Below are 288358 nucleotides of genomic sequence, written 5' to 3'. Positions count from 1 at the left end.
CTTTACAGCAAATGTCTTTGATAAAGGTCTGATATCTAAGATATATGGAAAGTTGATACAGTTAGATATAGAACCCAAACTATTCCTTAATAGGTGTGTGGTCAAAGAACATGTAGAGGCAGTCTTTAAAAAAAAAAAGAAATTAAAGCTATAATTCATCATATAAAAGAGTGCTCCAAGTCACTAATAACAAGAGAAATACAAATTTTAAAACCTTTGATATTTAAATTTAATCCCATCAGATAGAATAGAAGAACACTAATGTGCTATTGGTGGAGCTATGAATTACTCCTAGCATTCTGGAAAGATACCTTTTGACTCAGTTTTGTCATTGCTAAGCTTATACACCCAAGTAAGTCAAAGTCATAGGAAAAGTTCCCATAGAGTTTTCTAATTTCTGTTGTTCATGGCAAAATACTCTTTGCCACTATGACTCAAGACACATAGCATGTTTCAGTGGCAATAAAAAAGCATTCGTGAGCAGTTGGGCTTCCAAACCTATCACTCAAGCCTTGGGATTCCCGTGCATCTCCTTTTCCTCTTCTACTTCTTTATTCTTTTCTTTCTTTACATTCACAGGACTCAAAATAGAGGAAATGACTTTGTGCCTCTGTGGATAATGCTGTTATTATGATCTTTGTACTCCATATAAGCTCTGAGGATCCTTCTCTGAAATTCTACTCTCTCAGATAATTTGGATTCTCAGAGCCAGGCTGTTCACAGATTTTGAGCAGTACCACTGAAGGGACAGCAATGGTTCTCCAGTGCCATTCACTGGCTTGAATCCCCATAAGGGTGTTTTCTACAAGATTATCAGATGAGAATCAGTTAGTTAGCCAGGCTTAAGTAGATTTTAGAAAAGTATATTGGTAGAATAAGAGGAGTTGGAAGAAAGTATCCCCCTAAAAGTTGTTGTTGTTGTTTTCCCTTCATTCTCAAAGAGGACCACAACATCAGGAAAGTGATACCATGACTTGCAAATGAACTGGATTTAAGTAAGGAAAGGATATGCAGAGTCACCAGGCCCACTCTCTCCTCTAGAGTCATCTAGGTCCAGCCGCAAGACGTAAATCAGGATGACTGGAGATGGCCCAGGACGCAGTGGGAGACCTTGGCCTTTTTAAGCTAAGGTCTTTCTGAGTTCTCATTTTTACTGAAGCAATGCTCATTCAGTGATTAAGGCTAGGTAAGAAATGATCCAAAGGATGGCCCCTTTTACCTAATCAAAAAAATCAATCTGAGAGGAGAAGACCCTCAGTGTTTCTGGCCAAAACAGAAACAATTACTATTTATATCCACTCTGAGCTATCAGGACCCCACCAATGACCACTAAGTAAGCTTGGACTAGGATCTATTGTTGGCCAATCAATGAGAGCCAGAGTGAATTGGGTTTAAGGTATGGTCTTTAAGAAAGAAATCTAGCCCTTAAACAACCCAGATATCTTGTTAGATTTCAACCATCAAAATCTACATTCCTTTGGGCAGAGCACCTATAGGTAAGGGTATAATACCTTATGTGGACAGAGGAGAAGAAAGAGGACAGGGCAGGGGAGGGAAGGGAAGGGAAGGGAAGGGAAGGGAAGGGAAGGGAAGGGAAGGGAAGGGAAGGGAAGGGAAGGGAAGGGAAGGGAAGGGAAGGGAAGGGAAGGGAAGGGAAGGGAAGGGAAGGGAAGGGAAAGAGGCAGGAAGGAAGAGGTAGAAGGAAGGAAGAAAGGAAGGAAGGAAGGAAGGAAGGAAGGAAGGAAGGAAGGAAGGAAGGAAGGAAGGAAGGAAGGAAGGAAGGAAGGAAGGAAGGAAGGAAACTGTTGGGAAGATGCCATTTCCCACAGGGGAAAGGAGTGGTTTTGATGGGAATTCCAATAGTCTTCAGGACTTTCAAAACTGGAGTGTCTGCCTTCAGTAGGAGAAAAGACTAAGGCTGAGGTTGAGGTTTCTCCTACCTCAGATGGTTTCTTCATAAAGTGTTCAGTTTGAAAATTTATAGAACTACCTAGGGCATGATCAAATTTTCTCAGGCCAATCTGATTCTTGGGCAAAGTCATGTTATTCTAGTTCTAGCAAGACTTTTTTTTTTTGTAGTTACTTTAAGGTCTTTTGACTGACTGATTTAGTAATTGATTTTTAGTCAAGACATCTGAGACAAAAGAGAGTAGGAAGGATTCTACACCATCCTTATAGTTTTCTGATGCCAACTGGGAAAATAGGCAATAAACTGATGCTGAAGAAGGGTACTGGGGAATATGGAATTCTTGGAGCATAGGGAGAATGCTCCATTCAGAGATGCCTAGCAAAGCTTAAGGCACATTATTGTGCTGCAGCACACCTTTTGAAAATAGTCTCAAATGGACAAAAATATTTATAGAAGCACTTTAAGGGAGAAGGGTTAGGATGGATAAAACAAAGAAACTAGAAACAAAGTGGTGCCCGTTATCTGAAGAATGACCAAACAAATTGTGGTATATGAATGTAACGGAATATTATTGCACCGTAAGAAATGGCAAATATGAAATTCAGAGAAATTTGGAAAGACACACTACTGCAGGGTGAATACGCAGATCCAGTGGAGCAACTTACACAACATCCAAAACAATATGAAAGAAAATAATGTTGAAAAACTTCAGAACTCTGTTCACTTCATCATGACCAATCATGACTTCAGAGGCTTGCTGGTGAAACATGCCTCCCATGTCTCAGGAGAGAGGTGTTGCCCTGTAGGTACAAAATGAGGAGTACAATTCTACCCATGTCCAATGTGTTGAATTCTTTGATTGCCTGTAGATTTTTGCTCCAAGAGAAGATTCTACAGTGATAGTTTGGGGAAGTGTCAATGTGAAGTGACAATAATCTTTTACCAAAAAAATCAATAAAACATATAAAAAGAAAAAAAGAAATGTCATGACAATATCACTACTCTAAGGGCTTTGTGCTTGTATGGCTGTGTAAAAGACTGGAAATAAATGGTAGATGTATTAATGTGTAATAGAAATCTTATTGCCACTTTAATGAGGATAACCTTAGAGAAGCAATCTTATCTTAATATCTAACAAAAAACTATATGTAATTTTAGTCAAAGTAAATTCAAATATGTATCTTGAGTTTTTCCTGGCTAAGGAATATAAGAGCTACAATTGAAAATCTGTATCAAGAAATCAGTTCTCTAATTTCTAGTTAAGATGATGGTGTGAAAGATTGTAGTGAAGTTCAGCTCTCCTAAATAAGCCCTAGCAAATATTAGAAAAGGATCTCAGGTAACAAATAATAATAAAAACAAGGAAAAATGGAAATAAGTTCATTTTCCCAGTCCACAAAACAAAAGCCAGCAGGCAGCAGAGGCAGATGGGGGATCTCATAAGGAAAAGCAGAACAAATATAAGTAAATGTGGAATCTGGAAGAGGAATTATGCCAAGTAAGCCAGTTCAAACTCCTATAAATAGACCTGTTTTGTAAGGAAGTCCTAAGCTGGCAGGACCTCCAATAACTGGAGATCAAAAGCTAGATCCCAAGTCTGGCTTGTTTGAATATACATTCAAAAATGTTTTCTTTCATGTTTCTTTAAATTGCTTACAGCCTTAGTTTCCTACTGATGTGATACACTACATTATCTTCATATATCAGAATTTTATTTCAGTCATCTACATCTGTACTGCAATCTTGTCAACTCTCACTAATTTATAGGTAAGAGGAGTACATAGTTCAAGAGAGCCTAGACTCAAAGAGGAAACAAGGGTGCCACAAGACCCAGGAAAAGGGGTGGTCATTGGCCCAATTGGAAGTTATGGGAACCATAACATAAAATCCTCGTGCCCAACAGATCTTCTATTAAAGTGATTTCACCAAACCACAACCTGGGGAAGCATTCTAGTGAAAAGGATGCTGTCTAGGTCCACAGCAAAGTTGGTATAGTGAACAGAAGAGCTGGATTAGCACATTAGCATGGTAAAAGAAAGTATTTTTGGCCACACCTTGACAGATATTATCTGTCATTTACTTATGCCTACACTCCCCTTCATGATGTATTTCTTTGACCAGCAGATAAAGGCTAGAACAATAGTATTCAGGAAAACTGAAGAATTACTGACACTGTTGGGGGGGGGGGCATTCCCCTTTCTACTTCTCCTACCTTATGTAGATCCACATGTAAATTCTGTTGGCCTAATATATGCCCCAGAAATTTCACTTGCTCCTTCTCTAATTGGAAATTCTCCAACTTACCAAATACTCAGGCTAGAAGACCTACCTACTGGTCTTCCAGTATTAACCTCTTTGGCTTTGTATTAGGAACTCCTTCCAATTCCTTTCTAATGCTTGGATTTGCTCAATCCCAAGAACTCTAACTTGAACCTGCAGAGCATTCTGTTTATTTTCTGTTATCATGACTTGGACTATGTTTTCTTTCCCAAGGGTTATCTCCCTTGGGTCCTATTAATATGCCATTAATTTCCCTAATCACCATGATTGCCATACCCTCATACCCTAAGGAGCAAGGATTCAACAATACCTACTTTTTTTTCTAGTTTACATTTGAGTTTCACCTAGTTGGAACAATCTTAATGCAGCATGCAATAATATTTAACTCAAGTGTAGTAATGTTTACATGTAACTTATTTGCATCTGCAAGGTAAGTTTCTCATGTCACACAACTCCAGCATTTTCATCACGTTTTTGAGTTGTGTAATGAAATTACTTCATTTCATTTCTTCATTTCATATTTATAGCATTGGTATAGACTCACAAAGTTGGAAAGCAACATCAAAGGCAATATCATTGACCTGTCTGTAGGATTTAATTTAAATCACATCAAACAGGACTATTTTCCTGCTGTTATGAGATGACTCTAAGTTAAAAAAAAAGGTTTTTTGCAATATCTCAGTCCTAAGGTTTCAAACACATATAATATGACTACGAAACAATGAGAATGATTATCGTAAGTCACACACAAAAATCTGTCTCATTATTTAATACTGCCTGTAATTTTCAGGCCCTCATAATATTCTCTTGTTTTGTCATTGAACTTCTATTATTTTTTTTCTCATTTGCATGAATGTGGGAATGATGTAGCTTTAAAAAATCAACCCACCTTTCTTTTCTTGAACTTGTTTATCCCCATTTTCTCCTATTAGTTCATATTAAGAGATGATAGTCTTTTTTAAAAGCAACAACTGTCCCAAGCTGCTCTATCTCCATTTACAGGATCTTCTGTCAGACAGCCAACTTTCTTTTTATATGAAGCTCAGCCACAATACAGTACTACATTTCAAGGGATCTCAAACTGTCATGACCTTCTTCATGAAGTAACAGAGGATATAGTGATCCATCCAATGTCATAGAGTGCAAGACTGTTTCACAGATGAAATACTGATGTTATAGGGAAACTAACTGAATCAAATCCCACTGGAAATTGAATAAAAATTCAAATTGATGTAAGTCTCCATTGGTTAATATAGTCATTAGAACTATATTTTAATTGTTGGATCAAAAAGACTCATAAACATTTTGCACAGAGTTCCTTGCCAGGTGCAAGAAACTTTAACATTCCCTCTGGAGTGTTAAAATGTAATTATTTTACTAACAGTTTCTCAAATTCTTTTTTTAAAGTCACCTTGACTACTACAACCTCCAAAAATTAATTTCAAGGTGGAGAAAATGGTTGAGGGTGTGGGTGATATTGGTGGGGAGGATATTGTGGGAAAACAACATTGTTCAAAAGAACAGATATCCTGCTCAAATAATGGTTCACAAAATAGCTCACATTTCACTATTCTCACTACAACCACATGAGGCACTTAGTTTAAAGATACAGAATCTGAGATTCAGAGAGATTATATTAAAATAATTGACTAGATTTTATTTAGAAGCCATATATTATAGCCTGCCCTGAAGAGATTGACTTGTAGCCATGATTAAGCCAGTAACTTCTGACTTGCAAGAAATCTAAGTGTTCTTCAGAGAGCACATCAAAATTCCAAAATGGAGCCAGGAAAAACCAAAAGAGCATAGCCTTCTTTTCAAGGGGAGCTAGAGAAGAAGATGGTATCTCTGCAACAGGAAAACAAAAACAAAAGGTTTTCTGGGCTGCACAATAAATCTCAAAAGCAACGAATTGCAAACATATCAGAAGAAATTAATTGCTCTAAGCGTTTTAGCCACCTACTAATGGAGGTTTTGGTTTGGTTTTTTTTTTTTTGCATAAGGGTCTTCAAAGAGCAAGTGATTCAAGATTATTGATGTTTATTATTCTGCTCTTCCTTTAACCCCCTACACAAATATAATGCCAAAGTACAGAACTCAAAAAAATCTCTGAATTATATTTACTATCTTGGGTAGGTGGTTTGGGAGGGGAGAAGAGTATATAAATGAAAGTGAGTAAGGCTTTCATGGTTAAAAAGAGTAGTCCTTCATTTCCTTGAACATGCTTTCACTCTTATTTGCCATTTACAGATGACTTTCACTGTCCTTTTACTCCACACAGCTGCTGTTATTTATTCTTCGTTTTTGAAGATCAGTGACATCATAGGGTGATGTCTTGACCCATGTGTGAATTGGATTTAAGTGACATAGAGCTACACAAAGTAGTTAGCCTCTCTCTTCCACAGTCACTGCAGTCCAGTGGCAAGACAAAAATCAAGATGACTGGTAATGGCCTGGGATGCAATGTATGACCTTGGCATCTTCAGTGTCTGACCAAGCTCTAAGTGCTCCACAGTGCCTGCTTTATCTGCCTTTATGGCCATTAGAACAAATTCTTCTCCTCTGCCCATTCCGTGATGGGGGATGTCTTCACATCTTTGGGGGTAGACACCTCTGTAATTCACAAACAGGTTTGAGACCCTTCAGTTACCTTCAAACTGATTTAGCCCCTCTGCTAAAATGGTTTACTGGGGTGTGGTCGCTACACATGCTACAGCTTCTTGGAGCCACAGGTAAGAATTGAGTGCCAGGTAGACACCAAAGGTGGGTGAACAGCCCTGAAAAGAACTCAGCAAGAGTTACACCAGAGATGCTAGTCCTCTTTGAATGCTCCCCACACCCTTCCACATAGCTAAAGGAATATAGAAGCTACAAAGGTGAGGAATTAGATCAAAAGTCTTGTCGCAGCTATGAAATAGGTACTATCATTATCCGCATTTTGTAGATATGGAAACTAAAACCTCAGAAAAGTTGATATTTTGCCAGGGTCATACAGCTAGTAAGCATCTGAGGAAGGATTAAAATCCAAATTTTTCTAACTCCACATCCAGTGCTATACTTATCACTAATAGTTTTAGTGCAAGCAATTTTTCATGCTCAACAAGTTTTTATGAGCTTTTATGAAGACCTGCATATATGTCAAAGGCAGATTTACAGACTTTTTAAATGTTTCATTAAAAATCTGTATAAAACCAACTATTTTTCTTCTTTAGAAGGGTTACAGATGTTATTGTTTCTATAAAGTCAATATCACCTTGAGGGTAAAACTTAGGAGCTCCCCTCGAATTTCTTCCTGCATTGGAGATTTATGTATGGATGGATCTTCAAATCTGTCTTGATTTGATCTATGTTGAAGTGTCAGTGAGGAGTCCAACCACCAATGTCCTTTGATTACTTATTGTGATATGGAGATGACCATTGTTTCTTGTCTTTCATGATCCCCTCATCTACTAAAGCCCTCATTCTCAATTAGTATTTAACAACTGTGCATTTATTCTCTATAAATTTGTCTAGGTACTTGTAGTTCCCTCCAATAAAATGTAAGCTTTCCGCAGACCAGAGCTGAATAGAAAATTTGACTTTCAAATACAGGACACAAGTGGAACATGAAGAGGTAAACAGGAAAGAGAAATCATAAGAGACTTATTAAGATTGAACTGTTTACATTCCTGTATGGAAAGATGATATTTATAACTCATAAGACCTTTGTCCGTATCAGGGTAGTTGGAGGAAAAAAATTATATGTATGTATATGTAGATAGATAGATAGAGGGCACAGGGTGAGCTGAAGATTAAGGGGTCATATCTGGAGAATAAAATTGAGGGATGAGAGAGGATTATACTCAGAGAAGAAGAAAGGGAAAGTTAGAATGGGGTAAAATTATCTCACAAAAAAAAAACATAAAAGTCTCTTACAGTGGAAGGGGAAACAGGGGAAGGTGAGAGGGAATGAGTGAATCTTATTCTCATAGGATTTGGCTTAAGGAGGCAATAACATACACATTCAATTGGGTATGGAAATCTGTCTTACCCTACAGGAAAATAGAGGGGAAAGGGGACAAAAGAGCTGGGAGAGCAGGATAGGATTAAGGGAAATAGAGTTAGTTTTTCACAACATGTCTGCTATGGACATGTTTTGCATAACTGCACACGTACAACTTATATTGAGTTGCTTGCCTTTTCAATGAGGGTGGGTGGGGAGGGAGGACTGGGAAATAAATATAGGAAATGCGGTGCAGAAGTTTCCTGCCCTACAGGAAAATAGAAGGGGAAGGGGATAAGAGAAGGGGAGAGAGATAGAAGAGAGGACAGAGTAGGGGAAGGGATATTCAGAATGCATGACATCTTGGGATGGGGGGGAGGGGGGAGATGAGGTGAAAATTTGGAACTCAAAAACTTGTGGAAGGGAATGTTGAAAACTAAAAATAAATAAGTTTATATTAAAAAAAAGAAGAATTTCTGTGCAGCTAGGTGGTGCAATGAATAAAGCACAGGGTTTGGAATCAGAAAAAAAAAAAAGAATGTAAGCTTTTCGCAAGTAGAGATGATTTCATTCTTTGTATTTGTGTCCCCCATGTCTTGCATAGTATCTGGCACATAATCGGTGGTTAATAATGTTCATTTTTTTATTGTTGGTTTTTTTGGTTGTTTTTTTGGTTGTTTGTTTTTTGGTTAGGCAATGGGGTTAAGTGACTTGCCCAGGGTCACACAGCTAGTAAGTGTCAAGTGTTTGGTCTAAGGCCAGATTTGAACTCAGGTCCTCCTGAATCCAAGGCTGGTGCACTATCCACTACTCCAGCTAGGTGCCCTCAAGGCTTATTTTCAACATGTTAATCACTACCGAGTGACAATTTTTTTTTTGGCCAGGGCAACCTATGAAACAAAGCAAGACAACATAGCCTCAGCATGCTATGACTCCATATCTTACAATAATGTGGCAGGGTGGTGTAGAAGGGGGCACTGGATACTAAAAATTATAGTTTTTAGACAATCTACAAACATTAACCTAATTGTCAGTACTCTAAACATGAGATCCTTGTCCAGTGACCAACAGTACTACTGGATGAACTTAGTCATATGAGTATTGACTTTCTCATTACAAATGAGAGCAGAACACTAAAGAAAGTTGCAATTAAATGTCTTCCAGGTTAATCTTGAAGGAAGAAATAGGACAGCTGGCAGAGTCAGTAGTACTGTGCATATAAACAAGAAGAAATATCATTTCATGGGAGTTTGGTCATCAACTCTTGCCCTACTCACATAAATTAAGAGATGACTACAAAGGGAGTTGCAGCTTTTGTACCAATATCTATGGAAGACAAGAAGATGGAGAAATTCTATGAATAACTTGACAAGACCCTCAAAAATTAAATCAATCTAAATTTTGATATATGATGACTTTAAAGATGAGCTTAGGGGAAGATGGTGAAAAATACTTCAGAAAACATCATTCAGGAGTAAAAATCAAAGAGGCCAAGATTTGTAGACTACAAAGTGGCCTCATCTCTATATATAATGAATATTTTATGCACAGAGGGAGTTGAAAGGCAATGAACACGGTGACTACCAAATAATACTATCAAGAGACAAAACTAACTTTATCTTTTTATAAAATTATTATTTTATTTTTTCTGTTATCATTCATTCATTTGTTTGTCTGCCTCCTCTCTCTTCTATCCATTGAGAAAGAAAGAAAGAAATACAGGACCCTTGTGTCAAATAAACACAGTGAAGCAAAACAAATGCCCACATTGGTCACATCCAAAAATGTATTTCTTATTTTGCATATTAGTCTATGATCTTTCTATAATGAAGTGGGCATCTTGCAAAACAGGAAATTGCTTTTTACCAATGTGGGAGTCATTTATGAATTATGAATTCAGACCACAAACTTGTAAGAATAAAGATCAAAATCAAAGCAAAGTTAGGATAATGAAAATAAGAAGGCATAGCATGCAATTAAAAGACCTTCAACACGACCTATTGAAACAAGCTATTGATGATTAAAAAAAGTTAATGTTAAAAAACACCCAACATGTCAAGGAAGACTATTACCAGTTCCTAAGGAAGGCCAGTGAACATGAATCAATTATCATAATAAACAGGCCAAAAGAGCCTTGAAAACATCTCAGACTGCAAATACTTTTACGTTTTTGCTCGGCAGATATGGTGGCCAGTGTCCCCTCTCTAATCCATAATCCACATGGCTGCCAAACTGATATTTCTAAAACACAGGTTATGCCAGACCAACTTTATTTCATTTTATAATAGGATACTGAAACAGTAAATGGAGGGAGAGTTACAATTATTTCAATAGATGCAAAAAATACCTTTGATAATAATATTTTTTTAAAAAATCTGAACAGTATCAGCATGAAAAGGACCTTCTATGCAAGATCTTTGAAAGCAAAGGTCTAATATATATCAAAATATAGCAAAACTTGTGGTGGAAATGAAATGGAAACAAAGTGGGTGCCCATAGATTGAGAAATGACTGGGAAAAAACCCATGATATATTAATGTCAAGGTAAATGTTCAGTAAGAAGTAATAAATATGAGGAACTCACAGGATTTTGGGAAGATTTGCATGAACTGCTGCAGTATGACATAACATAACCAAAAGAATAAAACACAGTGACTATGATTAAAACAGAGTAAATTAAAAGATCACTAAAAGGAAGTTGACCTATGAGTAATAGAAGCAAAAAAAAAGACAACGAATGTGCTGGTGAACAGATTCTGAAAGATACCACCCCACTCATGGCATAGAGACAAGGATGCTTTTCCCTGACTTGAGAACAGAGTTGTGTATAGTTTATCTCGTGTGGCTAACGTATAGCTCTTTTTTGCTTAAATTGTTTCTTTTGATTACAAAGAGGGAAAGGTTCAATATGAAGCATGGATGAAATGATTATGAAGTAAAGACAAGAGGCATCAATAAAAACATATTTAAAACTAAATTAAGAAAACAAAGCAAAATTTATTTTATTTTTTGGGGGATGGGGGGCAAGGTAATTGGGGTTAAGTGACTTGCCCAGAGTCACACATATAGTAAATGTCATGTGTCTAAGGCTGGATTTGAACTCAGATTCTCCTGACTCCAGGGCTGGTGCTCTATCCACTGCACCACCTAGCTGCCTGCAAACATTGTTTTCAAGGGATAGGGGAAGAAATCTATTTTGGTATATAATCTGTTTACAAAACTAGGGAAATGTGTACAGAAGACATTCTTTCCCGTTGCAGTGTCTTAGTAAGTATTTGCTTAAATGCTACCCCTTATATTCAAAGTATGAAATTAGGGTATACTTTATGCACATGAAGAAGAAGGTGGGATTTAGAAAATAAGTCTCATTAAAATAGTGAAGAAAGTCAAGGGAACTATATTTTAGAGAGCAAGGAAGGTAAATAAAAATGATTAAAGATTTTGAAAATAACCTTTATGATGAAAGGAACTGAACACATTTGGTCTGAAGAAAGACACCTGAAGGAGCATTATAAAAGGGAGTTTGCACTACTTTTCTTATTAGTCAGTGATAGGAGGGAGAAAAAGTATGCATAAAATAATCACGTTCATCATAATGATTCTTGTACTCCATGCTGGTGAGAGCAAATAAATTGGCCTGTGGAACATAATAGTTACTTTTTGCCCCATCTTTTCTCTTTTTCTTCCCTGGTTTTTACTGTTCAGTCATTTTTTAGTCCTATCTGACTCTTCTTGATCCCATTTGGGGTTTTCTTGGCAAAGATATTGGAGTCGTTTGCCATTTCCTTCTCCAGCTCAAGTTACAGAAGAGGAAACTGAGGCAAATAGGATTAGTGACTTGCTCAGGGTCATATGACTAATAAGTGCCCAAGGCCAGATTTGAACTCAGGAAGGTGAGTCTTCCTGAATCCAGACCTGATGCTCTATATATGGTGCCACCTTGCTTCCCTGGTAGGATTCATTATATCCTATAATTTATAATGAGAACACAATACAATCCCTCAGTCAGCCCATGTGACACCTGAGTTTGCCTGTCAGTCTATTTGACCAACTTAGGCCACTTAGCCACTTGTGAATAATTCTCCGCCTTCATGCCTTTGCTTGTTCAGAAGCAACATAGTACAATGGAAAGAGCCCTGGCATTTGAGTCTGAGGACCTTAGTTCAAATCTCACTTCTGTTAATTACTCCTCATATCACCTTTGACAAGTAACTGCACGTATTTGGGCCCCAGGTTTTTCATCTGTAATATAAAGCAGCTGGATAAGAGTCTCTTCCCACTTCGAATCTATGATTCTATGATCATTCCTCCTGACTCATCTCCATCACCAGTCATCCATCTGTTCACTTGATCTGCATCACTTGTGACACCCAGAGATAGAAAGGAAACATCTTATTCACAGAGGAGACTTGATAACAGAAAAATGCACCATAAGTAACAATGATATAATAAGGATAGATACTCTTGGAAAGCAGAGCGGATGACACAGAAACTAAAGTTACAAAGTGGATGAGTTCTAAAACAAGGAAAGAGAGGGGCAGATTGCCTAGTGTCAAAGGCACAAAACCAGAAATTCCTGTTCCCTTCTGCTTCTAAGGGTTCCATGAATCATCAAAACATATTGAAAGCAATCTCTCTTTAGTAGATCTCTTCTTAGACCCCTACTCATACCATGTGATTTTTTACAAAGTGAAGTTAATATGAAATCAGAAACATCTCTCACTTCTGCCCCTTTCTCCATTTCACCATCATATCCAGATGTGGATAATGTGTCAGTTTGTTTAACTTAATTATGCTTCATTGTTACAAGGGAGGAATCTGAAGGTCAGGGATAGAGGGATTTAAAAAAAAAATAACAGCATAACATTTAAATAGACAAATCTTTAGGAAGCAGATTTTTGAGCAAGGGAATGACATGGTTAGGTCTGTATATAACTGTGGCCATCCTTGCTGGGAAGCATGACTGGAGCAGGGCTCATTTCAGTTCTATATTCATCCTGGTTGGCCCCCATATGTTGGTTCTCCTCCTCACATGATATTGGGGGAAGGCAGAGAGGAATGAATCAAACAGTATTGAACACAGAACAGTAAGAGCCACAAATTCAATATACTTTAAAGGAAGGCTTGGATTCCGATATCTCTCCTTTGAATTTCTCTTTTCTTCTTCTCCTTCCTTCTTCTCCTTCCAACCATGACAACTGACTACACATGTCAGTGAGTACATGCAGTAATGTGCTGGCAAATGTTTAATAACTGGTTTCTTTTATCCCCTCCCTAAACACACCAATGCCACACTTTTAAGTTTAATCTGCATTATTAACATTTTTCTCCATAACTTTCTTAAGTCTAGAAAATCAGCAAAACAATAAATCAAGTCTTGATTTGCTGTATTTGCTGATTTCTGAGGTGTAATGCTCACACTCAAAATTTAACAATTGGTTCCTAAGAGTCCATTCGAGCCTGCTTCAGCATCCCCTGGCATGTGCTCATTTAGGTAAGTCTGAGACTGGATCTCAAGGCCTTGGCTGCCTCTTCCGCTTTTTGGTTCTTTCTTGAAGCATGAATGATTGAATATTGATCATAAGATGAGTGTTCCCTAGCCTTAGTGTCAGCCTCATAAATTCAAGAAAGGAGAAGCTGCAGAAGTTAACCTTCCAAGCAACTTCCCAGAGGAGAGGATTAAAGAATCACAGGTTTAGAGCTAGGTAAGAACATATTATTGGTGTTGTTCAGGCATGTCCAACTCTTTGTGACCCCATGGACCATAGAACACAAGGCCGTTCTCTCTTCCACTATCTCCCAAGGTCTGCCCAAACTCATGTTGATTGTTTCCATGAAACTGTCTGCCTATCTCATCCTCTGCCATCCCCTTTTCCTTTTGCCTTCAATCTTTCCCAGCATCAGGATCTTTTTCCGATGAGTCCTATCTTCTCATTATGTGGACAAAGTATTTAAACTTCAGCTTCAGTATTTGACCTTCCAATGAATAGTCTTTAATTAATTTCTTTAAAAACCTAGAGGTCATGAAATACAACCCTTCAGAGAGGTTAAATGAATAACCCTGGGTCACACAGCTAATAAGTATCTGAAGCAGAATTCAAACCTAGCTTTTCACAATTCCAAGTCCAGAACTCTATCCACTATTTGACTTCTAAGGCAACTTGTCAGAGGAGAAGATAGCCACTACCAGTGGACAGTGTAGTTCAGGGGTGGGAACCTGTAGCCTTGAGGCCACATATAGCCCTCTAGGTCCTCAAGTGTGGCCCTTTGACAGAATCCAAACTTCACAGAACAAATCCTTTTTTGGGCCACTCTTGAGGACCACATGTGGCCTCAAGGCTACAGGTTCCCCACACCTGGTGCAATTCAAATAGTGCAAAGCTGAAGTAAAGGTGAAATGCCCATTCAGCAGTACCAAAAGTGTTTCACATCTTAACATTTTAAGTATCAACCTCCCAGGAGAGTATAATAGGAATTATAGATAACTGATTCAAGTTTTAAGTATCTGTCAATGCATACTTGTGAATCTTTTGCATTTCCTTTCTGTTGGAGGAAATAAATAGCTGTCCTCTACCTGTTCTACTTTGTATATTTAATATTTTGCTAGAAGAAATCCCTTTTAATCTCTAGACATGAGTCAAAACTAAGCTTTGTTTAAATGATGGTCCCTAAAGTTCTACCCTAGGGTATAGCCATGATGAGCCAGTGATAACAAGAAAAAAAAAAACTGGCTCTAGTTGAGACCCCCTGCTCTAGATGCCATATGGTAGCAGAGGTTTAAAGGGTATTTACTTACACTCTCTGCAGGCACCTAAAGAAGCAGCAATTGAACATCAGTCACTCTCAAATGTCCACTGAGTCATCAGTTCTCCTACTCTGTGGCCAAGAGGATTGCTTTAGTGCTGAGTCATAAATGATCACTGGAAATATCCTGTGGCTTCATCATCATGAAACATTCAAGTGCTGCACTAGCACACAAGGTCAGCTGGAATCAGGCAGGGAAGATGAACAAATACACAGTGTAAGCCTAAGTTACAAGCAAATTTATCACCAAAAGAGGAAAGCCCCTTTCCATATTTCCATGCCAGATAATGAAAACTATTCAATTCCCCTATGGTTAGTAAAGGGTGATCCTTACTCAGGTGTACCACTACCGTATCACCCCAGGACTAAAGAATAGTGATTGAAGAGTGGTGGTCTGGGAGTACAAAGGATAGACCTGTGGATGTTGAGACCTGGCATTAGATTCTAATGGTTCTGGTAAACTGTGAGATGGCTGCCAGTGCTTCATCATTCTCCCCAGTAGACAGGAGGTGCGTGGTATGGTTATTCCTCTGCTTACCAATGTGAGATATCTGCTTGGCTAGAGACATTGATCAGTAGTGCAACAGTGGGCTAGTATGTTACAGTCAGAAGTGTTGTCTTCCTCCTGGTGTGTCCTGGTTTTATGGGCATTCCAGCCATCTGGCTTAGGAATAATATAATAAATATCCAATCAATACCCATAAGGTGTTTATGTCAATATATTAATTGCTAATACCAATACCAGAATACAATATACTACCATATGGCAGCCAGAGCAGGGGGTCTCAACTAGAGCCAGTTTTTTTTTTCTTATTATCACCGGCTCATCATGGCTATACCCTAGGGCAGAACTTTAGGGACCATCATTTAAAAAAAACTTAGGTTTGGCTCATGTCTAGAGGTTAATAGGGATTTCTTCTAGCAAAATGTTAAATATACAAAGTAGAACAGGTAGAAGACAGCTATTTATCTCCTCCACCAGAAAGGAAATGCAAAAGATTCACAAGTATGCATTGACAGATATTTAAAACTTGAATCAGTTATCTATAATTCCTATTATACCCTCCTGGGAGGTTGACACTTAAAATGTTAAGACGTGAAATGCTTTTGGTACTGCTGAATGGGCATTTCACCTTTACTTCAGCTTCGCACTACTTGAACTACACCAGGTGTGGGGAACCTGTGGCCTCGAGTATTGCATTTTGGGAAAAGCTAGGTTTGAATTCTGCCTCAGATACTTATTAGCTGTATGAACCAGGGTTATTCATTTAACCTCTCTGAAGGGTCGGATTTCATAACCTCTAGGTTCTTGAAGACATCATTAACATATGTGGTTATTATATATTTTATTAACCACTCATAACTAACATTTCTGGTTATCCTAGTTATTGGAAAAAAAAACCAATTAGCTGCAGTATGTTTGGCTGCCCTAACCAATATATTACCATTTTACTTACCTGCTCAAAGTGCTGGGGACCTGCATAGTTATTCAAATTCAAGAAGGGGTCACTGATTTCACTTGTGGTCTTTAATATCATATATTAGGAAGAGTGCTTTGGGAGCTGGGCAAAAGAGAGAAGGAGAAATTGGAGACAGAGCAGACAGTTTAAAACGAGGCTATTAAAAAGTTCAGGTTTTTGAGGGTGTGAACTAAGGTGGAGTCTGTGTAAATTGAGAGAAGTGGGCATACGTGAAAGATGTTGACCTAGCATGGTTGAGGTAGATGAAGTAGGGTAATTGAGATGTGAAAGATGTGTTAAAGGTAGAATTAATAGGATTTAACAGCTTTATGAAGATTTATGCAGATAAGAGAGAGGGGGATAATCATGCATGACTCTGAGATTATAAATATGACTCATTTGGAGGAGGCAGGGTCATCAACAAGAACAAAGAAGTTAGGAGAGGCAGCATGGCATAGTGGATAGAGTTGGCCTTAGAGTCAGGAAGTTCTGGATCCTAGACCCAATTCTGTTATGTACAGGATGTTTGACTTTGGTTGAATCACTTGGTCACTGGTTATCCCTAAGCAACTCTTACCTATAAATTGTAGGACACTTGCTAATTTGCATTGACAGGAGGAACTTCCTCACCTGGAGTTCCCTAGACAATGAAATCATAGATTTGGACCCCTTCCACCCTGGGGAAAAGATGGTAAATTCTATTTCAGATGTGTTTAATTTGAGGTGCTGATGGCATATCTAGATGGAGATATCCAGCAAGTAATTTTATATTGAGAGAGATAGGAAGATAGATATAGATATCTATGTGTAAATTATCTATCTGTCTATATATGAGACTAATCTTCATAGAGATGATTCACTGAAACCATGAAAGTAGATGAAATTGATAAGGGAGTTCATATAGAGAAGTGTGCACAGTATGGAGCCTTCTGGGTATTGATGGGTAGGAAAAGCATGATTAATTTGCGTTGGACTGGATGACCTCTGAAGTCCTTTCAAATTCTTAGTGGAGACCGGGGGGTTGGGATGGGGTACATTCTGACAAACAGGAGGAGAGTCAGAGCAAAAGAATGTCAACAATAATGCATAATGAATAAAAGTCTAGATTACACCATCTATGAAAGCTAATATGTTCCAAATTAGTTGAACAATTCAGAGATTGCACTCATTTAAAGGGCATCCACTGCCTTTTAAATGAAAAAAAATGCTTTAGTAGGAAGTTCTAGCAAGTGACTTTTGAAGAAGGCATGACTCCAAAAACTATTCCAACTCTCTGTAATGAACAACACATTTCAATAGCATTTTATGGTTTGCAAACTGGTTTCCTCACAACAACCCCAACCGCTAATTGGTGTAAGAACTATTTTCTCTATGTTACAGATCAGGAAACTGAAGATTAAAAAAAAGAAGTAACATGACCACAATTGCATGGTTAGCAATTGATCCAATTGACAGCAATCTTTGCCTTTTCAATATTTTCTTAATGGCACGCTCGATCTCTCCTTTGCTGTCACATTCTACCTTGCATCATATTTTCATGACAGAGGCATCAAACACACAACCCATGGGCTGTACTGCTGTCTCCATCATTCTGCTGGGTGTCTGAACCAGATTAAAATGCAATTGGGAAATATTTAACAAAATAAATAAAAATACAAAAGAACATAATATCAATATGTAGTTTTCTGAGTTAATATGCACCCACAGGGATATTTATAAATAGTTTAGTGGCCTTCTTCAGTATTTGAGTTTGGCAGTACAATTTCATGAGATTGAAATTTGCTGTTATTTCATTGCTGCAAGCCTTCTGACTCATTGTCCAATCAGGCCTCCTTCCACTCTAGACCTCCATATCATGCTTCCCGAGATGCTACCCAAAATCAGTTTACTTTTCTATAGCTGTAGTTATACTACAAGAAACTAAAAACAAGTGTCAAAATGTGTCTTTTCTCTCTAGGTTCAGATGGTAAATAAGCAAAGCTGCCAAATAGAATTATTTAGATTATGATTCGTTTCTTGCTATGCTTTTTTTTCATTATATATTGAGTTTTATTAAAATACTGCAAACTCACTATCACCCATTGCAAAAGACCAGAGAGATCTTCTTTCATATGGAGCTCATTAAGAGCCCATGAGTTTTTCCCCTTCAGTCATTTATGCTTTCAACCATTTTGGACTGGGTTATAAAGAATATGATCTGAACCTTGATTTCCTCATATTAAAAATGAAATGGTTGGACTAGTTGATTTAAATCATCCTATCCAACTCCTATGTAAACCATGAGCTCTGATATAGAGCTCAGTCAGGGTACAACTCTGGAGTCTCCAATAGTTCTCAAACTCTCGTTCATGACACAGTAGTATTCTTTGCCTGGAGGAATCACAGTGCACTAGATATTTATATTGCCAACGCTATGCCAAATTCATGAGATTGGCATGCCCATTCGAAAACTATTTCAGCTTCAGTACAATTTGTGGCTCAACTTGCAAAACTCAGGTGCATCAGTGTGTCAAAGTATGCCCTCTGAGAGCTACTAACAGTAAACTAACTACTGAATGTGGTGGAAAGTTATTCAGTGACGGTACATCGGGCTCTTGGCATTTCAGGCTTAGTGGCCTGAGAGACATAATAAATCTTTCCAAGTTCAAATATTTCAGTAACTTCTACAGAGGTAAGCTACTCATCATAGGGTAGGGAAGAGATTATACTCTTCTTTTTTAAAAAATTCCAATTATATGCAAAAACAATTTACACACTATTTTTTTTAATTTTGTTTGCAAATTTTCTGTCTTCTCCTCCCACTGAGAAAGCAAGCAATTTGATACAGATTATACACATGCAGTCAGGATCACAGTCTTCTAAGACAGAAAGGAAAATGTTTAAAATGATAAACTTATAGGCAGTTTGGCAGAGTGGATAGAAATCCAACCTCAGAAAAAGTAAGAATTGAATTCAAGTCTTATCTCTGACATATACCAGTTACATGACCCTGAGCAAGCTGTAGAATCACAGAAGTAGAAAGTTGTAAGGGTCCTTAGCAGTCATCTAGTTCAACTGATCAATTAAAGGAATCCCCAATATTACATACCCAACACCTGATCTTCCAGGCTCTTTCAGTGCCCTAGGAAGCCCTCTAAGTCTATAAATAACAGAGAAGATGTCAATCTGTTCTTCTGGTAATCAAGCCTCTTCTGGTAGTTTCCCATGTTGATGAAATCACAGGTCCAGTTCCTATTGCTAAAACTTGTAGTCTATTCTAAAATATTTCATGGTTGATTTTCCATTTTTTAAAAATATGGATTACAAAGGCATAATGTTTTGTCCTTCAGGTTGGTGGGGAGGGAAAAGAATACATTTAAGATTTTTGGTTAAGCTAAAATTAGTGAATTTTTTCGATTTGTTCTCAACACTAAGAAGAGACTTGATAAGAAGATGACTGAAACCATTGCTGATGATGAAAGAGTTTGATAAGGGTATTCATTCAGCCACTTTGGCCCTGTCTTTCATAACCCCAGAGAGCTGGCCATCTGTTTCCCAGTGAGGACTTCTTTCTACAGATGTGTGCAGAGCAGACATTTTAAAAATATTTGTTTAGGGGAATTAATAACTAATGGCTTATTGCTTCTGCTAACCTTTAGAAAATTCTCAAAATTAATGAAGATTTTAGCATCAATACCACAACACTCTTAACAATCTAAGATGAATTTTTGCTTTTACTTTCTACCCTAGCTAATGAAAGGAATTCTGTGGAATCAGTGACAGATGAGACCAAATCTTCACTTATCTAGGGTGATTATGCTGCACAGAATAACAGCTGTAGCTTCCTTCAATATGCATGGGGCTGAATTCTGCACAAAGCTGATATGCAATTAAGAGGAGTAGCATAGCAGGCTATCAAAAGGCAGCATGTGGAGATGACAATATCCTCCTATGCCCCAAAAGACTTTTGGGGAAATTCATTGTACTGAACTTACAAGATATAATGAATGTAGCCTAAGAACTATTAGGCAGAAATAAATACTCAAGCCCAAGGAGATTTGGCATTGAAGTTCTGCTGATGTGTTTTCCTGAAATTGGCAGCAGATCTTTTTTAAAAATTTTTTTAAAATTTATTTTGATTTATCAAATATCATTTCCATAAGCTTTTGAGTTTTAAATTTTTTCTCCCAGTCTCTCCCCATCTCCCTCTCCAAGATGGCATACAATCTGACATGGGCTCTACATATATGTTCCTATAAAACATATTTTCACATTAGTGATGTTGTGAGTAAGAATTAGAACCAATAGGAGGAACCACCAGAAAAAGGAAACAAAACACAACAGAAGGGGGGGGGGGAATAGCAAACAGTATGCTTCGATCTGCATTCAAACTCCATAGTTCTTTCTTCTTTGTGGATAGCATTTTCCATCATGAGGCCTTTGGAGATGTCTTAGATACTTGTATTGCCAAGAAGGGCTAAGTCTATCAATATTAGTCATTGCATAGTACTTCTAGGGCTATATCCCAGAGAGATCATATAAATGGGAAAAGGACCCACATCTACAAAATATTTGTAGCAGCTCTTTTTGTGGTGGCAAAGAACTGGAAATTGAGAGGATGCCTATCAATTGGGGAATGGCTGAACAAGTTGTGGTATATGAATGTAATGAAATACTATTGTGCTATAAGAAATGATGAATAGACAGACTTCAGAAAAACCTGGAAAGACTTATATGGTCTGATGCTGAGTGAAGTGAGCAGAAAGAGGAGAACATTGTACACAATAACAGCCACATTGTGTCATGACTAATATCGATAGACTTAACCCTTCTCAGCAACACAAGGATCTAAGACATCTCCAGAGGCCTCATGATGGAAAATGCTATCCACAAAGAAGAAAGAACTATGGAGTTTGAATGCAGATTGAAGCAGACTATTTGCTTCTTTTTCTTCTGTTGTGTTTTGATTCCTCTTTCTGGTGGTTCCTCCTATTGGTTCTAATTCTTATTTACAACATCATTAATGTGAAAATATGTTTAATATGAATGTATATGTATACCCTATATCAGATTGCGTGCCATCTTGGGGGTGGGGGAAGGTGGGGAGGGAAAGGGAGAAAAATTTAAAACTCAAAAGCTTATGGAAGCGATTGCTGATAACTCAAAATAAATTAATTTTTAAAAAATATTAATCACTGAACAACATGGCTATTACTGTGTACAACGTTCTACTGATTCTGCTCACTTCACTCAGCAACAGACCATTCAAATCTTTCCAGGTTTTTCTGAAGTCTGCCTGCTCATCATTTCTTATAGCACAATAGTATTCCCTTACATTCACATACCACAACTTGTTCTGCCATTCCCCAATTGATGGAAATCCTCTCAATTTCCAATTCTTTGCCACCACAAAAAGAGCTGCTATGAATATTTTTCCACATGTAGGTCCTTTTCCCATTTGTATGATCTCTTTGGGATACAGTCCTAGAAGTGCTATTGCTGGGTCAAAGAGTATGCACAGTTTTATAGCCCTTTGGGCATAGTTCCAAATTGCTCTCCAAAATGGTTGGATCATTTCACAACTCCACCAACAATACATTAGTGTTCCAATTTTCCCACATCTTCTCCAACAAATTATCATTTTCCTGTTTTGTCATGTTGCCCAATCCAATGGTACCTCAGAGTTGTTTTGATTTCCATTTCTCTAATCAATAGCAATTTAGAGCATTTTTTCATATGACTATACATGGCTTTAATTTCTTCATCTGAGAACTGCCTGTTCATATCCTTTGACCATTTATCAATTGCGGAATGATTTGTATACTTAGAAATTTGACTTAATTCTCTATATATTTTAGAAATAAGGTCCTTTTCAGAGACACTGGTTGTAAAAGTTCTTTCTCAATTTTCTACTTTCCTTCTAATCTTGGTTGCATTGGCTTTGTTTGTGTAAGACCTTTTCGATTTAATGTAATCAAAGTTATCCATTTTGCATTTTGTAATGTTCTCTGTCTCTTGTTTGGTCACGAATTCTGTTCTCCATAAATCTGATAGGTAAACTATTCCTTGCTCTCCTAGTTTGCTTACAACATCAGCCTTTATATCTAAGTCATGAACCCATTTTGACTTTATTTTGGTATATGTTGTGAGATTTGGGTCTATGCCTTGTTTCTGCCATATTCTTTTCCAGTTTTCCCAGCAGTTTTTGTCAAATGGTGAGTTCTTATCCCAGAAGCTGGGGTCTTTGGGTTTATCAAATAATAGATTCCTATAGTCATTGACTACTACGTCTTATATACTTAACCTATTGCACTGATCTACCACTCTATTTCATATCCAGTACCAAGCAGTTTTGATGACTGGGGCTTTGCAATACAATTTAAGATCTGGAATGGCTAGGCCACCTTTCCCTGCATTTCTTTTCAGTAGTTCCCTTGATACTCTGGACCTTTTTTTATTCCAAATGAATCTTGTTTTTATTTTCTCTAACTCCACAAAATAATTTTTGGTATTTTGATTGGTATTGGAGCAGCAGATCTTTTCGCTGAGACCTATCAGATAATGAATTTATGCAGTCAACCACTTAGCATGGTGTGCCCACATCAGAGAAGGTGTTGTACTCTATGAGCAAAGCAGAATTGAAGTAGCTCAAAAGAAACGTGAGATGTGCAAATTTAGAGAATCCACCCCAAACGTTCACATGGGCTATTTGTGCCCAACCTGTGGTAGACTGTTCTGAGCTCCTATTGGTCTGATCAGCCACAGTCAGACACACTGCAACTTGACTCTAGCAAAGTGATATCATTTTGGTCCTCTTTGAGAACGAAGGATAACAACCAAATCAACCAGATGATGAAGTAGAAATAAATTTTTTTTAAAAATTGTTGTGTGACATGCCCCCCAAAGCTACCATAAATTAAAAGAAAAGTCAGTTGGAGATGAAATTTAGAATTATTTTTAAATTAATGTATTTTAATTTTCAACCTTCACTTCCATAAGCTTTTGAGTTTTAAATTTTCTCCCTCTCTCTCCCCACCTTCCTCCTCAAGATGGCATGTAATCTAATATAGGCTTTACACATACATTCCTATTAAATATATTTTCACATTAGTCATGTTGTAAGGAAGAATTAGAACCAATAGGAGGAACCACAAGAAAGAAAAAACAAAACAAAACAGAAGGAAAAAAAGAGCAAATAGTATGCTTCAATCTTCATTCAAACTTCACAGTTCTTTCTCTGGATAGCATTTTCCATCACGGGACTTTTGGAGTTGTCTTAGATCCTTGCATTACTGAGAAGAGCTAAGTCTAACAAAGTTAGTCATCACACAACATGGCTGTTACTGTGTACAATGTTCTCCTGGTTCTGCTCACTTCACTCAGCATCAGTCCATACAAGTCTTTCCAAGTTTTTCTGAAGTCTGCTTGCTCATTGAAATTTAGAGTTGTTGAGCAATCTCTCTATGTGAATATACACAGTATGTGAGTTAGGTTGGAACTAGATACAATTATCTAGGGCAGCTAGATAGCACAGTGGATAGAATGCTTGGCCTGAAGTCAGGAAGACTCATCTTCCTGAGTTTAAATCTATCCTCAGACACTTACTGGTTGTGTGACTCTGAATGAGTCATTTAACCCTGTTTGCCTCAGTTCCTCATCTGTAAAGTGAGCTGGAGAAAGAAATGGCAACCCACTCCAGTTTCTTTGCCAAGAAAACCCCAAATGAGGTCATGAGGAATCAGACAAATGTAACTGAATAACAACAGGATACAATTAGCAAACCTAAGAGCTATCTCTGAACAACCAATTACACTTTTTTTTTGCACTGATAGAGAGATGTTTTATAATATTAGCCTTTGGAAATATTTTTGCTTTTCCTCTAAAATATAATGAATAGTCCAACCACATTTTTTTTAAAAAAGACATTTGGGGTTAAGTGACTTGCCCAGGGTCACACAGCTCGTAAGTGCCAAGTGTTTGGTCTGAGGTCAGATTTGAACTCAGGTCCTCCTGACTTCAGGGCCGGTGCTCTATCCACTGTGCCACCTAGCTGCCCCCAACCACATTTTCCAAAACCTGAGAAATCATCTTAAAAGGACCTCTTAGGTTGTTTTGTTTATTTTTTGTTCTTTACTTATCTCACATTTAATATTCCTTACATTATTCACAACTTCACCAAGGATCTATAATTTCATCAGCATGGAGACAACCTCACACCAACAATACAGATTCTTGTTGACATGTCTTAGAAGACAAATCCAAGGGAGGTGCATGAGACACAAAACAATGAAGTGACTTATCCAAAATCATGTGGCTGGTAAGTATTTCTATACAATTCCTAATTCCTTTTTTTTGGGTGGTGAGGGGTACTACACCTGTTATTTCATTGGCATAGGGAATTCCCAATGAGTAAACTCCCTGTACCAGTGCAGATCAACACCTGTTCAGGAACTTATAGTCTTAGGGAATTGAGAGGTTTAATGACTTGCTCAGAGTCACAGCCAGTGTATAATATGTCAAAGATGAAACTTGCAAATCTTAAAGTGCCATATAAAATACCAGTGATTATTAATACCAGTATATTAATAATAACAAAAATAAATATATGTATATATAATGAATATTTTATTACTTATATAATATATTATTATTATATATTTTATATAACATAGTATTACAATAATACAATATAATAAAATATAATAATAAAGTGCTATATAAAATACCAGTAATTTTACTACCTTCTTTCAGTCCCTTGTCATCTCTTAACTGAGCTAATGTAATACCCTCCTAATGGGTCTCCCCTGCCGCAAGTCTTTCTTCATTCCAATCCATCCTTCACACAGCCATGGAAGTAATTTTCCTAAGTACAAGTCTGGCATCACTCTGCATTTCATGCTTTTGTCTCCAAAGTTTCGCATTTAATACATTTTTCTTCTTTCCTTAAAAGACACTAATTGACCTAATCTTGAAGTATTTTTTTTAAAACAATAAGCTCTGGAAAATGAGCTTTCACAAATTTGGTTTTATTAGACAACAATGTCATTTCATGAAAAGAGTTTTAAAAGTACTAATCTTGGGATCAATGGGACCAGATTCTCTATATTTCCTTTCCATTATAGGCTAATATTTCTTTTGATAAATACTCTAAATTTTCTTCCTTATTTTCTTCTATAAAGTAGGGAGTAAAATATCATTTCTCCTTTTTACCATATTGCCATGTTATGAGTATGAGTACAAATTTTGCATTATGTCTGAAGATTTCCTGATTTTTTTTTTAAAAATAGAGAAGTTAATTGTATATTTATAGAATGATTTTATTTTATTTTTGGTAGTCTGTATCTTAGGTGACCGTCTCCCTTAAGTTGCTCAACTTACACGAGAGGGATCTGATTTGAGGAGCAGCTCTCTAAGGGACTTTTTTTTTAAGCTTTCTGTCATTATCTGAGTTTACCTTGGGAAACAGCCAAATGCACTCATGTCTAGGTTTTCAAAAATGTCTGCAACATGATCCACAACTTAAACACGAGCACTCAAGGTAAGAAATGCATATCAGGTAAATGATAGCCTTTATTTCACCCCACAGAAAATACCAAAGATGAAAATGCACAATAGGAACCTATAAACAGATACCAAAAGCACATAAAGAGCTGAAAAAACTCACAGAAGTCTAACATACAGAAAATGCACAAAGCATGTTTTTAGTAGTTCATAGACTTCTTTCAAAGAGAAATTGAACTTCCATTTTCCATTAGGTACTCCTTCGACATTCTGGTGAAACCTATTTGCCCAGAGTACTACACAATCTTTCCTAGAATCATTGTATAATTCTGTAGTTAAGATTTCCCACAGAAGTGGAGATGGGAGGGAGACTGCTGTTCTCCAATTTTTTTTTCTTTTTGGAGGCTATATAATTTTTCCATATAAGTTTTGAGTATGTCTTTATAGACTGTCTACCAGGTATTTTATGAATTTTGTAGTTGTTAGAAAAAATATTTTTAAATTAACAAAAATCTATTTTTTCTTCCTCCCACTTCTCCCATTCCCATTGGAAAAGGAAGAAAAACAAAAGTTTTATGACAGGTAAGTAAAAGAAAACAAATTCCTATATTTGCCATTCCCTAAAATATTTATTAATCTGCACCCTATGTCCATTACATTTCTGTCAGGAGGTGGGTAATTTGTTTCATCCTGGGTCCTCTGGCATCGTGGTCAGTCATTTCATTGATTAGAGTTAAGTCTTTCAAAGTTGTTTGTCTTTACAATGTTGTGATTGTATAAAATATACTCCTCGTTTTGCTCACTTTCCTCTGCATCAATTGATCCACGTTTTCCCAGGTTTCTCTGAAACCATTCCTTGCATCATTTCTTATAGAACAATAGCATTCCATTGCATTCATATACAATCATTTTTTCAGTTGTTGATGGGCATCTCTTTAGTTTCCAGTTTTGGCTTTTTTTGCCATCACAAAAATAACTGCAATAAGTATTTTTGTACACATGGGTCCTTTTTCTTTTCTTTGATCTCTTTGTTGTATAGAGTAAGCATTGGCATCACTAGGTTAAAGGGTATACACAGTTAGGTAACTTTGTGAACATAGTGCCAAATTGCTTTCCAGAATGGCTGGACTCATTCATATCCAACACATTCCTGTTAGATATTAATATACCCATTTTCTCCCAGCCCCTCCAGCATTTGTCATTTTCCTTTTTTGTCAACTCTGCCAATCTGATGGGTATGAGGTAGAATCTCAGAGTTGCTTTAATTTTCATTTTTCTAATTATTGGTGATTTGGATAATTTTTTCTTCATATACCTATTGATAGCTTGGATTTCTTTCTATAAGAACAGCTAATTTGTATTCTTTTACCATTTATCAATTAAGGGACTCTTTGTTTTTATTTTGAATTGAAATTGTCTTTCTATTATTTCCTCCAGTAATTTCTTAGTTTTATATGGAAATGCCATTTATTTTTGTAGGTTTATTTTACATCCTGCTACTTTACCAGTTTATTTGCTAATTCTCTAGGATCTAAGTAAACCACATATGATCAGCAAGTAAAGAGATGACTTCTAAACAATAGGGAAACTGGCATTTCTGGGTCCCTGCCACACAATTTCTGCTATATAAATGACTTGTAATAAACTATATGGATTAAATGTTTCAGTTCACTTCGACAAAAGTGTCAAACTTTCATCAGTCACAAACCTGTAATGTTATCTCATTTAAATATGGTCCTTTCCAGTTTAAAAAGGCCTTTCCTCACAACAACCCTATGAGGCAGGCAGTTCAAGGGTCACTATCCTCATTTTAGAGAGAAAGAAACTAAGATTCAGAAAGATTAAGCAACTTGTGCAAGGTCACATTGCTCATAAGTGACAAAACCAGGCCTCAAGGACAAGTCTCCTGGCACCGTTGAATATTTTTTTTCCAAAATCACTGAAAGGGGATATTATCATCATTTGATAACAATAAAAAAGCTATTGCTCAGTGATTAGGATAATTTATAAGTAGTAATTTTAAAATAATGCTAGAAATAATGTCTTCAACATTAAACTCCTTGATAAAACATTGTTAAAACAATGTACTAAAAAAAAAATCAAAGAGGGAAAACATCATCAAATCCAATTAAAAAAAAGTTTTTCCTTCCTCCAAAATGACCAGCGGGTTCATTTTGTGTTTTGAAGTTTTGAATATATTTAAGAGGGCTGATTTAGTTCCTTACTTGACTGTATTTAAAACAACCTATTAAGTTTTTGAACCTAGCAAAATCTTATCATACCATTCTGATATTCTGTTTATTTTCTTTAATAATTAATTTCATTTATCCTTTTGTAAATTCCACCACACATTTTATTTTAACATAGTGACCTGCCTTTAATCTTAAAGCTGTGTTTAGACAAAGAAAACGGAATAGCATTTTTAGGGAGAAAGGGTGATCCATTATTTTATTTTCAAGACTGACACATGGTAACAAAAACATCTGTTTTCAATCAAAGAAATATTTGTTAAATACTTAGTGTGGAAGGCACTGTGCTAGACACCGGCAATAAAAGGATGAAATAAGACAATCCCTGCTTTCTATGTGCTTACAGTCTAATAGGAGAATAGACCATGTACACAAATAACTACAATACAAAGTACAATATGATAAGCTTCAAGAAATGGTCCAAGAAAAATGTTCTGAGGAATTGGAATTCCTCAGAACATTTTTCTTGGACCATTTCTCGTCTTCAAATGAGTGGAGGAAGAAACATCAAAGAATACCTCATGGAGGGATTACCAATGCCCTGACTTGGGCATTGAAGATAGGGAGGAATTTCAACACATACAGAGTTAGTAGGGGAATCTGTACCACCTATGGGGCACAGTATAAAAATAGGAGAGGGCAGGATCAGAACGGGAGATGGTGAATAGTTTGGCCACAATTGCCTAGATCCAACATCATCCTTAATAATCTAGATAACGAAATCACTAGTACCCGAGTAAAATAGATCCTAAGAGGTTAAAGCATAGGCATGCTCTTATCTCAGGGCAGAAACTTTCTCAATTTTTTTTTTTTGGTGAGGCAATTAAGGTTAAGTGACTTGGCCAGAGTCACAGAGCTAATGAGTATTATGTGTCTGAGGCTGGATTTGAACTCAGTTCCTCCTGACTCCAGGGCTGGTGCTCTATCCATTGCACCGCTTAGCTGCTCTAGAACTTTCTCAATTTTACTAAACAAAGCAACTATGTTGTGAAAAATGAATGTCTTTTGCATACAAACAGATTGACCTATGACAATAAATTTTGTTTTTCTTCCTCCCCTTCTGTAGAAATTGTCAGCTGCAAAAAAACCTTGACTTGTGGAAAGAAAATGGTTGTGCAGAAACATTTGAGAAGAAACTTTGCAGGCTTGGATTCTCTATCTTGTCAAGTTGCCATTTTTGTATAATGTGCTAGACATGTTCTAACACTTGAGGTTTGCTAAGTGCTTTGCTATTTGGCAAAAATGAATAGTTCTTTTGAAGACATATTTAGCAGGTCAAGAAAACATAATTTTTCTTTCCTAATCTTATCTCTTTTTAAGACTAGCCTTATATAATACTTTTTAATGACATTTAATAGCAAAAATCTGTTAGCTCTCTAACTTATTAACTCTTTATCTTCATCTTAATCAGATGAAGATAAACTTTAACCTGGAATACATGAACTTATTTGACAATTGTATTTCAATAACTGATTTTCCTTTGATCCTATATATTTTATCTTATGTATTTAAAAACATTTTTCTGGAAAAAAGGTTCATAAGCTTCATCAAATATCCAAGGGGGTTCATGATACAAAAATGATTAAGAAGTCTTGCTCTAAGTCTACAAAATGAGAAGATACAAAGCCAACCAAATCAACATAATCCTTTACAAATATCCCTAGATCTAAAGAAAACAACTCCAGTTGCAGAATGTCAATTTGTTCTATATTGACTTAATCTCTAGAATATAATGAATTCCAGGAATAGAGCAATTAGTTCTGGTCATAGGTCTAGGTAAGCTATCCATATCCCTATGCTTCCAACATAGACGATTAACAAGTATTCATTAAGAGTTTCCAATGTGCTGGACATAGTATACACTTTCTTACTCATCTATTGTATTTCATTGGGATGTGCATGTATTTATGTGTTTGTGAGTATACACACACACACACACACACACACACACGTGTCTTATTGTCCCTAGTAGATTTTTAGCTCCTCCAGGATGGCTGTGGTTACATTCCCTATAATACCTTTCAGTTCAGTACATGGCTCACAATTTTTCTCTCATCCTTAACTCCTGCCCTCATACCAGGAGACTTCACCATAAACAGTGACTTTCCCTCAAACACCCTAACCACTCAGTTCCTCAGCCTCTTCACTTCCCATAATTTACTACTTCACCTCACCTCGGACACACTCAAAGCATTCTTGGCCTTGCTATCACTCACAAATGTATCACCTCTATCCTCAAGAATTCCAAAATCTCTTCACCTAAATATAATTTATTGGCCTTTTACCTGCCCCTCTGCCTTCCCTTCCCAAATACTCCTCTTTGTGCACATCATGACAACCAATCTCATGAGTTCTCAATTCTCTCCCAGCCATCTTCCCTGCACTTGTCACTTTCTCCTCTTTTCTGCATTTTGACTCCTTAGTGAACTAAGTCAATATTACATTGTCTTCCTCTCTTGAATCCCTAGCACCTTTATGCTTCACCAATTGAACCCTACCAAACCTCAGGCTTGTATCACCCCCCCATTTGCTATCTTCATGCCTACACATGTGCTGCTATAAAAAGAAAAAAAGGTAGAGAAAATCACACAACCATTCTGATTTGGTTCACTACAAATTTATATTATATCACCTCAACTGGGCCCTCACTGATGCTAGGTAATTTTACTATGTCTTTCTCATCAAGTCAACATTCCACTCTCCACAGTGACTTTTCCAAACCTTTATATCCCTCCTCAAAACTCCCAAGGCTCCTCCTTTCCCTACTTTCTGAGCTAAGAATTTTGGCTCATGTTTTACAGAAAAAAGTTGAGGCCATTTGCCCTGAACTGTCTCTTCTTCCATATTCGTCTTCTCATATAATGCAAATGCCTTCCGCCACTATCTCCTTCATCCATGTTCCTTTCTTCCTTCCTTCCTCCCTCCCTTCCTTCCTTTGTTCCTTCCTTCCTTTCTTTATTTCTTCCTTTCTTTTTTTTTCTTTCTTTCTTTTTGGGTGAGGCAATTGGGGTTAAGTGAATTGCCCAGAGTCACACAGCTAGTGAGCGTTTGATGTCTGAGGCCAGATTTGAACTCTGACTCCAGTCTATCAAAGTTAGTTATGGCATAATGTGGCTGTTACTGTGTACAATGTTCTCCTGGTTCTGCTCACTTCACTCAGCATCAGTTCATATAAGTCTTTCCAGGTTTTTCTGAAGTCAGCCTGTTCATTATTTCTTATAGCACAGTATTCCATTACATTCATATACTACAACTTGTTCAGCTATTCCCCAACTGATGGGCATCCCCTCAATTTCCAATTCTTTGCCACCACAAAAAGGGCTGCTACAAATATTTTTGTATCTGTGGGTCCTTTTCCCATCTATATGACCTCTTTGGGATAGAGACCTAGAAATGGTATTATTGGGTCAAAGGGTATGCAGAGTTTTATAGCCCTTTGTGCATAGTTCCAAATTGCTCTCCAGAATGGTTGGATCAGTTCACAACTCCACTTTTCCCACATCTTCTCCAACATTTATCATTTTCCTGTTTTGTCCTGTTGGCCGATCTGATAGGTGTGATGTGGTACCTCAGAGTTGTTTTGATTTGCATTTCTCTAATCAATAGTGATTTAGAGCATTTTTTCATATGTTTATAGATGGCTTTAATTTCTTCATCCAAAAACTACCTGTTCATATCCTTTGACCATTTATCAACTGAGGAATAGCTCTTATCTCTATAAATTTGACTCAGTTCTCTATATATCTGAGAAATGAGATTTTATCAGAGAAACTTGCTGGAAAATTTTTTCACATTTATGATTACTAAGTGTTTCCCTCCATCCTGTTTTTCCCCTGTTGATCCTATTCTCTTTCCTTTTATCCTGCCCATTCTTAAAAGAGTTTTGCTTCTGACTTTTACCACCTCCAATCCACACTCCCTTCTGTTAGCCCCCTCCTCTTATCCCCTTCCTCTCCTACTTTCCTGAAGGGGTAAGATAAAATTTTATACCCAACTGAGTGTGAATTTTATTCTCTCTTTGAGCCAGTTTTGCTGAGAGTAAGGTTCACATGCTCCCCTCTCCCAACTCTCCCATATTCCCCTCCACTGTAAAAGCTTTTTCTTGTCTCTTTTATGTCAAACAATTTATTCCATTCTACCTCTCCCTCTCCCTTTCTCCCAGTGCATTCCTTTCTCACCCCCTTAATTTTATATTTTTTAGATAATCATTGTATCATATTCAACTCACACCCATGCCCTCTGTCTATGTGTATTCCTTCTAACTGCCCTAACTTCTAACTGAGAACATTTTTAGTAGTTACAAGATTCATTTTGTCCCATGTAGGAATGTAAACAGTTTATCTATGATTTCTCTCTCCTGTTTACCTTTTTATGTTTCTCTTGAATCTTGCATTTGAAAGTCAATTTTTCTATTCATCTCTGGTCTTTTCATCAGGAATGCTTGAAATTCCCCTATTTAATTGAATATCAATTTCCCCCCCCAAAGGAGTATACTCAGTTTTGATGGGTAGGTTATTCTTGGTTGTAATCTTAGCTCTTTTGCCCTCCAGAATATCCTATTCCAAGTTCTCCTATCTTTAACGTAGAAACTGCTGAATCGGGTGTTATCTTGACTATGGATTCATGATTTTTGAATTGTTTCTTTTTGGCTACTTGCAATATTTTCTCTTTAACCTAGGAGCTCTGGAATTTGGCTATAATTATTCCTGACAGTTTTCATTTTGGGATCTCTTTTTTCTTTCAATTTCTATTTTACCTTTGGGTTTTAGAATATCAGGGCAGTTCTCCATAATAATTTCTTGAAAGATGATGTCCAGACTCCTTTTTTTATTATTCTTATGGCTTTCTGGTAGTCCAATAATTCTTAAATTGTCTCTTCTGTATTTATTTTCCAGGTCCAGGGCCCAAAAAATAACCATTAAGTGGTGCTTGGGCAGGACCCTCCTGACTCAGAGTAAATGTAAATAATAATTGTTTCTCTTTTGGCCAGCAACCCTGAGGGTCTTCCCCTTCCAGTTTGATTTTTTTTTTTAACTAAAGGGGCCATCCTTTGACTCACTTCTTAAAGAGGCCTATTCACTGAATAGGTGTTGCCTCACTCAAAGTGAGAACCTGAAAAGACCTTAGCTTAAAAGAACCAAAGTCTCCCTCTGCATCCTGGGCCTTCTCCAGTCATCCTGATCAATGTCTAGCCACTGGACCCAGAAAGTGAGGCTGGTGACTTTGCACAGCCCTCTCTCACTCAAATCAAAGTCAGTTGTAAGTCATGTCATCATTTCCCTGATGTCATGATCTTCTTTGAGAACAAAGTACAAACCACACACACACACACACACACACACACACACACACACACACACAAAATCATACTCCAAGCCCTCTGATCCTTTAATGTAGAAGATGCTAATTCTTGTGTTATCTTGACTGTGACTCCACGACACTTGAAGCGTTTCTTTCTGGCTGCTTGCAATATTTTCTCCTTGACCTGGAAACTCTGGAATTTGGGTACAGTATTCCTGGCAGTTCTCATTTTTGGATCTCTTTCAGGAAGTGATCAGTAGATTCCCTCCATTTCTATTTTACCCTCTGGGTCTAGAATATTGGGACAGTTTTCCTTGATAACTTCTTGAAAGATGATGTCTAAGCCTTTTTTTTTTTGATCATAGCTTTCAAGTAGTCCAATAATTTTTAAATTATCTCTCTTGGATCTATTTTCCAGGTCAGTTGTTTTTTTCCAATGAGATATTTTACATTGTTGTCTATTTTTTCATTCTTTTGGTTTTGTTTTATTGTTTCTTGATTTCTCATAAAGTTGTTAGCTTTACCTTCAGGTCCTCTGCCCAAAGGAATATAAAGTTTGATCATTATAACCTCATGAGATATTTTGGGATTTGTGGGCCAGATATCTTTTTTTAAGAGGACCATGCCTTAAATCCAAATAACCCTGGCTCTCATTGATTGGCCAACAATAGTTCCCAGCTCAAGACTCACTTGGTCATTATTCAGGCTATAATGACACAGAGTAAGTGTAAATAGCAATTGTTTCTGTTTTGGCCAGAAAACCTGAAGGTCTTCCCCTCCCAGGTTGATTTTTTTTTTTACTAGGTAAAAGATGCCATTCTTTGCTTCTTTTCTTACCTAGCCTTAATCACTGAATGAGCATTGCCTTGGTCAAACTGAGACCTGGGAAAGACTTTAGCTTAAAAAGACCAAGGTTTCTTACTGCATCTGGAGCCATATCTAGTCATCCTGATCTATATCTTGCCACTTGACCCAGATGGCTCTGGAGAAGGAGAGAGTGAGGCTGATGACTTTGTACAGCCCTCCCTCACCTAAATCCAATTCACTTGCAAGTCATGACATCATCTTCCTGATTTCATGGCCCTCTTGGAGAATGAAGGACAAACAACAAATGCACAAATGAATGAGCCTCCTGTGAGCAGCATGTGTAATGTTAAGTTCAAACAATGACTATGAGTCTTTGTCTTTATCTACTAACCCAAAGATGATGCTGTGGGCAGTCTCACATTTACTTACTAAAAGCAAGAATAGCCATACATCTCCTGTTTTGGGGGGTCTAACACATGTAAAAACCACTTAAGATGGTATCATCCACATAGAAGACTCTAGGAAACTGCTGTCTGGACCCTGGATCTGTGGAAGACGTGAGGATATTCTTTGTTGGTCTACCACGTGGTTGAGAGTAGCTTTGTAACCAGAATTACCTGTATCTTTAAAATGGCCTAAGAGCGCCTGCCATGAATTTTGTAGCATTTGCCTCTGAGTTAAAATATGTGATTTATTCACACCATGTGGTATAGAGGGAATAATATTGCCCTGCAAGTTTTGGGCAAGATGTTTCTACCTTGCTATATCTTTGAAATAAATATTCCTTTGTAAAAAAATTAATACTCTCTTCATGAATGATTGAAGTAACTGAGGTTATTCTAAAAAATTATATATATATATATATATATAAGTATACATATATGTAAGCATATATATACATATGTGTGTATATATATATACATGTATACATATACATATATATGACACCCACATTTGAATATCCAAGGGCTATTTTCCATGAATATCATTAACATTAATTCTTCATATCTCCATTATGATTTGCATGGAGTTATTTGGAGGCTTACAACCTTACAATTGTAGGGAATGAAATTGTCCCCCTCCAGGTATTCATAAGGTGGTAAACTAAGGTGGTTAAATGGAACTGGGCCCCTAAAAATGAGAGGAATAAAGTTGGTAGGCATTCAAAGTGATGGCAGAGAAGAGAGGCCCAATTTCTTAGAGAGGATTGTGGGAAGATGGCAGAGTAGGTCAGAAAATTCCAAGCTCTCCAGATTTCCTCTACAAACAAGACAAAATAGCACCTGAGGATGAATGTAGAGTGGCAGAAATAAACAAGAGTTGGGTCATAATGGTGGTCCTCTTTGAACAACCAGAGAAGATGTAAAGATCCCAGGACTGAGGTTTGTCTTGAGTGAAGTGTGAACACCTCCAGGTGATCTTTGCTGAAACTGCAAGCAGTGAGCCCTGGGACAGCTAGATGAAGAGGTAGCCTGGATCCTAGCCACAGGGGAGTTTGATGTGTGAGTGTGGGAGGACTGAGCAAGCCTCTGTTGACAACAGGCACCAGGCCTAGCTGTGCTGACCAAGATGCAGTCCTGGGTGAGTGCAGAAGCAGTGGGGCAGGAAAGTTGCTAGCTTTTGGTACTTACAGGAGAGCTGAGTTCTCCGTCTTGGTTCCAGGCCAGAGGGGAGAACTCATTGCCATTGGAAAGTCCTCAGGGAGCAAGAGCATTTTCAGCATAGTGTGCTGGGGAGCCCTAGCTGTGGCTTGGAGGGGGAAAGGAGTGCAGGGGTTGAGCCCAAGACAAAGCTCAAAAAATAATAGCAAGAAGGACCTAAGGCCAGAGGCACCATCCCCCACACTACGGGATTAGAGGTGATTACAGTAATAAGCAGCTAAAAATTAAAAAAAAAAACAGGCAAAGGAGAAAGAACCTAACCATGAACAGTTACTATGGGAATAGAGAAGACCAAGGTTCATCTTCAGAGAAGGATACTGAAGCAAAAAAAAGCCTCTCGTACCCCAAAGAGTAATGTCAAATGGTTACCTGCCCAAGAAGAGTTCACAGAACAACTCAAAAGAGACTTTAAATCAAATAAGAGAGACTGAAGAAAATTTTTTTAAAGGAAGAACAATCCAAGAAAAAAGATTATGAAAAGAAAGTCATCCAGCTAGAAGAGGAGATCCAGAATCTTAAGGAAGAAAATGACTCCTTGAAAATTAGAATGGGGCAAGGGGAAACCAGCATGATATTCCACAAGCTCCCACTGAAACATTTACATTTACTTCTTAACCAGTACAATAAGAAAAATAATAATTTATGGCAGTTTTGGAAAATATCTGTTAAAATTGGATAACTATGACTTTGGAATAAGTCTAACACCCAGGCCTACCAGCTACAATGAGTCTGTATTCTCATGTTTTTGTTGTTTAGTCATTTCAGTTGTGCCCAACTCTTTTTGAACCCATTTGGGTTTTCTGGCAAAGGTACTGGAACGGTTTGCCATTTCATTCTGCAGATCATTTTACAAATGTGGAAACCAGGCAAATGGGTTCACACAGCTAGTGTTTGAGGCCAAACTTGAACTCAAGTCTTTCTGACTCCAGGCCTGGCATGCTATCTACTGTGCCACCTAACTGCCCCACTATCCTCATGTAAGACTGTTAATTTGGTATGGTTTTGCTACACATGTACTTTGCTGAGACTATTTAATACATGTCATTTGGGAAAAAAATTGAGACAACAGTCCTTTCAATTTTTTTTTCCCAAATGATAGCTCACAAACTCCCACTAAAATATTTACATTTACTTTTCAAGGAGTATGATAAGAAAATTAATAATTTTTGACAGTTTTGAAAGATGACATCTGCTTGTTAAAATTAGATAATTATAACTTTGGAAATAAATGTAATACCCAGGCCTACCAGACATAATTAGCCTCTATCCTCACTTAAGACTGATAATTTTGGTAGTAAGTATTGCCACTCATGCTTCTGACGCCACTGTGTGGCCTGTTGCCTTCTGCTGAAGTCATTATGCTGCTCTTTCTGGACTCGAAGTTTCGTCTTGGAGTATAGTTTCTGACAGACATGTAAACTCTAGTGGGCAGGGGGTCTGTACTTGGCATATAGGAGTACTGTTCAAACTCCACCTAGCATTGCTCCTTGATGATAATGAATTTGTACTACTTGACGGTGCTCCATTGACCCCATCCACAAGTGCTGGTCAGCACTTGTCTCTACCAGGCCCAACTCTACTAAGCGTATAAGGTTGTGGATATTCTTTCCACTTCCAATTCCTTTTTTCAATTGAAGTTCCCAGCTAGGATGCCATTGCTTCTCTATAAGAGGAAGAGTTAGTTCTGTAATCTCTCTTTACCTTGAAATCCTAGATTAAATGGACAGTTCTTTTAGGAAAAGAAAGCACTAACATAGTCACCAGATTAGGGAGAAAGTCCCAAAAGGATTTTCATGCCATAAGGAAAGTCTGTCTGCCTATTCTCAGATTCCTGGTTCAAATAAATATTTCTTCTCTAAAGGAAGATGTCTTGCCCCAGGTACCAAGCTCTTTGAAATAATTCCAGCTAGGTAATGCCAATTAGCTTAAATTTTCCTACTCAGTAAAGTCACAGTCTGTATCAGAAATCTCACTCTAAGGGGCAGCCAGGTGGTGCAGTGGATAGAGCACCAGCTTTGGAGTCAGAAGGACCTGAGTGAAATCTGGCCTCAGACACACAACATTCACTAGCTGTGTGACTCTGGGCAAATCACTTAAGCCCAACTGCCTCACCACAAAAAGAAAAAAGAAAAGAAATCTCACTCTAATTTAAAGTCAGAAATACTTTGAGGCTCCCTACTTAATAACTAATTGTTAAACCATCAGTCAGCATAAGGCAGCTAAGTGGTACAGTGGATAGAGGGCTGATCTTAGAATCTTCTTAGAAAGAAGACCCAAGTTTGAATCTAACATCAGAAGCTACCTTTCTGAACCTGGGTAAATTACTTGATCACTGTCTCTCTCAGTTTCCTCAACTGTAAAATGGGAATAATAATAGCACCTAACTCTAGAGTTGTTGAGGATCAAAAGAGATATTTCTAAAGCTCTTAGCATAGTACTGAACACATAGTAAGCACTTAATGAATACTTGTCTCTTTCCCCTAATTAAGAAGCTGCTATTCCACAAACTCTCAAAGGCTTTCTAATTCTAGGGATTCACAGTTTTTCTACCCCCAAATCATTTCTTACTCCCATGAAAATGAATGGAAGGGTGAAAGTCGTAGAAACAAATGCTAAACCAGGGGGGGCCTCCTTCCTAATCACATTATTGCCTGTATTATGTATTTGTGGCTGACAAAGTAACCCTGCATTTAGATATCTAGCATAATATTTAGCAGGAATAAGACTCTAGGTCAAAGATTCTGTCTTTCGGTTACTGTAGTCTGTGTCACTCAAAAATGACTTCACATAGAGATAACCTCAAGTGAATATGTTCCCATAATAACATTAGTAGTGAACATTTTAATCATCCACAATGATTACGAATCCATGAAATGAACACTGTAGCATAAGTTTGCAGAAATAGAAATCTATGTTTCAGCAGGCAATGATCAGAGTTATCAGAGGTATTTTCTCTCCCTCCTTCTTTCAGCTTCCTTATCCCCATTAGAAAATAAGCTCTTTGAGGGCTTGCATTTGTATTATCAGTACATAACACAGTGCCAGGCATGTGCTAAGCACTTAATAAATACTTCTTGACTGACTTATTTAAAGGAAAAGTTCTCAGTTCAGTTACTTTAGCTCTTAGCTCCCAGTTAGGAAAATTCCCTACCATCTAAGTAAAGGTATGATTCTCTGCCTAACCTTAGATCTCTCTCTCTCTCTCTCTCTCTCTCTCTCTCTCTCTCTCTCTCTCTCTCTCTCTCATTTTCTGTTATAAGAATGGCCCTTCTCAGTTGGGGAGAGGAGAGATATTGGGAAATAAAGGTGATACAAAAACAAAAGCTATAAATAAAAAACAAAATTTGCCAATTCCAAAAATGAAAGAACTATAAGAATTATCCTGTGTACAAACTCCTATTCAGTGACTTTAGACTATTTTTATAAGGTCATTGTCAAATTCTAAGAAGCATATAAAGAAAAACAAAACCAAAAAATGGAATAACAGTCTTGAGAAATTTAGCCTGTATCAACATAGTTTTTCATTGTCATCTTCTGGAAAGCTGAATAGCAATTTCCATTAAGCCCTTTGTCCTAAATAATCTGGTTTTATATGTACTCTTGTAATTGCTTTTGTCTAGCCAAATCTCTTAATACTATTTATCATTTATTGAGTGCCAACCAGGGGCAAAGACATACTCCTTTTGTGACAAATCATGGTCTGGAGAGGACAAACAAGATGAGACAGAAGGCTCCAAGAGACAGTGCATGGACTTGCTGGGGAGGATGATGTGTATCTATTTGGCTTTGATTTCATCCTGTCTGTTGTATTAGCCTGAGAGATATAGAAAAGTGAAATCAGTTTGAAAAGGGGTCAATATTAGTGATAGAAGATGGAAGAGAAGAAAAAGAACAAAAAGTGGCTAATATCTGAAAGTGCCAAGAAAGAATACTCTTTATTGATCTGGTTCTTAACCTGAGGTCCACAGAATCCCACCTCCTCTCCCACAATAGATCTGTAGACAGGTTTCAGGATAAGAAAAAAATGCATCTTTATTTTTATGAACTTAAAAACTAAAAAATAATTTTAAAAACTGAAAGTTAACAATTCTGTTATTATTTAAAAACATTATTCTGAGAAGGGAGTCTATGCTTAATCAGCTTGCCAAAAGGGTCTATGACACAACAAAAGAGCTAAGAAACCTTGTCTAGCAGTGAGCTGTTTGAATTTGTAAAGATGGAAAGGGGTTGGTGATTTCATTGATATTCATTTCAATAAAACATACACTGAAGTACTGACTTTATTATCTGTATTTAATCTAAATAATTGGTGAATAAGAAGCAGCTGTGTGAAGTGAATAGCGAACTGGCCTCAGAGCCAGGAAGATCTGGATTCAAGTCCCATCTCTGACATACATTGACTGTATGACTGAGAATGACTCACTTTACCCCTTACAGTCCCCAGGTTACTCCTTGAGTCCATAATTGCAGATCAGTTGCTGATCTGTATTGATAAAGAGAATTTCATCAAGACTGCCTTATACCAATGAAATAGTAGATTTAATCTTTTTTTTTAATAGCAATTAGGACTGATCTTATTCTTAGACTTCACTTTTAAACTTTCTCTTTCAGCACTTTACACATGTGGCCCCATTCTACATTAAATGTCCCTAGTGGATATTGATGCTGTATGTATATATTTGTTGTTTCCATAATGAGAAAGTATCCTACTTGTGAGTAAGGATAGTTGTATTCTTCATCTTTGTATCCCCAGCTCCTACCTCCCAATTCCTGGCATATAATCATAAATGCTTGTTGATTGACTGTTGGGTGGATAATGGGGGGGAGGGGAGAGACGGAAAAAAAAGTGTAACCTTTGGGCTATGTACACCAGCTAGTAGTTAAGTCAAGTGACTGACTGCATTGCCATTACTTGTAAGCCAGATGAAAACAAGGTAAAAGTGATAATAAATCCTGACAGCACAGGTTGTGATTATAAGCTTTGGTGCTAGAAGGGATTTAGGAGCCCAATCATTTTGCAATTATAAAAATTGCCTACTTTTTATAGGGACTTATACCACCATGTAATAAACTAATAATAATAATAAACATGTAATAAAATAAATAAAATGATTTAGTTCATATTCTCATCATATTGCTTGAGATTCAAAAGTCTAAACTTCCATAGTGGCTTTATGCCAGTTAAAAAAATTATTGGTTTTTTTGTGTATACTTCAAACTATGAGTTTTAGCTGTTTAATTCAACAAATATTTGTTCAACAACTACAACTACTATGGTCAAGATGCTGCTTACTACTGTTCAGGGTCTTCTTTAGTTATCCAATCTTATAAAGACGCATATGCCATTCTGAGCCACTGAAAGGCAGGATGACATGGTGGTTAGAGTCAAGAAGAGCCAGAGTCAAATGAGATCACATGTAAGATCATAAAGCAGCAAGGAAACCTTAGAAGCCACCTAATCCAACCATTGTATTGTATAGATAAAGAAAGTGAGGCCCAAGAACTGCAATATCTTCCCTAAGATCACACAGATAACATCAGAGGTGGGATCTAAACCCCATCCCTCTGAATATGTAAGCTCAAGAATGTCACTTAACTTCTCAATACCCCATGGCAATTCTCTAAGACAATAAATCACAGAATAGGTACTGATCTGCATTGCTACAGGGAGTTTTCTTATTGGCAGTTCCTGACACTAATTAAATTAGAGGTCTGGTCTCTCTCCCCCACTAAAATTAATCCCACAAATGTGACAGATTGAGTTGTGGCTCCCCTTTTTTTAAAATATATTTTTCCTTAAAATGCCATGCTCTAGTCGCCAGTGGAGAAACAGCTCTATTCCATCCCAAAAGAAATGACAGTCCAGAGTTGGTCAATTTAGCAAGGAAGGCAGAGGCAGGTTTGCCGGTGTCAAAGGTTATCAGCAAAAGAAAAATCATTATCTTCAAAGGATGGGGTTTTAGGGCGGAGCCAAGATGGCTGAGTGAAAGCAGTGACTTGCTTAAGCTCTCCCCCAAACCCCTCCAAATACTCATAAAAAATGGCTCTAAACAAATTCTGAAGCAGCAGAACCCACAAAAAGACAGAGTGAAACAATTTCCAGCCCAAGACAACCTGGATGATTGATCAGAAAGGTGTATCGCGCGGCTGGGAGCGCAGCATGGGTGCGCAGGCCTCAGTGAACCTGAAGAAGGCCTCAGAGAAGTGAATCACGGGCAGCTGTGGAGGTTTCCAGACTTCTCAACCCACTAATCCCAAAGACAACTTAGAAGGTCAGTGGGAAAAGTCTGTATCTGTCGGTGCTGAAAAAGGAAGGCGGGGTTTCAGCTTCATTCCCCAAGAGCGTGGCCCTGGGGGAGGGCAGCTGCTTCCCGAGCTTCTGGACCACAGACTGAGGGGGAATCCAGTGCCTGATCAGAGAGGGATTGCAGGGATCTCTTTGCCAGTGCTGAGAAGGAATCTCTTGCTTTGCCAGTGCTGAGAAGGAATCTCTTGCTTTTCCCGTGCTTGGATCTGGGTCATAGTTCTGGGTGGCAGTGCTGGGGTGAGGAGGAATGCTGGTGTGGTGGAGCTTGTAGTGGCTGTGGAGAGAAACCCCTCCTCACACTTACAGGACAGAAAGGAAGACTTGTGGTCACAGGCCAGGAAAGGAGTAAACACCTCGCCCCTTATCATACCACCTTGTGAGAAATGAAAATTTACAGGTCCCTACAAGTATCTCTGAAAACAGCTGTACAAACCCCTGAAGCTTGGGACAGTACATTCTCCACATTGGAAGCAGACTCCTACCTTAACAAAAAGTTTAAAACTCAAGTAATTGGCCGGGATCATGAGGAAGCAGGGCAAAAAGAGTCAGACTATATTATCTTACTTTGGTGACAAAGAAGATCAAAATACACAACCAGAAGAAGACAACAAAGTCAAAGCTCCTACATCCAAAGCCTCCAAGAAACATATGAATCAGTCCCAGGCCTTGGAAGAGCTCAAAAGGGATTTTGAGAAGCAAGTAAGGGAAGCAGAGGAAAAACTGGAAAGAGAAACGAGAGTGATGCAAGAAAATCATGAAAAACAAGTCAACAGCTTGCTAAAGGAGACCCAAAAAAATACTGAAGAAATTAACACCTTAAAAAATAGCCTAACCCAAATGGCAAAAAAGGTCCAAAAAGCCAATGAGGAAAAAAACGCCCTAAAAAGAAAAATTGGCCAAATGGAAAAGGAAGTCCAAAAGACTACTGAAGAAAATACTTCCTTAAAAATTAGAATACAGCAATTGGAAGATAGTGACTTTATGAGAAATCAAGACATTGTAAAGCAAATCCAAAAGAATGAAAAATTAGAAAACAAGGTGAAATATCTCATTGGAAAAACAACTGACCTGGAAAATAGATCCAGGAGAGAGAATTTGAAAATTATTGGACTATCTGAAAGCAAAGATCAAAAAAAAGAGCCTAGACATCATCTTTCAAGAAATTATCAAGGAAAACTGCCTGATATGTTAGAACCAGAGGGCAAAATAGAAATTGAAAGAATCCACAGATCTCCTCCTGAAAGAGATCCCCAAAGGAAAACTCCTAGGAATATTGTAGCCAAATTCCAGAGTTCCCAGGGCAAGGAGAAAATCTTACAAGCTGCCAGAAGGAAACAATTCAAGTACTGTGGAAACGCAATCAGGATAACACAAGATTTAGCAGCTTCTACATTAAAGGACTGCAGGGCATGGAATATGATATTCTGGAGGGCAAAGGAGATAGGATTACAACCAAGAATCGCCTACCCAGCAAAACTGAGTATAATCCTTCAGGGGAAAAAATGGTTATTCAGTGAAATAGAGGACTTTCAAGCATTCCTGATGAAAAGACCAGAGCTGAATAGAAAATTTGACTTTCAAATACAGGACTCAAAGTGGGAACATGAAGAGGTAAACAGGAAAGAGAAATCATAAGAGACTTATTAAGATTGAACTGTTTACATTCCTGCATGGAAAGATGATATTTGTAACTCATGAGACCTTTGTCAGTATTAGGGTAGTTGGAGGAAAAACATTATATGTATGTAGATAGATAGATAGATAGATAGATAGATAGATAGATAGATAGATAGGTAGATAGATAGATAGATAGATAGATAGATAGATAGATAGATAGATAGATAGATAGATAGATAGATAGATAGATAGATGGCTCAGGGTGAGTTGAATATTAAGGGGTCATATCTGGAGAATAAAATTAAGGAATGAGGGAGGATTATATTTGGAGAAGAAGAAAGGGAGAGGTAAAATGGGGTAAATTATCTCACAAAGAAAAAACAGAAAAGAGAAGTCTCTTACAGTGGAAAGGAAGCAGGGGAAAGTGAGAGGGAATAAGGGAATTTTTTTCTCATAGGATTTGGCTTAAGGAGGAAATAACATACATGTTCAATTGGGTATGGAAGTTTGTATTACCCTACAAGAAAGTAGGGGGAGAAGGGGAGAAGAGAGCAGGGGGATGATAGAGAGGAGGGCAGATAGGAAAAGGGTGTAATCAGAAGTAATTACTTCTGAGGAGGGACAGGGTCAAAAGAAAGAATAGAATAAATGGGAGGGCAGAATAGGATTAAGGGAAATACAGTTAGTTTTTCACAATATGTCTGCTATGGAAGTGTTTTGCATAACTGCACATGTACAACCTATATTGAGTTGCTTGCCTTTTCAATGAGGGTGGGTTGGGAGGGAAGAAAAGAGAAAATTTGAAACCTAAAGTTTTAAAAACATATGTTTAAAAAAAAAGTTTTCACATGCTACTGGGAAAGAAGAAATACAGGAAATGGGGTACAGAAGTCTATCCTGCCCTACAGGAAAATAGAAGGGGAAGGTGATAAGAGAAGGGGGGAGAGAAAGAGAAGAGGACAGACTAGGGGAAGTGATATTCAGAATGCATGCCATCTTGGGGTGGGGGAGGGTGAGAAGGATTGAAAATTTGGAACTCAAAAACTTGTGGAAATGAATGTTGAAAACTACAAATAAATAAATTTATATCAAAGGATGGGGTTTTAAAGAAGGGTGCAAATTAAGGATTAGTCAAGGTACATGTAGAAAGTCCTGAAAATTGTTAGAGCATTTGTTTTTTCATTTCTTCAAGTTAAAGTAACTCACAGAAATGGGCCACTCAAATTCTATAGGAGAAAGTGAAAAATCTTTCCATAAATAATCAGTCTTAGATATGATAAACTGAAAGAATTCTCTCTACTACCTCTACCTGCAAAGGGCTTTCTTTTTAAATTTAATAGTGTTGTTGTTGTTGTTGTTGTTGTTGTTCAGATACTTTGTCTTATAACTTGAGTCAGTGGAAACATTCCTCTGACCTAAGGTTTCCAGAGACTCAAATGAATCATCATTGTTTAGGGGACTCAGCATGGACTGCATTTCCCACAGTGGTCTGGCCTGGGGGACCCTGTCATTCTGGGAATTCATGTCCACCTTGTCAGATAGATCTTCTAAAGGGGACCCATTTGAAATACTGAAGACTTTTCTTTAGGTCTTTTCATGTTTTTTAGTTATCATTGGAACACTGTGTCATATTATCTCTTGCTCTCATTATGGGACCAACTCAACTCATCTTCTTGTCTGATCGTGACTTCAAAACAAGATTGTTTACTCTCACCAATTCTACTTTATATAGTATTGAATATTCTAACATTTGCCATATAACAGGGAAAAAGATATTGGGAGATTAACATTGAAACAGAAATAGCATTGGAAATTGGAAAGAGCACCAATGGGAGTCCTGGATTCAAATCCTGCCTCTGTCATTTACTTACTGACCCCAGTGAAATCATAGCCCCTGTACACATGCATTTTTAAAATGCAGTATATCTTTGGGGGAACCATCTATTGGAAAAAATTGAGCCATATCAAAATTGATATTCTCACAGTAAATAAGGCCAAAAGACAAAAGGAATTCTCAGCTAAATGGAAGGATAACTCACATGTTCTCCTTGGATGGATGAACAAAAGAATTGGCAGAATGGGTCTCTTCATGTGTCTGAAGGCAATAATAAACATAATTTCATGGAATACTAGATCATCTGACTTTGCAATGCTTATCACAAGAATAAGCGAAAAGACCACCCTGAATATAATCATGGTTTCTATACCCACATATATTGCAGAGGATGAAGGGATAAAATAATTTTATTAAGAACTTGATCAGATCCTCCAAAGTGAGTTGACATAGACTTGGATAATCAGTGACTTTAATGCAGAGAACAGAGAAAAGTGAATGGTGACTTGTCTCTTCAGCTTCAGAGCGTAGAACATAATTCACTCTTTTCTCTCATCCCTAATAATTATTACTGTATAATGATGAGACAACTCAATAGAATCCCTTGACCCATAGGGCAAAAGAGTTTATGACTAAGGAAATGTTGGAGAGAAGTAACTAGCAAGCTGGTGGGTATACTTACAGGCTCTTGGCATTCATTTCAGAGAGAAGCTTAGAGTTATTAAAAGCACTCCATGAAGTGAAATGAGCAAGACCAAGAAAACATGGTACACAGGAACAGTAATATTGTAATGAAAATTAACCATGAAAGACTTAGCTACTCCCATCAATACAATGATCTAAGACAATTTCGAAGGGCTCAAGAAGATAAATGCTGTCTACATCTGGAGAGAGAACTATTATATTATTAATAGCTATTATTATAGTACATACAGTGCTTTATAAATGTTATCTCATTTTGTCCTCACACAGCCCTAGGAGGAAGGTATTAGTATATACCCATTTTACAGATGAGAAAACAGAGGCAAATAGAGCTCAAATGACTTGCTCAGTCTCACAGAGCCAGAAAATTTGTATGGTCAGGTTTTTCTGACTGCAGACCAAAATTCTATTTACGGTGCCATGTAGCTACTTCCATGACTACATATTACAAAGAACTTGCATGAATTTGACACACACATGAACATACCCTGTCATAAGGGATTAAGGTAGCATTTCATTCTAACATAAAATTCTTTTTTTGGCAGTCATTGAGCAATAAATGCAGTGACATCCTATATTCTCTACACCTTCCAGTCAATTGTGTAACTAAGGATGTGGTCTATTGTAGAGTATCATTTACAAAAACCTTTCTGTTCCCTTCTTAGAACTTCATCAAAGATACCTTTGATTTGTATATGTGTAAATTATTGTGACAAGGCTTTTTTTAGACAAGAAAATTATCTTTTTGTGTATGAGGAATAAAATCTGATTTTATGTATGAATTGGGTGAAAATTTGCCTATGTTCACAAAATCTAAATACTTCCTTTGTATGTGTCTGAGATGACAATAAGTGATGTCCTATCTCATTTTTCAAATGCAATTTCTAAAAATCAGCCTCATTCCTTCCATACGTACTCTGTTTAAAAAAAATTCTCTTTTAAGAAAATAGAAACTGAAGTTTGATAAAGATCTTGAATTTTGGTAACTCAGTTTGCTAGACCAGTGAAAACCACTTAATCATGGCTATTTTCCATGATTGCGAATTATAGTTAAAAAAGCCTAGCTCTGATTGACCACCTAACTTGATAATATTTGGGGAAGAAGCTTATCATTAGCCATCATTTGTACTATCAAGAAAGCCTCTGGGGGGGGAAAACAACTTAAAATCTGAGCTTCCGACAGTCTAGCATTTTTATAGCAAGCTATAAATGTGAACTGGTTTATACATATAATGGATTCATAGCCAGTCCTCTAATAGCTTCCTAATGATTGTGAGGATACATTAAATATACTTCATACTGCCCTTAGCTTAGGGATCATTGATTCAGAGCTGTCATTTACCGGTATGTTAAAATAACCACCTCGTACATTAATTCTAAATAAGATCTGTCATTAAAAATGGATGCATTGTTCTTACCTTTGCCATACTTCATTGTTAGCCAAGCCTCATTATGTGTCTTTATTAGAAAATGACCATAGTAACTAACGTGTCAGTCACAATAAAAATCAGTCCTCTTCAATGACAAAAGGAAAGACCCTAGATACACCAAAACAGGTATAGCAGCACTTTTTTCCGTAGTAAACAACTAGAAACAAAGTGGGTGTCCATTAATTGGGAAATGAACAGACAAACAAGTTACATGGATGTAATGGAATATTACTATGCTGCAAGAAATGATGGAGAAGATGAATACAGAGAAGCATGGATTTATATGAACTGATACAAAGTGATATAAACAGAACCAGGAAAATAGTATACAAAAACAACAACATAAATGGAAGAGACAATAACAACTAAGCAACTGAAACTGAGTGATACGAAACAATAATGGCCCAGCTTGGCCTCAAGGAAGACATATTAGAAAATACATCCCCCACACCTTTGCAAATGTGGGGAGCTATGGATGTGGAATTAGAGTATCAGCTTCTTGAACACAGGGAATGCTTTTACCATTCTTTGGTCCCTGGCACTTAGCACAATGCTTGGCACATAGTAGGTGTTTAATGAATGCTTGTTGACTTTAATTTAATCTGCATGTAATGGCAGGCTTTTTCAATATGTTGGATAGTTTGGGTGAACTCGTTTTTTTTGTTCCTCTGAGAGGGGTACAATGGAAAATGTAGCTAATTTAAAAACAAAATATATCAACAAAAATGAATTTTAAAAGTCTTCTGTGTCATACCAGTAGGTTCTCTTTAGAACTTTTCTCTCTCATGTTCTGAAATACTAATTAAGCCAACTGCAACTATATTTTTTTCTAAAAGGCTCCCATGACTATGAGACATTGTACATATTGATATGAATTTTATGCAACTTGGCGACCTCCCTTATCTCACAAAGTCCACTTCAAAATACGACAAACCACAGAAAAATATCTTAAGCAACAGAAATGTAAGCATTAAGGCATGCTACAAACCGTTATTTTATTTTGTGTTATTTATGTGTTTATGTTATGCCTTTTTCTAAATAGTAATCCTTTTTTTAACCGTGACCTGGTTATTTTAAAATATTCGACATTACACACATTAGAAACTTCATTTCATTTTAAATAAGGCAAAATGACCAGACTGATGTCCCTTATTACATCTTTCTCTACCTTATCATTGAATTTCATCTCCCATAGATTTCATCAGTGATGAACTGACCTTTACTTCAAGGTCATCAATGAGTTGCATTCAATATGACTAAGAGGTCTATACCCGAAAGAGATCAAAGAAAAAGGTAAACACATATGTACAAAAGTATTTATAGCCGCTTTTTTGTAATGGCAAAAAAATGGAAATTGTAGGCATGCTCATTAATTGGGGAATGGCTGAACATGTTCCAGTATATGGCTATGATGGAACACTATTATGTTACAAGAAATGACTGGGAAGGTGATGAGTGGAGGGTATTCAGAAAAAACTGATGACCTACATAAACTAAGGCAAAGTGAAGTGAGAAGAACCAGGAGATCATTGTACATAGTAATAGAAATGTTGTAATGACGATCAACTGTGAAAGAATTGGCTAATCTGATCAACACAATGATCTAAGACAATTCCGAAGCACTCATGAAGAAAAATACTATCCACCTTCAGAGAGAGAACTGATGGACTGAGCACAAATTGAATTAAATCTTCTCACTTTTTTTTTTGCTTTTTTGTGATATAGCTAATATGGAAATATGTTTTTCCTTATTTCACATGTATGATTAAAATGATTTTGCTTGCCTTCTCAGTGGATGGGGGAGGAGTGGCGGGAAGGGAATTTGGAACTCAAAATTTAAAAAGAAAAGAAAGCTAAAAGTAAATAAATAAATAATTTTTTTAAAAAATCAATAAATTGCATTCACACCATCCTAGCACTATACTGACACACAAAGTGTGACTCATTTTATTGATTTAATAATTCATGAAGAAACAGTGATAATAAGCTTCTTAACTTGGTGAAATGTCTAATGATTTTCAGAGTGATGCAGCATAATGATTTAAATTTCTGTCAAAATAAATAACATTTCAAAAAATGTTTGTCAAATGAAGCACGTTCTCCACGTGTCACAGAGAGTTGTCAACTAAAAGAATGGAAAAAGAAAATCTCATGTTGGGTGGAGAATCATCTTCTCTTTTAAACATATTTTCTACTCACTAACAAAATGAGAGCAAGGTCAATTAGCAGCATCAGGAGTATGGCTCAGATCCAACTGTTTTTCAGTTTTGCCAAAATTCCACTACAGTAATAATAGCTAATATTTATATACTGCTTCAAATTTTGTAGAACACTTTACGTACATTATCTCATTTTATCCTCATAACAAATCTAGCAGAAAAGTGCTACTATCATCCTCATTTTACAGACAAGAAAACTGAGGCAGACAGAGGTTAAATAACTTGCCCATAGCAGGATTCAAGCACTGGTATTCCTGTCTCCAAGTCCGGTGTTCTATTCATTTTGCCTACTAACAGAGATCAGCAGGTGTTCAAAGACTGACCCTGGTAATTTAACTAGCTCTCCAACTGTTAAGTGTCAAGCAAAGCCCAATTAGCTAGCTCTTACAATAAGAAACCAGAAACACAAAGGCCATATCTATCTGCCCGGAGCTGATTTGGACAGAACTACAAAGTCTTGCTTTCTTTGCAGCAAAGAGCTGAGAGTATCGATTCTTCTATTTACAGATCTAGCAAGGGAGCAATAGGAAGGTGTGTTGAATTGGCTGGGCTCATTCTTTCAGGGGTGTTTGAATCAGCTCTCTTGATTAAGTGCCCATCTCAAACAAATCACCAGTGCTGATTATTGATATTGCTTGGCATCAATTTTAGACCTCTGCCCGAGTGACATAAAGACCATGTACACTCATTTGTAACATTTAAAGATACTTGAGCAGCTCATTGGTGTCATCGGTGTGAAAGGATGAACCCCATTTTCTAACTACTTGAGTCAGAACCATTGTTATAATTCCTTCACCTCAGATTCAAGTCATAATTATTGAATTCAACAGTACTGTTAAAGAAGGAAGTGCTCTTGCTGGCACGTCCCCTTGAGGGATTGATAGTATTTTCAATAATTCAGTAGTTTCTCAAGGTAACAGGGTCTAACATCTCAGGACCCTGGATAAAAACCCTAGGAAAAATCAAAGGACTCTCTTATCTCTTAGGAAAAATCAAAGGAGGGTTAGAGAATTAATTGTCCCCATCACCCCCAAAAAGTTGATATAATTTAGTTTTCTTTTTTAATTAGATTTGGCTATATTATCCTTGGAATGCAGGTCGCTCCCAGTAATGCCCTTCCCTGCCTTCCTTCAAGTCCCAGCTAAAATCCCATCTTTCCTGATGCTCCTTGCTGCTAGCCTTATCTCCAATTTATCCTGTATATATAGCTTGCTTATACATAGTTGCTTACATATTGTCTCCTCCCATTAGATTGTGAGCTCCTTGAGTCCAGAGACAGTCTTTTACTTTTCTTGTTATCCTCAGCACAGTGCCTGATACATGATAGGTGTTAAAACAAAATGCTTGCAGTAATAATAACTGGTATTTATAAAGTATATTAAGGTTGAAAATGTGTTATGTACATTTTACCCTCACCACAGCCCTGAGAAGTGGGTACTACAGGAATTATTATTGCCATTTTACAGATAAAGAATTGAAAATTGAACCTGAGGTAGATTAGGTGCCTTACTCACAGTCTCATGGCTAGCATCAGAGTCAAAATTTAAACCCAGGCCTTTAGTTCAGCACTCATGTACCATCATGCCCCTCCACAAAAACAATAGCCATGAGCAGATTTTATAGATAGTTCCTGCTCTGGGAGTGTTTCAATGCTTGTTTTTAAGGCAATGAATCTGCCTAATTGAATAGATTTCTGATAACTGATAGAGACACATTATACCTGAGATCAAGAAAGTGGAACTATTTGTCATATTTCCCAGCTAATATTCAAAGAGGTGATTCTCTAATCCTCTCCTAATGTCATGGTAGTGAATGCTTAAATTTTACTTACTCCAGTACTTGAAGTATATAATTTCAGTATTTGAAGTACATAATTTCATCCCTGTGGGTATTCATACCACATACCAGATCACAGAGCCATTTAGTTGGTGGGGAGAGTACTGGGCCTGGGGTCAGGAAGACTGAAGTTCAAATCTGGCTTCAGACACAGTAGGTGCTTAATAAATATTTATAGAATTGAGTTGACTTGACTCTGAGTAAGTCCCTTAGCCTGTCTGCCTTGGTTTCCTTAACAATAGCACCTACTCCCAGAGTTATTGTGAGGATGAAATAACATATTTGTAAAAAGCACTTTGTATACCATAAAGTACTATGTGAATTTGAGTTATTATTATTATCATCACAAACCCCTCTATATAATGAAAAGTAATCCTTGTCTATTGCTGTGGTCGAACTTCTGGACTTCACTTCTAAGATTCAGCTGCCTTTTCACTGTGAAACTTCCTTCATATCCTGGTACCTCTTTACTCTAGGATATCTCTCCTTTATGTTGGGTCCCTTCTCCCATTGATGAGTTCCTTTTCAGGGTTGGGGGTCAGGCTCTATTTTAGGACAGCCATTCTTCATTCCCCTCCCAGCTGGGCTTCTGATTCCTTAGACTTTGTTGCCACATCCCATCAAGTTTTTCTTCCTCTTCCTACTCCCACAATCCCCATTTTTCAGCTCCAATTTATGCATTGCCTCCTGCCCCATTAGAATGTAGGCTCCCTGAGGGCAGGGATTGTTTTTCTTTTTGCTTGGATTTGTATTCCCAGCATTTAGCACAGTGCCTGGCACTTAGTAAATTCTTAATAAATGTGTGTTGCCTTCCCTAGTGAAAAACCTTTCCCAGGATGTACTGGAGTCAGCTCTGACTCTAGAGAGCAAATTGTTAAATTTTTACTGTGAGCATTTATACCTTAGAAATCAGTACTACAAATAAGGGCTTGATTTATTGTTTTTAAGATTGTCTAGACTTAAATAATAATGCAGATTAAATTTAAAGTGTGTGTATATTCCCCACCTCCCCAGCCTTGTTGTTAAACATTTATCAGCACACCCTTATATTGCTCTATAAATGTTGCTTGAGCTCAGCAGGCATGGAGTAGAAGTTTAAGGGAATGAAATCATTGTCAGACTGGAGGCCAGATGACTTGATGGTGATGATGATGGTGATGATGATGATGATGATAAGAAGGAAGAGGAGGAGAAGAGGGAGAAGAAGAGGGAGGAGGAGGAGAAGGAGGAGGAAGAGGAGGAGGAGGAGGAAGATGAGGAGGAGGAGAAGAAGAAGAAGAAGAAGAAGGAGGAGGAGAAGAAGGAGAAGAAGAAGGAGGAGGAGGAGGAGAAGAAGAATGAGAGAGAAGAAGAAGAAGAAGAGAAGAAGAAGAAGAAGAAGAAGAAGAAGAAGGAGAAGGAGGAGGAGGAGAAGAAGAAGAAGGAGAAGAAGAAGAAGAAGAAGAAGGAGAAGAAGAAGAAGGAGAAGGAGAAGGAGAAGGAGGAGAAGGAGAAGGAGAAGGAGGAAAGGAGAAGGAGAAGAAGGAAGAGGAGAGAGGAGGAGGAGAAGGAGGAGGGAGAGGAGGAGGGAGAGGAGAAGAAGAAGGAAAAGGAAGAGGAAGAGGAGGAGGAAGAGGAGAAGATGATAATGATAATAATAACTGGCATTTATAAAGCTTTAAGGTTTGTAAAGTGCTTTACATCCATTATCTCATTTGAGCTTCCCAACACCCATGGCCTTTCCAAACTTAACTAGGCTGCTTTTGGCTCAATATACAAGTGGTCAGCCTCTGAATCCATACTTGAAGATTTTCTAGCTTGTTAGGACCTGCCAGAATTTGTGCTCTATTGGAAGAGCCTTTAAGAATACAGGATTACTTGATTTCCTCAGTAAAACAGGGATAATAGAAATTGTTCAGAGAAGTAAATACAAGGTCATTAAAGGGCCATGTGGTGGCAACCCAGCTGTGACATCTGTTACTCCATTGATTGCCAAGGTCTATTCACTTGATCTAGCTGGATGAGGCAGCATTCCTTCCTCTTACATTATGTGTGTCCCTGGCAAAACTATCCAAAGGCAATACTATCCTTCAGTCAAGGCCAGTCTTGAGGAAGCAATGAGGTCACAGCAGAAAAAGCACTGGTTCTTGAACTTGGATTGAAATCCCATCACTGACACTATTTGTGTGACCTTGAATAGCTCCCTTAACTTTAGTTTCTTTGCCTATAAAGTACAGGAGTTGGACTAGAAGAACTGAAAGCTTCCAGCTTCAACTGTGGCCTATTTTTTTAGGCAGAAAATAGACCTTTTGCCTCTGTTTCCAATACCAATGCAAACTTGCTGCTTCAGCCACTAGATTTGTATCATCTGGATACATATTCATCATTTTCACTGGTAACCCTTTGGACATGCTGTTGCTTTTTTTCTTGTCTTAAATACCGTCTCCCAGTGTATTTTCTTCACCTCCTTCAAACTTTGCTCAAAATTCCAGGGTTCCAACAAGTCCTCTGGGTTGTGTAGTGAAAAGGGCCCTAGATCAGAAGTTAGATGACCTGAATGCTAGGGCCAGCTCTCCTTTTCACTAGTTGTGTGAGCCCAGTGAAGTCACAGAAACTCTCTAGAAACTCGAAACTCACAGAAACCAAGGCCTTGGTTTCCCTTTGTATAAAATGGAGATAACAGAACTGGTTAAGGGATTAAGTGAGATAATGTATGTAAATTGCTTTGCAACTGGAAAGTTGTACACAAATATAAATTATTCTTGACCTTCTCCAGCTGATCATCCCCAGGCATATGTTTAGTTTCTAGTATATTAATTATTTTAAAAAATGTTCTTGTAATAGGGGCAGTAAAAAAAATGTTTCAATTGTAGTCAGGAGACCTAAATCTAACAATTATTAGTATTGTACAACTTAGCCTCTCTGATCCTCAGTTTCTTCATCTGTAAACTTAAGAAAAAGGAGGGGGAAATGGAGTGCAATACTCCACATGATTCATCTCAAATCAACAATCACTTATTAAATACCTAGTGCAAGGAACTGTACTAGGTTGATTAGAAAGCACTTTGTAATCCTAAATAAACATGAGCTATTATTATCTTAAGTGTTGTTCCTGTGTATGTTTTTTGCCTTTTCAGATAGATGGCAGCCAGGTAGATGGACCTTTGGACCTGGAGTCAGGAAGACCCAATTTCAAATTCAGCCTCAGATACTTACTAGCTGTGTGACCCTGGATAAGTCATTTAACTTCTGCCTGCCTGTTTCCTCAGCTATAAAATGAGTCAGAAGTTCTGGGTTCAGGTCCTAACTCTGACACTTAATTAGATAATCATAGATAAATCACCTCTTGGAACTTCAGCTTTCTAAAAATGAGACTAATGTAGAGATGCAGGGCAGACTTAAACCTTGAAAAACTTTGGCTGGCTCATTTACATATGAAAAGTCAGGTGTGCGGTTAGGTAAGAGGTGGATAATGATCTTGCCGCAGGGCTTAGCTTTTGTGCTGGCTTATATTCAGTTGGTTTTTGTTTTTACAAAATAGGTTTAGTTTTCCTCCTCTCCCCCAAATATAGTAATAGAGCAAGACCACACAACTCTATGAGGTTTCTCTGGCAGTGCTTTCCTAAAATCTATTTGAGGGTTTGTAACTTTGTAGCCAGGGTACTAACCTAAATTGGGTTCAGCCCACTACCAATGTCCCCAAATCTCTGAAAAAGATAGATAATTTGGCCTTTTCCTAGCATTTCCTCCATTTGAGGTCAAGTGCATGAATGCCAGTGCATAAATATGACCCTAGTACTTCCTAGCATCAGTTTCTTTTCTGGTGAAAAGAACCACATGGCAACACTTCCTGTGACCCATAAAGGCATTTGGTGATTGGGTTCCTACCTTGGAGCTACTCGTTGGAGGCAATGTCAAACCAGGTATTTTTAATAAGCATCAATATATCTGCGTGCAAACACTGAGAAATGAGCACTTGGATTTAGCTGTGATATTACACTACCTATTTCCATAAAGGCTGCTCAAAAAAGATGATACTGCATTAAAAGAGATGAGATATTTAAAGCTGCTTGTAAATCGTAAGGCACTTTATAAATGTCAGAAGCTATTATTAGTATTACTTGTTATGAATTCTATGAGATGGTACCTGAAAATAGGCAGAGCCATCCATAGGCCACTTAAAATACAGGGAATCATAGAATCACTGAATTTCAGAGTTTGGAGGGTACCTCAGTAGATATTTAGTCCAAGCCATAACTGAAAAAGAACGCAATGTACTTGACACTTACTTAAAGAGTTCATGTTAGAGAGGTCCCACTTCTTCCTGAAGCATCCCTTCCCACTTTTGGAAAATTCTAATCTTGGTGAAGGTTTTTTCCTTTTGCATCAAGCTTAAATTTCCCTCTTTGCAACTTCTACTCATTTCTCTTAGCTCTATGCTCTCAGGCCAAGAAGAGTAGATTTAATCCCTTTTTCAAGTGACAACTTTTCAGATAATTGAAGGCCCTGAGTCTTCTCTTCTCTGGGCTAAGCGTCTCCACTTCCTTTATCTTGATTTAATAACATAAATTCAAAAAGTTCTAGATAGTATAATGGATTGAGTCCTGGCTATGGAGTCAGGAAAAATCTGAATTCAGATTCTTATTCAGACACTTACTAGCCCCATGACTCCAAGCAAATCATTTAGTCTCTCTTAACCTCATTTCTCTCATATATAAAATCAGGATCATTAATAGCCTCTACCTCAGGAAAACAGGAAAAATTCTCCACTTTGACAAATGGAGCAGACCAGGTAAGCAAAACGCAGAAGCAACTGGACATCATAGCCTAGTGCTTAATAAGCTGAAGAACACCACCTTCTGGGATAAGGGTGTGGCATTTGACAAAAACTGCTGCAAAAATTGGAAAGCAATTTGGCAGAAATTACCTTTAGAAAAGCACTTTCTACTGTATGTCACAATAAGCTTCAGTTGGATAGACATCTAAATACAAAAGGCTATATTATTTTTAAAAACTAGTGAAGAGTAGATGGGGGTAACATAAACTCTGGCCAGGGGGGAGAAATCTTAATTAAGCAAGGGACTGAGGAGGTCAGAAAAGGAAAAGTGGGAAATTTTTATCATATATCATTGAAGAACTTTTTTTAAAAAATTAATTAATTTTCAGTTTTCAAGATTCACTTCCACAAGATTTTGAGTGCCAAATTTTCTCCCTATATCTCCCTTCCCCCCACCCCAAGATAATGTGCACTTTGAATACCCCTTCTCCCAATCTGCCCTCCCTTCTGCCTCCCCCCTCCCCACTTCCCTTATCTCCTTCCCTTTCTATTTTCTGCAGAGCAGGATAGATTTCCATACCCCATTCATTGCCTGTATATCTCATTTCGCGTTGCATGTAAAAAACAATTTTTAACATTTGTTTTTAAAACTTTGGATTCCAAATTCTCTCCCTTCCTCCCTCCCTGCCCACCCTCATTGAGAAGGCAAGCAACTCAATACAGGGTATACATGTGTAGTCATGCAAAACACTTCCATAATAGTCTTGTTGTGAAAACTAACTATATTTCCCTTTATCCTATCCCACCCCCATTTATTCTATTTTCTCTTTTGACCCTGTCCCTCCTCAAAAGTGTTTGCTTCTGATTACCCCCTTCCCCAATCTGCCCTCCCTTCTATCATACTCCCCTCTCTTATCCCCCTTTCCCCCTATTTTCCTGTAGGGTAAGACAGATTTCCTTGCCCAGTTGAATGTGTATGTTATTCCCTCCTTAAGACAAATCCAATGAGAGTAAGATTCATTCATTCCCTCTCAGCTCTCCCAACATTTTCTCTACTGTAAAAGCTTTTTCTTGCCTGTTTTATGTGAGATAATTGACCCCATTCTACCTCTCCCTTTCTCCTTCTCCCAATATAATCCTCTCTCACCCCTTAATTTTATTTTTTAGATGTCATCCTTTCATATTCAACTCAAACTGTGCACCCTGTGTGTGTGTGTGTGTGTGTGTGTGTGTGTGTGTGTGTGTGTGGGTATTCCCTCCAACTACCCTAATACTGAGAAAGGTCTCATGAGTTACAAATATCATCTTTCCACGCAGGAATGTAAACAGTTCAACTTTAGTAAGTCCCTTATGATTTCTCTTTCCTGTTTACTTCTTCATGCTTCTCCTGAGTCTTGTATTTGAAAGTCAATTTTTCTATTCAGCCCTGGTCTTTTCATCAAGAATGCTTGAAAGTCCTCTATTTCACTGAATTTCCATGTTTTTCCCCCTGAAGGATTATACTCAGTTTTGCTGGGTAGGTGATTCTTGGTTGTAATCTATCTCCTTTGCCCTCCAGAATATCATATTCCAAGCCCTGCAGTCCCTTAATGTAGAAAGTGCTAAATCTTGTATTATACTGATTGTGTTTCCACAATACTTGAATCGTTTCTTTCTGGCTGCTTGTAATATTTTCTTCTTCACCTGGCAACTCTGGAATTTGGCTATAGTATTCCTAGGAGTTTTCCTTTGGGGATCTCTTTCAGAAGGTGACTGGTGGATTCTTTCAATTTCCATTTTACCCTCTGGTTCTAGAATATCAGGGTAGTTTTCCTTGATAATTTCTTGAAAGATGATGTCTAGGCTCTTTTTTGATCATGGCTTTCAGATAGTCCAATAATTTTAAAATTATCTCTCCTGGATCTATTTTCCAGGTCAGTTGTTTTCCCAATGAGATATTTTACATTGTCTTCAATTTTTTCATTCTTTTGGTTTTATTTTATAATTTCTTGATTTCTCATAAAGTCAACAGCTTCCATTTGCTCCATTCTAATTTTTAAGGAAGTATTTTCTTCAGTGAACTCTTGGACTTACTTTTCCATTTGGCCAATTTTTAAGCCATTCTTCTCCTCATTGGCTTTTTGGACCTCTTTTGCCATTTGGGTTAGTTTTTTAAGGTGTAATATCTTCAATATTTTTTTGGGTCTCCTTTAGCAAGCTGTTGACTTGTTTTTTCATGATTTTCTTGCATCACTCTCATTACTCTTCCCAATTTTTCCTCTGCTTCTCTTATTTGCTTCTCAAAATCCTTTTTGATCTCTTCCATAGCCTGGGACCAATTCATATTTTTCTTGGATGCTTTGGATGTAGAAACTTTGACTTTATTGTCTTCTGGTTGTATGTTTTGATCTTGTTTGTCACCAAAGTAAGACTCTATGATCTGAGTTTTATTGCACTGTTTGCTCATGTTCCTAGCCAATTACTTAACTTTTAAACTTTTTGTTAAGGTAGGGGTCTGCTCACCAGGTGGAGGGTGTACTGTCCCAAGCTTTAGGGGTTTTGTGTAGCTGTTTTCAGAGGTACTTCTAGGGACCTGTATATTTTCAGTTCTTCCAAGGTGGTATGATAGGGGGCAAGGTGTTTACTCCTTTCCTGGCCTGTGTTCTGGTGTATGAGTGACCCCAAGCACTCTTTTCTGCCCTGGAACTGTGAGGAGGGTTCCTTCTACATCACTACCACAAGCTCCACCACACCAGCGCTCCTCCTCACCCCTTGACCACCACCCAGGACTGCGACCCAGATCCAAGCATGGGCAAAGCAAAAGAATCCTGCCTCAGCACCAGCAAACAGATCCTTGCAACACCTCTCTGATCAGCCACTCTATTCCCCCATCGTCTGTGAGCTGAGAGCTCTGGAAGCAGCGGCCAGGGTAGCACCAGGACTGGGGCTGGAGCAAGTTCCTTTCTCACCCCAGGTCTGACAGACCTTTCCTATTGACCTTCTAAGTTGTCTTTGGAATTTGTGGGTTGAGAAGTCTAGAAAGCACTACAACTGCTAGTGATTCAGTCCCCTGAGGCCTGCTCAAGACCCTCTGAGGCCTAGTCTTTGCCTGCATGGCCCACACTAAACTGCACTCTCCTTCCAGCACAGCGCAACACACCTTTCCCATCAACCATCCAGGTTGTCTTGGGCTGAAAATTTGTTTCAGTATGTCTTTTGGTGGGTTTTGCTGCTCTAGAATTTGTTTAGAGCCATTTTTACAGGTGTTTGGAGGGGTTTGGGGGAGAGCTCAAAAAAGTCACTGCTTTTACTCCATCATCTTGGCTCCACCCCTCAAAGAACTTTTTTTGCACAAACAAAATCTACGTAAACTCTTCTGGATAACAATTTGGAATTAGACTTCAAAAAAATCACTGAATTATCACACCTTTGTCCCAGCAATACCACAAACAGCTATATACCCTAGAGAGGTTAAAGATGAATGAAAAGGCCCCAAACATATTCAAATTATAGTAGACAAGAACTGGGAGGGAAAAGTAGGTACACAGTAATTGGAGACTGGCTGAAAAAATTTTACGTGAATGATGGAAAATCATTGCTTTGTAAGACATGACAAAGAGAAGCAATGAGGGGTGGTGGCTAGAAAGCTGATATGAGTCACGAAAACCTAGGTTCAAGTCCTGATTGATAAACACTGGCTAAATGAATTTGGGCAAATGACTCTATGTGCCATTGCTTTAGGCCATCCTCTGAGACTATTAATTGTAAAAAAAAAAAAGAAAGAAAGAAAGAAAGGAAAAGAAAAGAAAAGAAAAGAAAAGAAAAGAAAAGAAAAGAAAAGGAAAGAAAAGGAAAGAAAAGAAAAGAAAAGAAAAGAAAAGAAAAGAAAAGAAAAGAAAAGAAAAGAAAAGAAAAGAAAAGAAAAGAAAAGAAAAGAAAGAAAAAAGTGCTGATCTGCATTAACAGAAGGAGTTTCTTTTTGGGGAGTTCCCTTTACCGATGAAATCACAAGTCTACTCCCATTCCATTTCAAGATATAACAAATATGAAGAATTCAGATAAATAATAATAAACAATAATAACTAGCACTTATAGAGCATTTTGAGATTTGCAAAGTATCCTCATAATAACCCTATAAGGTAGGTGCTATTCTCTCCTATGATATTTGGGGTTTTTGAAATATATTGTTTGATGTAGTAGTTATAAGCTGTAGTACTCCAATATGAAGTCACTTGGGTTAAGTGGTTCTAATGACCATAAACTTGTAACCAGTAACAGTCAGCCCATATTTTCCCATTGCCCTGACTCATTCTGACCCTGTGAATTACTTTGATTCCTGATTGAACAAGGGACCTAGCTGACTACAGTCACTGTGCCCTGACACCCATTCTTAGGGTTCCTGATTACCAACATGAACCCTCATCCAATCTGGTCCAGATTAGGAAGCTCCTCCACCAGCGTCTAGTATCAATACCCACCCATCCCCTTCAAATTTCCCCACCACATTTATTTTTGATTAAGAATGATCCCTCCCACATTTGGTGCTGATTGTCCCAACCATCTAACCTATAAGACTTCACCCCACTATGAGCTCCCATCAAGATATCACCACTAATATAACTGTCACTCCTGTGAGTAACCCCGACTCTAGGTGACCAGATCTCTGTCTGTGTATGTTGCCATATAGTATGTGTATGTGCTTTCACTTTTTTACCTGCTTGCTGTGTCTCACAGGAATAAGCTCATGCTTACACTAGTTTCCTGAGTACCAATTTTCTGTAAATCCTGCAACCTGGGTACTGCCTCTTACCTGAGCCATGAGGCCAAATAGAGCACCCTCATTTTATAAAGCAGAAAACTGAAGCAGAAAGAGGTGCCCCAGGTTCACACAGTTTACTGGCTTATTGTCATTGTTCAGTCCTTTCAGTCATGTCCAATTCTTCATGATCCCATTGGGGTTTTCTTGGCAAAGATACTGGAGTAGTTTGCCATTTCCTTCTCCAGCTCATTTACAGATGATGAAACTGAGGCAAACAGGGTCAAGTGACTTGCCCAGGGTTACATAGCTAGTAAGCGTCTGAGGTCAGATTTGAACTCAGGTCTTCTTAACTCCAGGCCCAGTGCTTTATTCTCTGTACCACCTAGCTGCCCTAGTTTACTAGCTTACTAATATCTTATTCCGTATAAAGGCACAAAAGTAGGAGACAGAATGATGATATTAAGGAATTGTACGTAGACTTATCTGGATAGACCATAGAGTATATAAAATATATATAATATACTTATTTATGTATATTATATATACATAAGTATATTTATATATACTTATTTATATACTATGTATAATGTAAAAATATAAATAAATAAGTAATATAAATATATAAAGTACTCTGATATATCTAGAAAAGTAAACTGGAGACAAGTCTTGCGAACTTTAAATGGCAAACTGAGGGTTTCTATTTCGTCTTAGAGGCAAGAGCCTGGAGCAGTTTGTAATGTAATAGGAGAGTGGGATAATAAACTTCCAGTGATAAATTTACAATACATTGTAACTGATTGCTGGCACTTTTATTCTCACAACTTGAATGCAAATAAGAGACATAAAAATGTCAAAGCTTCCACAAGGTGATATTAAAGACATTTATCTGATCTTGTACATGCAAACTGTGTTCATTAAATTTTTATAAGTGAATTGAAAAGCCTCGAGGCCAAAATGGGAGGTTTCAGATTTATGTGAAATTTCCATTTTATTTATTCATATATTTATTTTCAATCTCATTTTGATTTTAATGTACACTGGGATTGAGCAAATGTTCTCTCTTTCATAGGGAGCAGATTGGGATAGAATAGGATGAAGTAGTCTGATCATGTTGGCTCAGCGTATTGCCATTTGAAATAAGCCTATTTACTTCCAAATAGGCTTTCAAAATAATGGTGGGGAGATGAGCGGCTTATCAAGCCAACATCTGCTCTAAGCCTTAGGGATACACACTGGAGCCAGTGGCAGGCTTATTGTCTGACTAGTCAGTCAAAGAAATACATTTTGATGACTGTAAACAGGCATTTTTCACAATCACTGATTAGGTACTGACGCAAACACTGTGGGAAAGGAAACACTTCAGTGCGGCTATGATATTACACTCCGTATTTCCAGAATGGCTCTTCCTAAAGATGATACTACATTAGCCTACTAGACCTTTCAACAGAACACAGAGTAAATCAGCAAACAACTTTAATCGCTTGAATTAGACTCAAATTTTTGAGTACATTTTAGTTTCTCTCTGTTCATTGTAAACAGTTAAGTCACTAAAATGATAGAAAACAAATTACCTTTAATGCTTTTAAAACAAGGCAGGCTATCAAAGCTAATGAACGACCAACAATACAAAAAAAAAATAAAAACAAAAGAAAAAAAGAGAAAAGAAATACAGGGTTTTATTTTACATTCACCTTTAGGTGTAATTAACAGGGCTCCCATGTGGACAAGCCTGTACTTAAGAGCGGGCTATGCGGCCCATGAGATCAGAGCTCCATTTCCCAGGAGACTGCGCAAATAGCAGTTGGTGATTAAAGCACAAGGAGAAATGAAGCATTCAGAGCACATGGGAGCAATTGAGTCAGGAGAGCGAGACAGACTTCTGAGCTGGAGGAGAAAGAAGAGCCATGTAAGGTGGGACAACCAGGAGCTCAGCAATCCTGCCACATTCCTGAGAGGTATAAGGTTATTCCCAGAAAATAACTCCCAAAAATATTAACCAAAAATTGTGAGGGCCTAGGGTTGGCTGGGACAGAAGCAACATTGTGGCACATCAGGGTTTATTGACACTTACTAGCTGTGTGACCCTAGGCAAGTCACTTAACCCTGATTGCCTCACCAAAAAAAAAGCACAAAAAATATGCACAAAAACTTACTTGAAAAACTTTATATGACTCCAGGAGCCAGATTTGGTGGCATTCTATTCAGTACAAACCTTGCTAACAATATGAGCAAATCCAATTCTATTGTAACTATGTATGTTAAAGTGACATTATATTCTGGGACTGGACGTTTCTCTAGAGCTACTGATTTGGGGAAAGAGGTAGCTATAGACTGTGAGAGTGAGTATATTGAAGGCATTTTACAATATGGTGTGCTGCAGTCTCTTGGGATGGATGAAAAGTAGTAGATAAAACATACAGGAAAGAGGACAATGCATTTGCTGAACTGTGTAAGCTTTCTGAAAGTGCAGGATATGCCCAGATCCCCAAGAGATAACTAACAAAGGAGGAGTTTGGGAATCCCACTGCTGACCACATGCTTTGAGTGAGATTAAAGCCCTCATACTGAGAGTAGTATGGACTGATGAAGGTATAAAAGGGCTGATTAGGGGAGGGCCGCCCTCCCCAAGAGCCAGTGGCCCAGTGCCAAGACACTCTTCAATCATCAGTGCCCCATACCAATACCTTCCTCTTTGGGCAGTGAGCCACTGGAAATACAGACATGGGCTCAGACTTTGAGACAGTCTGGGATTCAAGCAGTGCAGCCACAGGTCGGGGAGGATGGTAGTACTATTATGGACAATTAAGGCTATTCTCAAAGGGACAAGACCTAGAAAAGAAGCCTTGATTATGCCACAGATATGACACAAAGAGGCAGGGTACTAATGCAGAATATATATATATATATATATATATATATATATATATATATATATATATATATATTCCATGTTCCATATATATATACATATATATTCCAGATTACTGGAGAATATCAGGAGATCTGCTCTTTATATATGCATATTATACATTCAATGACTCCTCTGGTCACAGTACTCAAATATTAATAGCTACTGCTTTATCAATTTGGCAATGATAGGAGTATTCCGTTATAAAGTTCTTATCTATCTCCCACCACAAGGAAGAGGTCTCAGACTTTGTGCTAAGATTATATAAGCTGCCCCAGAGGGCTAGGATAAGGTATATGCAGTGCCTTTGGAACACATGGATCATGGTAGGCTAACCCAAGTGTGTAGAAATATGTACATGTATAATTTTATCACATCATGAAGTCATATATTATTGCTTTTGTTGATATGTGAGTGGTAAGACCTGCTACTCAGAACTGATCCACTGTATGTGGGAGATAATGGGAGAGTGTATGGATAAGGAGTGTATGCAGAGGAAATAAAAATGGCTTTACAAGGATCCACATTGTGACATTTAGAAAGCTCAAGAGACATAGTTTCTGGGTAATTAATCATTTTATTAATAATACTAGCATTTTATTAATAGAACAGTCAGTGACACTCTTGAATGCCAGAGACCAAGCATGGCAGAAGATTGGGTGTTCCTGAGGGTGGCAATTAACTCTGATTGGTTAACAAGTAATGAGAGAGAATGAATATTACAATGAGAGGCAGACCTATTCTAATGAGAGGCTAGGCCACCTAACTTTGATCATTTCATTTACTTCCAAATCACCCCTTGGGGGAAATCTAGGCAAAGAATTTATACCCTGCCCCCTCCCCCACCACCCCACCTCCACTCCAAGACTGAATAGAAGACAGTTGGCCAGGAGTTTCACCTTAGATTAAATTCTTGTGAGGTTGGGTGGGGTAACAATATCTAGATTGAGGAGAATGTTAATACTCTCTGCTGTCAGTCTTCAGAGGCTGAGCTTCAAAATAAGGCTTTTAGAAAAAGGGAGAACTCTGGATCTCCCCAAATCATTAGTTATTAATAATCATTTCTTTAACATGATCACTATGGACAATCAATCCATAAACATTTATTAAGCACCTATTATGTGCAAGGCACTGTGCTAACACTATTGGTGTTGATCACTAAGATTGACTTTACTTATGGAGACCAAGACAGTCCTGGACCACTTTCACAAATCATCCTAGAGAGAAAAGGAGACTTGGATGCAGAAGTGACATTATAATGGAGTCTTCTAGAGGGAAAGGACTGTTTCACTTAGGTCTTTATAACTCTAGCATGGGCACTTTGAACCTAATAGGTGCTTAAGGAATGGTTGTTGTTTTGATTGACTTAAACAGCACACTAAAGAAGTAATTAGTAATAATTACTATCCGGGCACATTGTAAGGGCTCAATTTGATATAGGAATTTATAGAAAGCCCCCTTAATTCTAGTGCCTTTCCTCTGTTGACATTTTCCAATTTATCCTATATATGGCTTGTTTGTGCATAGTTGTTTGAATGTTGTCTTCCTTATCACTCTGAACTCAAGAGGAGGCGCTTGTCTTTTGCCTTTCTTCCTATCCCCAGCACTTGCCACAGTTCCTGGCACATAGTAGGTACTTAATGAATGTTTATTAATTGATTGACTGAATTGACACACAGATCACACAGAATTTTGAGGTCAGTTGGCTCAAGCTATCTAGTCCAACCCATGCCTGAAAGAGATCCGTACTATAACATAACCAGTTAAACTATCATTTAGCTTCTGCCACAATATGACCATTAAAGGTCACATTCCCATCACTTCCCAAAGAAGCCCATTCCACTTTGGGACAGCTGTCATTGTTAACAGTCTTTCCTGACATTAATCCTAAACTTGCTTCTTTACAACCTACACTTGTTACTAGGTTCTTTCCTCTGGAGCCAAACAGAAGAAGAATAGCTTTTATTCCACATAACAGAATTCCAAGTAGTTGAAGACAGCCATCATACTTCCTTCTCATCTTCTCCTCCAGGCTAAACATCTCCAGTTTCTGTAATCAGTCCACATTTGGTAGAGACTTAAGATCTTTCACTTTGGGTGACCCCCTTTAGACACTCTAGTGTATCAATGTCATTTCTAAAATGTGGTGCCCAGGACTGGCCACAGTATTCCATATGTGATCTCACCAGGGAAGTGCACAGTGGAACCATAGCTTTCTTATTCCAGGAATGAGGGGTAACATTCCAATAAATACATATATATCACATACTGTGAATGCAGAGGAGATGGAAGGGCCTTAAGGGGGTTGAGGCAATAGCAACTGAGAGTAGTAAAAAAGATGCCTTCTCTAATGAAAAAGGGGTTGTTCAAATTGAATCTGGAAGGAAGTCAGATAATCTAAGAGGGAGAGATAAAGAAAGATTCTTTATTCCACACATGGGGGACTGAAGAGAAAAGTTTTATGCATCTTTGTTTTCTGTCCTCTGAAAATCTGATAAGAATTCAATCTATGCCTTTATCCTAGTCACTGACAAAAATATATCAAACAATACAGATTCAAAGAATTGCGGAATCCAAGATTTGGAAAGGGAATTTAGGAACCATCTACTCTACCCCATCTCCAAAGAGAGTGCCAGCTATCACATACCCTAAGAATGGTTACCCAATCTCTGACTGAAAACTCTGAGGAAGAACCAACTTCTGAGGAGGAGGAGGAGGAGGAGGAGGAGGAGGAGGAGGAGGAGGAGGAACCTACCTCATTTCTTTTTTTTAACATAAATTTATTTATTTTTAGTTTTCAACATTCACTTCCCCCCACACCCCAAGGTGGCATGCATTCTGAATATTCCTTCCTCTAGTCTGTCCTCTCTTCTATCTCTCCCCCCTTCTCTTATCCCCTTCCTCTTCTATTTTCCTGTAGGGCAGGATAAACTTCTATATCCTATTTCCTGTATTTCTTATTTCCCACTAGCATGTGAAAACATTTTTTTAAACATATATTTTTAAAACTTTAGGTTTCAGATTTTCTCTCTTCCTCCCTTCCCACCCATCCTCATTGAAAAGGCAAGCAACTCAATATAGGTTGCACATGTGCAGTTATGCAAAACACTTCCAGAGTAGACATGTTGTGAAAAACTAACTCTACTTCCTTTAATCCTGTCCTGCCCTCCCATTTATTCTATTCTTTCTTTTGACCCTGTCCCTCCTCAGAAGTATTTACTTCTGATTACCCCTTTCCCAATCTGCCCTCCTCTCTATCATCCCCCTGCTCTCTTGTCCCCTTCTCCCCCTATTTTCCTGTAGGGTAAGGCAGATTTCCATACCCAATTGAATGTGTATGTTATTCCCTCCTTAAGCCAAATCCTATGAGAATAAGATTCACTCATTCCCTCTCACCTTCCCCTTTCCCCTCCACTGTAAGAGCTTTTCTTTTCTGTTTTTTTTGTGAGACAATTTACCCCATTCTACCTCTCCCTTTCTTCTTCTCTGAGTATAATCCTCCTCATCCCTTAATTTTATTCTCCAGATATGACCCCTTAATCTTCAACTCACCCTGTGCCCTCTATCTATCTATCTACATATACATACATATAATTTTTTTCCTCCAACTACCCTAATACTGACAAAGGTCTCATGAGTTATAAATATCATCTTTCCATGCAGGAATGTAAACAGTTCAATCTTAATAAGTCTCTTATGATTTCTCTTTCCTGTTTACCTCTTCATGTTCCACTTGAGTCCTGTATTTGAAAGTCAAATTTTCTATTCAGCTCTGGTCTTTTCATCAAGAATGCTTGAAAGTCCTCTATTTCACTGAATAACCATTTTTTCCCCTGAAGGATTATACTCAGTTTTGCTGGGTAGGTGATTCTTGGTTGTAATCCTATCTCCTTTGCCCTCCAGAATATTATATTCCATGCCCTGCGGTCCTTTAATGTAGAAGCTGCTAAATCTTGTGTTATCCTGATTGTGTTTCCACAGTACTTGAATTGTTTCCTTCTGGCAGCTTGTAATATTTTCTCCTTGACCTGGGAACTCTGGAATTTGGCTATAATATTCCTAGGAGTTTTCCTTTGGGGATCTCTTTCAGGAGGAGATCTGTGGATTCTTTCAATTTCTATTTTGCCCTCTGGTTCTAAATATCAGGGCAGTTTTCCTTGATAATTTCTTGAAAGATGATGTCTAGGCTCTTTTTTTGATCATGGCTTTCAGATAGTCCAATAATTTTTAAATTCTCTCTCCTGGATCTATTTTCCAGGTCAGTTGTTTTTCCAATGAGATATTTCACATTGTTTTCTAATTTTTCATTCTTTTGGATTTGTTTTACTGTGTCTTGATTTCTCATAAAGTCACTATCTTCCAATTGCTCTATTCTAATTTTTAAGGAAGTATTTTCTTCAGTAATCTTTTGGACTTCCTTTTCCATTTGGCCAATTTTTCTTTTTAGGGCATTTTCTCCTCATTGGCTTTTTGGACCTCTTTTGCCATTTGGGTTAGGCTATTTTTTAAGGTGTTATTTTCTTCAGTATTTTTTTGGGTCTCCTTTAGCAAGCTGTTGACTTGTTTTTCATGATTTTCTTGCATCACTCTCATTTCTCTTCCAGTTTTTCCTCTACTTCCCTTACTTGCTTCTCAAAATCCCTTTTGAGCTCTTCCAAGGCCTGGGACTGATTCATATTTTTCTTGGAGGCTTTGGATGTAGGAGCTTTGACTTTGTTGTCTTCTTCTGGTTGTATATTTTGATCTTCTTTTCACCAAAGTAAGATAATATAGTCTGACTCTTTTTGCCTGCTTGCTCATGATCCGCCAATTACTTGAGTTTTAAACTCTTTGTTAAGGTAAGAGTCTGCTTCCAATGTGGAGAATGTACTGTCCCAAGCTTCAGGGGTTTGTACAGCTGTTTTCAGAGATACTTGTAGGGACCTGTAAATTTTCAGTTCTTCCAAGGTGGTATGATAAGGGGCGAGGTGTTTACTCCTTTCCTGGCCTGTGACCACAAGTATTCCTTTCTGTCCTGTAACTGTGAGGAGGGGTTCCTCTCCACAGCCACTACAAGCTCCACCACACCAGCGTTCCTCCTCACCCCAGCACTGCCACCCAGAACTGTGACCCAGATCCAAGCACGGGCAAAGCAAGAGATTCCTCTCAGCACTGGCAAAGAGATTCCTCTCAGCACTGGCAAAGAGATCCCTGCAATCCTCTCTGATCAGCCACTGGATTCCCCCTCAGTCTGTGGGCCAGAAGCTCGGGAAGCAGCTGCCCCCCCCAGGGCCACGCTCTTGGGGAATGGAGCTGAAACCCCGCCTTCCTCTCTCAGCACCGACAGAAACAGACTTTTCCCACTGACCTTCCAAGTTGTCTTTGGCATTCGTGGATTGAGGAGTCTGGAAACCTCCACAGCTGCCTGAGATTCAGTCCTCTGAGGCCTGCTCCAGGTTCGCTGTGGCCTGTGAGGCCATGCCATGCTGTACTCCCAGCCCTGCATGATACACTTTTCTGATCAATCATCCAGGTTGTCTTGGGCTGGAAATTTGTTTCACTCTGTCTTTTTATGGGTTCTGCTGCTTCAGAATTTGTTTAGAGCCATTTTTTATGAGTATTTGGAGGGGTTTAGGGGAGAGCTCAAGCAAGTCATTGCTTTCACTCCGCCATCTTGGAACCTACCTCTTTTCAAAGCATTCTATTCTACCTTTGCACAGCTCTAATTGTTAAAATTGGGGGTTTTTTTCTGACGATAACCCTAAATTTGCAGCTTCCACCTATCCCTCCTAGTTCTGTTCCCCCAGGAACCAAGAGCACAGACTGAATCCCTCTTCATTTAACAAGCCTTCAAATGCTAAAAGACCGCTATCACATCCCTAGAATCTTCTCTTTTCCAAGCTAAACACCCCCAGTAGTTTCAACTGGTCCTTATATTGTTTAAAGTTTAATTTCTTTTTTTTTTCCCCCAAGAACCCAAGATAACTTTGATGAAGGATTTCCTTTTTCATGATGTTTCATTCTTAATAAAGCATTAGAATAGTATTTCAGTGGGGGCAGGTTTTGGCAGATTCTCCCAAGCTGGGAAGATTTTGTAACATGATCTCAAAGAGAGATTATATGACTATCGTGTGAAGACAATCCCCACTAAGATTAGAGGGGCTCATCACTAGAAGGTGAGGCACAAGACAATAAAAAAATTTTTTTTGAAACTGCAGACCATAAAGCTCCTCTATTGTGGTCTGTCACCAAGTAGTGTGACACTGGAAGGGACCCAAATATGGGACTCACCCAAATGAGCCTGGCACAGACAGGTCCATGGGAGATGCCCCATGCCAGGAGATAGGAGAGAGATCCCCCTAATTATTCCCATATCACTCATATAGCATTTACTTCAAGTCAATTCTTATAACACTTATATTAAAATTGTTTACCTTATTAAAATGGGCAGCTAGATGGCAAAGTGGATAGAGTACCAGGCCTAGAGTCAAGAAGACTTGAGTTAAAATCTGGCCTCAAACACTTACCAGCTGTCTGATCCTGGGCAGGTCACTTACACCCGTTTGCTTCAGTTTCCTCATCTGTAAAATGAGCTTGAGAAGGAAACGGAAAACCACCACAGTATCTTTGCCAAGAAAACCCTAAATGGAGTCACAAAGAGTTGGACACGACTGAGATTGAGCAACAACAAAGTCATTAAGTCAATAATTAAATCAGTGGAATATGAAGTAAGTTTCATTTTATTTTTCAACGTTGGGTTTGTCTGATTGTCCTCATAATTTATAAATGTAGGGGATGGGGGAAGAATCCTACAAATCTTCAGTGTGTTAAGTAACCAGGAATGAACTGAATAATGTCATGAAACACTTGGACTCTGAGGTAGCCTTTTGAAATGCACCCATAATTAAGTCACTGTCACTGTTAACACTATTAGGATATTTCAGTAAAGCATATTTCGACAACATATAACCCATTAATCAAAATTCCTATAGCCTGTTAAATCTTAGGACACTGTATCCATGTGTGAAGAGCATGTATGTACGTAAGTGTGTTTGTGCATGTACACATATAGGAAAGTCTTACTTTGTAACAAAGATAAAGCACCAAAGAGCTTTATTCCCCTTTTTTGAAGGTACTTAGAATTTCTCAAAATCTCTGATAAATAATACAATGTGGGGTTAATTGAACACTCACATTGCACCTGCTTTACCTGTGGAGACATGGCCAGAGTCTGCTACCTCCTTCACACCCAAGAAAAAGAAAAATAGATGAATCAGAGGAAAATCATATTCTGAATTAGAGGTAGGTTTTGGTATAATAAAACTGGATGATAATTCCCGCAAGCTCCAATGAGCCCTTCAAAAAAATAGAGTAGGTAGACTAAGCATAGGGCCATACATTCTGAGTCAGAAGTGTAATGTCTAATGTCTCTTTGCCATTTTTCATGTTTTCTCGTATATTTTTTATATTCACTGACCCAGCCAGAAATTCTGATTCAGCTTCTCATTAAAATGTTAAGATTATAAAACATTTATGAATCCCCACATCCTTTAAAACTTACCAAAGGAGTTTTCCTTAGAATCCAAACATTCCCAGTGGGGATCCATGCCATCAAGAATGCCAGTGAGCATACGCATGGAGAGGTGAAAGAAATGATACCACTTTGTGTTAACTTCAAACTACGTTGTAAGACTTGTTTCTCTCTATTTCAAGCTTAGAGTCCCAGAGACAGCTGGCTTACAAAACCTGTTAGATTTCTCAGTGCTTACCTCCCCTGAACATTGTAATGTAGCAAGTGTCAAATGACATAAATATCATAACAGCATTTGTGTTAATAAATTAATCAATCTGGGGATTTTATATTTAGTCTTCATATGAGTGGAAGAAATTTCAAAAATTGGTAGTCTTTAAAATATTTGCCTTTAAAATGTCAAAGAAAAATTTACTATATATATTCAATAAATCAGTCAATAAGTATTTATTAAGCACCTATGTTATGCTAGGTGCTGGCAACATAAAGACAAAAATGAACCAGTCCCTGCCCACAAGGAGCTTATAATCTGTGGGAGGGAAACAACATTTTTTTTCTCTTATAACAGTAACATTCTTTGCAATCCAAAGAATATTTAATGATAAACTTTACTTTGAAGAGGTTGAATTTTATTTTTTTTTGTTTATTTTGAGATCAGGCATGAAATAAACTAATAACTTCTCCAAGTAACTATAAAATCTAAATAAAGCAGCTTAGATTTCACTACAAAGACTTTTTTTTTGGTACCAACACAATGTACATTTTAAAAGCAAAAGAGATTCTAAAAATTAAAATTTCATGAAAGGAAAGACATGGAATTTCAGAAGCAAAGCATTACAATCATTAGTGAGTTTCCATCCATTGCAATTTTCAGCAAGGGAACTGTTGTCAAGACAGCCAGAAAACTGCTTTCTATTGATGCTAAGAATGAACTGCTGTTCCAAGATCAAGAAAAAAATGAGTCAAAAGAGAAGCAGTATTGATAGATTTCATTCTTTCACTTTAACCAGCCCTTTGGGAGGTTGAACTGACCCACTTCCAGCATTGATACTAATCCACAAGAGTCCATTATCACTTTTTTCTGAAGTTTTGGGAGTACTTACTTTCTTTCTAGAAGTTCTTAAAATGTCATCTCAGTGGTAACAGGAGGTTTTAACAGAATATCAAAGTCAAGCCTCTTCACTTCTTCATTTGGTCTTTGATCCCTCTGATAGCCCCAGTTAGATTTATTGTTGGTTGTCCTGAGCAGCTATTGGTCAGATAGCTGCAAAGAATTTTCCACCACGAGGGCAGGTTTTCCTTGTGCAGGGGTTTGACCTAGCATAGCAGCCACCAGAAAGCGTTAAGAAATGATAGGCAGCTTATAATAGCCAGCATATGGAACAATTATTTATTGTATGAAAGTGTGCTGCATGACTGCCTCAAGTATTTTTATGATAGCACAAAAAGTCTCAAATGGGATCTGGTTACAGAAATCTGCTGGTAATTGAAAAATTCTGTAGTCTAATTCTCCTTCCTTGAATTATCCTTTTGAAGTTAAATCATATTTGTTAAAAAAAATTATCTGAGAACAAAATTTCTGTGGATATGTGGTACATGATGAAAGTGATTTTCCTCTGAGTTGTTTATCAGTTGTCCTATCTCAGAGACACAATAATTGACTCTTTGACTCAGAAAATTCCTCCTCACCCCCTACAAGAGTTCAACCATATTTTTAAGTCAGGCTTTCAATATGGAGTTGATATGATTTCACAGTTTTATTTCACACATTCATTTCCCATTCACATAATATTTGCATCCTTTAGGAATTGGTTGACATTACAGCTTTTTTTTTCCTTTTTCTGCAGCACAGATGAAAAGTGTATGTTTTTCCACCCTCATTAGAATGCTGTCCTTTGAAGGGCATCATTGCCTCACTCTGAAGAGGGTAATTGTCAGCAAGGTTAATTCCAATGTGAGTTTTTAAAGACCTGTAAATGAATCATGGCAAGCTTTAGAAAAATATCCTATTTATAAACAGTCCTGTGAATAAAATAATTTCATTTTATGCCTACCTTTTTACAACCAGAAAAATATGAAAATAAATTAGTCTTTCAGTTCTTGAAAGAAGTCTACAGTGCCTGGTTATAATTAAGAGGAGACCATGTTTTAGTTTAGACTTATTTATTACTTCTTTATTATTATTTAGATTTATTACTACTAAATAAAAATTCTAGTGCAAACAGTTACCTCCCACTTTCGCTTCCTTCATGTGGCTGACATCATTGACTCAGGTCATTTCCTATTCATTTTACTGACAACACTAATAAGTAGCTTAGGATTTTTTTTTATTGCAATGTTTACCCCCAACCTCATCTTCCACACATAGTACTGGGGAGTGATTTCTGGCTCCCCTTTATTGGCCAACAATAGATCCCAACCCAAGTCTCATTTGGTAATTGTTTGGGCTCTGATGGCTCAGAGTGAGTGTAAATAGCAAGTGTTCCTGTTATGGCCAGAAACCTTAAGGGTCTTCTCCTCCCAGACTGATTTCTTTTTTTCTGACTGGGTAAAAGAGGCCATTCTTTGCCTCATTTCTTACCTAGCTGTAATCATTGAATGGGTATTAACCTCAGACAAACTGAGACCTAGAAAAGACCTTAGTTTATAAAGGCCAAGGTCTCCCACTGCATCTTGAGGCCATCTCTAGTTATCCAATCTACATCTTGCCACTAGGCCAAGACGGCTCTGGAGGAGAAAGTAAGGTTGGTGACTTTGCACAGCCATTCCTCACTTATATCCAATTCACTTTCAAGTCATGACATCACCTCCCCGATGTCCCAGTCCTCTTCCTGGAAACAAAGGACAAACGACAACAACAGCATTGGGGAAGTGTTTCCTGAACCCATCACTCCACTGGCCTGTCCCTAAGCCTGTCCCTAAACCACCAGAGACTGATTAGTGTTTATTCTGCTGTACTCTTTAAAGTTTAAATTAAGTGGCTTAGACTAGATAATCTCTAACATTTCTTCCAGCACTAAGATTCTGTGACTTTAAAACTCTCCAGGGGACCCCATTAGTAGCCAATTAGTGTTTTACAGCCTTCATGGTCAGCTGTTCTAATTTTAAATCCATCTTAAATTTCTACTTCAACTGAACCAAAATACAGGAAAGGCAGCTTTTTCATTGTCATGAAAGCTACTGGCTTTCACAGATATAAATTAACTGAAAGAGAAATATTAGAATTGATTTAAGATGTGAGACTTCCTTAATCCTATGTTGTGTCTAAATTGGAAGGTAGTCAGGGGAAATAAGCAACTAATATAGATGAGGTACCTAACCCTAGGATTTAGAAAAGAAAGAAAAACATAAATCTTGCTAATGAGGCTGGAACTCCTTGAGGGTAGGGATTGTTTCATTTTTGTCTTTGAGTCTCTAAGGGCCTACCACAGAGCCTGTCACATAGACTTAGCATGTGCTTACTGAACTGCATGAAATTATTGTTGTGCTGCCATTTCAGTGTGTCTAACTCTTCATCATCTCATTTTGGGGTTCTCTTGGCCAAGCTACTGGAGTAGTTTGCCATTTCCTTCTCTAGCTTATTTTACAGATGAGGAAACTGAGGTAAACAGGGTTAAGTGACTTGCCCAGGGCCACACAGCTAGTGTCTCAGGCTAGATTTGGACTCATAAAGATGAGTCCTACTGATTCCAAGCCCAGTGTACCACCTTATTGAATTATTAGACAACTCCATTGTGAAAAGGAGCTAAGAGACTGGAGTATCTATTGAACAAATAATACTGATGAGACTCTTACAGGAGACCATATTGCAAAGGGAGGAAGCCTGCCATTTTTCTGCCATTAAATATGACAGAACCTCCTTAATTGGGGAGACCCAAGAAATTCAACTCAACATCAAAATGTGTGAGAGTATAGGCTTTTACAGATATAAATAAGCTGGAAGAAAATGAAAATGGTTTAAGTAATTCAAAAGACACAGCTAACCTTTATCTTTAAGTATTGTTTGTATGAAGGAAATGAGGTTGTTAAAAAAAAAAAAACAACCCACAATGTCCTTATACTCACTTATCTTTAAACCTCACTATAATTCTGCCCGTTAGGCCCACTTCAAGCACTATATTATCACAAAACCACAGAATGTTATAGCTGGAAATCACCTTAGAAGTCATTGCTTTCATTTTATGGTTGAGAAAACTGAAAGCCAAATAGTTAAAAGGGACTTGTCCAACATCACAAAAATAATAAGTTTATTACAAGACAAAAATCCAGGTCTTATACATAGGTATGCGTATTGTTCTCAGTCAGTCAATAAACATTTATTAAGGAACTACCATGTGTCAGGCACTGTGCAAAGCACTGGGGATACAAAATAAGGTAAAAGACAGTCCCTGCTTTCAAGTTGCTCATAATCTAATGGAAACAGTCACAAACAGGTTAATAGGTTAGGGCCAGAAGTACTGGCATATCTAGTATGTGTTCACTGCATGCCTATGGCACCATGACTTGAAGTTTAGTGTTCTTTCTACCACAGGATACTTATACTTTATGTATTTGCATAACTAAGCCCTCTTAGATAGAAGCCAAGCCACCCTCACAGGAGATTTTGCTCCATGACAAATAGTTTATAGCCAAATTCTAGACTATTGATAAGTTCAGGTATCATCTCCAAAATTGCTACTTACATTTTTTTTTCATTTAAAACAGAGCTAGACTGTAATAACGATGAAGCTTTCCCCCTGAGAAGTGGTAAGAAAATGTACTCCCTCCCTTCATTGCAGAGGTATGAGATTTATGTATATATTAATTGATAAATCAACATTTATTAAGTACCAACTGTGTGCCAGAAACCATGCTAAGTGCCAGGCATACAAAAAGAGACAAATATAGTCCCTGTCCCCAAGAAGTTTATACTCTGATGTAAAAATATACCTACACGCACACAGGTAACTTGGAATCAGCAAGGTCTGAGCTCAAATTCTACCTTATGTACTTTTTATTATTTGACTCTAGGAAAGTCATTGAATCTCTCTCAGTTTCTGTATCCTTATCTGTAAAATGGGGATAATGGAAACACCTACTCTGTGCATGTGTGTATATGCATGTATGTGTATGTGTGTGTGTGTGTTTGTGTGTGTGTGTAGTACTAAGCTATGTGGGTGCATGTTGCTTCTCCTTCATAAAATGTAAGCCCCTTGAATGTAAGGAATGTTTTAGTTTTGCCTTTGTATTACCAGTTCCCAGAGTACTTCTGGTCAATAGTAAAGGTTTATAGAGTGTTAACTGATTGATTAATTGGTTGATTGAATTGCCCAAGGTTACACAACTAGTTTTGACCGAACCAGTAACAGAAGTGAGATTTTCTAACTCCTAGTTCAGTTTTCATGCCACTACATTGCATTGCTCCTTTGTTCAATAGTAATTTATTTGTATATCCTTAGTATAGCTTCCATATTCTCTTAGGTTGTAAGCTTAAAAATAAAAAGTAATGCTCACTCATTTGTTCAACAATTATTTAGTGAATGACTCACTAAGCGAGGTTATAGGCTGACCACTTGGAAATGAATTATTTGGCCATTACAACCCAGAAAATAAGAAAAATTCAAAATGGCCCTCCATCTGTTACAGTACCCTTCAGGATGGCTGAAAAGGATAGAGTGTGCTAAAAAAAAATCATTATTTTTAGACTTTTAGCTGTTGGTAGCATATGAGAAACTTATCCAATGACTAATAATTAGATGTACTATCAGAAGAACTAGAGCTGTGTCAATTTTTACATTCTTCCCATAAAGGAAACCAAAAAACACACTCTCCTTTGAGGGGTCTACAAGGTCAAAACTATTTTAATAATAATACTAAGATGTTTTAATTTCTAATGCAGCAAATATTGATGGATATAACCCTCACAAAACAAAAGCCCTTGGGGTCCTTAATAATTTTTAAGAGTGTAAAGGGATCCTGAGACCAAAAAGTTTGAGAATGTCCACACTACACCATACTGATTCCCTCAATGTGCAATCATGAAAATCTCTCCTTTGATATTTAAGTCCCTTTCTTGTGCCTAATATAAATTCTTATTAAATATTTTATTTAAACGATATATTTCACAGGTCACAGAATTTTACATTTTCATGAGTCCAGGCCAAGCACTCTATTCACTGGACACCCAGCTGCCCAAATATATGATAAAAAAATAGAAATTCATATTAGTTTCTCTCCAGACCTTCTCTACCATGCCTCCACTATATACACTGGCTTTCATTTGTGTGTCATATTCATTAGAATATATTTTCTAGTTCTTAGCACAGTGCCTGGCACATAATAAGCACTTACTAAATGTTTATTGACAGGGTGATTATTATTCTTTGTCACTCACTAACTTTTTGTGTCCTATCCTTAGAGCTAAGGTTATAAGTGCAAGATGCCACGAAGAGCCAGGTACCAACTGAAATCCAGTGGAGTAGAAAGGTATCAGATTTGGAGTAAGAGGAAATGGATTCAAATCCTGACCCTGCTTACAGCCTATGTGACCAAGTCATTTCATCCCTGTAGGCCTAAATTTCCCCATCTATAAAATAAGGAGGTTAGACCAAATGGTGTCTAAGTTCCTTTCCAGCTCCAAATCTGCGATCTTGTGATTTCTTTGTTTTCATTCCAATCAGAACAGTCTTTTACTGACAATAATTCAAAAATAGGAAGCCTTCCCAAGTGACTTTCTAATTAATGGACACTTTTAAAAAAGAACTACTTTGGCATTTCATTCCAAGAGATATTTTTTGTTTGAATTCAATTGGTTTATTTTCTTATTTTGAATGTTTTGTCGTTTTGTTCTCAAATGTTGGAAGAACTTTGCTGGCTTCATGCTTTTATATAAAAAAAAAAGTCTCCAAAAATATCTCCCTGCAGTCTTGGCAAACTCTTCTCTGATCCAAGCCAAACAATTAACCCAGTCTTGACATAATCAGCGCTATACCTCCAGACAAAACTGAATCTTTTCTTCTTTTCAAGCAGAAAATCAAATTGGCTTCATATTTATTGACAGGTCTCTTAATTTCTACCTATTGCTTCTATTTGAGCTCATTAGTTTTGTGAATAAAAGCAAGCACGTATTTATAGTGTTTGTTTGATTTTCTTTCTTTTGTTGTTGTTTTTTCTTTTTAGTGAGGCAATCACGGTTGAGTGACTTGCCCAGGGTCACACAGCTAGGAAGTATCAAGTACCTGAGGTCATATTTGAACTCAGGTCCTCCTGACTCCAAGGCTGGAACTCTATCCACTGTACCACCTAGCTGCTCCTGTTTTTTTTTTTACTAACTTTAAAATCATTCTAATATTATTAATTGTTGTTTGGTTTTGTTCTGTCATTTTCAGTTGCGTCCAACTGTTTGTGACCCCATTCACAGGTTTCTTAGCAGATACGGGAGTAGTTTGCCATTTTCTTCTCTAGCTCATTTGACAGATGAGGAAACTGAGGCAAACAGGGTGAAGTGACTTGCCCAGAGCCTGAGTGTCTGAGGCCAGAACTGAACTCAGCTCTTCCTGATTCCAGGCCCAGAGTTTAATCAACTGTGCCACCTACCTGCCCCAATATTATGCCAATTAATTTTTTTTCCCAGTCAATTCTTTTAAACTCAGGAACAGCATAGTAGAGTGTCTTGACGGCTACTGGAGAGTCAGGAAGACTTGAGTTCATGTAGTGCCTCTGGCACATATTAGCTGGATGACAATAGGCTAGTCATTCAACCTCTTGGTAGTTCCAAGCAACTCTATGACATTATTACTATTTGAGACATGTTGCTGTATCAAAGTAGAAGCTGAAATTACACTGAGTTCCCTACATTGATGAAATTACATCTTTAGATTGCCACCCCTCTCCCCGAAAAATACAAACATATATGTTTGAAACTACAATTGTTTAAATGTGGTATAAGATACCATGATAAAATTAACATCTCCCACTACCTGTTGGTTGGTGACAGATTGTGAACAGATGTGAGGGCCATGGCATGGCAGAGAAGGGAAAGGAATTTATATAGCACCTACTATATGCTAAGCTTTAAAAAATATTATCTCATTTGATCCTCGCAACAACCCTGTGAATAGGTGCTATTATGATCCCCATTTTATAGTTGGGCAAACTGAGGCAAACAGAGGTTGTGACTTGCCCAGGGTCACACAGCGAGTAAGTGTCTGAGGCCATCCTTGAATTCAGGCTCAAGCACTATTGTGCCATCAGTGGAGATATGAAATGCCACTTCTCCCACCTTGGTTTGTGGAAAATGTTGTTTGTCATGTTCTCCATTCAAAAAATTAATTCAGAATTAGTCCTCAGACATGTTAACCACATCAAGGTAAGATGGAATCATTTGTCCATCAAGTCGATTTTTACGTTAATAAGTTTTAAGAAAAAAGGGCCTTTAACAAGAAAAGTTTTGCAGATTCGTAAGAACTTGCTATAGAATAATGTTAGTCCGTGCATTGGTAATTAGGAGATACTGTTCTACACAGTCTCAGGGTCAAGGACAAGGCCTAATGATTGGAAGTCTTCAGGGAGGCAATTTTTGGCTAATATAAAGAACTTTCTGATATTAAAGCCGTCTAACATTGGAATGGGCTGTTTCATGAAATAGCAAGCTCCAAGTAACTAGAAATATTCCAAGACTGTCAGGCCACTTTGGGGAGATATTTTAGAGCAGGGGTCCTTAATGTGGAGTCTGCAAACTATTTTTATTTAAAATATATTTAATGACTATTTTAATATAATTTATTTTCTTTTTTAATTCCCTATATTTTATTTTATGTATTTAAAAAGACTATTTTGAGGTGTTCATAGGCTTCGCCAGACTGCCAAAGGAATCTATGATACATAAAAATTTTTTAAAGCCTTATTTTAGAGAAAATGTATGTATCAGGTAGGAGACTGGAATATCTAGACCTCTAAGGTTCCTTCCAACTCTGAGATTTTATGAGCTTTCTGGTATTTTTTTTCTTCTTGTAGACTGATCAATAGATATGATAGATATCATAGCTATATCTTTAATAGATATATATATATTATAGATATTGACATGTCTATATCTAAATATTGGGGGGGTGGGACAGCTAGGTGGCAGAATGGATAGAACTCCAGACCTGTAGTCAGGAAATTAAGAAGTTCTGAGTTCAAATGTGGCCTCAGACATTTGAGCTGTGTGATCCTGGGCAAGTCACTTAACCTTTATTTGCCTCAGTTCCTCATCTGCAAAATGAGGAAACACTGGAGAAGCAAATGGCAAACTACTCCAGTATCTTTGCCAAGAAAAAAGTGCATGGGGTCATGTAGAGTTGGACACAACTGAACAATAATAATATGTATATATAAAATCTTCTGACTTCTAAGAATCTGTTATTTCAACTACTACTTGCCCAGTGCCATGTATGTTTCCTAGTTAACTAAGATGTACTTCAGCCACTGAAAGATGGAGGTATTCTTATAAATTCTGTATTATTTCTAGCCACTCTGGTTAACACTGCTTACAATAAAAAACAAGCTCAAAATGTCTAGATTTCTCGGAAAATCCCTACCACTCCCTTTAAACAATCACTTGACCAAGAGAATGTTTTAGTAAAATGAAAACAGTTCTTTTGCAGCAGATTAGGAAATTTTCTTCTAATCCAGAAACAAAGCTCTGCATTTATAGAGACGGGGTTAAAATTTAGCAGCTTTTCAATAGCTTTTGACCCCATTCAGAATTTTTCTGGGAATATCAGGATTTGACTCAGGCTAGGTCTCCACAAAAGCAAAAGCGGCCCCCAACCTTCCATGCAAGTATTCAGGCCACCAAAAATAAGTGAAAGATTTTAATTACACACACACACACACACACACACACACACACACACACACAGAATAAAGATTTGCAGGGGCAGGTAGGTGGCACAGTGGATAGAGCACCCACCCTGAAGTCAGGAGGACCTGAGTTCAAATCTGGCCTCAGACCAAACACTTGACACTTACTAGCTGTGTGACTCTGGGCAAGTCACTTTGCCCAATTGCCTCACTTAAAAAAAAAAAAAAGAATAAAGATTTGCAACAGAGCCCATAAATAAAGACAACTTCCCTTCCTTTGCTCCAATGATTTATACAGTCCTCTAGAATTAGAGTACTACTCCATTCTCCGTTCCTTCCCTCAAAGATCACCTTCTATTTGCTATCTTGTGCTTTGATAGCTATTTGCTCATAATTTCCCCCACTAGAAAGAGAACACAGTTATTTGCACATCTTCTTCCTCATTGTGATGGGAGCTAGTGGAGGGCAGGGATCTTGTTTTTGCATTGTTGCCTTTCCTTCTATCACCAGAATTGAGCACAGTGTCTGCAAATAGTGAAATGCTCAATATATGCGTGTTGATTGACTGGGGTGGAGGGTCCCCAGAAGGAGAAAGCAGTCAAGGTCTCTAGAAAGCTTACCTTTTCACTATGCTTATATAGTCCATAAAACTCACAGGTCAGTGAAAAGCAAAGTTGAGGTTTGATTAGGGTTCTGCTCCTTGTTATTCCTTAACTGCAGATTCCGGTTGGTCCAGGAGCTCATTGTGGTCCAGTTGTTCCTCTGTTCATCAGTTAGGTAGGGCAGTAGATAGAGTGCTAGTCAGGAAATCCTTAAATTCAAATCCCTACTTAGACTCTGTGTAACCCGAGGCAAGTCATTTCACTTCTGTCTGCCTCAGTTTTCTTACCTATAAAATAAGGATTAATAATCTGACCTTAGACACTTACTGTGTAACGCTAGGCAAATCACTTAACCATGTTTGTTTCCTCATCTGTAAAATGGGGACACACTGGAGAAGGAAATGGCAAACCACTCCAGTATCTTTGCCAAGAAAACCCCTGATGAGGTCACAAAGACTTGGACAACAACAGAGTTGTTTTCAACAAGAGTCCAAAAACAACAACACGGACAAAACATATTAGAAGGTGTATTAGCAATGAAATCCAACATTTTTATTTTATAGCTGAGGGAACTGTAACACAGAAAGGGGAGGAGCATTGCCCAACCACTAATTGTAAAGCAGTGGCAGACCCCGAGAGTTGACTTGTTGTGAGGATCAAATAAATTAATAACTGTAAAGTGCTTTACAAACCTTAAAGCTCTGTATAAATGCTAGATATTTAATTTTGTTTTATTTTATTAGGTCTAAGAGGCTTGGCCCCAGACCCTCTTCCCGCAGTCCCTCCCTTCCACTTTTCTGTTGTCTGCTCAAGCACTACTTCGTACAGCCGCTCTCTGCCTCCAGTTACCATTCAGGCTTTCCCCGGCACACAGATGCTGCTATCTGATTTCTTGGCTACATACAGTCTGTGGAAACACCACTCCTTCCACCCTTCCACCCCTGAGGCTTTGAGGAAATGACATTTCTCTCTTCGAGTGAAACCACCTCACCTCAAGTAAAAGCATGCCTTGGGGCTAACCAACATATTTGCAGTTTAGTCTTAATCTACCTCTGTGGCTCTACCTCGCTGGAACCACAAAAGGTTCCCTCAGGCAATTAGGAGACTTGTTTCATTTACAACTGCTCCTTCACTCCTAGTTTGATTAGTGTCAGAGAATTCCCTTCTCTACTTTCTTAGAAGTGTATTCCTCTCTCCCCCTCTTTTGCAGCTCCATATAGTCATTGTATCTGATGAAGCTGGAGATAAACACATGCAGCCCTTTCCTTTTGTCCTTTCAATTCCCATCATGCCACCTGGTAACCCTTGCTTGGACATACAAATAGTCTTGATGCTTCATTAAACCTCAAGAAGGCATTAGAAACACTGAACGTAGGAAGGGCAGTGTTCCAGGCGTAAAAGTGAAACCTTCGCTTTTTTTAAATAATTTTTTAAAATTTTTATTTAATTTTTAATTTATGGAATACAACAAGCATTTCTATTACATAGTATAATAAAATTTTAAATTATTTAATTTAAATCTTAAATAATTTCTTTTAAAAAATCTGAGCTTCAAATAACATATTGATAAACCAAGGATAATTTATGGCATTCCACTTTGATCTCAACAGAATGGCAGCCCTTCTATTATGGCCTCGTCCTTGTCTCATGGATCCCTGAACCTAGCAGAGTACGATGCTAGAAGTAGGTGTTTACGGTCTGTTGCCCACGTCTGGAATGACTTTCCTGGCTTCTTCCTTCATGTCCCAGCTAAAATGTCACTTTCTACAAGAAGCTTTTCCAGACCTCCATCCAGCCCCCTTAAAGGTAGTGCCTCCCTTTTACTGATTATCTCCAATTTATCCCGTACATATATTGTTTGTGCGTAGTTGTCCCCCTTAGACTGTAAGCTTCTTTAAAAGCCAGGACTATTTGTTATCGCTATCACTTAGCATGGTGCCTGGCGCATAGCAGCTGTATAGTAAATGTTCGTTCGGTGACTGTCTGACTAAATGTATATTGGCCCTAATCTCTAATCCTTCCCTCATCCTCCTTGTCCATCTCTTTTGGAAGAAGAACCTTGAGTAAATTTTTACCTTATCTCTAGGTCGTTACCAATTATCTTATGGAAAGATTGATGTTGCTTCTTCTTACTCTTCCTGCTAGAAGGTCATAGCACTAATTTCTCTTACAACTGCTCTATACAGGCAAGCAGTCACTTTGGGAGACATATCAGAGGAATACTTCGTTTGAATAAATGAATGCATCCATGTCACAAGTATTTATTAAATGCTTACTGTGGATTCAGTGCTGTGCTAGGCTCTGTGGGACATTTAAGAGGAGTAAGACTAAGCCCTCTTTTTCCTTCTTAAGAATCTTATAGTTGGGGCAGCTAGGTGGCACGGAGGATTGAGCACCAGCCCTGGAGTCAGGAGGACCTGAGTTCAAATCTGGCTTCAGACACAAATACCATAACATGTCTAGCTGTGTGACTCTGGGCAAGTCACTTAACCCTAATTGCCTCACAAAAAAGAAAAAGAAAAAAAAAGGAAAAAAAGCTTATAGTCTGTAGTGTTTAAAAGAATAACATGAAATACATGTAGCCCCAAATCTGGGACACCCCCTCACAACTTGTACTCACGGATTAGTTTCCCTGGAGGGACAACTGCCTTTGGCTCAAGATACTCTGTGGTAATTCTAAAACTCATGAAATTATAACTCTAGTGGCTAGTTACCACAATTAGCTCAAAGCAAAGACATTTCTCTAATAGCATGGTGAGACAACAGTAATAAACCACTTCCACCATAAACCTTGGGTATGTTCATAAAATACAAGCAATACCAGTGGGAACAATGGAGTAGAACACACAGAGGGAGCAGTGGACTTGCTCCTCTCAAGCGGTCCCCAAGCTGCTTTCTCTCCCTGGCCATAGCTTCTGCTTTGGTCAGGAAACTCATTAGGGCTCCCTAAACCTATTCCTTTCCACTCCTTGTGCCCAGGGCTATCTCTCTTTTCCTCAAAAAACTCCTGTCTCCAGTCTTAACTCACTGGGCCTGCTCCCTTCTGGATGTGGGCAGCTCTGCTTACAAGTTTCCATGACCAATGGTGGGGACAGAAGAGGAGAGAAACATTCCTGGACAAATTCAAGAGTCAATTACCTCTCAGGCCCTGGCTTCTTCTACTATTACCAACTTTTCTCAGCTGTCAGATCTCATGCTTCTCAGAGCTGTCTCTTACCTCAGCTGACTCCCTAGAGAGTTTCTAGGTTATTAAAGGCCTCTAGGGCCCAAGACCTCCAATTGCATTGTTTGACCAGAGAACTTCTGCACCTTATAGAGAGGTGAAACAGTCTAGACACTTTGTGACATTATTCAGCTGGGTAGGGTGGGTGACAGAGTTAGGGATCATTTGATCAGAGGTCTCCTGAATGTCTCATGTCTCTCCCACTACAAACTCTGTGTGTGTGTGTGTTTGAGTAATTGCTCGTGGTGCCATACTCTCTTTTACGATTCAAATCAGCAATGTCTCTGTAATTCCGGGTTTTAGAGAATTGCCTGAGGGCACTGAGAGGTAAGTGAATTGCCAATGCATGGTCCCTTGGCTAGAATGCTTGAGGCAAGATTTGAGCAAGTCTTCTTGAACCCAAGAGCCATTCTCAATCCATTCTATGACCCCCTCCACAAGATAAACAACAATAAAAGGAATTAAAATGTTAGCTGATTGTTTTAAAGAGATTTAAAGTTTCCAAAGAGTTTTATGTACATTATCCCTTTTGACTTCCCAATATTGCTGTTCATCCTTCTCAAAGAGGACCTTGACTGGAGATGGCCCTGGATGCAGTGGAAGATCTTGGCCTTTTTAAGCTAAGGTCTTTAACAGGTCTCAGTTTGATTGAGGCAATTCTCATTCAGTTGATTAAGGCTAGGTGAGAAATGAGGCAAAGAATGGCCTCTTTATTTAAAAAAAAAATTATCAATCTGGGAGGGAAAGACCCTCAGGGTTTCTGGACAAAACAAAAACAACTGCTATTTACATTCACTCAGAGCCAATCAGGGCCCAAACAATGCCCAAACAGGGGCTGGGCTTGGGACCTATTGTTGGCCAGTCCATGAGAGCCAGAATTATTTGGGTTTGAGGCATGGTCCTTAAGAAAAAAAGGCTTTTTATAAATTTGATAAGTCATTCCCCAATTGATAAATGAGCAAAGGATATGAACAGGCAGTCCTCAGAGGAAAAAACTAAAGCTATCTATAGTCATATGAAAAAATGTTCTAAATCACTATTGATTAGAGAAATGCCAATCAAAACAATTCTGAGGTACCACATCACACCTATCAGATTGGGTAACATGACAAAACAGGAAAATCATAAATGTTGGCGAAGATGTGGGAAAATTGGAACACTAATGCATTGTTGATGGAGTTGTGAAATGATTCAATCATTTTGGAGAGCAATTTGTAACTATGCCCAAAGGGCTATAAAACTGTGCATACCCTTTGACCTAGCAATACCACTTCTAGGTCTGTATCCTAAAGAGATCATAAAAACAGGAAAAGGACCCACAGGTTTATAGTAGCTCTTTTTGTGGTGGCAAAGAATTGGAAACTGAGGGGATGCCCATCAATTGGGGAATGGCTGAACAAGTTGTGGCATATGAATGTATTGGAATACTACTGTGCTATAAAAAATGATGAGTAGCAGGCTACCAATCTCCAACTGAATCCAAGGTTTTCTAGTTCACTGGACCTGAAGTCTGACTCAATGAATGTGACAGTTTCAGAAGCCAAAACCTTCACCCGTTACCCCAAAAGAATTTGGTTCCCATTTGTTTGAGGGGGGAATGTTGGGGATGGGATTTGAATCCCTAAAAGGAAAATATCATGTCTTTGGGATCTGGACCCCAGAAAGGAAAAACCCTAGACTTTCCCACATGGCCAAATCTCCGGATTTCCTCTGAGGCTGTAATCCCATCAGCCGGCTTTTCATTATTGCCAACTCCTAATCTCCCAATTCTCCGTTACCCTTAACCTAGCCCAGCCCTCCATTATCTGTTACCTCTCTATGGCCCCAGGCTACTTCCCACAGTTGACCCAATCTAGACCCCATTCTCAACCTCTCAGTCACTCCCATCAAGATCCTCCCTAGATCTCTCCCAAAGTATTTCTGTACATAAGATCCATCTTGTCTCCTTATAAGGTGCTCGGATTCTTTAAGAGTCTAGCCACAGGGCTCAGATTTTTATAATCTTGCCAATAGCTCACAAATGTCCAGATTCCTTAAGAGTTTGGCCAATATGGCAGTTCTTTAATAAATCTTGTCTTTGGCTGGAAAAAAAAGAAAGAAAGAAAAAAATGATGAGCAGGCAGACTTCAAAAAAACCTGGAAATACTTACATGAACTGATGCAGAGGGAAATGAGCAGAACCAAGAGCAGTAATAGCCCCATTGTGTGATGACTGACTTTGATAGACTTGGCTCTTCACAGCAATGCAAGAATCTAAGACAACTCCAAAAGACTCAAGATGGAAATGGTACCCACACCCAGAGAAAGAACTATGGAGTCTGAATGCAGCTGGAAGCATATTATTTGCTCTCCTTTTCCTTTGTTGTTTTGTTTTATTGCTTCATTCTCGTGGTTCCTCCCATTAGTTCTAATTGTTGTTTACATCATGACTAATGGGGAAAATATACTTAATATGAATGTATAAGTAGAGCCTATATCAGATTGCATCCTATCTTGAAGTAGGGAAGGCACGAGTTGGGGAGAAAATTTAAAACTCAAAATCTTATGGAAGTGAATGTTGAAAACTAAAAATAATAAATCAATTATCAAGGAAAAAAAGGCTTTAGTGATCAAAGTTTACATTCCTCTGGGCAAAGCACCCACAGGTAAGGGTATGATACCTTATGCAAACCAAGAGAATGGAGAGGAAGGAAGGAAGGAAGGAAGGAAGGAAGGAAGGAAGGAAGGAAGGAAGGAACAGCTGTGTTGCTCAACTGGCCAGTTATTTATGTAAATATAAATAAAAATATAAATATTTTTTCAAAAATAGCAGACTATTACAAAGATATAAAAATAATTATTTTCATATACCACTTATCAGTTCCATGATTATATTCTTAGTGTTGTTGTTTGTCCTTCATTCTAGAAGAGGACCATGGCATCAGAGAAGTGATGCCATGACATATAAGTGAATTAGATTTAAGCGAAGGAGGGCTGAGCAAAGTCACCAACCTCACTTTCTCCTCCAGAACCATCTAGGTCCAGTGGCAAGATAAAGATCAGGACAACTGGAGATGGTCCTGGATGCAGTACAAGATCTTTGGACAAAGACACTGCTATTCTTACTCCAGTTTTACAGATGTGACTTAGAAAGATTATGTAACTTGACCAGGGGAACAGCTAAGGGGGCAGTGGATAGAGCATTGGGTTTGGAATCAGGAAGATTTCATCTTCTTGAGTTCAAATTCTCTCAATCACTTACTAGCTATGTAACCTTGGGTAAGAAGTCATTTAACTCTGTTTGCCTCAGTTTCCTCATCTGTTAAATGAGCTGGAGAAAGAAATGGCAAACCACTTCAGTATCTTTGCCAAGAAAACCCCAAACGAGGTCACAAAGAGTTGGACATGACTGAAATGATTGAACAACAACAAAAAACTTGTCCAGGGTCATATAGCTACCTCAGTAAGAAGTTGAAGTTTGGTCTCTCCCAAGTCCAGTCAGTTCTTCCCCTTATGCCAAACTGCCTGCTATGAATTAGGGCCAATGTAACTGAGAGAATCAATAAGTGTACGTTAATTCAAAGAAAATAGAAATTTGAAAAGTGCATTAGAAGGATGGGGGAGGGGGGAAAGATGGCCCTTGAAAGAAGACAGGATTTAAGTTGTCAGATATAAGGGATTGGGGGTGGATGGGATATCTTCAGGGAATGATGAAGAGCTTCACCTGGCTAGACTTAGTTTTGCCACTGCCTTGCTCTGAGCCCTTAGGCATGGCACCAATGTTCCTTGTTTTCCCATTCTTCATCAAAAGCACAGTATTTGTTTTCATAACAGTTGGTTGAATGATCCCCAACACCATCAGTGGAATAGATCCTCATTATTATCCAGCACCAGCCTCCTTCATTTCATAAACCCTGGCTATCCACCTTAGGAGCCCTTCAGCTGTCTCAGGCATTTTTATGGCTTTTGGATCACAAAACATCCACCAACACCTTTTGCTTTTATATGGAACCTTATGTCATTCTTCACTGAGGCCCTTTTTCACACTGTTGGTTTCCTTTGCTCAGTGAACTTTAACCAAGCTTTTGTCATATTGTCACTAAAACATTGGCTGTAGTCTTTTGTCAAATAATTACAAAGCCAGTTGCATTCATTTTCCTAAAGGAATACAAATCAGAAAACTCTACTGTGTGTTTGGTCTGTCAGTCAGAGGGTTGGGATAAAAATGCAAAAGTAAGAACTGTAAAGTTCCATTGATTGTTTATTTTTCTTCCTTTCCTCCTGATCACAACAGTCTCTCAGCGTACAATTAATTGACCTTTTCCTAATTGCTTCCTTTTCTGTGACTCAGTTCCTGTCTTTCTTCAAACCTTTAATAACATTAAATTACTTTTCTCAGATTTCTTGCTCTGTTAAGTAGTTTTTCACTAGCAAGGCTAATCTTTCTGGTTACTTAAAAATAGGAGATGGTACTTATATAGCACCTGAAAGTTTGCAAAGTCTCTTAGCATATGATTTTATTTTATCTTCCCAAAAACGCTGTGAAGTACTTAAGATACTTATTCCCATTTTACAGATGAGGAAACTGAGATTCAGAGAGGATAAAGCTGATCTGAAGAGAAATGCAGACCCAGGTGTCTTCTGACACCAAAGTTTAACATTCTTTCTGTAACAACACACTTCCTGTTACAATATTCTCAATGTTCTTCATAAAGGTTTTAGCTGTAGAGTTGATCTTTCTGTCTAAAAAAAATGAAGTCATGAGTTGTGAATACAAAAGGTGATACGAATACACAATATTACCAATTCTCTAACCAGAAGGTCAGAGGTTGAGCTTTTGTAAAACTGTGAAAAAAAAATCATTAAAAGAGTATGTGTACACATTGAGGTGATAGAAGGCCACCTATTCCCACACCTTGAAGCAAAACTCCCTATAACCCTTATCCCCTATTCTCAATAAAGTTAATAAGAACCAGAGAGATACCTCTTATATTGCTGGTTTTTTTCAATTTATTATTTATTTATTTTTAAGATTTTTTTTTTTAATTTGAGTTCCAAATTCTCTCCCTTGTTCCCAGCCCTCTCCTATCCACTGAGAAGGCAAATAATATGGCAATTATGTGTGAAAGCATGAAAAACATATTTCTATGTTAACCATATTGCAGAAAAAAAAGCTACAAAATTATACTTCATTTTGCACTTAGAGTTCATCAGTTCTCTCTTAAGTCTATGGCATTTTTTCATCGTGAGTTCTTTGGAATTATCTTAGATCATTGTATTGATCAGAATAAATAAGGCTTTAACAGTTGATCATCATTACAATATTGCTTGAATTACTATGAACATTGATCCACTGATTCTGCTCACTTCCTTTGCATCAATTCACATTTTTCTTAAACCATTCCCCCCCCCCCCGATTTCTTATAGCACAATAGTACTCTATAACAATCATAGGCCACAACTTGCTCACCCATTCTCCAGTTGAATTTTCAATTTTTAACTTTTTGCCACCACAAAAAGAACTGCTATAAATATTTTTGTAGAAATAGGTCTTTTTCCTTTTTCTTTGATCTCTTTGGGGTACAGACCTAATAGGGGTATTTCTGGATCAAATGGCATGTAGTTTTATAGCCCTGTAGACATAGTTTGAAATTATTTTCCAAAATGGTTGAACTAGTTCACAACTCCACCAACAATGCATTAATGCACTTATTTTCTCTATCTTCTCTAGCAATTGTCATTTCTGAAAAGTGTGAAGTGATACCTCAGAGTTTTAATATGTCTTTCTCTAATGAATAGTGATTTAGAACTTTTTTTTGTATGACTATAGATATCTTTGATTTCTTCTTCTGAAAAGTGCCTGTTCATATTCTTTTGATTTCTTCTTCTGAAAACTGCCTATTCCTATCCTTTGACCATTTTTCCATTGAGGAATGACTTGTATTCTTATCAATTTGACTCAGTTCCCTATATATTTGAGAAACAAAGCCTTTATCAGAAAAACTTACTATAAGTTTTCCAAATTACTTCATTGTCTATGGTACCTTTTAGCAAAATGGAGCTAACCTGGTTATCTCTTTTAATTAGGTCTCTTTTTGCTTTTGCTTTGTCTGAGAGCTGATTGCTACCCCTGCCTTTTTTACTTCAGCTAAAGTGTAATAGATTCTGCTCCAGCCCCTTATTTTAACTCTCTGTTTCAAGTGTGTCTCTTGTAAATAAAGCACTGTTGGATTCTAGTTTCTAATCCATCCTATTATCCACTTCTGTTTTATGAGTGAGCTCATCTCATTCACATTTACAGTTATGGTAACTCACTGTGTATTTCCCTCCCACATTTTCTTCTGTTTATTCTTCTCTCTTTATCTTGTCAAAAGTCTGTTTTGCTTCTCACTGTTGTCTCCCATAATCCACTCATTCTTTTTATCTCAGTCTCTCCCCTTTTCCTATCTCCTTCTCCTCCCATTTCTCTGTTAGTTAAGATAGATTTCTTTAATTTTAAAAATTTTTTTATTAATTTATTTTGATTTGTCAACAATCACTTCCATAAGCTTTTGAGTTTTACATTTTTCTCCCCTTCACTACCCCCTCTATCCCCAAGATGGCGCACAATAAGATAGATTTCTATACCCATTCTTTGAAACAAATCTGATGAGAGTGAGATTCAAGCACTGCATATGCCCTCTACTTTTCCCTCCACTGTAAAAACTCTTTCTTGTGTGCCTCTTTTATGCAAGAAAAATTTCTCCAGTCTACTACTCCCTTCCAGTGCATCCATCTTCCTCAGCCCTTCCTTTCTTTTTTAAGATCATCATTCGAACATAATCAACTTATTATACCCACGCCCTCTGTTTATGGAGACTCTTTCTAACTGCCCTGCTATTGATAAATTTCTTATCATTCATCTTATATCATCTTATCACATATCCCGTGTAGGAAAGCAAACAATTGAACTTTATTAAGTCCTTTATGGTTTCTCTTTCATGTTTACCTTTTTCTGCTTCTCGAGTCATGTTTGAATGTCAAATTTTCTATCCATCTCTAGTCTTTTCATCAGGAATGTTTGAAAGTCATCTATTTTATTAAATATCCATTTTTCTCCAGAAGGATTATATTCAGTTTTGAAGAGTATATTATTCCTAACTGTAATCCTAGCTTTTTGCCTTTTGGAATATCATATTCCAAGTCCTCCAGTCCTTTAATATGGAAGCTGCTAAACCTTGTGTGATCTTCAGTGTGGCTCCATGATATTTGAATTGTTTCTTTCTGGCTGTTTATAATATTTTTCTCTTTGTCCCAGGAGCTCAGGAATTTGGCTATAATATTCCTAAGAGTTTTCATTTGGGAATCTCTTTCAGGAGATGATTGGTAGATTCTTCCCAATTTCTAATTTAAGCTCTAGATCTAAAGTATCAGGAAAGTTCCCCCATATAATTTCAAGAAATTATATAGGCCTTTTTTTTTTATCATGGCTTTCTGGGAGTTCAATAATTCTTAAATTATCTCTCCTTTACTTATTTTCTAGGTCAGTTGTTTTTCTGATGAGAAATTTCACATATTCTTCTATTTTTTTCATTTTCTTCATTTTATTTTGTTGTTTCTTGATGTCTGAGTCATTAGCTTCCATTTGCCTAATTTTAATTTTTAAGGAATTATTTTCTTTATGGAGCTTTCGTACCACTTTTTCCATTTGGCCAATTATGCTTTTTAAAGAGTTCTTTTCTTCAGTGAATTTTTGTACCTCTTTTAACCATTTGATTAGTTCTGTTTTTTAAGGCATTATTTTCTTCAGTATTTTTTGTGTCTCCCTTACCAAGCTGTTACTTTCTTTTCATGATTTTCTTGCAATACCTTCATTCCTTTTCTCAATTTTTTCTCTACCATTCTTGTTGCTTTCTTTACTGCTTCTAGGAATTCTTGTTGGGCTTGTGGCCAATTAGCACTTTTCTTTGAGGCTTTGCCTGTAGATGTTTTTATGTGTCTTCTTTTGAGTTTGTGTCTCGGGCTGCCCTGACACCATAGTAGCTTTTTATGATCAAGCTCTTTTCTTTGTTGTTTGTTCATTTTCCCAGCCTATTTCTTGACTTTGAACTTTATGATAAAGTTGGCTTCTGCTCAAGTTGGGGTGGGGAGCCACTGCCCCAAATTTCAGACTTTTTCATGCTGCTGTTTTTGGACCTAGTTCTGGAGGATGCAAATTTTTGGTTCTTTCAAGGCACTGTGATCCAAGAAGAGGTGTGGTTACTGCTTTTCTGGTCTGCCCTCTGGTCTTTACATAAGAAGGTCTTCCCTTATAGCCACAACCACTTGTCCTTCTCTTGGCCCTGAAACTGTGATTAGGTCCCATGCTTTTTTGCAGCCACAAGTGTTGGTGCTCCTCTCTGCCCTGGAACAATAATCCAGAACTGCATATGTGCAATAGAGTTGCCAATCAGTGCCAATTGTACCTAATGCCAGAAAAAGATCTTCTGTAAATTGTTTTCTTATCAGTTTTCTGACACCCTTACCATCCCTAGATTGAGACCACCGAAAGCTACTGCTTCTGCTGTCACAGCTGCCTCCTTTAAGGCTTGCCACTGGTGCTGCCAGCACATGAGCTCCAGAACAGCTCCCACCCTTGTGTCACAGACCTCTCATTCTGAGCTTCTAAGTTGTCTTAGACTGGAAAAATGTCTCACCCTGACCTTTCCTTGGCTTTGTTTCTCCAATATTTTGTTTGAGGCATTTAAAGAGCAGTATTTGGAGGGAAATGTTGGGAAAGTTTGGCTAGGTGGTTACCTCTACTCCACCATCTTGGTTCCACCCCTCTTCTGTTGTTCCAACAAGATTTGAAATTTATAGTTAGAGATAATGCCCTTGGGTTAAAGCAACACCTTCAGACATCCCTTCTAAAACTGTCTTTGTAACTCTGGGTTAAAGCCTAGAGCTTTTGCGTAAGACTCTCCTAACTGTGCTCTCAACAAGTCCGGTAAGCATTCTATCCACCAATGAGGAGAATCTTGTGCAAATGTTTCAGGACTGAATCCAGAGTTCAAGGATGTTCATTAATTCTTTGCCTATTCTTAAACTTTAATAGTTTAGTTTGTTTGCATAAGAAAGAATCTGTCATTTAACATCAAATTTATTATGATTGAACGAAAAATTAGAATATTGCCACATCTTTGCCACTTTTTAGCTCCTCCTCTTAACCATTAGCAGCATCTTCAATGATACTGAATGGGAGAGATTGAAGGAAAAATGATGTAGATCTTTGCTATCAGAAGTATGAATTCAAGATCCAACACAAAAGGCTAGAATAATGGAAAACTCCTTTCTGGGGCTTAGTTTGAGTTCCCCCCCCCCAACACACACACACATTCCACAAGTGATAAATGGGAAAAAGTGATTAGAAGTCCCTGCTCACTAGAAGATAGCCTCAGGAGTTCATAAGACCTAGATTGCACCCAAATAACCCGGACTGGTGCTATGGAATCATCAGTGGTGGAGTTCAGAGTGCTACTGACTACATTGGGAAGTTTTGATAATTTCTAAATTTTGAATGTTTCATTGATACTGAAGACATGTGGCATGCCAGAGCTACTGGCTAAACCTAAGCAATGATCTGTCTCCTAAAATTCCTGGGTTTGGTGCATCCCTATGTCCTGGTTGGGGGTGGTCTGGGTCTCTGAGAATCTTCAGGCAGGCAGCTCTATGGTAAATGTTTTATTATATATTCTATTAATTATTTTATTGAGTCTATTTTTAAAATAAAACCACTATATGCTGTTAAACAAGTCTGTTTGCATGGATGGCCAATTCAATTTATGATCAAATCAAATAACATTTGTAAAGCACTTAGCACAGTGTTTGGCACATAGCAGGTTGTACCTAAATGATAGCTATTGTTGTTGTTAAAGATTATATGACTAGGGTTCAGTGAAATACAATAGATTCAGGGGAGAGGAAGTATTTTCTAGTAGATGGGGGCTTAGAGCTATTCTGATTGGGCAAATCCATGCTAACTACAGCTCTTAAAAGAATGAACTGAATTCAGCCATTGAGAGATAGAGGTAAAGCTGGGGAATAGAACTCTCTTCTCTGAGAACTCCAGAGAGTTTGGCACTTTCCTGGCATTCCTTCTAGAGACGAGTGGGGTACATAACTGCAAACATGAGAATGAGATTTCACAGGAGTTTTTCCTTTTGAATAGGTGAATAGAATTACATTAAAGAATGACAGTGCAATCTGGTGGTTAAATTATTGTTTCAGATCTTATTCAAATAACTAAAAAATAGCCGTTCTAATAATAATTGTTGATATTTATAGAATGCTTTAAGATTTCCAAATGCTTGTTTATGTAATATTTCATTTGATCCTTGTAACAACCCTGTGAAGTAGGAACTACAGGCAATAGCAGCCACATTTTTCGGGTAAGGAAACTGAAATGCAGAGAAGCTCCATACTACAGGCAAAACAATTTGAAGGCAGAGAGGGATTAATTTTGTTATTTTTTAAAAATTTTTATTGTTTTTGACTAGGCAATGGGGTTAAGTGACTTGCCCAGGGTCACATAGCTAATAAGTGTCAAGTGTCTGAGGCTGGATTTGAACTCAGATCCTCCTGACTTCAGGGTCAGTGCTCTATCCACTGTGCTACCTAGCTGCCCCTAATTTTAAATATATGTGGAAGAAGAAAGGATAACAAAGGTACAAGATAAATCTCAAACATTATAACATAGTAAAAAAGATAACATGCCAGAGACTATCTAAAACTCCCAACCTATGTGCTCACCTTTCCATCTATACAAAGTATTTGTGAGAATAATCTACACATACCTAGAGGGCATCGCGATGGTCATTTAGAGAAATAGGTAGCTTGTCACAGGTGATATTTCACAACAGACCACATTTACAATAATGCAACTGAATGAAAAGTAGAGAAAACATAAGATCTCAATTGTGCTTATTATTTGTTCACTATTTTAAAAACTTTTGATCTAGAAAAGCAAAATGCCTTTTTTTTTTTTGCTAGGCAATGAGGTTAAGTGACTTGCCCAGGGCCACACAGCTAGCAAGTGTCAAGTGTCTGAAGCTGGATTTGAACTCAGGTCCTCCTGACTCCAGGACTGGTGCTTTATCCACTGCACCGCCTAGCTGCCCTATGTAAAATGCTATTTTAGTAATTATTAAAATGTCAAAATTATACAAGATGCTTTGAAAGGTATAACAACAGAGATAACATTAGTATCAACTGAGGTATAAGATAGGGAGATGTGGCTACTAAAAGTCTTGACCTTTGTCAAGGGTATCCATCATAGAATCAAGGTCAAAGATTCAGTTAATAAGCATTTATTAAGTACCTACTGTGTGCCAGGCACTGTACTAAGTGCTGGGGATATAAAGAAAGGCAAGTGACAGCCCTCTCAAATATAGAAGAAACAACATGAAAACAGTTACGTGCAAACAAGATTTGTACAAAATAAATTGGAGATAATCAATACAAGGAAGGCACTAGCATTTAGGGAGAATCAGAAAAGGCTTCTTATAGAAAATGGGATTTTAGCTAGGACTTGAAGAAAATCAGAGAAGCTCAGAGGAGGAGTTGGAGAAGGAGAGTATTCCAGTTATATGGAACAGCCAGTGAAGATGCCCAGAGTTGGCAGATGGAGTGTCTTGTTTGAGGAAAAACCAAAGAAGCCAGAGTCATAGGTTCATAGACTACCTGGGAAGGAGTAAAGTGTAAGAATATTGGAAAGATTAGAGGGGAGCAAGTTGTGAAGGACTTTGAATGCCAAACAGAAGATTTTATATTTGATCTTGGAGGTGACAGGGAACCACTGGAATTTATTGAATAAAGACATGTTGTGGTCAGGTCTGCATTTTAGGAAGATTAATTTGACAGATGAGTGGAGGAATGGCCTGGGGAGAGAGAAAAAGGAATCACCTATGTATGATGAGATCCTCTAGTTTTTCCTATTTGCAGACAACTCTGTATTGATTGTCTCAAGCCCTGAAACACTGCAAAGACTGCTGGAAGATACCCATAATCACTCAATAGCGTCATTCTTTTTTATAGGGTAATAATATTCCATGCTTTCGTGTAGCAATTTGTTCAGCTATTTCCCAATCAATGGGCACTCACTTTGTTTCCAGTTTTTTGCTACTATTAAAAGTGCTTCTATGAATATATATATATATATATATAACACATATGCACATATATCTATACATACATATGCACATACTATATACATATACATACATACAGTACACATATATATCTGCACATATAATCAATATGTATGTATAGATACATGTGTATATGTGTTATGTATATATAACACATATACACATGTATCTATACATACATATGCACATACTATATACATATACATACATACAGTACACATATATATCTGCACATATAATCAATATGTATGTATAGATACATGTGTATATGTGTTATGTATATATAACACATATACACATGTATCTATACATACATATGCACATACTATATACATATACATACATACAATACACATATATATATACCTGCACATATACGATCAATATGTGTATGTATACACACACACACACACACATCCTTCTTTCTGGTTTCATTCTCCCTAGAGTACATACCTAGTAGTGGAATTAGCAGACCAGAGGGTTTTTCAAATCATTCCAAATTGTTTTCTAAAAGGTTGAACCAATGCTTGTGTCCATTTTAGGATCTTTGCTAATTTAGTGGATATGAGGTGAAATCTCAGAGTTCTTTTCTCATTTATACATATTTTGTATATGCATAAATATATAGAGAATTATAGATATATGTTATCTCCCAAGCTAGACTAATAAGCTCCTTGAGGGCAGGCAGTGGTTTTGCTCCTATCCACAATGCCTGGCATATATCAATCAATTAATCAACAATTACTTATTAAAAATTAAGCAACCTTGGAGAATGGAAGATTTTATGACCAAACAAGAGATAAAAAACATCATGAAACACAAAATGGATAATTTTGATTATGTTAAATTGAAAAGGTTTTGCACAAACAAAGCCAATGCAACCAAGATTAGGGTGGAAGCAGAAAACTGGGAAAGAATTTTTACAACCAGTGTCTCTGATAAGGGCCTCATTTCTTAAATGTATAGAAAACTGAGTCAAATTTATAAGAATACAAGTCATTCCGAAATTGATAAGTGGTCAAAGGCTATCAACAGGAAGTTTTCAAATGAAGAAATTAAAGCCATCTATAGTCATATAAAAAAAGTTCTAAATCACTATTGGTTAGAGAAATGCAAATCAAAACAACTCTGAGATACCACATCACATCCATCAGATTGGCTAACATGACAAAACAGGAAAATGATAACTGCTAGAGAAGATATGGGAAAATTGGAACATTAATGCATTGTTGGTGGAGTTGTGAACTAATCCAACCATTCTGGAGAGCAATTTGGAACGATGCACAAAAGGAACAAATTTAAATGTGTGTATGTGTATATACATACATATATGTATACATACATAAATGTACATATGTACGTATGCATACCCACACACTGCATAAATATAAAGTGCATAAATACAAATGTAAGCAAAATAATTAAATACAAGGTAGTTTGGGAGGGAAGGTACTGACATTTTAGGGTATTGGGGAAAAGATTCATGCAGAAAATGGTGCTTGAATTCTATCTCAAAGAGAGCAATTCTATGAAGTAGAGATAGGGAGATAGACAATGATAGATGTGGGGGATGCTCAATGCAAAGGCACAGACAGGAGATACAATGTTCTGAGTAAGAAAAGGCCAATTTAGATGGATCACAGGTTGATAAAGGGAGGAATGTTCAATGAAGTTAGAAGTATAGGTTTGGAACAGGTTGTATAGAACCTTAAAAGCTAAACACAATTTATATTTTATCTTAGAGACAATAGGAAGATTTGGAGTTGATCAAGTGGAAGGACACATGATCTCCTTTATCCTTAAGGCAAGGATGTGCTGGAGTCACCTCAAACTAGTTCTCAAGGTCAGGTTGTTAAATTTTCTGTTCAAGCATTGGAAACCAGCAAACACTACACATCAGGGCTTGATTTGTTGATTTATTATTTATTGTCTAGACTTAAGAGAGTGATGGAGAAAATGTTAATGATTCAGTTTAAAAATAAAAATGGTTTATGAGTACAGTTTTTTTTTCTTCAGAGAGTCAGTTGTTAAAAATTTACCAGCACTCTCCTGGCTTCAGGAAAATTATTTCAGCAGCCACGTGTAGGATGAACTGGAGAAGTGAGAGACTTGAGGTAGGAAGACCAGTTAGGAGGTTCTTGCAATAATCTAGGTGACAGGTGATGAGGGCTTGACTGAATTAAGGTGGTAAATGTGTGTCTAGAGAGAATGGGGTTGGGGCAGCTTGGTGGTACAGTGTATAGAGCACCAGCCCTGGATTCAGGAGGACCTGAGTTCAAATCCAGCCTCAGATACATAACACTTACTAGCTGTGTGACCCTGGGTAAGTCACTTAACCCCATTGCCTACCCAAGAGAAAAAAAGAAAAAAAATAGAGAGAATGGGATCAAATGAGAGAGATTGTGTAAAAGTAAAAAAACAAGATTTAGCAAGTGATTGGATGTATGGGGGTTGGGGAGTGAAGGTAAGTGAGGATGCCAAGAAAATGTCAAGGTTATGAACCTAGAAAGACTGGAAGTCTTCAACAGAAATAGGGAAGTTTGAAGAGGAGAAAGTTTAGGGGAAATGAGGTACTTCCATTCAAGACTTTTGATCTATTTCCTGAATTCCTTATCTTCCTTTTTATGTTCAGGTAGCTTGTAGCAAACTCTGATGGCAAACTCTGACTCCCTTGATCTTCATCCATTTTACTTCCTTCTGGTTCCTGAATTTCCTCACACAAGGACATTCTAATAACCATTACTCTTCTATCTCCTTCTACTTGCCTACCTTTGACTTTACCTGTTTCTTTTGAAATAAGATATACCCATTCAGAGCTCTACTCCAGTCACAGAATCATTCTGTCAAGTCTCAGTGACATACACAAAATCAAATTTGCCTCCTTAAGTTAGGAACTTTTGTTCATCTTTCTTGTGTATTTGTTGAATACATTAGTTATTCTGTTTTTCTATTTCTCCCTTTCCTGTTCCTCCTCCTTTTCCCCCCACATGTATTTTCTGAATATTTATCCTTGTTCTTCTCCTCTTTCTTCTAAACAACTTCTCCTTCATCAATTTCATTCATTAATGTGGTGGCAACTACCACCTTTATGTAGACTACTCCAACCTTTATGCTTCTGACCTCTCTTCAGAGATCTAGACTTGCATCTTTCACTCTGTGGAGAGCATCTCCACATGGATATTTCATCTCAAACTCAACATATCTGGAACTGAACTTGTTGACTTTCCCCATAAACCTGTCCTGCCTTCTGATTGTACTACTTTAGTCTATGGCACCATCCTCCTCCTGACCTTTCATAGAACTAATTGTCTGAGCACCAGAGATCATAGAATGATAGATTTTGAGTTGGATGACTTTACCTAATGTCACACAGGTAGCAAGTGGGAGAACCAGTATTCAAACTAGAGTTCCTTGATTCTAAATCTGACAGTCTTTGTACTGCACCAAGACGACCATCAAGGTATTAGCAATGAGTGGGTATGGAAAAATTCACCACTATTGTAAATAAGAATCAGAGAATACTTTCTTGGGAATTGTAGAGAGACCGCAGCATGTTAGATCCTGGAGCAGCCCAGATTTCCAACAGACATCAGATGGAACAGAATGCATCAGTAGGAACAATGATAAATAAAACTAAAGGGAATCAGCTATAAACTCTTCTATCAACTTCAGGTGTTGGAGAATCCTGCAGAAACATGGAGGGGAGAAAACAAAGGTAGATAGAAGGTGAAGTGCAAATTAGCTTAGTCCCTAGCAGAAGACAGAGCCAAGACAGTTCCTGGCATAGGCCGTAATAGTACCCCACTGAGATAGGAGCAGTGCCAGACCAGCTTCCAGGCCCAGAACGTAGCACCGCAATGGCCCCAGCAAGAGTGTGGACCAGACCAACATCCACAAAGCTCATACCTGATGCATCCAGACAACCTAGGCTCCAACCATAGCAAAAGACAAGGACAAATAGAATCTAGTCTTAGCCACAAAACCTATGATAAAACAAGGCCTACTGACACTAGATGAGAGTATATGAGTTGTACTCGTTCCGAGGACAAGCATCCAAAGCAGAAAGCGAAGCTGAAAATATGAGTAGACAGAAGAAAATGCTAAACATCAAAATGAAATACCTCAGAGAGGCTCAAGGTGTGTACTCAGAAGAAAATAACTCCACAACAATTTCAAGCAGAACCTCAGAGTAGTATTTCCAAATTCCAGCAGATAAGAAATCAGAATTCCTGAGATTGTAAATTATTCTGTATTTTCATAACATTTTATTTATGTGCTTTTGGATAATAAATGGCTTTAATAATAAAGAGTGAATCATTTTTCTGTGATGGGGTACACTGAATGTTTCAGATGTTTTCTTTTTTTAAATTTAGTATTTTATTTTTCCCCACTTGCATGTAAAAACAACTTTTAAGATTCATTTTTAAAACTTTGAGTTCCTAATTCTCTCCCTTCCTCCCTCCCCATCCGCCTTGAGAAGTCAGGCAATTAGATAAAGTTTATACGTGTGTAGTCATGCAAAACATAGGCATAATATTCATGTTGTAAAAGAAAATACAGGAAAAAAACTCAAGAAAAATAAAGTAAAAAAGATATGCTTCCACCTGTATTCGGGCACCATCAGTTCTTTCTCTAGAGATGAATAGCATTTTTCATCATAAGTCCTTCAGAATTGTCTTGGATCATTGTATTGCTGAGAATAACTAAGTCATTCACAGCTGATCATCTTATAATATTGCTGTTACTTTATACACAGTACATTACATTTTGCATCCGCCCATGCAAGTCTTTCCAGGTTTTTCTGAGAGCATCCTGTTTATTATTCCTTTTAGTATAATAGTATTCCACATAATCACATACCACAACTTGATGGGCATCCCTTCAGTTTCTAATTCTTTGCCCCAGAAAAGAGCTGATATAAATATTTTTATACATATAAGTCCTTTTCCTTTTTGTTTTTTTCTCTTTTGGGATATAGACCTTGTAGAGGTATCGCTAGGTCAAAGGGTATGCATGGTTTTATAGTCCTTTGTGCATAGTTTCAAATTGCTCTACAGAATGGTTGAATCAGTTCACAACTCCACCAACAATGCATTAATGCCTCATTTTTCCCACATGCCTTCCAATATTTGTCATTTACCTCTTCTGTCCTATTAGCCAATCTAATAGTAGTACCTCAGAATTGTTTTAATTTTCATTTCCTCAATCAATAGTGAGTTAGACCATCCCCTCACATGGACATACACAGCTTTGATAACCCTATCCGAAAACTGATCTTATCCCTAGATCATCCATCAAGTGGGGAAATAGCTCTCATCTTTACAAATTTGACTCAGTTCTCCACATGTTTGAGAAATGAGGCCTTCATCAGAGAAACCTGCTTTAAAATTTTTTTTCAGATTTACTGTTGTTAACTGTATTTCCCTCCATCCTATCCCCTCCTCATTTATTGTATTCTCTCTCTCCTTTCATCTTGTCCCTCCTCAAAAGTGTTTTGCTTCTGACTACCTCCTCCCCCAATCTGCCCTCCCTTCTATCACCTCTTCTCTTATCTCCTTTCCCTCCTACTTTCCTATAGGTTGATAGATTTCTATGCCCAATTGCATGTGTATGTTATTCCCTCTTTGAGCGAGTTCTGATGAGAGTAAGGTTCACTTACTTCCCCTCACCCTCCTCCCCTACTGTAAGGTATTTGGAGGGGTTTGGGGGAGAGCTCAGGCAAGTTCTTGCCTTTATTCTGCCATCTTGGCTCCACCCCCTAGATGTTTTCTTAAAACACACACATGCACATGATTTACTATTATAACAATATATGGTGACAATGATTTAAAACATACATAACAAAAAGCTAACTGATTTTCTTTATCTTTCCTAAAATATATTCAACATTCTCCATCCTCTTTACTCATTATCAATACCCAAAATATTGCATAAAAAAAGTATTAAGTTTAGTAGAACTTCCAAAAAATTGAGGCCTATATTGAATAGTCAAATACTTGAGAATGCTAGTGAAACATTATTGAGTAGTATTCAAATAACATAGCATTCAGATCTCCCAGGAAGGTTAACAGCACTCTACAGAACCGTGTGTTGAAATCGCCCTTTTAAGATCTTATTTTGCTTCCAAAACTTGTTTTTTCTTGAAATACCACTCATAGAACTTATATAAATATGCTATGAACACAAACATTAATATTTATTTTACTTGCAAAAAATACCCACTTTTAGCAGCAGACAGAGACAAGAATACACACTTATAATATGGCCATAGTTACAGACGTTAGATCAGGACTACTCTCCTATGTTCTCCTGTCCTGGTTCACAGAAATGTTGACCTTAACATTCAGCTTTTCATATTAGTATTTCCTTCTCTTGCTTTCGATTTGATGTCAATGAATTCCTTTGAACCAGTAATGTCTCTATGTTAACAACCTTTAATTCTCATAAGAAGAATTATGCTATTTTCCCTAATTTCCTGCCTATTTTTTTCTTAGGATTTGGGGTTCAGAAAAACATAGAAATTTCTTGAAAAATGCCATGAAGGATTTCCCATATGGAAACACCAACTCACAAAAACTATCCTGGCCTTAAGCACACCAGGGTATCTCAAAGAAGTGAAACAAGAGATATAAAATAAAGTAGGTAGAGTGGAGAAATGTCAAGAAGGATTATGACCTTAGAAAAAATAATGTTAAACCTTACTCAAGCATTGAACTCCCAGGAAAGACAGCAGAGTAGGTCAGAAAATTCTAAGCTCTGCAGATTTCCCCCACAAAGAGGTAATAATAGCACCTCAGGGTGAACAAAGAACATTAAAAAATAAACAAGAGTTGGGGCAGCACTGCAGTCCTGCTGGGACAATGAGAGAAGAGCTTGAGATTTGGTCCCTGTGAAGGGTAAACACCTCCAGGATAGGCTGCATTAACAAGTAGCAAGCCCTGGGGTTACCTGGCTTGGGAGGCTGCCTCAGCCCCAGCCACATGAACTTTCACCCCTGGAACAGTGAAGGGAGGTGGGTGTCTGAGCTAGGGAAGATCGAGGGAACCTCTGCTGACAGGGAACAGCAGACTCAGCTGTGCTGCCAAGACGTGGCCAGGGGTGAAAAGTAACCAGCACATGCCTGGTGAGTACAGCAGCAGCGTGTCAGGACACCGCCGACTGGCCTTCCTTACAGGAGGCTGTAGGCCTTGGTTTGAGTTCCAGGCCACAGGGGGAGAACTGAAGGAAAATCTGAGGCCAGAGGCACCATCCCCCATACCCAGGGCTAGAGATGATTACAAAAACTAAACTGCTACAAATTTAAAATAATGAACAGGCAAAGGAGAAAGAATCCAACCATAGAGAATTACTGTGGGAGTAGAGAAGACCAGGGTTCATCTTCAGAGGAGGATACTGAAGCAAAGCACTCTTCTACCCCAAAGAGTAATGTCACATAGTTACCTGCCCAGAAAGAACTCATAGAAGAACTTTAAAAAGACTTTAAAAATCAAATGGAAGAGACTGAGGAAAAATTTAAAAAAAAAAAAGAAAATCCAAGAAAAACAAGATTATAAAAAGAAAGTCAACCAATTAGAAAAAGAGATTCAGAATTTTTTTTAATTTTTATTTTTTTAGGCAATTGGGGTTAAGTGACTTGTCCAGGGTCACACAGCTAGTGTCAAGTGTTTGGTCTGAGGCCAGATTTGAACTCAGGTCCTCCTGACTTCAGGGCTGGTGCTCTATCCACTGTGCCACCTAGCTGCCCCATTTAATTTATTTTTTAAATTTTATTAATTTATTTTGATTTGTCAACAAGCACTTCCATATGCTTTTGAGTTGAAGATTTTTCTCCCCCTTCCTCCCCCCAACCCTCCCCAAGACAGCATGCAATCTGATATAGGCTTTACATTTACATACCCATGAAACATATTTTCACGTTAGTGAAGTTGTAAGTAAAAACTAAAACCAATAGGAGGAACCATCAGAAAGATGAAACAAAACTCAACAGAAGGTAAAAATAAGTGATAGCAATTTGACTTCCATAGTTCTTTCTTTGGATATGGACAGCATTTTCCATCCCGAGGCCTCTGGAGATGTCTTAGATCTTTGTAATGCTGAGAAGGGTTCAGTTTAACAATATTAGTCATTGCATAATGTGGCTGTTACTGTGTACAAAGTCCTCCTGGTTCTGCTCACTTCACTCAGCATCAGACCATATAAGGTTTTTCTGCAATCAGACGGTTCATTATTTCTTATAGCACAATAGTATTCCATTACATTCATATACCACAACTTGCTTAGCCATTCCCCAATTGATGGGCATCCTCTCAATTAAGGAGATCCAGAATTTTAAGGAAGAAAATGACCCCTTGAAAATCAGAATAGGGCAAAGGGAAACCACTGAAGTTATAAGAGACCAAGAAATAATAAAACAAAATATAAAGAATGGAAAAATAGAAGAGAATGTAAAATATCACATTAAAAAACCAGCTGATCTGGAGAATAGATCAAGAAAACATAAGAATAATTGGATTACCTGAAAGCTATGATCAAAAAAAAAAATCTTGATGCAATAATACAAGAAATAATTAAAGGAAATTGTCCTGAAGCATTAGAACAAGAGGTGGAAGTAAAAATAGAAAAAATCTACTGATCACCACCTGAAAGAGATCCTATGAGGAAAACCCACAGGAATATCACAGTCAAATTCTGAAACCCCTAGCTCAAGGATAAAATATACAAGCAACAAGAAAAAACAATTTACATATGCAGTGCCACAATTAGAACCACACAAGACCTAGCAGTTACAACACTAAAAGACTACAGGTCTTGGAACACCATATATCAAAGAGTAAAAGAACTGGAGTTCTGGCCAAAAATATTATACCTAGTAAAGCTAAGTATAATCCTGAATGGAAAAAAAATGGATATTTAATGAATTGTCAGACTTTTCAGGATTTTGTTTAAAAAAAAAACTTGAACTTAATAGAAGATTTGACATACAAGAGCCAAGAGGAAAATAAGGGACCTACTAAAGAATAATTATAAAGCACTCTATAAAGATAGACTGTTTACCTTTTATGTATGTAAAATTTTAAATGTATGTCCAAGATTGTTATTAGTAATTGGGTAACTTGGAAGAAAGATTGGGGTAAACCTGAGTATGATATGATTTTTGAAAGTAAAACTGTGTAGGAACAGCTAAAAAGAGTGGTTATCTTATACAAATAAGGTGCAAGAGGAAGAACTGACACAGAGGAATTAGATGGGGGAGAAGGGCTGGTAGTTCTGGAAACCTACTTTCACTGGGAGTGGGTTCAAGAGGGAACAATACACATATATATCTAGAAGAGTATAAAAGTCTTCTAAATTCATAAAGAAAATGCTAAAGGGATAAGAAAGGGGGGAAAGTGTAGGGGAGGTATCATTAGAGAGGAGGCTGAGGGAATAGGTTAAAGGAAGGTATAGAATGGTATATAGATTAATGGAAATGGGAGGATAAGGGAGAGATCCTTGGAGGGGGGTAGGTTAAGTAATAGGAGGGCAAGGTAGCAGGTAAAAGCAAAGTAGAAGAGTTAGGAGGGATAGAAAATAAGAGACACACAAATATAAAATAAAGATCAGGAGTAGAATTTGTTAGGGAAAAAGGAGCAGGGGTGGTAATCATAATCTCAGACAAAGTTAATGCTAAAATAGATTTAATCAAAAGAGAAAAATAGGGAAACTACACTATGTGTCAGCCATATTTATCAACATTGTTTTGGACTACTTAAAACAACTACATAGTATAAGGTGGGAATATTGCTGTGGTGTAGGAAATGATGAGTTGGTAGACATGGAAAAATATGGGAAGACTTGGACTTATGAAGGAAGAGGTTATCTGCCCTCAGACAGGGTCTTACACAGATGCATATGAATTTATATGTCTATATGTTACTATGATTATCAATATCTAAGCATATGTATGTATGTACAGGTGTATGTGTATTTATGTATGTATGTATATCTTTGTGTGTATATGTCTACATATGTATATGTGTATGCACATAATGTGTGTGTATATGTATATATGTGTGTATGTGTATGTGTGTGTATCCACACTTAATTGTAGCCTGGATGGGGGTGGGGAGGGGAGAAGGGATAAAAAGAACAAAGTAAAAAGTGAACAACAGAGAACGAAAGAAAACTTACAAAGAAGCAAAGACAAGCCTTTTTTCTTTTTTTCTTTTGAATTATTTTAATTTTACTATTTACATTTGTTCCTTTTTTCTCATTTTGTATTTGTTTAAAACAAAAATTTACAAATAGAAAATAAAATCTTTTAAAAAAAATTGAGCTCCCTGAAAATGAGAATGAGCCAAACCAAAAATGACTCTATGAAGCAACAAGAAATATTAAAACTAAATCAAAAGATATTTTCAAAAGAGAAGAAAATGTAAGATATAGATTATTTTTAAAAAACTGACCTCGGAAACACATCAAGAAAAGACAGTCTAAAAATTATCTATCTAGCTGAAAATTATGATCTCCCCCCAAAAAAATCTTTCATCCCATATTTCAAAAAATTATAATTACTCAGATCTTTGAGAATCAGAAGATAAAGTGAAAATAGAAAGAATCAACAGTTACTTCCTGTAAGAAATCTCAAAATGAAAACTTCTAGTAATGTCATAGACAAATCCAAAATTTGGATCCAGTTCAAAGAAAAAATATTCCAAGAAGCCAAAAAAAAAAAGAGTTCAAGTACCAATGAGCCACAATTAAGATCATACAAGACAGAGGAAATCACTCTAAGGGAGAGGAGAGCTTATAGTATAACATTCCAAAAGACAAAACACAAAGGTTTACAACCAAGAGTAATCTATCTGCAAAACTGAGTGTAATTCTATGCTGGGTGGAATAGGTGGAATAGACTTGTAATGAAATAGAGGATTTCCAAGCATTCCTGTTGAAAAGGTCAGAATTAAACAGACACGTTGAAATGGAAAGTAAAAAGAAATATAGAAAACTATGCATATCTGATCAGTTGGAAGGGATTATGGGAGGATGAATAGTTTGTGTTCAAATAGAGGGAGAAGAAATGGTTGTTGTCTTTCATGCTTGAAGAGTACCAAAATGACATCACTGTGTTGGGGTTAAGGTACAGTGTGTTTGACTGTGGCTGATCAGACTAATATGAACTCAGAAGGTTCTACCACAGGTCAGGCACAAATAGTCCATATGATCATTTGGAATGGAGATGTCTCTAAATCTGTACATCTCAAGTTTCTTTTGAGCTACTACAATTATTCTTTGCTCATAGAGCATAGAACCTTTTTTGATGTGGGCATGCCGTGCTGGGCAGTACTGTGCCAGTGTCTTCCATGTCTCACAATCAATTCCAAAGTTCTTCAGAAAGATCTTAAGAGTGTACTTGTATCATTTCTTCTCACCTCCTTGTGAGCACTTGCCTAGGCAAATATATGTTTGGCATTCAAACAAAATGTGGCCAGCCCATTGGAGTTTGGCTCTCTGAAGTAGAGTTTGAATGCTTGGCAATTTAGCTCAAGAAAGGACATCAGGGTTAGGTCCTTATCTTGCCAGGTGAACTTCAGAATCTTCCTAAGACAATTCAAATGGAAGAGATTCCATTTCCTGGCATGGCGCTGGTATGTTCTCCAGGTTTCACAGGCATACAACAATGAAGTCAGCACATCAACTCTGTCGACCTTCAGTTTAGTATACAGCTTAATACCTCTTCTCTTCTATGCTTTCTTTCAAAGCCTCCCAAACACTGGGCTAGCTCTGGCAACGTGTGCATCAACCTCATCATCTCCATCCCTGGAAACTATACTGCCAAGGTAAGTTAACTTTTTTACAGCATTCACAATTTCTCCATTTACTGCAACCAGTGGTTCCACATATGGATGGTGTGGTGCTGGTTATCTTGGTGTTAAACATCAGGCCAAAATTAGCACAAGTGACAGAGAATAAATCCATACCTGGCTGCGTCTCAGCCTCAGAGGCTGCATTGAGAACACAGTCATCTGTGAACAAAAAATCATGCATCAACTCTCCCTCCACTTTAATCTTGGCTTATAGCCTTTCCAAGTTACGTAATTTACTATCAGTGCAGTAGCTGATCTTGATGCCAATTTTGAAGGCATCCAACAACATTATGAAATCATCACGCTAAAAAGCTGGGGAGCAAGCACACAGCCCTGCTTCACTCCATTGGTGACTGGGAAAGTGCAAGAGTATTGTTCATTATCCAGAACTTGTGCAAGCATGCCATCATGGAATTGGCACACAATACTGATGAAGTTCTCTGGGCAACCAAGTTTTGCCATGATCTTCCACAAGCCCTCACAACTGGCAATATTAAAGGCCTTGGTCAGATTGACAAATGTTGTGTACAGACCTCTGTTCTGCTCCTAGAATTTCTCCTGGAATTGGCAGGCGGCAAACACCATATCAACTGTTCCTTGGCCCTTTCTGGAGCCACATTGGCTCTCAGGTAGATGACCATATTCAAGGTGCAAGATCAGCCTGTTAAGGAGGACTGTGGCACAAATCTTGCCAACAATGACTAAGAGAGAGACCCCACTCTCCCTGTGATTGTCACAGGACAACCTATTTCCCTTTCCTTTATAGAGATTGACAATGGAGACATCCTGGGGGATAATCTCCCCTTGTCATATAACCTGGAAGATTTGAATCAGCTTTTTTATGAGCAGTGGAGCCCCTGCCATGTAAATCTCAGCTGGAATAGAATCAGCACCAGGTGATTTGCCACATGAGAGAAGCCTAACAGCATTCAAAATGGCATTCAAAACTCTTCTTCATTTGGAAATTTAGCAAGAAAGGGATTGACTTCACCCTTAGGCAAATGGTCAGTGGCTACAGCATTGGTTGATGATGATCTGTTGAGAACACTATGAAAGGGCTGAGCTCATCTCTTCAGGATTGTGTCCTTATCACTAATCAATGTGGCTCCATCAGCACTGAACAGTTAAGATACACCCTAGGTCTTTGACCCACAAATAGCTTTCAGGGCATCGTAAAAGTGCTTTGGATTGTTAGTATCAGCACAAAGCTGAATTTCATCTGCTTTCTTACTGAGCCAAGAATCCTGGGGTCTCTCTAAGCTTTACTTGCACTTTACTTTTGATGGAGTTAAATGCCGCCTTCTTAGAGACAGATGAACTATCCTGCTGGTAAGCCCCGTGGAGTTCTCACTTATGTTTAGCAGCTTCTGAATTTCCCCGTCATTTGATGTCTACAAATGTTCCGGCCCAGATGAGTAAATACAGTGCTGCACACCAAATCTCTGAAAGCTGCCCACTCCTTTTCTGTTTCACTGTTGTCAACTGTGTGTTGGCTCAGCTTTCCCCCTAAGTTAGCAACAAATTGTTCATGAAAGGAGAAGCATTGTAATCTGTTCACATTAAATCTTCTGGTAGTCATCTTGCCTTGGGACCACCACTTTTGTTGAATGGGAATGTTAAGTTTGAAAAGGATAAGTCTGTGACCCATCTGGCTCTCTTCACTATACATCACCTTTACCACTCACATTCTGTGTGTCTCTTCTCCTTTCAATGACATAGTCTATTAAATGCCAATGTTTCCTGCGAGGGTGCATACTTGAAGTTTTATTGCATTTAGGTAAACAGACAACAGTGTTGGTGATAAGAAGGTCATGAGATGAACAAGTTTTCAGTAATAAGTAACTTGCTTCCCTCCACCCACTCTCTGTTCAAGCCATATTAGATAATTCTCTGTTCCTTAAACATGAAAGTTATCCTCATGTCTTTCTGCCTATGTTAGATTGTCCTTTTGGCCCTATGCTCTCCCTTCCTCGCTTCACCTACTGAATTCCTACCTCTCCTTCAAAACTCAACTTGTCACTTCTTCCAGAAAGCTTTTCCTGATCCCCATCAGATAACTGCTTTCTCTCTCAGAACTTTGTTTTTTATAATGAATATATATCTTTGTGTATCACAGACATTATATTAGCTTCATATTCCCTTAACTAGTGTGTAGATTACTTAGAACAATCATTAAATTTTATATAGTTTCATTTTGTGACAGTAATAGTCACATGTATTCTTCTGCTGAGTGAATAGAGCACAGGGACTGGAGCCAGGAAGACCTGTCTTGAGTTTAAATGTGGCCTCAGATACTTACTAGCTGTGTGATCCTGGGCATCCCTTAACCTTGTTTGCATCTGTAAGATGAGCTGGAGAAGGAAATGGCAAATCATGTCATCTTTGCCAAGAAAACCCCCTCAAATGGGGTCACAAAGAGTTGGATATGACTGAAAAGCAACTGAACTATATGTTTCTACTGATACTAGCCTGACTTAGAACATCTGACTTTGACCAGGTGGAATGGAATTGAGGTGCTTTTCCTACCTTTAATTATTTCTCTGTTGAATGATAGATTTCATGCCATACACACATTTCCTTGCTCCCTTTTGCTGTGTTCTTAAATATGTGATTTTTTCAAAAAAAGTATATTTTCCAAGCAAATGCCCAAAAGTTATGGTTCTTAATGAATATAGTTCAATATATACATAGAGCAACAGTTGTTTGTATAAGAGAAATCAGACATTTCAGGGATCTTCTAAGCCCACAATGAAACAAGATCAGTCACCCTGAAATTCAAAGGAAACTCTAGCTGAAAATTTGAAAACACCAAGAATTCATAAACTACTTCTTTGAAACAGTCTACTCCATCTCCAGAAAACAAATACCTTCAAAAGAACTTTGGGAGTTAAAGGGGTTATATAATTGGTTGCTTTATAATACAGCATAGGCTGCTTCAAATTAAAACACAGAGGGGCAGCTAGGTGGTGCAGTGGATAAAGCATCAGCCCTGAAGTCAGGAGGACCTGAGTTCAAATCCAACGTCACACCTAACACTTAACACTAGCTATATGACCCTAGGCAAGTCATTTAACCCCAACTGCCTAAAAAAAAAATTAAAACACAGAGAGGACCAGTTGGGTTTTTTTGGGGGGGTTTCAGATCTATGAACCCATGCTACAAATTAAAAATGCTTGTCATTGGAAAGACATTACAAATCCTGGAGTATTAAAGATTATGAAATGATAATTGTTACTGATGAACCTCATTTTTTCATTCAAAGTCATTAGAAACAAATCCAGGATCTGTAAGATCTGGGCATCTTTAGACTATAAAACATCAACCCAATAAAAGTTTGGGGATTTTCTTTCAGTTAACTTAGATATCTAGTCCACTTTAGTTGAATGATGAATTCTGATAAATAGATGGCTGTAAAGAATCAGAATTGATCCAAAATTATAGTAATTTCCAACTGGAGATGGAATATTACAAAATGACCTCAAAACACACCACACATCATAACAAAGTTAAGAAATGTATTAGATGGAAAAGGAAGGACAAAAATTAACTGCAGAAAACAAGTCTTTAAAAAAATACAATTGCCAAACTTGAAAAAAAAAAGTACACTGAAGAAAAGAAGTCCCTAAAAAATACAATTGACCAAATGGGGAAGGAGGTACAAAATCTAATAGAAGAAAACAATGTTAAAAATTAGAATTGGGCAAATGAAAGCTAATGACTCTATGAGAGAGCAAGAATCAGCCAAACAAAAACAAAAGAATGAAAAAAAATAGATGAAAATATAAAATACCTCATTGGTAAAACAACTGACCTGGAAAATCAGTCCAGGAGAGACAATTTAAAAATTATTGATCTACCTGAAAATCACGATGAAAAAAAGAACCTGTACAGTATCTTTCAGGAAATCATAAAAGGAAAACTTCCCTGAGGTCCTAGAACCAGAGTGTAAAATGGCCATAGAAAGAATACGTCCATCATCTCCTGAAAGAGATCCCAAATTGAAAACGCCAGGGAATATGGTAGCCAAATTCAAAATTACCAGGACAAAAAGAAAACACTGCAAGCAGCCAGAAAGAAACAATTTAAATATCATAGAACCACAGTAAGGATTACATAGGACCTTGCAGCTTCTACATTAAAAGACCACAGGGCATGGAAAATGATATCCTGTAAGGCAAAGGAACTTGGGTTACAACCAAGGATCAACTACTCAGTGAAAATAAGCATGATCTTTCAGGGAAGGAGATAGATATTCAATGAAATAGGAGACTTCCAAACCTTCCTGATAAAAAGACCAGAGCTCAACAGAAAATTTGATCTTCAAATACAAGACTCAAGAGAGACATAAAAAGGTAAACAAGACAGAAAGAAACATGTTATTAATAAGGGCAAACTGTTTACATCCCTACAAGGGGAAGATGACACTTGTAACCCTTGAGAACTGTATTGTTATCACACCATGTTAAAGGGTATACATAAAGGGGGTGGGTATAAGTTGACTTTGATGTAATGACAAAAAAAAATCTAATCAAGTAGATTAAATGGATCCAAGTAAGTGGATTAATCTGATCTAACTAAGAAAATGTACTGAGAGAAAAGGAAAGGAGGAGGCAGACAAGGGCAAATTACATTACAGGAAAAGGCACAAAAACCTATTACAAGCACAGGGAAAGAAGGGAGGGAAATGAGCATTGTTTGATCCTTACTCTCATCAGATTTGGCTCAAGAAGGGAATAACATAATCAGGAAGGTACTATTATTGATAGAGTTAACCTTTCTCAGCAATACAAGGATCTAAGACATTTCCAAAGGTCTCATGACGAAAATGCTATCCACATCCAAAGAAAGAACTATGGAGTTTGAATGCAGATCAAAGCATACTAATTGTTATTTTTTTTTCTTCTGTTGTGTTTTGTTTCCTCTTTCTGGTGGTTCTAATTCTTGCTTACAGCATCACTAATGTGAAAATATGTTTAATAGGATATGTATAGCCTATATCAGATTTTGAGCCATTCTGGAGAGGGAGGTAGGGAGGGAGGAGGAGAAAAATTTAAAACTCAAAAGCCCATGGAAGTGATTGTTGATAAATCAAAATAAATTAATTTTTAAAAAGTAAATAAAAAAAATACTGGAAAGACGTAGATAAATAGTTTTCGATAGACTAGGAACTTGCCTGGTTTAAGCTGCAATGAAAATCTGTGGGCTTTAATCAAGGGTAGATTTGGAAAAATGGACTTTGTCAAAGGTATGCTTAATATCCAATGTGTTAAATACAGTTTCATGACGAATAAAAGAATCTGTGTCAAAATATTGTGGATTCAAGGCCAAATCATGTAAAGAAAAAAAGTCATTGCAGAGAAAGGAGAACTTATTACAAATAAAAAAAATTTTAAGCTATGAAAAATAGTGAGCTTTATCATATGAAAATAAATTTATTTTCTTTGCCTCTCACCCTGAATGCTACTTCTTTTTGAGCAAGGGACATATTTTATCTAAATTTTATATTCCCACCCTCCATTCCCCCTAGCACACTGCTATAAATGCATTAAATGATTAATAAACGTTTGCCATGCTACATTGTATTAGAAGAAAGTCCTCTGGCATTAGCCTGAAGCTGACTCATGGGGGTACAATAGAGCTTGTACTTATAACATACCAAGGAAAGAAAAGTTTATCTTTGTCCTCTCATATTCTGAATCAGAAGGGTTAATAGCCTTTGCGAACTTTTTTAGACAGACTGCTAAAACAGGTAAAAATTCATGGAAGATTTGAAGAGATAGTGAAAGCAGTGTGAAAAATATTACAAACTTCCCCTAATCTTTAATTCTTAAAAAATTCTGTCACCTCGATATATTGCGAAGTGAATGCAAGTTCAAATAAAAGGTCACTTATCCAAAGGGTTCCTGCAAAAAAAAAAAAAGATGAAGAAGAAGCTATTTCATTTAAAATATGTTAATGAGTTACATATAACATTCCTAATTTATGAAGGGGAGATTTTGTGTGTGTGTGTGTGTGTGTGTGTGTGTGTGTGTGTGTGTGTGTGACAGTGCTGATATATTGAAGGGCAATCATAAATTCAAAGAATTTTAAAGCTACAAGGAATCTTGGAGATTATTGAGTCAATCCCTCTAACATTTTATAGAGAAGGAACTAAGGTGTACAGGGGTCATGGGATTTGCCCAAGGCCATACTATATATTCTAATGTTTGCAGGAAGTTTTGAAAAGTCAGGAAATAAAACCCAGCTGAATACCTGTTTATGTGTTTCTTAACTGAAGTAATTTAATATAGAACTGTCTTGTAGTCAACAGGGGCCTGTGGGATACAGAAGGGAAACTGAATTCATGAAAAAAAAAATTAACTAAACACTCTTGGACATAGTAGGCTCATTTACTACATTTTCCCCCTCTTTTTTTTAGCTGAATTTAATTAACTATTGCCAGCTGTTTACTGTTGCATACTCACGGACAACAAATGCAAAAAGTATGACTTGTAGATGGTCTGGTACAAGTTATGACCCATCCTCAGAAACTCACAACAAGCCCTGTTGTTGATTGACTTCATGCCTTTGCATTCCATGCTGGGAACGAACTCCCTCCTCACCCTCTCCTAGCATCCTTCAAAACTCAGTCCAAGTGCCACTTCCTATATGCAGCATCAATGGTTAGTGCCTTTTCCCAACTCTGAAGCCACCTTATATTTAATTTGTACTTACCTGGGTACATGTTATTTCCCTGGCATAATAGAAGCTCCTTGAGGGCAGAGGCCTTTTCATTTTTGTTTTTGTACCACTGGTGCCAAGCATAGTGCCTGACCTGTAGTAGTTACTTATGAAATGCTCTTTGATTGATCAATTAGAAAGACTGGACTGAAAAAGGACAGAGGAATCTTTATTGTCTTAAATGCAAGGGAAAACAAGAGATATGCTTCATGCCCTCCTCCATGTAATTCCTTGTCATTTGACAACTGGGTATATTCTTTGATCCGGTGACACTGACCTCCTGGCTATTCTATAAACAAGACACTCTGTCTCATTGTTGAGGGCACTCTCTCTGGCTGCCCCCAAGCCCTCACACCTGGAATGCTCTCCCTCCTCCTCACCTACTACCAACCTCCCTAGCTTCCTTTATTTCCCAACTAAAATCCTTCTTTCTACAGGAAGCATTCCTCAAACCTTCTTAATTCTGGAGCCTTCCATATGTTCATTATTCCCTATTTATCCAATATATAACTTGCATTGTGTATATTTGTTTGCATGTTGTCTCCCCTATTAGATTAGAAGTTCCGTGAGGGCCAGGACTGTCTTTTGTCTCTTTTTTTGTATCTCCAGTGATTAGCACAGGCCTGGCACCTAGTAGACACTTAATAAATGTTTACTGGATGATTAATTAAGAGATAAATGAAAGAAATCAGAAGCTTGAATCATTTATCAAAGTCTACATCATGCAGATAACTTTATTCCCTGCCCTAGGCCAATTCCGTGGAAGTAGTGTTTTGGTGGGAATAGGGTAGGGAAGACCAAATCTGAGATCTCTTTAGAGACCACCTGATTTAAACCCAGGGGATAGGAGGGCATTTCATGTGTGACTATAGAATTATTGTGCTGTCCTGCCTAATAAATACAGCCTTTGTTTCCCATTAGATGAATGATGGGTCTGACTGCACTCCCAAGAACTTTCCTGCTCCAAGCCGTACAAAGAGCTCTCCTTCAGCATGGAGAAGCAAAGGGGTGGGAAGTTGCAATATGATGCTGGAGTCTAGGGCCCAGTGGTGGCTGATGAAGGCAGATGAATTTAATCAATGGAAAATTATTCTACAACACTCCCCCACCCCCCTGCTCCTACCCCCAAGTCTCATGTCCCACCCTGTCACTATTTTCTAATTGAACTCTTCTCAGTTTTAATGCCATGTGATTATAAGCATGGATCTGACATTGGTGAAAAAGATATCATTATCCATAGATTTGTACACCATAAATAAGTGTGTGGGCTGCTGAAAAACTGAAAGTAGTTTTACTTGTCCCTGGATGGATTCTGAGTTGTAGAAAACCCAAGAAAACAGATTATTTCATTTTTCTCCTGAATATGAAGCCTAAAACTAACAAAAAGTATAGGCATTATATTGTATGAGGAAAAAGCTATATATTCATGAAATAGCCTATTTAATTCTTTGGAGCTTGTGAAGGCATTTCCATTTTTTATAATCCTTCATTGCTAGGGTCCACTGGGAAAAAACAAGCTTGAATTAGTAAAGACCTCCTTGGAGCTCTAAATGGGTTACAGATTTATGTGGTATGATCTGGGGAAGCATATTCAAAACATTTGGCTACCACTGAGTGAATCTCACATTGGTTTCAGCTTGATTTGTGAGAAGTTATTCTTGAGTTGTTCTACTTGTTAGCTAGTCTGGTCTCCAGGGTATCCATATATGGCATGCCAGAGGGGTGCATAATATTAGGAATCATTTCTTAAACCAGACTGAGAAATCTGCATGAAGTATTTTCAACAGACCTTTGAACATGCTCCAATCTGGAATTCATAATTACTGCATGCTGAGTGAAATTAAGAAGAGGTAAATATATGAATTTATTTAAAAATGTAATTATTAATTTTAACCTGTACCTCATTACTGCTCTCTACTTAAATAAACTTTTCTCTGGATTTCACAAAACGATACCTCCCTATTTAGTGCTTATAGCAGACATAGGCAGCTCATGGCATCTGGTGACACTGAGTAGCACCTGGGAAAATTCCTGGAGCCACTCCACCACCACAGCAAAGCACAACTTTTTTCTTTCTCTTTCTTTTCCCTTCTCCTTATCCCCAGACCCCCTCCCCACATTTTGTCTTATTCCCCCCTCCATTTTCAGGGAATGACCTACAATAACTCATAATTTCATTCTCATCATAACAGATGGTTCAAAGCATTATCTTCTAAGTAACATTTAGATTAGTTTTCTCTGGAAGTATGACTTTATACGGGCCGCTCACTCAGCCTCCTGAGATATTCCCATAGTTTATTCCAGTTGACTTGGCATTTTGCTGTCAGGAAGGCCACAGGAACAAACTTGGAGATTCCCTGCTTATTAAGCAAAAGTTTAAATAAAATTAGTACTAACACATCCTGGGGAATGACACCATTTACATTTCTTTATCCAGCGACCAGTGGTTTAATCTAACTTTTTTGTTCTCTAACTCAAAATCAGTTTCCTATCCATGATCACACATTCCCGGATCCCATGCTAATTCATTTTTTATAGTCTTGTATCTTTGAACTCACAGGTTCAGAGGTCTGACAAATGGAGAATACACACATGGGTTGGTTTGCTTGCATAGACTTTATTTAAATATACATAAGCTAGAGGGAAGTTCAGTCTCTGGGTGTCCATAAACAACAGTGCCTGCTCCACATGGTTCCTTCCTCCCCAGGACCCTCATGAATCTTGGACTTATAATGACCAGGAATTTGCTCCACTTAGATCTAGATTTTAGTTGAGAAACCTGTCTCCTCTGGGATGTGGCAATTGTGCCAGTTGAGGCTAAACAGGATCATGTGCAAAGGATAATTGGCCTGAGATCAATTTGATCCAGGTGGTGTTTACCATACAGAATGTTTCCCTACCTTGGGTTCAAGTACTGGACATATTCCCGGTTTTAAATGATACATGCAGGCCTGGGAAAGTTGCAATGGCTCCTGGCCATGACATCTTATTAAAGGTCTTTTGAAATACCAAATCAAGCCCATTCATCCAAATACTAATTTACATAATTTAAAAGTCACAGCACTGAAAGGGATCTCAGAGGCCATCTAGTCCAACCTGCAAAAGTATCTTCTATTATACCAAAGTAGTTATCCAGCTTGCTACCTCCCAGGAAGCCTATTCCACATCTATATACCTCTAATGGATAGGAATTTTTTTTTTCTGAAATCAAGCTTAAATTTTCCTCAAACTAATTTCTACCCCCTCTTCCTAGATCTACTTCTGGGAAGAAGTAGAGAGAGTATAATACCTCTCCCACTCCACAACCCTTTAAATAATTGAAAGTAACTACTATGTTCCTCCTAAATCTTTTCTTCTTCAGACTAAATATCCAAGCTCCTTTAGTTGATTCTCGTAAAAAATTACCTTGAAACATTAGATTGTAGCAAAACATTTGATAGTGTACCTCAAACCATTCTTCTTGAAATGATGGAAAGATGTGAGCTAAATAATAATTAGATATATTCAGAATGAGCTAAACAATTGGACTCAAAGATTAGTTATTAGCAATTCCATGTCAACTTGGCACAAGATCTCCAGTGAAGATCCTCAAGGATCCATGCTTGACTCTATGCTTTTAAGGATTTTTTATCAATTATTGGGATAAAGGCATAGAGAACATGCTTATTGCCAAACAGGGAAGGATAGCTAACAAGCTATTGAACAGTCAAGATCTGAAAAGATTTTAACAGAGTAGAGTATTGGACTGATGAGATGAAATTCAGTATGGATAAATGTAAAGTCATACTTGGATTCAAAAAATCAGCTTTGCAAGATCAAGGTGAAGGTGGCATGATTAGAAAATGATTAGTTTGAACTAGATTGAGGGGTTTACCAGATGGAACTATGTGCAGTCAGCAATGTGATATGGAAACCACAAATGCGTATATAATTTGGGGCTACACTGAGAGAAGCAGAGCTCCCAAGAATAAACACCTGGACTTTTGTGTTCAGGTCTGGAAGCTGCAGTGTAGAAGGGCATTGATGGGACAGCTAGGTGGTGCAGTGCATAGAGCTCCAGCCTTGGAGTCAGAAGGACCTGAGTTCAAATCTTCCCTCAGACACTTGACACTTACCTAGCTGTGTGACCCTGGGCAAGTCACTTAACCCCAATTGCCTCACCAAAAACGGGGGGGGGGGGCATTGATAAGCTAGAGTGAATACAGAGGAGAAGAAGACACTTAAGGAAGGTAAGTAATGAAGTAGATAGAATGGTGGACCCACAGTCAGGAAGAACTGGTTTCAAATGAAGCTCAGAAACTTGCAGACTGGGTGACCCTAGACAAGTCACTTAACCACTGTCTGCCTCAGTTTCTTCAACATTAAAATAAAGATAACTGCACTTACCTCCTAGGATTGTTTTGAGGCTCAAATGAGATAACTCTTGTAAAGCAGTGGCACATTATAGGAGGTTAATAAATGCCTGTTTCCTTTCTTCCTTCCTTGAGTCTACAAGGATCTGATGAAGGAAATAGGGATGTGCAGCGTGGAGAAGGAAAGGCTGAGGAGTACCATTCTAGCCATCTTTAAGCATCTGGACAGTTGTCGTATGGAAAGGGGATTAGCCTTGTCCTATTTTACCCCAGAGGGAATGACCAGAATCAATGAGTGATAGCGACAAAGAAGTAAATTTAGGTTTGATGTCAGGAAAAACTTACTAACAATTAGAGTTGTCCCAAAGTGGAACAAGCTGTCTTTAGAAGTGATGGATTTCCCCTCATTGGTGCTCTCAAGCAAAGGTTGGACAACGAGTGTCACAATGGGATGGGACCCAATAGATATGTCATACGGGGATTTCTTTGGAGTATTATTAGCTGAACAGGTTGCCACTTCATACAATTAAATTCTGTGATGCAAAGTCTGGAGTCTTTTAACTCCTTAAACTGAAGAAGAACATGGTCTCCATTGGCTCTCTGTTGCTTCAGTTAACAGACTACATATACACACACACACATATATATACACACACATATATGTGTGTGTGTTTGTTTGTTTTTGTATCTAAGATGACAAGAAACTATGAAATGGAGTGTGAAAAAACTCTGGACATCTTTGTTTCTTTCCCTGAGCACAGGTCAGCAACAGCAATCTTGAGACATGGATGTTTCCCGTCTCATTGACTACACTCCAAGTTCAAGAGTTTATGAGTAACTGAGTGACGGAGTCAAATACCAGGTTTCCAGTAGGAGATTTCCACAGTAGCATGCTTCTCAGAGAAAATAAGGGCTGTCACTAGGAGAATTCTTCAGCTGAAGGACTAAAGTCATGCCTGGCTAGCCAGGAGATCTGGAGCTTGGAAATTGCTCAGATGGTGCACTTCTCAGATGAATTCAAAACAGCTATTCAGGACTCCCACCAAAAGACTTTCTATTTCAGGGAGAGTATAATCAAGATGTCACTTAAGGACCATCTCTGTCCTCCCAAGGGCTTCCAGCTAAAGGTTCACATGGACATAGATTCTTCTGGGGGTGTTGACCCCAAAGAATGTGAAGAATCAGTTTTATTTTCCCTTCTCTCTGGCTTACTATGTTCTGACTACAGCATAAAACTCTGGGGAAATGTCTAAAACCAGGCTTTAGGGAAGATTGTCTCTCTTTAAAGATTTTTACTGAAGGGGAACTCACTACCTTCTGAGGCATCCCACTTTAGAATAACTCTAACTGTTAGGAAGTTGCTTCCTTCCCCATCCCCCCTCCACCCCTCACATCAAGCTGAAATCAATCTCTCTGCAGCCAAGGTAGCCCTTCAAACATGTCTCTCATGAGCTTTCTCCAATCTAAACAACTCCAGTTCGTACAACTGACCTTCAAGGAAGGGCTGAATGAAATTTTTTTTCGACTTGAATAAATTTGTTACAAGGTAGAGCTTCTCTTCGGAGGCAGATGGAGCTGGAGGACAGTGAGACAAAAATAAAGAAGAGTGTCAATGAAACATTAAAAAACACATAGAAGAAAGGACAAAGTTCAGAACAGAACATAGGAAAGCATAGCAGTTTTGTTATTATTGTGTTACATTTAATCTACATTTAAATGGCACGTATGAGATTTTCACAATTTCATTTACAATTCTCTTTCTTCACGTATTGAAATGATAATACTGATATTTGTCAAGTTCACAAAAGAAAAAATATTTTTTTTAAATTGGATGACTATTTCGGGGAAATCACTACCTCGAATTCCTCTCATAGCAGCAAAAAGGTGAATTTTTGATAAATTGATCAGATGACCAGGTGAACCAATTGTTGTTTTGGGTACCACTGACCACATGGAAACAGTTTCTAGAATTGCAGGCATAATGCATAGGAGGAATTCTCTCTACAAGGTCAGCCTTGTAAATTCAAACCTGTTAAGTGATGACAAATGTCAATTATTAAAACTAACTTTTGCTAACTTCAGTAGCCTAGCACAGAAACTATAGACAAGTTACTATTATATTTTTAGGAGTCATTGGAATCTATGGGTGATAGTTTAACTGTCTCCATGGAGGAGGCTGTGAAGAGACTGAGTGTCATTTTGGAGGAACTGTTGATTGTGATAGATGAGGGGTAGATACTAGAGAAAGAAGACTAAGAGAACTTATTTCATGAGAGAACTAAGCTTAATCCTTATCTTATAAAGAGCATGAAGAGTGTTCTTGGGAAGAGACTTTAACTGGCATTATGAGGAAACCAAATGTCAGGATTATGTTTCCAAAATTAAAGATTTAGCAGTTATATTGATGGTTAAAGATGACTTTGGATGTGACTTTCTCACAGATGCATTACAAATATATTTGTATCTTTGCTTTGTCATTTGTAACACTATTAATAAATAGTATAGCCAGTAATCTCGATATCTATTTAATCCTAGGAGATTAGAGAGTTTTATAGAGAGAGAGAAATGAGCAAATGCTCATGGGAAAAAAGGTTTCTTCAGTTTATTTAAAAAATTATATTAAATTAAATAATATTAATCAATTAACTTTAAGCCCTTCTCCCAGTTCATTGTTTAACGTTGAATTGATGCCATTTATTTAATGAACTGGTGTCATGTCTCAGAGTTCTTGGATTAATTTACTAAAAATACGTAATTATTATAATAGAGAATAATCTGAATCTACCCCTGAATTACCTTAAAATCCAGCATGAAAATGAATAAGGAAAATGAACTAATGGTACCTGGAGAGAGCGATGCTCACCCCACCTAGACTATACATGAAGATGATTGACCCCAAGTCTGTGGTACACTGGAATATAATCTTCAAAGTGTTCTTTGACTCACATATGTTTTTATTTACACACAATTTGCCCAATGATTGGGCTTTCTCTATTGTTACTTTTTTTCAACTTTTTAAAAGTTCATTTAGTGACTTTTTTTACTGTATCAGTAAGCCATACAGGATTTTGGATGGAATGTCTATTTTTGATTTGTTGTGTACATTTTCCCTAAACATCCAAAGAAATACTTTCAAGTTTCTAGGATTCCTGGGGCTTAGTTGCTTTTTAAACTATTTCTTTCTCCCCCTCATGCCCCTCCCCCATCACAGTTCTCTTTTCCAAAGCCTAGTGATTTTTTTGGTAGAACTCTTGGCTTTCCCTCTTCCATCAGAACGTGGAACTTCATTTCCATGTAAATATAGTGATACACATATGAATTTTTCTATTCCTGTCCAATACTGAGAAACAATTCTATTAGAAACAACTTACATTTTATCTAAAATCTTTACAGCCATATTTCATTCTGATGAGGTAGTAATTCAATGTACATGTGCATGATTGAGCCCTTACTCCCCATTACTGCTACCTGCCAGTTTTTCATCTTTCCCAGAGGTAAAAACCAGTACTAGACTCTGAAAATACAAATACAAAAGCAAGACAATTCCTGCCTTCAACGGAGGTTAGAAGAGGAAGGAAACAATATATCTAAAGATATGCAAATTTTTTGTAAATTATATTTTTGTATGTATATACAATTTTGTAAATTGTATATAATGTGCATTTATATGTTGCAATGTCTATTTGATACAAATTCATTTGTAAACATACAAAATAAATATACAGATGTTTGTGTATTGGGAGAATGGGTATGAAAAGCTGAAGGGAATCAGAAAAGGCCTATTAATGGAGATAATGAGTTGAGGCCATTAAAGTCACTAAGGGACAGCTTTTTCAAAGTCTCAGAGGCAGGAGATGGAAAATCATGTATGGAGAATAAGCAAGCTAGTTTGCCTGTAGTACAGAGAGTGTACATGGAAGGAATGTGTAATCACTCTGCAAGGTAAGCTGGAGCCCAGCTATCAAGAATGTTAAATGCTAAATACAGCAGTTTGCATTTCATCCTAAAGGCAATGAGGAAATGCTAAAGTTCTTTAGCAGGGGAATGACATGGCCAGACCTGTACTTTAAGCAAGTCAAGATGGAAGTTATGTGGAGGGTGGATTGGTAAGAGTAGAAATTGGATGCAGGGAGAACAATTAAGAGAGTTGCAACAGTCCACCAAAGAGGTGATGAAAGCATGAGGAATGTTTGTAGAAAGGGGAGATAGGATCAGGGCTGTGAAAAGGAAAATGAATAGGACATCCACCCATATTCTATCTTTGCATATAACCCACCTTAACCCCTCCAGGCTACTGGTTCACGATACAAGCCAAGAGATAGAAGCAAAAGTAAGGCTCAAAGCAAAGCAGAAGTGGGAAGTAAGTCACTGTGCTGAACTAACCTACTGAAATACTCAATTAGGTTCAAGTTCTGGCTCTGACACTTACTATGTAACCCTATGCAAGGCACTTAAATGATCTGTTCCTCAGTTTCCCCATCTATAAATCCAATGTAACTAGATATGTCAAAATAATATAAAGATTTTTTTCAAAAGTAGCAGACCATTACAAAGATAACTATTTTGAGGTACCGTTTATCAGCTCCAGCATTGTTCTTAGTATTGTTGTTGTCTTTCCTTCATTCTGGAAGAGGACCATGACAGGGAGGTGATACAAGTGAACTGGATTTAACTGAGGGAGGGCTATAAAACTCACTTTCTCCTCTGGAGACATCTGGATCCCGTGGTGAGATATAGGTCAGGATGACTAGAGATGGCCCTGAGTACAGTGAGAGACCTTGGCCTTTTTAAGCTAAGTTTGACTGAACCAATGCCCATTCAGTGATTAAGGCTAGGTAAGAAATGAAGCAGAGAATGGTCCCTTTACTGAAAGAAAGGAAGGAAGGAAGGAAGGAAGGAAGGAAGGAAGGAAGGAAGGAAGGAAGGAAGGAAGGAAGGAAGGAAGGAAGGAAGAGAGAGAGAGAAAGAGAAAGAAGGAAAGAAAGAGAGAAAGAGAAAGAGAGAGAGAAAGCGAGAGAGAGAGAGAGAGAAGTAGAAAGAGAAAGAAAGGAAAAGGAAAGGAAAAGGGAAGGGAAGGGAAGGGAAGGGAAGGGAAGGGAAGGGAAGGGGAGGGAAGGGGAGGGGAGGGGAGGGGAGGGAAGGGGAGGGAAGGGGAGGGGAGGGGAGGGGAGGGGAGGGGAGGGGAGGGGAGGAGAGGGGAGGGGAGGGGAGGAGAGGAGAGGAAAGAGAGGTTAATCTGGAAGAAGACCCTCAGGCTTTCTGGGCAAAACAGAAATAATTGCTATTTACATTCACTCTGAGCCAATCAGGGCCCAAACAATGGCCAAGTAGGGCTTGGCTTGGGATCTGTTATTGGCCAATTCATGAGAGCCAGAGTGATTTGGGTTTAAGGTGCGGTCCTTCTCAGTGTGATTATTAGGATACTACAGTAGCCACACTTTATTGAAATGAATACCTGTAAGGCACTAATTCAGAGGTCTCTTGTCATGGTAGCTCAAGATATTCACTGGTATATATTGAGAAACTTCATACAATTTTGCCCACGGCTGAAATAAATGAAAAAATCACTGTAGTAGCATGGAAGTTGCTATAATATTCTAGACTTGCCTCATGAACTATGCATTGCACATTCAGGTATGAACAAAGCGAGGAGACTGAGATGAATTTCAGATTCCTCCACCTGGCCTTAGCCCAATGGCATATGCATCTGACTTAGTTAAAAATGAATATCTATTTGTACCCAATCATTTCTGTCCTAATTATGGTTTTGTTTATTGATCATTAACTGATATAAGAGGCATTAATCATGGTATAGTAGATAGAGAGCTGTCTTTGAAATAAGAAAGACCTGAGTTCAAGTCCTGGTTCCAACACATACTGGCTTTATGACTCTGGGCAAATCACTTACCCTTAAAGTCCCCTAGTTACTCTATAAAACTCTGAATTGTGAAACAGTTACTGGTTTGCATTGGTAAAAGAAGTTTCCTGTTCAGAAGTTCCCTATACTAGTGAAATCACAGGTCTGGACATATATACATGTACATGCTTACACATATGTGCATGCATATGTGAATATACAAATGCATAGCTGTGTATATGGACAAATATCTGCATAGACATATAGACATATTATATGTGTATGTATGTGTGTATGTGTACACAATACATGTAAATACATATATGCATATGTATAATGGGTTATTTATACTGAAATGACTAAACACTCTGTGATCTCATGAATTTTAAAATGTCCTTCAGCACTATAGATTGTAAACCATCCATGCCTACCCTGCCTTTGCAACTCTTGTCTGTGTCCTACCATAAGCTCTGCCATGGAAAAGGTCTATTCAACTGGAGGACTTCCTTGCTTTCTCCTGACATTGAAAGGTATAGACTTTGTACCTGTCATCGCATTTGAAAAAAGAAACCTATCTTCTCTTCTTATCATATAACCATATGCCTTTTGGTTGCACTTTGTTTTTATTTTTTTAATTCTTCAAAGATGTCATAGTCCATATTTCACTGAATATTTCACCATATATACTGAAATACCAGTAGCGTATTAGTATTCAGAAAATGAGCCTTTGTCTTTGTAAGAAGGTTAGAATCATTAAAAGAGCTTTGGAATTTCCTGAAAGCAATCCAGGCTGCTCTCTCCCTCTTAGTCAACTGTGGATCTAGCTTGTTTCTCCATCTGTACTGTTTGCCCAGATGTACAAACTGATGGACAGGTCTTCCAGGTTGTCTATCTTAATGCATGTTGTAATTCAGGAGCTAAAAATAGTTATTCCTCATCTACCTGGTCTTTCCTGTGTGGATGGTTCAGCTAAGCTCATTTGAGTGATAACATTTTTTCCAGAAGTCTCTACAGGATTCCAGGGCTTGATTTAACCAGCACAATGGCCTTCAAAAAGAAAAGGATCTGAAGCACTTGATGGGAATATCCTTTCAATTTGGACTCTGTATTGGTTCTCCTTTATCATGGTGGAAAACATCTTTAGAAAGCATACCTCTCCATGTTTTATTATTGATGTTTATGATCACAAGGTCATAGAATAAGATGTTTCTGTTTTTTATCTTTCAAAGAATCCTGAAGAATTTTTTTTTTTGCTTTTTTGGTGAGGCAATTGGGGTTAAGTGACTTGCCTGGGGTCATACAGCTAGTAAGTGTCAAGTATCTGAGGCTACATTTGAACTTAGGTCCTCTTGACTCCAAGGCTGCAGCTCTATCCATTGCACTACCTACCTACCCTGTTGAATGATTTTTGAGTATGAATGAGAGACCCCTTGTTGAAAAGGAGCCTACAGAGTTGTGTTTTGCTCTACTAAATGAAATACTTTTCCATAATCAACAAACAATAAGCACAGTGAAATTTTCTATTCTCTAAATGTTTCAGCTGGGGAATAGAAAGATATAGTTCACTGTTGAATATTGAGTATAAAAGCCTACTTATTTCTACTAATGAATGCATGAATGGATAATTCTCAAAAAGATTACTTTAGTTACTCATAAGATCTGAGATTTTCCCCACACCATTAGGTACTTTTTCTCTTTCATACGTACTTTGAATATCAATCTTTCAATATCCTCACATTTTTGTATACATTTTCTGAGATGAGCAAAGTATGGATTTATTTTGTTTGTCTATGTTTGGTGATTACAAAGAAAAAAAATTTTTTTTCTAATTTGGGGAAGGAGAATTGAGGGGAAATGATGCAAAATTTTAAAAAATTATAAAAATGTCAATGAGGCATTAAAAAATAGTCCATAGAATGGGACAGAAGGAGTTTCAGAAATACAAACAAGTGGAACGGTTTTGGAACCAATATGCCAAATGAATTACATACTTTTTAAAAAAAAACTATATATAATGGTAGTTTGTGGCTTCATGTACAATCTTTTGTCTGTCTTTTGTATATGGAGATGTTCATCTATTTTAGTATTTGTCAAGTTTAGAAAAACAACAACAAAAAATTTTAATGTATAAAAAAGTGTCACCTCCAGCATGGAGCCTTTTGAGGACCATAGAGCCTGCCAGGGCCAATACTATATACTGCCATAGCCTTCAAAAATCCAGGGCCACCTCCACAAACAATGAAGCCTTGGACTAGCATGGGATAAAGAGTTTCAAGCAATATAGTTAATGAATATTAGCAAAATGGTTGAGACCTTTGTTGAAAGATGCTACAGAAATGCCACGTATTACTATTGATATTTTTATAATTGATATTTTAAACCTTCTTGCTTTGTGCTATTTTTCATCTTAGGTCTGACAAATCAATGGTTTGACTGCATACAGGGATAATTCCCACATTAAATAATCAATCTTTTCTTGTCTGATAAAATATAATCAATTTCATTTTTGTGATATTATTTGATCAAATAATCAAATCAAGTCTTTTCTCAAAGCAAATGCTCCTGATGAAAAAATCTTCAATGTAAGCTATGTTTTTGATCCCTCTAATTCCTTCTTTCTGAACCATACTTTTCCCATGTATTTCTCCCATCCTAAATTTTTCAAACCTTTGCATTGAAGTTGCCAAGTATCAGAGTATATGCTGAATTTGCAAGGTCTTCTCAAATTTTTCTTAGAATTTCCTTCTTAATCCTCTGCAACAGGAGTTGGTACACAAGCTGCATTATCATGGTGGTCTTTCTACAGATATTTATCATTAGTACAGGAATATGTGGCCCCCAAATATTCCATGAAAGAATGCTTCTTGTTGCCTCTAGTTATATGATAAAACTCACTCTGCTAACTCTTTTTTATGTCTTTTCAAGGATTAGCTGTGTGCTATCCTTCTATTTAGCTGAAACTTCCCTTTTTTTCTTCTGGTTTAATTTGTTATATAAATGGAAGTTTTATATAAATGAGGTTCTCAAACATGTTTGGCCTCCCACCCCCTTTTAAAAAACAAAAATTTATTCAACACTCCCCTGGAAATTACTTTTTTTTAACCTTTTAACAGTCTTTTTTTAAATATCTACATCATTCCAAAAAACATAATTTTAAAATGACATCTTAAATATAGCAATTTATTGTAAATTTATAGGGTTTTTTCCTGCACTGACATTTTGATGACACAATATTGCACCATGTAACTATATAGCATTGTATTGTAAACACACACATATTCCTGTAGATGCATGCTGGACTTCCCAACAATGCATGATACATTTGCCTGCCAACACTTGCTTGTTAAGACCTGTCAGCGGACTTAACCACTGATGGGTTATAACTTGCATTTTGTGTGTTTATTTGGAAAATAATGTAATCACTACAATTTTAACTCTGTTACACAACAGATGAAAAATATATGAGTGGTTTTTCAAAATTTTTTCTTCTTTTCTTTCCTTATGCTTCCACTGCCCCCTTTTTTTTATTCAACTGTCCCCAGTTGCACCCAAGGCTACTACTGCCCCCGTAAATTGTTCCAGTGCCTTCTGGAGGGTGGTATCACCCACTTTGGGAACCTATGAATTTTATATCAAGAATGTTAAGCTTGATGATTCAGCTCTTCTAGCAATATATTCCACTCTTTGGTCTTTGGGCATTTAGAGAACTAACAGTCAAATTAAAGTTTATATAGAGCCTAAAAATTGTGTGACTAGTAGCATCCTTTCCCACTGCTTTCCCTATACTTTGCCACCATCACTGCAAAAAGGTACTTATTGCATAGTATTGGGAAGTTGCATTTGTGTATATTTTGTATTTTTCTTTTTTTCATAGGTTGCCATGGGCAAAAATATTCATTAGTGGCCAGGCTACTGGTGATATGCCCCGTCACAATTATTGTGGCTCATCTTTGGAAAACAGACTCTGACTTTTGTTAGAGCCATACTCAAAGCCTTTTCCTAGGAATAGAACCCAGCTAACAAATACTTTGAGAACACAGAGGAGTGCCAAGCCTGGCACTTATAACTACAATCCTCACTGTGGAGGCTGAGGCTGATGGATCTCTTGAACTGGGGAGTTCTGAGCTACAATGGGCTAAGCTCACGTTAAGTCTAGAATTGATGTGATGATGAGCAGAGACCACCAGGTGGCTGGGAAAGAGCAAACTGGCCAGAGCTTGAAAAGGAGGAAGTATAGGCTCCCAAGACAATCCAGATCAGCAGTGTTACCGGCCTCTGCACTTCCAGTCTGGACAAAATAGGAAGACTCGGTTTAAAAAAAAAACCCTCAAGAACAGAGTGTCACCTCCACACTCCATGAGGCATCAGTGTAAGACTTTATGGAGCATGTGGGGAGTGGGGGGGGGGCCTTAAGTAACATAATTAATGGTTTTACAAAATATTTGAGACCTTAATGAAAGGTGTTTGCTGCAGAAATGCCAAGTATTAACATCAATATTTTTATGAGCAGCACAGTTTTAAAGCATTATAATGTATCTTTATGAACCCTTAGAAATACTAATGATTGGCTCTTTTATATTAATGGTGTGAAGGTATCTGGCATCCCTAGTTGAATTATGACTACATCATTTTAATAGTCTTTAAACATGAGTCTGGTCAAAATTATATAGAACAGCACAATAAATCCTTCAGATAAAAAAGCTGATTCTCATAATTAAGACAGTGAGGAATACTAATTGAATGACAGTCAGATAATGGGAGAGGCAAAGGAGAAAGGAGGGTGAGAAAAGAGAAATTAAAGGATCCAGTTAAGGAGAATAAAAACAATTATAAGCAACTTTGTTGTACTTACTGGTTTTTTAAAAAAGAGGGATCTTGCCTGGGGAGCCTGGCCATGTGTGTGCTCTCCAAAGCAGCCTCAAAATCCCCAGAACAAGGATCTCTTCCTGGCCATCAAACATCCTCAGGAAAGCCAAAAATTGGGGAGCTTAATTCCTCCTACTAGTTTTGGTAGCCATTTTCATTTCAGCAGACAAGTCAAAATCCAGCAACTCAGAGAAATACAACATAGATTAAAGCTTCCCTCTCCTACTATGTCAGGGAAGAATCAGCCACTCAGAGAATCCGACAGCTAGGACATGGGGTGAAGGACCTATGATACCTGCATTCTGCCCCACTGTTACTTTTATTCATTTTGTCTCCACTCTCATGTTTTATACCATAATTGCTAATTGCTTTGATCTGGGAACGGCTCTTCCATATTCCTGGATGCTGCATGCATCCACTACTTGTCCTGGGGCCTGATTCATAGCCAAAGGGTGGGCAACTTTGCTATCAGGCTTTCAATTTTTTTTTTTTTACAAAGTGAAGTAAGTTATTTACAAAAAAAAAAATTCTTCTAGTAACATAAAATTATATAGCCAAGAAAACAAAATGAGAAATGTCTTATTTTACCTATTTATTTCATAATGAGTTTACTTTGATTATAATAGGATTTCAAAATGATATGGACACTAAAAACTAGTTCAGACCTTCTCATTTTTCAGATGAGGAAGTAAATGCCCAAAAGAGGCAGAACCAGGATCCTAAACCAGCCCTCCTAATTCCAAATCCAGGGCCCTTTTTACCGTACTATGTTACTTCTATAGAAAAATCAGGTCAGGAATCAGGGAAAAGGAGAGCGAATGAAAAATGTGAACAAGCAGCATTTTGGATAGGTGAGTGGATAGGAGTTGGCAGCACTTCCAGATGCAGGTTTCTAGTTTTATTACTGGATACAGGCCCCTCAACTCATGCCTTCTAGCCCTAGACCTCACTGCCCCTCTCTGCAGCTGCAACAAGTCCCGAGCATTCACTCTCACTTGAATAAAAAAGGCATTTCTCAATCTGACCCAAAGAGTGTTTTCTCTCTCTCTCTCAGGCAATTTGGGTTAAGTGACTTGTCCAGGGTCACACAGCTAGTGAGTGTCAAGTTTTGGTCTGAAGTCAAATTTGAACTCAGGACCTCCTGCCTTAAGGGCCAGTGCTCTATCCACTGCGCCACCTAGCTGCCCCAAAGAGTTCTCTCTTTTGCTAGAGCATTCTGAACTGACTTTGTGGGCTTCTCTTTCACCTTCCTCTTGGAGTCTTTATGACCTTGGGTCCCCGGAAGCCCCACCCTCACCCTTCCTCAGTTTTCTGTAATTGAAAGAATTCTAGAAATTGGAGCAAGTGTGACCTTGCTAACAAAATTCTTAAATAAAAACCTGCTGAGGAGGAAGGAGAGGTCTCAGCTTCAGCCTTGGCCAAAGTCCCTCCCTCCCTTTTGGCCAGAGGAAGACATTGCACATTTCAAAAGGTCTGGAGAATTTTGAGCTTCAACTTCTCAATCAAAGGTGGTGCTCAAAGTACATCTTAAAGAAAGAGAGATTTTATGAAACAGAGAGAAGGAGGGTACACATCCCAGACATGGGCAAGGGCCAATGCAAAGGCATGGAGATAGGAGTCTTGTGTGAGGAGGAATGAGAAGGCCAGTTTGGCTGGATCTCAGTATATGATGAGTCTGGGAAGATCCATCTAGGCCAAGTTGTAAAAGGTTTAAAAAGTTAAACAGAGGAATTTGTATTTTATCATAAAGACATAAGGAAATTGCTGGAGTTCATTGTATGGGATTGGATGTGGTCAGGTCTGCACTTAAAGAAAATCACCCACTTACTTAGATTCTTAAAATCTAGCCACTGCTCAGATTCTTATAACCTAGCCACTGCTCAGGTACTTAAAATCTAGCCACTGCTTAGATTCTTATAATCTAGCCACTGCTTACTCATGTTCAGACTCCTTAAGAGTCTGCCCAATATGACAATGTTCTAATAAACCTTGTCTTTGGCAGAGAGAAGGCTCTTTTGGGCAGGGCCTGCGTGTTGTGATTTTGGGATCCCAGCACCCCTGAATCCCTAAATCCCATTAGTTTACATCTGTTATCTCTTTTGATCCTCACAGTAGGGAGTAGGTAGATAGAAAAAACATTCATTAAGCACTTTAAGTGCAGGAACTGTAGCAAGGGCTGGAGATACAAATACAAGCTAACAGAGATTGTCTCCACACTTAAGAAGCTTCCATTCTAATGAGGGAAGACAATGTATAATAAAGGAGGGGGGGGGAAGAAAACCACCCTATGGAGGATGAACTGAAGTGGAGAAAGACAAGGCAGAGAGACAAATTAATACCCAAATTAATATCATAATAATCTAGGTGGAGTACTCAGGTGGCACAAAGGACAGAGTGCTGGGCCTGGAGTCAGGAAAACCTGAGTTTGAATGTGGCCTCTGATACTTACTAGCTGTGTGACCATGAGCAAGTCATGTAACCCTGTTTGCCTCAGTTTCTTCATCTGTAAAATGAGCTGGAGAAGGAAATGTCAAACCACTCCAGTATCTTTGCCAAGAAAACCACAATGGTGTCACAAACAATTGGACATGACTGAAAAACAAACCACAAATAATTGAGGTAAGATATGATGAGGCCTATCCTGGAGTAGGTAGCTTAATGTAGTAGAGAGTACTGAACTTGGAGTCAGGGAGACTTGAGTTTGAATACTACCTCAGACTCTTACTATCTGTGAGACCCTGGGCAAGTCATTTAACATCTATCTCTACTCCTCATTTTTCTCATTTGTAACATAAGGGGATTGGACTCAGCGACATGTAAGGTCCATTCCAACCCTATGATCTTAATCTGTATATCTATCATCTATCTATCTACTTATCTCTCTCTCTCTATCCGTCTATCTATCTATCTATCTATCTATCTATCTATCTATCTATCTATCTATCTATCTATCTATCTATCTATCTACCTATCCATCCATTTGATAGAAACTGCAAATAGGTAATGAGTTAGGCCAGAATTGAACAAGTTAAAAATAGGCTGGATTACCTTAGGAAAGGCAAAGTTCTCTTAATTAGCTCAGACTTCTTGATCAAAAGCCTGTCTTTTTGATAGCAATATTTTTCTGGTGATCTTATATGACTTTAAGTTATGGAAAACTACAGTTACTTTTAAAAAATGGAAGCTCCCCCTTAAAAAATACATTTTATTTTCAGTTGTGGGAAAACAGTCACTCACATACACTTTTCTTGTAGCTTTATTGTTTCAACTTCAAAATGTAATCACAATAACTTATTTCATAGTTTTGTTGGGGGAAGGTTTAAAATAAATCCAGGATTTTCTTATTCAGCAGTTCTGTCCCTTTGTGTTGCTGAAGGACATCAATGACAAAGGATTCAAAAGATTTTTTTCATACTAGAGAGCCAGTGTGGCTGCAAAGGAATGACCTGACTTCAATCTCCTGTCATGAATCACCAACAACTTTGTCATCCCAGTTCTTTTAACAAAATCTTTATAATGTACAATGAAATAAGAGGCAGCAAGTCTTCTCAAGGGAGCACATAGTGGAAGTATATATATAATATATATAGGTATGTATGTATATTATATATATATTTACATATATATGATCTTTTAAAAATTTACTTAGAAAGTTAGCAAATTTGATCTGGAAACTAGTGAGTAAGAATAATACAAGCACTCACACTATTATTTTTCATAATCCTACGTGATTTATAGTTACACTTAAAAGATATGTAATTAGTATCAACAACATTTTTTGAATATTATATTGAATTTTTAAAATTCATTTAATTTCAGTTCACCTTAATGCTTTCTTAAAGGAGAAAATCTACTGGACTTCTGTGATTTCTTGGAGTGGTGAGAAAAATAAACAATTAAATATAAATAATTTTACATGCTTAAATGGACACAAAAGGAAGAAAAGCTGAATGAACCTATTGGCCCGAAGAACAAAACATTTTACTCCAGTGTCAAACCTCAGAACTATTCTGAATTTCCATTACCCTCATGCCCATTTCTAATCTGTTGCTAATTCTTCTCAATTCTACATCCACATCTCTGTCCTTTGTCAATCAATCTCCTATGTACCAGGCACTGTTCTAAGTTCTGGGGATACAGACAAAAGTGAAGGAGTTCTTGCCCTCAAGGATCTTACATTCTAATAGTGGAAACAACATGTACATATGTAAGTAAATACATAATATATACAAAATTAAAACAAGGTAATTTGGGGGAAGGGATGAACTAGGAGCTGAAATGATCAGGAAAGGCTTCATGCAGAACATGGTGCTTGAGCTAAGTCTTGAAGGCCTGCCTGGCCAGTTCATTGATGCTGCTCCTGCTGTAAAGACAGATACGTTTTTCCCTTTCCATTCCCCACATTCTCACCCTTAACAGATCATCAGGCTTGCTACAGTGAACATCAAGACTTCAACTGGATGCAAGGTAAGAGCAGGCGTGGAACATTCCACTCACCTTCCTTCATCAATGAAGTTCTTCTTATCCACTGATACTCTACCTGGATGCATTCCTAAATGGTTAGCAACCTCTCAACCCTCTTTCTCTCCCCATTCCTCTAATACTGAATCTTAGGTTACTCAAAAGTAAATCCCTCTTCAACTCCAGTCACCCACTCCTTTTAATGCCTATCAACTTCAAACAAAATGCCTTCTCCCCAATGCCTTACATAGTAGGAACTTAATAAATGTTTATTGATTGATTACCTTCAACATACATATTGAAGTGCTGGCTAAATCCAGGGTACAACCATCTCTGTGTAGCTGAAGTGGTGTGCAAAAGTAGTAAGTACATAATGGTCATGGGAGTTGAATAGATTGAGGAACTGGGAAATGGTGTTCTTGAGGCAACATCAGAACCCTCAAACACGCTATCTCCCAGTTTCTCAATCTACTTAACTCCCATGACCTACTTACTACTTTCCACTCCATTTCAGCTACACAGAGATGGTCTTACCCTGCATCTTGCCATCCCCCCAAAATGCTCCACTTCCATGATCAATAACTCTGAAATTCCTTTCTTTGATCTCCAGTTCTTATCATTAATTCTCTCCCCTTGTCTTACTCCTCCCAAACTTATTCATCATCCTCACCATGACCTGTAATATCTATATCCCTCAATACTTTGCCAGAGCATAACCTCTGTGTAATTATTGTACTCCCCTCTCTTCTTAATCTCAATCCCTTAGTAAACCAGTTTAACTTGATAGTAAACTCTACTTGGATTGCTTGTTCCCTTGTCCTATTACCATTGGTGCACTACCAAATTTCACCCCTTTATTGCTCCCACTTTCTGCCTTCTCTGCTCTGATTCTTGTGGTGCTGAATGGAGCTCCAATGTCTGCTACACATTTTTATTATTTTTCTTTTTGTTATCATAACTCAACTAGGCCCTCATTATAGCAAGACAACTCAACCCACAATAATTCCTTTCCTCTAAGGTCTTTTCCTCATTCTTGGTATTGATTAACCTGCTTAGTATTCTATTTATATATATGATGCTTCATCTCCATCTCCTATAATTCAACTACCCCAACTTTCTAAAGTTGTGTGAGATTAATCTTAAAGTTCGCATTCTGTAACTCCTTCCAAACTTGTGGTGTTCTCAAAATAGAGGATTATGTTGTATAAGTTGAAAGCTTTCTGTTTCCTCAAAAGATGAAAATGGAAAACTTCAGTCATTCCATTGCCCAAACATTTGCGCTTATACAACTATTTGGTGTTTTTTTGAAGAAAAAAAAATTTTTGGAATTTCAAAGGGTTTAAAACTCTATCCACTTTTGGCCATCTTCCTCCTTCCCCCATTTAACTATTTTATTTCAAATAGTATTGTCAGAAAATTCAACATTTCAGCAAACATTTAAGAAACACCTACATTATTCAAGACACTGTTCTAAGCCCTGGGAATACAAAGACAAAAAAAAGTAATAGTAGCTGCTACTCTCAGGGAGGTTTTATTTCATTGCAGGACTGATCACATAACAAAATAAGTAAATACTAAGAGAGACAGCATCCTAAATACTAGTGGTGTTGAGGTTTAGAGGTGCTGGGATCCCCAAATAATTGGGTGTAGGCCACAATGGAAGGCCAGTTGAGAGCATTACTGGGATAGGTTGATGCCTCAGGTGAATGCCAGAGACTTGACCAAGTGAGAAAATTCAAGAAAAGTTCAAGGTGGTGGGGTGGGGTTCCCAGGGCCTGTACCCCATCAGTGGGATTAGAAAAGGAGTTATAGAGAATACGGTACCTGATTTGAGACTTGAAGGAAGATGAGGATTCCAAGAGGCCAATTTTAGAGCATGTGTATTCCATCCACGGAAGACAACAAAGGAGGGTTGTACTGCTTGTCCCCTACAGCTGGAACATATTCCTCCTTTCTTATATCTCTTGGAATCTCTAGTTTTCCTACCTTGTCCCCACTTACTTTGCAACTGCCTTAATTCATGACCTCACCCACACTTACATGGACTTTCAAAACAGCCTCCCAATTGGTCTCCCTCACCGCTATACTCTGCTCTCTTATTCTTCCACCACAGAGCTGCCCCCTTAAAAAAAAAAAAGGGCATGAACACATCATTTCCCTGGTCAAAAATATTCAATAACAACTTACTGCCTTTCAAAGAAAATATAAACTTCTCGACTTGGCTTTTAGAACTTTATCCAGTCTGAGTCCAGCCTATTTCTCCAGGAAATTGCTGCCCTACATACACCATGCATTATAGCAAAATGAGTTTACTTACTGTTCTTGGAATTCCATTTCCCTCCTTTGCATTGATTGTCTCCCATGTCATCCTCTAAAATTGGCCTTTTAGAATTCTCACCTTCCTCCAAGTCTAGAGTCAGGTATTCTCCATAGCACCTTTCCTGATCCCACTAGTTATTATCATGCTCTCTCTCCCAATATTTACTTATTTCATTATGTGATCAATCCCGCAATAGAATAAAATCTCCTTGAAAGCAGAGACTGTTATTTATTTTTGTCTTCATATTCCCAGTGTCTTGCACAGGGTAGGTTTTTTAAAAAAATGTTTGCTGAATTGTTAAATTTTCTGACAATACTATTTGAAATAAAATAGTTAAAAGGTGCGGGGGGGGGGAAGCGGGGGAAGGGAGATGACCAAAAGTAGAAAGAGTTTCAAACCCTTTGAAATTCCATATATACATTGTGGGTTTTTGTTTTTGTTTTTGTTTTTCAAAAAAACTCCAAATAATTGCATAAGCTCAAATGTTTGGGCAACTGAATAACTGACATTTTCAATTTTCATCCTTTTGAGGTAGCAGAAAGCTTTCAACTTAAACAACATCATCCTCTATTTCAAGAACACCACAAGTCTGGAAGGACTTATAGAATGAGAACTTTAGGATTAAACTCATACAACTGTAGAAAATTAGGGTGGTAGAATTATACTATCCTGCAGGCTTCTGGAGAAAAGAGACATCAAGCAAGGTACTTATAGAAAGACGAGCAGAACTATGCCCAGTTTATGTTCTGTTTTCAAGGAAGAAAATGGAAATGTGTAGTTAAGCTCTTTTGTATCCTGAAGTTTGCCCTTGGTGATTTCAACATCTCAATGTAGTGATTCAACTGCCATATGATTCAACTCAATTCTACAAAGATTAAATAGTCACCTACTATATGAAAGCCCCATATTGCATGTTGGGGATGGATATATGAAATATGATACAGTTTCTATCCTCAAGGAGTTTCCAATTTAATAAAGGGATAAATTATTATTCATCATATTTACATAGCACTTCTTAACTTTTTGATGTGTTTTCACAATATTCCCGTTTTATCCTCATGATAACCTTGTAAGGGAAGCAGGACAAATATCATTATCATCATTTATTAATGAGGAAATGAAATTCAAAGATGTTACCTGACTCCGCCCAAGAGAATGGAGCTTGTTGGTGGCAGAGTCGATATTAGAATTAAAGTCTCCTGGTTTTATGTACAATGCACTGGGCTAGGCCCAGTGAGGAATGGATATTATACTACTAGATAGCCAAGCCCAAGGAAATAGTGAAGACATATTTTTACTTACATTAAGGGAGGAGGTAACAGGGAATAACATTTGCATTTGCAAATTTATTGTTTCACAAGTATCTTGGGCTTGTTTAGGGGGTTAGAAGTTTTAGAACTGATATAATACAAGGCAATCTAAACTTCTATTGTTATACATGATCTGTGCCCAAATTATAGGGTAGGGTTTGGGTTCAATTTGGCATAAAATATACTAGGGAAAATGGAAAAATAATTTTCCAGAATTAAATTTTAGTCAGCATTTATGTAAGCTAACACAATGAGATCCAAATGGATATGAAGTCTAAATATAAAAAGAGACATCATAAAAAATGTAAAATGTCCCATTCATTCAGGATCCTGGAAGGAGGATACCATTCACAATGATTCAGGGTATGGGACCTAGCCATGTAAGCTCCACTGAGAAAGGACTGTCCATAGCTGGATTTCTAATTCCCTTTCCCTTGACAAAGACCCTCTTTATCCTTTAGCCAGGTCTGTGATGCTCTTTCTTCCCTTCCTCTCACCCATAGTTTCAACCATTAACATGGCATAGCTAGTTATTTCAACCTCTTATGTGTATAATAGGATTTAGAATAAGCTTCTGCAAGTCAACTTGTTGGTGATAGTTGTGTCAATGGCCCAGTGTGGGCTGGGAAAAGCAAGGGTGAGCAGAAACCATATTGTCAATGTTTAGCCTCACCAATGTTCTTCCAGATTTTTTTCTTTTAATTATTTTTTTTACCTCATATAGTATATTTGTCTTCTTATCTTATTTATGCAATTTTACTTAGTATAGACCTGGCATTTTTTTTTGTTCTGTGATTATTGGGCTAAAGGATTTATCCTGAAAACTCTTACTATACCGTCTTGATACTCATGTGTCTATACCTATATATGTATATATCTGTCTCTAAATATATGTGTGTATATGTATATACACACATATATGTATATGTACATGTATAGTCACAATTGTCGATACACATATAGTATATGTGTATATATAACATATGCACCTATATATATAATTTGTGTATATATACACACATTTATATATACGTGTGTATATACATATATGTAGTAAAAAATCATAACATGTTAATAGATTTGAAAATTAGTCATGTTTTATGTGTTCCATGAAATTAAAAAAATATATACACACATATGTGTATACATATATTCATATAAGGAAATCCAGGAGCCAGAAGGGGAAAACATTGTAAAGAAATTTAAGTAACGATAAATAGAGATGGAAATACACCATATGTGTATATATATAATATATATTTATACTATAATATCTGTAGCACATATATATGCATTACTAATAGATTAGCACATTTTTGTGATATAGTGCTACTCTGCCCCATTTTGCACTTACTCTGTTCTATTCCAATAATGAATACCCTTCTAGAGCCTATTCCAATCATAGATTTAATCTCATCAAGATTCAGCAAATACTTTGATTTCAAATTTACCTTCTTAACATTTCAACCTTATTTGTTACACATTTTATGCTTTATACAATTACCTATGTAAAGTTGAATTCTTTTTTATTTTTTATTGTCAGTTCCTTTCTTGGATTTTGTCTCCTATAAATTATTAGTCATCTCTAGAGTTATTCTCTTTCTTGTACTTTAACTACCTGGTTATTATATCTAGATTGTTGTATAAACTGCGACATTTTTTTTGCCATTCACCCATCAAAGACCTGTTACTTTGGTTTGAAAATTTATAGCAAAATATATTTTTATCTGCCTTTGTTAGTTGTAGTCCATTGCCAGGCAACTGCATGTCATTCTTGCATTTTAAGCTATTGTCCTCAAGTTCATATTGTACTATCAGGCACCATATTCGTAACCAACTATTCATTTTTCAAACATACAATTGGCAATTGTGATAAAAATAATACCTGTGCCCCTGAATTCTTTAGTTTTTATTGCCCAATAATATGTAATCTTTATCAATGATTGCATGGATTACAGTATCAAGGTAACTTCTGACAGTATAACCAGATGTGGGTAGTTAGTAGCATCAGGTTTTACAGTTTTTTCTAAGTTGTCTGCCATTATTGTGAATACATGCTCTGGGAAGTGAGTTTAACTCAATTCCTAAGGAAATTCTAGAATAAAATATTAAAAATATTTTTAGTGGATCTAGAACAAAGTATCAGTGATCAAAAAAGAAAATATCATTGCTTTATCAAGATCAGGTCATGCCTAACTGAATTATTATAGGAAAATCATGAATATGCTTCAAATATTATCTTGCTAAATTTTAGGAAAGCATCTGATAGAATATCCTACAACATTCTTATAGAACAGCTGAAGAAATGTGAGCTAGACTTGAGTACAATTGGTTTCATCAAAATGAACTGAATAGCTGGATTCAGAGAGTAGTCACTAATGTCTTATTATCAGTGTGGCAAGATGTGTCTACGGGAGTATCCTAGGGATCTATGGTTCATCCTTTGCTTAAGACTTATATCAATGAATTGGATAAATGGTTGGATAAAACTGGGAATAATATCTATTACACTGAATAACAGAATCAAGACTCAAAAAGATCATGACAGCCTAGATAGAAAATTAAGTTGTGTCTAATAAAATCAAGTTTAATAGAAATTAATGTAAAGTTTTATATTTAGGTTTCAAAAAATGACTTTACAAATACAAGATGGTAGAGTTAGGCTAGAAAGCAAGTCATCTGGGAAAAAAAAAAAGACCCGAGACTTTTAATGGATTGTAATGGAATCATATTGGTGGTGCAATGACTCCAGACCCAGAGTCAGAAAAGCCTGAATTCAAATTTGGCCTCAAACCCTAGCTGTGTGATACTGAGCAAGTCACTTAAGCTCTGTCTGTCTCAGTTTCCTCATCTGTAAAATGAGGATTATAATCACACCTACCTCCCCTGGTTGTTGGGAACATCAAATGAAACAATATTTTGCAAAGCACTTAGTGCCCAGCACACAACAGGCACTTAAATACTTGTTTCCTTCCTTGCTATAAACTCAATGTGAAATACTTCATATGATCAATGAGAGAGGAAAGTCAAAAGAACTCACTCAATCCTACGTTGCCTTGAGAAGCATATCTTGAAGGAAGGAGACTATAGTCTCACTGTGCTCTGACTTACTGTATTCATTTCTGGACATTGTACTTTTCAAAGAATACTCACAAACTGGAGAATATCCAAAGGAAGTGATCAGGATGGTGAAGGGCCCTCAGTCTATGAGGACAAGTTAAAGGAACTGGTGCTTTAGCTTTGAGAAGGAAAGACTCAAGATGGGAGGACATGATAGCTATCTTCACGTATTTGACTTTCTGTCACATGAAAAAAGAATTCTCTTGGTTCTGCTTAGGTTTAGACAGAAGAACTCTGAGCAATGGGTGGAAATAGAAAGCAGATCTAAATTTGATGTAAAGAAAAACCTTCTAACAATTAGTCTTCAAACCAAGTCTGGCTCTCCACTTTCCAGGTATGATTTAGCATGGGATTCCTTTGTGATTCTGTGAAGACAACAGATCTCTCTATGTTTGGGGTAAGAAGACAAAGAGGTACCTCATTATCCCTCAGCCGGAATTCCCTAACCATCATTGCTCCTTTCCTCTTCCTCAGCTTTTCCTGGGTAATTGCTCACTACAGTAACCTGGCAGACTTTAAAAAAAAATTCCAGTTAAAATCTCACCTTTGTCCTTTAATTCTGCCTTCTATCTCAAGCTTTCTGGTCAGGAGTAGTTCTCAATACCTCTTTCTGGCTTGCTCTCAGAAAAGCTGTCTTGGCATTTATGATTTCATGGGGGAAAATGATTGGCAATCCCTTTTGATTTCATGGAATACACAAAACATGACAAATTTTCAAATCTATTAAAGATATGCTATGATTATTTTACAAATAATAATAACAATCATGGCAAAATAGCTTCTAATTATTAAAAAGCCAACTAAATTTTACTGTCTCATGATAAAAACTAGTTAGCGCTTATGAGTAAATGGGAATACCAAGAAAAACAAGTCACTAAATTTTCTGGTCACAAAAAGTAACAACTGAGAGAAGCCAAAAAAGGATGTCACAGAAAATTAGGCTAGTTGAACAAGACTATGTGATGGAGACCCTACAACCGTGCAGGCTGAGCAAGAATCCAATTCTCTCACACTTTTGGAGTATCTTACCCTTTTACTTTCTTTTTTATATTTTATTTTTTTAATTATGAAATAAAACAAGCATTTTCATGACATACTACAATAAAAAAAGATGATTGCACATAAAACTGCAAATCTACTATGCACAACTTGCTTTTCCTTTCAAATATACAACAAAATTAATCATGTAAATTTCTTTTTTGCCCCTTTTTTCCTTCCCTCTTCCCCTGCCTTGGAGATGGCTACCATTAAACACAAATATACATATATATATATATATGTGTGTGTGTGTGTGTGTGTGTGAAATTGTTCTATACATACTTCTATTTATCAGTTCTTTCTCTGGATGCAGATGGTATCTTTCTCCCTATGTCCTTTATAGTTAATTTAGGTATTTTTAATAGTCAAAATAACTTAATCACTCAAAGTTGTTCTTAAAACAATATTACTGTTACTGTATACAATGTTTTCTTGGTTCTACTCATTTCACTCTTCATTATTTCTTTACCTTCTTTGCCCCTGTGTCTGAACTTGCTTTCTTTCCAGTTTGTATCACGTTCAGCTCACTATTCCATATTCTTAATTCTTTCTTTCCTGTATCTTCTGGATTTGAAATTCTCCCTAAGGTTTTCTTTCATGGATTCCTCATAGAGCTACCCATTTCTAATCCCTTCCTTCCTCTTCCTACCCATATTATTTTGTTCATTTTCTTTTTTTGTCCTTGTGTGTGAACATTCATCTTTTTTTTCCATGTCTTGGGTCTTTTGTGGTGATACCCTTTTTGTTTGATTTCTCAACATCTCTCACACTGTACCATTTTCCTTTAACTTCCCTCCTCTCACTACACCACCTATCTCAGTTAAAAAGAAATAAATTAAAATTTTCACTATCTAGTGCTCAGAATAAAAAATAGGTTGTAGTTGAATTTTACTTCTTAAACAAGCCAAAAGAGAGAGAGAGCTGTAATAAAGTTGTTTTTAACTCAATTGACTCACTGCTTTTCTTAATCATAGTCTTGAATTTATTGATGAAAAGGGAATATTTTTAAAATTTAGTTATCATGTGTTCATTTTCAAAGCCTGTTTACTTTTAAAATCCTCCTTACAAATCTGGAGTTGTTGTTTTCATTGGTCTTACTACTTCATAATGTGCAAATAGAAAACCTCTCATTACAAGAAACTACAGGTAGCACTGAGGGAAAAAAATTGTTTTTCACAGCATAGATTTTCCAATAACTTGAAAGACATCAAGCAACTCAATTATCCTTAAATCATCATCCAATTTATTTCTCTATGGGGGAGCTTAGTCTGCTTATGTCATGAAAAACAGAAAATAAGGTGTTTTTAGACAACCCATGTGGCAACCTATGTAGGCTACACAAATCTTACATCAGCTACAACCCTCTCCTGTCCCTAGTTACCCAATTCTACTCCCCTCATATCACACCACAGGCACTTCAGCCCTGCCTATTCCTCCTCTGTGCTTTCTAGAATTCTTGTTCAATAGCTTTAAAACTTCCCTTCATTTTAGACCTCTTCCTCCCAGGCTCCTTTCATTTGTTGGTATGCACAAAGACCTGACTCACCCAAAATACAGAACATCCCTATCTGCACTCTTTGGCTATACTTTCTATCATACCACTTCAGATGCTGGTCCTGGAGGGAAGGTTATAATATTGTTTGCTCCCTACTACCATTTCCAAACTCTCCCTCTGCCACCATCACTCAGGAACTTCTCCTCCTTCCACATTCACTGTCTAGCAATTTACCACCCAATCAAGATTTCCAGTAGCAAGCGCGTGTGCACACACACACACACACACACACACACAACACACACACACACACACACACGGATTCTTTTTCCTTTCTCAAAGAATTTAGTACTTGTCTCAAAATCTTCTTTTCACCTTCCCCCAACTCCTGGCCTTACACTAGGAGAATTCAATATTCATCTTTCTGTCCCTGGCTTCTCAGTTCCTCACTCTTCTCAAGTCCTGTGACCTACACCTGCTCTTCTACATCTTAGTTACACATAGGGATGATCGCACCCTTGACCTCAACATCACCAACAAGTCTTACCACTTTGACAATCTAAAATGCTAAAATACTCCTATCAGATCTTATCATTCCATTCCTCCCTATGCTTTTTTACCACTCCTAATCCTATTCTTTATCCTTTTCAAAATTTCTAATCTTTCCCTACCTCAAACATCTCAAGCTATCACATCTGTTCTAACCTCACTTTCCTCCCTTTCCAATCTCAACCTTATGATTATTCAGTTCAAATCTATTTTATCCTCTACTCTTGAACCCCTTGCCCCACTCCACCCTCCATCTACTATGAAAGCTCATACTTTGCCATGTCACAAACCTAGATTACCCCACCACCACCACCACCCAGTATCTGCACCTCTGCTCCTTTTCACCTACTGTTGAACGGAGCTGGCAGAAATGATGTATCCCAGCCAACTCAGTCAATTACAAATTTATGTCATCTAATCTCAATTATCCCTCATCTTAACAAGAAAATCCTTTGGCCTAATTGATGTTCTATTCTACATCCCACAGAGGCTATTTCAAACCTTTCCTCAAGTCTCCCAAGCCAAGCCTTTGCCTATATATTTTTTCCTATATGTTTTGAACCAGATACACTATATACATCTCAAACTCAACATGTCCCAAGTAGAACTCATTGTCTTTCCCCTAAATCCTATTGCTCCTCCAAACTTTTCTATTTCTGTCAAATATACCACTGCCTTGCATTCCATTCAGATTTACAACCTTGACTGCACAGTCTCCCTCATCCTATATATCCAGTTAGTTGACACATCTCATCATTCCTACCTCCACAGTATCTCTCATATCTATCTCCTCTCTACTCACGTGGTCTCCAGCCTTGGTTTAGGTCCTCATCACTTCTTGCCTCAGTTATTACAACAGCCTACTCACTGATCTCCCTGCCTCAAGTCTTTCCCCATTTCAGGCTATCTTCCACACAGTTGCCAAAGTGATTTTCCTTATGTGCAGATGTGATCATATCAGTCCCATACTTAATCAAACCCATTGTCTCCCTGTTGCTTCTAGGATCAACCATACACTCCTCTGCTTAACTTTTAAAACACTTCATAACTTGGCCCCAACTTCTCTCTATACATTCTCTCTATTAAATTACACTTTACTGCCTTTCATGCACTTAATGATGTGGTCAAACTGCCTTCTTGCTGTTCCTCACACAAAATAGTCCATCTCCCAATTTCATGTCTTCGCATTGGTCATCACCAATGACTGAGCTCAGATTTGAACTCAGATTTTCATGATTCCACTGCCCTATTTACCTAGGTATATTTTTCTCCTAATACTTTTCTTCCTCCACTAAAAAAAAGTATAATAAGGTGGAACAAGAGAAGCTAAGTGTATACAAGACCTTGTTCCCAAGAATTACAGCTGTTTGGAAGCAGATTTAGGGAAATAATCATAGACAAAAAAAGTGATTCTAATTATCCAAAAAGGTCCATTTGAGGTGAGTATTTTGTCTGTCATTGTGTATGCATTCTTCCAACAACTATGTTGTAGGCATTGCTCAGATAAAAGTGCTAAGAAGAATCAATGTGGCTCATAAATAGTTTTTAAAATTTCTGAATGGTTCATTATATCTTCAGGGAAAAAAATCCTCAAACATTAATGCAGGTACAATGTTAAATCAGTCAGTAAACTGGCATTTAAGTGTCCACTATGTGCCAGGCACTGTGCTAAGCATTGGGGATACAAAGGAAAGGAAAAAACAAAAAACTAAACAAACAGCACAGAACTCTTCTCTCTAGGAGCTCACAGCCTAATGGACTTACCTAAGGTCACACAGTCAGTATATGTCAAAGATAAGACTGAAACCCAGGTGGTCCTGACTAACACCACCTGTGTTCCATTCTACACTATTTTTCTTATATTAAGGTAAGGGCAATTTAAATATATAATTTTTAAAATACTCTTTGATTTTCTATATTCAAGAATAAATCTATTATGCTTGTCTACTTAGACAAGCATACCCTACATGTATGTACATTTACCTTTATGTAATAAGGGCTGGATTAGAGAACACATCGTGGACTGCTGAGCTTGTACCCTAGCCACTTTTGGGGAAACAGTTCAGTTCTGAAGGACGTGGAATAATGAAACAATCCCTTTCCTGACTGCTAAGTAGGAAGAGCCACTGACTGAAGGAATTTGGAAAAGCAAATAATCTGTACTTAGATATTCTCTTCCTGTTCTTTCTGCTGAGAAGAGCAGGAGACTTTGAGCTTCTCTGAGGGATAAGGGTAAGGCTATTACCCTCCCTACAACCCAACAGAAGTAGCAAATCAGAAGCACATGGCAGTTATAGCAAATACGTGAACTTAGGCAAGATTGATTTTAGGCTTTTGGACCTCAGGCTGTTGCTATTTCTTTCCTGTGTATAGGTGATTTAATAGCAATCCTGAGATGGAAATTACAACGTTGAGGACAATCTTGTGAGTCTGAAAGGTCAAAGATCCTGGCTCTCTGGGCAAGAGAAGTTTCTACATCAGAGAAGGTAATCACCGACAGAAGGAAGAGTGCAGCTCTGGCCTGGCTTGCCAGAAGATAAGGACCTGGAAGGAATCGTTTGGATAGTACAGAGCTGAGATGAAATAAGAAATGCCAATTTAGTAGTCTCACAAAATGCTTTATGTTTTGAATAGTTTTAGTCTCAACCTCCTAAAAGAGTATAACAATAGTTATGTCCTATTTTAAGCCTTTTCTTCCCCCTATTGTATGCTTGTGAAAGTATTTTGTATTTAGCATTTCTTTTGTGTGGAAGAAATAAATAACTGTTCTACATGATCTAGAATTTATAAGACATACCTTTTACTCCTGCCCTTTATGTAGACTCTATGCATGAGCCAAAAATAAGCTTGGCATAATTTCTCCTCAGGCCCCAGAGTGGAGGCATAAAGAGTATGAGAAGGGGAAAAGAATAAAGAATCTGACCTTTCTTTTTGATGGTCAGGCTTCCCAAAGACTGAGCCCCCTTGGATCCCAAGCTGAGATGAGTGTCTCAGAGGAAAAGGTACAGTGTCTTATCCCTACGCCTACTAACAGTTGCTATTGTTACATGTAACTTATTATTCTAATATCATACTATGACCTATAAGGAATGAATAGGTAAATTCATCCAACTGAGAAATCATCACCGAGATAAAATCAGAGTTCCTCAAGTATCTCTTAATACGGCTCCCCTCTGAATTATATCCAGGTTCATAGTGCCATAGGAATCAGTGTCCATTCAAATTCAGGACTCCATACACCCAGCAATATTATCTGCATACCTGACTAAACAAAATGACACATGAATTCAAAATACATCAGAGCAGAATGTCAGGCAAAATCAATGAACTGGCTCCAGTGAAACTCTCAGCACCCATTCCCAAATGGCTGCCATCCCCAAAAGTCTCAGGGAAGTACTAGTTGACCCTAAATTAACCTTCTCTCTTCCTGACTCAGCAGCAAAGGGACAGGTCAGTTCACTTACAGAAAGGTGTTAAGGATGAGGATGCTCAGCAAACTCGGTTTTAGTTCATTCTATTTCCATCTTACCATATCAATGACTTAGGAATACTGGTTTCTCCACACAGCGGTCATAGAATAGTTTCTTTTTAAAGAGCACTTTCTTTTGAAAGTGCTGCTAACATCTCTAAGGGAACAGATACAGGGTTTTTAATATTTTTTTTCCGCTTTCCTTGCCTCTCCTCTTCCCACACTGGCTTGGCCCTGAAGCCTGTATGCACGCCTTCAGCATGGTCTGCTTATGACAGCCCTTGCTTCATGTCCCTGTTGTCTTCCCCAGCTGCATTGCACCTGTACCCCTTAGTTATCACAATCCTCCAGGTCTAACCACCCCAGGAGACTTGTCCTCTTTTCAAATAATAACAAATGTTCTTTTTTTAAAAATTACGAACTGAACAAACAACAACATGAACTTTTCCACATACAATGAACAGGAAAATATTTGTATATGGAACCAGAACTATTAAATGCAATTTATTTTATGTATATATTAAATTTAATGCAACAGTACTAATGCTGCCCTGGTTATCTATGTTCCCTTCTGTTTTTTCTTCTACGTTTCTCTATATAGGTTTTAAAGGTTTCAATGATGCTCTTTTCTTTTCTTTCTTTCTTTCTTTCTTTCTTTCTTTCTTTCTTTCTTTCTTTCTTTCTTTCTTTCTTTCTTTCCTTCTTTTTTTTTGATATTGAGTCATTAACTCAGCCCTCCATACAATTCTCTGTCCCTTCCTCCTCCTCCCTCAAAAAAGTACCCTTTCTTTTAACATCTTGTAAAGTAAAGCAAAACAAATGTTCATATTGGGAATGGCTGAAAATATGTCTCGTTCTGTCCTTGTAGAGCTCCACTTCTCTGTCAAGAGATGGAAAATATGCTTTATCAGCAGTCTTTTAGAGCAAAAGGGTCATAGATTTAATGCTAAAAAGGAATCTTAGAAGTTAGCAACTCCACATCTAACCTTTTACAGATGAGGAAAGGATTTCCGCAGGGTCACATAGCTGGTGAGTATCTGAGGCAGTAATGGTCATAAGTCACTATTATTTTCTTTTATAATGTCTTAGTCATCACATAAATTTTCCCTTGGTCCTTGTTCTCCATTTTTGTATATGTATTTCTGGATCTCTTTGAATTTGTCCCTTTCATTATTCTTGCAATGTAATATTACATTCAAATACCATAATTTATTCAGCCATTCCCCAATTGATGAGCATTCCTTTTTCCCAGTTCCTTGTTGTAATAAAAAAAAAAGTGGTACAATAAACATTTTGTGCATTCTTTGATATGCTTTCCTCTCTTTGCTCCTCAGCCCTTCCCTCTACAAAAAAGAAGGTAGTAAAAGAGAAGGAATACGATCAACACTAGCCATCTATCACTGACGTGGTCTGATCCTCCTCCTCTGTTCCGACTCTCTTCTCCTAGGCCAGACACCGAATTAAAGCAGGTTCTTAAACTTTCTTGCTCTCCTTCCAATCTCTCCTTTATATGTCATCCTCCAAAAGTTTGTTTTGCTTATGAGTATCACTCCCTGCTTCTACTTTCCTCCTTAAATGCTGCCTCTCCCTACCCATCTGTTTCCCAGTTTAATTTACTATATTTCTTTTTTTTTTTGAGAGGCAATGGGGTGAAGTGACTTGCCCAGGGTCACACAGCTAGAATTAAGTGTTTGAGGCCATATTTGTACTCAGGTCTTCCTGAATCCAGGGTCAGTGCTCTATTCACTGTGCCATCTAGCTGCCCCAATTTACTATATTTCTAGACCAAACTCTCCACATGTTTAACCCTCCTTTGCCTAATTCAGGTAAGAGAAAGATTCATGAAATGTCTTCTTTCCTTATCCTCTCCTCTATGTTTATATCCTCTTCTTCTCATCCCCGCTTCAATTATAAGAAATAATAATTTCTTCTCCCTTCTTCCTATTTTTTTTCCCTAGTTCATTCCTTTTTGTTCCTGTTGTGGACCAGGCCTAACTCAGACAGGTCCAATGGTTCAGATTCAGAATTAGAATAAAGTAGACACTTGTACACCATTCAATACTGAACAAAAAGAAGTTTACTTAGCAGTAGCATGGAAGGGATATTCAAACCACTCTAGCATCTTTGTCAATAAAACCCCATGGACAGATTGGCACCTTTGGTGTCAATGAACTTAAATGGAATAAAATGAATTAACTTGATTCAAATGATCATTACGTATATTTCTGTGTGCAAAAATTCCTCAGAAGAAATAGAGTAGCCCTCATATTTAAGAAAAGGGTGAGAAAATCAGTAGTTGGGTTTAATCTCAAAAATGACCAAGTGATATCTGTTCAAATCCAAAACAATACTTTTAACACCATAGTAATATAAGTCTACAGTCCAACCACTGATGAGAGGCCAAAGTTGTTCAATTCTGTGAAGACCTACAACATCTTCTAGAAATAACACACACACACACACACACACACACACACACACACACACACAAGATGTCACATTCTTCATAGGAGATTGGACTGCTAAAGTAGGAAATTAAAAGATAATTGGAATAAAAGGCAAGTTTGGCCTTGGAGTATAAAATGAAGCAGAGCACAGACTAAGAGAGTTTGATGAAGATAACTTGGTCATGACACTCTTTTTCAACAGCCCAAAAGATGACTCTGTACACAGACACCAGCAGATAATCAATATTGAAATTAAATTGGCTATATACTTTGCAACCAAAGATAGAAAAATTCAATATAGTCAGTTAAAACAAGACCTGGCATTGCCTGAGGCTCAGATCATGAGCTTCGTATTGGAAAATTCAGCCTCAAATTAAAGAAAGTAGAAGAAACCATCAGATTGTATAGGCATGCCCTAAATAACATTGCTTATGAATATGAAGTGGAGGTGATGAATACATTTAAGGGAATAGGTCTGGTAGATAGAACCCCTGAAGAACTATGGATGGAGGTTTGCAATATTGTTCAGGAGGCAACAATAAAAATCATCCCAAAGAGAAAGAAGAGCAAGAAAGCAAAATGTCTCTCTGATGAGGCTTTATGAACAGCTAAAGAAAGAAGGAAAGCAAAAGGGAAAGGAAAAAGGGAAAGACATACCCAACGGAATACAGAATTCCAGAGAATATCAAGGAGAGAGAAGAAGGCTCTCTTAAATAAGCAATGCAAGGAAAAAGAAGAAAACAATAGAATGGGAAAGACAACAGATCTCTTCATGAAAAATGGAAGAAGGAAATGTTTCATGCAAAAATGGGCATGATAAAGACAAAAACAGTAGGGACTTAACAGAAGCATAAGAGATTAAGAAGAGGAGGCAAGAATACACAGAAAAGGGGCAGCTAGATGGCACAGTGGATAGAGCACCGGCCCTGAAGTCAGGAAGACCTGAGTTCAAATCCAGCCTCAGACCAAACACTTGACACTTACTGGCTGTGTGACCCTGGGCAAGTCACTTAACCCCATTACCTAGCAAAAAACAAAAACAAACAAAAAACAAATAAAGAATACACAGAAGAACTACACAAGAAAGATCTTAGCCTCACCAGTAACCACTATGTGTGGTTACTGATCTAGAAGCATACATGCAGGAGAATGAAGTCAAATAGGCCTTAGGAAGACTGCTAACAATAAGGCTAGAGGAAGTAACAGAATTCTGGCTGAGCTATTTAAAATCTTAAAAAACGATGCTGTGTCACTCAATATGACAGGAAATGTGGTAAATTCAACAGCAGTCACTGGATTGGAAAAGATCAGTTTACATCCCAACCCTAAAGAAGGACAATGCCAAAGAATGTTCAAATTACTCAACAATTGCAACGTGCTTAAGATTCTGTGACCTAGGTGTCAGTCATATGTGAACCAAGAATTACCAGAAATGCAGGCTGGTTTTCAAAGAGGGAGAGGCATTACAGTCCATTATGGATTGTGGGGAAAGCAAGGGAGTAACAGAAAAACATCTACTTTTGCTTTATTCACTACACTAAGGCTTTGACTGTGTGGATCACAACAAAATATGACAAATCCTTAAAGAGATGGGAGCACCAGATCATCTCACTTGTTTCATGAGAACCTGTATGTGGGTCAAGACACAACAGTTAGAACCAAAAATGGAACAACTGGTTGGTTTAAGATTGGGGAAGGAGCAAGACAAGGCTGTACATGGTCACTTTATTTATTTAACACAGGCAGAATACATCCTGTGAAATGCCATGCTGGAAGAATAAAAAGCCAGAATTAAGGTGGCTGGGAGAAATATCAACAATCTCAGATATGCAGACAATACCACTCTGATGGCAGAAAGTGAAGAAGAATTAAGAAGCCTCTTGATGAGGATGAAAGAGAAGAGAGTAAAAAAAACTGGCTTGAAGCTTAACATTAAAAATAAAATAAAAACTAAGATCATGGCAGCTGGTACCATCATCTCCTGACAAATAGAGAAGAAATAAAAGTAGTGTCAGATTTTATATTCTTGGGCTCAAATATCACTGCATATGGTGACTGCAGCCATGAAATTAAAAGATGCTAGCTTCTTAGAAGGAAAGCTATGGTAAATCTGGATAGCATGCTAAAAAGCAGAGACATCACCTTGCCATATAGTCAAAGCTATGGTTTTTCCAGTAGTAATGTTGGACTGTACACAACCATCTCACTGTAATTTTCTGGTCACATCTCTCTGATGACTTCCTATATGCTTTGTCTCCTGTGCAATTTCTTAAGTGACATGTTATAGCCTAATCACTTCCTTTTCTGTGACTGCAATTTTAATTCTTTGGAGATTGTCATATTCCATATCTGGAATATGACACACTCTAACATTCACAGTTAGAAACCACATTCACTAGAAGAACATTGATTTTAAAAAGATAGGTCGTTGTTTCAGGAAGAAGCTTTGAGTCATTGAAAGCACCATGCAGTACCCCAAGGAAAACTCAGTTCCCTTTTCTCCATTTGTTCAATCCATCATACAAAGACCCTGGGAGTCTATAAAATGTTAACTGATTTCCTACTATGTGCACGCTTCTGCTTTTTCTTGGGAAGCTTAAATGCATATGCCTACTATGTGCATGCGTACATACACATACAATTAATTCTTCAAAAGTTCAGTGATCCATGATTTTGTCAGTATGGGAACTCTTTCCATTAATATAAATTGCAACCAACCTATGACTTATTAAGTGATCTTTATGAGTTTCTATGACCAAAAAGTTCATTATCTAACCTACTGATGAGTCTTTTCAAACTTAAATAAGCTATTCCTGGGATGACAGATAATCTGTCACCAAGTCCATATAGAAGAATACCTTTAAAACAGAATATGTATGTACATGTATATATACATGAATATGCACACACACACACACACACATATATATACATGTGTACGTATGCATATGTGTATGTATATGTGTATGCATATATATATGTACACACATATAGTCTTGGCTATGATGACATATTTTTTAATAGTGTAAGGATATTGGTTTTTGTATTGACCCCATGTTAGCATAATGCTTGGGACAAAAAGGCAGCTTTTCCCATTGGAAGAAATTCTTTTTTGAGAATTGAAAAAAAATCCCAGAAGTTGTTGCATGAGTACATCATGGCCTTGGACAAAATATGCTTCTACTGCATATAATTTTTAAAAAGAAAAAATAATTTCGAGTTAAGATGGTGGCATGAAAGGTCCTAGAGGACCTCAGCTCTTTTACACACACACACACACACACACACACACACACACACACACACACACACACACACACACCTGCCAGTAAAGATATAATAGTTAACCATAAACAACAATGATTAAGAAAACAAAGAAGAAACATCATTAAGCCCATCCATTGCAGTGAGGGAACTGTATAAGAAGATGGTCAGAGGTCAGTAGACTGATTTTTTACAGTTAATACCAAAGCACGGCAACACCAAAAATTCCTTCAAAAGGTATACAACCCCAAATATACAAATACACTTGATTTTAATTTGAAGTAATAGCAAGTCTGAGCTCAAACTGCATTCAATTACTTATATTTTTTTTAAATGAGGAAACAGAAATACCCATCTAAATGACTTCGCAAAGGATTTACCAGGATGTTTGTTTTTGCAATAATAGAAGGGATGCTGCTTGTCTCAAGAGAAAGACCTGGCATAAATGATATTGTCTATACCAGATGCCTCTACTTTTATCATAACATACACTCTCTTTAAAATTTTTTTTATAATTTATTTATCTTTCAATTACATGTAAAAATAATTTTTTAACATTTATTTTCAAAAATTTTGAGTTCCAAATTCTCTTCCTCCCCTCCCCCATCATTGAGAAGGCAAACAATTTGATATGGATTATATATACCTACACTCCATTCAATCTCTTGCAATCAGGTTTTCACCCCTACCACTCTACTGAAATTTTTTTCTCTCAAACGATTTCAATTACTACCTAATCGCCAATCAAACAATAATCAATAAACATTCATTTTGTGCCTTCTATGTTCCAGGCATTGTGCTAAATGCTGGGCATGCAAAAAGAGGCAAAAGACATTGCCTGCCCTTCAGAACTTTATTATCTGATGAGGAAGATAATTCCCCAACATGCAAACAAATATATTCAAAGCAAACTATTTGCAAGATAAATAGGAAATTGAGGCCACTAGGTGGCACAGTAGATAGAGAACCAGCCCTGGAGTTAAAAGGACCTGAGTTCAAATCCAGCCTTAGACACATAACACTTAACTAGCTGTGTGACCATGGGCAAGTCACTTTGCCTTGCAAAAAAAGATAAATAAATAATAAAATAAAATAATTTAGCAGAAGGAAGGCACTAGAATGTCAGTTTCAATGGTCTTTTTCTTCAGTTCTTCTCCAATTTGACTCTATGTAGCATTCAACACTATTGACTGCCCCTTCTCTGGAATATTCTTTTCTTCATTTCTGAGACACCACCTTTTGGGTTTTATCCCCTTTCCCTAGCAGACCTTTTTCTGTCTCCTTCAATACTTCCTCTTCCTCTTCCTGACCCCATAAGGTTAAGTATTTCCCAAAGTTAGGCCTTTTTTCTTTTCCTATGCTATTTCTAATGTAAGGTGGAGACTAGACGATGAGGACCCAATTCTGGGGAAATATATAATAAGTTCTACCTGCTGACAACCCATACGGATGCTTGGGGAAGCCTGCTTCTAGAAAAGCAGGATGGAAGGTTCTGCCCTTCACTTCGGAGCATACACAGGTATTCTGTGATGGTTTCCAGCTTCCATGATTTCAGCATGATGATGGAAAGCCTTTTAATTGGTTGCTGATCCCAAACTGAGTGTACATAAAAACCTGACCAAATCCCCTATCTCCTCCCTGGTGGTGCTTGAGAAAAAGAACTGTTGCGGACCTCCTGGTATAGAAGAAGACCCAGCTCCTTCCAACTGGCCACCATGTGGCCTGAAACATACGGTGCCTATCTTTCTTCTGGCCCTATGTAGCTATTCTTTCCTATCATTAGGAGGATTGGAGATGGAATGACCTTGTGAACCACCAAAAGTCCAGAAACAGAAGTTCAAACTGGAATTTGACAGCAGAACCTGGTGCATTAGACCAGCCACAGAGGATCATGGATTGATCCAGCAACCAAAATGCTGTGTCCTGCAGCGAGAGACCTGGCAGCACCAGTCATATCAAATTTGGAGGTGAACTTGAAGGGGCAAATGCTTGGCAGTAACCACTTCAAGTTTGAGCCTGCTTTCTACAGGCACCCAGGTGGAAGCCAGGGGCATATAAAACAGTTTAGAGTGATATTTTTATCTTGCTATATCTTTTCAGGAAATATTTTTTTCAAAGCTATTTAGTGTTGATTGACTATATTGATGGGGGGGGGTACTGATCACCAGCATTGATGATATTGAGGAGATCTCAATTGGTCTTGGCTGACTGATAATGGCGGGAAACACAGTGGAATGGGGCTTGAACTGATAGCATCGGAAAGACACTCTGACCCTTCAGGAGTCCCTCTTAACCCAAGAATAGAGCCTGAAACCAAAGACACCTTGAAAAGCTGAAACATTGGACTACTTTAAATATTTTGTTTAGGCAATTTCTCAGTTTATAAAATAATTTGTAACTTTATTAGGCCAAACCAAAACAATCAAAAAATTTAGTCTCTAAGTTTTGGGGTTGTTTTGGCTGAGCTTGATAAAGTTACAAATCATTTTATAAACTGAGTAATATGTATATGTGTTTGTATCATGTAATACTTTAGGGTTCTAAGACTATTTCTTTTGGGATCTTGTGCAAAATACATTTTATAGCCGCAGTGAACAAAGTTTTAGTTAGGGTACATCTCCTTATTTTACGTTTTCTTGTCATTAAAAACTTCAGGGTTGTTGAAATGGATAATCTCTGATTACATTCATCGGTTAGGGTTATATTCACTAAGAACTCTTGAATGATCTTAACATACGCATGCCATAATCTGTTGGAGAAGAGCTTTAAAGACAGTATTCTATACCATGAAGTCAAACACATTTTTGTAATCAATAAACAATAAATACAGTGGGACTTCATAATTGGCATTTCTTGTAGTCAGTTATGTGACTGTAAGGATGTAGTCTATCATAGAAGATCATTTGTAAAAACTTGGCTGTTCCATTTTTATAAATTCATCAAGGATAACCTGAATATATATACAGATGATATTCATAAAATTTTCATTAAAATGAAAAAGGAGGCATATGGGTTGGGAGTGAAGGATGCTACTTTGATTGAATTTTGGAGTTCTTGATTTTTTTTCTTCTTTCCCCATCCCTGAGATATTTTGTAAAAGATCTTTAAATATTTTTGCAATGTTGCCTCTAGCATGGGTTTCCTTTGTGTATACTTGACCTAGTCTAACCATACTCCCCAGTCACATCTGCTTAAGCACCATTTCTACTTAATCATATGGCATATGGGGAACTGAATTGTCAGAGACCAAATGTAGTTGGTTTTTTATCACTGATCATGAAAATAGAGAGTTACAGAAATGCTGACAGATTTGTTTCATGCTTTTTCTATTTCTTCTTCACCTACCTGGCTCATCCAAGAATGTTCTTGTGCTCATATAGCTGAGTCTCATGCCAAGCTTTCTGAAGACTTATTTTTTGCCTTTAACGTTTAAAATGTTTTTTGTAAGGTGGCATTGTTCACAATCTTCTGCCCATTCTTTTCTGTTATATTTTACAAATGAATGTGTACTCTAAGTGAGTGTTGCCCTTTCATATGTTTCTCTGCTTGACATGTGTCTGCACTTGACAAGGAGAGCAACTGTTTGGTAGTTAAGGCACTTTTGGGGTTCTTTTAATTTCCTCATTGGTATGATTGTATTATATAACAACACCAACAACAAGTAGCACTCATATAGCATTTTAAGATTTACAAAGCAGTTAGCAAACATTTTATGCTGACAACAGCCCTGCAGTTATTTTTAATGTATATGTATGTATGTGTGTGTGTGTGTGTGTGTGTGTGTGTGTGTATATATATATACATATATATATACATATATATATGTATATATATATACATATATATGTATATATATATACATATATATATACATATATATGTGTATATATATATACACATATATATGTATATATATATATATATATTTAATGTCTCCATTTTAAAAGTGTGGAAGCTGAGGTAGACAGAGGTTAAGTGACTTGTTCAGGGTCACACAGCTAGTACATGTCTGTGACTAGACTTGAACTCGGGTTTTTCTGGCTCCAGGTCCAGCATTCTAGCCAACACAACCCCTAGCTATTTCATTTAAACTCGTGTAGGAAATGGTGATAATCAAAGTCAATTTATCTTCCTTTTTCTATTTCTCATTTTTTAGAATCAATGGCTCATTTGAATAGGTCAGGTTGAAGCTGTTATAATTGTATGGAGTCTTCTCACCTTTATGCTTTTTTTTTCTAATTTGATGTTGATTTTCAACATTTTTATAAGTTTTGGATGCCTTGATTATACACAAATGATTGATTCATTATTTTCTGACACTCATCTCAAAGTAAATATTTATGATTCATAGGCATAAGGATCCCTAGTAAGCTAAACACCTTGGCCTGCTTTTGTTTATTAAACCCAAATCATATTTTCTTACGTACATTTTGCTATCTTTCTTTGTGCCTACTTTTTTGAACTTGATTTGGAAGACCTCATCAATTTTTTGGTAATATTTTTCTATATCATTACGTTCTACAACAGATCTTGACTCATAATTATGAGTCAATACAATGGCAGTGTCTTTACTTGTGTGTTCACCTTGAGTGTACAAGGTAAGATGATTGAGTGTTCCATGAAAGGATTTTGTTGTTGTTGTTTTGGGGTTTATGTTGAAACCAACTCTACCTATTTCTTTATTTGCTTCTCCAAAGAGAACATGTGAGTTATTCTTCTACTTAATCACAAGTTCTTCTACTTTTAGTTTCATTTATTATATAAATATCAGTAATGTTGTAGTTCAATTATTCTAATAACATTTCAACGAATTTGCCACTGGGCAAAGATCTAACACTTATAGTAACAATGGTTAAATTTATTTTTAATGTCTTTTTAAATAATATTTTATTTTTTCCAATTATATTGTATAGACTATTTTTAACATTCATTTTTACAAAATTTTGAGGTCCACATTTTTCTTCTTCCCTTCTTCCCCTCTTTCTAAAATGATAAGCAATTTGATATATGTTATATATGTGCAATCATGTAAAACGTATTTCCATATTTGTCATGTTGTGAATGAAGAAACAGGCCAAATGGAAAACAAACAAACAAACAAAAAAGTCAAAATATTGTGCTTTGATTTGCATTCAGACTCCATCAGTTCTTTCTCTGGATGTGGACAGCATTTTTCATCATGAGTCCTTTGTAACTGTCTTGGATCATTGTGTTGCTGGGAAGAGCTAAGTCATTCATAACTGATCATTACACAATGTTGCTGTTACTGTGTACAATGTTCTCCTGGTTCTGCTTGTTCTACTTTGCATCAGTCTTTCCAGTTTTTTTGCTGAAATCTGCCTTTCATCATTTCTTATTGCACAACAGTTTTCCATTACATGCAGATACCACAACTTGTTCAGCCATTCCCCAATTGATGGACATCCCTTCAACTTCCAATTTTTTGCCACCACAAAAAAACCCCCCAAAAACTGCTATAAATATTTTTGTACATGTAGGTCCTTTTCCTTTTTTTATGATTTCTTTGAGATACATACCTATTGATGGTACTGCTGGATCAAAGGGTATGCACAATTTTATAGCCCTTTGGGCATAGTTACAAATTGCTCTCCAGAGTGGTTGGAACAGTTTACAACTTCACCAATTAATGTTCCAATTTTCCCACATTCTCTCCAAAATTTTTTATTTCCTTTTTCTGTCATATTTGCCAATCTGATAGGTGTGAGGTGGTACTTCAGAGTTGTTCTAATTTTATTTCTTTAATCAAAAGTGATTTAGAGCATTTCTTCATATGACTATACATGGATTTGATTTCTTCATCTGAAAATGACCTATTCCTATCCTTTGACCATTTATCAATTGAGGAATGGCTTGTATTCTTATAAATTTTACTTAGTTCCCTATATATTTCAGAAATGAGGCCTTTATCAAAGACACTTCCTGCAAAGATTGTTTTCCAGCATTCTGCATTACTTCTAATCTTGGTTGCATTGGTTTTGTTTGTGCAAAAACTTTCAAATTTAATACAATCAAAATTATGTATTCTATATTTTGTAATGCTCTCTATATATTGTTTGGTCATAAATTCTTCCTCTTCCATAGACTTGACAAGTAAACTATTCCTTGATCTCCTAATTTGCTTATGGTATCACCCTTTATGTCTAAATCATGTGCCCATTTCAATCTTATCTTGGTATATGGTATAATTATTCAATATATATTGATCAATACTTAATTTCTGTCATATTGTTTTCCAGTTTTCCTAGCAGTTTTTGTTAAAAAGTGAGTTCTTATATCAAAAGCTTGTATCTTTGGGTTTATCAAACACTATGTTATTATAGACATTTACTACTGGTTTTTGTGTAACTAATCTATTCCACTGATCCATCACTCTACTTCCTAGCCAGTACCAGATAGTTTTGGTGATTACTGCTTGACAATATAGTTTGAGATTTGGTACTGCTAGACCACCTTGCTTTGCATTTTTTTCCATTAATTCTCTCAATATTCTTGACCTTTTGTTCTTCCAGATGAATTTTGTTACTTTTTTTGGCTTTATAAAAATAATTTTTGGTAGTTTTGTTGGTATGGCACTAAATAAGTAAATTAGTTTAGGCAATATTGTCATTTTTATTATATTGACTTAGCTTGCCTGTGAGCAATTAATATTTTTCCTATTGTTTAGATCTGACTTTGGAGTTTCTGGGTTTGTCTTGGCAGGTATACTCCAGGGTATTTTATACTGTTTATGGTTATTTTAAATGAACCATTGCTAACTATCTTTTGGTTGATTTCTTGGTTATATATAGAAATGTTGATGATTTATGTGGGTTTATTTTATATCCCGATACTTTGCTAAAATTATGAATTGTTTTAACTAGCTTTTTAGATGCATCTCTAGTATTCTCTAAGTATATCATCATCTCATCTGCAAAGAACATTAGTTTTGTCATTGCCTGTTCTAATTCCTTCAATTTATTTTTCTTCTCTTATTGCTATAGCTAACATTTCTAGTAGAATATTAAATGATAGTGGTGATAATGGGCATCGGTGCTTCACCTCTAATCTTATTGGGAAGACTTCTAGCTTATCTCCATTGTAGATAATGCTTGCTGATGGTTTTAGATAGATACTACTTATCATTTTAATGAAAGCTCCCTTTACTCCTATGCTCCCCAGTATTTTTAATAGAAATGGGTGCTGTATTTTGTCAAAAGCTTTTTCAGCATCTATTAAGGTAGAAATCCTGAAAACCAAAGGTAAGATTAATAAAATTGAAAGAAAACTACTGAGCTAATAAATAAACTAGGAGCTGGTTTTATGGGGGGGGGGCAGAGGAGAAAGAAGATAAATAAACCCGGTTAGTTGGTTTTAAAAAGGGGGGGGGCAGCTAGGTGGAGCAGTGGATAGAATACTAGCCCTGGAGTCAGAAGGATCTGAGTTCAAATGCGGCCTTAGACATTTGACACCTACTAGCTGTGTGACCCTGGGCAAATCAACCACATTACCTACCTTAAAAAAAAAAAAGCAGAGGAAAACAAAATATCCAGTATCAAAAATGAAAAAGGTGAATTCATTACCCTTTTCTGTTTGGTTTTTCTGTTGGTTTTCTTATTGAAATGGTCAGTTCTGCTGGTAGTCTGCTTAGTATGGAACCAACTCTTCATTCTTGGTATGAATCCCACCTGGTCATAGTGTATGATCTTTGAGATATATTGTTGTAATCTCCTTGCTAGTACTTTATTTAAAATTTTTACATCAATATTTTCATTAGGGAAATTGATCTATAATTTTCTTTCTCTGTTTTTGTTCTTCCTGGTTTAGGTATTAGCACCACATTTGTGTCATAAAAGGAATTTAGTAGGACTCCTTCACCTATTTTCCCAAATAGTTTATAGCATTGAAATTAATTGTTCTTCAAATGTTTGGTAGAATTCATTTGTGAACCCATATTATGGTCGTTGGGATATTTTTCTTAGGGAGTTCATTGATGGCTTCTTCAAGTGCTTTTTCTAAGATGGGGTTATTTAGGTATTCTATTTGTTTTTATGTTAATCTGGGAAATTTATATTTTCATAAATATTCATCAATTTTGCTCAGATTGTTAGATTCATTGGCATATAATTGGACAAAATATTTCCTAATTATTGCTTTAATTTTTTCTTCTTTGGTAATGAATTCACCCTTTTCATTTTTGATACTGGATATGGTTTTCTTTTCCCTTTTTTTAAAAAAAAGCAAATTAACCAATGGTTTATTTATCTAATTGCTCTTCTTTCCCCTCCCCCCCCATAAAACTAGCTCCTAGTTTTATTTATTAGCTCAGTAGTTTACATTCAACTTTATTAATCTCACCTTTGGTTTTCAGGATTTCCAATTTGTTTTTTTTTAATTTATTCTTTTTCTAGTTTTTTTTAGTTGCATGCCCAATTCACTGATCTGCTCTTTCTCTATTTTATTGATATAAGAATTTAGAAAAATAAATTTTCTCCTAAATATTGCTTTGACCATATCTCATAAATTTTTGTATGTTGTCTCATTGTTGCCATTCTCTTTAATGAAATTACTGGTTATTTCTATGATTTGTTTGTTCACCCACTTATTCTTTAGGATTAGATTATTTAGTTTCCAATTCCATCTTTCCACTGCCCTTTGTTGAATGTGATTTTTATTGCATTATGATCCAAAAAGGATACATGTGATATTTCTGCCTTCCTACATTTGATTTTGAGGTTTCTTATGCCCTAATACATGGTCAGTTTTTGTGTAGTTGTCATGTAATACTGAGAAAAAGGTATGCTCTTTTCTATCCCCATTCAATTTTCTCCAGAGGTCTATTATATCTAACTTTTCTAAAATTCTATTCATATCCTTAGCCTCTTTCGTATTTAATTTATGGTTAGATTTATCTAGTTCTGAGACAGGCAGTTGAGGTCCCTCACCAGTATAGTTTTCTGTCTATTCCTTCCTGTCACTCCCTTAACTTCTCCAAGAATTTGGATGCTATATCACTTGGTGCATGTACATTTAGTACTCATATAATTTCATTATTTATGATACCTTTGTTTTGTTTTTGTTTTTTGGTTGGGTTTTTTTTTTGGCTAGGCAATGGGGTTAAGTGACTTGCCCAGGGTCACACAGCTAGTAAGTGTTATGTGTCTGAGGCCACATTTGAACTCAGGTCCTCCTGAATCCAGGGCCGGTGCTCTATCCACTGCGCCACCTAGCTGCTCCTATTTATGATATCTTTTAGCAAGATATAGTTTCAGCCCTTATCTCTTTTAATTAGATCTATTTTTGCTTTTGTTTTGTTTGAGATCAGGATTGCTGCCCTTGCTTTTTTTTACTTTAGCTGAAGCATGATAGATTCTGCTCCAGACCGTTACCTTTACTCTGTGTGTGTCTCTCAGCTTCAAGTGCGTTTCTTGTAAACAACATATTGTAGGATTCTAGTTTTTGATCCACTCTGGTATCTGCTTCCATTTTGGGGGACCACAAGGGTCTTGAAGCTCACCTGGTACAGTGCTGAGGCACATGGGGGGGTCCTGGTGCTGGCATCTGCCTTTTTACCCAGCACTGTGCTAAGGCATGTGGTGGTCCCGGTGTTGGTGTTTGCCTGCTTGCCTGGCACTGTACTGGGGCTCATAGCCTCCCACTGGCTTGCTGAGACAGGGCCTGTGTCTGGCTTGCTGGGATGCTTCCTGTCCTGGACTGTGCTTCCCTCTTACCTGAGTAAGACAGATCTTGCCTGCCTACCTTCCAAGATTCTTGGACCAAAAGATTGTTTCACTCCATCTTTTTTTTTTTAATGTTAGACTTATATACTAATGTTAGACTTAAATACACAATAAGAAAAGAAAAAGAAACATAATTATAAACTTAAATATTGAAACAAATACAAAATAAGAAAAAAAAACATTGCCATATGCACAGTAGAACATGAGAGGATTCAAAATATATGGCAATAAATTTCCATTTCAAGAAAGCCTTATATAATAAATACTATGCATTGTGTTGAGAGCTGTCTACCTTTTCTTTGCTTCCTTGTAAGTTTTCTTTTGTTCTCTGCTGTGCACTTTTTACTTTGTTCTTTTCCCCCCTCCTTACCCTACCCCCAGGCTACAGTTAAGTGCAGATACACACACGCACACACACACACACATACATATATATGTAGATATACACACAAATATATATACACATACATACATGCATACACTCTTACATGCTTAGATATCTATAATCACAGACATAAACATTCATATGATTTTATGTAACATATTACACTTATTTGTCCTCCGTTTCTGTGATGGTGGATAACTGCTTCCTTCATAAGTCCAAGTCTTTCCATATTTGTCCAAGTCCGCCAACTTGTCATTTCCTACACCACAGCATATGCTATCTAGTTTATTTATTTTATTATTTATACTATCTAGTTGTTGTAAATAGCCCAAAACAATGTTGATAAATATGGCTGACAGTGGAGTTTCCCTATTTTTCTCTTTTGATTAAATCTATTTTAGCCTTAACTTTGTCTGAGATCATGATTACCACCCCTGCTCCTTTTTTCCTAACAAATTCTACTCCTGATCTTTATTTTATATTTGTGTGTCTCTCTTATTTCCTATCCCTCCTAACTCCTCTACTTCTACCCATTACCTTGCTCTCCTATTACTTAACCTACCCCCCTTCCAAGGATCCCTTCCTTATCTTCCCATTCCTATTAATCTAAACATTGTTCTACACCCTCTTTTAACTATTCCCTCACCCTCTGCTCTAATGATCCTTCCCTTATACTCTCTCTCCTCCATGTTCCTTTAGTGTGTTTATTTCTTTCTGAATTTAGAAGACTTTTATTCTCTTCTAGATATATATGTATTGTTCCCTCTTGAACCCATTCCCAATGCAAGTACATTTCCAAAACTACCAGCCCTCCACCCCCATCTTATTCCGTTGTGTCAGTTCTTCCTTAACACCTCATTTGTATAAGAAGATAATTACTCTTTTTAGCTGTTCCTAAACATTTCTACCATTTCTTTTTCTTCTCTTATTGCTATTGCTAGCATTTCTAGTAAAATATTGAATAATATTGGTGATAATGGGCATCCTTGTTTCACTCCTGATCTTATTGGGAAGGCTTCTAGCTTATCCTCAATACAGATAATGCTTGCTCATGGTTTTAGATAGATGCTTTTTATCATTTTAAGGAAAAATTGATTTATACATATGCTGTCAAGTATTTTTAGTAGGAATGAGTGTTGTATTTTGTTAAAAACTTTTTCTGCTTCTATTAACATAATCAGGTGGGAGTTTTTTGGTACTTTTGTTATTAATATAATCAATTATGTTAAAAGTTTTCCTAATATTGAACCCATATGTTAAATGAGTGAGTTGGGTTAGAGACTCTTAATGATTCTATGACTTGCCCAAAATCACATAGCTTGTAAAAGGTGGAACTGTGTTTCCAACCCAGATATTCTGATGCTAATTTCACTATTTATTCTACTCTACTATCATATTTGATATTAGTTATATGGATCTAGTATTTTGAGGTTCTTTTAAAGTACTTTTTTTTTCAAATTTCACATTGGGAGACAGATAATGATAATGTTTATAATATGCACATGTAAATTTAGGTACATAGAGACTCAATCATTTATCTAAGATCACATGGCTTTTAAATAGGAAGATTAGCAATATAATTTAGAGCCTTCAACCAGGACCAGAATTAATTAAGGTCCTTAGAAAGCAGGGAGAATCCTCAGCACCAGAAGATGGGCTATTGGGATCAGAGTACTACTGAGGGAAGTCATAAATAAAAGCACAAAACATCGTTGAACACAGGATACTACAGGAAGGAGTACTATTAAAAGCAGATAATTTTATTGAGCATATGGCAAGACAGTTAGATGGGCCTCTTCATTTTGAGCATTGCTGCCACTTTTGTCCTTCATGGTTTCAACTCCACAGAGCAAGATGCCCTTCCAAGGTTAACTCATCACTACTAAACTCATTACCATGCTGCTAACTCAAGCCTTGATTAACACCACCTCCCTCATCTACCAAACTCCTCCCAATGACTTCTTTTATTTTGCTGTGATGTTGTTGTTCAGTGGTGTCCAACTTTTTGTGATGCCATTTGGGGTTTTCTTAGCAGAGATGCTGGAGTGGTTTGCTGTTTCCTTCTCCAGCTCATTTTTACAAATAAGAAAACTGAGGGAAACAGGGTTAAGTGACTTTCCCAGGGTCACATAGCAAGTAAGTGTCTGAGGCCAGATTAAAAGTAAGATGAGTCTTCCTCACTCTAAGCCCACCAGCTATTTACTGCCCCACCTAGCTGCCCCACCTTCCTTTATAGAAGGCAGAAATTGGACTTTAATGGATATTCAACAAAATATTTTTTTTTGTTGTGTTTTATTTCCTTTTTCTGGTGGTTCCTCCTATTGGCTCTAATTCTTACTTACAACATCACTAATGTGAAAATATGTTTAATAGGAATGCATATGTATAGCCTATATCAGATTGTGTGCCATCTTGGAGAGGAAGGTGGGGAGGGAGGAAGAGAAAAATGTAAAACTCAAAAGCTTATGGAAGTGATTGTTGATAAATCAAAATAAATTAATTTTTTTAAGAAGAAGTTACTAGGAGAGGTATTGATTGAAGATTAATGATGGGTGATAGAGCAAGGTCAGGTCCTTTGTCCAAAATGCCCCCCATGACTGGAATGCATTTTATCCTCACTTCAACTTATAGAATCTTTTACCTTTCTTTAAGGCTAAGATCATATGCAATCTCTTACAGGAAGCTTTTCATGATCTCCCTAGTTGTTAATATTCTCTCCCTTCTAAAAATACTGTGTATAAGTAGTAAATAACCACAGTAATCTAGTGTTTGATACAATCAAAGATCCAGATTTTTGGGATAAGAACAACATCTGACAAAAATTCCTGGGAAAACTGAAAAGCAGCATGGCAGAAACTAGGCATAGACCAACATTCACACCATGTACCAAGATAAGGTAAAAATGGATAAATTATTTAGACATAAAAGATGACATCAGTAAATTAGGGGAACATAGAAAAATATATCTGTCAAATCTATGGATAAGGGAAGAGTTTATAACCAAAGAAGAGATAGAAAGCATCACAGGAAATAAAATGGACAATTTTGATTACAGGAAATTTAAAAAGCTTTTGCAGAAATAAAGCTAATGCAGCCAAAATTAAAAGGAAAACAGAAAACTGGGGAAAATTTTTTACAGCAAGTTTCTCTGATAAAGATTACATTTCTTGAATATCTATGGAACTGAGCCAAATTTATAAAAATAAGAGTCATTCCCCAGTTGATAAATAGTCAAAAGATATGAACAGGCAGTTTTCAGAAGAAGAAATCAAAGCCATCAATAGTCATGAAAAAATGCTCTAAATCACTACTGATCAGAGAAATGCAAATTAAAACAATGATGAGATACCATCTCAAAACCTATCAGACTGGCTAACATAACAGAAAAGGAAAATGACAAAAGCTGGAGGGAATGTGGAAAAATTGGGATAGTAATGCATTCTTGATGTAGTTGTTCTAGAGAACAATTTGGAATATGTCCCAAAGGCTATAAAACTGGGCATGCCCTTTGACCCAGCAATACAACTACTAGGTCTATACACCAAAGAAATCACGGAAAAGGGGAAAGGACCTATTTATACAAAAATATTTGTAGCAGCTCTTTTTGTGGTGGCAAAGAACTGGAAATTGAGGGGATGCCCATTAGTTGGGGAATGGCTAACTAAGCTGTGGTATATGATTGTGATGGAATACTATTGTGCTATAAGAAATGATGAGCAGAATGCTCTCAGAAAAACTTGGAAAGATTTAGATGAATGGATGCAAAGTGAAGTGAACAGAACCAGGAGCACATTGCACATAGAAACAGCAATGTTTTAAGGATGAGCAGCTGTGAAAGACTTAGATCTTCTCAGCAATACAATGATGCAAGATAATTCCAAAAGACTCATGACAGAAAACACATACAAAGAAAGAACTATAAAATCTGAATGCAGATCAAAGCATACTATTTTCACTTTTTTTTGTGGCTTTTCCCTTTTGTTCTGCTTCTTCTTTCACAATGTGACTAATGTGGAAATATGTTTACATGAATGCACATGTATAACCTATATCAGATTACTTGCTGTCTTGGGGAGGGTGGATTGGGAGAGAGGGAGAGAAAAATTGTAATTCAAAATCTTATGAAAAATGAGTGTTGAAAACTATTTCTACATGTAATTGAAAAAAATATTATTTCAGAAAAAAAAAAGAAATTGGGCTTTAAAGCTCACTCTAAGGGGCAGTTAGGTGGTGCAGTGGAGAGAGCTCCCGCCTTGGAGGCAGGGGGACCTGAGTTCAAATCCAGCCTTAAACATTTGACACTTAGTAGCTGTGTGGCCCTGGGCAAGTCATTTAACCCTGATTGCCTCACCAAAAAAGCAAAAAAAAAATTTTTTTTTTTTTTAAAGTAAAGCTCACTCTACTCTCCATCTACTACTCTGTCTGGTTTCAACTTCACAAAATAAGATATTTCCATGAGGGCACTGTCTAGTCTCCCCCACCCACCCACCCACAGGCCTCCTTTTGCGTGTTGTCTTTGCCCATTAGGTTGTAAGTTCCTTGAGGAAAGGGACTCATTTATGTTGTTGTTGTTGCTTTTTATAAATTGTATCTCCAGGGCTTGGCAGAGTGCCTATCACAAGTTAGTTCTTCATTTTGAAGAGGACCAGTGGGGTGATGTCTTGACTCCTACATGAATTGGATTTAAGTGAGGCAGAGTTGCACAAAGTTGTCAGCCTCACCCTCTCTTCCAGAGTCATCAAAGTCCAGTGATAGGTCAAAAGTCAAGATGACTAGTGATGGCCCAGGATGCAATGGATGACCTTTGTATTTTCAACATCTGACCAAGCTATAAACACTCCACAGTGCCTGCTTCAGCCACCTTCATGGACATTGGAAAAAATTGTTCCATCTGCTTATTCTACTGGAGGAAATCTTTATATGTTTGGGGAAGACACCCTCTTCCTAACTCACTGATGGGTTTGAGGCCCATTGGTTACCATCAACTTGGTTTATTTCCCAAGATACCAGGGTGTGGCCGCTACACATGCTACAGATTCTTGGAGCTGCAGGTGAGAGTTGAATGCCAGGTGGACCCCAAATGTGGATAAACAGCCCTGAAAAGGGCTCAGCAAGCCTTCATGCCAGAGGGACTAGTACTCCTTGAACACTTCATACATCCCTGTCACATAATAGGTACTTAATAGATGTTTATTGAATTAGATTGGATTGTATTTCTCATCTAAAGCCACATTCAAAAATTTCTCAGCTAAAGTTATACTTATCACACTATGTAGACTATTATACTATTGTACATGGCCTTATCACACCATAGAGTAATCCTGGCTCTTCAAAGGTTATGCCAGGAGAACAGAAGCTATGACAGTTGAATGAAGCTGGAAAGGCTTCTGGAGTGGGCCTGGCATCAGAATAGGTGTCTAATGTCCAAGAACTAGCCTATGTTTAGTGACGCTTACCATTAGGTTGTCCACTAGGTAATGAATTTTTGACCATTACTATGCATGAAGGGGAAGTAGACAAGGAGTGAAAAAGGTACAAGTCTTGGTGTAAGGACACCTGGTTTCAAGTATGGCTCTGATACTTACTAGCCATGTGAGTCTACTCAAGTCATAGGTTCATAGATTTCTAGTTGGAAGGGATCCTAAAATTTATCCGATCCGTGAGAAAACCGAGCCCTAGAAAATTAAATGATTTGCCCAAGGTCATACAGTTATTAAGTGTCTGAGGTGGTACTTAAATCCAGGATTTCATGACTCCATAACCAGTTCCCTATCTTTTATACATGCAGCTTGAAGTCTTATGCTTAAACATATCTGTAGTCCCTAACCACAAGGACCTCTCAAGAACTGGTTCATTTTTATTAACTTGGGCCAAAATTGAATATGAATTTCTTTGTCAGAAATCTTTTCATCCTCAAGCTCATCATAGTCCTCTTGACTCCAGGTTTTGAATCTTGCCCTCATAAGGGCTTGAATAAAAAGGATATCTTTTTTTTTTAATTGGGCTTATTGAAAGCAATATCACCAGATTGGTGCCTTGGCCCTGGGTTAGGGGTAGAGAGGAATGCCCAAATAAAACCACTTAGGGACAGAAAAAAAAAGGAGTAATTATCTCATACAAAGAAGAACTAATACAGAAGAAGCAAGTTGGGGTGGAGGGCTGCTACTGCTGGAACCTTACTCTCATCAGAAATGGGTTAAAGAGGTTAACAACATATACCTCTAGAAGGGTATAAAAGTCTTATAAATTTAGAAAGACATAAGAAAGATAGTGGATAGGATAAGGGAGGGACTTTTAGAAGGGTGTGTAGATGAAGAATTAGGAGAGGGAGATGGGATAAGGAAGAAAGTTTTAGAAAGGTAAATACATTAAGGTGGAGGGTGGAGGGAGAGGATAAAGGAGCAACTCTGAGGGGTGGGTGGATTAAGGAATAGGAGGGCAAGGTAGTGGGTGGGAGCAAATAAAACAGTGAGGAGAGATAGGGTATATAGGATGAGAAGGATAGTGGGGAAAAAATAGGATGGATGGAAATGTACAAGTAATTATAACTTTGAATGTGAATGGGATGAATGTACCCACAAAATGGAAATGGATAGCAGATTGGATTAAAAAATTGAATTCAACAATATGTAGCTTTCAAGAAATGATAAAAATGAGAGATAGACACAGAGTTAAAATAAAGGGCTGGGGTAGAATTATTATATAAAAAAAGTAGGGGTAGTAGTCCTGTTCTCAGACAAAGTAAAAGCTAAAATAGATTTAATTAAAAGGGGAAATTGGGAAACTATACTGTCACCAATAGTATTTAATGCTGTTTAGGTCTCATTTCTCAAATATATAAAGAACTTTGTCAAATTTATAAGAATACATGTCATACTCCAATTGATAAATGGTCAAGGGATATGAAGAGGTAATTTTTGGATGAGGAAATCAAAACTAAATATAATCACATGGAAAAAAATGCAACCATTATCGATTAGAGAAATGCAAATTAAAACATCTTTGAAATATCATCTTACACCTATCAGATTAACTAAAATAATAGATGCCCTTCAATTGGGGAATGCTAAACAAGCTGTGTGTATATTATTGTGAAGGAATACTACTGTGATTTAAGAAATGATATGTTGGTTGATGAAGGAAGATGCTATCTACCTTCAGAGAAAGAACTGAGAAATAGAAATATGCATAGTATCATCTTACATATATCTATATCTACATAGAAATATGTGTATATGTGTGTATGTTTATACATATGTATGTATATGTATATTGAAATTAATTATAGCTTTCTCTAGGGTGAGGGACAGGAAAGGGAAGGAAAAAAAATAAAAAGTTTATAGCAGAGAACAAAAGAAAACCTAGAAGGAAGCACAGAAACGCTGAGTAGCTTTGAAAACAATGTATAGTATTTATTACATACGTTTTCTTGAAATGGAAATCTATTGTTTTATATTGAATCCTCTCCTATGTTCTGTTGTGTACATGGAAAGATTTTTTTTTCTTTATTCATCTTGTATTTGTTTAAAATTAATTTAAAAAAATTTTAAAAGAAACTAAGCATTTCATTTATGAAATTGTGGTGCTTCAATTTGCAAAGATCATGGTAGATAGACAAGGATGATCAGCTCTTCAACTTGACTAATATCTGGAGCCCCAAGCAAATTTTTGCCTAACATGCTTATCCTATTATAGGCTCTTGTACAGTCCCTTGTATTTAATCTTTCCTGACTGAATCAATTATTTTAACTAACAACAAAAGCACAAAGACCATTTCAATTTCCATAGGATTATCCTCTTAGGAAACTTCTACCCTAAATAAGGTCAGAAACATAGTTGAAACTCTTCTACTAAATCCATTCGGCTAGATTACATTTACTACAACCATTTACTATTAATTTTCCTTTATGATTTGTACTTCCACTTGTATTCAATATACTCCTTTATTTAAGAAAGATAAATTGTTCAGGCAGAGAGGAATTTTTTTTTTTGGCTTATGAACATTTAAAAAAAATTGTTGCCTTTCATTTGGGGAATAAAGTGCACCCTTTTTTCCCTTCAAGAGGAAAAATAAACCCTTTACCAATCTTTTTTAATTATTTGAAGTTCTTGCCAACTTAAGAACTCTTGATGGTTTAAAAAAAACCCTCTTTCTACACTGTCCAAATAAATCATGGGACTTATAGATCTCATAGAGTGCCTCAGTTCCTGGGCAAGATTTGCCCTTTTGTTAATTATTCTTGAATATACCAGATTCCAAGGACAAACTGCCTATCTGTTATCTGTGGCCTGGCCTAACTAGGTTTGGAGAAGCTAACCACCAGGATGGCTATGGGTGATGATTTTTAAAGCCAGATCAACTCTGAAAGATTGTCTACTAAGTCATAAAGGGGTTGAGATTTGTGTTGATATAGGTATTCCCCACACCAACAGAATCACTTCTTCTCAAAGTATTGAAAGATTGAGATCACCATGTTTCTTTATAGTCTTCCTCAAATACTCATTTTTATGACCCCAAATTAAAATGGGGATAGAATAAGGGAGCAGGGAAGGTATCAGGGGAAAGTACTTAGGGTTTAGAATTGCAGGAACTGGAGTTTGAAACCTGGCTATATAACTTACTATCTGTGTAACCCTCAGCAAATCACTTATCCTCTTTGGCCTTCAAGTTCCTCAACTATAAAATGAAGTTTGGATCAAATAATCTGTTAGTTCCTTTATAGCTTTTAAATCCTATAATTCTAATTTAAAAAAAAAACACACCCACAATTTTTTTCATCAGAAGTAGTAGCAAAAACTTTTTTCAGAACTTAATAATAGTAGCTGATGAGATGTGAATGTTCCTGTGTTCAGAAATGAAAAGGAATTATAAATAACAATTGGCCAGAGTTCTTTGAGTAGACTTACTAAGGATAGAAAGGATTGCCTAGGTTTCCCTCTCACTACACTAGAAGTGAAAAGAGCAACGAATTTTGAATTAGGAGAGATAAATTCAAATCATACCTCGGATGTTTTCTAGCTGTATAACCATGAGCAAGACGCTTAACCAATCTGAATTTCAGTTTATTCATCTATAAAAATAGGAGAATAATAACTTTAGTACATACCCCATAAGGCTGTTGTGAGACAATGTGTATACAGCACTTTCCAAGTACTATAGAAATGTCAGGTAATATGACTGCTTGAATAATTTCCCCCCCATAAAATATCTACTGTCAGGAGAATTATACAATTTACTCAAAGGAACCTCATCTATTTGTATGTTTCTTCTTCCTGTCTGTAACCTCCCATATGTTCATCACTAAGGAGCCATACAACATGCTTGGATTAGTCTTCATTTTCTCTTGACATCAGGAGAACACCAGTGGAAGACAAAAAAAAAACCCACCTCCAAAACATACAAAACCACTTCCATCTTCTTCTCAAGAATTTTACAGTTTAATAGTGGTAGACAATGTGCACACAACTATGTACAAATAAAATACATATAGGATTAATTGGAGATAATCTCAGAGGAAAGGCACTAGCATTAAGGGGGATATGGAAAAGTTTCTTGTAGGTGAGATTTTAGCTGAGACTTGAAGAAAGCCAAGAGGTAGAAACGAGGAAGAAGAGAATTTTTGGCACTGGTGAAAATGCAGACTCACCAGACGGAGTGTCTTGTGGAAGGAAAAGCACCTAGGGTATAAGAAGACTGGATAAGTAGGAGAGGGTAAAGTTATAAAGAGCTCTTAATGCCAAACAGAGCATTTTATATTTGAATTTGGGGGTGATGGGGAGTCACTGGAGCTTATTGAGTAGGATGAGGCCATTGTCAAACTTGTGCTTTAGAAAGATCAGTCTGACAGCTGAGTAAAGATGAAAAGGATGGGGAGAGGTATGAAGCAGAAAAATAAGTCAGCAAGTTATTACAATAGCTCTGGCATGATGAGGGCCTACACCAGGATGGGCCCAGTGTCAGAGGAGAGAAATGGAGATTTTCAAAGTGCTTTGCAAATGTTACATTTAATCTTCTCAACAACCTTGGGAAGTAAGTGTTATTATTACACCCCCCCCTTTTTTATAGATGAGGAAACTGAGGCAGAAAGGTTGAGTGACTTTGCCCAGGTCTACAGCAATTGTGCCTAAGAGAGAACCTGAACGCAGATATTCTTAGCTAGAGGACCAACATTCTTTCTACCGTACCATCGAGCTGCCTAACACCACCAACTGCCACAATAATAGCTAACATTTCGGCTTTAAGTTTTGCAGAAGATTTTACATATATCATCTCATGCTTGGTTGATTGAAACATGTTTTAAAAAAGAAAAATGAATAATAACAATAGCACATTCAAATCTTCTAATGATAAACATTTTCTTCCCATGCATTTTTGCTCATTCAGAGTAAGTTTGGTGAGAAGAAAGAAAAAAAATAACATTCCTCTATATCTCAGAAGTTTTGTTACTCATGTCTGATTCATTCTTTGTGCATGTTTTTCCTTCCTGCCTCATTCATTGCCTGTTTGTAGAGGACGAAGACTGAATCATAGTCATTCCAGATGAAAAACAATTCAGATTCAGTTCTAGGAGGTTTGGAAGTGAGTATTTGTAAAAGTGTTGAAGAAGTCTCTGCATTCGGGAGTTAATTTAGAGGGAAGTTTTAATAACCCTCTGGCGATGGAAGATTTTGCTCTCGTGAGTTTCAATAAGACATTTATCATCGATAGCACACATCATTTCGGGGAAATCTGGCTCTCCTATTCACGAGGTGCCACAGCTTGAGACCCAGCGATGGAAACTTGAACTTGGCTGGGATGGGGGGTGGGGAGGTGTGTAAGGTGGGGGGATGTGTTTTGGTTGTGGGGCTCAGCTGCAGAGGAGTGTGTAGTAGAGACGCTTGAAGAAAGTTGAAATGAGAGATGTGTATGTGTAAGACGGGGGTGGGGGGAGGAGGGGGAAATGGGGGAAGAGTTGGTGTGATTGGCTTCTTCTGCTGCTGCTTTAAAAGCTCCCACAATGCAGCGCCTGGTGTCCCAGTTCCGTTACAATGTATCTCCTGGCAAAGGAGAGGGAGAGAGGGCCCAGAGGATAGGAAGAGAGAGAGAGAGAGAGAGAGAGAGAGAGAGAGAGAGAGAGAGAGAGAGAGAGAGAGAGAGAGAGAGAGAGAGAGAGAGAGAGAGAGAGAGAGAGAGAGAGAGAGAGAGACAGAGAGAGAGAGAGAGAGAGAGAGACAGAGAGAGAGAGAGACAGACAGAGAGAGAGAGACAGAGAGAGACAGAGAGAGAGAGGCAGAAAGCAGTTACTGTAACCAGAGAGAGCGAAAGGCCGCAGGAGGTGCGCGCGCCCACACAAACACACACACACGCACACACACACACTCTCACACTCACACAAGCGCGCGCCAGGCGAAGGGGGAGGAGCCGCGCTGCTCCGCAGCCCCTGCGAGGCTGTTGCTGGTGCACAGCCCCCAGAGCTACAGACAGACGCAGACTCTACCTCCCGCCCCCTTGCTTGATCCCAGCTGCAAAACAGCGGCGGCAGCTGCCCCCCTCCTGTCCACTGCGCTGCTGCGCTGCCGCAGCAGCTCGGGTGGTTTAGCCCTCCTCGTTTCACCCGGACTGGAGGTAGTGGTGGTGGGGAGGTTCTTCCCCACGCACGGACCACAGATTGCGTTCGCACACATACACATTCCGTGGATGTGAGGCGTGTGTGCTTCGTGGGTCCCCCTCCTCAAAGTCCCCAGCTCTGCTCCAGGAGGAGAGGAGAAGCCGGTGCTACAGCCTTGGAGGGACTCGCCGGCTGGAGAAGAGCAGAGCCTGAGCAACAGCGGCTGGAGGAGGAGGAGAGTGCCGGGCTGCCCCAGCCGCAGCGGTCGCCGCCACCCGGGCAAGCAAAGGAGCTTTGTAGCAGCCCGGGCTCCCCGGAGCCGCCTGAGTACCCCGTGCCCCACTGCTGCCCTACACGGCTTCACTCGGCTCCGTTCTGCAGCCCACGGGGACGTTGCAGTTGCAGAACTGTAAGTATCAACTTTAGTTTGCTCAGAAGATTTCTTAATGGGCCTTCCACCCCTCCTCCTCTTCTTCCTCCTCTTTCTTTCTCCAAACCTCCTGCTTCCTCTCCGGGTTCCTTCTCTTCCCCGCCCCCTCATTTTTCTCTTTCTCCACCTTCTGTTTCTTTTACTCTTTCTGCCTCCCCTCACCCCTTTTCACCTCCTTCCTCACCTTCTCTCTTCTTTCGTTTTGAATTTGATCAGCCACGTACATACTTTTCAGAAAAGTACAAGGTCGCCCCCCACCCCCTAACCCTGAGCCTGTGTCCTTGGAGACAGAGTTTAGAGGCCACTTTTTGCTCAACTATGGAATGGGACTCTCACTTCTTGGATTTTCACCCCCCACGGAAATCAGATTTATTTTTTACTCGTAAGGCGGGTTAGTGGAGTATTACTACTTGTTCTCAAATGATAATGTTTCGTTGTCCATTGTTAAAAAAAAAAGTGTCTTTCTGTACTACGCCCCACCCAGCCTTGAGTCCTACTGAGCAAAGATAAAGTAGGAGAGACATTAAAAGTAAATCCGTATGGGATTTAAAAGGGTAAATAGTACATTGCAGATAGCAAGATGACACATTTCGGTTAGATTTGATCCTTGCTTGGTACAGCCGAGGATACTCTTAAGTCGAATATGTAGATTCTTTATGTCGGTTTTTCCAAAAAGAAACAAACTACATTTTCGGTTGGTGTAACCGCCTGGTGTGGCTAATCATCCACTACGTTCTCTTCGTATTAAATGGTATTTCGAGTAACTCAGCTGTGCAGGTCAGCATTGCAGCTTACGTTTATGAGTAGAGAAAGGAAGAAGATAGTAAGCATTTTAGTAGCGACTTACACCTGTCAAAGTAGGTAGGGCATTTGGGGAGATATTGTGCTGGAGTGGGAAGAACGCTAGGTCACGAGATCGTGGTTCTAAAACTAGCACTGCCACTTTACTACCTACATGTGTGACCTTGGGCAAGTCACTTTTTCTTTCTGGGTCTCAGTTTCTTTATCTGTAAAAGCTCTAAATCTATGATTTGAAAAAAATCATGAAAAAATTTTTAAAGTATTAAGTAAAAAAAAACCATTTTCTCATAGTAGGCTTTATGACAGCCATAACATGTATCGCTTTAAAATTTTTTTTTTACACTATGCCATTATAATTTTTGACTAGATCTACTTGTCCCCAGGAGGCATCCTTAATACAAAACAAACAAAACGTTCTGTAAAGGGATTCTGATAGTAGGCTCCAGCAGGCTGAGATTTTTATGTGTTCAATTTGCGTTGGATTATGTTGACAATTGCTACATGGTATGAAGGGGAGGGGAATGTGTGGTGTGGCTGAATGCATTCTAAACATCATGCAGTTTACTTCAGTACCTCAGATAATCTCGGACCCTTGCCGGGATAAGATGAATAGCAGGCAATGCAAAGATGTTGATAAGTAAATATCAATTGCTTTCCACTTTTAACTCAGCCAGTCCCTTTCCTCCTTCCTTGGAAGAAAAGAGTGGTACCTATGAATTTTATCATTTTGTAGCCTCTGATAATGTTGACTTTCATCTTATTATTTGGGGGTTTGGCCGAGGTAGAATGAAACAGTTACATCTGAAAGCTCAAACACAGGAGAATACAGTTTGTAATGGAGTTTATACAGATTTAAGAAAATCTCTCCCTTTCTCAGTTTTTTTCCTTCTAGGGTTTTCAAAACAGGAATGTAAGAGGTACAATTATGATAATAAAGAGGGAAGTTTTCCTAGGATCTTCTAGTTAAAAGCTTTTCAAGTCTTGGGACAGAGGTATGAGGCAGTAAATCAAAGTATTTTATAGAAATGATTAGTGTGTTTGAATTGCATTGTAAAGGTTCAAAGTGCTGTAGGTAAAAGCTATACATTAACATACATATCTCCTTGGATATTTCAAAAGAGAGAAAATATTTGTAGTATGTCCTGTTTTATTTTTAAGAAATGTGAAATTCAATAAATATTTGGGCATTGCAGATTTAAAAAAATTTGTGTGCATATACATTCATTTCCTGTTTGCTTTTTTAGGTGCTGAAATTTTTTAGGTAACTTAAAGCATGGCCTTTGGTACCTCTGTACAATGGTGGCTAACTTTTTGTAGTGGATGTCACAAACATCCTGAGAGTTGATCAACAGTCCATAGAATCCTGAATTTAGAGGTGAAAAGGATCTTAGAGGAATTGAGTCTAGTCCTTTCACTTTACAGAAAGAAGAAACTGAGACAGAGAGAGTTAAGTGTCTTTCTTGAGGTCTTTAGGATTTTATAGACCCATAAACTGATAGTGGTGGTGGTGGTGGGGATAATAACAGCTGTTTATATAATACTTTAAGAGGCAGCTAGGAGGTGAAGTGGAGAGAGTGCAGAGCGTGAAGTCAGAAAGACCTGAATTCAAATTCTGTCTTAGACACTTATTAGCAGTGTAACTCAGGGGAAGTCATTTAACCTTGTTTACCCCTTTTCTCCTCCCCACCCTGTTTCCTCATCTGTAAAATGAGCTGGAGAAGGAAATGGCAAACCACTCTAGTTTCTTTGCCAAGAAAACCCCAAATGGGATCAGGAAGAGTCAGATACTACTGAACAACAATGTTTCCAAACCATCTGTCTATCTGTATGTCTATCTATGTCTTATCTATTTCTGTCTATATGTATACACACCTGTGTATATGTATATATGGATATGTATCACAACTGCCCTGTGGGGTAGTTGCTGTTTTTCATTTTTATCCCCATTTTATAAATGAAGAAACTAAGGCTGAGAGATGTGATTTGTTCATATTTTAGAGGTCATCTAGACTAAGTCTTCTGTGGTCTATATAGGAACATAGATTTAGGAACCTCAGAGACCATGTCATCCAACCTCCTTATTTGACAGATGGAGAACCTGGTTTCCAGGGACTTTAAGTGATCTGCCACAAATCACACAGGTAGTAGCCATTACAGATAGGACTTAAGCTCAGGTCCTCTGACATGAGAGCCAGTGATCCTATTCACTGTATCAGGCAAATGGTAAATCCGTGACACCCAGAGATGAGAAGTTACTTAACCATTGGCATGTATATAGAAATGGTAGAATCTGAATTTGAGGCCAGCTCATTTAACTCCAAGTTCAATGCCTTTTATAATTGCCTTTCCCTAAAATAAGGCAATTCTCATATTGCTGTGGGGATGAATGCCAGGAGGGTGGGGGACAAACATCTGTTTGGTAGAATAATCATAATTCTTTTGATACTTTGTCAGTCAAGGCATAATTGCCTTGTCATTTGCTCTAGAGTATTAGGACAGCATATCTAAGCATAGTTAGAACCATTCAAATGATTTCAAGGTCAATGAGGGTGGGATAGGGGATATGGTGTAATTGACAAATTCAAGCTGGTTTTTTTTTCATTTTTTTCATTTGTTACTAACCTGTCCCACTTGACATGCTCATCTATACTAACTAGATATCAGAGCTTAGGATGTAAAGAGAATTTAAAACATTCCTGGCAGTGTACAGCAGACTCAGTTATCGCATCTGAATGGCCATCTTTGACATTTTTATCTTTGTGTCTTAATGCAGGGGCCAGATTGATATTCTCACATGTTAACTCTTTGCTAGTAACATAGATAACATGAAATATGTTTTGCAGTTTTTAAGGGGGAAAACCTGATATAGAAAATTTAATTGCGCAGTTATGAATTGAGGTACCTTTTAATTAGTGTTACCCTTGATTTCTCTTCTAGATAATCCTTTCCCTAAGTACATCATTAAAGTAATTATGCTGCTTTTTTATAGTCCAAAATTACTGAAAGAAAAGGTCTGAACTGTGGCATATTATTTTACACATTTGTTATATGATAACACGTGTTAGCTGTTGATTGCTTAGTGACAGACTCCAAAGGAAGGCAGTGGAAGAAAATGATGGCAGAAGGAAGAATTCTACTTCCAATGACATTTAAATCTTTTAAGATTTGAGATATTTAAGCTAGAGAAAGTAGAGAACTATTTAATCCATTTTATCATAGAAAAGGGTATAACTATGAAGGAGAGCTGTTTTTAAATGGGCTACCTATAGGAGATATATTCCTCGTTTTTATTACTGGCATCAACACTAGCAGAATAGATGTCAAACGCTCAGAATTTTGCTTCTCCTAGGAACAAGAAGACTGAAGCTCCTGTGATTGATACTAATAGGCTCACATTTGCTCACATTTTAAAATTTACAAAGGACTTTTGCCTCATGAATTCTATGAGGTAGATAGTGTCTTCATTTTACAGATTAGGAAACCAAGGCACTGGGGTGAGGTGACTTGTTCAGGGTCACATAACTAATAAGTTTCTGAGGTAGGATCTGAGATCAGGTCTCCTGACTCATTTGACTGTGAACTCTCTGAGAGCAAGGACTGTTTGTCTTTGCAGCGGTGGTGGTGGTGGTGGTTTGCCTTCTTTTGTATCCTCAGAGCTTAGCACAGTGTCTGACAAGTAATAGGCACTTCATAAATGCCAGATGAGGGTCTGACTGACTATGCCTTTGCAAAGTAACATAAATTCATTTTGCTGCATTGTACGTATGTTTCATTTCAGCAAATACTTTGGAACACTTCCTCTGCATCACAAACATATTTCTTTAATACATCAGGGATTTGTAATATTTTTGACGTGCATATTTCCACACTAATGCAGAATATAACCCCTTTATAACTTATTAGATGGTAAATGAGAAATGCTGGAGTTGGAAGTTCATCACTCTGCAGCCAGTTTTTAGAGGCTAAGACAGTTGACATAACTATCCATCACATGTCCTCCACGCCTTGAACTTTCTCCTCTGTCTGTACCTTCTGACTTCCCTGGCTTTCTTCAGGTGTTAGCTAAAGGCCCATCTTCTGTGAAAAGTGTTTCCAGTCTTTCCTAATGTTTATGTCTTCCCTCTGAGCTTATTCCCAATTTATCCTGTATATAGCTTGATTGAACATACATGTTTGTGTGTTATCTCTCCCATTAGACTGTGAGCTTTTTGAGAGAAGCCACTTTTAAAAAAATTTTTTTCTTTGTATCCTCTGCACTTAGCATAGTGCCTGGCACATCATAGGTATTGAATAAATGCTAGTTGACTTACTGGCTGATGATATATGCATGGTCACAACTCCAACTTCGATAATTCAGAATGTTACTCTCTATTTGAAAATGTAAACATTTCACATTGGAATTCCTAAATCCTAACTAACTTAATGAGTTTAATAATGTCATTTGTACTTGTTACAAATCAACTCCCCCATCAGAATTTTTACCCTATTCCCTGAATGATTGCCAATTCCTTTAAAAAAAACGTATCCAGTTTCAGTGAAACTTGGAAGATACAGTAGACCCCTTTAACAATTTGTCAGTGCTCTATACAGATCAATCCCTAGGGAATGATGAATGGGGTGCCTTGGCATAGGGCAGTGATTACAGAGGCAGATGGTAGAGGAGAAGGTGAGTTTCTGTGCTGTCTCCATATTGAAAAGAAAGAAAAAAGACAGACTGCCTGAGGCTTTTATAGATACAGTTAGCCTACAAACCTCCATCCCCATATGCAAGTGGAACTGGGCCTCCCCACTCCAATTATGCCTGCTTTTTTGTGTTGATTTTAGTCTGATTTTACTGTATAAACCTGATTGGGAGTAGGAAAAGGTAATGCTTCTCTCTTTTTTTCCTCTGTGTATGTATGTATATATGTGTGTGTGTAGGATGTATAAATAGACATTTGTACTATATATATATATATATATATACACACACACACACACACACACATATACAGTTCATATCTCATATTTGTATATCTGCTTTTCTACATATATGCACATGTTGTCTTCTCCAGTAGAACATAAGCTCCTTGAAGCCAATTACTGTTCATTTTAGTTTTTATATTCATTCTAGAGCAGTACCTGGCATGGAGGTGTTTGATAATTTCTTGTTAATTGATTGACTGCTATTTAACTCAAGCTAGTACCCTCTGGGCATGGCTCTGATACTATATATTTGTATATTAAATTTTTATATTTCAGGGGGTAAAAGTGACCATTAGAAGATTGTAATTTCCAACCTTTCCATTATCACTCAACTAGTATTTATTAAGCCCCTACTAAGTGCCAGATGGGCCAGACACTGTGCTAAGCACTGGTGATACAGAGGCAAAACCAACAAAAAACCAGTCCATGCTCTTGGGGAGCTCACAGTCTAACAGGGGAGATGATATGCAACAACTATGTATAAAGAAGATGTATATGGGATGGTTGTTGTTTGTCCTTCATTCTCAAAGAGGACCAATGACATCAGGAGGGTGATGTCTTGACTTGCAAGTGAATTGGATTTGAGTGAGACAGAGCTGTGCAAAGTCATCAGCCTTACTTTCTCTTTCAGAGTCCAGTGTCAAGGTATAGGTCAAGATGACTGGTGATTGCCCCGTGTACACAGGATAAATTGGGTCTGATATCTGTTATCAGGAGACAGGCAGCATGGAGTAATGGACAAAAAGCTTGACTTCGACACTTACTGCCTGAAACCTCGGACCAGTCTTTTAACTTCTCAGTGCCCCAGGCAACTGTCAAAGATTATTAATTGAGAGCTAATAATGTGCTTTGGTAAAGAAATTTTACTCATAGCTCCTTAGACTTATGGGATTATAAGGGCACCCAACCTACCTCAGATAAATTCAGTCACTAACTACATGTTCTGTTCTTTATTTTACTTATCCTCTAGATAATAATTATAGAAGGTTATTGGGAATATTTAGGAGATTCTGAGGCAGTGATATTTTGAATTCCCACCCAAATTTTCAGTGTTAAAGTGTCTGATTTTGACACGATTTAATATTCATTATCCTAAGTATTGATTCTTCTTTTGGTGGTTCTCAAAGAATCACAGAGTCAGACTTGGAAGGAACCTTCCTTGCAACCTGGTCGGACTCACACCTGAAAAGAATCCTCACTATAACATAGCTGCTAAGTGGTGATCCAGCTTCCCACAACCTCTTCACATGTTCAATCCCACTTTTGTAGGACTCTAATTGTTAGAAGAAATAGAGTGAAAATAGACTTTGGAAAGATTGTGGGAAGACATCACATACTTTCATATTGACTTTTAGTTTTGTTCTGTGTAATTCAACCCTTCCCCACGTGCTTATTGGCTGTGTGATCCTGGACAAGTCATTTAATGTCCATGTGCCTCAGTTTCCTCACTTGCAAAATGGGGATAATAATATGCTTCATGGTTCTTGTGAAGATTAAATGAAATAGCATATATAAAGTGCTTTGCCAACTTTTGCAAACCTAAAGCACTATTTAAAAATCTCAAGATTTTAGTGTTAATTTAGATTTGTGTGCATATATAAGAGAGTATAGAAACTTGAATTCTCTTAATGTCTGGATAGGCTTAGTCTAGGCAAATCCACAAGGATTTATCAAGTATCTACTAGTGTACTAGGCACTGTACTGAACACTGGGAATACAAATAGAAGCAAGAAGACAGTTTCTACTTCTACCTTCAAGGAACTAATCTTCTAATGGGGGAAGATGATACAAAAAAGAAAGCTGAAAATGAGGGGATGGGGAGAGAAGGTACTTTCCCCCTCTAAGAAGGTGGGAGAGTCAGGGATGGAACCCAGAGGGAAATGAAAGAGTGGATATAGCTGAATATACAGTGAATACACTTTACCTTCTTGAAAATGGAGGTTCTGGGAGGAACTGGACAATCAGAAGAAGGGACTGCAGGTATGGAGGGATCTACCAAGGTGAGAGGCTGTTGGAGGATGGTGGTGAAGGCTGATTGTAAAATTTTATGTGACTTTGCACAAGTCACTAGACATTTCTGGGCTTTAATTTCTTAATTTGTAAAATGAAGGTTTCATATCTGGCCTCAGACACTTCCTGGCTGTTTGCCTCAGTTTTCTCATCTGTGAAATGAAGGTCTGGTTAGATCAATGGTTCTCAAACTTTTTGGTCTCAGAACCTCTTTTGTGCTCTTAGGGAGCCTTGAGGAGCACCCCACCCCCTGCCCTAAGAGCTTTTGTTTATGTGGGTCGTATCTATTGATATTTACCATATTCAAAATTAAAAGATAGCGATATTATAAAAATAGTTTTGACCTTGAGGACTTCCTGAGAGTATCTCAAGGACTCCCAGGAATCTCTGGACCATCCTTTGAGAACCCATGGATTAAATGATGTCTCCCCTAGTCCTTAGAGTCTTACAATTCTTTGTTACTCCTAGTCAATGAATGATAAAAGCCTTTACTAATTTATATCCCATGCCTAATTAACTCAGTTGCAGAAATTCCCCCAAATAAATTTTGGATATCTTGTCACTTTGAAGGTAAAATTTGGCAGTATTATGAGGAGGATCTAGAGGATCTAATATTCATTGCTTTTGAAGAGGTAAATCAAAGCAACTTCATATTAGGAATAATAAGATCTTATTTATAATCCATTTCTCTCTTTCCATTTATTGTGCTTTCTGTTATATGTACTCTACATTATTTTAATTTAAAGTATTTTTGAAGTCTTTAAAAGTCATTGTACAATTAGCTTTGTCCACCCCTACCCCTCCACATTTTCTTGTATAAAACCATTGCAGTTTCCTTAATATAGGTCTTATAGAAAACTTTTGACTCTCCCGGGCTCTTTTCACTTCATTAAGATTCTTTTTTTTTTTTTGAGAGACAGTTCTATATCTCTTGTCATTAAGGTGTTTGGGGAAGAAACAAATTGTCCCTTTTAATCAAACATAAACAAATTCCATTCTCATCTCAGTTAACGTTAATCTTGTCTTTTTTTATCTCTCCTTGAAAATTACACCCATTTCCTACATACCCAATTTTTATTTTCCTTGTGTTAGTGATACATTACTTTCTTCACCGAATTTTTTTTTGGCTCCATCTACCGTCCATCTACTCAATCCTTTGTTAATAGTGTTTAGTATGCTGTCTATATGTAGCTTCTTCCTAATCCCAGAAGTTTCTTTATGAAATGAAGTCTTATGTATGAACTTCAGTTCTTTCAACCTAACTTTTTAATCACAGAAACTTAATCTAGGCATGAATTGTATCCAGGAAAGAAAATGTAAATGATTCCTTCAACCCCACAAGTAACAAGAAATTTGTGTGCTGTGTTCACTATTCACTCAACAACCATTTAAGAAGAACTTCTTTTGTGCAGGGGACTGTGTTAGTCATAATGGGAGATTAAAAAGATATACTCCCAGAGAGTTAGCCTGGGATGATACAAAGACAGCTGGGAATTGGCGGTAAAAGCTTTGTGTTTGAATCCCAATTGAGATACTTCAAGGAATTTTTTGACCAGAAACAAACCACTTCACTGCTTTGGGCTTTCTCCTTTATAAAATGAGGGCTGTAGACTCGATCACAGCTTTCTTATTTATAAACCATTTCCCTCACTCTTTGCATTTGTTGTGCTTTCTGTGATATATACTTTACATTATTAATTAAAAGTATTTTAAAAAATATTTTGATAATTTTATTTCAATATAATAGGTTTCATTTGTTGTCTTACTTATTTTATGTGATGCCTTTAAAAACACTCTGAGAAAGGGTCCATAGATTTCACCAGACTGCCAAAGGATGGGTCCTGTGATACAGAAAATTTTGGTATTTTTAGGCACTGACATTCTATCAGTTAATGAGCTAAACTCTGAGGTTCTTTCAAACTCTGAAATTCTTGTGATTCAGCATAAGACTCCAGACACTTGGCTCCTCTGCCACTGGTAAGCTCCCCCTTTGAAGACTGATAGAGACTAAGTCTATGCTAGTTGGTATCTTCCCACTCCGTTTCATCCTCCACACAGCTGCTGAAGTGATTTTACTAAAGCATAGAGTACAGTCATGTCACTCCCTAATTCAGTAAACTACAGTGGCTTTCTTAGTCCTGGGCTCACACATGAACTCCTTTATTTAGCATTGGCCCTTTTGGGCCTTAATAGTCTTCTTCAATATCACTCCTCTCTGTACGCATTGTAGTCTGGTCATGTTGGCTGACGAGGCTTCCCTCATGTAGGATGCTCCATTTCTCATTTCTTTCTCACCTGTTCAGCTGTTTCCTCTGTGTCTTGAATGTCCTCTCTCTTCACTTCGACCTCTTAGAATCCCTGGCTTCCAAGACCCAGTTCAAGTACCACCTTCTTTCCTGATCCTGATTTCCTCTAAGTTTACTTTCCGTATGCTCTGTATGTGCCTGGCGTATCTGTGTGTGTGTGTGTATAAGCACACACACACACACACACACACACACGCGCGTGTGCACACACACGTACATTTATATATGCATACAATGTATGTTTATATACACATTATGTCTACCATTGGAACAAGGTGAAGTGATTTGCCTGCCGTCACACAGCTAGTAAATGGCTGAGGCTGTATTTGGACTCATGAAGGTGAGTCTTCCTGACTCCAGGCCCAGTGGTCTATCCACCTTTGCTGCCTGCTTTTCTGTAGTAATCACATAATAAATGCTTGATTGATTGATGAGGTGCTTTTGTTTTGTTTTTTTAATTGGCTAAAAAGAATGAACAAAATTAAAAATAGCATTCAATTTGTGAACTGGTAATGAATGTAATATGTTCCATCTATCTAAATGAACTAAATTGGTTATAATCAGTCAATAGTTCAGCCAGCTGACTGGACTTCTGCTAAGGGAAGAATTATCCACTATTATCAAAAGTTACAACTATGTTGAATTTCAAAATGCAGATAAGTCAGACATCCTTTATTTGGTTTTGAACTGCAGCATGATTTACTTTATAGTAGATTTGCCTTTCTAATTACATTTTGTTTTGCCTAATATCAAAATTATTTTCTGTGTGTAATAAGAGAAGGTGGTTTCCAATGTATTGGCAGTGAGGAGGGAGAAGAAAGACAGATCGGTGCTTTAAACCTGCCATGGTCAAAGCAGGAAGCTGATCATCTAAATATACACAAGTCCTCAGTTTGCAAGCTGTGTTTTATAAAAAGTCTGTTTGGAAATAGGTTGTTTAGAATTTGGAGCTCATCTTCCCAGAGAAACAGTGTTTTAAAGTGGTACTTGGGATCTAAGCCAGACAATTTAACCCATCATGTAACTGAATTACATTAATAATCGTATTGTTAATATTAAAAATGCTGAAGGAGTATTTGTGGTGATGTTTCAGATAATTATGGGATGAGTAAACTGTTGGAGGGCTAAACTGAAAACCTGACCAACTTGGACCATGTTGTTTAAATGGAAAAATGTTGCATGGGGATATATTGTGTGGTAGAGAGGGAATAGTGATATACTCTGAACATATCTCATACCTCTTCCTCTCCCCACTTAATATTTGCCTGGTTGAATTGAAGACAGCATGATGTCCTTTGTGACACTGCTACCCTTCTCAAGCTTGGGGTGGAGGGGGAGGTAAAATCAATCTACAAGGTACCTTTTAAATACTTAACGTGCTAGACACTGGGGATGCAGCAAAGAACAATCCTTTTCTTTTTTTCTTTAGGCAATTGGGGTTAAGTGACTTGCCCAGGGTCACACAGCTAGTAAGTGTCAAGTGTTTGGTCTGAGGCCAGATTTGAAATCACATCCTCCTGACTTCAGGGCCAGTGCTCCATCCAGTGCGCCACCTAGCTGCCCTGAGAGCAGTCCTTTTCAAGGAGCTTGCATTGAATTGGGGGAAATGAGTACGTCTAAGGATATATACAGAATAAATTAAAATAGAATAAATGTAAATAAAAACAATGATTAGGGAGGAAGGAGGGCTGTAGAAGCTGGGAGGACACCAAGCAAGACTTCATGTAGAAGGTAGTCCTTGAGTGGCTTGTGTCTTGAAGGAAGGAGAGATTCTAATGAAGCAGAAGAGAATGTAGTCATCCCTCAGGCACGGCAGATGGATGGCTTGCTGAAAGACATGGATGGGGAAAGCGGAGTGCAACAGAGGCCCTCCCAGAGTTTTTAGACTAGGGTAGTTACATGGTCAAATCTGCCCTTAAAAAAATCACTGATAGTTGGAGAAGGATGAACTGGAGTGGTGAGAGACTTGAATCAGGGAGACCAATTAGAAGGCCATTCCCATTGTGATAGTCTAGATGTGAAGTGACACAGGCAGTGTCTATGTGAACAGAATAAAGTGGTTGGATACGAAAGAAGTAGGGGTAGAAATTGCAGGAAATGGACAACTGACTGGTGAGTGAGTAGTAGAGAGTAATGAGTTGTACTGAGGTTATGAGCTTTCAGCAGAGATAGGGACATTCAGAATAGTAGGGAGATGGGGAGGTGGGATAATGGCTTTTGTTTTTAGACATAGTGAGTTTGAAATAACTAGTCTAGGACATCCAATTTGAAATGTCCAATGAGTAAGCAGTGATGTGGAAGGGAAGCTGGAGGAGAGGCTGGACTCTGGAGGCTGGATATATCAATGAATCACCTGCATGGATATGATTAAGTCCATGGAACTGATAAAGTCACTGAGAGTCAAGAAAGAGAAGAGGGTCCAGGACAGAGCCTTGGGGAACATCCATAGGGGTGTGATGAACCAGCAAAAGAGACTGAGAAGGAGTCATCACAAATTAAGGTGGAATACTAGGGGAATGAAGCATTTCAAAATCTCAGAGGAAAGGAGAGAGTTGTCAGTAGGATCAAGTGGAAAGAGGGAAGGTCATATGATTTAGTAATTTAGTGATCACTGGTAACTGTAGAAAACAGTTTCAGTTGAGTGATGTCATAAACCATGTTCCAAAGAATCGAGGACTGAGAGAAAAAACCTGGAGCCAAGAAATGTAGAGTTTGCAGAGGAAGGGGACAGGTAAGGATGAGCTTGAGGGCATGGGTAGGGTTTTTTGGTTTTGTTTTGTTTTCAAGAATGGGAGAGATGGGCATGCTTGAAGGCAGTAGGGAAAGAATCAGTAGATAGGGAGAGTTTGTAGATTAGAGATTGAGGAGATGATTGACAAGATGGAAAAAATGGAATCAATGTAGAGGGGCTGACATTGGCATGGAAGAGGGCCACTTTATTATCAAAGTAGGCAAGATTATAGAAGATAATAAGTAGAGAAGATGTTATGGGTTTTGGAGACAAAGAGGAGATTGCAGCAAATAGCCTTAATTTTCTGTTAAGAAATGAGGCTGAGAAAATTGAGGTAAGCTGGTTTCCCTCCTCTTTAACCACCCTTTCACACTCCCTAGCCAAACACATTTTTTTATATTAATTATATGTTTGGGAGGTGCAGTAGGAATAATCAAGAGTCAATATTAAGCATTTTCCTTAGAGCTGGGATTCTTGATGTGGGGTCCACCAAGCCCTGGATTTCAGGGAGTCTGGACATGGATAGGAAAAAATTGCATTTAAAGACTTTATTCTGAGAAGGGATTTGTAGGTTTCACCAGAGGGTAAGTAACTTTGTCCTTGGACTCTGATCAATTTAATATGATTAATTAATTAATTAATTAATTTTTTTGTTAGGGTAGTCTTATATTTGACTTGCTTCTCTCAGGCCAACCAGAGTAAAAGATAGGAACCCTAATTCTAAAGTACAGCTTTGTGAGAACATCTATTAAAGGAAAAACCAGGTACCTTTGATTTCAGGATAGGCTCGTTTTTTTTTTTAAGTAATCTGCCCAATTTTGAATCTTTTGAAATTATAACTATATTTTACATATGTTATGCAGTTTTACAGGGTACTTTCACATGCTTTATTTAGAGGAGTCTTTTGAGTTAGACTGGAAGATGATATTTTCATGCTCTAGAATTTAGAGTCTAGATGAGGAAAGAGAATCTTGGAGAGGTTAGCAGTTTGCCTGTGGTCACACCTGGTTAGTGGTAGAATGATGGAATTGGTGTTCTGCACAACCTTGTTACTTCTCATACAGTGAACAGAGAATCTGAGAAGATTTTGATATTAGCAGTATTTTCCCTTCTAAAATACAGTGTCCCAAAAGTTTTGTGCTGTTAAGCTAACTATGGCAGCAAGACTTTTGGGGGCAAACTGTATTAAATATGAAATGTCTTATATGACAATAGACCTGGTATTGGCCTGGAAACTGCAAATACCCTCTCCCACAAAGGGGCCACTGCTCTGAACACTGTAGGTACTGGATTTTGGGGTGAGCCTGGCCTCTCCCAAGAAGAGAGTGGTTCATGATTCTTCCTCATTATCTTTGACTCTTTAAACCCCCTTACCTGGATCCCCAGGAAAATCACGGAAAGCTGAGATATGATTCATGTCCAGGGCCTCTCCAAAAGGGTAAGAAAGGTACTCAACATACAGTAAATAGCACAGCTACTCATTTGGTCTACCACAAAAGAATGCTTAAACACAAAAGACTTGTAAGCGCACATTGATAGAACTTACACTTGATAAAGTAATAAAGCGCTCCTATTATATTTTCCTGGGAGGTTGAGATTTGAGACATGAAAATGTGGAACGTTTAGTGGAATTATTGAACAGGCAAAATACCTGCACCTCTGCTTTACATTGTTGAGCAGCTTCCTAGGAACAGTGATGAATTTGTACCAATCCAAAGCAATGGCTAGGGTTAATGCTCCTGGGAATATATAAGGGAGTGAGCTAACTGTCTTATAAGGTAAGCAAAGCTGTCACTGGCTTGTCGTTAGCACTATTCTGTAACTGTACTAACTAGTACTTCATGTACTGTGCTTCACCAAACTGACTACTTGTACATATCCCAGTAGTGTCCCACTGAACTCATTTGGAATTTTACAAGGAGCCTCACTGTGCCAGGTAGAAGGCAGCAGTCCCCGAGTTGTATCTAGTAACTGTTCAGTCAAATACTTTTTCAAAAAGAAGAGTTCAATAATATAGCTAGTTGCATTGATATGCTGGTCAATGTTTAGCAACCAGCTTGGGGAGTGGGACAGGGAGTGTGTATATCTAAATGTATGGGCTAGGTGGTGCAGTGGATAGAGCACTGGCCTTGGAATCAGGAAGACATCTTCATGAATTCAAATTTGGCCTCAGACACTAGCTGTGTGACCCTGGGCAGATCACTTAACTCTTTTTGCCTCAGTTCCTTATCTGTAAAATGAGCTAGAGAAGAAAAGGCAAAATCACTCCAATTATCTTTGCCAACAAAACCCCAAATGGTTCATGGAAGGTCAGACATGACTGAAAAAAATGACAGCCACATGTAGATGTATATGTGTAGATGTATATGCAGATGTACACATGCATACAAATATGTATACGTGTGTTTGTATATATGCACAAGTTTATTTTAAGTTTTATTGTTAGGAAAGATTTGTAGGATACAATAATAAAACAACACTCTATTGTAAATTCCATAGAGCCAGTTGATTCTCACAGAATGCATTCACTGATTTTTTTGTTGGATTCTTGTATCTGTAGTCAACCTATGGTTGCAGTTCAGCCATGACTTGATTAATGGAGATGCATCCCAGTCCACTAACTCTTTTCCCAATAAATTTATTGTCATGAAATATAATGTGATCTACTGTTAAATGATTTCTCACCCTTGTCTAAATCATATTGATTAAACTGAAACCTCTTTCAGCTTTAGCACTGCTGATTACAATAGTGCACACTCTTTTAAAAAGCTTTTTGTATAATCACAAGGACTGAAAACTGACTGATTCTACATTATTAGTTACAGAATCCTGAAACTCATTCAAATCAGTTTCATGTTTTAACATTTCACCTAAAATGATGCATTTTTTTCACCAGCTATTTATGATTAAGTTATTTGTAAGGCCATATTTGGTCATTTTTCAGTTGTGCCCTGCTCTTCATGACCCCATTGGGTTTTTTCGCGGCAAAAATACTGGAATGATTTGCCATTTCCTTCTCCAGCTCATTTTACAGATGGGAAAACAAAGGTGAACAGGGTTAAGTGACTTGTCCACAGTCACACAGCTAGTAAAAGTCTGAGGCCCAGTTTGAACTCAGGAAGAGTCTTCCTAATTCTAGGCCTGGTACTCTATCCACTGCCTGTTCTCTCTGCCCTCTATAAAGTAAGGCATTGAGAGGAGTTCTGGTGCTATGGCGTTTAATCAGAGGGGAGAGGAGGCTGAGGGAGGTGGTGTTAGCAGCATGGCGGTGAGTTTAGAAGTGATGAGTTTGTCCTGGGAGGGGCACCTTGTTCCATTGAGTTGAAACGAGCCAGGGCAGCAGATTCAAAGTGGAGTGTGTGAATTCTTTTAAAGCAACAAATAATATTACTTGTATAAGAGTGAACTGAAGACACATTAGCTGTGTAGAGCAACTTTCTAGTTAAATTCCAGGTTTCTGACAATGTAACAGCTCTCTTGAGCTAGTCCTCACTGGCTCCAGCTCACCATTGGCTAATTGGTATATAACTACAAAATCAATCTATATATACATTTCAGTAATAGTTGCACAAAAACTGAATCTTTTTTCAAAAGAAGAACTTTATATTATACACTTTCTACTTTGCTAGAAGATTGATTGAACTCATCTTTCCAAAATTCATGGTGAAAGATTCGATTTTGATGTGTGTATACATTTGTAGTGTAAGTTCTGGAATGTTTCTTCTTATTAAGAATAGGGGAGACAATATAGCTAACCTGGATTTTTCCAAGGTTCTTTCTTAAAGCTAGTATCTGATATTTCTTACAGATATCCCCAGTTAAAACATGAAAGTACGCCCCAAGAAGACAAGGACACTGTCTTAATTGTATTTCTGTTTTCCCAAGTACTTTGCAGAACTTTGCGAAAAGCAGAGAACCGTAATACATAGTAGTCAAATGAAGTGACTGTAATATTTTAAACCATAAATTTGGATTATTATCTGTAATTCAAGTTAAAAACTGACACCAAGTTTTCTGAATTTACTGATTTTAAGAGTTCAACTTGAAATTCTCATTTTTATTTCTAATTCTCTGGATGGAATATTTTTAGTATTGCATATAGTAGTAATATTGAACTTATGGAGGATAGATTTCTTGAAATAGCCTGAAATTGAAAAACTTTTTCAAAGCTCCTTAATTAAAATTCTGTACTTTTATGGCTTAGGACTTTATACCCAGACTTGTTGACTCTTATTTAACATACAGTTCTTAACCCCTGACCTATTTTCCTAGCAAACTAGAAGTGGGGGATGAACTGGTAGTAGCTGGACAAATGACCTTTAGTGACAGACAGCTTAGAGCCTTAAGGGGAAATGGGGAAAGAGCTAAAGCACAAAACTGTGACTGTATAATATTTTGAGGGATGCTTATCATCATAGAAGATTGGACCAGAAAACCACCCTAAGTTATCAAGAAAATGGTAACTAAATCAATGTTTGGTAAATTAAGTTTTCTTCTGCCTATGGACAGAAGACCAGTCCATGACCAAACAAGAAATAGAGGCTCATAGATTAAAATCAATCATTTTTGTTATATAAAATTTCAAATTTTTGCATAAACAAATCTAATAATGCTAATATTCAAAGGAAAAAAAATCTTTGCAGGAAGTTTCTCTGATAAGTTTCTGCTTCCAAACTGTATAAGGAATTGTTTCAAATTACAAAAACAAAAACAATCCAGTTGATAAAGGGTCTAAGGACATGAACAGGCAGTTCTCAAGGGAAGAAGGCCAAACTTTTGAGAGCTATATGAAAAAAACATTCAAAATTTCTAGTAGAGACTGTGAATTAAAGCAATTCTGAGATTCCATCTTACCCTCATCAGTGACAGAGATGGCAAAAGAGGGAAAATGGTAGATACTGGAAGAACTGTGGGAAAACATATATTGATACACTGTTAGTGGACCTGTGAATGGATTCTGTAAAGCAATTTGGAATTATGCATAAAGAGTATGTGCCCTTTGACTTAGCTATACCACTGCTAGATGTGCATCTAAAAGATCAAAGAAAGAGAAGGTTCTTTATATACAAAAATGCTACCAGAAGCTCTTTTTGTGGTGGCAAACCTTGCCCTGGAAACTAAAGGGATACCCATTTATTGAGGAAGGGCTGAATAAGCTGTGTGTAAATGTGATGAAGTAACACTGTAGGAAATGAAGAGCAGCAGAATTGGGATTGTACGCTAGGGCTTCCAGTTCAGTTATTTGTACTGCAGTGGAGAATGACCGCTTCAAGTAGATGTTTCTCTGTCTTACTCGTAGTGTGGAGCCATTAAGCCAGATTCACTGAGACTTCCACTTTTCACCACACCTTTTGATATCCTCTTCTGATCCTCTGTGAACATTTCTCTCCACACTCTTACGATTATGCCACCTCCAGGAGGATGTCTTTTAAGTTTACTCAATCTAGTCAAGGTACTTTCCCTACCTTTGTTCTAGTGCCATTTTCTTTGTGCTGTGTAGGCACATCTGGGATTGGTAGGCTCCACTTTTTCTTGATGGGAAAAAGAGCTTGTTATAAAAACTCTGAAAATCTTTTCAATCTGTGCTCTGGTGGTTGTTTTCCTTTGAGTTTCATCTTTAAATGCCCTCAGGATGACTTTGCATAATTGGGGCTCTGGCTAAGCTTTTCTCAAATTGGTTTTTATGTTCCACTGCTTTTTTTTGGTTTTGTTTTATAAAGCAAAACTACTTATAATATTCTACCATTCTTCTACAATATAAATGAGTTCATATTATTTTAAATCTGTTCTGCCCTTCCCTGTGATAGCAGTCTTTTTATTAGGCAAGTAAAGTGGTTTTTCTTAAACTACAGTACTTTCTAGGTTTTTTTAGTCTCATGTCAGTTGGTTTTATTTATATATGTGTGTATTTGGAAATGCTGTAATTGGTGATGTCCATTCTTCTGTTCATATTCAGTTTTTTGGAATCACCAACTTGTTTAGGCTAATTTGGAGTTTAATTGTATATCATATCTTTTACTAATTTCTTCTTGCTTTGTATTAGTTTTTTTTTAATCTAATAAGTGGTTTGACTATATGCTGAAAACTGTTTCAAGAATGATGCCTATTTGAGTAACTAGTCATTTCTTCCCTGTTCAAATATAGTAAATAGTATATGTGTGCATGCACGCTCACGCGGACACGTGTATGTGTGTGTGTGTGTGTGTGTGTGTGTATATGCATGAGTGTGTGTGTATGTGGCTTTTGTGTACACTGTAGTAATATATGCACATTTGACTTATTTCATTCCTCATTCTTGGTCCATAATTTCTAACACTTTTTACTTTGTCTACTCTGAGCTCTTTGTAGAATTTTTCTCCTTCTTCCCAGACATGAGAAGTTAGCACTTCAGCTGCAATTCCTTCCCCTTTTCCTCTCCTTTCCCGTTTTACCCCTGGACTTAAATTTTTTTCAATTAACAAGTATTTATTTTCTTCTCTCCCACTCCTTCCCCCATTAAAAAAAAAGAGGAAAGCAAAAGCAAAGCCTTTATAACAGATATGCTTAGCCAAGCAAAACAAATTCCCACATTGGTCATATCCAAAAAACTACATCTCATTCTTCATCTTGAGTCTATCAGCTCTCTGCCTTGGATAGCATTCTTCAATATCAATAGTTTGGAATTACGGGTGGTCAGTGCACTGATCCTGGTTCTTAAGTATTACAAGGTTAGTTATTTTTAAAATATTATTGTTATCATATACACTTTTTTTCCCTGGTTCTGCTCATTTTATTCCATGTTAGTTTCTAAAGTCCTCAGGTTTCTCTGAAACCTTTTTTTTTTTGGTCATCTCTTATGACTCAATTGTATTCCTTTATTCATATGCCCTAATTTGTTTAGCCACTCTTTAATTGATGGTCTCCCCCTTAGTTTTCAGTTCTTTGCCACTACAAAAAAAAGACAATATTTTTGTACATATCAGTCCTTCCTTTTTAAAAATCTTTTTGGGCTATAGGACTAGTGTTTAATAAAAATTTTTAAATTCTGTATAATCAAAATTATCCATTTTGGGATCTTTTATCTTTTGTTAGGTCATAAAATCTGAATTATCTCTTTTTTGCTTCCTTAATTTGCTTGTAATATGACTTTTATAGCTAAGTCATATATCCCTAGATATATATGTGTGAAGTTTAAACCTAATTATTGCCAGACTAATTTCCAGTTTGTAAGTAATTTCATAGTGTTCTTGGATAGGATCTCACCTTTAGGGAATCAAATAACTAATTTTAAATTCGTTATATAGGATCCTTCTTCCTGCCCCCCTATGGTGTCATTCTTAAAATGACAGGGACTCAAAACAATTTTGAGTGGCCTACAGTTTCATTTTTACTTAAATGTCTAGCCAAAATATAAGAACTTTTTATAGAAAATTGTTTCTTAATGGCTTTCATTGCTGTTTGAACACAATGACATTCTGTATTAAATGTATGTTAAAATGTGTGATCACAATACTTTCTAAAAAATTTCTAGGTGACTTGGGGGAAGCATTGTGGCATAGAAATGAGTACCCAGGGCTAAGAATCAGGGGATACAGGTTCAAGTTTGTGATCTGTTATTTTGCTGGGTGTCCTTAGGCAAGGCACTCAAATTCTCTGGGCGTCTCTTTCCTCAGTGTAAAATGAGAGAGCTCATAGCATTGCCCAGGTAATTAGCAGCATGGATTAGATTTGAAAATAGATTCTCTGAATCTAAATCCAGCAGTTCTTCCACTATACCATGCTAGCTGGACAATGGGTCTTCCTAACTCAAATTCAGATTCTGAGTTTTATTTATGTTGTCTTTTCATTCATGACAAGCCCATATTTTACTTTGACGTAAGAATCAAAGGCTTTAGAGTGCTTAAGGAAGGACCATTTCTGATCCCTTTATATTTTTGACAAGATATTTTTATTGAATAATAAGGATTATTTCAGTGATTTTGAGGAATGACATGACATTAATCCATTTTTTATATATTTTCTTGGAACCTTAGAAAAATGGAAGTTAATTTTGCTATTTTTAAAAAAAAGTATTAGAAGCACCTCATCCTGGAAATACTGACTCTCTTTGCCAAGTGGAGAGGCATACCAAGGCTGGTATGTTTTAACATACAATCGCATTTGCAAAACATAACAGAGAAAGATGACAGTGTTCTTCTTACAGACAGTGAAAGGCAGTTGAAAGAAAATTTGGCGTGAAACCCAGTTAAGCAAAGAACGTTGGTAGATAAAATTGGAAAGAGGACAAAAAGAGATGTGAAGTTGACTGAATTTGCCAGTGTTTGCATAGTGATCAATTCTCATCATTAGTGACAGGGGAACCATCACATTTGGACTCTTCTACCTCCACACTCAATATTTTCTGTGAGGAAAAGGCATTGGTGTTAGACTTGACCAAATCCACTTTGAAGGCAATGCAAGTTTAAAGGTGCTTGGGGATTGATATATACATATAAGGGTGTATGTACACTTACACACACGTATATTAGATATACGTGTATACATATATCTACAGCTATATATCTCTGTAGATCTATCAGTAATTTCAAAGAAGAGAAGATTCCAAAAGAGGGAAATGGAGGTCTTCAAGCAGAGGCTTCCTGGTTGAATGTGTTATACTGAGGATTCCCTTCATGTGTGAGTTGGTTTATATGGTCTCTGAGATCCCCTCTGTGATTCTCTGATTCTGAGTAGTAGATTTAAAAACATCAAGAAAAAAAGGTGACTGAGAAGATCTGTTTTCTCGGTATTTCATTGAATCTGTGGTCTCACTGATGGGGATAACATATTGTTTCCTCTGGTGCAGATAATTGGAACAGAATCTAGCGGGGGAAGGGACCTCAGACGCTATCCAGTTGAACTGTCTAATTTTATAGATGAGGAAAATGAAGTTTAGAGAAGTAAACAGCAGACAGGGATTCCAGTTCATTACAGTCGGTCAAAAACCTTTTATTAAGTGCCTACTATGTGCCAGGTACTTTGTGAAGCACTGGGGAGACAGAGGCAAAAAATAGTTCCTGTCCTCAAGGAGCTCACAGTCTAATGGGGGAGACAACATGAAAACAATTGTACAAACAAGCTAAATACAGGATAAGTTGATGATAATCAACTGAGGGGAAAGCACTAATATTAAGGAGGATTGGGAAAAGCTTCTTGGGATTCATGGAATTTTAACTGGGACTCTCAGTTTAGTGCCCCAGGTTCATCACTCCAGTGTACCAAGCTATTCGTGTTAACTTGCATGATTTTTGTTTATATTTTTCTATAACTCCTCTGTAGAAGATTTCTTTATCTGAGTCTCTTAATATCTTGTGAATATCATATAGGCTCTCCATTTATGATCTCTTACTTGTGCTCCATACATGACCTGTATTCAAATCCTCTTTCTGACGTTTATTACCTTTATGCCTCCAGGCATCTCATTACCTCTTGGGACATCACTCTGTAAAATGAGAGTTTAGATTAGATGGCTCCTAAGATCGCTTTAAGCTCTAGATTTATGATCCTTTTCTAGTAACACAAATCCTTGATATGTCTTGTAGTGCTTTTCCAACTCTAAAAATTAGATTTTACAATCTAATTAGTTGCCTTGCAAAGTTTTTTTTGGTTATTTTTAATTAAAACATGAGAAGGGAACAAATAAATTTTTGTACACAGTTTTCCATAGTAGATTACATCTTTGTGGTCATACAACTTAGAAGTTTTGAGAATATAAGGTCCTGCCATGTTTATTTTTTTTTAATCTTTTGACATGTAGGCACAAAATGCAAGGTTGAAGAGTTTTTGTACATATGTTAAAATTTATAGGACTGTATAACAGGTGCGATTACAAAAAAAACTTTGGTAATGTGGTTGAGTATTGGCTTAAAATAGGAAGATGCAGTCACCTAAGTTGTTTTTACTCATGTCATAGATTTCCTTTTCAAAGTCCAGGGGAAAGAAGGCTTCTTTACATGTAGCTCTTTGTAATTTAATGGAACTAACTGTATTTGTCTTTGGAACATGAAAGTATTCTGTGAGTACACAACATTTTGAAAGAAATTGCTGAACATTCACAGTTAAAAGTACAACATGATAAAACTGAAATGTAACTGGAAAGAGAATTCAGTGTGTGTGTTTTGTATATATGGCACCAATTTACATATGAATGTATGTCTGTGATATACACAAAGAATGCTAATTAAGAATTATTGTTCTTGGGCTGAGCACTACAGATGGCAACCTGGTAAATTTGGCACCCCTTGATGCCACCATGAAAGGAAAGGTGTGAGGGAAAATAATACGCTAAAGTAGGGTTGTCAGACTCAAATAGGAACAGGGGCCACTAATCCATACAGAAGAATCCCTGTCCACCACATACTGACTTAGTTTTAAATGTAATATTATCTATGTATTACTGTTTTTATTTGTTTTATTAAGTATTTCCTAAGTACATTTTAATCTGGTTTGGGACATATTTGGGAAATGTGGCCCATGGGCCATGTTTGAATGTTGGGAGTCTATGTACTTGAGAGGATGAAGGCCATTTGGTAACTTCCTACTTAAACTGATCTTAGCACCTAATTGTCAAGAAGAATTATTTGTTTCTTCATAATGGCATCCAAGAAGCCTGAGGGGTAGATTGGCAACTTTTACAACAAACAGATCCTTTAAAGGAGAAGGATGAAAGAGAGCCTTGAATAAATCAATCAGTAGACATTTTTTAAGCACCTACTATGAGCCAGGCACTGTGCTAAGTGCTGGGGATACAGAAAGAGGCAAAAGACAATCCCTACCCTCAAGGAGTTTGAACCCAATCTTCTGGCCCCCTCAAACCCTCAGAGTGTCACATGACAGCCATAAAAAACCTCAGATCATCAAGCGCAGGTGTGAACAAACCATAGCCCGGGGGATAAATTCTTTTTCCCATGAGCTATGAATGATTCTTAGGACACTGACTGGGAAGAGCTCTGGCAGAATTTGGCCCTCAGGTAGTAGTTTACTGATAGCATTCTAGTCTAAATTCTTGATTTTTACAGAGGGCAAAACAGAGAGAGTTAGTGTCCAGCAGGGACTAGAATCTAATACTCCTGACTTCCAGTCTACGACACTATATAGTCTCTCTCCTCTCTCCCTCTTTCTCCTTCTCTCTCTTTTTCTCTCTCTCTCTCTCTTCTTTCCTCCCTTCCTGTCCCTCTCCTTTCTCCTGTTAGTCTGGTTATGGCCTTAGATACCTCCAATCCAAGTCTGCGTGAGCTACCCCTGATCTCATATTGGGAGCCTGCTCAGGCCTCCCCTTTCACCATTTGTCACTGGCCACAGTTCTACCTTTACTCTACCCCCAGGCCTTGCCCTTACCTTTTTCCTTAGGAGAATACAGTCAGCTCCCTTTAAAATTTTCCACCCTGAGCCAAATAAAACCCACCTATATATGTAGACATTCGCATACATGTACGTACACAATTGTACATGTGTATAAATGTGTATGTATGTGTCTGTAGTACCTGTCAAAGATAGGTACATACATTTATGTGTATATTTACTTAGTAGATACTCACAGACATACATACATCTTTGAAAGACGCCCTAAAATTGTGTGGGAAGGAGACACTGGTTTGGATTGCATTTGAGAAAATGTGCAATGCTTTCAAGGATTCTAGATTTTTAATTGCCAAAATCAATATCTTTAAAGCAATATTTTTAGTGAAATTATGGGTAGGAATTATGGTACTAAACAATTTGGAAGAATTAGCCAAAAGGTCAATGAAAAGATATATGATGGATATAAGTAGATGACATTATGGAAACCTATAATTATTTGTGCTTGAGAAGTAGTGCAGATGATATTGTCAGAGATGTGTGTAACTAGGAGCAAGGAGCCAGTGACATACTGAAAACTAGAGACAACACACGGATAACCAAAGTGGTATGTTGATATCCTTAAGACAGTGAAAGAACTAGAGATAGGCGTTTAGTACGTTAGGCAGCTCTCCTAAGGAGGACTTATGCATAGATAATAGTGGTAGAGGATGATCAGTCATGGAAGATTTGTGATCTGTGCTGATGAAAGAAGTACACTTAGGAAATCAGTATGTTTGCATATGCCTGGGATGCTTAGATCAGCTGATTGGAGTGTGGTGCCAATGAGGTGAAAGTTGCAGATTTGATCCCCAAATAGACCTTGTCCTAAATTAGTCATTTTGCAAATGTGTATTATTTTGACACAAGAGGAATGGGACCAGAGTGGTAAGCCAATCAAATCCATTTTCACTACTGGGAAAAGTACTGAAAATATGTCATTAGTAAATTAGTAGTCACTGGTTTTTTTTTTTAATATAGTAGGAATATGATCTATTGGTAATGGAAACTAGATGCTTTTACCTAACTGCTTTTTTTTTAAACCAGGAGGTCTTTGATTTGAATGATTCAAGTTGCTATTGCATCATATTGTATTGTAATGTATAGTTCGTTGTATTCTGACAGCTTAGTCAAACTATTCAAATCATGGAACTCAATTATATTTTGGACACTTTTCTTTTAAACTGTCTGCCCCAACAGAAAATGGAACTGCTGCACCTGTCATACTTATGTATTCTTGAATATATGTAATATCTGTCCTAGGAAAAAAATTCTTCATAAAATGATTTTTCTGTATGTCAAATTCTCATTCCTCATCAACTTCTATTATACTATCAGATTCCTATAGAAGAGAATTTAGATCAGGATAATTAAATCATATAAAACCACAACAAATCTTTTTAAAGGAAAAGATTTGTTTCCTATTAAAGTATGCAAAATTACAAAAATACTGAAAATACTAGAAAGTAATTATTGACATGAAATGGTATTACAGGCAAGATATGTTATGGGAAAGGAGCTCGCCAACTCACTCTCAGAATTAAACCATTGTTACTTCATATTTCTTTACTACTCACAGAAGAAAACCTTTTTTTTCAGAGGGGAAGATAGCTGCTTTGATTGACAACTCAGCAGTTCCCTACAGTACTTGATATCCCTTTGAAATGTTAATTATCTCAATTGGCCAGTTCCTGTTCAGTGACAACAGAGGTTGGCATGGCTTCATGCCAGTGGTTGTAGTTACAGCAGAATTGCAGGGCAGGGGAGGAGAGGAATTTGTTCACAATATTTTCCCACATAGTTAAATCACTGTTTTGGAGGGAGGGGGTATTAAATAAGAAAATGAAAATGACCTGTCAAGTTCAGAATGAAATGCTGGCATTGGAATCTTTGCTTTTTAGACAGCTTGTAAACATTCAGCCCTTACCAGGGTGCTGGGGATGGGACTTCCTACCACAGCCACCACCCAAGCAGCTATTTTTAGTTCAGAACTGGATTGTACTGGGTTGGTGGTGGTAGCAAGATGCCCTGGGGCCAGACTGGGTCAGAGCAGCTGGCAAATTCCATAAACCAAGGGGTTCAAGTTAAGAATATTAAATCTACATGCTAATTTATAAATACTACAGGTCAAATTCTGTTAGACTGCCGTAGGCTGAGAGATACCTGTTCATTTTGGGAGAAGGGTGAAAGGGGAAAGGCTTTTCAAGTACTTTAAAATGCATCTGATTTATTTCAGTATGAGTTTTTGATTTGGTTTGGTTTTTGAGAAAGTTCTCATCAATTAACAGCTTCCCAAGAGTGGAATGGTCTTCCACAGGAGACAGTGAGTTCCTCATTACTGGCGATGTTCAGGTTGAAGTTGGGTGATCTCCCGTTCATTGTCGTAGATGAGGTTCTTGCTAGAGTACAGGCTGGATTTAAGTGATCTTTCAAAGGCATGTCCAATTCGAGGTTCTCCAGTTCTATGAAATACTTCTAAATACTTGGCAAGAATAAGAATGGTATTTGATTGTAAGCTCTATTAAATAAGGTTGGAATCTGTCTCCAGTGCTGTGAACAGGGCTTTCAGTACAAAACATTTATTAAATATTTGCTTAAATGAATTGAATGAATGTACAAATAAGTAGATATTAAAAGCCATAATAGGTTACAAATATATCATTTCAGGCATTTTCATTTAGCACTGACTATATCATTTACTTTGTCCATATTTGGGACTGTATTTTTAAAAAAAATTCTAAAAACGTTTTTGGAGATAATCATGAAATTTTTAAGAACATTATTTGGAATTAATATTGCTTTCAAATGAGTAAGTTATTAGCAATAGCTTGCATTTAAATAACCTATTCAAAACAACTTATGAATTTGATTTTAAAAATTGATCCTTGCAAAGTCCTATAAAGTAGGTGTGAAAAGTTTCTTTTTTCTAAATCAATAGCTAAAGTTATAGGCATGTTAATTTTTTCATAAGATCATACAAGGCCATTGGGGAAATAAGAACTTCAGTCTCATCCTGATCATAAATTACTAGTTTAGGGCATTAGCTTACTAGTCCTTTCTTTATCTCCTATCAAAGTATTTTTCCCTCACAGTGTCCTAATTGACCGAATAGGTAGATTTTTGTTAAAATTGTAAAATTTCCTCATCTACAAAATTAGGTTCACTATTTAAGGTTCCTTTCAGCTCATAAAAAGTCAATAAGAAATTATTCCCATAGTGATGTACACATTGTCCAAATGACTGGTAGATCCAATATTTCAATAATTCCTTTGCAGCATTCTATTTTACATTTCATAATTAACTTCCATGTGCCCACTACAGCCGAACATGAACTCTTGTTAGTACCAACAGGCTTCCGATTGTTCTTCCTGGTCAGTAACCTTGGAGATGTTAGGGTAGATCAGTTCTTCCTAAGATTTCAGGGCTGAACTAGGATAAGATGGGAATTCTCTTTAGGCTGTCTATTCCAGAATGTAATCTATAGGACCACCTTGTTCAAAGAGAAGGACTAAGTTCAGTTTCCCGAGAAGTCTGTTGACATAGTAACATGCTGGAAATAAGGAAGAAATCTAATTATGGGTCTAACATTTCAGGTTACAAAGGCACACACTAATCTGTCTATAAAAGTAAAGCGGTGTAATGTTTTCAGTCTATAAACTACTTCAATTCTACAAGTGTTCATTGACCATGGGTCACTTAACCTCTTTAAGCTTTAGTTTCTTCATTTTTAAAGGATGACAGTATTTGCCAACATGATAGGATAGAATCAAATGCAATAACGTACAAAGTGCCTTTTGAAAACAAAATGCTGTATACATACTGCTATTCATAGGATCAGCGATTTAGAGCTGCAGGGGACATTAGAAGCCTATCAAGTACTTTCTGTTATGTAGAACCATGCCGAGCAATAAGATGTAGCAGCTGAGTTCTCTTTTATTCATAACTCTTACTGTTACATGAAGTAAGAATGTGGTCTGGAATGATTTTTTAAAAAAAAATCAAATGACTAAATTATAATAAAAGATCTTTAAGGCAAACTGTAAGACTGTCTGATTAATACTATATACTTGATTAGTCCTTCATCAACTGTGCTTAACTGTGAAATTAACTTTATAATGAAATTATTCTGGAGTAGAACTGTCAATAAAATGACAAAATTTTAGGTTACTGTTAAGCTGAAGTGTGACATGGTATCACAGATGTTTCAGTAAGCAATTGTAAAATTTCATTCACATAGTTTATTGCATAAAGCAGCCAGACTTGTTTTCTGACTTGGCTTATGGAAATCATAAGCCATACTGCTAACCCTTATGTATTTGGCATAGCTAATTACCTCAATAAACAAGGGGCCATATGTGCTCACAGTTTGAAGGTGAATTAACTCAGCCCACTAGATTCCATTTAATAATGGCATCTTTGAGTGCACTCAAAGTCTTAGGGTGACATAAAATGGAAAGTTTCAGTATCTTTCTCTAGAAACGGGGAATCATATTTGAACTCAGGTTGGATTTTGTTTGATTCATAACAACTTTTCTTTTTCCAAAACATTAATTATTTTTAACCTTTTTTTTTCCATTTTGAGTCCATATTCTCTCCTTCCTTCACCACCCTTCCCTTTCCCTTTGAGAAGGCAAGAAATATGATATTGCTTATACGTGTGAACTTATGCAAAACACTTCCATGTTAGTCATGGTGGAAATAAAAGGCAAAAAAAAATAAAGTGAAAAAAGTGTACTTCAGTCTGCATTCAGAGTTCATCATTTCTCTCTCTGGAAGTGAATAGCATTTTTCATCATGGGCCTTTTGGAATTGTCTTGGATTATTGTATTTATTAGAGCAGCTAAGTCTTTAACAGTTGATCATCGTTACAATATTGCGCTCACTGTGTATAGTGTTGTAGTTTTGATCACTTCTCTTTACATTTGTTCATACAAGTGTTCCCTGGTCTTTTTGAAACCATCCCCCTAGTCATTTCTTATAGCAAAATAGTAGTCCATCACAGTCACATAGCACACCTTGTTCAACCATTTCCCAATAACGGACATCCCCTCAGTGTCCAATTCTTAGCCACCACAAAAGGCTGCTGTAAATATTTTTGTACATATGACTCCTTTTCTTTTTTCTTTGATCTCTTTGGGATACATACTTAGTAGTATTATTGTTGGGTAAAAGGATATGCATAGTTTTTATAGCCCTTTACATTTGGGAAATGAGGCTTTTATCAGAAACATGTAAATTCCCCATCCCCCCTGACCAGTTTCCTGCTTTCCTTCTAGTTTTGGCTGCCTTTGTTTCATTTGTGCAAAACCTTTTTAATTTCGTGTAATTAAGATCACCCATTTTATTTCCTGTAATTCTCTCTACTTCATAAACTGTTCTCTTATCCTTAGATCTGACAGATAATTTTTTCCATGCTTCCCTAATTTACTTATGATTATTTCCCTGTAAGTCTAAATCATGTACCCATGTTGACCTTGTCTTGGTGTACAGTGTAAGATATTCTATGCCTACCTTCTGCCAGACCTTGTCTTTGTATGCAGTGTGATGGTCTATGTTTTGATGATTACATCCTTGTAATATAGTTTGAAATCTGGTACTGAGAGGCTACCTTTCTTCACATTTTTTTTAATCAGTTCTCTTGATAATCCTTGACCTTTTGTTCTCCCAGCTGAATTTTGTTAATGTTTTTTTTTCTAGCTGTATAAAATAATTCTTTGGTAGTTTTATTAGTGTAGCACTAAATAAATATAGCAACTTTTCTAAAATTAAGTGCCTGTGAGAAACACTTTTTGCTTTGTACGAAATAAAAGAAAACATTTAAAAATATGCCTATCCTTGCTAAAGAATTTTATTCATTCAACAAACATGCATGTGCTCTTAAAAAAGGCACTATACTAAGCAGTATGGCAGATATAAAGATTCTTTGCCCTCAGTCATGTTATAGTCTAATAGAAAAGTAACACACACACACACACACACACACACACACACACACACACACCCATAGAATACTTAAGTTCAAAGAATGTATCTGTGATCTCATTGATGGGGATGTTCCTGCCAATGATGTAGAATGCAACCCATCTCGACCTCCCCATCCTATGTGACTGTAGTCTAACACTTTTCTGTAAGTTTGTTGCAGGTATTCTGTACAAAGTGCTGTGAATGACTCTTCCACTTTCTTTTGACATTTGGAGAATACCAGTGGAGAACATGGGCTGACCTTTTATTGTGGCCATCTTTTTTGATCACATATTTCTTGATTGCTGTCCTTTACTTGGGCTTTTCTTTGTAATTCATTGCAACCTGTTCACAATTATCATGTGCCTTGCCAATGTCCTCTAGGTGAGACTCAGTCTTAATTTTTTTTTTTGGATGAGGCAATTGGGGTTAAATGACTTGCCGAAGGTCACACAGGTAGCATCAAGTGTCTGAGGTCGGATTTGAACTCATGTCGTCCTGATTCCAGGGCCGGTGCTCTATCCACTGTGCCACCTAGCTGCCACTCAGTCTTAATTTTTAAGAGGCTATAGTGTTTCATACAGTATTCCATACCAGTAAAATATTAGTATTGAGAAGATGAGCCTTCATATCAGGGGCAACTTGGGGGTCATTAAAGGAACTTTGCAGTGTCCCAAAAGTAATCTAGCCCTCTTTTCTCCTATTTAGTATTGAGCCCAACTCACTGCTCATTGATATTATCTGTCCAAGAACAGTCTATTTATGCCAGTTGATGAAATCTATTGGTTGTCCATGTAACTACATTCTTCACCTACTTTGCATTTTCTTTGTAGATAATTGGACCAGACTCTTGAATGGTTAGAGATTTCATCCAGGAGACCTCTGCTAGGGTTTGATGCAACCAGCATAATGTCATTTGTAAATAAGACTGTGTAGAATACCTTGCCACCTATGGAGTATCTCTTTTTAGTTTGAACTGTTTTCTCTGTCTTATTCATTACAGTAGTGAACACATTTGATTATGAATCACCCAGTTTTATGCCTCACATGTAATATTAATGATAGTAGGATCATGGAACCAGATTATGCCTCTTTCTAAGGATTCTTTGATAATTGCAATGTATGAATCAGGGACCCCTTGTAAGTAAACCTTTAAGGATATGTTTTGCTCCATTGAATCAAATACTTTTTAAAAATAGTCAACATACAGTAAGCGCAGTGAGATCTTGTATTTTCAACATCTTTCAGCCAATTGTGTGAAAATAAAGATGTGGTCTTCAGTATAATATGTAAGTCTTCTTATGTTTTACTCCCAAACATAAGCTCTTCTATACAGTGGCACTGGCCTCCTGCCTGTTCCACAAACAAGATACTCCATCTCTAAGTTTCAGTCATTCTCTCTGGCTTATCCCCCTTGTCTGGAATACTCTCCATCCACTGCTCTGACTACTGACCTCTGTGAATTCCTTTAAGTCTCAACTAAGGTTCCACCTTCCCTAACACCTCTTAATTCCAGCCGCCTTCCCTCTGTTATTTATTTCCTATTTACTCTGCACATAGCTTACTTTGGAACCATTTGTTTGCTTGTTGTCTCTTTTATACTCTGTAGGTTTTGGGGACATCACTCTCTCCTGGTTTTTCTCTGACAGCTCTTTTGCTAGATCTTCTCCAGATCACAGTCTCTAAAAAAAAGTGCCCTTCACGGTTCTGTCCTGGGCCCTCTTCTCTTTTCCCTTCATACTACTTCACTCTAATCAGCTTCCATGAATTTAATTACATCTTCATGCTGATGATTCTCAATCAACCTATCCTTCCCCAATCTCTCTGACCTCCATTCTCACCTCTCCAACCGCCTTTCAGATATCTGAAACTAGATAGATGTCTAGTAGACATCTGAAACTCAGTACCTCTAGAACAACACTCATCTTTTCCCTAAACCCTTTTCCTTTACTACCTTCCCTGTTACTGTAAAGGGTAACACCACCTTCTCAGTCCCTCAGGATTCCTTCCAATCTCTCACCCCCATATCCAATCTGTTCTATATGCCAAAGCCTGTTAATTTCACTCTTACAACATTTCCCAAATAGATTTCCTTCTCTCCTCTGGCACTGCTGCCACTGTGGTACAGACCATCATCACCTTGCACCTGGACTATTTTTAGTAGCATATTAGTGGGGCTTTCTGCCTTAAGTTCCTATACTCCCATTCTATCCTCCATTCAGTCACTAAAGTGATCTCAAAATAGAGGTCCAATTATTGTCACACACCCCTCCCCTACTTTTTAGTAAACTCTGGTGGCTCCCTAGTGCCTCCAGGAGCAAATAAAAAATGATCTGTTTGACGAAGATTAATAACCCCTGGCGTTTACTATCCCAGATTCTTTTTATTGATTTATGTTGTTGCTTAATACATGCTTCTTTTACTTGATTGGCAGAATGTCTCTCATTGCTTATCTTGAACTTTTTTGTCCTTTTTCTGTCCCTGCTTAGTTAAATGATTACTTTAAAATCATTCTTATTTTTAGTGATTTTCTTTTATTGCACTTTCCTTTTCAAGAAGTTTTTGTTTCCTTTGTCCTCATTGTTTCTTTTCCTTTCCAATCTATTCTGAATTTTATTTTCTGATTGATGGGCTATACTCCTGTGTGTTCCTTTTTTATGCTCCCTGACCCTCTTGTTAAATCCTCTGAAGTACGAAGATTGAGCTCCCTCTTCTGTCTAGTTTAGTTTTGCTTTTGCAGCTCTATCTTCCTTTTTTAAATGTTTCTCTTTCTTAACAATATCAATTCATGAGGGAAGCACTGTCATTTGGAAGCACCATCATGTGATAGGAGTAACCCTGCATCCCCAAATGGTGAGTCCTGGCCTATAGCCTGTTCTTGCTATGATCAGCCTCCATCTCAAAGACCATGTTCTCCCAAGTCTGCCTCTCCTCACTGCTTTGAATACTGGTTGCTTCTTGAAACACACATATCTGGTGGAATGCTGTCCCTGACGTCACAACACTCTTGGAAAGAAAACACAAACTGCCCCTAGACGTAAGGAATATTCCACACCAACGTTTCCCCCGGGGAATGCTTTCGGCACCATTTTGGCCCAGTATGCCACTCATGTGGACACTGTCCTCCTGAGCACCCTCTTCACATTCTCAGCAACTTTTCCTACCTGTTTCTGAAAGACTATAGGAATTATCATTTTAGTTGCTGTTGTTTTCTGCCTACAGCTTGTAGATTTCTTCCACGTAGAGTTAATAGTAAATATCACCCATTCCCATCTCATCTCTCTCCTCCTTATTCATGCAATCTCCTAATCTTCTTTTCCCTCCCACAAAAGACATTATCTACCTGTAGGGGCTCAGAGGATTTAGTCCTTGATTCAGCTCTACCACTTTTGGGTTGTTGTTTTTTTTTTTTTTTGATCTTTGAAGGTTCCTCATTTTTCTTTATCTCATAGATATGTCTTAGAAAAACCTAATAACCTCTAAACAAAATTTTTTTAGTCTCCTTGATATTTGGAATTTTTCTTTGTCTTTTTCTTAAGCTTCTCTTTGTATTTATAATTTGAATAATCTATTCATATAGGGGTTTTTTTTGATGAATGCCTCAAATATTTTTCTTTTTGAACATTTCTTTCATTGATGATTAAGCTCAGAATTGTAGGATATGTCATTCTGGTTTTATGACTTGAATTCCTTTGATTTTGGGATATACTATTCCATTCCCTTCTCTGGTCTCTCATGACTGCAGAATAATCCTGTTGTTTGTATTGCTCTTCCTTCATAGTTGAAGATCTTTCTCCTGGCTGCTTTGTTGTTTTTTGTTGAAATTTGTTTTCATTGAAATTGCTAGATTTTAGGGGCAGCTAGGTGGCACAGTGGGTAGAGCACCAGCCCTGGATTCAGGAGGACCTGAGTTCAAATGCGGCCTCAGGCACATAACACTTACCAGCTGTGTGACCCTGGGCAAGTCACTTAACCCCATTGCCTAGCCAAAAGAAGAAAAAAAAAAGAAATTGCTAGATTTGATCACTTGGTTGTTGTTTGAAGTATAATTTTGTTTTCTTTGTAGCATTCTCTAGATTTCCTCAATCAATGTTATGCTTTATTCAGAAATTCTGGGCAGTTTTCTTAAATTTTCAGCCTTATGGTATTCAGGTTTTTTGACTTACCATGTTCATTTCAGAAACCTATATCCTTAAATAAAGTTTGCATATTCTGTCTTTATCCATCACTTTGGCTTGTATAGAGTTAATGTTTGTTTTTCTTGTGCCAGATCATCTACCACATCAGTATTTTTGTGATAGAAATCTGTTAACACTTTTCATAGTCTCTGCTTCTTTTAAGAGATTCTTTATCCTGTATTTGATTTTTTTTCTTAGTCTGCTAATTTTTTTTTAATTCTGCATTGAGTGCTTTAGTTTCCAACCTCAATTTATTTCTTATTTTATGACTTTTTTTGAGCCTTTCTGGAAGTTCTTGCCTGACTCAACCCATGATCTCTGGGGAGGCCACAGGATTCTGTCCTGTGTTAGTCAATTTTGGTTCAGACTCGTTTATATTATATCTGTTAAACTTATTTGATTCCTCTTTGAAGTTTTCTTCATTGTTTTGTTTTTAGATTCTGTTCAGGTTTTCTTTCTAGTTCTATTGGTGTTTCAGCTATTTTATTACTTGTTCTGTACCTTTTGGCCTTTTCCCTTCTATTGGTGCATAGATTGATGAGGTTGGGTTTTTTATCCACCCTAGCCTCTTTGGAGGAGGTCACTGGGTCTAGGACTCTGTCCTGAGTCACTTCTCAGAGCATAGAACTGGCCCTAGTTGGTCTTCCGGCACCCTTTGCGGTGTGTTTGACAGCATCCTGCTCCCCTCTAACCTGTGGTTTTTTTGTCCAACCATATAAAGATACCCTGTGAGTGCCTCAGTTTACTCAACTGTTTTTATTGTTGTTCAATCATACTCAACTCTTCAGGACCCCATGAGTCCATGGGGTTTTCTTGGCAAAATATTGGAGTGATTAGACATTTCCTTCTCTAATGGATTAAGGCAAACAGAGGTTAAGTGACTTGCCCAGGATCACAAGTGTCTGAGGCCAATTTAAACTCAGGTCTTTCTGACTCTTGGCCCAGCACTCTATCCACTGAGCCACCTAGCTTCCTCTTCAACTATAAAATGTGTATAATAATACACTTACCTTCTAGGGTTGGTGTGAGGATCAGGTGAGATTTGTAAATTGCTTAGCACTGTTAGTACCGGGCACCATAGTAGGCACTATATACTAATTATTATTACTGTTCTCCCTTTTACATGGTTAGGCAGAATCAGTTTCTGCTGTTTCTTATAGGGTATATGTATAGTGGGGTGTTAAGACAGAATCACTGTACTTGTGGAAAATCTCTATATGTAGGCTTTCAGTTCTAAATATCTGAGTTTGCTTATACTCACAATAACTGACATTTTGAATCAGTCAAATATAGAGATGCTTAGTGAGAGTTCTAATTATAAATGTTCTCTGGTGGTGATTCAAGGTGTTTTTACCTTGTGAACTGTATTCTCTCTTGTTTAATGGAATCAGCTGTAATTACTCTACATCTGGCACATAATTCCTTTCTTTTGAGGTTTAGAGGTTAAAACAATTTGCAGAAAGTAATTATTTTACCATCTTGCTGGTCATGTGACTCTAGTTCTTATAATTTCTACTATAGAAAATAATCCTTCCTTATTAATGATAGTTAGAGCCAGAATATAATTTCCTTTGTTGGTTCCTTTACCTTTTGAAGGCTGAAATTTTTATTAAGGCAAATCAAATTGTAGCTGTCCTCCTTTTGGCAGACCTAGTATATATCCGTGGAATTGACATCTCCCCAACTTCCCCATCATTACTCCATACCAAGGATATGATATTCTCTGAATTACTCATTTATTTTCTCTTTTTGTTAAGGCAGTGTGAAGTGTGAGTCTTCACCGATATTTCCCAAATTGCTCTCCACCATGATTTCCCTCTGATTCCTAAATTTCCTCACATGATTATTTCTTAATGCATTGTCCAGTTAAGTTCATCTTCCCCAAGTTTCTTTGATATTTCCCTGCACTAGGAAGTCTTCCCATGAGACTTGATTTTTACCTATATTTTTTGCGTTTTGTGTTCAGACAACCAAAGTCATGGATTTTCCTTACTGGCATTCTTATTGGAATTTTGTTCTCTGGAAACTTCCAGCTCTCTCAAGTTCTATATTGAAAGTTCACTACTCATCACATATATGTGTGTGTGTGTGTGTGTGTGTGTGTGTGTGTGTGTGTGTGTGTGTGTATATATATATATAGTGCTTCTCTCTGTCCTCTGTATTTTTTTATCATTTATCATTATCATTTTTCCTTTAAACTTTTTTCAGTTAACAAGCAGTTAATTTATTTACTGTTGACATAATTTAGAAAAAGAAAAGCCAAGTCCTCATACTAAATAGAAATAATCAAAACAAATTCCCATACATAATGAGACATAGATATGTCTCATTCTGCATCTTGAGTTCATAACTTATCTATTAGGAGAATTATTCTCTTGGTTCTTATTTCAGTCTGTATCAGTTCATATAGGTTTTTCTAAAACCATACCTTTCATCATTTCTTATGACACTATTTCATTACATTTATATACCATAAATACCACATACCATTCAGCCGTGTCTCAGCTGATAGTCGCTCCCTCAATTTCCCTTTTTTTGCCACTATAAACATAGTTTCTATGAATATTTTTGTCGTGGATCTTTTTCTCCTTTCTTTAATCTCTTTGGGATATAGGCCTAGTAGAGATATGGCTGTGTCAAAAAGATGTACAGTTTAGTGATTTTTTTTTTTTGGTGGGGGCGGATAATTCCAAATTGCTTTCCAGAATGGCTGGGCCAATTTATAGTTCCAATAAGATTGCATTAATGTGTCTGTTTTCCTGAAGTCTCTCCAGTAATTCTCGTTCTTCCTTTTTGGTCATTTTTGCCAATCTAATAGATGCGAGGTGGAATCTCAGACTTGCTTTAATTTTCATGTCTCTAATAATTAACGATTTGGACCATTGTTTTCATGTGGCTGTTAGGAGCTTAGATTTCTTCCTTTGAAGGAAGGATATTCTTTGACTATTGACCAATTATAGCCATTCTTTTTCAGTTAAATGACTTCTTGATTTTCACGGCCTTAGGCAATTACATTCTTAGCAACCTGTGTTAGGTGTAGTCATCCCTGTAATTCCTATGTTTTGAGCTTTACTCCAGAAATTCAAACCCCATTGTCAAGCCCAGATGCTTCTAAATCTTTCTCTTCTGAATCCCTTTGTCACCTGGTTAAATTTCACCTAGTCCAAGCCCTATTAGACATTTCACACAAAATGCCTAATTATTTTATGAATGATATACTTCTGAAGTATTGGTTGTCTTGTATTGTATCAGTCTTGTATTGTAGTACGGTAGTCTAAATTTCTTCCTCCTATTCCTTTAGGAAGAATGAAAGTATATATGTTGTATTGTGTTCCTGGCTCTAGCAAAAGAGGCAAAAGATGCTCTGACTAGTCTAGGATATCTAGTCAATGTAGAGTCTTTTTTCTTTCTTTTTTATTTTTTTCAATTCATATATTTATTTTTGGTATCACTGCTGCTTTTCCAAGACCTGATATTCTCTCTCTCTCTCTCTCTCTCTCTCTCTCTCTCTCTCTCTCTCTCTCTCTCTCTCTCTCTCTCTCTCTCTCTCTCGTTTATTGTTGTTGTTCAGTTGTTTTTCTTAGAAAAATATTGGAGTGATTTGCCATTTTCTTCTCCAGCTCACTTTACAAATGAAACTGAGGCAAGCATGGTTAAGTGATTTGCTTGCCTAGGGTCACACAACTAGTCTTGAGACCAAATTTGAGCTCAGAAGTCTTCCTGACTCCAGACTCAGCATTCTATCCAGTGTGCCACCTAGCTGCTACATACAGGCACGCATGCACACATACACACACTTACATATGTGTATATATTTGTTTATATAATTTTATTTTCTTGATATTTATTAAATATTTAAATTGGGTCAGAGGACTATTTCAGTACTCAGTTTCTTGAGAAAAGAAGATGTGGAAAAGCTAAACCTTTTTTGAACCTTATTTTCTTCATAAATATATCTGGAATGTAAATTTTATTTATTTTATTAGTATCTATTCTGTGTGTCACTGGCAGGTTCTTGTTACTAAGTGTGCATCCAGTTAAGTGTCTCAAATGACTTCATATCTAAAAAAAGTATGATACTGTAATTTTAAAAAAACTTTTAATTTTTTTCTTTTCATAGTGAAAAGTATTTTCTGCCCTTTGGACATATAGGAATATTCAAGATGGGATGTTTTGTTACTGAAGTAAATCTCTGTCAAATAAGTGCAGAAACGTCTGCTAAGGGTGTACTCTATGATTCTTTGGTGCTCATAAAATTTTCATTAATTCCATCATTGTAGACAACCTATGGCTTTCTCAAGCCCTTTTTTTCCTTTAACTAATATCAGTTTCACATTTTCACAATATTAGGAAAAAATATCAGTGTTCCAAATGGATAAGCAATATAAATATAAAATTTCATGTCATTTAAAGAATAGATAAATATGAAAGTTTATCTTGTTCACAGTAATAGTTAACTAATATTTGTGTAGCACTTATGTACAGGCATTGTGCTAAGTGCTTTACAATTATTATCACATTTCATCCTCACAGCAATTCTGGGAGATAGATGCTGTTATTATTCCCATTTTACAGATGAAGAAACTGAGGTAAATAGTGATCAAGTGGCTTGCCCAGGGTCATAGAACTAGTAAGTGTCAGAGGCTGAATTTGAAGTCAGGTCTTCTTGGCTCCAGGCCTGGTATTCCATCCACTATGCTACCTGGCTATTAGTGGGACTGTGTATTATCCCACCTTTCTGGAAAATAGTTTGGAATTATGAAGGAAACATTACTAAACTATGATCCAGTAGTTCCATGACTGAATCTGTAATAACAATGACACCAAAAAATCCTCTTTAGGCCAAGATATTTGCCCTTGTAGTGACATCTGGAAATAAATTACGTGTCCCCAGTTGGGCATATAACTGGAAAAAATGTGGTATATGAGTGTAATGACATTAATTCACTTTAAATAATGATGAAAATAAATCAGAGAAACATAAGAAGACTTGTATGATCTGATTCAGAGTAAAAAAACCAAATAAAGATAAACATAAATAATGTAAATGAAGATTACATTATAGCACAAGAAAATTAAGGTCAAATATAATGGCCACTGTTGGCTCCAAATGATTGAATTTGGCAAGGGAGGAGGGAGGGAAGGAAGGGAGTGTGGTGCAGAGAAGATCTGGGCCAAAACCACAAATTATTGTTGACAAAAACTAAGTTTCTTCATTTTAGTGGTGGAAGACAACACATAAAAGGTAGTTGAAAGGAAAAAAGTGTTACGTCAAAAGTCCAGAGAATGAAAGATGATTGATCTGGACCCTACCTCAAAAATGGATGTTCCAGGAAGAATTTGCCAATTGGAAAGGGGGTCAATGGGGAAGGAGGGAGAAGGCAGCTGAAACATGACAGCAAAGTCCAGAGAATAAAGAGTAACTGGTCTGGGGCCCTTCCTAAAACTGCTGGTTTTGTGAAGAATTCGCCAATTACGAAGTGATTGATGTGTCAAAACTGCATTAATTAAAATATTTTATCACCCACTTCCTCCTTGGAAGCTAGTGGTATATTTCTTTTTTGGGAGGGTGGGGAGGAGCAAGGAAGTTGGGGTTAAGTGACTTGCCCAAAGTCACTCAGCTAGTAAGTGTGTCTGAGGCTGGATTTGAACTCAGGTCCTCCTCACTCCAGGGCCAGTGCTCTGTCCGCTGTGTCATCTAGCTGCCCCTTAATGGCATATTTCTTCTCTCCAATGAGCAGTATTTAGCGTTTGGTGTTTAAAAAATGACAACAACGACAACAAAATACGAAATCTCTCCTTTTCCCCCTTGGCATCAGGCAAGATTCCAAACATTAACACACTAACTGCCTTTAAGAAAGTTACAGCAGTAGTGCGTTTAGTTCCAGTCAATTGAGAAAGGAGGTACAAGGTCATTCCTGGAACATCATGGTCACAACCAAATGACTTAAAAACAAAAACTTCTGAAATTCCACTTTCAAAGGTACAGGATGCTAAAAGAAACCAAAGATAAGGAATGCATTCAGGTGGCTAAAGAGGTATGAATTATAGGACAGGAGCTGAGTCTGGAGAGTAAGAATTGGAATGATTGTTGTGAAAACTACTTGAATTTCAAACCACTAGGTTTTTTGCCCTTTGCCATTCCTAAATTGAAAGAGGACAAATTTGCATTTTTAAGCTAAAGATTAGCCAGAGCTGTAAAAACATTTTGTACTTTTTCAGGTGCCTGTAGCTACTCCCAGAATACCCAGCTTATTCTCTAGCCACGCTGAAGACTGCCTCATTTTCATTCCAAGTTCTTGTGTCTGATGATGTGAGGTAAGTCTAAAAATGTTTTCATCTTCAATGAAGAACAATTCTTAACCTACCTTGGTGAAAGCTTTTTTAAACATTAGCATCTTAGAAGTTGAAATTCAAAATTGGTTTGACAGACCGAGAAGAAACATTTAATCTCATTTTGGTAACCTAATATGTATTTTTCCTACATTAAAAAAAGATGGGCAAGTCTCTATTCTTTAGAAACTTGAAATGACATGCATTTTACTAAGTGCTCTGATATCTTTTAAATCACTTTGTTTCACTTGCTAACAGCATCACACATTTTGAAGGATACATTTGAACAAACACTTATCAGGTATGGTACTACTGGGCAAAGGTGTTGTGTTGGTGAGATTTCAACATGAAAACCTTCAGGAGGACCTTCAAGACTCTAATAATCTTAATTCTATATTTTTGTTCCCTTTTCACTGATACAAATTCTAATTTCTAGGCCTTTTATTTCGATAGTAATGAATTGAGATCAATGCTGTGTTTTAGTGGTATTTTTGCTAATTGGAGTGGTGCCTTGATGAATTCATTGTCCCAGAAGGTCGAGGGGAGACTGAATGACTCACCTATCTTGTGCTGGAGAAGGGACATGCTTCATTTAAAAGTTGAACTGGATGACAATTGAGGATTCTTTTCAGCTCTTGAATCTATGATTGTGAATGTGTGAGTTGATACTTTGAAAATTAGCTTGAAACTGGAATGTAGGAATGAATTCTGGGTCTCTAGGCAGCCTTGCAAAGTAGCACCTATCTAGACCATTGGCCCTAGTAGCTTGTTGAACAGCATTCTAAAAAAAGTCTTTTCAAATTGTGGGTCGCTTCAGTATTAGCTCCACCCAGGTTTGGAAATCTAACAGCCTACTTTGAGTTTGGAAGTAGTGCTCAATTTTGAAGGCCTAGAATAGTGAAAAATTAGTAAGTCTTAGTCACTGACAGATAACCAAGACCCAAGATGTCTATAGCCTTGTTGTTGAACTGCCCTATTAGCCTCCTTAAGTGAGGAGGGAAGAATTCTTTCTAAATCTCTAGTACATTCTGTTACATTGTACTCATAGCAGATGATTTTCCATTTGCTTTTTGTATGCTCTCTCTCTCTCTCTCTCTCTCTCTCTCTCTCTCTCTCTCTCTCTCTCTCTCTCTCACACACACACACACACACACACACACAAAATTTGGTTATGGATCCTAGAAGAGAAAATAATTTGGTTCTCGTAAATGAATAATTTTTTGAACAAACTTCACATCTTTTAGTGGCAGTAAACTTTCAGAGTAAGAGATCTTAGAATTTCTTAATGTTTTAAAACTTTATTAAACTATATTCTTTAACATGAGAAATTTGATCCCAAAGACTCCCAGTACTTCAGGTCTCTTATTTTCAGAGTTATGTGAACAGTACTAAGGTTCTGGGGATTTTCCCTGGCTGTCCCATGTGGCTGGAATGTTCTTTCTCCTCAGCCCCACCTTCTGATTTCCTCGGTTTCCTTTAAGTCCCAAGTAAAATCCCATCTTTTACTGGAAGCCTTCCTCAACCCCTCTTAATTCTAATGCCTTCCTTCTGTTAATCATTTCCCATTTTTCCTGCATGAGGCTTGCTTGGTATATATTGGTTTTCATGCTGTTTCCTCCATTAGTTTGCAAACTCATTTAGGGCAGGGAAGCAAAAAGGTGTTTTGCTTTTTGTACGTCTAGCTCCTAGCACAGTGACTGTCACATAGTAGGTGCTTAGTAAATGTTTATTGATTGATTGATTAACTGGTGAATTAATTTACTAATGATATTGAGTTGTTCTAGTACAAAATATGTTGCTGACAGCTGGTATTACAGAGAGCCAGAATTAATTAGCAAACAATTGACTAATGAAAATAATACCGATTAAGTGCTCTTTTGGGAGCACTGATTTTATTTTTAAAATGCCTTCTTCATGAGATCTAGCACAAACTAATAAATAAGATGGAATGTATTTTATGTATCAGTGCTATACTTTGATACAGGTACACCCTTTAGCAGTGAAGATTGAAATCCAGCCACACCCTCTTATTGGGTGTGAGACTCTTGTCTCTGTTTTCCCCTAAATCCTCAATAGGGAGTTCATTCAGTGTATTTAGGGAATTTCTTCTAGATTTCTCGACCACACAAATACTAACAGGACAAATGGGGCATTCATCAGTTATCTCTAACTCTTGACTGGCCTATTTACTTGTAGTCCTACATATCTAATGCTTTCCTATTCAGTGCCTCACTTTTAATGTGATATAGACTACTCATGCCCATCATAGACCTGGTGATTATTACTTGGGTAACTGATTGCTAAAGTTCTTGTTTCTCCCTCCACAATATCTCTCATCCTATGTCTGTCTACTCACATAATAGTTCAAGCCCTTATCACATCTTCCCCTGGCCTTCTAATTGTTTTTTCTGCCTCAAATTTCTCACCCATCCGATCTGTTGTCCTCACAGCTGCCAAAGTGTCTTTCCTTTGGCACAGATCTGATCGTGTCCTTGCTCTGCTCAGTGAGCCCCCATGTTTCCCTGTGAACAGATATAAACTCTTCTGTTTAGTTTCTAGAACCTTTTACAAAATGACCCCAACCTGTCTTTCGAGCTTCATTGTACACTTCTCTCCTTCCCATACTCCATGTTGTTTTCTGACCCTTAACCAAATGATGTTATTGGACACATATGCCTACTGTCTCATCTCTACATAATGTTGATGAGAACATTTTACCCATGTGTTGAGTTCATCCTTGATTAAGATGAGAAGGAAACAGGCTCTTCCATTTTCCATCAGATGACATCTGTATAATTAGAAAATTGACGTGTGGAGAAAAACACTGTGCTTATTATGTGTTGACTGTTTTAAGAATACCTGCTTAAAAGCACCCTTTCAAATAAAGTATCTCCCATGTATATGCCAAGACTATATGATTCACTGAAAGAGGTTAAAAAAATAAACGTAGCTTTATTTAACAACTCTATAACTCTGTACTTATGCATATTTGTCACTATTGTGGGAGATGCTAGGACAGAGTCCAAATAGAAGAAGCCATTTAGATGGTGAGGTTTCTCAGGAGGTCCTTTTTTGTAACACTATTCTGATTGTATCAAACCCTAGAACACTGCAGAGCCTACTTTATGAAATCCCCTCCACATGTACCCATAATCTCATGTACCTCATCTTCAGTAGCTTGCCTGCTGAAGTAATCCTCTTCCTTAAACTTCAGTCTGTCACTATGTACTGGATTCTTCCCTACTGCCTAATTCTCTCTGATCTTTAAAAAGTTTTCACTAGACCCTAATATCCTCTCAGGTTTTCATCCTGTATCTCTAGAGCTATTCTTTTATCTCATTAATCTTGTTATATTTGGCCTATTATTCTAGCCTATTAAAAACTTTTGATAAGCATACCTTCTTTGTCTTGAACTGAATCATTCATAAATCAAAACATGCCCAAGATAGAGCTCTATAGTATATTACTAGAGATTTTTCTCTAGACTTTCATTAATCTACTACTCAGTACTTTGAATATGGTTCAGCCAGTTAATAGTACTTGTAATCTAGTTTACATTTTTCCACATATATAATATCTTAAGAAACTTTGTCAAATTGCTGAAAAATGGTTATGCTATGTCTACAGCATTTCCTTGATATGATGGTCTAGGAACTTTATAAAATAAATGAAAATCAAGATTAACTTGGCATGACAAACTTTGCTAGTGAATCCATGCTGGTTTCTCTCCTTTTCTAATAATCAATTTTATTATCTAATATTTAGTCAGTCAATAAACACATGTTAAGTGTTTACTATGTGCCAGGCACTATAAGTGGTGAGGATACAAAGAAAGTTAAAAGTCCTTGTCCTTAATCTAATGGCAGAGATAACATGGTAGACAGCTATGTACCAAAAAGGTACATATAGGATAAATAGAAAATAAGCTTCAGAGAGAAGGTACTAGAATTAAAAGGAATTAGGAAAGGCCTCCTGTAGAAGATGGGATTTTGCCTGGGTCTTGAAAGAAGCCAGTAGGAGACAGAGATGAGGAAGGAGAGCATTCCATGCATGTATGAGGGACAGTCAGTGAAAATGCCCAGAGTCTAGAGATAGAGCATCTTTTTTGTATAAGAGTAAGAAGGTCCATGTCATTAGATAGAAATGAGGGGGGAGTTAGAGGGGTAAGGAATAAGGACCTAACAAGATTGGAGGGGAATGCGTTGGTTATGAAGGACTCTGAATGCCAGAGGATTTTATATTTGATCTTGGAGGGAAGGTCACAAGGAACCACTGGAGTTGAGTAAAATGTATCCCTATTTGATTTTTGGTTTGTGTTTCATTGCTAGTGACAGCTAGAATCTTTTCTATTGACATATATTGAAATTCTGAGCCCCAAAAGTAAACTTTTAGCATGAAAATTAAAAAAAATTTTAGTATTACATAAATATTACATAACTTAAAAATTATATATTACATAAAATAATATTACAACCTAAACATCTCCATTTAATTATGTCCTCTGTACTTTTCCCCTTTTATGCCCTTTTCTTTTATAGAATATTGATGGAAACAAATAATCTTCACTTTATTTATAAGACATTTACCAAGTTTATTAAGGTGAAGCCGTCTGAGAGCAATTATCTTTAAATCCATATTAACTGAAGAAAGCAGGAGAAGGTGAAATAATATGAGATCATTATATATTATTTCCTTCTGTTTCAGGTCAACATATCGCTGAGCTTTTCTTTTTCTTTTTATACACACAAATAAAAGTTTTCTTTAGAAAATAATGATGAACATCTATAATCAGACTTCAAAATTTCCAAGAGAGTAATTTCCTTACAGTTCCTAGCATGAACCATCTGGCTGTAATCAATCATTTCACAATTTGCATATGGATATTCTCAGAAGTTCTGTTTGAAACATTTTTTTCCCCATTTTCCTGTTTGAGGCAGGTCTACTGTGCCCTACATGGGTTTTATATGCTTGTAATTTATTTTAGGGTGGGAGGTTCCCAAATAAAACTGTTATAAAGAGGTATTGGTTATTGGCACAGAAAATCATTTGCACAGTTTTGAAACAGCTTGAAATGATGGTACAAACAAAGCAACTTGGTACTAAAGGAAGAGATTTTCTATAATTTAAGTTGTCATAGTAACCTACATGCTGACACTTCCTTGGATGCCCTGAAGAATTTCAGTGACATTCATCATCCTTTCATTTTGTATAAAAGAGTCATCCATTGTGACCTAATACAGATAGTTTTGTTCTTTTTTAAAGATCATTTGCATGCATATTTTAGCCCTTTTGAAAACTTCTGCTGTAGATTAAAAATTAAAAGGTCATGCGTTTGTGTACACATGTGTGTTTGTTAATTTTTTAAAACTTCCATTAAACAACTTCAGCAATTAATATAATATTGACATAATGTTATCTTAAATGGAGAGAAAATATGTTTTTTGGAAAATTTGGAGAAAATCTTTCATGTGTCAAAATAGGAATCTTATTTTGAAAACAGTGACTTTGACTTGAGTTACTCAAAAGTTATGATTCCATCTCATTCCTGATATATTTATGATTGTATTTTGAGTTGCCATTTTAACACAGTAATATCTTATTTAACAAAGTTTTTAAAGAAAAGCCTTAGGCCAGGAGTAGATAATAAAAAAAGACCCTAGACCTTTTCCCCACCTTCTCCAAAAAAAGTTGGAGGAGTTAGGTATTACCTTGGTAGGATAGAATTGTAATTTGAGTCAAGGATAACAGTCAGTTAACATTTATTAAGTACTTACTAAGTGCCAGGCACTTTTTAAATGCTGGTTATATTGTACAAAGAAAGGCAAAAGACAGCACCTGCCCTCAAGGAACTCACTATCTAATGCAGGACATAAGCAAATATGTATGAACAAGCTATATACAAGATAAATAAGAAATAATTAATGGAGGGAAGCAACTAGAATTAAGAGGGGTTGGGAAAGGCTTTCTATAGGAGGTGGGATTTAGTTAGGAAGGAAGCCAGGAAAGCTAGGAGGCAGAAATAAGGAAGTAGAGAGCATCCCAAGTATAGGAGACAGAGAGAATGCCAGGAGCCAAGAGATAAGTGATGTCTTAATCAGAAGAGTAAGAAGGCCAGTGTCACTGATTCACAGAGTAGATAGGGGAGACAGGTGTTATATGTGTGAGTGGAAAGAAGATTGGAAATTTGCCTGCTGGCAGTGATCTGCTCCTCCCCATCTGGATGCTACTTTCCCACAGAATTGGTACTCAGACTTCTAGAATCCACTTCTCAGTCCCAAGGGAACTTAATCCTGTCATCTTTGGAGCTCAAGTCATAGGGACCAACCAGTTGCTAAGTATATGCAAACTAATCTACTTAGTCCACTCTTTACTAGGTGGTCCTTGATACCAAACCAAGCTTCAGCTTAATATCTTATTGACTCATCTACTCAGGCCATCTCACCATCTGCCTCTTCCTTGTGTGTTTTATTCTGTCACCCCTCCCCTCCCTCTTCACCTTCAGGTTTGAGATCTCTCTGGGATAAGCAGCTTATAATTCTAGACTAGAACTCTAGAGAGACTGAGGCTAGATATACAGATCTGTGAATCAAGTGCATTGAAATCAGTTAAACCTTTGGGAGCCAAACAGAAACTATAGATACGCCACTTATTATCTTTAAGTATCAGACCTGAGTGGTAATTCAGCTAAGAACAATGAGATGGAGCCTTCAGGAAGGTGAGAAGAAAACCAACTGCAGTGTAATGATAACCCAAAGAGAAGAGAGTTTCCTTTACCACTTTACACAGCTCCCCCTTCATTTTCCATTCTTCAGACTATACAATTCCAGTTTCTTTCATTTCTATGACATAAAATCCACCCTCTTCACCATCCTAGTTGGATTCCATTTTGTCATTGTCCCTCCTAAAATGTTCCGTCCTGAGTTGAGGGAGAGTTCCTTGCTTTTCTCTGTCAACAATTTTGAAACTTGATGATTGAGCTTATTACTCACGTAGGCATTTCTTTTCCTCTTGGCACCTTTCTGCCTTTGACTAGAAGTTAGCAGAGGAAATTAAAAGAAAGTAGGGAATTGTGGTTTAGTACTAAAGGTTTATAAAGTTGCTTATTCTCTGTCTTGATGATCCTAGCCATTTTCCATTCTTCAAGAGGGAATGATAAAGCCAAAGATGTCTGATTAAGAACACATGAAACTGCCATCGTGTTGAACTGCCTTCAGTAGGTGGAAGAGATGACATAGAAGAAATGAAAAATACTCAGTTTGCTAACTTGGGAAGATTCAGTGACAAAATACTTCTGAGCTTCTTGTTGTACCAAATTCTGTAGTTCATTAGTGTGCAGTCCTTCACGTAGGAAAAATATACTTGGTATCAGGAGGGTATGTATGTATATTGGGTTATTTTTTCTATTAGTAGAATAAATTAGTGCTTCTCCATTCACACAATCTTTCTCTTGCTTTGAGTATGACATGTGGAAAACATAAGGAATTGCAAAATGAAGGTAGCCAGTCCATCTGGAAATTGAACATTTGACCTGGGTGGGCATCATTCAATTCAATTCAGCTAAACATTTACTGATTGGCTATGTACAAGGCATTATGCTATATTCAGGGGATACAGAGACAAAAACAAATCATTGTGTCCCCAAGAAGTTTTCTTTCTATTGTTCCCACACAACATTTATATGTAAAAAACATTAACTGGAAAGATCAGGAAAGACTTCCCATAGGAGGCAGCACATATGATTTGCTTTGAAGTAAGCTAGTGATTTTTTATTTTTTGCTAGGCAATAGGGTTAAGTGACTTACCCAGGGACACACAGCTAGTAAGTGTCAAGAATCTGAGGCTGGATTTGAACTCAGGTCCTCCTGAATCCAGGGCTAGTGCTGTATCCACTACACCAACTAGTTGCCCCAGATTGTTTGTTTGTTTGTTTAATTTTTTTTGCTAGAAGCTAGAGATATACACAAAGGCAAGGTGGATGTGCCTTCCAGACAAGGGACAGCCTTTGTAGTATAGGGTGCCTGAAGAAGCTATAGTCTTAATTCAAATTGTTCTCTACATGTGATGAGTAGGGAGTGACATGGTCACATTCCTCTATAAGGCATATGAATTAGCAACAGTTGGCCACTAATTTGTATAATTAATATTGTATATTAATTATAATATGTAATTATAATGTATATATGCAGTATATATAATATATTATATTATTCATATGCATAATGTAATATGATGTAATTTTACTATATATTGCTATGTATTACCAGTTATCTATTACTATATATTAACAATTCAGGAAACTTGTGATATTGTTCAGGCCAGCAGTATGCTTCATCATCCATGTTTAAGGAGTTAAACAAACACTAACACAGAATTTAAACTTTCTCCTGCTAATTTGGTGGGGTTAGGTAAGTGATTTTCTTATAATATTTTGATATAATGTAGGATGGCTAAATTTTTGTTCCCTGAAAACTAGCCTTATTAAAAGTATACTTCCTTTTCTCATGCAGTTTACTTTCTTCGAGTGCATATCAGTCCAAGATGGGTGGAACTTTCTATGGTAAATATTTCAAGAATGTATGGCCATAGCATTTACTGAACAAGTCTCCATGCAGTGGCAAATAACAAGAGTCTGATATGGATGAACTGTTATACACAGATAATGGTAGGGTGAGAATTACTTATTAGAAATATAATCTAGCAGTCTGGTGAACTTTTGTCAGGAAATGCTAACGATCATTAGAGATAGATACTCTTTTAAAAAATCCACTTCAGTGTAAGAAGCCACAAACCAAAAGTGCCAGGAGTCTTTATAAAGAGAAGAAACCCTTTTCCTTTCACACATTTCAAATAGGTGTCAGAACGACATTCAACAAGCAGCATTATTTATCCTAGTTTAGAGCTGAAGCAATGCTGTTTTCTTTCAAGTGCCCTTGGCCTTGATTCAATTTTAAACATTCAAATTTATTTGTAAAGAAACAGTGCTCCAAGCGTGGTGGAGCATACCTGTAGTTCCTGGTACTGTGGAGGCCGAGGCTGGTGGATCCCTAGAGCTTGGGAGTTCTGAGGTGTAGTAGGGCTATAGCTGATTGGGTGGTAGCACTAAATCTGGTTATCACAATTCCAAGGGCCAGGGGGAAGAGGGGAGGGAACTAGGCTGCCTAAGGGAGCTTGCCTAAACTGCAAGCCAGCCCAGAGTGGAAATGCAGCCTGTCAAAGCTTCAGTGTTGATCAGCAATGTGATTAAGGTCTTGAATGACCACTCTACTTCCAGCTTGGGTGAGGAAAGAAGGAAGGAAGAAAAGGAGGCCAAGCTGGTGAATAAATGGATGTAGGAAATAAACTTTTTTTTTTTTGGTTAGGCACCTGGGGTTAAGTGACTTGCCAGAGTCAAGCAGCTAGTGAGTGTTATGTGTTTGATGCTGAATTTGAACTCAGGTCCTCCTGACTTCAGGCCCAGTGCTCCACCGTACCACCTAGCTGCCCTTTAAACTATTAAAAAAAAACTTTTAAAAAAGTTTTAAAAACATTTTATTTTGCCTTATTTCGTATCAGTCATTTCAAGATACAGCACCCCAGTTTCCCACCCAGTAATTCTTTACTTTTAACCAAGTTAAGCAAAACCAACCAACAAAGAAACTATAGTTGGCTTCTTTTCACTTATATTGTTGTAGTCTGTTACCTCCAATTTATACTGTATATACCTTGTTTGTATGTTGTCCCCTGAGCTCCTTGAGGACAGAGGGATACTATGCATAATTATACGTCCAGAATTTAGTACAGTGACCAGCATATAATAGGTACTTAATAAATGCTTGTCACTTTGATTCATCATGAATATTATTTTCAGGGTTCTGCTTTTTTCACTCATCAGATCATACAAGTCTTTTTCTCTTTCTCTTGACACTTTCAGTCATACTTTTAGAAAAAGCTGACTATAGCAATTGCCTATATTCCCCATATCCCAGTCTCCTTAACCCCTGGCAAAACCTGTCTTTCATTCCCACTACTCAATTAAAACTGCTCTTTCCAAGACCATCTATCATCTCTTTATTGGTAAATGAAATGGGCTTTTCTTAGTTCTTCTAATTCTTGAGCTCTTCATGTTATACATCCCCTCTCTCTGAATACTCTCTACTGCCTGGGTGTCCAGTGGTAGTACTGCTCTGTCCTGTTTCTACCTATGTGACTGATCTTTCTAAGTCTTCTTTGAAGACTCATGCCCTAATCCTTCACCAGTACTCTGTCTTTACCCTCTTCTTATACATTTACTGTCTTGATGACTGCCGCAGATTCCGAAGATTAAACTTCTCTATGTAGATGACTTACATTTCTAGACCTAATCTTGCTTTGAACTGCAGTCCCAAATTTCTGACTGTTGGATGGATGTTTCTGGCTGTCTCAACCATAGCATGTACAAAACAGAACACATTTTTGAGATTTCCCCCAAATCCTTCCCTCTAAACCTCTCTGTTCTGTCAAGGATACTGCCATTCTTCTCATTTTCACAACCCAGTGGTCATCTTCTACACCTCTCCTACATCCAAACAGCTGCCAAAATTAATTCTACTTCCAAAATAATCTCACACTCTTCCCTTCTCTACTGTTGTCTCAGTATATCTAGTGTATCTACTTCATCACTTCTCAGCTGAGACTATTAAAATAGCGAAAGATCCCCATCATTTTACATGAGGTAACTGAAGCCAATATATTATAAGATAACCAAGATACAATGATTATTTAAGGATTTCTGATTCTTAATCTACTACATAAAAATACTTTATTTTATGCAAAGGCAGAGAAGTTAGGTGTCATGATCAATGTGGTATATGGAAAAGACAGCTTGGCATTGGTTGGAGAGGATGGATTGGAAAGTGAGTGATTCTGGAAGTGAGAAATTGCCCATTGGGTAAGAGGTTAAAGTACTATTTACAGGTGATTGATGGGGGCCTATATTAAGATAGTATTGGCAGTACTATGGAGAAGAATGTAGATGTGGGAGATTTTACACAAAATTAACTTCATCACTCAGGCTTTAGTTGCCACATCTCTGAAATGAAAATAAAGCTGTTTTTACCTACGTAAAGGCAGAGATCTGCTCCAAATGATCTTTTAAGGTCTCTTTTGAAACTAATCACACTAATCTGTGATTCTTGAATTTGGAAGATTTGTATATCAACTCAGTGCACAAAAGAAGTGAGCGAATGTCATATTGAGTTTCCTGGTTTGTGATGTAAGAGAAGCAATTTGTATTTCCTTTGCCAGGAGAAGCCTTACTGAGAGAGGCAAGTGGGGCAATTTAACAGGAAGATAATTTTCCATCCATTTCGTGCATATTGTCTAAAATTATGATAACTAGAGATTAGTTTGGGTTTTGTAAGTAAACACTAAGGAGCTTAGAGAACTATCATCATGCAATTGTAAAAATTTTTAACATTTTACCTTCTTACCTCATAGTTGAGATCTGCTGCACTGAATAAGAATTTTGATTATCAGAGTAGGTAGAGAATTTGGAGTGTGTAATGTGGTAGAGCAGAGGTTTCCAAACTTTCTCGGTTCATGGCATCCTTAGTGCCTTAGTAATTTTTTCATAGCACCTTTAGGTCAAAAGAAATAACTAAGGCTTATTAAGTAGTCAGTTCATAATAAATACTTATGACCTAACAAACTAGTAGGCATTTAGAAAAACACAAAAATTGAAATAACATTTTTATTTCATTCTTAAATAACTGCAGTTATTAATGGGATATGTACATTGTTGGGTTCTTCACACCTTCTCAAACTTTGGAATCAGGTTGTGCACTGACACCCTTATTTTCTGTTTCATGTTGATTTTTGCACAGAACTAGCTTTTTTATCATAGCAGCCACCAAAACCCCACCTCTGCAAATATATGGCATGGCAAATTAACAAGTTGGAGAAGTTACTGATGTAGTCAAAAGTACAAGTAAATACAAACATATCTCTAATGTATGAGAACTTTGAAAGGAAAGTAGTGTGTCCTAATGTTGAAATTGTAAATCATCTTGAGCTAGTTCATAGATGTCAGGATGTCTGTATTTCCTTCAACAATTTAAAATATTCCACAGTGACCTAGTGATTCCTGTGATTTTCCTGCTGAGTGATGAACCTCAAGTGTCATTAGTAAGGGAAGGCAGACCTATATGGGGATCTTTGGGGAGACATAAGACAGAATAGGAGCTTAAGAATCTGGGGATTGGTCCCAGAATGTGGGAGAGAGGTCTAGAAAAGGGAGTGAGAGCACTCCCATTTCAAAATATTACCTTGGTTCAATTCTGTTCTCAAATACAATGGAAGAGGCTCTTCTGATCAGATAACCATGCTCGGCTATTATTTTAACTCATGTGAAAAAGCCAGCATCATCTTATGGCTTTGTCCTCCTTGGAATGTTGGAGTGGCAGAAAGAAGTGATCAAGTTTTGGATGTTTCTTTACCTCCCTCAGAAACAGGGGACCAGACCTACATCCTTATTTTCTGGCAGACCTAACTGGAGAAACTCCTTCTCTCTGCTTACCTATTTCTCAGGTGCCAAAGTGAGAACAGTCTGCAGCAATTTGTATAGGAACCCCACAGGAATTTGTATAAGGCTCACTTGCACATGGGCATTTAAAGCACTACCTAAGCATGTAACTCTGTACCGAGAGTAGAAACAACATAGTAACATAGAGTGTGGAGCTGGAAGAGATCTTAAAGACCAATGATCTCATACTGAAGAAACTGAGACTTACAGAGGTTAAGTGACTTGTCTAAAGCAGCCACCAATTTTAGAGGTTTAAGGTCTCTGACAACTAGTGTATCTCAGAGTGGTGTGCCAACTTCGTCGCTTCATCATGCAGAGAATCTACAGCATGGTACCCAACAAACCACTATCCACTATGGTGAAATTAAATATTGAAAGAGACATGGAAGAAAATGAACTGTTCATTCATCTTGGCCATATTTAACTTGTGTTGACCAAGATTTCTTAGGGAGAGTTCTCCATTGTAATGAACTGAAAAGCAAGGTGGAATAGTTTTAATAAATTTTTGTATGCCATACATGGATAGGTGAAAATGGCTATTTTCAACTGTCCTGGTTTATAGAGAGGGAAGCATAAGGGATAAAGAAATTCTTATTTTTCCTTGTGTCTTTTATAATTTGTTCTAGAGACCCTGTCACTGTCAGAAGTTTTGTTTTGTTTTGTTTTGATACTGAACTGACATAGGAGACATTTATAGTATAGCATTACAAAAGAAAAAAAACCCATTATCAAATTAAAAATAACAAGTTCATGGACTTGAGGTTAAAAACTCCTCCTGTAGGAAAACCCAGAGAGCCAAGAGGGAAAAGAGCTAAGAATTGTATTCTGGATGTCTTAAGTCACAAAGACTTATGGTGGTGATCAATAATCTGAAGGTATTATAGAGGACCCAGGAAGAAGAAACTGAAAAAATAATACCACTGTTGCTTTAAAAAGTAGGAGTGTCTTTAGGAACCTTAATGTGGTTTCCAGTGTGATTTAGAATAGAGAAGGACCATGAAACAAAGGACAGAGTTAATTGGTGTTGCATTTATTAGGATCATTCTTGAAATCCAAATGTCATAGCTATGCAGATAATTGAATTAGTCTATGTGGTAATATATTGAGTCATAATTATTTTCTTCGAATAGCAGAGCCTGCTAGTGGCTTCCACTTCTCCATTCCTCCTAACCTTACCCCACCTCCCACAAGACTTTGCTTTTATATAGAATTGAAAATCTGATTCAGCTGTTCTGCAGAAAAATTCCCACTGGAAATAGTAGGAGTTTTCATAGAATTAATATTATTGCACAATCAGATCCTTTGAGGTTTAACTGATTCGTCTTAGAAAATCAATCCTACATGGAACATTTCCCCTAAAGAGCTTAACTTTTATTTCATCAGTGAAAGGCTTTGTGAAAGTTGAAGGAGTTATGAGTTTTTCCTCTCTGTTTTTCTCTACCCCACTCTACTTCCCTCAAAATAGTATATAGATTGAGCAACTGATGAACTGTGAGGACCTGATATAATTAATTCAATCAAAATGTGAAGAGTGAACACATCAGAATTTGACTGTAGAAGATAGCCTAATATTTTTGGAGGCAGTCAGGGACTATGTGATCATCATAAAGGACTTGCCTCACAGTCACATAGCTAGTAAGTTTCTGAGGCTGGATTTGAACACATGTTCTCATGACTGCAGGGCCAGTGCTCTATCCACTGCATCACCTACCTGCCCCAAAACTTTTATTGATATATTTTTGTATCATCTATATTTCTTAATAATATTCCTTCCTCCTCCCGCTCTGAGTCATAATGATTTTAAAAGAGAAGGAAAGAATAGTTCAACAAAAGTAATCAAAATATTAAACCAAATTTGACATGAAAATATACTTTAAAATTAGTCATCCTTAATATTTGGAGTATCTGAACATACACTTTCCCATCGCGGAGGCAAATATTTGAGTATTAGATATATTAAACCACTTGCATTTATGTAGCACATTAGAAGTCTACAGAATGTTTTTCTTTACAACTCTGTGAAGTAGATTGTTAGGGATGGGCTTGACTCTGGTTGATGCCTTATTGATTCAGGTTCCAAGTTGGCTAGAAAAGAAGCACTCCTTGGTTATTCAACATTCAACAAAAGGAGGCTTACAAGAGATATTCAAGGAGGATTCTCCATTGTTTAACTTGGGTGGACAGACCCTCTTCTAGCTGGTGCAGTGGATAAAGCACCGGCCCTGAAGTCAGGCGGACCTGAGTTCAAATCTGGCCTTTAGACCAAACACTTGACACTTACTGTGTGACCCTGGGCAAGTCACTTAACCCCAATTGCCTAAAAATAAAAAAGAAATACATCGGGTCATCCGAATAAAGTGTGATTCATACAGTTAGGAACAAATCTAAAGTGCCTGATTCAAGTGGGTGGGCCTTTTTTATAATCCTTAGATGACCTGGAAGCCAGAAACTTATCAGGAAGCTGTGCCAAAGAGTCCTCTGAGCCAATCAAGTCCTAGGGAGCTTTGTTGCCTTTCAGGGAAAAGCTAGGCTAACCCATGTTGGGAAGAAAGGGGAAGCCCTGGCAGAGAGTGGGTTCTGTCACATAGATAGTGCCAGTACTACTTTCCCTAATTTATGTGTATGGAAACCAAGGAGAGTTTCCCGTTGTCATGTAGGTGGCAAGTGTCAGACCTGAAATTCCAATTCAGAATTCTGTTCTACAAGTCCAGCATTTTTTCTACTTTGTCACAATTGTCTTTCTATGGATATGTGAAATAATAATAATGACAGCTAACATTTATATAGTACTTACTCCATCCACTCTATCCACTGTGCCACCTAGCTACCCCTATCTATGGTTTTAATTCTTCAAAGTTGTGATACTTCATGATTCATAGCCATAAAATCACAAGGAAAACATTCATATTTTTTAAAAAATGGGAGGGGGTATCTGAGAGCATCTTGGGGTCAATAAAAGTACTGTGTAGTTTCCCAGATGCAGTCTAGCCCAATGTCTTCCTCTGGTTTAATTCTAGAAAGAAGTAAGCATTTATTAAGCACTTATTTTGTGCTAGTCATCGCGCTGGGGATTCAAAGGCAGTCCCTGACCTCAAGGAGTTTACATTCTGACAGAGGAAGAGCACACACAAAATGGGGCTGAAAAGTGGTGGTGTAGGGGGAAGGGAGGGATGAAGTAACTGCTGAGAATCACATTTCTGAAGTTTGGAGGACATAACGAACAGGGACTTTGGGGAGAATGCAAGTACGTGGACCTGGTCCTCTCTGCAGATAGAGGCTTCAGGAGGGACTCACCAATGGGAGAAAAGAGACAGACCTCGCAGAAGGACATTCCATGATGAGTGATCCTGAGGGAGGTAGGCTGTTCCTGGGTGAGGAGTTCCTCATACTGAGGGAGGTTCCATGATGAGCCAGCAGTAGAAGAGGCGTGGTTCTGAAATCTAGAGGAAGGCAGGAAGGCTGGGAGGAGAATGGACCTAGCTTACTGTCCACAGTCACAGCCTACCTGACGCAGGCATATTGGCAGACTAACACTGAGCTGCCTACCGGGCTGCATGTCGTAGTTATTGTTAGGCAGATGTCTTTTGCGTAGCCATGCATTTCATTTAAGTGGCTCTGTGGTATTCTGAGATTTGATAGTTTTGGCACAATGTCACCTATAAGCCACATGTGGAAGACTGTAGCATGTCCTTGTTGGGGAAGAAGTCATGTCCTTCCATTTGAACTCTACACAGGACATCATAAGCTAATATCTTAGAATATAAAATAGATATGAGATTTAATGAGATTAAATTTCTAATTAAAATAATGACATTAATTTAATTGCCCCCACCCAAATCCTACTCAGTGACCATGTTAATGCAAGCCCCATGGGCTTTGGACCAGTTTACGGTATCAGCTTCAATGCCTTCCCCACCCTGGACCCCACCCACCCAGATACCATCATTTTGTCATCTTCCCAACACTGCACCTTCAGGATCCCTGGTGCTTGGCAATAGTAAGCAACTAATAAATGCTTTTCCATTTCATTACAAAATGCCATTCAGGGTCTGAGCTGAGGAGTTCTAGGGACACCTGAAAAATGTGACTGCCTTGTTATCACCTAACTTATTGTCATCAACAAACCACAATTATATCATAAACACACTAGAACTCTTTTTTTTTTCAGTTGTAAGCATTGGAAGTCATTGAGAAATTGCCATTTCCTTTACCTATATTGTTCATTTATTAACACTTAATATAATATAGGGGTAGCTGAGTGGCATAATGGATACAGCACTAGCCTGGAGTTAAGAAGACCCATCTTTCTGAGTTTAGATCTGCCCTTACTAGCTGTGTGACCCTGTTTGCCTCAGTTTCCTCATCTGTAAAATGAGATGAAGAAGGAAATGGCAAACCACTCCAGTATCTTTGCCAAGAAAACCCCAAATTTGGCCTTTCAAAATAATTAACCTTTCAGTGTCCTAGGCAACTTTTTAAGTCTTTTTAAGTTATGGGTGAGTTATTAACTTGTTGAAAAAAATTTCTATATTGGTAATTATGTGCACTGTGAAATTGCAAGTATGGAGAAAAAAATAGTAATGGTAGAAGCTATTTAAAGCCATCCTTATCATTACACATAGTTTATATTTTCTGACTGCTTGTAATTTGTTTCCTAAAAGGGTTTTTCAGTATACTAACAGCTTATCATTGAGTCAGCAGATTTCATGTTGACAGGAAAATTCTTTTTTTTTGTTTTCAATGTAGTTGGTTGGCATTTGTCAAGAAGTATTATTAGTGGGTTCAGATTAAGGCTCTTGTCAAATTTCTTGAAAGAAGGTAATTGCCAATGATCATTTTATGCTTGGTAGATGACAGAGGTATTTCTATTTTTATAACTAACCCTCAACTTCATTCTGGTCTAACTGAACATTTCTGTACTATACATATGAACATGAGACAGAGTTAGGTTGTTTTCCATTTTCATACAATTGTAAAGGATGCCATTCCTATTAGAATAGCAAGACTGCACTAGAACCAATTCTATAGTGCTTGGTAAAGTGGAACCGTTTTGTTGGTTTAACCTCTAACAACTTCACTGGCAGAGTTGTCAACACGACTACCTGACAGATGGTAAGAGCAGTTGCTTGCTCTCATACATACACTGGTCAGTCCTGTATAAAAGGTGATTCATCCCCACCCACAAACTGCCATGAGGGATCAGTTCATTTCAGTATAAGATTCAGTGGAAAATGGGGCTCAGTTTTTAGGATTTTAGATGATTTTTCTATAGCTTATCCTAAGATCCATCCCCTAATCGGGGACAGCTAGGTGGCACAGTGGATAGAGCTCCAGCCTAGGAGCCAGGAGGATCTGATTTGGACTCAGATACTTGACATTTACTAGCTGTGTGACCCTGGGCAAGTCACAACCCCAACTGCCTCACCAAAAAGCAAAAATAATTTTTTTAATTTAAAAAAATGAGTCACTGTAATCTTTGGGAAAATAAGAAATAAAGGTATGACAATGAAATTTCAATGGCACAACTGCATAATCTTCAGGATTAATTTTTAATTGTCAGGAATTCTGACTAATAACTTCTGGTCTATGTCTATGCTAGTCTTTCTCCTAAATTCTAATACTGTATTTATGACCTTTCTTTGAAACTGGCAAATATAGTAAGCAGTTGCTTTTTTTTTCTTTAAACAAAACTGTTGAATGTAAAATGCATTATTTTTCACATCGAGTACTCTTTGAATAGAATAGGAAGTCATTGAATTAATTAGAGGTCAAATATCATAGCAAAAATCTCCAAATAAGAAAAAATTTCCACATGCCTCAGGTAATAATGGCCCACTTGTTGGAGCAGTCTTTGATAGATAAGAAAATAATTTGGACAATTTATACGAAGTGTATTATCATTGAATTTGATCTGAAGGCAGGTGTTAATCTTGACATTCAAATTCATTCTTTTCACATAATTGATATATACTTGTGCTAAAAACTTCCATTTTAAAACTTCCAAGTTGGAGTAATGACTCTTAAATAACATTTAATTAAGTCTCCTTGGAAATACCAATCCACACCTCCTCTTAGTCCTCTTCTCCCTTCTTATTTTTTCACACAAAGGTTTATGCACAGAGATGTACCAATTTATTTAATAATGCTTTGAAACTCCTGTGACATAACCTTGAATGACATCTTGATGAAACAGGTTAAAAGTTGGAGACCACATATCAGAGATTCAGTTCAAGAAATATGTATTAAATGCTTACTATGGGCAAAGCACTATGCTTGGTGCAAAATTAAAACTGTCCCTCTCAAAGAACTTAACATCTACTTGCAGGGGTGGGTAGGGGAAGGAGAAAATAAAAGGTAATAGGAAGAAGAGGCAAAGAGCTATTCACCTGCTTTCTGGATTTCCATGTCCATTAATGGGCTTCTCCTGTGAGTCCTCTGCATCTTCTGCATATTCCGTGGGGTGAAATAAAGGTTGTTCTATTCATGTATATTGCTACCTTGAGTGCAGTGGGAGCCAGGACCTCATTACCTACATTTGGAGAAACCTAGATCTAAGCTGAATGTTATATATATGTAGAGATTTTCCTGGAATCATTCTAGTGGGATAATGAACCAAAGAGACAAGACACCCTGAGGGTCAGATCCACCATGTCATGTCATCCCAGTCTTCTGAGCAGTGGGGTTCAGAATCTTCATTTAATTTTGAGGACCCACTGCCTTACCAAGCAAGGACAAGAAGACCTCATCTGAATCTTTTCTCTAACTGGGATACACAGTTTCCCTTTAACTCCATGCCTCTCCTACTTTATCCACTACTGTAGGGGGAAATAGGGAAGGGAAAGAGACTAGATTCTTTTATTAAAGAATTAACTATGAAAGAAATGATCATCATTTGAGAAAGGGGAAATAATAATACTCCAACTATCTGCATTAATAAAAAAGAAAAGTCAGTTTGATTTTCATGTGAAAACAAGCCAGCCCCTTCTGCAAAAGTGTTGCCAGTGTTTGGTTGGGGTCGGAGTGAGAGTGAGAGAAGAGGTAAGATGACCTACTATACTTTTAAAAAATAGATACTCAGCTATAAGATAAAATAAAGATTAGTTTTTCTGTAATCAATCAGTTAGGTGGCACAGTGGATAGAGCTTGATGACTAAAGTCAGGAAGACTAGAATTCAAATTTGGCTTCCGACATTTAATAGCTGTGTGACCCTGGACAAGTCGCTTAACCCTGTTTACCTCAGTTCATCATCAGTAAATGAGCTAGAGAAGGAAATGGCAAACCACTCTAGTATCTTTGCTAAGAAAACCTCAAATAGAGTAATGAAGAGTTGGACACAACTCAACAACAGTAGCATTTATATATCTACATATGTTATATCTTTCAAAGTACTCACAGAACCTTGGGCCGATTCTTTGGACCACCCTTAATGGTACTCTTTTTTTTCCTTCTTCAGGGGTGTCTTTTTTTTAAAAAAAAAAACCAGTGAATTATGTGAATGATAAAATTGGTAATACTATTTTTGGTCAAAAAAGAGGTGTGATAATAAACTGATGAGACCATTTCATGTGGTACATGGGCTGACCCTGGTAGTATTTCCAAAGGAGAACATCCAAAAATATTTTGAGCATTAGCATCATCCTTGTAAAAAATATATAGCTTCTCAGTAGGATTAACTCTGTGTGTATGTTTTATTTATATGTGTATACATATTACCTATATTTATTATTTTATGTATAACATGTATATCATTATAATATAATAATTATAGTTTAATGTATAATTATATATAATTTGTGATGCTGTATTCTGCATATTATACCTGCAGTATTGCAATTTGTATATTTGTGTCTTATGGGTATGAAATAATAGTATGTAATACATATATATATATATATATATAATATGTTTATATAGTTAGTATATTTGAAGTGTTTGGGATGTTATTACTTTTTTTAAAGAAAAAATGTACTTTATATAGGATAGAGAATAAATCATCATGACACTTCATTGTGTATCTGTGAAATGGATTGTGACTACCACCACTATTATCATCATCTTGTACTTTGTATAGGACAAAATGTTTTAGATATATTGACCCCTTTGTGCCTCTGGGTGGGTTAAGATGGGAATTCATCTTTTATGACTCCATGTTCTGTTCTCTTTGCAATATGATGCAATACAGCCTCCTCAGGAGGCCTACCGCAGTATCCAAGTAAAGAGAAAGTACAAGTATTCTCACATTGTTCTGCAGAAAAGTCTTTTGACTCCAAATCCAGCACACTTTGCCACTACACTTTTCCTTTCTACTTCTACACATAACCTAAGGGAGTGATTCTTGTGCCATGGACTCCTTTGGCAGTCTGATGAAGCTTATGGACCCCTTCTCAGAATAATATTTTTAAATGCATAAAAATATGTAGGACTACAAAGGAAACCAATTATATTGAAGCACGGTTATTAAAATATATTAACTAAAACAAGCTGACAGACCCAGGTTAAGAACCTCTGTCTGAGCCCTGTAGCATGTATTAACCATTCATTTAACTGTGCTAAGCTCTAGTTATACAAAGAAAGTAGAAATTAGCCCCAGGCCTCCAGGTACTCACTTTCTAATGGAGGAGACAACAAACACCTATGCACTTAAGCTTTTTTTTTTAATGTTGCTAATTTGAGTTTAGTAGAAACCTTAATTTAAAGAGGTTTCATTCAGGAACACTGCATTCTGTTGATTTATGAGAAGCCACTAGGTGTGGGGCTAGGTTTTTCCCAAGGCATTTAGCCCAAGTTTAAATCATGCATTTGATGCATACTAGCTGTCTGTCCATGGAAAAGCTACTTCTCTTAATACCTCAGTCACTTATGTGAATGATAAGTAAATTTCTGTTCCATAATAGTGAAGGGATTTTTCATGCAAGGGTTTTCTTACACTAATGAAATCAGAAGTTCTGACCAGTTTAATCTACCATAAGATGCTTTTGTTTCTAAAGGAAGGGGAAATTTAGAAAACTGGATAAGTCAAAACTCTAGTTAGATATTGATAATACAGTTGACAGTGTAACTTACTAGAAAGTAATTGCATAGTTCTTATTAGTATTGGAAATCTCTTGGGTATTGTTATGGTTTATTGCATTTGGCTAATTATATGACATTTGTGGAAAGTAAGTGTATGACCACATTTGGTTTATTTTGCAAGTGTGTTCATGCTCTTTTATAACTTTGAATGATGATGCTAATAAACATTACCAATTAATTTGAAGGTCTACAGATGTTATATCTCATGATTCAGAGCTAATTTCCCCTTGAGTACTGTGTAATTGACTCTAAATTACCTTTTTTTTTCTGGTTAGATGTCCTTTAGGGAAAAAATGGGCAAATCCATTTTCTATAGTGTTAGAACTAAATGATAGTTATCAAGTTGCAAAGGACTTTAGACATCATTTTGTCTCTCCAAATCCTAATTAGGGAGCCTACTACAACATGCATGAAAGGTAGTCATGTAGTCTGTTTAAATGCTTCAAGTGATTGGAGGCTTGGTACATGGTAGAGTAGCCCACATAATGCCACCTCTGTCACCAGGCAGCTATTGAAAGGAGACAGATAATCCTGAGGAAAAAGGGAGAGGCAGAAATGAGTAGAGTTAGAAGTATTAGCAGTTTGCTTCAAGAAAAGATTTGAATAAGTTAAGCTCAGTTTGGTTGATTTCCTTAGCCTAATTTTTGTCATCACATTTTACCCTAGATATTTTAAAATTTAATTAATATCTTTTAAAATAATATCATATTTACATAGCCTTTATAGTTTATGAAGCATGTTACCAAAAAACCCGGTCAGGTAATTTAAGTGTTATTATCATCTCCATTTTATAAATAGGAAAACTGAGGTTTAAAAGTGCGAAATGAGAATAGTTTTACCTGTGTTCCCATAGCTGGAAAGTAATAGAGCTGAGATCTCCAAGAACCTCAGGTTCCTTCAAATGGTGATCAAGTAGTAGAAAAACCAGTGTATTGCTCGTTTTGCTTTTTCTTGACTATACCTTTGTTACAATGCTGAACTTCTATGGGGGTGGGGCAGGGTTGATGAGAACTGCATTGGAAAAGAAGTCAAATTAGCAAGCATTTATTAAGGCTGTGTTTGAACTCAGCTTTTCCTCACTCTAGGCCTGGTGCTACCTAGTTGCCTCTGATAGTTTTCTGGCTAGAGGAATGGGAGGGCCATGGTTGGAAACAAAGCTGATGTCTCGGAAATGAAGAAGCCTGTCTCCACCACACCCAGATGAGGCACCAGAATAGAATTTTGGGGGAGGATTTTTGTATAGTGCTCAAATGTTTTTAATATATCAGCCTATCTACAGCCTAAACACAGACCTAGAGCACAGAGGTACAGGGAATTCTGCCTTGTTTAGTATACAGTAGCTAACAAGGATTGTATAATTAGCCTTTTTAATGAGTTTTTACTAAAGGCTTTGTGTACATTGGAAAGTACATTGGGCTTGAATTCAGAAAAGCCTAAGTTTCAGATCTGACACTGGGAGAATGACCCACAAAATCTTTCTGAGCCTCCATTTCAAATATTTACTGAGTAGGTACAGTTAGTTTGGGGGGAGGCCTCTATTTTTGGTTGATCCTACCCCCACCCAGAGCCCCTTTTACTTTCCCCTTCTGGCTCACACTGGGAGTCATTAATCAGTGTTCGCTGGAGCCGCTCACATGAAAAGGAGCTCTGCTCCTTGCCCTTCTGCCTGTATTTGAAATAGAGTAGCGTCTATGGGGGGAAAAAACCAATCTGCAAATGTCTACTAAGTGCCTCTGGTGATAGACACTGTTCAAGGTTCTTTGGTGATTGTATAGAAAGAATTCTCATCCAGAGGTTAAAGAAACAGTGTCTCCTTACCTTTCCCTTAAATTACAAGGCCTGGCTAATGATATTACTTGTAATTCGATGTATGTGATTGGAAGAACTCAAAAATTAGTTAATGTTTATTTTTGCTTCAACTTCCTTTTAACAGCATTATTGAGCTCACTTTAACTAACTTGTTCATCTCAAGAAGTCATAGGTTTTTTTGCCACATTAATTTAATAAAATGACAGTATTTTTTGGAGGGCCTTTACCTTAGTCTCTGGTTCATGTTCCCTGATATGTGTAGGGGCGTATGTATACATAGCGTGTATTTACCATGTCATAGCATGATTCTTTACTACATACACTATAACGTGTCATGTTATAGGATGATTCTACACTAGATAAGCCAAACTGAGAATCGGTTGCTTTTCCAAGTTGTTCGGGTCTTTAAAAATTATTATTAATTTATTTATTTTTTGTTTTCAATGATCATTTCCCTAAGCTTTTGAGTTTTAAATTTTTCTCCGCCTCTCTCCCCAAGATGGCATGCAATCTGATATAGGCTCTACATATACATTCCTATTAAACATATTTTAAATGGTCTTTTTGTTTACCCAAAAGAGTTATATTTAGAAAAGGCAGAAGGAAACCTATGGTTTATAGCCTTTGTTTTCAAACTTTGTGAGGTTGTGTAACTTTTTTCTTTTTTTTTTCTTCTAATGTTAGAACAGGAGGTGATAGATTTAAGAAATATCCCATAGAGATCTCAATCTCAGTCAGCAAGTCCAAACCCCTCCTTCCTTACTCCCCTATTTTTCTCAAAGGTACCGTGTCTTTCCATTCAACCAGGTTCACAACCCAGATCAATCTTTGACTCTTCTCCCTCAACACCCGCATCTTATCAGCCACCAGCCCATCCTCACTTCTCACCTGAACCCTGCCAATCACCTCCTAATTGGTCTCTTTGCTTCCGTTCTCACCCAAACTATTTTTTAGATAGCTGCCAAATTGATATTCCTGAAGCACAGATGTGACCAGGCCACTCTTCTGTCTCTCTCTTTGTCTCTGTCTCTCTCTGTCTCTCTCTCTCTGTCTCTGTCTCTCTCTGTCTCTCTCTCTCTCTCTCTCTCTCTCTCTCTCTCTCTCTCTCTCTCTCTCTCCTCTCTTTAAAAAGATTCAGTGGCTCCTTTTTGGATCTGTAACTTCTTAATTGCCAAATCTCCTGGTCTGTTTTCAGTCCTCATCTTTCTTGACCTGTGAGACTGCTGATCACTCACTCTCTTCTCCTGGCTACTCTCCGGAGCCTGGAGGTTTTCACAACATGATTCTCTCCTGATTGCCCTCCTAGCTGTCCGACCAGTTCTTTTCAGTCTACTGTATGATTCGGCAACCTTTCCCTTCTTGCTGTTTCTCCCACACTATACTTCCTCTCCCAATTTTGTGTTTTTTAAATGGCTATCCCCCATGTCTGGAATATTCTTTCTTTTTCATCATGGCCGCCTGGCTTTCAGCACTCAGATCAAATCCCACCTTTAGCAAGAGACCTTTCCTGCTCTCTCCCTTCTCCAGTGTCTTCCTCCTGAGAATCCCTTCTATTCTCTATATATTTGTAGGCAAAAAGTTATTTGTATGTTGAATTACCCATTCCAAGTAGTTCTGTGAGGGCAGAGCACCCTCTCTCTTGTCTGTCTTTGTATCCCCCACCCTTAGCATGGTGTCTGGCTCTGCATAGTAAGTACTTAAATGCTTGCAGCTAACAAATTCCTCTGTTTTGATCAAGTGTTTGTTAAGCAATTTCACTGTGCTAGGTACTGGATGTTACAAGTACAATGAATTCTTGGTTACATACAACATTCCATCTCCCTCTCTCATGCCTTTATGTAACCTTCCCCTATCCCTTGAATCCTTCCCATCCTCCCTTCCACCTCTTTGGGTCCTCAGCTTCATTGAAAGCCCACCTCAAGTTGCCCTTCCTACTAGAACTTTCCTCAAATTACCTTGTCTCTTCTGTGAATACATTTTGCATGTTCATATGTATACATGTTGCTTCACTGAAGTAGAATTAAGTTCTTTAGAGCATGGAACTCTTTTTCTTTGTGTCTCTAACAGAAAGGTGGTAGACTGAATAAATAGCTCTGGATCTGGAGTCTGGAAAACCCGAGGTCAAATCCAGCCTCAGACAATTACTTGCTGTAAGACCCCAGGCAAGTCACTTAACCTGTCTCAGCTTTAGTTCCTCATCTGTAAAATGGGGATAACAATAGCAAGTAGTTCAAAGGGTTATTGTGAGATCAAATGAGAATATTTGTAAGATACTTTGCAAAGTGCTGTGTGCTAGTTTTTATTATTATTATTATTATTATTATTATTATTATTACTAACAACACTTAGCACAATATCTAGTACTTCGCTATTATTTAACAAATGCTCATCAAATTGAATTGAATTGAAATTAACCTTCATACCATAGCTGTTTTTCCTTTTTGAAAAGGAGCAATGATATTACAGGGGTGATATCTTGAGGGCAAGGTCTTGACTTGCTTTTGAATCAGATTTAAATGAGGCAGAGCTGAGCAGAGTCTTCAGCCTCACTCTCCCCCAAGAGTCATGGGAGTCCAGTGGCAAGACACAGGTCAAGACAACTGGTGATGGTGTAAGACAAAAGTCAAGACCCAGGATGCAATGGGTTACCTTGGCTTTTTCCAGAGCTTTTTCCCAGTTTGTTTAAGGCAATGCCCATTCAATGACTATGTACTAGATAAGAATTGAGACAAAAGATGGCCCAATTTACAATTACAAAAATATTGATCTTGAAGGGGATGACCTCCAAGTTTCTGGTAAGAGTTTCTGTCCAGAACAGAAAATTATTGGACAGAGCATCCACATGTAGGGAGGGGGGCCATAATTGGTGAGGGAAGAAAAGGAGGAGGAGGAGGAGAAACAGCAGCATTCCCCAATTTCTGCTCGAATTGGCATGTTGGTTCCCTAAAAGGGAGCTACTACTATGCTCAGATAACTTGGTAAAGACAGTTAATACAAAACATAAAACCCATTCACTCCTTCCCATAGCATCCATGGGAAGAGCTATACTTTGTTTCAAAATGTGCCTTATAGAATGCTGGCATTCTGTCAGCTTTACTCTGCAAACTTTTGATTTAGAAAAAGTCAACTGTTTTCCAGCCTAATGGTGAAGGGATAGTGCTTTAGATATTGTCAACAGTGCCATATAATGACAGTGACAAAGAGCTGATGCAATCCAAGCCTGCATTGAAAGAGACATAGTGTCCAGAGCACTTTGACAGAATTGCTGCTGTCCCCTGGTCAGATCATATTAGAAATAACTTACCTAGTTCTGGATGCCACATTTTAGGAAAGACATTCATAGTCTGGAAACTGACCAGGGTGACCAGAGATGGTACAGGTCCATACAGTACAATCATCATTTAAAGGAATTGGGATTTTTACCCTGGAGAAGAACTTTACAGTTGTCAAGTATATGAAGGATTGTCATCTAGAAGGATTATACTTGTTTTGCTTGGCCCTTAGATGGCAGAAGGAACAGTGGGGAGAATTTACAGAATGGTAGATTTAGGCTCAATGTGACAGAAAACTTCCTAACAATTCATCTTGTTCAAAAGGACTGTTTTTTGGTAATAGTAGATTACCTTCACTTTAAACAAACGCTAGGTTGAAGTCAGATTGTAGAGGGTCTTGAATGATGGGCAAAAGGATTAGAGGTCATCTCCAAAACTGTAGCGAACAGTTAAAGATTTTTGGACAGATAAGTGATTTGCTGAAATGTCTTAAACAGATTACTTTGGGGTGTGTGGTATATAAATTGGAGGGAGAAGACTGGAGTCAAGAGACAGGCTATTGTACTAGTCTAGGTATGATATAATGAACATAGCAGCGATGGAATCCAAAGGAAGTGACAGAGGAAAGATATTGTGAAAGAAAAGTTAATGAAACTTAGGACAGATTGGATTAAAGGGCTTTCTTACATTCTTACAACTCTTGGCTTTATGTCACCCTGACTCTAAGTGATAGGGTTGAAAAGGTGCTGTGATAATGGTTTCTATAGCCATGTTGTATGTTAAACTTCTGGTTTGTCAATATTTGAAAAGTTTATTTCTATATTGTGGTAAATTTGGACAATTCTTGGAAGGATACTTTTAAATGAGACCATGATCTGACCATAGTTTCCAGGCTTATATAAATTCATATGCTTTCAAATAATGCAACCAGTGTATTTCCTAAACTATGTTAATTTGCACATGGTACACATAATAATTTTAACTAAAGGTTGAACACTTTTATGTGCCCATGAGGGTTTCACTTAAATTTTAAAAGCATGATATAAAAAGCCTCAGCTTGCAAGGGTCTCAAGAGAACTAGTGACATGGTCTAAGAACTCATATAACTTTATATCAGGAAAGCCTCTAGATTGGAGGTTACTTCATTGAATTTATTTTTTACTAATACAGCAAAGAAAAATCTTTTCTTCCAAGATACAAGTTCTTAATTACACTTTGCTATGAAATAACATCAAATTTGTTATTCAGTACTTGAGTGTTCTTTGGGAATTTTTTTCTTGCTTCTTTGTGTAGAAGAAATGAAATGCGAAAAGAATTTTTTTTTTGGCTAGGCAGTGGGGGTAAGTGACTTGCCCAGGGTCACACAGCTAATACGTGTTATGTGTCTGAGGCCAGATTTGAACTCAGGTTCTCCTGAATCTAGGGCTGGTGCTCTATCCACTGTGCCACCTAGCTGCCCCATGAAAGGAATTTTCAACTTACTAAGAGAAATTTAATTTCACCTATTATGCTTTGGGGCAGCAATGAATAAAGTGCTGGAAGACTCATCTTCCTGAGTTCAAATGTGGCCTCAGACACTTACTAGCTATGTTTCTGTGGGTAAATCACTTACCCCTGTTAGCCTCAGTTTCCTCATCTGTAAAATAAGTAGGAGAAGAAAATGGCAAACCTCCAGTATCTCTGCCAAGAAAACCCCAAATGGGTCACAGAGTCGGACAGGATGGAAAGGACTGAAGAACAAGAATAACAATTGTGCTTTGAGAAGTATAGTGGACTCTGGCCCAACCTCTGAGTTGGGAAGACTCCCAGCTGAGTTCATACCCCATCGCTGACACATAGTAGTTCTATAAACTTGAACAAATAATGGAATCTTTTGATGCTCTAGGCAGATCTGATTATATCCTACACATCTCCATTGACAATGGGAATTTACTCACCAGGAACTCCCTATTCTCATGAAATCACAAAATACCCCTCCCTAACTAAAGGGATATTTTCATTTTCATAGCAGACAACCTAGGAAAAAAAAAAACTTTTCCCACTCCACCCCCAAAACACCACTGAGCCTTTGAAATACCCTTAATATGTAGAAAAACATAACCCAGAATCAAACATGAGAACAGAAGGGAATTTTCTCTGTAGTCTCTGCCAAATGTTCCTGGGATCTAAGAATAAAAAATAAGTATAAGGTAAAGAATGAAGTTGAGTTAGATACCTTAGCAGCAAAGAATGTGGATTTTGTTATTGTAGCATACTGATTTAGCAAAGGAATCCTGAGTAAATATTGTTAATGATGGAGAAACAATGGAGTTATAAATGTTCTTCAAGTGAACCATAGCTGGGTTTGCATTATGTTTCTTTCCCAAGAAACTCTTAATCTGCAAGCTCTAGAAAGCTGTATTAAAAATAAAAGAAGTTGAATCTCATTATCACAGATATACATTTTCTTATACCTCTCCCATGATTATATAGATTTCAGCTGTGTCATTCATTCTGTTAATGTTTGAAATGCCTTCAGTAGCGACATAATTCAAGAGCAAATAAAAAGGGTGCTTTGAGCATATACCCCAAAAAGGGACTGCTTGTTTAATATATATCCTATGTGGTTAACTGTTAGAGTAAGCATATATAAGTTTTTACTGCCAGAACTATAATATTTTGTGTGTGTGTGTGTGTGTATGAAACTTAGCTTTCTTACCTACAGATGTTATAGTATGAAACAGAGAATTAAGTTGCTTCACTGTGTCCCTAAACATATATATTACAAGAGATGTGTCCACATCTGACATGAAATATGGTTGCCATTTAAATGTAAGTAAATAGCTTAGTCTAATCATGGATACAATATGAAAGAATCTAATAGAAAATGTTTTCATCCAACCTTTCTGCAGTAGTTTCTCAGGCTAAATTTTGATTTGTGCTCTAGGATCACCCCTAAAACCATTATAGAAAGTACCGGTAGTCTTTAATCATAAGCAGTTTGTGGTATGCATTCGATTTCTTCGCAAAAGCATTATTTTGTATATCATATTTTATATTTTTAATCTGAAATTTTTATAGCACTATCTTCCTGTGTTAATGTCGATAGTGTAAGATGGCAAGTATTATGAAATTTTATTAAACATGTTTTGTTGTAACATGTACATTCAGTTTCTAAGGTTGCTTTCAGCTCTGAAATTCTGCAGTTCTATGTAACATCAGCTAAAAATGTTGCTTCAGCTTGCTCAAATATTTTTCTCTCTATTATAAAATATGTGAAAATGTATTTTCCTGAATATAAATGTAGAATCTTAGGATTTTGAGCTAGAAAAGAAGGCAGACATCTAGTTTCCACTGCCCTCATGTTCCTTTGTATAGATAAGGAGACTAAAACCTGCAGAGTTGAAGTGCCTTAGCCAAGTTCAAGCACAAACCCATTGACAAAAAATAGCTGATCAGAAATCCACTGACACCAAATATATTAAGTGCTTTTGCCACTAGGAAGTATATGGGAGTGGGGGGAATGGTATTTTTCCCCCCAACTTTTTATTTGAGGAAAGTGGATGAAGAGAAGAATTCAGGTAACAAACAGGTCAAAATGAAAACCTAATGCATGTATTTAACATAAGTAACAGCAATCTCTCCAACTGTGTTAGTGCTTGGTATAATATGACCTGTGTCTTTTTTTCCCCCAAGTCTTCTCCTCATATTTAGCCCTTCTCAGTTAGAGAAATACTTATTATTCAGTATATGAAAGCTGTATATTTGAGTACCACCGGATCTTCAGAGGAAAAAAAAATTTCACAATTGATAATTAGGGCTTCTTCTGTTTCTACATGACAATTTGTTAAGGCATCTATGAATATATAGAGTTGTTCTCCCATCAGTTATGTGTGAAAAAGTAACTCGAGATTAATACTTCAGCACAAGTATTAATACCGTACCAGCATTTAGGAGAACCATCCTATTAACTCAAATTAATCTTTGATTTTTAGTATTATTTTTTATCACTGACTATAAAACCATTGGAAGTATGCTCATTAATTGGATGGAGTTTGTCAGAACTATTTAAAAATGAAATATAAAAGAGGATCTTTCCCTTTCATAAAATTGAATTATTAATAATATGAATGGGGGGGAAGGAGGGAGAAAGGGCAAGGTAGGTCTCTTAAAGACCAACATTAAGCCATACATATTAAGTAAGGAATGCCTTAAAAGGCCAAAAAAATCAAGTGATCAAAGTAGACTGAATCCTGAATGAGTCAGAAATGTATTAGTTGTGGTTAGCAGCTAGATAGGTAAGAGGGTTTAAGTGGTGGACTTGGAGGCAGGAAAACCCTGAGTTCAAATCCTGTCTCAAATCCTTAATAGCTCTGTGACCTTGGACATTCACTTACCCTCTTTCAGCCTGTTTCTCTGCCTATAAAATGGGGATAATAAGTAGTACACATGTCACAGGATTATTATGAAGATCAAATTAGAGAAACAAAAACAGAACTTTGCAAACCTTAAAATGCTATAAAAATGCTAGATATTATGGTTGTTATTGTATGTGTTGCTTAAATATTTAATAGAATTATCAAGTTAAATACAGTATGTCAGTTAACTAAAGGGAAATGGCATTAAGTTTCAGTGAGTAGACATAAAGAAGTGTTCCCGGACAAAAAAGGATGATAAATTGCTAGAAACCTTATCAATGCGGTTACATTATCTTCATCCTTGGAATTATTTAAAAATAGATTAGATGATCACCTGCCTTTCCTTATCCCCCCAAGCTGAAGTAATAATTCATTCTCATCCCACCTTGCTTGTACTTCTTCATTATATTTTCACATTATGCCATGAATCATAGTTCTTCATGTACAGGCTTTTTATTCCCTACTTTAAGCTCCAAGAAGAGAGGAACCAAATCTTACTCATCCTTGATTCACTTAAAAGCACACAGACTTAGATGCGAATGTTTGAAGAAATGGATTTATTTATTATTGGGGACCTGGATGAATGACCTCCTGAGGGCCTTTTAGATTTGTTTCATTTATTTATTGTTTTGTTCTTTTAAATCAACAGAAATTACATTTTATGAAAAAATAGTTATTCTTAAACTTTTTTTGAAATCAGTTTGTTTTGTTTGATCTGAACATGGATGTATTTACATGAGTTAGTTTAGAAATATTGAAGCTGTGAAAATAAAATGAACCACCTGAAGGGTGTGATAGGTCTGTTGGTCTCTTGTGGAAGAAACTCACCTCTAATTATTTCACAATCTGGCCACCTTGCTATTCCTCCCACAAGAACACTCTTTTCTCCGTATTCTGGGCTTTTTTGCTAGCTGGTTTGCCTGTCTGGAACTCTTCCTTCTCATCTCCACCTCCTAGCTTTCTTGGCTTCCTTCAAGGCCCAGCTAAAATTCCCTCTTCTATGAGCAGCCTTTCTTGATTCCCCCTTCATGCTAATGCCTTCCCTCCATTGATCTCCAGTTTACTCTGAATCGAGCTTATTTTGTCCTTGAGAATAAGTACTGTCTTTGGCCTTTCTTTGTATCCTCAGTGCTTCTCAAAGTGCCTGGAACACAGAAGGCACTCAATAAAAGCTTATTGATTAGTTAATTAAATAAACTAGTATATTCATATATAAAGATATTATCCTGTTATAAAAGTGCTGGCTAATTGAGACTCCCTAGAAAATATTTCACAGAATCTTAAGAGTTGAAAGAGCCATCCAAAAATATTTGCATAGGGGGGCAGCTGGGTGGCTCAGTGGATGAGCACCAGCCCTAGAGTCAGGAAGACCTGAGTTCAAATTCAACCTCAGACCAAACACTTGACATTTACTAGCTGGGTGACCCTGGGCAAGTCATTTAATCCCAATTGCCTAAAAAAAAACTGTACAAGAATCCTTTTATAATATTCCTTACAAGTGGTCATATAGGTCAGTACATTGCCTCGCTTAACTGTTTTCTGAATTTGGGATTTCATCTTCCACCTATATGTACAAGTTGTTCTTGTGCTTCTTTTCACCCCCACTTTCTAGAATCCTCTATTCAGGGCTCACCTGTAATACCACCTTCAAAAAGAGGCCTTTTCTACCACCCTCATTGTTATTGTTAGCAGTATCCTACCTGAAATTGCTTTTATGTGCTTTTTATATATGTTGCATTATGCATTATATGTTAGAATGTAAGTTTCTGGAGGGCAAGCTGTGTTCTCATCTGTCCTTTTCTATTCTCAGGGCCTGACAGATAATCGGTACTTACCCATACTTGTTGAACTTAATTGAGAGAACCCACTGACTTGGAAAGCAGCCCATTCTATTTTTTTGTTTGTTTGTTTGTTTGGGTTTTTTTGGCTAGGCAATGGGGTTAAGTGACTTGCCCAGGGTCACACAGCTAGTAAGTGTTATGTGTCTGAGTCTGGATTTGAACTCAGGTCCTTCTGAATTCAGGGCCGGTGCTCTATCCACTGTGCCACCTAGCTGCCCCTAGCCCATTCTATTTTTTTAAAAGGTTTTTATTATATTTTTAATTTATGAAATAAAGCATCTCCATAACATAGTAGACTTTTTAAAAGGATGATTGGACAAGAAACTGCACACCTATTACATACAACTTGCTATTCTTTTCAAATATATGACAAAAATATCATGTAAAGTTCTTTTTTCTTCTCCCCCCCCAAGAGATGGCTACCATTAGACACAAATGTATGTATAAATATGTGTGTATATATAATCATTCTGTACATATTTCTGTTTATGAGTTCTTTCTTTGGATGAAGATAGTTTCTTCTTTCATAGGTCCTTTGTAGTTAATTTGGGTATTTATAATATTTAAAATGAATTAGTCACTCAAAGTTGTTTTTAAAAGAACATTGCTGTTAGTATTCTACTTTTGGAAAGTATTGCTAGGGAGTATTTCCTCACATGGAGCCTAAATCTGCTACTCTGCAGTTTACCCCAATTTATTACAGTTCTACCCCTAGATCCAGGCAGAACAAGTCCAACCCCTCTTTGATAAAACAGCACTTCAAATATTTGAAAGCAATTTTCATGACTAGACAGCCTCATTTCTTTGCTTCTTTACATGGCATGGTCTTCAATTTTGTCACTATCCTGGTAACTTTTTTTCTGGATGTTTTCCATATGATCAGCATATTTCTTAAAATGCAGTACTGAGAATGGGACTTGACACTCTAGACGTGGCCTACCAGAATAAGAAGAGTGGAAATGTCATTTCCTGTATTCTTGTCATGTATCTCTCTCAAAGCAACCTTAACCCACATTAGCATTTTTTGCCTGCTCTGTCATACTGACCTTACAATCTACTGAAATCCCCAATAATTTTTCATATCAACTGTCTTGGACTTTTAAAGCAGATTTCCCACTCTCACTTTTTTTTAGATTATAATTTTGTAAGTTTATAGCAACCATAAAATTTTCATCCTTAAAGATGCTTGCTTTAATCTTGATGTTTAGAATTTTTTTTTGTGTTCACATGAAATCCACATGCAGTCGAGGAGGTCTTTTCATTAGTATACCATGGAATTTTGATAAGAAAAGCAATACTTCTGGTTCAAACGTGAACACTTAAATTTTGTGTATGCTATTGGCTAGCTGATCATTAACCAACAACAACAAAAAACTTGCCATTGCCAAAATGGCTTCAAAGGCCACAGTGTCCTAAAAGAGCTCCAAAAAAAAAAACAAACCAGCATTGCTTTTCAAATTATTTCAGGGAAAAAAACAACAGAAGATTAAAGATTGCATATGGATACTGTTATGGGTGTGGCTTAACTTCCTGTTCATTGTTTTAGTGTATTTATTACATTTGTTTATGAATGCTTTTATGTAATATCCTTAAAACTTGATGAAATTCAGATGATACCAGTTACGACCGTTCCTAAGACCTACTCTTGATTTCTTATAAATACCAAAAAATTCATTCTCTAAGAATATAGGCTGTGGAAAATTGTAACCTGTAGTTTCAGTTAAAATGAAAAGTGCAAGATTGATATAAAGAACGTAAGTTAGTGTAACCCCATATACTTCAAAAGGACTTACAGAAGTCAAGCCAGTTAATTAGAATAATCATTCTGGATTGTGAATTGCAAAGAATAGGGAATGCTATTTATAGTTTGTATCAGTAATTTAGTACTGTGTGCTGAATACTGGTCTAGTAGACAACCAAGTGTACCTTTCAGTAGAACCTACTTATCCCTCCAGAAGCTATTCATCTTTCAGATGATTTGAATTGGATGGAAAGGATAGTGAAAAATCATCCAGACCATTTTCCGCCTTGTACTCTTGTCCTTTATTCAGAAGCGTGTTGAAGCAGCTTGGATGATCACAAGAGCCAACTGTTAAATTTTCTTTTCTTTTCTTTTCTTTTCTTTTCTTTTCTTTTCTTTTCTTTTCTTTTCTTTTCTTTTCTTTTTTCTTTTCTTTTCTTTTCTTTTCTTTTCTTTTCTTCTCTTTTCTTTTCTTTTCTTTTCTTTTCTTTTCTTTTCTTTTCTTTTCTTTTCTTTTCTTTTCTTTTCTTTTCTTTTCTTTTCTTTTCTTTTCTTTCTGCCTCCCAGTATTACATTTATATATCTGTATATCTGTCTACCTATATGTGTGTGTGTGTGTGTGTGTGTGTGTGTGTATGTGTGTATGTGTGTATGTATGTGTGCCTCCCAAGGTAGATTTGCTTTCTGCCAATGTGTGTTAGGACTAATATTTACCAGCATTTTCCTGATACAGCTTCTTCCCCTTCTCCTTTCCCCACCCACAACATGGGTTAAGCCCCAACCACACTTTCCTTCCTGTTCCAAGAGTTAGCTTTTCCTAAAAGGAGACAAAGCTGTCTCTGGACCTTATTAGTTCCAACTTCTCTGATTCAGTTAGTCCCAGCCAAGTGGAGTCTAGGCCTCTTATACTTGGTGGATTCCTGAAGCCCACATAAGTCATATCATTCACTAATAACCAGACAAATTTCCATAGGATAGAAGGGGCCTTTCCAGAAAACCTAAATGCTGTTAGGGCAACGTCAGCCTCCTCTTATCTATTCAGTGACTTACTTGCCTTCTGACATTCCATCATGGAACCTGAACTAAGAAAATGCTGCTGTTAATTAGAGCCACCTCCAACACGATGCTTCAGATATTGTTTATTGACCCTTAGCCTAGAGGCAAATAAGTAAATATTACAAGAAGATTTTGAGGACTATGAGTTTTCGGTCATGGAGTGGGGTGGGTAGAGTAAAACTTAACTACTATAAGGCTCAAATAATCGGGCTTTTTTTACCTGCCACATTGCTTACTTAGGAGGAAAGAGTATCCTGGGGTTTTTTGTAGTTTACTTTGGTGGATGGAGTAGAATGGAAGAACACAGAAGATATGAGAGTAAGATTTGATTTTTTTTTCTTGAAACAACCACCTCTCCTTTTTTTGGGAAGGGGAGACAGAACGCAGTTTTCATAATGACAGAAAAATGTAGAGTTTGATTTCAGAGGAAATAAAATAATGATATCCTGATAAAAGGAAGGGATAGGGCCTCTGGAGCAGGAAATATACTTTCAAAGGGCCAAGTATTTAAGGGACTTAGCAGTTTCATCATCCACTACAAAATCAGAAAAAATATTCCATGGGCCACCCGGTCATCCTACCTTGTAAATATTCATGGTAGACTTAAAACAAAAGGAACAATAATCTCTTTACCAAGCAGAGAGATGTGGCAGACAAGGGCAACAATATTGATTTGCAATATGAATTCATTTACAAGATGATGCAGAAGAAGATGATAGAAGATGATAAGCAGTATCGCCACAAAAAAAAGCAGAGAACATTGAAGAAGAAAACAAATCTGTAGGAAATTGGACATGAGACCTACGTTTGGTAATAGGTAGAGGTTAAACTAGAAAGACAAATAAAAGGCAAATGAAATAAATCTGACAGCATTTTGCAACAAATTATTTTTGGTCAACTAAAAGAACCATCACATTTGGACACAGCACCACAGTTCATGTGTTATTTTAGGAAGTGCATCTGGCATAAAGAAGGCTAAACCAAAGTACGTACAGAAAAAAATCTATATAAGGAGCAACACTATTTGGAAAGCCTGGAGCGACTGACTTTTTGAGGAATGTGAAAAAAGAAGGCAAGATAGCAAAGAAGTAAAATCACAGAACATGTTTCTATCCCCCAGAAACTGCGGTCAAGAGAAGACCAATAACTATCAACTCATGTCTTTTAATCTCTTGAAATCTACATGTCCAGGGTACATGAGAAAGGACAAGCAGGCTTTTACAAGTTATTTTTCTATAGCAAATTATATTTTCTAAGTCTTGAACAGCATCCAAAGGAAGAGATTCCCTGTATGTGGTAGGAATCCTCCACAAAGACACTGTACTGATTGCATCAGTTAGTGTTAGGAAGGAGATTGCACCTCTTAGGTTGACAGTCATGATGAGGTATTAAGTGGGACATAGTATAAGGTGATCCCTTTAGAGTGTGAACAACTTTCTCTAAGTGAATAGAAAGGGAAATCCTCTCCCTTACATTAAAGAATATTACAGTGCCTTAAGTCCACTTAGGGAATATCAAATGAACGAACAAATGTTTATTTTCATACTAATACCAAGTTGGTGGAGCTGTAAATTAGTCCAACTGCTCTAGGAAATAATTCATAATTGTGCAGGAGAAGTTATTATGCTATTCGTAGTTGCTGATCAGTCAAACCCACTACATATATCCTAAGGAGGTAAATGACAGAAAGTTAAATCCTATATATACAAAATATTCAAAGTATCACTCTATGTCATAGCAAACAGTGAAACAAAAGGGAGCATTATTTGGGGAATGGCTTAGCAGGTTTTATAACATTACTCCTTAAGAAACAATGAAGAAAAAGAGTTCAGAGAAATGGGGGAAACCTAATTGTACAGGGTAAAGAAGTCAGAACTAAGAAGGCAATCTAAATGACAATGATAGTACAAGTATCTAATATGTGGCAGGCCCTATGCTAAGGGCTGGGGGTTGAGACCAAAATGAAGCAATCCGTGACACCAAGTAGCTTACATCATATTAGGGGAAACATGTACACATATAAACAGATACAAAATATATGGAAATCAAATACAAAGTAGTTTTAAGGGGCACTAGAGACTTTGGAGTGGGAAGATCAAGAAAGGCCTTGTATAGAAAGTAATAACTGAGTATGAGGTAAGCTTTGAGAAAAGCTAGGGATTCTGGAGGCAGAGGTGGGGAGTGAGTGCATTATATACATAGGGAAAAGACTGGAGATGGAGATGGGACATAGGAGAAACGGCTAGTAAGGCAGTTGGATTGAAACAAAATTGTGAAGGGAGGAGCAAGGGAGGAGTATATCCAGAAAGGTAGATTGGAGCCAAATTGTGGAGTGATTTAATGTCAAACAGAGTTTATATTTAATTTTAAAAATAGGTTAGAGTCTCTAGAGTTGCTTGAGCATGGATTAGGGTTAAATTGGTGAAAATTTTAAAAAAACCATCATTTCTACTTTCACAAAAAGTCTCATATGCTCCACCCCCTTCACTGCCACCGCCACCATTCTAATCCACTTATCACTTCTTACCCACATTAGTGGAGCACTAGCCCTTTTTTTGACCTGTTTAAAAAGAGGGTTTTTCCTTCCAGTAAGAAGTATCAGTTAATTAATTAGGGTCTTTCCTTACCTCTCAATTCATTGAAGGAAAAAAGAAAATTTGTAATATATGTATATGTGCATGTATATACATTCATCCAAAAAAAATTACTGCATTGACCCTGTCCAAAAGGGTATACTCCATTCTGTATTATTGGTCCATGAGAGGTAGATAGCACCCTTCATCTTCAGTCCTTTGGAATCATGGTTATACATTGTACCCTAGACTTCTAATTGGTGTCCTTGCCTCAAATATTTCTCCACTCCAATCCATCCTACCCCATACACATTATGATCCAATAACACAGGCCTTCTTGCTTTTCCTCAGTACAACATTCAGTGGTTGAAATTATTTCCCCCCTTACCTCAACCTATTTACCAGCTTCCCTGGCTTCCTTCAAGATTAAATTCAAATCTCACCTTCTGAAGAGGCCTTTCCAGTTCTGCTCACCCACCCAGCCACCACACACTCAGCTGCTATTGCCTTCTCCTCTCAGATTACCTAAATTCACAATAACACAAGTATTTCTAATAATATTCAGTTATGTAAATATACCAGTTTTTCCCCCATTCATTCTCCAACTGATGAACATCTTTATTTCTAGTTCTTGGCTACCTCAAAAAGTATATTAAACATTTACTCTAAATGCTTATTGACTGAATATAAATATTTTGGTAGAGATGGAACCTACAAAAAGTTTTAAACCTCCTTGATCTATATTCCTTCCTGTGGGATCTCTGGTTAAAGAGTATTGGTAAATTGCTTTCAGAATTGGAGTAATTCACAGTTTCATCAACAAACATTACTATATGTCTGTCTTTGCACAACTTCTGCAACATTGACTTCCTATCTTTTGTCATATTTGCCAATTTACTTATTGTAAGCTAAAACTACTGAGTTTCTTTGAGCTGTATTTCTCTTAGTATTAATGATTTGGAGCTATTTGTAATTCTTTTGAGAATTGTTTATTCATATCTTTTGACCACCATATCCACTGGAGAATAACTCTTGGTGACATAATTGTGTTAATTCTCTTCTACATTTAGGATTTCACACTCTTATCAAAAGAATAAAAGAGGGGCAAGGAAAAAACTGAACTGAAAATAGAATAAAATTGAATTTGTTAACATCTTGATCAGGTGATTGCACAGCTTTTGAAGTACAACTACAGAGTAACAAAAGAAAATGAGGAAGTTACTCTGATACCATTTACAGAATGCAAACGAGAGTGTGCCTATATGTCTGACCACCCACTAGGAATCAGTTTGTACTTGAAAGTTAAACCCTTGTGGTGGTTTGGAAACAATTTGATGACAAATTAAGAAACTGTAAGAATATGTTGTGCTTAGTCAGAAGCAGTCAGTCAGATTTATTTAATTGCTTCATGAACAGTTTTACATGATCATGATGGTTTCAAATAAATACAGAAAAAAACCTATATTTCAACCATGTACATGTTGATTGTTAAAGAAAAAAAATAAATTAGTAACATAATTAGGCAATTATTTACTGCTTTAGATGCCATTAAATTTAGTACAAACACCTTAGACTAATCCTGAAGAAGTTCACAAACCACTAAATAAGAACCACTGCTTTGCATTATGAAGATTAACAGTTTCATGAATTGTTCTACTATACATATATAAATGTTCACTTTATTTGGTGTTTTTCAGGAAAAAAAATCTAAAATTCAAATAGAGAAGCAGAAAAGCCTGGACATTAAAATATCTGTCAATATACAAAAAGCACATTTAATAGATGTTCAAGTTGGGAAAATGAGCATATATTTAGTGATTACATGTATTTCCTACATATTTTAGCTAGTATATGGGAGAAGGGGAAAACAGTCGCAAAGTCTGTTCATGAGTTTATTTTTCTGGATAAATGTAGACATTCAGATGCATAATTTATTAGCTAAAATAGAATAACCTGTGAACTCAGTAAAGTTTGCTGTATTTGGATTTAATTAAAGCTTTCATATTTGTAGATGGAGAATATTATATTCTAATTACCTGGAAACATTTTTAACTTTTTAGTAATTTGGTTTATGAGGCAGTAGAAGCAGTTTTAATTTGATAAGGTTAAGGAATATCTGTGCCACCAATAATTTATCCTAAATAAGTTCATATAGGACTAAACTTGATATTTCTTCACATAGCCTTATGTAATAGTAACATTTTCACTTGACTTTTTTTCCTTTTACTGAAAAGTTGTTAATATAATCTAAAAAGATCTTGTAATTAGAAACGGTTTGTTTCAGAATAGAAGAATGGCTGTCTACTTTTCCTGCTGAATGATGCTTACTTTAGCAATATTAATAACATTATTTAAAGTTTATCCCACAGGATTTTTTAACTACTACTTTAAACTAGTGGTAGTCTTAGAATGTTCTAGTGCCAATTTTACTACCTCCAGATTCATACTGATGTTTTCTCATTATGCTACAAAATTTGTTCATACTTTTCCCAACCAGTTGAATATTGGGTGAAAAACAGCTCATGTTGCCTGTAATGGTGATTTTAAAAGGATAATCCTGTTCTATGTGGTACATGGTATATAGTTTCATGGAGTATATTGTACATTTCATTGTTTAAAGTTGGTTGAAAGATGTTATTCTACCAAGCATACATTATTTATTTGTTTCCTACAATGCCTTGTTATCAGCACCATCATTTTTTCTCTTTCTTATGGTTTGTTTTTAAATTGTGGAAAATTTTTATATATCACATCTTTGAAAATAACAGCTAGCATTTATATAGTGTTTTAAGGTTTACAAAATACCATACATGTTATCTCAATTTATCCTCACAATAGCCCTATGAGGTAGATACTATTATTATTTCCACTTTACAGATAGGGCAATTGAGTTAACAGAGAGGTTAAGTGACTTGCACAGTATCACACAGCAAAGATCTGAGGCAAAATTTGAACTCAGATCCTCCTAACTCCAAGCCTAACACTCTCCACTGCATCATTCATAACAATGAAATTTAGTTCACATCATTTTCAAAGTTTTTAGTCTTTATGATGAATCATTTTTGTTTACCTAAAGTTCTTTCCTTAGAACAGTATTACTCATACTATTTATAATATTAGGAAAGTGGTTGACAGCAAAACTAATATCCTAACAATGTTAAGTAGACTACTTTAAATGACTGAATTATATTTTTCTGCCTGTCAGCTTTTGACTTTTCATAAATTAGAATTTTAATAAAACATCCCTGTGGTCCCTTCCAGCTCTATAACCATGCTCCTTTGTCTCACATTAAGAAAGTCTTTTTTAAGTCAATTGAATGGGTTGAGTTTTGTTTTTCAAATTTTCAATTCTATGAATCTTAAGGACCAGATGTTAAACAGACTTCCTTTTTATTAATTCCAGTATCTTTTCAGCATTTTCATTATTGAAATCAGGTATATAAACTGTACATGGTATTTATATTTTCCACACTATTTGAAATAAATTCTGACTCAGCTTCATCCTAATGTACATTAGCTCCTCCACGTTTATCTCTTCCCTCTCTGAATTATGTAATTATATTAGATAATATTCAAAATTAAGTACATTAAAAATAAGATAAATACATTAATAAAACAAGATAAATACGTTAATGTCTATATTCTCCAAGCACTGAAGTTTAAAGCAGGACAGTTTTTCTTTATGACATAGAGTAAGTGCTTAATAAGTGCCTACTAATGATGGTGATAGTGATAATATAGACCAAGTAGGCCCACATATCCAAAAAGGAATACTTAATGATTTCCTAGTACCAGAATATGTCCCTACTTTTCTTCTATCACACCTCTAATTAATTCCTTAGTGATAAATTATTTCCCTTGAGTTATCTGTTAAGGCTTTAGTAACTCCATGAGTTCAGTCTAAAATGTAAATGTTACTAAAACCTTGACATCTAGAAAGTAGGCTTCTCTAAGTGTCAGGGTTCTGGACTGATTCCAGAAGTAGTTGGGGGACTGGATAAGCCATGCCCAGATATATTTGGTAGTGAAAAAAGTAACCCATGAAAACATAGCAACGAGTGTAGGCAAAGATTTCACTTGATATATTGTGAATTGTCCCTTCAGTGTGCAGAGAAATGGGGTCATCTGATTAGCAGTTTATTAAAGTTCATGTTTTGATGCAGAAGCTTAAGAAATTTGAGAAAGGGAACATAAAAGATAGGAAAAAAAGAGGGATGTTAATAGAAAAGAGCAGTCATGTCAGTGGTAGCTTTACTTGCAATATTGTATGTGATGTTAATGGTAGCATCCTTTAGGGGTGGCTGTATCTTTGACACTTTGATGGGGGAGGATGATGATAGAGAGGTACACAGCCTTCTGTATCTTAATACTGTAAACCTTGAAGACATAGACATCTATCCTGTGGGTGGGTGTTGAGGGCCAAGAGTCACACAGCCCCCCTGAAACTCATACAGGACCCTTGAAGGCATAAAAAGTCTCCATGGTGACAAGCTATGCAATAATACACAACTGTGTATACTAGTGTAGACAATAACTTTTATACAGGTTATTCAACAGAGCTGAGTTTATCATCACTGGATTCTAATATCCTAGTGAAAGGAAACTAGAAGAGTAACAAGATTTCCTATCAGAAAATCAACATCTATGCATGACTTCAAAGAGTGAGCACAGTAAAATGTCAGTGGATTAATAATGTATTGTTTGAGTCTAGGAAGTCAAAGCTATCAGGCCACAGTTAAAAATTCTTAACAAATCCAGAGTTGTCTAAAGCCATAGAACAGTACCTTACAATTCACCTGCTCAAATTAGAATGCCTAGAATCCCTTGGGGGGAGGGGGGAAGAGGGGTGCAAGAATCTCTGTGGGCCAGTGTTCACTGAAAAGACAGATTTTTATGAGCATAGTTAATTGAAATATATGCAGTTTCAAAAGGATGGCTGGGGACAGGGGGGACAACAAGATCCAAATGAAACATAACATTACAAGACAATATTATAGCTGGTGGGAAGATGGTAAATCATAATACCATGGCTTTTTGAAAGGTCTCATTTCTAAGCCCAATTTCTTATCCCTTGATTAGTTTTATAATACTAATGAAACTGGGCTTGTTTTGGTGATACTTGGTATATTCTAACTTGGCAAGATATCATTAGTCAGTAAAGACATTTTACCTGTTGTCTTCTAGGAGGTGTTAAATATTGCAGGCACCCATAAAATAAAACCTTTCATCATTGGAAAATCTCATCCATCTAGAGCAGAGGTTCTAAATTTTTCTGTGTCATGGACTCCTGGAAATCTGGGGAAACATGATGACTCCTTCTCAGAATGATATTTTTAAATTATATAAAATAAAATTGCATAGAATTACAAAGGAAACTAATTACAATGAAAGCAAGATGTAATTTTTTTTCCAGTCAAAGTTGACTGGACCAGTGGGTCCCATCGACCCCACAATAGGAGCTCTTGTCCTGGAATGGCGAAATGTGCCTCACATTTATAGACTGTTTATAGAATGGATAAAAATGAGGGGGTTTTTCCTCACTGGTTTCATCATCTCTTTGTATTTTGAGTGAAAAATTATTTTAGAACCATAATCTAATTAGAACCACAGAGGGAATGAGAATAATATCTGGGAAAATGATGAGCTTGCTACTTGCCTTTTCTCCAGTTCTTTCCACTGTTTTGTGTTGTCTGCCCAAATGTCCTGGTATCACTTGTATCCATAAATGAAAATGTTTGTTTGGTCTCTGCAGAAGACTTGTTGAAATACAGATACATTTATGAAATTCAATCCTACTTAGGAAACAAAAATTAGGTTCCATTTATTGACCATTTTAATGAAAGCAAAAGACTTTTCTTAAGCAGTTTCAAAGATTTAATCTCTTTTTTGTAATCAGATATTGTTTTGCCAAGTTATGTGTGTTACTTTTTGCATTCTTTGTATTTTTCTTACTTATTCAGTGTTAATCTATTCATGATTAACATGTTGTATTCATTTTCATGTTGACATAACTGTGTTTGTGCAAAACTGAATTCACAACACGGTTTCCAAGGCCATTTTGTGCAAACAAACAAATTAACTCAAATTTATTATACAGTTAGTAACTTGGTGATTTAAACAAAGCAAAAGGCAGAGATTGTTTTTGAGATGGAAATTCAATTTTTTAATAAAATAGTACTCTTTTCACCCATTATTGGCTTTCCTCTTCAATTAGCTTGAATATTCTGAATAATAACCTGCTTATTTCAATGAAAGAAAAGTTTGGATTGAATGGAGACACCCTTTATATTGTCAATGAATATAAATTTTAAAATGTTTTAATTCAATATCTAAATAAATGGAACTAGCAGAATTATTCTTTGGCTTGTAAGGTTGAAGGAAATGTTGCTGAGGAATTCTAAAATGAGACTTTTCCTATGTAGATAGATACCTTAGTTTTCATTGACATTCTTTTGGGCAAAATTTAGCATCAAAATGATACTTTCCTGCATTTTTCCACTTAAGGAGATTCAGTTCAATTAACAAACATTTATTAAGTGCCTACAGTATATGAGGCAGTTGGGAAACAAATCTAAAAGTAATATAGTTCCAACCTTTAAGAAGCTTACACTCTATGTAATACAGCACGAATAGGAAGAATATATACAGAATATATACACACACACATACATATATTACATGTATGTATATGGGTGAGGGGTGCCACTGACAACTGAGGGAATCAGAAATGTCCCCTTGAAGAAGGTGGCAGTTGAGCTGAGCCCAAAGGAAGCCAGGAATTCTGAGGGACAAATGTGTTGAGGCATGAGGGCATAGAGATGGGAGATCAAAATGTAAAATGGGGAATAGCAAACAGGCAAATTGTCTGAAGCATGAAATGTGTTAAGGAAAAATTCTGTACTCAGCTTGGAGACTGAAGAGTTTTAAATGCCCAACAGATGAGGTTGCATTTTGCCTTAAAGGCAGCTGGGAACCACTAAAATTTGGAGTGCAGGTGAGTGACATGGTGAGAACCATACTTTAGAACCATACTATATTTTTAATATCCATTTGGATTTTTGAGGTGAAAATACACTGAAAATTGGAACAATTGGGACCCCATTGGAGCTGACTCTAGTATACATTTCCCAGGAGAAACTGAATGCTGAGACACCAGTTAGAAGGGTGTTGCAATAGTCCAGGGAGAACATTTAACTAGGTTGGTTGTGATGATAAAGAGAACATGAAAGGTTTGAATAAATGGACTTGACAATCCATTGGATATAGGGGTGAGAATGAGGAGTGAAGAATGATGACTTCTGGTTTTGAAAACCTGGGTGATTTGGTACCCTCAACAGAAATTGGGAAGTCAGGAGGTTCAGGTTTAAGGGGAAAGATCAGTTCTGGTTTGGAGATGCTAACATGAGGTGCCTCCAAGATCTCCAGTTGGAGATTTCCGGCAAACAGTTGGCAATGTGAGAATGCAGCTCAGGAGAGAGACGAGGATGGAACATGTAGATTTGAGAGTCATCATAGAAATTATTGAAAAACTTAGGAGAGCTGACAAAGCTTCATCATTCCCTAAGAGAGAATGTTAAAAAATCATAAATGTACCTAGGAAAGAACCCTGTAGTATAGTATGCTGGTACATAGGGGATAGGACATGGCTGAATGTAGGGGAGGCGGTAAGGGATGAGGTAAGGAAGAATACCTGATGGCGCAGTATCATGAAGGGAGAAAAGGATGTCTAGAAGGGGAAGCAGTTTGACCAACCCCCTCAAAGGCTGCTGAAAGACCAATAAATTGGAGAATAAAGAAAAGACCATTGGATTCAGTTTTTTTTTAAAACCCTGTCATCAAGGAGCCTACATTCTAATGGGCAAAGACAACACAAAAGGAATAAAGTTTAAGGTTGTGGAGACTTTAAAAAGTGATGAAGAAAATCTCAATAATGCAGATTAAACTTAAAATAAAGGCAACACATAAAAAGGAATCTGGAGGGGAAGAGGGTGATCCTTTAAAGGGTGAGACTACTGGATCATGTTGAAGAAAGCAGTCTGGGGGGGTCAGGAGAACCCAGAGAGGAATGAAGGAATGAACACTTCTTGGTAGCCACTGAGAGCAGTTTCAGTGGGGGAGAGTGGAGGGCTGTCAGAAGCCAGATTGCTAAGGGTTGAGGAGTGAGTGACATGAGAAAATGGAAGGAAAAACTATAACAAGTTTTTACTAGGAATTTCCCTTTGTGAAAGGGAAGCTTGAGGGAATGATGGAGTTAAGTAAAGGGTTTGTACTTTTTTAAGGATAGAGAAGATGTGGACATGCTTTTAGGCATCAGTGAAGGAGCAAGTGGAGTATTGCAGATATATGGAAGTGAAGCATGGAACACTGCAGACTAAAGAATTATTTCAAGTGACTGAAAGCGCAGTTAAGACACAGCAACTTATCAAAGATAACATGCAAAAAGTGGCTAAAAAGACAAAAGATGGGTTTCTCATGTTGCAAGTAGAAGAGATTACAGATCAATATCTAGACTGCTGCATTGATATCCATGGATGGTGAAAAGAGCCACAGGAAAACCACCAGCATGTTGGCTAGATTTTCTCTGAGAAGCTTATGAGAGGATATAGACAAGCCATTGCCCAGGATGAGAAGGTATAAATTGCATTTTATTCATCTTTGGAGGGAATCCTCATGTCAGTCATGTTATCCATCAAAGCACTAAAATAAGAAGAAGCATTTTTAATTTTTATTCTTTAGGCAATTGGGGTTAAGTGACTTGCCCAGGATCACACAGCTAGTAAGTGTCAAGTGTTTGATTTGAGTTCGTATTTGAATTCAGGTCCTCCTGACTTCAGGGCCGGTGCTCTATCCACTACGCCACCTAGCTGCCCCAAGAAGAAGCATTTTAAGGATTTAAAACCTTAACCATTGACTTAGCATGCTACATGGAAACATTTCTTCCCTTGTATGAATATCATTTTGTTTTTGTTTCAAAATGAGATGTGGTTTTTATTATCTTAACATTGATAAGCTCAATTCTCTGTTCAGCAGATAGAAATTGGAACATTACAGCCCGCGAGGCATTTGATTGCTTGCCACTGTGAACCATGCACCTGTTTATACCATCACTCAGGTCTCTTGCAGGCTTTACTTGGTAATGTATTTCTTGGTTAGAAAAAATTAATGCCTTACTAAAGAGCTTAAGAATTAATTGAAATGCAAAAGAAAACAAGGATAAGTTTTAGTATTTGAAAAATTGTTTCTACAATGTAGATCTTATGTTTTATCTACCCAAAGAGAATTTGAAACAGATAAAACATTTCTGTCCATTGTTACACAGGTCTGTTTTTTTAAGTGTCTTTTTTTTCTATGCCAACTACAGTACCATCCATTCATCAAATAGCCTATGTTTCATTAAAAGAAAGATAAGCTTCTAAAAGTAGCCTATTATAATATTGGGGCTAGGAATAAAACTTTAACACTCACTATTAAACCTTATTTTCACTATTAAACAGTGAAAAAAATGCATCTATACAGGGTGTCCCAAAAGTCTTTGTGCAGTTTTAAGCTTTAATAATAAACATGTACGTGGCTTAACTAAATTTATGGTATAGTGAAAAGATAGACTTTGATATAGAAATACTTTCAGAATTAAAGTTATTCCTTACTGAAGACTTTTAACGGGATAAAGCATAATAAGAATTGACATACTCAAAGTATATACCTTTAAGTGTCACAAAACACAGCGGCACACCATTGTGTGAAAAAGATGGTATAACAATGAAACATGGCTTTCTTAATTCTCTTTGTATTACACTAGAGTTGGGAATGGAACTTAATACTACGGTATTTTGTGTCAGTAAGGTAAGGGAAATACTGTGTAGTGAGTGCTTTTACTCCACATGCTGTTAAATACCAGGCTCTTCACCATCCACATACATTTAGCAAAATGGAACAAGGAGAAAGAAATTTCTTGTTATAGCCACTCCCCTCAGTGTACTATTGATAATTGTTTTAGTGCCCTTAATTCTTAACCAGAATTATTTTTAAAAAGTTTTCTCTGAGTCTACACTGGACATTTAATCTTTTTTTCCCTGTTTGACACTTTATTTAGTAGACTGAAATTAATTTAAATTAAATCTAAACTTGTTATTCTAATGATTGGCAGTGCTACTAGATAGTCATATGACATTGGGAGAAATTTTTTTTTTTTAACTTTTTGGGTGAGGCACTGCACTACCTAGCTGCCCCGAAAATTTTTTTAAATGAGAATGTTAAACTAGATGATTCTCTGGTTTATACCTTTGATCATTTTATCTTTATTCCTCTTATATATAGTCAAATATATGAGAGGTGAGACATTTCCCTGTCTCATTCAGGCACTATCATGTACTATCTTTTTTGCGTATTTCTAGATCATGGAAGGGAGAAGGAAGGTGCTAAACATGGCCTTTGGATGCTGCTGATAGCCTTTTGGCATAGACAGGGAAATAGGGAAATGAAAAGGTGGGGCTGTAAGCCATTCCCCACCTGATAAGCATCCCTGCAACGTCTAGTTCTTTGCCACCACAGAGAGAGCCACTAGACATTTTAGAAAATATAGGTTCTTTTCCTGTTGTGGTATATGATTGTGCTGGAATACTACTGTGTTATAAAAAATTATGAGCTTAGCGATCTTAGAAAAACGTGGAAAGACTTGCATGAAATAAGGAATGAAATGAGCAGAACCAAGAGAACATTGTATACAGTAATACCAATATTGTTTTAAGAAGGACTTTGAAGGGGCAGCTAGACAGCACAGTAGGTAAAGCTCTGGCTTTGGAGTCTGGAAGACCTGAGTTCCAATGCAGCCTCAGACCTTGACATTTACTAGCTGTATGACCCTGGGCAAGTCACTTAACCCCAATTGCCTCACTTCCCCCCCCCAAAAAAAAGCAGGAAAAAAAAGGACATTGAGCAAATAAGTCATTTTGACTGATTAATTTGTGTATTTATAATAGTCCTTTATATACTATAAGGGATGTAGGAAGAAAGATGCTATCTGCATCCAGAGAAAGAACTGATAAATAGAAGTATGCGTAGAATAATTTTACATATATGTATATGTCTAATGGTGGCCATCTCTGGGTGGGGAGGGGAGAAAATGGAGGGGAAAAATAAATTTACATGATAATGTTGTATATATAAAAGGAATAGCAAGTTATACATAGTAGATGTATAACTAGAGAAGCATAGGAGGATATAAGGAGTTTAAAGGAAGGTGGGTAATTTTTGAAGCATCAAACATTAATTTGGGAGGGCAGGCTAGTATAGGTTGGCACAATGGAGGCCACTGGGCAGTCTCCAGAAAAGAAAAGGGCTGAGGTGTGAGGTGGCAGAAGGAGGAGGCTGGTTCGAACAGAGGTAGCCTACTGTGAAAGAAGATAAGACCTCAAAATAGTGAGGAGCCACTACCACAGTAAAGGTGGCAAGGAGGAGGGAGTGTGGAGTTATATAAGGTTATATAAAAGAATGGAACTAAGGGGAATTTGACGGAAGCCTTTAAAAGTCAGCAAAGGTATAAATAAGGTGACAAAAAACTTACTCATCTCAAATTCTGTCAGAACACCAGCACTAACAGAGGGAGCAACCCCTGAAATTTGCCTATTATCACTTCCATTCGAAATCTTTCCTAATGTCACTATTACTTTTCCATGTAGGTTCTTCTTGGTTTTTAGCTTCTCAGAACCTAGTTGACTACAGTCTTGGGATATATTTCACATTCATTCATTCAATCAACTATTTCATGGGACTACTTTTACTGGGAGAGGAGAAGTATGCAAAAGATACACCATTTCCTTTTCTGGAAACTGCCCAGTGGCCTCACAGCAGAGGTACTAGTCTTCCCTGAACACATCCTACATCCCAGGAAAACCCCAAATGGGGTCATGAAGATTTGAACACGACTGAAAAACAACTGAACAATAGCAATAGCAGCGAATAATAGTACTTTAAGGCTTAAAGCAGATATGGACATTAAATTTTATTTAAAAGTATTAGAATTGTTCCACAGTTGGAGATATGTTCCCCCTCACTGGTGATCTTCAAAGACTCAATGGCTACTTGTTGGGATGTTGTAAAAGGGCTTCTTGGTTATATAAAAGTTGGGCAAGGTGGACCCTGAGGTCTCTTCTTCGATTCTGTGAAATTCTTCCCTTTCCTAAAACCTTACCATTTTCCTTGCCTCTTCTGGCCCTGAAGCAGCTCTGGGAACATGTGCATTTCAGAGTCAAATGCCCCTTTTTACATAAGATAGACTCTTCTCTGATCAATCAACATGCATTCATTTATTAAGTGCTTACAAAGAAAAGTGAAAATATAATTCTTGCTGCCCAGAAACTCACATTCTATTGGGGGAAACAATGGGAAAACAACCATATGCGTTACAAGATATAGACAGAATAAATGGAAGGAAGATAACTTCAGAAGGAAGGCACCAGTGGGAGAGGAGCTTAGAGTCTGACCAGTAAAGGCCTCTTACAGAAGGTGAGATTTAAATCTTGAAGGAAACCAGGAAAATGAAGCTGTAGAGGTGAGGAAGAAGAGCATCCGAGCATTGGGGACAGCATCCCCCCACCCCCGGCCCAGAATTAGGTGATAGAGGGTCATATTCAAGAAACAGGACGATGGCCATGGTAGCTATGTCATAGAGAACTTGAGGGTGTTTTTTTTTTCAACTTCTTCATTTTAGATGTTCATTCTATCTCAAGTTTTTTTTTTTCTTTGTGGTCAAGAATTCAGAAAATATTTGTTTCCAAGTTATATTATGTTGTTTTTTGCAGCTGACCGCAGATGCTGTGTCCTGTCTTCATTTTGCTGGCTGTAGATATGACCTGAAAACTAGATGACTGGGTTTCTAGCTCCTGTGTGATTGGCTGGCTGCACCATGGAACTCAAAGTATGGGTGGATGGAGTCCAGAGGATCGTTTGTGGGGTCACTGAAGTCACAACTTGCCAAGAGGTTGTAATAGCCTTAGCTCAAGCAATAGGTATGTAACCCAGCTTTTGCATTCCTGGGATTAAGACTTAAGATTTTTTTTTTATATGGTATAACTTTTTTTAAAATTTGTCATTAGAGTATATATAGGTCAATATATAAGCCAGCTAAATGTATATGTTCCATATCTCTTTGTTCTTATTAGCTCTTTTCATCTATTGATAACCCTAGGGCAATATAGCATAATGGATAGAGAGTAGATCTGGAGTACCCGGGTAAGTCTCATCTGCCACATACTGCTTTGTGTGACCTTGGGCAAGTCATTGAACCCATACTCTTTTAAACTATAATTTGCAGATTAAGTGCCATTAGCAAAAGGTGTTTCCTCTCCAGAAAGTGGATCTACCAATAAAATCATTATCAGGTCAAAAAAAGAATTAAAACCCAAACATAGAAACACATTGCATGCACAAATTTCACTTTCTCCAATTCTTCCCAACTGCAAGTAAAACTGTTCTGATTCTTTCTCATTCTAACCCGAGAGGTCTTGTTTCTCCACATGTTCTCACCAGTCTTTTTTTCCTCTTTCAATGTGTCCTAGGGCTGTTGTTCCTATTAATAACCTTCATGAACAATTTATAAACCTCATAATCCCCACTTGATCTAAAATGTAGATACTTAGGAGCTCCTAAAATCTTTTATTTGGAAGTGTTGCACATATTTTTAAATGTGCTGCAATAATTTAGAAAATATATATAAATAAGACATAACTAAAAGTCTACCCATCTACACATACATATATACAGAAATATACATGCAAATTTATGGATACACACTCATATTCAGTAACACAGTACTTTACGGATATAACTTGGACATTTTCCTTCAGGTTATGTAGTAAAGACTAAATTGTAAAGCACTACATTTCAGTTAGTGACAGAGCAGTTTACATGTGTAACAATGCTTCCTTAACTTAGTATTGAAAGTTTATCGGGGGGTTTTTTGTTGTGTTGTTTTATTGTTTTTTATCAGTGGTTTGTGGGGCTAGCTCAGCCCTGGAAAAAGCTGTTCAAAATGTTTTCATACCTAAGACTTATAGGGTCTATAAAAGACTTCAGAAGCCATCTAGTCCAACCTTCTCATTTACAGATGAGAAAACTGAGTCCCAAGAACATTAAGAGACTTGTATAAGGCCACACAAGTAGTAAATGGGATTTGAACTCAGGTCTTCTGACTCCCAACCTAGTTCTTTTCCAACCATATCATTCTGTCTCTGTCATACTACTTCCCTAATGACTTTAACCCTAGTGGTTGTGATACTGGCTGGCTTGAGTACAGATGGAACTATCTTGACATAATGTCCTATAAGCAAAATAGTGTTTAGAAAGGAATTAAATTTAGAAATTAATTTTAAGAAGTTTTCAGTTCTTAGAAATTAGTCTTGCCCAAGGACTTTAAAATGCAGCCTATTCAGATAAGTTAAGGATTCTGTTTTACTATTTCATGTCTGTGCTGAAAAAGAAACTTCTAAAAAGCTTATTATCTAAGTAATAATTTTCTTTGAAATAATAGTGTTCCTATATGAGAATCTTGGATTTTTTAAAATTTTAAGTTTCTGGACAATTTTGTGTATCTAGCTATGTAATTTTAATTCTATGTAAAAGATTATGACAAAATCTTTGTCACAGGACTCTGGCATTTAAATGTTATGATTCCACTAATGCAATTTCAAAGTGAATTTTTAAAAGGTTTTGCCCCTTTTATTGCAAATGTTTTCATTTATGGTTGGTACACTTGAAGACCAAGAACTTCTTTATAGTAATAATGTTATGGGCCCTTCTTTCGTTGTTCCTTAAAATGTACACTCATAGTATCACATATAAATGTTTTAAAAGAAGATAGTAACATGTAAACAGATATTCATACACTTACATATGTATATGATTATATTCTGTTTCCATCATACCTGAAATTAGCATTTTTGATTGGCAGCATGCAAGAGTAATAATTCCAATAATATGAGTAGATGAGATTCCCCTGTTGATGGAAGCACACATCTTCCAAGATGATAGATAAAATCTTGGAGTTTTCCAAAATCTCTCCAGTAGATGTTAAGTGCATATGGCTTTGAAGGGAATGGTACTGTGAGTGACATAGGTTCTAAGCAACAGCTGCCCTGGACCAAGTGCTCACTGTTCATTGTAAACATTTTATTAGCAACATGGTGATGATGCTAAAGTGGATCTGGGATCTCAGTACTGCGGATACTCCTTCCACCACTGCAGATTCCATCTCATTCACACCCACTCATTCAAATACAAAGTACACTCAAATTCATTCCTCCATATTCTAGCTCCCTTCTACTTTTCCAGTCTTCTTATACTTTATTCCCAGGCATGTACTTTTTGATCCAGTTACGCTGGCCTCTTGACTGTTCTATGAACAAGACACTCCAGTGTCTTTCAGTTCTGGGTGTTTTCTCTGGCTGTGGCACTCAAGTCCCTCCTTTGCTCCAACTACTGACCTCCCTGGCTTCCTTTAAGTCCCAGTTAAAATGCATTCTTTTACAGGTAGCTTTCCCTTAATTCTAGTGCCTTCTCTCTGTTAATTATTTTCTATTCATCATGTGTATAACTTATCTTGTATATATTTTATTGTTATCTCCTCCATTGGTCTTATAAGCTTCTTGGGCAGGGAATGGTTTTTTTACCTTTTTTTATGTCTGTAGTACTTAGTACACACCTGGCACATAAATGCTTGTTGACTGACTTGCAGTAATTTGGCTTTGTTGAGTCTCTTACACCAAATGTTCTGTGAACTTGCTTTTCCATCCATTGCTTCTTGCTGTTTATAAGGTGGTACAGACTGTGATCTTCCACAATCCTCCTCCATTCAGTTTTCCAAATGAGTCTATACTTTCAACTGGTGCTGCCCTTGGCTTTTGTTATCCCTCTGTTTGGATCCCATGATTGTTGGCTTAGGCAGTTTGTAGGCTCTTGGTCTTCTTCCTGTGTTGACTGATTCATTCTAAATTTAATTTGATATTAATTCATGATAAATGTCCTTAGGAAATGGTAATAGTGTTGTCGTATGTTCTTTCATCCATTTTGTATTGTTTCAGTGTTCACAACTGTTTGGGTCAGATTGCATAGCCTTAGTTGGGAGGTATGTCTTCTCGTTTATAGTCTTCAAATTTGATGTTGAGGTTTTTTTTTCTTGATTTTGATTTTGTTCCAAGAAGTCATTGATCTGACTAGTTATACAGATGATTTGGAAATGATTATATATATGGAAAATATTGATTTCATGTATATTCTTTTCCTTTCTAGGAAGACAACTCTTTTATCCACAAATACAGTTTTGTTGACCATAAAATATCATTTTAATCCCTAAGCAAAATTCTTTTTATGTTTTTAGTCCATGCCACAGTTTCCTGTGGAAAGTAATTTAAATTGAAGAGCCACTTTAAAGGGTATGTTTAGCTATAGTAGCAGCAGAATATGAATTCGTCAAACAAAACCACAGCTGTCTCCCCACAAAAAGTCTAGCAAAGCAATTTGAGTTAGCTTTCTCATGCTTTCTGGGGTTTTAATGTACTTTGTTGCCTCATGGGGGAAAAATCGTCTTCAGCTTTTTATGGTTAACTGAAATTATGTTTGGAGAATCTCCTCATTACTCACTTTCTACAAGTCTTTCTACAAGCCTATAAAAATGAAGTCAAAATCTGAATTAGCAGTAAAATAAAGTGTTATAAAAGCTAATTTTTATCAAGTTCACTGATGCTAATTGCTTAAATTAAATTTAAAAAATGGGTCCCAAGACCCAAGTTGTCTGATACCAATAACAAATAATTCTCATGATATAAAAATAACTCTTTGGGATGTGGAAGAGTTTAGAATTCTGATTTTTTTCAGTGTAGGAGATATTCTGCTTAACACTCATGCATCTCAGTGTCTTAACAACTTAAACATAGTCATTGAAAATATCCAAATATATCAAAGGCTAATGGAATTAGAATATTCAGAGGATAGTAGTCAAGTTGTTTAGAGAATTCACCTCCCATTAGGACAAAATAGGAGTCAGGTTTAGTTCTGTTTGCTTTGTAGCTGTTGTAGTCTTTTCAAGACCCATTAATATTAGACCTAATAGGAATTACCTAAATTCCTCCAGTCCACATAGCCATCACATTAGTTCAAGCTTTCACTACTTCTTGCCTACTTCACTACCACTATTTTGCAGGTGAGGCAGTTAAGTAAGATCCAGGAGTGTTTGGGTGACTTACTTGCCCACCAACACACAGCAGGTGAGTGGAAAGATACCCTCTGTGGTAGCACCCACTAGCTCTTGGGATTCCCAGGCTGGTATTCTTTCATGGTGTCACAAGAGTGCAGTGAATTTTAACAAAACATTACAATATAGTCATGGTAGTTTTTACATTCCACAGTGTCATGCAGTATTGCTCTGGAATGTTGGGTTGTAAAGAAATGGAAAAGAAAGAAATAATCCTTAACCTAAGAATCATTAAAAGCTCAAGCAATTGCTGTTCTATAGTATGAATCAGAATAGCTCGTTTCTCATTGACAGTGACAAGGATTTAACATTCTTCTAGTTCTTTGACTCTCATATTTGCTTTAGATTATCTTGCTCACATTTAATGAGTGAATTTCCATTTCCCTCTTATGTAGTACTTATAGTTTGAAAAATCAATGATCTCTGACTTGGAGTATTTGATGTAACTAACTTCTCAGGCTGGGCAAAGACTAGGCGTTTTTTTTATTTAGATAACAAAGATTACATCATGGAAGTAATCAGGAAATTTAATCATTTCTGAATAGAAAATTAGGATGGAAAGTGGAAAAGTATGTTCATTAGTAAATAAAGCTTTAATATTTGAATTAGTGGCATAAGCAGCTTCTATAAATGCAGATTTAAGATTTTTTGAATATTTATGTAAATGCCTCTTATTTTGATAGAAATAGTTTTATCCTCTCTTCAGTGATGCAGGTCCTTTCAAATCCCCCACTTTTAACCCTGTGTGATAATTGTTCATATTCTTATTCTTATATAAAATTACATAAAAGATGAAGTATGTATAGCAATTCTATAAAATTCCAACAATTGTCCTACTTTTAACTGGCCTTTAAATTAGTATCTTAGGTTAAGTATCTTTTAGTATCTTATGTTAAGCATTCAACTAGAACACAAACTCTATGATGCTATGCTAAATTTGTTCTTAATCTAACAAAAGGGTGAATTATCAAAAGTATAGGAATAAGATAAAAGCCATGAAAGAGTTTTGGTTAACAGAGTATTGAGAAAGCAAAGTATTGAGCTTCCCAGGCATACTTTCTGCTTCGTTTCTCTCCCCCCCCCCCCCCCGTGTTAAAAACAATTTAATTGCCATGCAAAGTCAAATAAGCTTGATTTATCAATTATGACACACTTGCCCATTAGTACCATATGACTTTGCATAGTAAATGTAAATTATTACCAACAAATAATTAAGGAAATTAAGAGGTGGAAGTGGAATCAGCTATTAGGTCCTATCTTTTCCCACATCTTTGAATAACTTTTTGGCTTGAACCATTTTGCCAAGACAAAATTTCACTCGATTAAAAAATGAGTCATGAGAAAAATTCTGCACTTTCATTGAGTGAAAACAGCTCAGAACTGATCCTGGCCATATTTTTTAGTATTTGGATTATCACTATATTAATACACAATTATGAGGTAAAATATATATGATTACTGTAAGAAATTATTAACAAAAACCTTCTTTGAAATTTTCTACCTCTAGATCTTTTCCATATTTAAGTCATGAAAATTTGTACATATTTGTAGTTTAAAGAAGTCTGGATTTGTATTCTCCAGACATGGATTCCAATCCCAGATCTTGTAACTTTGGAACAGTCACTTTTCCTCTCTGATTCTGTTTCGTCATCTGTAATAATGTGGGAATTCCAAGAACTTGAACCATGAGGGAAGAAAACTTTAACTAGAACAATTGGGAGAACTGGGAAGCAGTTTGACGAAAATTAGGTTTAGACCTCTTATACAAATGCCACAGCAAGCTCTAACTGGACGTGTGGCCTAACGTAAAATGTCATTGTATAAAAAATATTAGCAGATAATGGAAAGAGGCATATTTCAGAACTATGATTAAGCAGAGAATGTATAACCAAGCACAGGATAGAGAGGTCAGTGAGAAAGAGTTGGGCTCAAAGCCTGCTTCTAAATTTACTAGTTATGTGACTATGGGCAAGTAAATGAAGCCTTGGTTTCCACATTTATAAAGATGAGGGTAATTATAAATAATAATACCTACCTCATGGAGTTGTTGTGAAGCTCAAATCAAGTCATGTTTTCTTTTTCTTTTTTTTAAAATTTTTTTTCAAGTAATGTTTTTCAAGTGCTTTGCAAATCATAAAGCGTCGTGTAATTAGTCAACATGAATTTATTAATCCTTCATAAGTGCTAGAGATAGAAAGAAATGGAAAAAACAGTTGTGCCTTCAAGGAGTGTACATTATAATGGGGGAGACAATGTGTAAATAACTAGATACAGAAAAGATGTACAGAATAGATGGGGCATAATCTGAAAAAGAAAGCATTAGCAATTGGGGAGACTAGAAAAGGCTTCCTACAGAAAATGGACTTTGAGCTAGGTCTTTAAAAAAACCAGAGGGAAAAAGGAGAAGGAAAAGTGAGGATAAGTGAACATTCCAGGCATGGGACACAATCAGTACAAAGGCATAGAGAAGAGGGATGAGGTGTAATATTTAAGAAACTGGACATCAGCCTTGTAGCTAGATCATAAAATGCATTTAGGTAAACAGAGCATAAAAAGACTAGAAAGATAGAAAGAGACCAGATTATGAAAAGCTTTGAATGCCAAACAGAGCTTCATATTTGATCTGATAGGAATTAGTGAGCCACTAAAACTCATTGAACAGGAAGATTACATGGTCAGACACACACTTCAGAAAAATCGCATTGGCAGTTGAGTAAGAGATGCACTGGAGTTGGGAGGAGGCTTGAAGCAAGGAGACCAGTTAGAAGGCTCTTGTAGTAGTCCTTGCTAATGAGGGCCTGATTCAGGGATATGGCTGTATGAGTAGAGAGAAAAGGCAGTCTTACAATTAGAAGATCATTCATAACTTTAGAGAGGACAATTTCAGTTTGATGATATATGGTTAAAAAATACACACACACACACACACACACATACAAACAACAAGCAGATAACAGGTTTTAGAATTGAATGTGAAGTGAGGAAGTGGAGATAATGGGTATAGATGGCTTTTTCAAGAAGTTTGATTATAATGGGAGGAGAGATTTAGGATGATAACTAGTAGGGGTGGTAGGATCAAGTGAGGACTGTTTAAGTCTGGGAGAGACATTGATATGTTTGTAGACATCAGAGAAGGAACACATAGTGAGGGAAAGATTGAAGAATAAAAGAAGTAATAGATGATAGTGGGGACAATTTGTTGAAGAAGTCAGGGTTAGGGAAGATGAGATCAAGGATATATGTAGAGCCATTGGCCTTCGAAGAAGGGCCACTTCTTCACCTGTGACTAGAGTAAAGGAAGATATATGGTAAGGGGACAGTGTCTAAATGATGTGAGATTAGGAGAAGATAAGGGAAAGGTATGTCAACTCTTTTAATTACTAATTACCACACACCCAAACCAAATCAAAGCAGCTAGGATAAGAGAAGCTGCCAACTGAGGTAAATTATTGTTATCAAATATCTCTTATCTAAGCTGTGTTATAAATTGACACATTTATACTAAGAGGTATTGCATTATAGATAACTATAACAATATTTGAATGGTTATTAAATAAAATGCAAATCATTGTTAACCATATAAAATGCTCCAATTCATCAATAGTTTTTTTTTTTTAAAGTAACATACGAACGACAACAACCCTGATATTTCACCTCGGAAATAGCCAATTGGCCAAGATGGTAAAAGGAAGCAGTCAATGATGAAGGGGCTGTAGGGATGATGGGCAAACTAGTTTATTTTTGGAGTTGTGAATTGGTCCAGCCATTCTAGAAAGCAACTTTTAGCTATGTGGGGGGAAAAAAGCTCAGTAAATTGTTCTTAACATTGATCCAAGGATTCCACTACTGACTAGATATATTCTTCAAGAAGATTCATGATAGAAAGGTCCATTTAAAATAAAAATTCACAATAGCAGTTTTTGTAATATCAAAAAACTGGAGTCAGTGCTTATGAATTGAAGAATGGTCAAGCTAGCTGCATTATAAAGAATGCTGCAGAACATTTATTATACTACAAAAACCTTTTAAAATGAGTAATTCAGAAAAACGAGAAGACTTGTACAAAGATAAATGCAGAGTAAAAGAAGCAATTAATCCATAAGCATTTCTTAAGTGCCTGCTATGTGTCTGATATTGTGCTAGGCTCTGGAGATACGACAAAAATGAAGTAGTCCTTTACCCTCAAAGATCTTACTAAGATAGATAGATAGATAGATAGATAGATATAGATATAGATATAGCTATTGTGATGAAAATGAAAACTGCATTAAAGGGCATTACACAAGAATATTAGTTCTGGAGAAACAAAAATAAAACATACATCTCTTTCACTAAAGAGATGAGATTCTATCAATATGGGAATGTTGTATGTAGTTATGTATTGTTTCTTTGGTCATTTGTTCATAATTTGTTATATTTGGGAGAATATATTTGGAAATATCTGTGGTTAAAAAAAGACTAATTTTTTTAAAGGGGGAAAATAAGTGAAAGGTTTGGAGTAGTTAATTTTTTTATTTTTGTTTTTTATTTTTTGCTTTTTGGTAAGGCAGTTTTTTGAAATCATCTATTTCCTCATGGCACAATGTTATCCCATCACATTCCTATACCACAGCTTAAGTCAGTTATGCTAGGGGTCCCCTTAGTTTTTTTTTTCCTGTTTTGGTAAGGCCATCGGGGTTAAATGACTTGCCCAGGGTCACACAGCTAGTATGTGTCAAGTGACTGACACCAGATTTGAACTCAGGTCCTTCCAGCTCCAAAGCCAGAGCTCTGTCCACTGAGCCACCTAGCTGCCCCTGAGTAGTTCATTTCTAAGATCCGTTACATTGATCTAAATCCAAAAATTTTGTATTCTGATTTTTCTTCCCATCTCACAAGGATTTTTTAATATTGAAAATGCATTTTAAAATTATTTTTAATGGTCATTCAGTTTGTGATCATCCCTTCCTTTTGATTGAAAGGAGCAGTGAAAAAGGTAACAGAAAACCGGGGAGAATTAATGAGCACCAATCACCCGAAGTAGGAGTCTGGCACTTGAGTAGCAAAGAACCACACTGTCTGGTATAAACTTGCCATCTAGATCTGGGGGAGGGATGTCTAGAAGCTGATTCAGAATTAATTGTAATAAATATGGCAGACTTCAAAAAGGAACATATATAGGTTTGCCATGTGCAGTTACACAAATATGATGACTTCTCAGGTAAATACAGAAACTTCACCTTTGATTACACTAATGGTTTCTTTTAGTTCATTAGCTTTTGCCAGTAAACTCCACAGTTTTATGTAGCTCTGTCCTATATAAACCAACATGTCTCTTACCACCTATAAAAAGAAATGTACCTAGAGCACCAGCCCTAGAGTTAGGAGGACCTGAGTTCAAGTCCAGCCTCAGACACATAACACTCTGGGCAAGTCACTTAACGTAAAAGCAGTGTACCATTGCTTTCTTTTTCACAGCTGTTGATACGTCAGATATGACAGAAGGCTTGGAGGACATCTAGCCCAATGCCCTCATTTTACATATGAGGAAACTAAATTGTCAAATAGTGAAGTGACTCACCCAAGGTCACACAGGCAGTAAATGGTAGAAATCTGTTTCCAGTGTTTTTTCTTCTGTTCCACCCCATGGCTCTTTAATAGAACAACTTCCTGAGATTTCCACCTTAAGTCACATAAGCAAGATGAAACTAGGGGGCATAGTGAAGAACACTGGATTTGGAGATAATATATGGAAAGCACTTTGATTAAACTTGTGAAGTTGAATATATTAGTTCAAATGTAAGAGTTTACATTTATTCCTATTGAATTTCATCTTAAAGAATTCAACGCCAATGCTTTATCCTTTAGTGTGTTAATGTCTCGGCTGTGTGTCCTTCTGCAAATTTGATAAATACTCTAACTCTTCCTTCACTGAGAAAAATATTAAATAGCCTAGGGACAAGCACAGATTCTTGGAGCTTTCCACTTGACTTGCTTCCAAGGTGTTATCAAACCATTTATGAGTACTCTTAGATTCCAGCTATCCAGATACTTCCGAATCCATCTAGTTGTATATTTATTCATTAATTACAGTGTACATCCAGCTAACTTTTGCATTGTAATATCACTAGAGACTTTTTCGAACTGTTGGTTGAAATTTAAGTATACTATAACTATGGAATTCTTCTGGTTGTTTAATAACCCTGTACAAAAAAGGAGACAACATTAGCTGCCAAGATCTGTTCTTGATGAAGTCACATTGGCTCTTTCTAATCATTGTTTCCCTTTCTAGATATTCAGTAGCTATCTCTTTAGGGTGGTGCTTAGAATCTGTTCTTTGGGGCTAGCTAGTGGTGCAGTGGATGGAGGACTGGAGTTCAAATCTGGCTTCAGACACTTGACATTACCTCTGCCAGTTACTACCCCAGTAATCTTGGCACATGGTAGGAAGAGTGTCTTGAGGCCTTATCTTCATACAGATCAGGCTACTTTTGAAACCATCCATTGATATTTACTTTGCCTGGGAGACTCAGACTGGGGCCATTGTTGTAGGTTCTTGATGGCCTAAAAACCAAAGCCAGAGCAGTAAGAGTAAACTAGGCAGGGACGAAACTAAGGCAGGAAAGCTGTACTCAGCCAAAGCACCAGAGACTGACTTGAATCAAGCACTGGAAAAGGAGATGTTTCTCTTTCTAGATTGCAAATGTGCACTAATTATAAGTGCCATTATCATGGTGCTTGAAGATTTACCAAGTGTTTCACATATGTCCTCAGTTAAGTTCTGTGGGAGCTATGATTCCAGTTTTGCAGATGAGGAAACAGAGGCTGAGAGAAGTTGCATGACGAGTATCAGGCAAGATGCAACTCATGTCTTCCTGATTCCATGTTTGACATTGTGTCCACTTTGCCAGACTGGATAATTTCTGCACAAGGAAACGCAGGCTGAACATTGATCTTATCCTTTCCTTCTCTGATTCAAAAGAATGGAAAGTTGTTTCAGTCTTTAAATATAAAAATGGAATTTCTGTGCAGTGAGGAAAGTATATAGAAAGCAATGTCCTGATGTTGAATTCTCTCTGTGTAGGTCATGCACACACACACACGCACATGCACACACATGCCATTAGAGCACCCCTCTAGTTTTCCATCATGGCTTGGAGGTGACAGTGAGTTCTTGAATCTTATGCCAGAAGAACACCACGTCTGGCAGCAGGCTCTCTCAGTCTGTAGTTAGTTATTGTAGTTGTTGATTGTTTTATTGATGCCTTTTGTTTTTATTCCACATTTTCCAATATCGTCCTCCCTTGTAACAGTAACAATAACAAAAAGTAGAATAAAACCCCAACCTCTACTGCATCTGATACATTCACAAACACTTCCTCACACGTGGTCCTCCATTTCTCTACAGAAAAAAGGAAGGTATAAAATGTCTTCTACCAAGACTTGTCATTATAGTTGGCTGCCTTTTGGTGCTGTTTTCATTTATATTATTTAGAATTATTGGATGTACTCTCCTCCTGGTTCTGTTTATTTTACTCTGCCTCAGTTAATCTAAGCCTGCATATCTTTCTCCGAATTCCTCAACTATTATTTAGGTAGAGATAGTAAATCACAGAACAAAAGTTTGTGTAGTAGACTCTTAATCTATATTTAATGTGATTGTAAAAAGCACGTCACAACTTTTTTTTTCCCTAATGCACATAACCTTTAAAGCCATGATGTATACATGGATGTACTAAATGGCTATTTCCTATTCAAGTTTAAAGAGGATCATCACCAGGTTGAGTGAAGGGTGATAAATTTTTCAGTCACAGCAGCTCTCAGATTACCTACTAAATTGCAGAATGGTTGAGGTTTGCATCTGGAAAGGAATACCCACACCAACAAAACTGAAGTTCTTTGGGGTTTTTAGTTGTGCATATTAAAATACAAATCTAAATATGCCTTTGAAAGTTTATCATTTTTAAATATTTCAACTTATGATTCATTCCAACTTATAAAATATACAATAGTATTATCAAACAGCTCCCTCTGTTGGATTATTTCTGATATCGTACATGCAGTTTGAACATCTTATTATTCTTTTTATCTAGGTCGAACCGGAAGATACACACTAATAGAAAAATGGAGAGATACAGAGAGGCACTTAGCACCTCATGAAAATCCAATCATTTCATTAAACAAATGGGGACAGTATGCCAGTGATGTGCAACTAATATTACGTCGTACAGGGCCATCTCTTAGTGAGAGGCCAACTTCAGACAGTGTTGCCAGAATACCTGAGAGAACTTTATATAGACAAAGCTTGCCCCCTTTGGCTAAACTGAGGCCTCAGAATGACAAATCGATAAAAAGGCGAGAGCCAAAAAGGAAATCTTTGACATTTACAGGAGGTGCCAAAGGACTCATGGACATTTTTGGGAAAGGTAAAGAAACAGAATTTAAGCAAAAGGTTCTCAGTAACTGTAAGACAACAGCAGATGAATTGAAAAAGTTGATCCACCTGCAGACAGAGAAACTTCAATCCATTGAGAAGCAGCTTGAGTCCAGTGATGTGGAAATTAGATACTGGGAACAAAAGTACAATTCTAACCTGGAAGAAGAAATTGTTCGTCTTGAGCAGAAGATCAAAAGAAATGATGTTGAAATTGAAGAGGAAGAATTTTGGGAAAATGAATTACAGATTGAACAAGAAAATGAAAAACAGCTGAAGGATCAACTTCAAGAGATAAGGCAGAGGATCCTAGAATGTGAAGGCAAATTAAAGGACTATTTGGCTCAAATCCATAGTATGGAAAGTGGTCTAGAGGCAGAAAAGTTACATCGGGAAGTACAGGAGGCACAGGTCAATGAAGAAGAAGTGAAAGGAAAGATTGGTAAGGTCAAAGGAGAAATTGATATTCAGGGACAACAGAGCCTGAGGTTGGAAAATGGCATTAAAGCTGTAGAAAGATCTCTAGGACAAGCCACCAAAAGGTTACAGGTGAGAATACCATTTTACACAAGGCAATTTCTAGTTACATATTTAAACATTAAGAAATAGATTAGTCCTTGGTTTCATTCTATTCAGCTACCTACCAGGTTTGGGGTTTTTTTTCTTCCATTTTTAAGTGTTAGAAATAGATCTTTATCTACAGTAGCATCTTACTAGAAGCTTTGTACTTTATGAAGGAGCCTGGAAGTGACCAAGATATTGATAAATGATTGTTGGTACTCAAAAATATAGAAAAATAAGAAATTTATATTTGTACTCCATACAGAAGTATTTTCATTTGAAATGAGTAACAGGCCCAAAAATGTATTTTTTGCCTTTCTTATGGTGTAAAAATGACCTCTTAGAAAAAATGTCAATCTAAATAAAATTGTCTTTATGACAGAGTACCATTTTTTTCAGTACTTTTTTTTTTTTTGTGAGGCAATCAGGGTTAAGTGACTTGCCCGGGCTCACACAGTGAGGAAGTGTCCAGTGTCTGAGGTCCTCAGGTCCTCCTTACTCCAGGGCTGGTGCTCGTCCACTGAGCCTCCTAGCCACCCCTACCAAACATTTTAATTCCATAGATGGTCACTCACAAGTGGCTGTGAAAATGTGTTATTTCACAAAATAGTTGGTTTGGGAATAGAAAGTATCTTAATACTTTTCTCTCCTTTTGAACCTACACCTAGGACAAAGAACAGGAACTAGAACAGTTGACTAAAGAACTTCGGCAAGTCAATCTTCAACAGTTTATTCAGCAGACGGGAACAAAGGTCACAGTTCTTCCAGCAGAGCCCATCGAAGTGGAGGCCTCACAGGCAGACATAGAAAGGGGTAAAATATGGAAATTTCCCTGGAAGAGATAATTTAATTCCCCCCCCTCCCCGGTTTATTGCCTTGATCAGCTTTGAATGAACTATCCACAGTTTCAGTAGTAATTTACTGAACTGCTACTTAAAATTTATTAATTTTTTACAAATTAACACTGTTATTAGTAATCTTGAAAGAACATGCAGAAATATACACTAACTAAACCTTATTTAACTCTTTGTTTCACTTTCTCAGACATAAATCAACTACCATAATTGACCAATTTGAATCTTATGTACTCTACACAGCCTGATTTCTTTTCTCCTTCCCCCTTAATTGAAGTTATATTTCTAATTTGGCATGTGTTTTTATTGTTGTTTAGTCATTATAGGCAAAGTGGACACTAGGTCCTTTATAGAAAGATAGAAAGTTAGTAATTTTTAATTTTAAAATAATAGTTCAACTTTATTAGTGACTGTTTTCTTGTTTAGAGACAGCATTCCAGTCTGGGTCTTTGAAACGGCCTGGTTCATCTCGGCAGCTCCCCAGTAACCTTCGAATTCTTCAGAATCCAATTTCGTCTGGCTTTAATCCTGAAGGCATATATGTATAATAATGCCCACCACTTTGGGGAAGGACCAGTAAAGGTACCAAGGGACCACACCATTTTCTTCTCTTGGAATAGTGCCAATGATGTGTGGAGGAAGTATTTCATAAGCCACCATATCTTTTGTTTTCTCCCCCATCTTGCAAACACTTGGAGCCATACCCAGTGCACTGATGCAGATGAACAAAGGAATTGTGTTTCTGAATATCAGCAGTGTTGAAGTTTCTGTCCAGCAGCTATAATGCAAAGCTATCATTTTTATTTGTAGTATTTTAAAAGCATTAGGAAAAGTATTATTCTGTGTTTATACCTAAATAAAATAGTGACTGAAGAGAATGGAGGAAAAAAATGTGACTGACTTAAGTTTAATTTATTCCACTGAATTGGTGGATGTGTGAATGTTAATTTTTAATATTTTTTTTTGCCGTTGCTTAACTTGTGACTGATTACTTAAAATATTGTGTGAACCTGAATGTGTGTATACATATGTCCAGACTTCATCCATACCTTTATTCACAATGACAGAAATGTTGTGGGGTGCTCTGCCTTTTGCATTATTGCTAAAAGAATCACCTTGTATGTGTTGTGTGAGTGGTTTCATCCTTTGCTTTAGATACATTGGTGGGGAATAATATGGCATTAGCTTGGTCAATTCATATTTTTTAAATCTGAAGAGTTTAGCCTTCTTTGAGGATTTTCCAGCACATGAAGAAGAATGCACTAGATGGAAATATTTTTGTTATATAGAAAGTATATTTCTAAGTTTCTGCCCTGTTTCAGACCCTGTTGGACAAAAAAAAAGTGATTATTGACTATCTTACCAAATAGATTTGAGATTTTATGTAGGTTATTTTTGTCGGCCTTTTTTTTTTATTATTTGCTCTCATTAACCCTTAGGATTTATTAAAATAAAATTACAGATTAAGATCATCTCTTTAATGAATGTGACTTTCAGTGATGCCTCCTTTTGAAAGCCTACTTCCTACGTAGGGCCAGCTAAAAGAGATACTATGAATGTGACTTCCTGGATAGAGTTGATTACATAGATGCTGGGTCATTGTGCCTTCTTAATCACTTAGGCAAAGACAAAGGAAGAACTGTGGGGGTCAGTAGATCCTACGAAGGGAAGAAAATTGATATGAATTTAGCACCTGTTTTTAATTTTTTAGAGTATTTCTGACAGGACATCATATGTTTCAATTTATATGTCCCACTTAACAAAAACCAAAAACAGTATAGTTCCCTCCCCCTCCCCACACACAGAATAAATGACTGCCTGAAATTCACAACTAATACCCTAATGTATGTTACTTGTTAGCACTTTTACATTCCCTATGACCAAAATCCAGCATTTCATAAAGCTTTAATCTAAAAAAGAATTTTTTTTAAACCTGGAAAATATGCACTCTGTTCTCTTTCCGCAAGAAAACAAAAACTTGTTTCAGTGTTGTTTTTAAAACAATTAACAGAAGCAGATTTTGGTCTGTTAGTGAAAGGAAGTTTGGATCTTAAGTTTTAAAATATTTGCATTTTTTTTGATATCATGAACACATGACAATTGAAGCTTCCTAAGAGAAAAGTGAAAAAGGCCTTGTATATACATAAGTTCTTTATTTGTTGATTCTTTCCAGGAAAATTAAATCCTTGAAGCAAAATTATTTTCAGTGATCCAAATGAATTGGAAAGTGTCAAATATTTCCCTTAGCTTCTACCTCTCCAAAATGAATCAAAATGCTTGTATATGTTATTTGCCACTATTGCAGAAAATAATTGGTTCATTCACTAGATTTTTGTGAATAACTTGGACATTATTTGGGCCTTCACAACTTAGTTTACATGATTATCTTTTCATTCAGATCTTTTTTATTTTTAATTAGAAAATTGGGGATATTTTAAAAGTCATCATTTGGAGACTATATTTCAACAAAAATATTGGAAGATGGACACCCAAAATATGCCTTACTACTTTTTATTTAGAGACCTCTTATTCACAAGGAAAAGTCTTCTTGATGAATACAAAATATAATTTGAAAATATCCTGAGTGTAGTGAAAGAATATATAGAATTGTTTAAAGAATTGTGAGGAAAAGGGAAACCTGAATGGTGTAAAATCATGTGCATTAATACGAAAGATTTCTGATACTTCTGGGAAAACGGATAAGAGATGCTTTCTCCTTGTTATCATGTTCAGAAACATCAGCATTCCTTAAGTATAATGCATAGTGTAGCCATGTATTTAAATCTGCATCATGGCTCCATAAGTATAAGGAGGGTCCCTTTTTTAGCTTAAATGTAAAGTAAAAGGGAGGTGGTAGGAATACATTTTCCTACCTAAATAATCTGGAAAACTTTGGATCCCAAGCCCAATCATTTAATCTGCCATGAACAAAAATGGCCATACCTTTGGCTATATTGAAAAGGGGGGGGGGAGTAACTTGCAAACTTGAATAACATAGATTACAGAATTTATGTTTACATATTTTTTATATTATCTGGATATTTAATATTATACGATATTTTAATACTACAGATTGCCTTCAAATTTGTGTTTTACTAAAACTTTCAGAAAGAGGGCACTGCAAGATCTTTCTATTAAAGACTAAGTTGAAAAAGCATTGGCATACTTGCCTTCAAGTGTCCCTCATTCAATGAAAATTGCCAATACATGTGCCTAAGTGGTTTTGTTGTGCTTATAAGAGATTTTAGTTCACCAGCATCTGCTTTTCCTTTCAACGCACAGGGGACATATGTGTAATTTCAGTTAGCATTAATAGAAGTTGCACGTGCAAATCCCTTGTTCATCAATACTAATAATCAGTAGGTCATGTGAGTCATTCTTTAATCTAAAGTGAAAAAAGACTAACAAAAGGAATAATGGGATTGATGGGGTAAAATTAGAAGTGTGTTTAAGAAGGAACAAAAATTGGGACCATTTCACAACTAAATGTGGTACCTTTTTTAAAAGCTAATTTTCTTTGTGAATAAGAACAAATGGTCTTTAGATAAAATGATGTGAACATCATTCCAGGTTTAGAATTATGATTGATCTGAAATAATCTAAAACTTTTGATTTCAGAAGGTGCAGAGGAAGTGGGACAGTGGACAAATTTCTAGTGTTCCTTACCTTTACATAATTGGGCCTTAATTACCTATGTAAATAAAATGGTTTTAATATCTCCCCCCCCCCAAGTTGCTTATGATAGCCTATATTGTATTAAAATAGCAAAGAAGTGTTACTTTTATATTATGTCCATTTAAAAAAAAAGAAACATTGCATGTTTATACTATTTGCTACAGTATTTTAACATTTTGGATAAAGGCCATCAGCTGAATGGAGAAGACAAAACAATCACTATTTATTCAGTATTAACTGCTTTACATTTTCAGAATGAAGCTTTCAATGGTAATGCAATTATTGCTTGAAAGCTGCAGTAGCTGTATCAATGCATTTTATATATTTTTAGAAACCAAAATAAATGCAGATAACTATTTAGTATGTTAAACCAGCAGAGATATAATGGCAATAAAATATATACGTGTTATAAATATATCTATATATAATGTATAGGGAAAGGGGAAAGATTTTAAAATAGGTTTACAACCAGATATGGTATCCGCCCAAAATATAATTTCTCATATTCCTCTTTTTTATTGTAAGGTACTTGATTAGAAGATTTCAGTTGCTGCTGCTTTACACAGAAAATGCCATGTTCACTAAGTGTGAATACAGGAAAACAGCTTTTTCGTGCTGCTTTGCTTAAATACAAATCACAGTTCTGTAATCTGTACTATATGTAATTATTCTTTTCTTTTGACTGTCATTTCAAAAATGTATATTTTCTGATTATCATGAATTGTTAATGCTATAAAACAAAGGATAAATATGATATTCTCCTATATAATAAATTCCCATGACTAATTGGGGTTTTATTATTGGTGGTTTCTTGGAATATATTGCACATTTTTTAGTTGTAATAAAACCTAGTGGTGACTCAATTAAAGGACATCAAATACAAAAGATGTATATCTTGATTACAAAGCCAAACAATTTTTTTCCCTCAATATAGTAATAATCATTATGACTAGAAAAACATCTTTTGCCTTTTATTGAAAAATATCTTCCTTACAAGTGGAAAATCAATTATTTCTTCAAAGCTACTTAGGAACAATAATCCAAGTTATAACTGAGAGAATTATCAAAACTACTTTTATTGAAGAGAGATATGATAGAACATTCCCACACCAAACTTTCACATCCACCCCAATCCCCTAACTGAAACAGACTCTGTAAACGCCCATGTTAAATTCTTACTTTTGCCTCGATGTACTCTCAGAATTTTTTGATAAAATGTATAATCATAAAAGTTTTTTGTGTGAACATTCTTATGATGGATTATGGTTTTGACCTCTAAGCCATGGGATGAAATAAAGTAGCCATACATATGTCTGGAAATACGCTGTAAAAGCAAACATACAAACATGAAACTCGAGTAGAAACAAAATGGAGTACAAGTGTTTGAGCACAGCTTCCCTATACAAATACACAAAAGATTTTAACTTTCCTAGTGGAATGAACTCACCATGTATGAACACTTGTGGAGTGGAACACACCATTCATTTATGACGTTGTAGATGAGTCCAAGGAACTTGACCAAGGCAGTGACTTACATTTATATATCTAGCAAATATTGGAGTTAGGATATGAACCCCAGTCTCTGATTCCAAGCCCAACACTTTATATGCTACACCAAGCTGCTGCCACTTCCATTTTCTTCTACATGACCTCAAAAAGACCGGCTGCATACGACCAGATTCATTCTCTCTCTGTCTCTCTCTCTCTGTCTCTCTCTCTCTCTCTCTCTCTCTCTCTCTCTCTCTCTCTCTCTCTCTCTCTCTCTCTCTCTCTCTCACACACACACACACACACACACACACACACCCCCTCTACAAGAAAGATAACCTTACT

At 37.1% G+C, this 288358-nt stretch overlaps 1 protein-coding gene across 3 annotated transcripts; it reads left to right on the top strand.

Moving 5' to 3' along the window:
• Positions 1-175904: 175904 nt before the first annotated feature.
• Positions 175905-287756, top strand: RASSF8 (Ras association domain family member 8). 3 transcript variants are annotated; one of them, XM_020965084.2, is made up of 7 exons: positions 175905-176816; positions 217367-217462; positions 264808-264910; positions 268578-268784; positions 281095-281984; positions 282665-282809; positions 283277-287756. In XM_020965084.2, exons 4-7 carry the CDS (start codon positions 268682-268684, stop codon positions 283396-283398), a joined length of 1260 nt encoding a protein of 419 aa, XP_020820743.1. In that variant the 5' UTR covers positions 175905-176816; positions 217367-217462; positions 264808-264910; positions 268578-268681; the 3' UTR covers positions 283399-287756. The 3 variants fall into 3 exon arrangements, with proteins under 3 accessions (XP_020820743.1, XP_020820741.1, XP_020820740.1); XM_020965082.2 differs by having other exon boundaries at positions 264805-264910; XM_020965081.2 differs by lacking the exon at positions 264808-264910 and having other exon boundaries at positions 175906-176816.
• Positions 287757-288358: the final 602 nt, after the last annotated feature.

The sequence above is a fragment of the Phascolarctos cinereus genome, unplaced genomic scaffold (genome assembly GCF_003287225.1).
Source record: "Phascolarctos cinereus isolate Bilbo 61053 unplaced genomic scaffold, phaCin_HiC Scaffold_1;HRSCAF=81, whole genome shotgun sequence".
Lineage (NCBI taxonomy): Eukaryota > Metazoa > Chordata > Mammalia > Diprotodontia > Phascolarctidae > Phascolarctos > Phascolarctos cinereus.
This window is presented reverse-complemented; position numbering and strand designations above follow the sequence as displayed.

Coding starts and splice junctions, on each gene's coding strand:
- RASSF8 (XM_020965084.2), top strand. CDS start 268,682: ATGGAACTCAAAGTATGGGTGGATGGAGTCCAGAGGATCGTTTGTGGG. Junction 268,785..281,094: donor AGCCTTAGCTCAAGCAATAG/GTATGTAACCCA, acceptor CTTTTTATCTAG/GTCGAACCGGAAGATACACA. Junction 281,985..282,664: donor AAGCCACCAAAAGGTTACAG/GTGAGAATACCA, acceptor ACCTACACCTAG/GACAAAGAACAGGAACTAGA.